Source organism: Bos mutus, chromosome 15, assembly GCF_027580195.1.
Source record: "Bos mutus isolate GX-2022 chromosome 15, NWIPB_WYAK_1.1, whole genome shotgun sequence".
NCBI classification, from domain to species: Eukaryota; Metazoa; Chordata; class Mammalia; order Artiodactyla; family Bovidae; genus Bos; species Bos mutus.
In genome coordinates, this window is record NC_091631.1 from 73,233,391 (window position 1) to 73,521,748 (window position 288,358).

A 288,358-nucleotide genomic window follows, 5' to 3' on the forward strand; every position below is an offset into this window, starting at 1 on the left:
CTCATGGACAGTAGCATGCCAGGCTCCTCTGTCCTCTCTCTGTCCTCTGCTGTCTCCCTGAGTTTGCCAAATTTATGTCGAGTTGGTGATGCACTCTAACCGTCTCATCCTCTGTCAGCATTTTGCACGATATACTCTGCACAGAAGTTAAATAAGCAGGGTGACAGTATACAGCCTTGATGTGCTCTTTTCCCAGTTTTGAACCAGCCAGTTGTTCCATGTCTGGTTCTAACTGTTGCTTCTTGACCCACATACAGGAAAGGAACTGATGACTGGCAAATATCCTAGAAGTACTAATTTCAGTTAGCTGGTTTTTTTTTTTCTCTTTTTTTTTTTTTTTTTACTGGTTTTAAAAAATCAATTTATAAACTAAAAACAAAAAAACCAGTTCACCCACTTCTTCTACCCCCTTTACCCTCACGTCTTACCAACAGTTCTCTGCATCTCTGAGCTTGGGGGTGGGGGGGTTAGTATGCACATATATAGGAGATCATACTGTATTTGTCTTTCTCTAGTTTATTTCATTTAGCATATTGACTTCACTGAGATATATATGTGTGTATGTGTGTTTGTGTGTATTTATCTCACAACTGCTTTATCCATTCATCCACCAATGGACATTTAAGTTGTTTCTATATCTCAGCTACTGTAAATAATGCTGCAATGAACACAGGGGTGCATACATCTTTTCAAGTTAGTGTTTTTGTTTTCTTCAGGTAAATACTCAGGAGTGGAATTGCTAGATCATGTGATAGTTCTATTTTCTTATTTTTTGAGAAATTTCTATTCCTTTCTCCGTAGTGACTGCATCAGATTAGACCCCATCAACAATGCACAGTGTTTCCATTTCTCCACATACTTTCCTTTCTTGTCTTTCTGATAATCTCCATTTTAACAGATGTGAGGTGATACCTCATTGTGGTTTTGATTTGCATTTTCCTAATGATTAGTGATTATTGACTATGCCAAAACTTTGGCCACCTCATGCAAAGAGCTGACTCATTGCAAAAGACTGTGATGCTAGGAGGGATTGGGGGCAGGAGGAGAAGGGGACAACAGAGGATGAGATGGCTGGATGGCATCACGGACTCGATGGACGTGAGTTTGAGTGAACTCCGGGAGTTGGTGATGGACAGGGAGGCCTGGCGTGCTGCGATTCATGGGGTCGCAAAGAGTCAGACACAACTGACGGATTGAACTGAACTGAATGATTAGTGATGCTGAGCATCTTTTTGTGTACCTGTTAGATATCTGTATGTCTTCTTTGGAAAAATCTCTATTGAGCTCTTTTGCCCATTTTTAATAGGATTGTCCGGTTTTTTTATATTGAGTTCTGTAAGATATTTATGTATTTTGTTGAAACTTGAGGTGGTTGTGACAATTTCTTAAAATAAGACAATAAAGTTTGCCACATAGACTGATTGTTCCTTTCATAAATAATTTCTTTGTGAAATGCAGTGTTGTTAGATAACATTTCACCTACAGTGGAACTTCTTTCCACTTCAAAATTGGATTTGATGGTCTCAAAGCCTGCCAGTGCTTTAGCAACTGGGTTCATGTAATCTCTCAGTGCTTTGTTGTCACTTCAACACATGTCACAGCAGCTTCACTGGGAGCAAATTTCAGCTCAAGAAACCACTTCCCTGGGCTTCCCTGGTGGTCCTGTAGTTAAGAATCGACCTTACAACTCAAGAGACACTGGTTTGACACCTGGTCTGGAAAAACCCCCACATGCTGCAGAGCAACTAGGCCGTGTGCCACAACCTCTGAACCAGTGCTCTAGAGTGCAGACCACAGCTACTGAAGCCCGCATGATTCCTACAGCCTGTGGCCCACGATGCAACGAGCCACTGCAGTGAGAAGCCCACGCACCACCACGAAGACCCACCACAACCAAAAATAATAAACTAAATAAATAAATATAAAAAAGAGAGAGAGAAACCATTTTGTTCATCCATAAGAAACAAGTTCTCACCCACTAGTTTTATCATGCTGCTGCTGCTGCTAAGTCGCTTCAGTCGTGTCCGACTCTGTGCGACCCCATAGACAGCAGCCCACCAGGCTCCACCGTCCTTGGGATTCTCCAGGCAAGAACACTGTTTTATCATGAGATGGTAGCAATTCAGGGCTTCCCTGGTGGCTCGGCTGGTGAAGAATCTGCCTGCAATGCAGGAGACCTGGGTTCAGTCTCTGGGTTGGGAAGATCCCCTCAGGATCTGGAGAAGGGAATAGCTACCCACTCCAGTATTCTGACCTGGAGAATTCCATGGACTGTATAGTCCATCAGGTCACAAAGAGTCGGACATGACCGAGCGACTTTGACTTTCATTTCACTGTAGCAATTCAGTCACATCTTCAGACTCCACCTCTAATTTCAGCTTTTTGCACCACATCTGCAGTTACTTCCTCCCCTGAAGTTCTGAGCCCCTCAAAGTCATCCATGAGGGTTAGATTCAGCTTCTCTCCAACTCCTGTAAATGTTGATATTTTGACCTCTTCCCATTCACAATTCACAAATGTTCTTAATGGCATCTAGAATGGTTTACAATAGGTTTTCAGCTTACTTTGCCCAGACCCCTCAGAGAAATCACTGTCTGTGGTGGCTGTAGCCTTATGAAATGTATTTGTTAAATAGCAAGACTTGAAATTCAAAATCACTTCTTGATCCATGGGTTGCAAGATGCATGTTGTCTTAGCAGGCATGAAAAAAAAAACAAAAACCATTCTCATTGTACACGTCCATCAGAGCTCTTGGGTGACCAGGTGCATTGTCAATGAAGTTATATTTTGAAAGGAATCTTTTTTTTTTTTTTTTTACCTGAGCTGTAGGTCTCCAGAGCGGGCTTAAAAAAGTGAATAAAGTAGTTGTAAACATATGTGCTGACACTCAAGCTATGCTATTCCATTTCTAAAGAAAGGCAGAGTAAATTTACCGTAATTCTTAAGGGCCCTAGGATTTTGGCATGGTAAATGGAGCATTGACTTCAAACTTAAAGTCACCAACTGCATTTGACCCTAACAGGTGAGTCAGCCTGCTCTTCAGAGCTTTTGAAGTCAGCATTTCCCCCTCTCTAGTTATGAAAGTCCAAGATGCCACCTCCTCCATTATAAGGCTGCTTTGTCTACATTGAAAATCTATTGTTTAGTGGTGCTACTTTCATTAATGGCCTTAGCTAGATGTCAGTAACTTGCTGCAAGTTCTATACTGCTTCACCTTGCACTTTTAGGTCATAGAGATGGCTTCTTAAGGCTCAACAACTTCTGTTAGCTTCAAATTTTTCTTCTTGCGACTTCTCATCTTCCGCAGCCTTCACAGAATTGAAGAGAGTTAGGACCTTAGTGAGGATTAGACTTTGGCTTAAAGGAATGTTGTGTTTGGTTTGATCTTCTATCCAGACCACTAAAACTTTTCCCGTATCAGCAATAAGGTTGTTTGGCTTTCTTATCATTCCTGTGTTCACTGGAGTAGCACTTTTAATTTCCTTCAAGAACTTTTCCTTTGCATTCACAACTTGGCTAGATGCCTAGCTTTGGGCCTGTCTCTGCTTTTGACATGCCTTCCTCTCTAAAGGGCTTCCCTGATAGCTCAGTTGGTAAAGAATCCACCTACAATGCAGGAGAACCGGGTTGATTTCTGGGTCAGGAAGATCTGCTGAGAAGGGATAGGCTACCCTTTCCAGTGTTCTTGGGCTTCCCTTGTGGCTCAACTGGTAGAGAATACACCTGCAATATGGGGGAGACCTGGGTTCCATCCCTGGGTTGGGAAGATCCTTGAGAAGGGAAAGGCTACCCACTCTAGTATTCTCACCTGGAGAATTCATGGACAGAGGAGCCTGGCTGGCTACAATGCATGGGGTCACAAAGAGTCAGACACAACTGAGTAATTTTCACTTCACTTCACTTCCTCTCTAAGCTTAATCATTTCTAGCTTTTGATTTAAAGTGAGAGACATGCTCTTCCTATCACTTGACTACTTGGAGGTCATCGTTGGGTTATTAATTGGCCTAATCTCAATACTGTTGCAAAGAGTTGGACACAACTGAGCAACTGAACTGAACTGAACTTCAGAGATCACTGATCACAAATCACCATAACAAATACAGAATAAGAAAAAGGTTGAAATATTGTAAGAATTAACAAAATGTGACAAAGAGACAGGAAGAAAGCAAATGCCACTGGAAAATACCACAGGTAAACTTACTTGACAGACGGTCACCACAAACCTTCAATTTGTAAAAAATGCATTATCTTTGAAGTGTAATAAAGGGAAATAAGAGGCACAAAAATGTAAGCAGATAGATGGGCTGGAAGACTATCTACAGTACAAGTGAGAAGTGATGGAAGCTGGGCCTGGGTTTGAGCAACAGGAATGACAAGATTTCACTCTGGTTTTGGTTCTCATTTCCCTAGTGACTAACAATGCTGAGCATTTTTTCAAGAGCTTATTTGCCTTTTATCATCTTAAGTGAAGTCTCCATTTAAATCATTTGACCTACTGTTGTTGCTCTTTTGTTTTTGCTGTTTAACCTTTAGGCGCAATGCTACAGGGTTTTAAGTGAAAGAGTGATAAGATCTCATCGTAGTTTTCACTGGCATTTCCTTAATATCTAATGATGTTGAGCATTTCTTTGCCATTCATTTTAACATCTTTCGTGAAGTACCCACTCAAATCTTTTGTCTATTTTGTTTTACATTGAGTTCTATGATCCATTGGAGGATTTTAAGCAGAAGAGTGGCAAGGTCTTTTTACAAGATCATGTAGCTGCCATGAGAATGAATTACTATGAAGCAAAAGTAGAATCAGATCAATTAGGAACCTTTTATCAAAGGGAGAAAAAAATGTAAGCTTGTACTGGCAGGGGAATAGGAGACAGGAAGAGAAATGGGCATATTTGGAATGTTTTACAAGTAGAATTGATAGAAACTCCTAGTAGATATGCTGTGAAAGATAAGGGAAAGACAGGAATTCTTATATTGGGGGCTTAAACTACAAAAAAGAAGGAGAAGTTGTTGAATAGGATGAAAAAAACTAGAAGGTGGTGGAGAAAGCATCTTTGTTGTTCTGTCGCTAAGTCGTGTCCGACTCTTTGCAACTCCATGCTACAGCATGCCAGGCTTCCCTGTCCTTCACCATTTCCTGGAGTTTGCTCAAACTCATGCCCACTGAGTCAGTGATGCCATCCAACCGTCTCATCCTCTGTCACCCCTTCTCCTCCTGCCTTCACTCTTTCCCAGCATCAGGGTCTTTCCCAATGTGTCAGTTCTTCGCATCAGGTGGCCAAAGTATTGGACCTTCATCCTCAGCATCAGTCCTTCCCGTGAATATTCAGGGTTGATTTCCTTTAGGATTGACTGGTTTGATCTCCTTGTAGTCCAAGGGACTCTCAAGAGTCTTCAATACCACAATTTGAAAGCATCAATTCACTGGCATGAATTCTTTGGACCAGCCTTCTTTATGGTCCAACTCTCACATCTGTACATGACTACTGGAAAAACCATAGCTTTTGAGTACATGGATCTTGGTCAGCAAAGTGATGTCTCTGCTTTTAAATATACTGTCTAGGTTTTGTCGAGCTGTTCTTCCAAGGAGCAAGCATTTTTTAATTCCATGGAATGACATGGGGAAACAGACTCTTGAGGCCACAAACAAAACCTTTGTGCACAAGGACCCAGGAGAAAGGAGCAGTGACCCGACAAGAGACTGACCCAGACTTGCCCATGAGTATCCAGGAGTCTCTGGCAGAAAAACATAGGTCAGCGGTGGCCTGCTGGAGGGTTGGGGGGGCACTGAGTATGGCAGTGCATGCGTGTGACCTTTTGAAGGAAGTCGCCATTATCTTCATTACCTCCACCATAGTTTGGTCTCAGGTCAAACAACAGGGAAGGAACACAGCCCTGCCCATCAACAGAAAATTGGATTACAGATTTACAGAGCATTGTCCCGCCCATCAGAACAAGACCAGTTTCCCCCTCAGTCAGTTTGTCCCATCAGGAAGCTTCCATAAGCCTCTTTTCCTTTTCCCTCAGAGGGTAGACAGAATGAAACCACAATCACAGAAAAACTAACCAAACTGATCACATGGCCCACAGCCTTGTCTAACTCAATGAAACTATGAGCCATGCCAGGTAGGGTCTCTCAAGATGCACAGGTCATGATGTGCATGAAAAAGGTGGTCCACTGGAGAAGGCAAATGGCAAACCACTTCAGTATTCTTGTCCATGACCAGTATGAAAATATGTAATAAGAAGCCCTTAAGCCCTTTTCATATCATTAAATTATCATGTTTTATCAACTCTCTCATTCAGCAAATGTTTCTGAGCACACACTACGTGTCAGGTGCTGTAGTCTAGACACCAGGATAGAGTGGTGGCTGTGACAGATTATGTTTCCAGCCTTCTTAATGGGTTTCTCTGGTAGCTCAGTCAAGAAAGAATCTGCCTGCAATGAAGGAGACCTGGGTTCAGTCCCTGGGTACAAGATCCCCTGAGAAGGAAAGAGCAAACCACCCAGTATTCTTGCCTGAAACCCCCATGGACAGAGGAGCCTGGTGGGCTACAGTCCATGGGATCTCAAGAGGGACAGAACTAAACCACCAGAGAAGATAAATAAATGATAAGCTGGGAATGTCAGGGCTTGATAGAAGCTAGGCAAAGAATTCAATGAGGTGATGTGACTGAGTCACTGAGGCTACTATCTATTGGATGGTTAGAGGAGACCTCACTGAAGAAGACTTACACTGAGAGCAAACGACAAGAGCCAGTCATGCAAAGATGAGGGTAAGGAATCACAGTCACAGGGAAAGCTAGTGCAGAGGCCTAAGGTAGAAAGAAGCTCAGTCTGTGTAAGAAATGGTGAGAAGGCCAAGTGACTGAGTGTAGTAGGGAAGGGAGGTGAGGTCACAGAGGTTAGGAAGACCTGATCTCCCAGCAGAAGTGAAGAGTTCAGAGTTCTGTTCCAAATGTGAAGGGAAGCCATCAGAGTTCACTTTATAGAAAATGTGTGTGTGATCTTTACTGATTGTACTGTTGTTGTTTAGTTATTGTAAATAAATATAATTCATAAACAATGAAAACTCCCAGCTTTAAATTTCAATTTGACTGATTTTAATAAATACATAGAATTGTGTAATGAACACCACAATCTATGATATAAGACATTTTCATCACTCCAGAAAGCTTCTCTCTGCCTCTTTGCCATCAATACCCTCTCTTCTAACCACTGACTTGTTGTTACCAGAATTTTAGCTTCCTAAAATCTCATACTAATGGAATCACATAGAAAAAACAATTACATAGTTTGCAGGGCCCAAAAAAATTTAAATGTGGACCCTTTGTTAAAAATTAATAAGAATTTCAAGGCAGCAAACACATAACATTAAACCAAACACAAGGTCCTTCTGAGCATGGAGCCCATGTGGCTACAAACATCACACACCTCTGAAGCCAGCCCTGCATTCAGTATGCAGTTTTTTAGCCTCTGGCTTCTTTTATTTAGCGTGATGATTCATTCATGTTGTTGCCTGGATCTGTCATTTTCCCTTTCTGTTGCTGAGTAGTATTCCATTGCGTGAGCATGCCATAAGTTATTTACCCACCAGTGAAAGGACATATGTGCTATTTCCAGTTTGGAGCTATTATGAATAAAACTACTATAAGCATTGACATACAAGTCTTTGTGTAAGGTCTTTTAAAGGAAGCTTTTAATTTTAATGAAATCAAATTATCAACCTTTTTCTTTCATGATTCATACTTTTTATCTCCAATCTAACAAATATTTACCTAACCCAAGATAACAAAGATGACTTCTCAACTTTTTTTGGAAGTTTCACCATTTTAAATTTAAATCTATGCTCTATTTAAAGCACAGTTTTATGTGGTACAATGTATGGTTCAAAATTCTTTATTTATTCTCTGGCTATAGGAGAGGAACTTTATTATCGTTGTTCAGTTGCTAAGTCATAGCCAACTCTTTGTGACCTCATGGACAGTAGCATGCCAGGCTCCTCTGTCCTCTCTCTGTCCTCTGCTGTCTCCCTGAGTTTGCCAAATTTATGTCGAGTTGGTGATGCACTCTAACCGTCTCATCCTCTGTCAGCATTTTGCATGATATACTCTGCACAGAAGTTAAATAAGCAGGGTGACAGTATACAGCCTTGATGTGCTCTTTTCCCAGTTTTGAACCAGCCAGTTGTTCCATGTCTGGTTCTAACTGTTGCTTCTTGACCCACATACAGGAAAGGAACTGACGACTGGCAAATATCCTAGAAGTACTAATTTCAGTTAGCTGGTTTTTTTTTTTTTTTTTTTTTTTTTTTTTTTTACTGGTTTTTAAAAAATCAATTTATAAACTAAAAACAAAAAAACCAGTTCACCCACTTCTTCTACCCCTTTACCTCACGTCTTACCAACAGTTCTCTGCATCTCTGAGCTTGGGGGTGGGGGGGTTAGTATGCACATATATAGGAGATCATACTGTATTTGTCTTTCTCTAGTTTATTTCATTTAGCATATTGACTTCACTGAGATATATACGTGTGTATGTGTGTTTGTGTGTATTTATCTCACAACTGCTTTATCCATTCATCCACCAATGGACATTTAAGTTGTTTCTATATCTCAGCTACTGTAAATAATGCTGCAATGAACACAGGGGTGCATACATCTTTTTCAAGTTAGTGTTTTTGTTTTCTTCAGGTAAATACTCAGGAGTGGAATTGCTAGATCATGTGATAGTTCTATTTTCTTATTTTTTGAGAAATTTCTATTCCTTTCTCCGTAGTGACTGCATCAGATTAGACCCCATCAACAATGCACAGTGTTTCCATTTCTCCACATACTTTCCTTTCTTGTCTTTCTGATAATCTCCATTTTAACAGATGTGAGGTGATACCTCATTGTGGTTTTGATTTGCATTTTCCTAATGATTAGTGATTATTGACTATGCCAAAACTTTGGCCACCTCATGCAAAGAGCTGACTCATTGCAAAAGACTGTGATGCTAGGAGGGATTGGGGGCAGGAGGAGAAGGGGACAACAGAGGATGAGATGGCTGGATGGCATCACGGACTCGATGGACGTGAGTTTGAGTGAACTCCGGGAGTTGGTGATGGACAGGGAGGCCTGGCGTGCTGCGATTCATGGGGTCGCAAAGAGTCAGACACAACTGACGGATTGAACTGAACTGAATGATTAGTGATGCTGAGCATCTTTTTGTGTACCTGTTAGATATCTGTATGTCTTCTTTGGAAAAATCTCTATTGAGCTCTTTTGCCCATTTTTAATAGGATTGTCCGGTTTTTTTATATTGAGTTCTGTAAGATATTTATGTATTTTGTTGAAACTTGAGGTGGTTGTGACAATTTCTTAAAATAAGACAATAAAGTTTGCCACATAGACTGATTGTTCCTTTCATAAATAATTTCTTTGTGAAATGCAGTGTTGTTAGATAACATTTCACCTACAGTGGAACTTCTTTCCACTTCAAAATTGGATTTGATGGTCTCAAAGCCTGCCAGTGCTTTAGCAACTGGGTTCATGTAATCTCTCAGTGCTTTGTTGTCACTTCAACACATGTCACAGCAGCTTCACTGGGAGCAAATTTCAGCTCAAGAAACCACTTCCCTGGGCTTCCCTGGTGGTCCTGTAGTTAAGAATCGACCTTACAACTCAAGAGACACTGGTTTGACACCTGGTCTGGAAAAACCCCCACATGCTGCAGAGCAACTAGGCCCGTGTGCCACAACCTCTGAACCAGTGCTCTAGAGTGCAGACCACAGCTACTGAAGCCCGCATTCCTACAGCCTGTGCCCCACGATGCAACGAGCCACTGCAGTGAGAAGCCCACGCACCACCACGAAGACCCACCACAACCAAAAATAATAAACTAAATAAATAAATATAAAAAAGAGAGAGAGAAACCATTTTGTTCATCCATAAGAAACAAGTTCTCACCCACTAGTTTTATCATGCTGCTGCTGCTGCTAAGTCGCTTCAGTCGTGTCCGACTCTGTGCGACCCCATAGACAGCAGCCCACCAGGCTCCACCGTCCTTGGGATTCTCCAGGCAAGAACACTGTTTTATCATGAGATGGTAGCAATTCAGGGCTTCCCTGGTGGCTCGGCTGGTGAAGAATCTGCCTGCAATGCAGGAGACCTGGGTTCAGTCTCTGGGTTGGGAAGATCCCCTCAGGATCTGGAGAAGGGAATAGCTACCCACTCCAGTATTCTGACCTGGAGAATTCCATGGACTGTATAGTCCATCAGGTCACAAAGAGTTGGACATGACCGAGCGACTTTGACTTTCATTTCACTGTAGCAATTCAGTCACATCTTCAGACTCCACCTCTAATTTCAGCTTTTTGCACCACATCTGCAGTTACTTCCTCCCCTGAAGTTCTGAGCCCCTCAAAGTCATCCATGAGGGTTAGATTCAGCTTCTCTCCAACTCCTGTAAATGTTGATATTTTGACCTCTTCCCATTCACAATTCACAAATGTTCTTAATGGCATCTAGAATGGTTTACAATAGGTTTTCAGCTTACTTTGCCCAGACCCCTCAGAGAAATCACTGTCTGTGGTGGCTGTAGCCTTATGAAATGTATTTGTTAAATAGCAAGACTTGAAATTCAAAATCACTTCTTGATCCATGGGTTGCAAGATGCATGTTGTCTTAGCAGGCATGAAAAAAAAAAACAAAAACCATTCTCATTGTACACGTCCATCAGAGCTCTTGGGTGACCAGGTGCATTGTCAATGAAGTTATATTTTGAAAGGAATCTTTTTTTTTTTTTACCTGAGCTGTAGGTCTCCAGAGCGGGCTTAAAAAAGTGAATAAAGTAGTTGTAAACATATGTGCTGACACTCAAGCTATGCTATTCCATTTCTAAAGAAAGGCAGAGTAAATTTACCGTAATTCTTAAGGGCCCTAGGATTTTGGCATGGTAAATGGAGCATTGACTTCAAACTTAAAGTCACCAACTGCATTTGACCCTAACAGGTGAGTCAGCCTGCTCTTCAGAGCTTTTGAAGTCAGCATTTCCCCCTCTCTAGTTATGAAAGTCCAAGATGCCACCTCCTCCATTATAAGGCTGCTTTGTCTACATTGAAAATCTATTGTTTAGTGGTGCTACTTTCATTAATGGCCTTAGCTAGATGTCAGTAACTTGCTGCAAGTTCTATACTGCTTCACCTTGCACTTTTAGGTCATAGAGATGGCTTCTTAAGGCTCAACAACTTCTGTTAGCTTCAAATTTTTCTTCTGCGACTTCCTCATCTTCCGCAGCCTTCATAGAATTGAAGAGAGTTAGGACCTTAGTGAGGATTAGACTTTGGCTTAAAGGAATGTTGTGTTTGGTTTGATCTTCTATCCAGACCACTAAAACTTTTCCCGTATCAGCAATAAGGTTGTTTGGCTTTCTTATCATTCCTGTGTTCACTGGAGTAGCACTTTTAATTTCCTTCAAGAACTTTTCCTTTGCATTCACAACTTGGCTAGATGCCTAGCTTTGGGCCTGTCTCTGCTTTTGACATGCCTTCCTCTCTAAAGGGCTTCCCTGATAGCTCAGTTGGTAAAGAATCCACCTACAATGCAGGAGAACCCGGGTTGATTTCTGGGTCAGGAAGATCTGCTGGAGAAGGGATAGGCTACCCTTTCCAGTGTTCTTGGGCTTCCCTTGTGGCTCAACTGGTAGAGAATACACCTGCAATATGGGAGACCTGGGTTCCATCCCTGGGTTGGGAAGATCCCTTGGAGAAGGGAAAGGCTACCCACTCTAGTATTCTCACCTGGAGAATTCATGGACAGAGGAGCCTGGCTGGCTACAATGCATGGGGTCACAAAGAGTCAGACACAACTGAGTAATTTTCACTTCACTTCACTTCCTCTCTAAGCTTAATCATTTCTAGCTTTTGATTTAAAGTGAGAGACATGCTCTTCCTATCACTTGACTACTTGGAGGTCATCGTTGGGTTATTAATTGGCCTAATCTCAATACTGTTGCAAAGAGTTGGACACAACTGAGCAACTGAACTGAACTGAACTTCAGAGATCACTGATCACAAATCACCATAACAAATACAGAATAAGAAAAAGGTTGAAATATTGTAAGAATTAACAAAATGTGACAAAGAGACAGGAAGAAAGCAAATGCCACTGGAAAATACCACAGGTAAACTTACTTGACAGACGGTCACCACAAACCTTCAATTTGTAAAAAATGCATTATCTTTGAAGTGTAATAAAGGGAAATAAGAGGCACAAAAATGTAAGCAGATAGATGGGCTGGAAGACTATCTACAGTACAAGTGAGAAGTGATGGAAGCTGGGCCTGGGTTTGAGCAACAGGAATGACAAGATTTCACTCTGGTTTTGGTTCTCATTTCCCTAGTGACTAACAATGCTGAGCATTTTTCAAGAGCTTATTTGCCTTTTATCATCTTAAGTGAAGTCTCCATTTAAATCATTTGACCTACTGTTGTTGCTCTTTTGTTTTTGCTGTTTAACCTTTAGGCGCAATGCTACAGGGTTTTAAGTGAAAGAGTGATAAGATCTCATCGTAGTTTTCACTGGCATTTCCTTAATATCTAATGATGTTGAGCATTTCTTTGCCATTCATTTTAACATCTTTCGTGAAGTGCCCACTCAAATCTTTTGTCTATTTTGTTTTTACATTGAGTTCTATGATCCATTGGAGGATTTTAAGCAGAAGAGTGGCAAGGTCTTTTTACAAGATCATGTAGCTGCCATGAGAATGAATTACTATGAAGCAAAAGTAGAATCAGATCAATTAGGAACCTTTTATCAAAGGGAGAAAAAAATGTAAGCTTGTACTGGCAGGGGAATAGGAGACAGGAAGAGAAATGGGCATATTTGGAATGTTTTACAAGTAGAATTGATAGAAACTCCTAGTAGATATGCTGTGAAAGATAAGGGAAAGACAGGAATTCTTATATTGGGGGCTTAAACTACAAAAAAGAAGGAGAAGTTGTTGAATAGGATGAAAAACTAGAAGGTGGTGGAGAAAGCATCTTTGTTGTTCTGTCGCTAAGTCGTGTCCGACTCTTTGCAACTCCATGCTACAGCATGCCAGGCTTCCCTGTCCTTCACCATTTCCTGGAGTTTGCTCAAACTCATGCCCACTGAGTCAGTGATGCCATCCAACCGTCTCATCCTCTGTCACCCCTTCTCCTCCTGCCTTCACTCTTTCCCAGCATCAGGGTCTTTCCCAATGTGTCAGTTCTTCGCATCAGGTGGCCAAAGTATTGGACCTTCATCCTCAGCATCAGTCCTTCCCATGAATATTCAGGGTTGATTTCCTTTAGGATTGACTGGTTTGATCTCCTTGTAGTCCAAGGGACTCTCAAGAGTCTTCAATACCACAATTTGAAAGCATCAATTCACTGGCATCAATTCTTTGGACCAGCCTTCTTTATGGTCCAACTCTCACATCTGTACATGACTACTGGAAAAACCATAGCTTTTGAGTACATGGATCTTGGTCGGCAAAGTGATGTCTCTGCTTTTAAATATACTGTCTAGGTTTGTCGTAGCTGTTCTTCCAAGGAGCAAGCATTTTTTAATTCCATGGCTGCAGTTACCAACCACATTGATTCTGGAGTCCAAGAAAATAAAATCTGACACTGTTTCCACATTTTCCCACCTATTTGCCATGAAGTGATAGGACCAGATGCCATGATCTTCATTTTTTGAATGTTGAGTTTTAAGCCAGCTTTTTCACTCTCCTCCTTCACCAAGAGGCTCTTTAGTTCCTCTTCACTATCTGCCATTAAAGTGGAATCATCTGCATATCTGAGGCTTTTAGTCTTTCTCCTGGCAATCTTGATTCCAGATTGAGATTCACTCAGCCTGGCATTTCACATGTACCCTGAATATAAGTTAAATAAGCTGGGTGACAATATACAGCTTTGATGTATGTTTGCTGCTGCTGCTGCTAAGTCACTTCATGTTTAGGCCATGTTAAATTTAGGTGCTTGTTAGACATTCCTGCAAGATGTTAAGGAGGCATTTGGAGATACAAGTCTGGAATTTCAAAGAGGTCAGAGTCAGGGTTTTTTTCTAAGCTGACATGATTTTAAGACTAAATTAACTGCTTATGTACAAAACTGTTTTTGTTTTTTTTTTTTACAAAACTGTTTCTACCACTCCAAATTTCATAGGTTGAAGCCCTAACCCATGGTGTGATTGTAACTGGCCATAGAGCCTTTAAGGAAATGCATGGAGCGTGCTAAGTTGCTTCAGTCGTGTCTGACTCTTTGCGACCCTATGGGCTGTAGCCAGCCAGGCTCCTCTGTCCATGGGATTCTTCAGGCAAGAATATTGGGCAAGAATATGCCCTCTTCCAGGGGAGCTTCCTGATCAGGATTGAACCCACGTCTCCTAAATTTTCTGCATTGGCAGGTGGGTTCCTTACCACTAGTGCCACCTAGGAAGCTCTTTAAGGGAGTCGTTATGGTTAAATGAGGTCATAAACGTGGAACTGTAATCCACACCACTGGTGTCTTCATACGGAGAGAAAGAGACATCAGGAGTAAACAGATACTAAAAGGTCAAGTAAGAGAAGAAAGAAGAGGGACTTCCCTTATGGTCCAGTGGCTAAGATTCCAAATTCTCAAAGCAAGGGGCCCAGGTTCTAGTTCTAGTCAGGGAACTAGACCCCACATGCCACAACTAAGTCTGTGTGCTGCAACTAAGACCCAGTGCAGCCAAATCATATATGTATTTATTTATATAATATATTTGTGTGCATGCTAAGTCTCTTCAGTCGTGTCCAACTCCTTTCGATCTTACGGGCTGTAGCCCACCAGGCTTCTCTGTCCATGGGATTCTCCAGGCAAGAATACTTAAGTGGGTTGCTGTGCCCTCCTCCAGAGGATCTTCCCGATCCAAGTATTGAACCCATGTCTCTTACATCTCCTGCATTGGCAGGCAGATTCTTTACCACTAGTGCCACCTGAGAAACTCATATGATATATAGATATAGATATATATAAAATATGTATCATATATGATATACATTCATATTTTTAAAGAATAAGGAAGACAGTAGGATTTAGAGACATTGGATGTCACTAATGATCTGGATGATAAATCTTAATGAATTGATACAGATTCATTAACTGGAGCAGATGGTGGAAAAAATGTGAAGTTAAACACTGAGTAAGACAAGTTTTCAAGATGTGTTACTGTGAAGAGAAGCTAAGAAATGGGATGGTAACCAGATGGGGATATGGAATCCAAACAAGTTTTTATAGGTTTGTTTTCATGTTGTTTTTAGGATGGAAGATAATGGTGCATATTTGTATGGATGATTAAGTAAAGAAGCAAGTAGAAAAAAAAAGAAACAAGTAGAGCTAAAGAGCTAATGCAGGAGTTGTTGTTGTTCAGTCACTCAGTTATGTCTGACTCTTTGCAACCCCATGGACTGCAGCACACCCAACTTCCCTGCTCTTCATTATCTCCCTAGCTTGCTCAAACTCATGTCCATCAAGTCTGTGATGTCATCCAGGCATCTCATCCTCTGGCACCCCCTTCTTCTCCTTTCCCAGCATCAGGGTCTTTTCCAATGAGTAAGCTCTTCAGATCAGGTGACCAAAGTATTGGAGCTTCAGCTGCAGCATCAGTCCTTCCAATGAATATTCAGGGTTGATGATTTACTCTTCTATTTCAGCAGCCTAAATGGACCTCAGATTTACCCCTAAACCAGGGACTGGAACTGCCTTCATTGAGAAGAGTACACTGCTACCCAATTTGAAAACATAGCTATGATTCTGTTAGCAAGGAAGAGACTAGGAGGTGGCTTTGGGGTAAGCAAAGAACAGTACCTGCCATACTTGGCCAGTTTGATGAGTGAAAAAAGGGACATCATTATTTTAATTTATACGTATTTCTTTGATTACTAGAATTTTTTTTATTTTGGTCATTTTTGTGTGTGTGTGAATTATTTGTACATATTTTTCTATTGTTAAGTTGATTTTCATGAGCCTTTTATGTATTCAGGATAGTAATTCTCAATCTATTTCAAAATATATTTTCCAATTATCATTTGGGTTTTTTAGTTAGGGTATTTTACATGTGCAGATGTTTCTAATTTTTTCATCTAAATCTGTCAATCTTTTTCTTTCTGGAGTATCATGTTTAAAAAGAATGCCCCCCAGGTAAGTCTTGTGGTATCATGTTTTTAAGGAAAATCCCAAGACTCCGTACACATTTATATATTTTATACTAATTTTATGACTGCATTACATGTATGCATGTAATCTACCTGGAAATTGCTATATAATGTGAGGAAGAGATTTCATTTATTCCCCTTATGTTTACCCATTTGCCTCAATGCAGTTCTGATCACGTTAGCCCCTGAATTTACTACCGTCAGTATTCTCCTACCCTCACCTCCAGAATAATGTTCAGATTTCCTGTCCTGACATACAAAGCACTCAACAGCCTGACCTTGTTTTCTCTCCTACTCTATTCCATGGATTCTGTGATTTTCCTACTGGTTTTTGAACTGTACTCAGATGAGACCTAGTGGGTGTGTAAAGCCCTCTGAGAATTATCTTGGCACAGAATAAGGGAGCCAAAATAGGCAAAAACAGTAGGACTCCCTCCCACTTCAAGTACAGAAACTCCCCTTTCACCATATTTACATGATGATGTTTCCAGACAAGAATTTTGTTGAAGAGATTCAACTGCTTTAAATGGTGGGGGGGTGGGGTGGTGGTGGGCAGGAACTTTCCATTTTCTAGATCCTCCTGTAATGTCTGCTGCTTATTTAGATTGAGGTCCACAGGAAACAGACTTTGAGGCAGACATCTATGCACAAAAGTTTATCGAGGAGTTCTGTCCTGTAAAGGAGTGAAGGAAGCAGGATGAAAACAGAAAGAGATGTTAGAACTCTGAAACGGTTACAACAGAGATTCCAGGAAAAACTAGAACGACCTCTGAAACTCAAATGAGAAGTCCCAAATTGAAGTAAGGGGCAATGTTGTCCAGGCATTGGATTGTGGCGCCCTGAGAAGTAAACTTGAGTGGAGAAGCTCTCTTAGGTTGTGGGCCTTTCCTAGAGAAAGACTCAGATCATAATTCCATTCTTTGGGCAATGAGTGCCTCAGTTCCGCAAGGGACTCTGGGTGGTACACATAGTGTCTACAGCATTTCACACACTGGCTCAGGCTATGGTCAAGGGGGACATTCCTCACCACCTCCAAATCCTACCCATCCACTAAGCCTAGCTCTAATACTACATCTTCTTTTGAGCATTCCCTGATTCTTATTATTGTAAATAATATTTTTCTCCTCTAAATTTCAAGCACTTTATCTATATTCCTCTTATGGCACTATAGCGTTTATCTTAGTCTGCCTTCCATTAGGAACTTTCCTGATGACTCAGTAGTAAAGAATCTGCCTGCAATGCAGGAGTTATGGGTTCAATCCTTGGGTTGGGAAGATCCCCTGGAGAAGGATATGGCAACCCACTCTAGTATTCTTGCCTAGACAGAGGACCCTGGTGGTCTACAATCCGTGGGGTTGCAAAAAAGTCAGACATGACTTAACAACTAAACAACAACAACCTTCTATTAGAGCTATTTTCACTTTGAATAATTAAGAACTTTCAATGACCCGGGCAATAAACTAGGACCTGGGGATACAGAGTGAACAAAACAGATATGATTCTCTTGATACTTTAAACAATTGGAAGTTTTAAAGTTCACAGTACCACAAAATTAAATTTGAGCATGTAGCACAAAATCTAATGCAAACAAGGGTGTCAGGGAACAACTCTCCAAAGGAAAGATATTAAACACAGGCCAAAAGGATAAGTAGAGAGTAGCTCAGTGAAAGAAGGTGATGGGGATAAGTGGGTTGCATTCAAGTAAGTGCTTGTGCTTAGTCGTTCAGGCATATCTGACTCTTCTCAACCCAATGGACTGTAGCCCACCAGGCTCCTCTGTCCATGGGATTCTTCAGACAAGAATACTGGAGCAGGTTGTCATTTCCTCCTCCAGGGGATCTTCCCAACCCAGACGAACCTGAGTCTCTGCTGTCTCCTGCATTGCAGGCAGATTCTTTGCCCGCTGAGCCAAGAGAGTCGCAAATGCTAACACTAACATTTATTCAACAACAATAACAAATGATAGAAGATAGATCTCGTCCTGTGTTCCAGACTACATCATAGGTGCTGGAGTTTCATCACTAAACAAAAACAGAAGAAAATTCTTTCCCCTAATGGAGTTTGCATTCCAGGAAATGAAATAATCCAATATAACTAGAGTTTAGAGAACAAAGGAGAAACTGGTACAAGATATGACTGTGTTGGTAGGTACAAGCAGACTGACTACTAGAGGCCTGATAAGAGTTTGAAGATTTTTATACAAAAGGTATGATCACATTTTTTTTTAAAGCAGTAACTCTAGCTGCTAGGCACATGTCCTGTCTCTCCTACTATATTGTAAACTTTCAGAAGACTGGGCTCTAAGAAGCATGGAAAGCCCCTGTGTAAATAATGGGCACCCAATAAATAATAACAATGGCTAACACTTGAGAGCTTTTCTGTGCAGAAGACTGGTCTAAGCACATTCCATGTGTTAAATCATTAATCCTGGCAATCCACCACCTCAGTTGACTGGATGAATGAGAGGAGGTATGTTTATTTCTTTGCAGCACTGGGGCCTGGACACACCTGAAAATCTACAGACATCACTCTGTGTGCAAGGTAAGGGGAAGGAGAAGTTGCAGAGGAAAAAAACATCAAAAAGCCACATGCACAGCTCCATTTGCCTTTACAGCTTATTCAAACCAAATCATTTAAAAGCATTCACAGTGATCGACAAAGAAAAGAAATGCATGGATAAGAAAACAGTGTGACCCTATAGCCAAGAAAGACTGGTGTATACAATAGCACATCTCAAGGACCTCATCTTATCATCTGCTTTAATAATTATTTAAATATGTCTAAAGAACATGATGAGCTGGTTTAACAAATCACTGTGCTTTCTGAGGAGCTGTGTTTTACAAACCACAACAATCTTTAAAGTATCAACAATAGTCCATATCTCTTGTAAAAAATAATAATAGTAATAATAACCTTTTACATCTTGAGAATTTGTCTTTTGGGTCTGCAGAGAGACCTGCTCTGATTGAGAGACACCTCACCCCATTCCTGCAGCTCCCTGACCTTGCAACATACAAATGAAAGACTCCCCATAGCCTTGAAAGAGGAGCTGGGCCTGCCTGCGTGAGAAGCTAGATAAATATTTCACTCAGGAAGAAGCATGCAGGAACAGCTATGGACTGGGCCGCACAATTATGTTCCTAACTCCAAATAGGAAACAACACATTGAGCCAGAACATCTCAGGAGATGAGGAAAGGCAATCGAGGTGGGAGGACACGGTTGGGGGTGAAGGGTGGTCACGGTCAACAGGTTAACACAGAGGATCTCTCACCAGAATTCCATTTCCAATACAAAACTAGTGTGAAACAGCTCAGCGTCCCTTTCTGCAAGCAGAACAGTCAGTCCTTGGACTAAGTGGAGGGTTATCTACAGATCTACCCATAAAGAAAAACCTGTAAATAATAATCAAGTGCACCCCCTCCCCCTCAACCTTCATTTCTGAGCACCAGTTTCCTGCTTCGGTTCTTAGTGTTTTCCTCCATCGAAGGCAAGAGTGACACCCCTTGCTGGGCCTTACCCCTTTCGCAGGGCTGGAGGCGTGGTGGACTGACTGGAGTAGGAAATCAGGGTCCCTTACTATATACCATTTCATAAATTTAGTTTAAACAAGTGTCAACCAAAACCAGGATTTTGCAATAAAAAATATTTTTATAGAAGCCAAACAAGACTAACAAGAGTTGTACCCAACTATTAGAAAGGCAAAGGAACTGCTTTTCTTGACAGTCCTGAAAAGCTTTAAAGTCAAAGACAGTAAGCGGCCCTGTCACAGAGCAGAGACAAGTTCCAGCCCCAACTTGTTTATCTCTTCCTGGGGCCCTGCCCATCCCCCTCCACACTACTGGAGGCAGAAATCTTCCAGAAACCGGAGGCGTCAGGTTTAACCCTTTCCTTTACCGCAGGACCTTTTAACTGCTGCAGATACATGAGTTGATGAACTACAGGCTGCTGCTGTGCTAAACACTGTCAAAGCCAGTAAGCAAATAACGATAATGCTCCCTTAGTCAGCACACACAGGCACTGTGATAAGCATGTATATTCTTGAAACAACCCAGAAGAGGAAACTGAGGCTTAGAGATGAGTATGTGGCAGAGTAAAGAGCAGATAGCTTGACCTAAAAAAATCTATGCTTAGCCCACAGTACTAATTACCTGTAAATTAAACCTCTAAAAAACGTTATCTGTAAATAGACTTAATTCGTAAGAGCTCAAATTGTTTTAAATTAAACAGATAGAAGAAGGCAGCAAATCTGCCTGGAGCTAAACTTAATGCTTTCAGGTGTGCTCAGGCTCTGTCGTGTCAGACTCTTTGTGACCCTATGGACTCCTCTGTCCACGGGGTTCTCCAGCCAACAACACTGGAGTGGGTTGTCATTTCTTCCTCCACGGGATCTTCCCGACCCATGGACTGAACCTGCGTCTCCTGTGTCAACTGCACTGCAGGCGGATTCTTTACCACTGAGCCATCCAGGAAGCTTACAACAAAAACACAACTTAGTCAAATTATTTGTCTTATTTGTGTATGATATGGTAGTGTTCCTGTTGTTCTTTAGTTGCTAAGTTGTGAACCTACGGACCTTAGGTCTCCAGGCTTCTCTGTCCATGGGATTTCCCAGGCAAGAATACTGGAGGAGGTTGCCATTTCCTTCATCGGCAAGTGGATTCTTTACCACCAAGCCACCAAGGAAGCCCATGTAACATGAAATAGCTCAGTAAAATCAGAATCACTGACTCATTTACTCAACAGATTTTTTTGGAATTTCCTTCAGTGTGCCAGTGACCAAAAACATGTGTTGAACAGTCTCTGACCTCTTGAATTTTTATGGCTAGTGAGGAAGACAAACATTAACCATAGAAGCACACAAATATTTGAATAATTGCACATTGTTATAAAGCTTATGAGGGACAAGTATGTGTTATAAGCGAATAACCAGGAAAACCAATATTAACCAGGCTGTCAGAAAGGTCCCTCTAGGGAAGCAATTAATAATTCAAAATGTGAAGGATGCATAGGAAGTAGTTAGGCTGAAAGTAAAAGGAAGAAAAGTGTTCCAAGCAAAGGATATACTTTTTACCAGGCCCTGAGCAAGAAAAGAGCTTGGCTCTTTCCAGACCAATGATCTCTGAGTAGGGAGCCAAAGAGGGAGGTGAGTAATGAGGCTGAAAATGAAGAATATAGACCACCAGGAGTTGGATTTTACCTAAGGGCAACAGAACTGTGGTGTCAGAGAAGACTCTTGAGAGTCCCTTGGACTGCAAGGAGATCAAACCAGTCAATCCTAAAGGAAATCAATCCTGAATATTCATTGGAAGGACTGATGCTGAAGCTGAAGATCCAATATTTTGGCCACCTGATGCAAAGAGCCAACTCGTTGGAAAAGACCCTGATGCTGGGGAAGATTGAAGGCAGGAGGACAAGGGAACGACAGAGGATGAGATAGTTGGATGGCATCACCAACTCAATGGACATGAGTTTGAGCAAGCTCCGGGAGTTGGTGATGGACAGGCAAGCCTAGCGTGCTGAAGTCCATGGGGTCACAAAGAGTTGGACATAACTGAGAGACTGAACTGAATGGAAACCCATTAAAGGATTCTCAACAGTGAAGTTTTAGAATCTGATTTATTATTTTCATAAGCTCAATCTGGCTGTTGTGTACAGAATGGAGGTCAGGATGGCAGAAGTGAAAGAGGGAGAGGAGGTAGGAAGCCTTGCTGATCATCATCCAATCAAAAAGATGATGGTGGCTTAAACTGAAGTGTCAACAGTGGAAACTGGAGAGAAGTGGATATCTTCTATATTTAGAAGATTATGAAATTTAATGATGAGTTTGACATGGGAGAGGATAGGGGAGGGGTGAGACAGGTAGGGGCAAAGATAAGGCCTAGGTTTCTGAATTGAGCAAATGGGTAGATGGAAGGACAGAATAACTTGAAAACAAAAGGGGATAGGGCCGATGGGTGGGTATTTCTAAATCAGCATTTCTCATTTAATGTGTATATGAATCACTTGCAGAATCTGATTCCATAGGTCTGGGATGGGGTCAGAGATACTGCATTTCTACAAGCTCACAAATGATTTCAATTTGACCATCAACCACACTTTAAGCAGCAAGATTCTACCAACCTAATAGACATAGGGTTATAAAACTTTTATTTAATATCATATTTCCTAAGGAAGTGGAAGTCGCTCAGTTGTGTCCAACTCTTTGAAACCCCATGGAGAGTCCATGGGATTCTCCAGGCCAGGATACTGAGGTGGGTCATCGTTCCCTTCTCCAGGGGATCTTCCCAACCCAGGGATTGAACCCAGGTTTCCTGCATTGCAGGCAGATTCTTCACTGGCTGAGCCACCAGGGAAACCCAAGAATACTGGAATGGGTAGTCTATCCCTTCTCCACCAGATCTTCCAGCCCCAAGAATCGAACTGGGGTCTCCTGCATTGCAGGCGGATTCTTTACCAACTGAGCTACCAGGGAAGCCCATTCCCTAAGGAAAGGAGATTTTAATTACAAAAAAAAAAAAAAAAGACAGCATAATTTAGAAATAAAGAAGCTTCTTTAATATGAAGGGATTTAATTTTATGAAAAAGTATATCATGCTTAGTTTGTTCATTTGGCCACAGACGAAATGAATTTTTTATTATGAACTGACTTTGAATAGCCACTGATCTAAACAAAGTAACCTACTGATAAACAACATTTTTCAAATTTCAAATAGTTGTGATCACAGTTACTATTTCATTCCTCCAAAGTAAAAATTCTATTCTTATTTATTAGGAACACAAAACCACTAAATCAACTTAATATTGTTCTTGGCTACTAACTGTGTTCCGTAAACCTTTTTCACATCATTACAATCATAGAAAATTCACACCAAGTAGAATTATAGAAAAAACATAAGTGCTATTTTGGCACATTGATATAAGCCAATATTAGAATTAGCTCTCGCCTCAATTTATTGAATGTTTTTAAGTCAGACTTATTTTAGGTCAAATAGATGTGTATTGTAAGTTATCAGGTAAAAGCTGGCAGTTTGGCAACCTTAAACAGTGACAAAGGATAAATGATCAATGAGAAGATTAGATTGAATTTTAGAAGAATGAGAAGAACTAAGCAGAGTTTATGACATGAAAGACAAGATAACATGGGCTTCCCAGGTGACTCAGTGGTAAATTGGCCTGGCAATGCAGGAGGCCAGGTTTGATCCCTGGATCAGGAGATCCCCTGGAGTAGGAAGTGGCAACCCACTCCAGAGTTCTTGCCTGGAAAATCCCATGGACAGAAGAGTTTGGCAGGCTACAGTCCACATGGTTCCAGAGTCAGACATAACAGAGCAACTAAACATGCATACAAGATGAGAAGGACTGTTCAATAATTTTCAACTAATTTGTAAGAGCTTTGCAGGCAGGATCAATATTTCATATATCTTGGAACTCTCATAGTGCCTAGTAATATGCAGGGTATGTGCAAACTAGCCAAATGAAAAGAATGTAAAACCTGAAAGAATAATAACAGCTAATGACCAGTAATGCTGAAGAAGCTGAAGTTGAACAGTTCTGTGAAGACCTACAAGACCTTTTAGAACTAACACCCAAAAAAGATGTCCTTTTCATTATAGGGGACTGGAATGCAAAAGTAGGAAGTCAAAAAACACCTGGAGTAACAGGCAAATTTGGCCTTGGAATACGGAATGAAGCAGGGCAAAGACGAATAGAGTTTTGCCAAGAAAATGCACTGGTTATAGCAAACACCTTCCAACAACACAAGAGAAGATGCTACACATGGACATCACCAGATGGTCAACACCAAAATCAGATTGATTATATTCTTTGCAGCCAAACATGGAGAAGCTCTATAGAATTAACAAAACAAGACCAGGAGCTGACTGCGGCTCAGATCATGAACTCCTTATTACCAAATTCAGACTTAAATTGAAGAAAGTAGGCAAAACCACTAGACCATTCAGGTATGACCTAAATCAATCCCTTATGATTATACAGTGGAACTGAGAAATAGATTTAAGGGCCTAGATCTGATAGATAGAGTGCCTGATGAACTATGGAATGAGGTTCCTGACATTGTACAGGAGACAGGGAACAAGACCATCCCCAGGGAAAAGAAATGCAAAAAAGAAAATGGCTGTCTGGGGAGGCCTTACAAATTGCTGTGAAAAGAAGAGAAGCAAAAAGCAAAAGAAAAAAGGAAAGATATAAACATCTGAATGCAGAGTTCCAAAGAACAGCAAGAAGGGATAAGAAAGCCTTCTTCAGTGATCAATGCAAAGAAATAGAGGAAAACAACAGAATGGGAAAGACTAGAGATCTCTTCAAAAAAATTAGAGATACCAACGGAATATTTCATGCAAAGATGGGCTCGATAAAGGACAGAAATGGTATGGACCTAACAGAAGCAGAAGATATTAAGAAGAGGTGGCAAGAATACACAAAAGAACTGTACAAAAAAGATCTTCATGACCCAGATAATCATGATGGTGTGATCACTCATCTAGAGCCAGACATTCTGGAATGTGAAGTCAAGTGGGCCTAGAAAGCATCACTACAAACAAAGCTAGTGGAGGTGATGGAATTCCAGTTGAGCTATTTCAAATCCTGAAAGATGATGCTGTGAAAGTGCTACACTCAATATGCCAACAAATTTGGAAAACTCAGCAGTGGCCACAGGACTGGAAAAGGTCAGTTTTCATTCCAATCCCAAAGAAAGGCAATGCCAAAGAATGCTCAAACTACCGCACAATTGCACTCATCTCACATGCTAGTAAAGTAATGCTCAAAATTCTCCAAGCCAGGCTTCAGCAATACGTGAACCGTGAACTTCCTGATGTTCAAGCTAGTTTTAGAAAAGGCAGAGGAACCAGAGATCAAATTGCCAACATCCGCTGAATCATGGAAAAAGCAAGAGAGTTCCAGAAAAACATCTATTTCTGCTTTCTTGACTATGACTGTGTGGATCACAACAAACTGTGGAAAATTCTGAAAGAGATGGGAATACCAGACCACCTGACCTGCCTCTTGAGAAATCTGTATGCAGGTCAGGAAGCAACAGTTAGAACTGGACATGGAACAACAGACTGGTTCCAAATAGGAAAAGGAGTACGTCAAGGCTGTATATTGTCACCCTGCTTATTTAACTTATATGCAGAGTACATCCTGAGAAACACTGGACTGGAAGAAACACAAGCTGGAATCAAGATTGCTGGAGAAATATCAATAACCTCAGATATGCAGATGACACCACCCTTATGGCAGAAAGTGAAGAGGAACTCAAAAGCCTCTTGATGAAAGTGAAAGTGGAGAGTGAAAAAGTTGGCTTAAAGCTCAACATTCAGAAAACGAAGATCATGGCATCTGGTCCCATCACTTCATGGGAAATAGATGGGGAAACAGTGGAAACAGTGTCAGACTTTATTTTTCTGGGCTCCAAAATCACTACAGATGGTGACTGCAGCCATGAAATGAAAAGACGCTTACTCCTTGGAAGGAAAGTTATGACCAACCTAGATAGCATATTCAAAAGCAGAGACATTACTTTGCCAACAAAGGTCCGTCTAGTCAAGGCTAAGGTTTTCCTTGTGGTCATGTATGGATGTGAGAGTTGGACTGTGAAGAAGGCTGAACACTGAAGAATTGATGCTTTTGAGCTGTGGTGTTGGAGAAGACTCTGGAGAGTCCCTTGGACTGCAAGGAGATCCAACAAATCCATTCTGAAGGAGATCAGCCCTGGGATTTCTTTGGAAGGAATGGTGCTAAAGCTGAAACTCCAGTACTTTGGCCACCTCATGCGAAGAGTTGACTCATTGGAAAAGACTCTGATGCTGGGAGGGATTGGGGGCAGGAGGGGAAGGGGACAACAGAGGATGAGATGGCTGGATGACGTCACTGACTCGATGGACTGAGTCTCAGTGAACTCCGGAAGTTGGTGACGGACAGGGAGGCCTGGCGCGCTGCGATTCATGGGGTCACAAAGAGTCGGACACAACTGAGCGACTGAACTGAACTGAATGACCAAATAAAAACAGCTAACTTCCCTGATAGCTCAGAGGTTAAAACATCTGCCTGCAGTGCAGGAGACCAGGATTCGATCCCTGGTTTGGGGAGATCCCCTGGAAAAGGAAATGACAACCCACTCCAGTACTCTTGCCTGGATAATCCCATAGACGGAGGAGCCTGGTAGGCTACAGTCCATGGGGTCGCAAAAAGTCAGACACGACTGAGCGACTTCGCTTAATGACCAAATATCAGAACAATGGTAATGTTTTACTTAGCAGTCTTTTACAGTTACATGAATGTATGACAGCCAGCAGTAATAATTACACATTCATAAGGCTTCCCTTGTAGCTCAGTCGATAAGGAATCTGCCTGCAATGCAGGAGACCTGGGTTCGATCCTGGGTCAGGAAGATCCCCTGGAGAAGGAAATGACAACCCACTCCAGCATTCTTGCCTAGAGTATCCCAAGGATAGAGGAGCCGGCAGGCTACAATCCATGGAGTCACGAGAGTCGGACACAACTTAGCAACTAAACCACTGTAGCACAGTGTAAACCACAATTTACAATCCAGTGAAGCAAAGTTCATGTTTTAAGGATGCAAACTGAGATTCATAGCAATTGATGGAAAACTATAAACAGCTAAAGGAGAGAAAAACAATAATTTGGTTTTTCTAGTAGTTATGTACAGATATGAGAGCTGGACCATAAAGAAGGCTGAGAGCCAAAGAATTGATGGTTTTGAATTGTGTTGGAGAATACTCTTGAGAGTCCCTTGGATGGCAAGGAGATCAAACCAGTCAATCCTAAAGAAAATCAACCCTGAATATTCATTGGAAGGACTGATGCTGAAGCTCCAATACTTTGACCACCTGATGCAAAAAGCCAACTCATTGAAAAAGACCCTGATGCTGGAAAAGACTGAAAGCAAAAGGAGAAAGTGGTGGCAGAGGATGAGATGGTTAGATAGCATCACCGACTCAATGGACATGAATTTGAGCAAACTCTGGAGATAGTGAAGGACAATGGAGCCTGGCATGCTGCAGTCCATGGGATCACAAACCGTCATACACAACTTAGTGACTGAACAACAAAAACAACAAATCCAATGAATCTCTAAGGGATAGACACAAATTGAAATATATCAACTCAAACCTTATTTCCTATATATACAAACTATATACTGATATTCTGTTCTTAGAAGCCCATGTGAAAATAGCCATTAATATTAACAACTACCACACACTGGGATTTTAAGTGCCAGTCACTGTGATAAGCACTTCATGCAACTTACATGATTTAATCCTCATGATAATACTATGAAGCAAAAAAAAAAAAAATTCAATTTATAGATGAAGAAACCTAAACACGAGAGCTAGAGTTAGATTTTTTATCTAACTTCATTGTCCATGCTATTAAACACAGTTATACTGACACAGGTTGGGACCTGGGGCCTGAGACCCTTTGCTATAGTGTTTACACATACAGGCCTCTCCTAGAACAACAGAATACAAAGAAAATATAACTGCACCTACCCAGTTGGGGCAAATTATGAACAGCTCAGCTCAGTTCAGTTCAGTTGCCCAGTCGTGTCCGACTTTGCGACGCCATGAATCGCAGTACGCCAGGCCTCCCTGTCCATCAACAACTCCCGGAGTTCACTCAGACTTGTGTCCATCGAGTCAGCGATGCCATCCAGCCATCTCATCCTCTGTCGTCCCCTTCTCCTCCTGCCCCCAATCCCTCCCAGCATCAGAGTCTTTTCCAATGAGTCAACTCTTCACATGAGGTGGCCAAAGTACTGGAGTTTCAGATTCAGCATCATTCCTTCCAGAGAAATCCCAGAGCTGATCTCCTTCAGAATGGACTGGTTGGATCTCCTTGCAGTCCAAGGGACTCTCCAGAGTCTTCTCCAACACCACAGCTCAAAAGCATCAATTCTTCAGCGCTGATCCTTCTTCACAGTCCAACTCTCACATCCATACATGACCACAGGAAAAACCATAGCCTTGACTAGACAAACCTTTGTTGGCAAAGTAATGTCTCTGCTTTTGAATATGCTATCTAGGTTGGTCATAACTTTCCTTCCAAGGAGTAAGCGTCTTTTCATTTCATGGCTGCAGTCACCATCTGTAGTGATTTTGGAGCCCAGAAAAATAAAGTCTGACACTGTTTCCACGGTTTCCCCATCTATTTCCCATGAAGTGATGGGACCAGATGCCATGATCTTCGTTTTCTGAATGTTGAGCTTTAAGCCAACTTTTCCACTCTCCACTTTCACTTTCATCAAGAGGCTTTTGAGTTCCTCTTCACTTTCTGCCATAAGGGTGGTGTCATCTGCATATCTGAGGTTATTGATATTTCTCCAGCAATCTTGATTCCAGCTTGTGTTTCTTCTGATGTACTCTGCATATAAGTTAAATAAACAGGGTGACAATATACAGCCTTGACGTACTCCTTTTCCTATTTGGAACCAGTCTGTTGTTCCATGTCCAGTTCTAACTGTTGCTTCCTGACCTGCATACAGATTTCTCAAGAGGCAGGTCAGGTGGTCTGGTATTCCCATCTCTTTCAGAATTTTCCACAGTTTGTTGTGATCCACACAGTCAAAGTATTTGGCATAGTCAAGAAAGCAGAAATAGATGTTTTTCTGGAACTCTCTTGCTTTTTCCATGATTCAGCGGATGTTGGCAATTTGATCTCTGGTTCCTCTGCCTTTTCTAAAACTAGCTTGAACATCAGGAAGTTCACGGTTCACGTATTGCTGAAGCCTGGCTTGGAGAATTTTGAGCATTACTTTACTAGCATGTGAGATGAGTGCAATTGTGCGGTAGTTTGAGCATTCTTTGGCATTGCCTTTCTTTGGGATTGGAATGAAAACTGACCTTTTCCTGTCCTGTGGCCACTGCTGAGTTTTCCAAATTTGTTGGCATATTGAGTGTAGCACTTTCACAGCATCATCTTTCAGGATTTGGAATAGCTCAACTGGAATTCCATCACCTCCACTAACTTTGTTCATAGTGATGCTTTCTAGGCCCACTTGACTTCACATTCCAGAATGTCTGGCTCTAGGTCAGTGATCACACCATCATGATTATCTGGGTCATGAAGATTTTTTTGTACAGTTCTGTGTATTCTTGCCACCTCTTCTTAATATCTTCTGCTTCTGTTAGGTCCATACCATTTCTGTCCTTTATCGAGCTCATCTTTGCATGAAATATTCCTTTGGTATCTCTGATTTTCTTGAAGAGATCGCTAGTCTTTCCCATTCTGTTGTTTTCCTCTATTTCTTTGCACTGATCTCTGAGGAAGGCTTTCTTACCTCTTCTTGCTGTTCTTTGGAACTCCGCATTCAGATGCTTATATCTTTCCTTTTTTCCTTTGCTTTTTGCTTCTCTTCTTTTCACAGCTATTTGTAAGGCCTCCCCAGACAGCCATTTTTCTTTTTTACATATCTTTTCCCTGGGGATGGTCTTGATCCCTGTCTCCTGTACAATGTCATGAACCTCATTCCATAGTTCATCAGGCACTGTATCTATCAGATTTAGGCCCTTAAATCTATTTCTCACTTCCACTGTATGATCATAAGGGATTTGATTTAGGTCTTACCTGAATGGTCTAGTGGTTTTGCCTACTTTCTTCAATTTAAGTCTGAATTTGGTAATAAGGAGTTCATGATCTGAGCCACAGTCAGCTCCTGGTCTTGTTTTTGTTGACTGTATAGAGCTTCTCCATGTTTGGCTGCAAAGAATATAATCAATCTGATTTCGGTGTTGACCATCTGGTGATGTCCATGTGTAGCATCTTCTCCTGTGTTGTTGGAAGAAGGTGTTGGCTATGACAAGCACATTTTCTTGGCAAAACTCTATTAGTCTTTGCCCTGCTTCATTCTGTATTCCAAGGCCAAATTTGCAAAATTATGAATAACAAGATACAAAAAGGCCAAAATCCAGCTTCCACTTTTAAGGTGCAGAGAGCAAAAGCAGGGCACTGTAAATGATCCCTGCACACAGCACCACCAAGGGGGTGGGCAGACCACCTAAGCAGCTCCTCTGGCTTGAACTACCCCTCAGCTCCACCCTCACCCCTTTTCAGGGACCAGCTAGCAGCCCCTCAGGGAGTGAGCAAGAGAATCTGTTACTTGTTTTTACTTCCTTGTGCTGCAGCAGGAGTCCTAGTAAAGCCTTGTCTGAATTCCTTGTCTGGTCTCTTATCAATTTCTTTTGATTAAAGAGTCCAGGGACCCTGATCAGTAACAATACTTTGAAAATATCAAAACTGATAATAAAAATAAAGAAGAAACAAACCATAAACATATATAAAGTTAAATACGAGAACTGTTTTGTAAATATGGGAGGGTTTTTTTCCTCCATAGACTTGTGTGGCCAAGGCGCCTTAGCGTGTGTCAATGAAATTCAGACTGAAAACATCTTTTTCTTTTCTGGAAAATCTCCCTATGGAAAATGTTATTCACTGTTCCAAGAACTTGAAAAATTATAGTTCTGCGATCACAGATATTTCTGTTCTGTTTTGCTTACTTATTTTTATCCTGTGTTAAACATATTATGTAATTTTTTAATAAAGGAAAAACTTAAAGATGATTGTGCTTGTGCTTAGCCTGTCAGAGTTCCTCCAGGCAAGAATACTGGAGTGGGTTGCCATTTCTTCCTCCAAAGGATCTTCCTGACCTTCCTGATCTTCATCAAAAATCAAACCCAAGTCTCCAGTGTCTCCTGCCTTGCAGATAGATTTTTTTTTTTTACCTGCTGAGCCATCACAGAAGGCCAGGTGATGGGGAAATAAAAATAAAAAACTACTGTCAAGACTGAATTAATAAAGGTTGTATAGAACATATACCAATCATGCACATTTAAGTAACAAATAACAACTAGAAAACTATCAATTTCCAAGTAAATACTGAACTTAAGACTATACAGGCAAAGTATAATCACTGATTACAGGGTTGAAAAAAAGAGGATGAATTTCATCAACAACACAAGTAAAAATGATTTACTTTTGAGTAACGCAAAACTAAGCAAAGAAGTTTTTAAATTAGTATCCGAAATTCAAAATAAGTATATCTTTACTTTTATTTGAGGGCTTTTTAAAAAAACACCAAGATCACATATATAAAATCTCATCACATTTTACACTTTAAATATGTGCAGTTCATTGTAAGTTGGTTATACCTCAATGAAGCTAGAAAAACCTAGAAAAAATTAACTAAACAAATACACAGGCTTAGATCCTATGGAAAATGTTTCTATAAAATGTTAAATTCCATACTGAATAGTATGTAATCTCTAGGGAAAGAAGTTTCCAAACAATCAGAAACATAAAAATTCAAAATAGTATATGATCAAATACTTGATTGTCTCAGTTCAGTCTCTCAGTCATGTCCGACTCTTTGGGACCCTATGATTTGCAGCACGCCAGGCCTCCCTGTCCATCACCAACTCCTGGAGTTCACTCAAACTCATGTCCATCGAGTCGATGATGCCATCCAACCATCTCATCCTCTGTCGTCCCCTTCTCCTCCTGTCCCCAATTCCTCCCAGCATCAGAGTCTTTTCTACTGAGTCAACACTTCCCATGAGGTGGCCAAAGTATTGGAGTTTCAGCTTCAGCATCAGTCCTTCCAATGAACACCCAGGACTGATCTCCTTTAGAATGGACTGGTTGGATCTCCTTGCAGTCCAAGGGACTCTCAAGAATCTTCTCCAGCACCACAGTTCAAAAGCATCAATTCTTTGGCGCTCAGCCTTCTTCACAGTCCACTCTCACATCCATACATGACCACAGGAAAAACCATAGCCTTGACTAGATGGAACTTGATGGCAAACTAATGTCGCTACTTTTGAATATGCTATCTAGGATGGTATTAACTTTCCTTCCAAGGAGTAAGCATCTTTTAATTTCATGGCTGCAATCACCATCTGCAGTGATTTTGGAGCCCCCCAAAATAAAGTCTGACACTGTTTCCACTGTTTTCCCATCTATTTGCCATGAAGTGATGGGACCAGATGCCATGATCTTAGTTTTCTGAATGTTAAGCTTTAAGCCAACTTTTTCACTCACCTCTTTCACTTTCATCAAAAGGCTTTTGAGTTCCTCTTCACTTTCTGCCATAAGGGTGGTGTCATCTGCATGTCTGAGGTTATTGATATTTCTCCCGGCAATCTTGATTCCAGCTTGTGCTTCTTCCAGACCAGCGTTTCTCATGATGTATTCTGCATACAAGTTAAATAAGCATGGTGACAATATACAGCCTTGACGTACTCCTTTTCCTATTTGGAACCAGTCTGTTTTGTTCCATGTCCAGTTCTAAATGTTGCTTCCTGACCTGCATATAGGTTTCTCAAGAGGCAGGTCAGGTGGTCTGGTATGCCCATCTCTTTCAGAATTTCCACAGTTTATTGTGATTCACACAGTCAAAGGCTTTGGCATAGTCAATAAAACAGAAATAGACGTTTTTCTGGAACTCTCGTCCTTTTTCAATGATCCAGCAGATGTTGGCAATTTGATCTCTGGTTCCTCTGCCTTTTCTAAAACCAGCTTGAACATCTGGAAGTTCATGATTCATGTATTGATGAAGCCTGGCTTGGAGAATTTTGAGCATTTCTCTACTAGCGTGTGAGATGAGTGCAATTGTGCGGTAGTTTGGGCATTCTTTGGCATTGCCTTTCTTTGGGATTGGAATGAGAACTGACCTTTTCCAGTCCTGTGGCCACTGCTGAGGGCAGACACACAAACCATAATCATAGAAAACTAGTCAATCTAATCACGCGGACCACAGCCTTGTCTAACTCAGTGAAACTAAGTTATGCCTGTGGGGCAACCCAAGATGGGCGGGTCATGGTGGAGAGGTCTGACAGAATGTGGTCCACTGGAGAAGGGAATGGCAAACCACTTCAGTATTCTTGCCTTGAGAACCCCATGAACAGTATGAAAAGGCAAAATGATAGGATACTGAAAGAGGAACTCCCCAGGTCAGTAGGTGCCCAATATGCTACTGGAGATCAGTGGAGAAATAATTCCAGAAAGAATGAAGGGATGGAGCCAAAGCAAAAACAATACCCAGTTGTGGATGTGACTGGTGATAGAAGCAAGGTCTGATTCTGTAAAGAGCAATATTGCATAGGAACCTGGAATGTTAGGTCCACGAATCAAGGCAAATTGGAAGTAGTCAAACAGGAGATGGCAAGAGTGAACATTGACATTCTAGGAATCAGCGAACTAAAATGGACTGGAATAGGTGAATTTAACTCAGATGACCATTATATCTACTACTGTGGGCAGAAATCCCTTAGAAGAAATGGAGTAGCCATCATGGTCAACAAAAGAGTCTGAAATGCAGTACTTGGATGCAATCTCAAAAACGACAGAATGATCTCTGTTCATTTCCAAGGCAAACCATTCAATATCACAGTAATCCAAGTCTATGCCCCAACCAGTAATGCTAAAGAAGCTGAATGGTTCTATGAAGACCTACAAGACCTTTTAGAACTAACACCCCCAAAAGATTTCCTTTTCATTATAGGGGGACTGGAATGCAAAAGCAGGAAGTCAAAAAACACCTGGAGTAACAGGCAAATTTGGCCTTGGAATACAGAATGACAGGGCAAAGGGTAATAGAGTTTTGCCAAGAGAACACACTGGTTATAGCAAACACCCTCTTCCAACAACACAAGAGAAGACTCTACACATGGACATCACCAGATGGTCAACACCAAAATCAGATTGATTATATTCTTTACAGCCAAACATGGAGAAGCTCTATACAGTCAGCAAAAACAATACTGGGAGCTGACTGTGGCTCAGATCGTGAACTCCTCATTGCCAAATTCAGACTTAAATTGAAGAAAGTAGGGAAAACCACTAGACCATTCAGATATGACCTAAATCAAATCCCTTATGATTATACAGTGGAAGTGAGAAATAGATTTAAGGGACTAGATCCGATAGATACAGTGCCTGATGAACTATGGACGGAGATTTGTGACATTGTACAGGAGACAGGGATCAAGACCATCCCCATGGAAAAGAAATGCAAAAAAGAAAAATGGCTGTCTGGGGAGGCCTTACAAATAGCTGTGAAAAGAAGAGAAAAGCAAGGAGAAAAGGAAAGATATAAGCATCTGAATGCGGAGTCCCAAAGAATAGCAAAAAGAGATAAGAAAGCCTTCCTTAGTGATCAATGCAAAGCAACAGAGGAAAACAACAGAATGGGAAAGACTAGCGATCTCTTCAAGAAAATTTGAGATACCAAGGGAACATTTCATGCAAAGACTGGCTCGATAAAGAACAGAAACGGTATGGACCTAACAGAAGCAGAAGATATTAAGAAGAGGTGGCAAGAATACACAGAAGAACTGTACAAAAAAGATCTTCATGACCAAGATAATCACGATGGTGTGATCACTAACCTAGAGCCAGACATCCTGGAATGTGAAGTCAAGTGGGCCTTAGAAAGCATCACTATGAACAAAGCTAGTAGAGGTGATGGAATTCCAGTTGAACTTGATTGTCTAACAAGAACCAAATCTATACAAAGTCAGACAGAAGTATTAAATTTCTTCATGAGATGATATTTATTATAGATTTTAAAGAAAGTGTGGGAAAGTTTTTCTCATTGAATAGTATGGAAAATCTGCATCAAATGTATCCAAAGTGCATATTAAAAATAAAATTCCTACACACCATCCAAGAGTTGAGGAATCTCAATCTCTGGTGGTGAAATCAAGGAATCTATATTCTGATACCTCCCCTAGAAACCCTTCCAAGATGAGTTGAGGTCTTCAAAAGTCTCATTTACTGACTGATATGCAAAGATTAAGGGCAGGAGGAAAAGGGGATGACAGAGGATGAGATGGTTGGATGGCCTCACCAACTCAATGGAAATGGGTTTGGGTGGACTCCAGGAGTTGGTGATGGACAGGGAAGCCTGGCATGCCGCAGCTGCGGTTCATGGGGTTGCAAAGAGTCAGACACGACTGAGTGACTGAACTGACTGACTGACTGAATGATGCAAAGTTAAGACTGAATGACTTTTGGTAGTCATGCAAGTAAATTTTAAGGGTTGAACATGGCTACACTCCTAAAGTAAATTTGCTGAGTTTGGGCACTATTGTGTAGGATGTGGAATTGCTCTGCAGAAACTTCTAAAGCACAGTGAGATTTTCCATAATTTCCTGGTGCTTAGAAAACAAAGTCCTAGTGAAGAGCTGGGGCCTGTCTCAAACACACATTCAGTCTCCCCGTCAAGACATTGGCTAGATTTCAGTGCTCAAGAATGTAGGAAGCTGAAGTGCAAGTTCAATACCTCTGAAAAGAAGACCTGAATGTTCTCATTTTGGGGGGCCCAGAAGATAAGGATCTATTAGATTTTCAATCAAGCCTGCTCAAGGTATAGAAACAAAATAGACAAGACTGCAGTTCAGTCCTACTGAAACTAAAACTCAGCCTTGACCCACTGAACCCCTGATAATATTAAAGTTACTGGCTAAAGCAAATAGTGAACACTTTCTGGTGGAAGATACGTCTTCTGAATCTCTTATGCTTTTCAAATACACAGTGTTGTATCTAAAACAAAAAGTTGTTAAATGTGTGAGAAGGCAAAGAAACATGATTTATAATCAAGAAATAAAGCAGGCAGAAAAAGTAGATCCAAAAATAATTCTTCTATTGAAGCACTCAAAGGTTTAAAAATAACTTCAATTAATCTGTTAAGAAAAATGTGTATTAAATGAATGAAAAATGGAGACTTAAATAGAATAGATTAAACAAGACTAAGATGGACATTTGAGAAATAAAAAATAAAATATCTAAAATTGAGAATTAAGCAGGAAAGATTAGTGAATTCAAAGGCAGATCAATAAAGAGTAAAAAAGATGAAGCACAAGAAGAGACAAAGAATTGAAAAAGATGCAACAGAGAAATACAGGAAATAGTTAAAAGTTCTAATATTCATGTAATTGGAGTCCAGAAGAAAAGGACAAAGAAGAATATTTGAAGAGAGAACGGCTGGGTTGGTGAAAACTGACTAAAAGAGATCACTGAAAGAATTCAAGAAGCTAGCTCATCCCAAACAGGATGAATACACAACACACACACAAAAACACATAGGTACAAGATACACACACACACACACAAAACGGAGAGAGAGGGAATAGCCAAGCTGCTGAAATCAAAGGCAAAAAAAAAAAAAAAGACATATGGCTTTTAAAGGAGCAACGCTAAAAATAATGGTTGACTTTACAACAAAAATTTGGAATCCAGAAGGCAATAGAATACATATTTAAAGTACTGAGGAAAATAATCGTCAACTTAGAATTCTGCACAGCCTGATGTAAGATACCACTCAAACACGAAGATAAGGACACTTTCAGACAACAAACTGAGAAATTTACTTATCAGAAGACAGACTTGAATTATAAGAAATACTACAGGAAGATGTTCAATTTCAGTGAAAATCCCATATTATAAATTCAGAACTGCTAGAAGGAATAAGAAAAACGCAAAGGGTAAATATACTAGTAACTATGAAATAATATCCACTGCTTAAAATAACAGTAACAAAATAATGTATTTTGGACATTTTGTAGAAGTAAAATCTTGATCCCCCACAACAAACAAAGGTAAAAAGTGAATAGATTTTTACCTGTTGTAAGGTTCTTGTTTGAAACGTGGTTAAAGTGATGACTTAAGGTGGTATGAAATAAATCAAGTAGTCATATTTTATCTCTAATCATTAAAAGCTACATTAAAACATATAATTAAAAAGCTAAGAAGGAGAAAAATGAAATAATAAAATATTTCTTCTTTGTTGGATTAAAGGGAAAAAAGAACAGAAATACAAAACAACAAGATGGTAGTCTTAAACTCAACCATGTTCATGAAATAAAAGGACTAATATATTTAGAAGACGACGGTTAATGAAAACAATAAAATCCACAATGAAGACGAATACTGTGTGTGCGCGCGCGTTTCTCTCCCTCTCTCTCCTACTGCTGTTGGCTGAAAATGGAATAATCAAGATTTTGGAGGACTAAGGGAAAAGGAAAGGGAGTTAGAAAAGAGGTGGCAAAGAACGACATCCTGCCATTTCTCAGCTCCTTCTGGTACACAACTATCAGATAAAACGACTACAACAAAACTACACATACGAAACGCAATTTTCAATACAAAATCAGAAATATATGTTTCTATTAAACAGCATGTTGTACTGTAGTGTATTTGGAAAATTTTTTTTAGCCTTAAGATGTAACGTTCAAAGGAAAAAAAAAAAGCCAGAGGGTGAAAGTTTCCCAAGTAATTATACAGACATCTCTCTTGAAAATAATTAGTTCAGAATAACATTTTCTTCACAAATGGTTGAGTCACTAAACTTAGATGGCTATAAATCTAAGATTAGAGGTTTGAAACTAAGATATTAACCCACGCGGAGTAATTATTATTAACGGTTAAAGCCAACAAGCGTGTACTGGCGCTTTTTCTGTGTCGGAGACCCCTCATTTCCTCCTCCGCCGGCTCCGCGGACTCCTTGATCGCAGTTGAGCCGTGGCCCCGCCCCGCTGTGGCCCCGCCCTGCCCCCGCAGCGTCGCCCACCCGAGGCCGCCGCGTCGCCTTGGAAACGGCCCCAACTCCTCGCAGAGAGGACCAAGATGGCGGCCGGGGAGCCGGGTGATTTGGGCGTCTACAGCTTCAGATTCCTGCCCCAGAAAACCTTCCAGTCTCTGAGCACCCCACAGACTACCAGCCGGCTCCGTCAGTGGTGAGAGGCCGAGGGGCTCTTCTTTATGCCCCTTGGCCTTCTCGGCTGTGGAGGCGCGGATCGGGCGTCGAGGCGGCCCCGTCCTGAGTGAAACCCGGAGGCAGCGTTACCCTCAAGAAGGGCGGGCTCCGTGGGTGGGACGGATGAATGTGCTGCCCAGAGGGTACCACCCCTAGCTGACCGTCCTTCTCTTTGCCCCAGGTCTATGCTGGGTAGAATCGAGGCGCAGGCGTTCGGGTTTGACCAGACGTTTCAGGCTTATCGCAAGGATGATTTCGTTATGGTTGGTATGGAAGTTGGAGCGTTCCTTGAACCACTGCTGATGTTACTTTTTTTTTTCTACTTTGGCATAGATTCTGGTGAACACGGCATTATTCTGTGACGACGTTTTCTTGAAGTTTGAGAATAATAAAACGGTTCAATCGATTGTTTCACAGGAACTTTTATGTTTTCCATCACCATAAATTAGCTCTTCAGTATGCCGCCATAAAGAACTTTTCAATTTTGGAAAGTTAGTCTCTCCCTGGAAAATCGGTCTCTTTTTTAGTAGGCATATCTCATTTTTAAATCTTATCCAGCTTTATCACCGGCTTTATCCACTAGGCTTAGCTTCAAATTACTTTTGGTAGTTTCTCAAAATTAAATCTACCCTGTGAGAAGAGGCTCTATTAGCAGTTCCACATGAAGAATTCCAGAAAAAGTTTTAAGCAGTGACTAAGTTATTGAAATAAATCTTTAGCTGGTAGAGGTGGCTGCCTTGAAAGGGGGGAAAAGTATTTCAAAGTACAGATTCTGGTGTGTTCACTGTATTTCATTCACGTTATTTAAAATCCTAGGGGTTTTTTAGTCCTCAGTTAAATGGAAAACTACTTTTATTGTTTGTGATATTATCTTTGCCGTTCATGTTCTCAGGCATTGACTGTAGTGTATAGTTGGCATAGTTTATTCACTCATTCATAAACACTTCCTCAGGGCCTACCGTGTGCTAGAAATTCTGTCAAGCAGTGGGGATGCCAGAAGGAAGAAGACAGGAGCCTGGCTTTCAAGGATCTTACGGACTCCTGGCAGGACTGCCAATAAATTTAAAAAATCAGATCATCTCATACAGAGTGATAGTGCAGTGAACAAAATATTAATCTAATTAACAAACCAAAATATTTACTCTGAGGGTGTATTAGTTTTCAAGGGATGCTGTAGGGAAGTACCACAAACTGGGTGGCTTAAAACAAGAGAAACGTATTGTCTTACCGTTTTGGAGGGTGGAGATCCAAAAGCAAGTGCTTAACAGGTTTTTGCTCTCCCTGAAATCTGTAGAGAGGAATCCTTCCTCATCTTTTTCCTAGCTTCTCATGGTTTGCGAGCAATCCTTGGCATTCTTTGGCTTGCAGCTCCAAAACGTGAATCTCTACTCCTGTCAAAGTCCCTTAGCTGTCCTTCCTTCTCTCCCTCCTAGCTGTGTCGCTTCTTTTATAAGAATACCAGCCATATTGAATTAAGGGCCCACATTATTCCAGTATAATCTCATTTTAACTAATTGTATCCACAACAACCCTGTTTCCAATTAAGGTCACTTTCCAAGGCCCCAAGGATGTGAATTTTGGGCAGGGGGCTGAGGGAATACTATTCAGCTCTAAAATGAGGGTAGATTATTTAAAGTCTATTTCTCTTTACCTCAGATTGTTATAGTGTTAATATAATATGCTACTGATTATAATATTAATGACATTTCTCATTCAGCTAGATTTTTATAGTTTTTGATGTGTTTCATTTATGCCAGGACTGGCTCTCAAATGAATTTTTTTTTAAGATCATCAGGATTTTAATTAACTGAATTTTAGAGTGCTGTAAAAATTTTAATATATGTCATTTATTCAACAAATATTTTTCGAATACTTACTGTATCCTTGGTGGGAGGTGTTAAAAAGACAAAAAGAGATCTGATCCCAGCTTGTAAGTCATGTGTATAGGTTTGGAAGCTAGAAGTGTAGAAAATTCTCTACAAGACAAAATAATTGCTATATTGGAGGCTGTATAAGGTGCCCTAGGCACAAGGAAAAAGATCACTCAATGGAGGGGCATTGGTATCAAAAAAATTTCATAGAGTGTAGAATTAATTTGGTTTGTTCAGTAGATACAGAGATCTTCAACAGAATCAATATTAATCCATAAAGCACAATAAATTTCTGTAATAGGCAGTTTTTTCAAACTAATTTTCAATATCTTCATGTTTATCCTAATTTTTTTTCTGGTGAGTAGGCAGTATTCTCATATTTTAATATAAAGAAGTATATTCATACAATCATTAATTTTACTCATGCAACTAATTTGGAGGAGATAAAGCATTGTGGCTGAGAGCATGGCCTCCAGAAGGGGATTTACCCTGAAGCTACTGAATCTTGAGGCCCCTCACCAGCTCAAGCTCATCACACAGAATCCCCTTCCAAGGAACTCCAGCAGCATACTCACATGGTCATATGTTTTTGGAATTTTTAAAAATTAAATGTTTTGTGTTCTTAGTGAAGGTCGCTCAGTCGTCTGACTCTTTGCAACCCCATGGACCCATGGAATTCTCCAGTCCACAACAGTGAGTAGCCTTTCCCTTGTCCAGGGGATCTTCCCCACCCAGGGATCAAACCTAGGTCTCCCGCATTGCAGGCAGAGTCTTTGCTAACTGAGCCCCAAGGGAAGACCTTGTATATTCTTAGAACCCCTAAAACTGTACATGCTTAAGACACTACAAAAGCCGGATCCTCCCTTCATTTGACCTCTGGATAGCTGTCTGTCCAACTCTGCTGCTTACTGGCTGTATGACATTGGGCAAGTTATTTAAGGTTCTTCAACCTTTGCTTTCCTACAAAATTGTCACAGTGCTTAACACTTAAGTACTTTCTGAAAATGAAAATAATGCTGAATATATATTGAGATTATTATGAAGATTGATGAAATATAAAAATATTTAGCAAAATGCCTGGCTCATAATAAGTGCTGTTATTGTTACTAACATTTATATACTATTTTGCAAAATGTTTTGCCAAAGCAGTAATGACTCCTATGTGCCAGATTTAGCTTTCAGCACTTTTTATCCATTTATCACTAATCTTTACAACAATCTGGTAGATTTGGTGTTTTGGCCCCCACTTTAGGCAATGGCACCCCACTCCAGTACTCTTACCTGGAAAATCCCATGGACAGAGGAGCCTGGTGGGCTGCAGTCCATGGGGTCGCTAAGAGTCAGACATGACTGAGCCACTTCAGTCTCACTTTTCACTTGCATGCATTGGAGAAGGAAAAGGCAACCCACTCCAGTGTTCTTGCCTGGAGAATCCCAGGGAAGGGGGAGGCTAGTGGGCTGCCGTCTACGGGGTCGCACAGAGTCAGACACAACTGAAGCGACTTAGCAGCAGCAGCTTACAGATGAGGAAACTGAAACTCAGAATGGCTAAATAATTTGTGCAAGCTTGCCCAGCAAATAGCAAAGCCTAGACCTTTTGGCTCCAACTTCCATGTCATTTTGACTACAAAACGCATAACTGAGCAAAGAGTGCTGCTTAAAGTAGGATTCCAGATTTTGAATTTTCCCTTAAAATTTAGAGACAAATTAGGTTTCAAAAATTTGTCAGGTAGTAAGTGGATGGAAAGAAGGAAATATTCATCCAGCAAATATTTCTTTAGTTCCTTAGTCTGTACAGATGAGCAGGACACAGTTAAAGAGGGAAACAGACCAAAAAGTGCATTGTAGAATGAGAAGCTGTATAATATAAAATGCACAAGGTACTGCGGTGGCACAAAAGAGAAAGTGGTCATTTTTGACTGAGGTGGTTAAAGGATGGTTTAAAAAGGTTTTTAATCCAAGGATTAAAAAGGTTAAAAAAGTTAACCTTAAAAAAGGTTAAAAGAGTGCCCTTCCAAAAGACAGGGCACTTGAACTCTGGCCTGAAAGATGAATAGGAATTTGTCAGGTAGGCAGAGTGGGGTATTGTTAAACACGTGGGTAGGACAATACTTTTTAAAACTTCCTGTGCCATGCAAAGGAGTTTGGTCTTTATGTAGCTGAAGATCTGCTGAAATGTTTTCAGCAAAACAGTAAAATTTAAAGTAATGAGATCACCTGGCAGAAGTATAGGGGGTGGATTGTTAGAACTGAGTCTGGAAACAGACTAAATTGGAAACTTATCTTCCAGACCATATATGGTGGTGCCCTGAATTAAGACAGAAGCACTGAGATTGCCTGAAGAGATGTTTATGAGACAGGTAGTACTCAAGGACTGATAGATAACTGACAGGCAAAGGATGAAATGGAGGATGACCGAGTTTTTTATTTGGTTGACTAGAGTGGAAGATTTAAATGTATAGAAAATGGAAAAGAATAAATAAAGAAAATGATTTCAGTTTCAGGCACCCTAAATTTGAGGTGTATCCAAGTGGCAGTATCCTAGATAGTTGAATATAAGATCTCACTGAGTCTCAAGAGAGCTCTGTGCTTAGAATATAATGCTGGCATTCTCACCATGGATTAGAGATGACAGGAACCCTCCAAATTTACTGCAAGGGAGCTCCTCAGTTGACAGAGCTTCCTGAAGGTCTGCACATAGCTTCTGCTTATATCTCATGACCAGACTCTGCATATATCTCAGGATCACTTGCCACAGAGATTGCTAGGAATCGTAGACGTTTAGCTGAGCACATTGCTGTTTCAAATAAAATTGAGATTCCTTAAGGAAGGAGAGATACGATATTGGATCAGAAATCAGCAGTCTGCCAGATACATGACTGAGTCAGACATCTACTTATATTTCAAATGTGTGTCATCTAACAAACATACATTTAAACTGTTGTTATACCAAATGTTAATTTAGAAATATGTTTCTACTCTCACATTTTTAGTCCAGCTCTTACATCCATACGTGACTACTGGAAAAACCTTAGCTTTGACTAAATGGACCTTTGTTGGCAAAGTAATGTCTTTGCTTTTTAATATGCTGTGTAGGTTGGTCATAACTTTTCTTCCAAGAACCAAGCGTCTTTTAATTGCATGGCAGTAGTCACCATCTGCAGTGATTTTGGAGCCCCCCAAAATAAAGTCTGTCACTGTTTCCACTGTTTCCCCATCTATTTGCCATGAAGTGATGGGACCAGATGCCATGATCTTAGTTTTCTCATGATGTACTCTGCATATAAGTTAAATAAGCAGGGTGACAATATACAGCCTTGATGTACTCCTTTCCTGATTTGAAACCAGTCTGTTGTTCCATGTCCAGTTCTAACTGTTGCTTCCTGACCTGCATACAGATTTCTCAAGAGGCAGGTCAGGTGGTCTGGTATTCTCATCTCTTTCAGAATTTTCCAGTTTGTTGTGATCCACACAGTCAAAGGCATTGGTGTAGTGAATGAAGCATATGTTTTTCTGGAACTCTCTTGCTTTTTCCATAATCCAGCGGATGTTGGCAATTTGATCTCTGGTTCCTCTGACTTTTCTAAATCCAGCTTGAACATCTGGAAGTTCACGGTTCACGTACTGTTAAAGCCTGGCTTGGAGAATTTTGAGCATTACTTTCCTACTGTGTGAGATGAGTGGAATTGTGCAGTAGTTTGAGCATTCTTTGGCATTGCCTTGTTTGGGATTGGAATGAAAACTGACTTTTTCAGGTCCTGTGGCCACTGCTGAGTTTTCCAAATTTGCTGGCATATTGAGTGCAGCACTTGCACAGCATCATCTTTTAGGATTTGAAATAGCTCAACTGGAATTCTATCACCTCCACTAGCTTTGTTTGTAGCAATGCTTCCTAAAGCCCACTTGACTTTGCATTCCAAAATGTCTGGCTCTAGGTGAGTGATCATACCTTCATGATTATCTGGGTCATGAAGACCTTTTTTGTATAGATCTTCTGTGTATTCTTGCCACTTCTTCTTAATATCGTCTGCTTCTGGTAGGTCCATATCATTTCTGTCCTTTATTGAGCCCACCTTTGCATGAAATGTTCCCTTGATGTCTAATTTTCTTGAGGAGAACTCTAGTCTTTCCCATTTTATTGTTTTCCTCTATTTCTTTACATTGATCACTGAGGAAGCCTTTCTTATCTCTCCTTGCTATTCTTTGGAACTCTACATTCAAATGGGTATATCTTTCCTTTTTTCCTTTGCCTTTCACTTCTCTTCTTTTCACAGAAGAGTAAGGCTTCCTCCGACAACCATTTTGCCTTTTTGTATTTCTTTTTCTTGGGGATGGTCTTGATCCCTTCCTCCTGTACAGTGTCACAAACCTCCGTCATAGTTCTTCAGGCACTCTGTCTATCAGATCTAATCCCTTGAATCTATTTTTCACTTCCACTGTATAATCATAAGGGATTTGATTTAGGTCATACCTGAATGGTCTAGTGGTTTTCCCTACTTTTTTCATTTTAAGTCTGAATTTGGCAATAAGGAGTTCATGATCTGAGCCACAGTCAACTCTCGGTCTTGTTTTTGCTGACTGTATAGAGCTTCTGCATGTTTGGCTGCAAAGAATATAATCAATCTGATTTTGGTGTTGACCATCTGGTGATGTCCATGTGTAGAGTCTTCTCTTGTGTTGATGGAAGAAGGTGTTTGCTATGACCAGTACGTTCTTTTGGCAAAACTCTATTAGCCTTTGCCCTGCTTCATTCTTCACTCCAAGGCCAAATTTGCCTGTTACTCCACGTTTCTCTTGACATCCTACTTTTGCAGTCCAGTCCCCTAAATGAAAAGGACATCTTTGGGTGTTAGTTAGGTCTTGTAGGTCTTGTAGGTGTTAGAGGGTCTTGTAGGTCTTCGTAGAACCGTTCAACTTCAGCTTCAGCATTACTGGTTGAGGCATAGACTTGGATTACTGTGATATTGAATGGTTTGCCTGGGAAATGAACAGAGGTCATTCTGTCGTTTTTGAGATTGCATCCAAGTACTGCATTTCAGACTCTTGTTGACTATGATGGCTACTACATTTCTTCTAAGGGATTCTTGCCCACAGTAGTAGATATAATGGTCATCTGAGTTAAATTTCCCCATTCCAGTTCATTTTAGTTCACTAATTCCTAAAATGTCGATGTTCTCTCTTGCCATCTCCTGTTTAACCACTTCCCATTTGCCTTGGTTCATGGATCTAACCTTGCAGGTTCCTATGCAATATTGCTCTTTACAGCATCAAACTTTACTTCTATCACCAGTCATATCCACAACTGGGTGTTATTTTTGCTTTGGCTCCATCCTTTCCTTCTTTCTAGAGGTATTTCTTCACTCTTCTCCAGTAGCATATTGGATACCTACCAACCTGGGGAGTTTATCTTTCAGTATCCTATCTTTTGCCTTTCATACTGTTCATGGTTCATTGCCTTTTCATACATGTTCATACTGTTTATATCAGTATCTTTGTTATCACTCCTAGTTGGGAATAAAAAATTCCAAAACATGTCAGCTTTCTTAAAGCTATCCGAGATTCAGAGAATCCCTAATGCCTCACTGGAAATTCTATAACAAACCCAAAATAACATTTGTACATATTAAGGCAGGCTGTTCTTGTGTTTTTTTAAGAAAATTCATTCTTCAGGTGTATAATTATGATTTCCATAACAACTGTTGCTTTATTTGAGGGGCCTTTTGTTATTGTTGTTGTTCAGCTGCTCAGTCGTGTCCAACTCTGTGACCCCATGGACTGCAGCATGCCAGGCTTCCCTGTCCATCACCAACTCCTGGAGCTTGCTCAAACTCATGTTCATCGAGTTGGTGATACCATCCAACCATCTTGTCCTCTGTTGTTCCCCTTCTCCTCCTGCATTTATATCAGTATCTTTGTTATCACTGGGCCTTTTATGAAGACTTATTTCCATTGGCTCCAGGCCAATTCACCGCAGGCCACTTAACCTACTTCCATTCATAGTGACATTTAAAATGTAAATGGATTCCCCCCAGGTATAATTACTAAATCTGAATTAAATTTCCCCTTCTGCTGATTCTTTCAGAAGACTTCTAAAAAGCATTCAAAACCAGTATTAATTGGGATTGATTCCAGCTTACATGTCTTTTTAAAATGTGTGTTATATGAATTAAAATAGTTGCACAAACACTCCTTATTTGGCTTTTTAAAGTTATAAGGTAACTTCCTTTTTTCTGAGTAAGATTTTTTTTGTAGTTAGACATATATGATACCTGTAAGGTGTTTGTCTTTAATTTCCACCATTTGAATGTAAACACCATGGGACCAGGGACTTTGTCTTGCTTGGCATAATGTAGACATCATTCATGAGTACTTGCTGAATGTTGTACTAATCTTCACCCACATACCTGGTCCTCTCCACTGTTGTCTCTCATTAAATGACATTCATTCTGCGTGATTTTTCATGCAAAAATTTGGGGAGTCATCTTTGAGTCCTCCTTCTCCTATTGTCCCTTTCTTCTAAATATTCATGGACTCCATCCACTTCTCTCCCTCCCCACTTGCTATCATTTTGACATGTGAACATCAGACCTTCCTGGATGACAGCAGTACCGTCCCGTCTCTCTTAACCAGTCTCTTTACAGCCCCTCACTTCATTCTCCATACCACAGAAGGAATGAGCTTTTAAAAATATGACTCTAATCACATCTTTCCTTTGTTTAAATCTCTTCATTGTCTTCCAACTGTCCTTAGCTCAAAATACTGATCAATCTAGAGTAGTGTGAGATTAAGATAAAAAATTTTTGACTTTTGACCTCCAAAGTTCAGTTTAACTCCCCAACTTCATCAGACCCATTGGCCCCTCGACTCTGGTCACACTGAACCTTGTTACTTTTTTGGGGGCAGCACTGCTCGGCTAATGACTGGACTGCCAGAGAAGTCCCATGAACCTCATTATTTTTCTTCAATGGGATGTCCCCTCCATTCTCACCTTAAAGATTTTAAACTCGCCATTTTCTCCACCTTAAAAAGATAGTCTTTCCAGTGTCATGCTGGAACCAGCTCAGGATAGCTCAACTGCTAAATGTTCAGGAATCTTTGCTGGCTGTTAAACTGTTGGCAATTTGAAATCCACCCTGGAAATCATCAAATGCTACAAATCAGGGCTTTGTGGGGAGGAAGGGGTTTCAGTTATTAAGCATTTACCAGTATACCTTTTTTCCAGCTGACTCCTACTCAGCTTTTAGATCTGAACCTAAATGTTCTTTCTGCATTAACCTTTCATCCCACAGCTGTTAGAGTCTGTCTGCTTACTATATACTTCAATATTAGCACCCTGTATTTTTTCATAACATTCATGCTGCATTAATATCTTAACATCTCTCCTTTCAGTCTGTTGATTCTATGAGGGCGGGACTATGTCCATTTGATTTTGGGAATTAGGATACTTTCAGTTGAGTGTTAGGAGCAGGAGCCAGATATAGAAGAATAACTGGAAGACATAGAAGTGAAACAAGATAGACTCCTCTTTCAAGAAACTACTTAAGAAAATAGAGCAATAGCTTAAAGAAAGTGTCACAATAAGAGAAATGTTTATTGAAACAATCTGAACAGCAAAGAATAATTCACAGAGTCAACAATCTAATACCCCAATCTAATCCAACCCTCTCAACCCGTCTCTTCCCACAAGCCTCCAACTATCACTTCTTAGGTGACTATTGGCAACGGTTTGGTATATATTGTTCCATACTTTTCTTTATGTTTGTGTAAAGATTTTTGGTTTTTCCGTATATATTACTCTTAAACTACTCTTTTTACTCAAAATACTTAACAGCTTTCTTCCAAAGTCAAAACAGTAAATTGAGTAACTGCTAGATGCCAGGTCCTGGCAATATAACAGTGAATAAGAAAAACAAGCTTCTGGAGCTTACGTTCTATTCTGTTACTTTCTTTTCAATAACTGCATGCCATCTGGTGTAGATGTATTCAGCCGTTTTATTTTATTATTGTTCAGCCATTTTATTCAATCAATCTACTGATGGGCATTGAAATTTTCAGGTATTAACACTACAGATAATACTATTAAAAAATTCCGTGTACATAAATTTTACCTACTGATGGTTTAATTTTTGTATAACATACCCAAAAGTTGAATTTGTTGGGTCATAAGTTACATGTTTTTAATGTTAAAGATAATATCCAATTCTCCCTGGATATAAAGTTATAAAGATTCACACTTCTACCAGCAGTATGTAAGAGTGCATATTTTCTGGTACTCCTACCAAAAGTTACTAGTCTTTTTAAATCTTGCCAATATAGTGGGTAAAAATGATATCTTCTGGCTTTTGTTTTTATTTTTCTCACTGCTCTTAAAGTTGAGCATCTTTTCATAAGTTTGTTGGCTATTTGTATGTTTTTACATGGCTTTTTGTTATCTTTTGGCTGTGTTTAAATCGGGTTGTCAGTTTTTCTTATCATAAATGTTGGGCTTTTTTAAGCCAGTAGGGATATCAGTCTCCCTCTCTTTAAAATCATATTTGTTGCAAATATTTCTTACCAATCTGTTGTTTTTCTTTTATTGCTCATCCTGGGCATCATTATGTTTTCTGACTGCCCAATATTTTTTGAACATACATGTGATTTGGAGTAATTTTCACCCTTCATTTTTTAGGAAGTCCAAAGCAGAATCCAAAACTTTTTTTTTTTTTTTTTTTTTTAGGTATAATTATCATGGGCTTCCCAGGTGGCTCAGTGGTAAAGAATCTGCCTCCCAAGGCAGGAGATTCAAGAGACATGCATTCGATCTGTGGGTCAGGAAGATCCCCTGGAGAAGGAAATAGCAACATGCTCCAGTATTCTTTGCTGGAAAAGTCCATGAACAGAGGAGCCTGGAGGGCTACAGTCCATGGGGTCACAAAAAGTCAGACACAACTGAGTGACTGATCGTGCATAACTGACATATGATACTAGTTTCAGGTGTATAATATACTGCAATTCACATACTGCAAAATGGTCACCGTAGTAAGGCTAATTATCTTTTGTCACCATGCAGAGTTACATTTCTTTTTTCTTGTGATGAGAACTTTTAAGATTTATTCACTTAGCAACTTTCAAATATGCAATACATTAATTATAGTCACTGTGCTATTCATTACATACCCTATAACTAACTTATCTTATAATGGGAAATTTGTACCTGTTGACCTTCACCCATTTCATCTACCTCGCAACCCTTCTCTGTGGCAACAACCAATGTGTTCTCTGTATCTGTTGGTTTGGTTTGTATTCACTCACTCAGTCGTGTCAGACTCTTTGTGCCCCTTTGGTCTGTAACCCACCAGGCTCCTCTGTCCATGGATATTCTAGGCAAGAACACTGGAGTGGGTTGCCATTTCCTCCTCTAGGGTATTTTCCTGACCTAGGGATTGAACCCCTGTCTCCTATGTCTCCTGCATTGCAGGCTGATTCTTTACCAATGAGCCATCTGGGAAGCTCACTTGCTTGGTTTGGTTTGTTCATTTATTCTGTTTTTTAGATTCCACATATAAGTGAAACCATAGAGTATTTGTCTTTCTCTGTCTGACTTATTACACTAATTTAGTGTAATAGCTTCAAGGTCCTTCTGCGTAGTCACAAATGGCAAGATTTCAATCTTTTTATGACTGATATTCCATCATATATATATATATATATATATATATATAAAAACACAGCTGCTTTATCCATCCATCCATATATGGACATGTAAGTTATTTAGGTTGTTTCCGTATCTTGATTCTCGGTAAATAATGCTCCAGTCAACATAGAGTGCATATAGTTTTTTGAATTAGAGCATTCATATTCTTTGAATAAATACTCAGAAGTAGAGTTGCTGGGTAATATGTTAATTCTACTTCTTGTGTTTTGAGGAACCTCCATACTGTTCTCCGTAATGGCTGCATCAATTCACATCCCCACCAGCAGTGCATGAGGATTCCCTTTTCTTCACATCTTTGCTAATGCTAGTTATTTCTTGTCTTACTGTTGATAGCATTTCCAATAGATGTGAAGTGATACCTCATTGTGGGTTGATTTGCATTTCCCTGATGATTAGTGTTGGGCATCTTTTCATGTCTTGTTTGGAAAAATGTCTATTCAGACTCTCTGCCCATTTTTTAAATCATATTTTTAGTTTTTTTGTTATTGAGTTATGAGTTTTAGTTATTTGAACTGAGTTCCTTATATAGTTTGGATTAACCCCTTATCAGGTGTATGACTTGCAAATATCTTCTCCCTTTCAGTGGGTTGCCTTTTCATTTTGTTGACGGTTTACTTCATTTTGTAATACTTGCCTATTTTTGCACTCAGTGCAAACCTAGGATCTAGTGTTACTAATGACTCATCAGTACAAAACCAGTTTTTCGAAAGTGAGCAACTGAGGGAGGTGGGAGGGGGGTTCAGGATGGGGAACACATGAACACCCGTGGTGGATTCATGTCAGTGTATGGCAAAACCGCTACAATATTGTAAAGTAATTAGCCTCCAATTAAAATAAATAAATTTACTACAAAAAAGAAAGTGAGCAACTTAAGGAAAGATTCTGTACACAGAACCCTAAGGGTTGGTGGCTGAGGCATCCAGCTTTCAGGCAGGGCAGTCCTGGCACAGCAGTGGCCTTGGTGAGGAAGGGATCATGATAGCATTTTTAGTGCTTGGCGAGGCTGTAGCAAGGGAGACTGTTTCCTCATCAGGGCTGCTCTACATATGATTCTGTATTATTCCCAGTGCCTTAGCCTGATTCTCTATATCTCCTGAAAATTATGTGGACTGCCTGAGATACTTGTAATAAGTGTCTCTTCAGATCTTTTTGCCCAGAGTCAGCTGCTAGTGCCTAAAAATAAAACTCATGGCTACTTTTCCTTCTTTTGCTATACAGAAAGTTTTCATTTTTAAAAAGCAAAATCTGTCACTTCTCTGTGTAATGTGTGACAATTACATTTAGATTTAGATTTAGATTTAGTCTCTCAGTCAAGTCCAACTCTTTGTGACCACATGAACTGTGTAGCTTGCCAGGCTCCTCTGTCCATGGAATTCTCCAAGCAAGAATACTGGAGTAGGTAGCCATTCCTTTCTCCTGACACCAGGATCAAATCCTAGTGTCCTGCATTGCAGGCAGATTTTTTATTGTCTGAGCCACCAGGGAAGCCAATGGCTACCCACTCCAGTATTCTTGTTGGGAATATTCCATGGACAGACTATGGGTCACAAAGAGTTGGACATGACTAAGCAACTTTCACTTTCACTTTACTTTTTAGATTTGGGAGGTAGGGAGAGTGGGAGTAATGATTACTAAGTCAGTTAATTGAGAGAATGAGGTTAAAAGAAAACAAAATTTCCAAACATTATTTAACTTCCTACTTTTCACTATAAATCATAACTTTCTATTTATTAAGTTGCAAAGGTAGCTACTTGGACATTATTGTTAATACTGTTCTAAAGTGAAGGTAACAAAACTTCATTTCTTTATGACACATTAATTACTTAGATATTTTACCAATTAAAGATTACCCTTCCTCAACTTAAATAAGATTCTACTATAGTTATTTTAGAAGTTAATTCTTATTCTTGTGGATAATAATGTAACTAACTTTGTTCCCCTCAAATTTGTATTTTAGGCCTTTTTCAAAGATCCAAATGTTATTCCCAATTTGAAATTACTTTCAGAATCTTCTGGAGAGTGGCTTACATTAGGTAAACAAAATTTATTTTCATCTCTTCATATTACTATTTTACTATTATAACAAAATTTCATTTCAGGAATTTTCAATATTAAAATACAAATTATGAATAGTGACTCACATTTGTTAACATCAAGGTCAAGATAATTGTCTGTGCCAGGCCTGCCATACGTCTTCCCTGCAAGGGTCCACTATACATATCCTGGCCTAGCACATAAGAGCAGTTTTTCTCTCTTTACATTCATTTGGAAAGTATTTATTGTGCACCATCCATGGACTCTGACAGATGCAGGGAATGAGAAATAAGAGAAATTAGAATAAGAGAAAACCTGTACTCAAAGAACTCATTGATATGTTTGAAAATACATGCAGTAATATATCGCTGGTATATCCCATAGCAATGGGAGCAAAAGGAGGGGAGTGGTCAATTCCACCCAAGGGAAGAGGGTCAGGTAAGAGTCCACTAACACGAGGGTGCTTGGGTGAAATCTTATTTGAGGCGGCCCATGGCTGCAAGCAAAGAGAAGAAGGACTGAGAAGGCAATTCAGAGATCATCAGGGCCACCCCTCAGTTTCAGTGACACACTCCCTCAGAGGGAGAAACACAGGGCCACCCCCCATCCAGTAGGTCTGGCAGGCAGAGCATTGGACCAGAGAGGATTACTCTTGAGGCTTCAAGTCTAATGAAATTTGCCTTGTCAAGTTTTAGACTGGCTTGGGACCATCACCTCTTTCTTCTTCGCTATTTCTCCCTTTTGGACTACAAATGTCTGTCCTATGCCTGTCTCACCATTGTATTCTGGAAGCCTGTAACGTCTCATCTCACAGGTTCATAGCTGGAGCGGAATTTTACCTCAGGACAAATTATACCTCGAGTCTCATCCATATCTGATTTAGATGATATTTAGATGGCACTTTGGACTTTAAACTTTTTGGTTGATGCCGGAATGAATTGAGACTTTTGAGGTTGTCGGGATAAAATAAATTTGGGAGGGGGACAAGGGCAGAAGTCTATGGACTGAATTGTGTCCCTTCAAACTTCATATGTTGAGGTCCTCCTAACCCACCATGACCTCATTACTTTCTCCAAAGGCTCCATCTCAAAGTACCATCACTTTTGGGGACAGGGTTTTAACATTATGAGTTTTGGAGGGACACAATTCAGTCCATAGCAAATGCTATTTCTGTGTCTCAGACTAAGTGGTTTGAATTTAATTACATTCTCTCACCATCCATACCCTCCTGCCACTCCCCACATCAGATCCAGGGTAGGTTTATTAAAGTGGCAAGTTGCCCAGTATCAGTCCTTCATCCTCTGGCCACCAACTCATGCTCAAAGATTGTTTGGTTTTATACTGCTCTTGTTCTTTGGTTTTCCAATATTGCTCAGACCTACTTTATCACTTTCCAGGATCTTCTTTTCACTTTAATCCCCCAGAGAATTTTGCCTCTGAAACAAAAGGAGCTTTTCTTAGCAGCATAGCTTTTGAAATAACTGAGGTAAACCCAGTTTTTTACCATCTGAGCCACCGGGGAAGCCTTGTGTCCATGGGGTCACAAAGAGTCAGACACAGCTGAATGACTCACACACAAGTTCTTGGCTCCAGACAGTCTTCTTTCCTCCACACTAGCCCAGCTCAGGATCAGAACGAGAGCAATAGTGCCTAGCCAGGACTCTGGGTGGACAAGAGGGAGGAATTGCAAATAATCACCAATATTACTCTTCTCAAGCTCAAACTGCTTCTCAGATCAGAGATCCAGCAAAAGTATTGGGGAGAGGACATACTACGTCTCTCTGCAGTCTTCCTAGAACTTTGCACAAGGAGAGCCCCATCCCTTTATATCTGAGTGAGTGCGTGTTTATATGTAGGTGCGCAAAAGAGAGAAACTGACTGAGTGATTCACTGAGGCAATAATAAAAATATTCACCTTAATCTTTATATCTTTCTATCACTTAATAGAACCTCTACTAACAGAAAATACATTCCTGAAAGACACATTCTGGAAATGTCAGGGAGGGAGTGCAGGTTTGGAAGGGGGAAGAACTAGAGCTGAAAGAGAAAAATAGAATACCAGATTAGAACAAAAGATTTCAAATTTCTCTAATTCCATACTTGTAATAACTTGAGTAGGACCTGGTTCAAAATTTACCTTGGCTTGGAGAAAACTTTTTTTGTAATAAACAATGTCAGTGACATCAGAGGAGGAAATTTTTTAACGGAGAGAAATATTTTCAAAACACCCTCAATGACTTTAGAAACACACTTGTTACATTAATTAAAATTTTTGTATTATGAATTATAAAGCATTAAACATAATACAAATCCAAAATCATATGAAGCAATTTCTATGTTTTTACAGGTAGTTCTGATATCATTCATTAAAAGTGTTCTAAGAACCTCCTACTACTCAATAAATGTATTTCATTTTCAAGTACTGATATTTTCTAATTTACATATTCTTCATCTAGGCCTGAAATGGTGAAATTTTGTTATAAATTTTAATAATTAATAAAAATAACCTGCAAAATAAGAATTTAATAAAACCCCTAAACTAATATGTCTTTTAAATATATCAAAACATATGTCATTTTTTGTTAATTCTTAGAATCTCTGCATAGTGATATTTATTTTGGAAGTAATTGAGAATACTACATTAATTTTATATCTCTTTATTCAGGAACTGAAGTGAAAAAAATTGAAGCTATAAACGTTCCTTGCACACAGCTTTCAATGTCATTTTTTAATCGGTTATATGATGAAGCTATTGTACGAGACAATGGATATATTGTTAAATGTCTAGATTCTTTTTGTGATCCCTTCCTTATTTCTGATGAGTTACGAAAAGTAAGTACAGAATTTAAAATTTTCACGATAGAATTTCATCTCAGGAAATGCTTAATGTCAAAAACTTGTGCCTGCCTAAAACCCATAAAATACCTCTTATCAATGAATAATGATCAGTAATAATCATTGCACGTAGGTGTCTTATTGAATGGCACTTTTCTTATCAACTTGTTCATTTGTATATTTCATTAGTTCTCAGTGGGGTTTTACTGATATCTAACGGGTAGAGACCAGGGATGATGTTAAACATCAAACAATGCACAGGACAGTCCCCAAAACAAAGTTATCTGGCCCATAATGTCAGTAAACCCTGAGCTCAAGAAACACTGACCTATTAAATTGATGACTATTTTTCTTTCAAATTTTCCATTAACATATGAAATGAGTATTTAAAAACATCCCTGGAGTGAAATAATCTGTCAATCTCATTGCTGAGATCAAAAAGCTATTTGATTAACCAAGCTAATTTTTGTTTTAATGAGAGGTGTACTAAACTTGACATCAGAAGACATGGATTATTCACCTAATTCCTGATTTATTTATAAGAGAATAATAACCTTAGGCAAGTCATTCTGTATCTTGAGCCTCAAGGTCTTATCTATACACTATGGAAATTAAAATGCCCATTCTACTCTCTTCCTAAAATTGTTGAGAAAGTGAGTTGAGAAAGCATTTTATGAAATCCTGTTGAAATGAATTATTATTATTTAAAGGTGGTAAAAATTTAGGGCTATCAAATAGATGTAGGTTCCAATTCAGGCTGTGCCACTTAATCCTGGTCATATTTAACCTCTCTAAGCTTCAGTTTCTTATATGAAATCAGAATAATGTAAGAATTTTGTTAGATAATGCATTTAAAATGCTTTGTACAATGCCCAGCACTTAGTAATCTTTCAATAATATTAACTACTACTACTAATTACTATTATTATTACTCTACATTAAGAGAGATGTACAAATCTAATATATTACAAATCCAGATAAAAATGAACTAGGGAAACCACTCGTATACCATTCTGGACACAGAAAGCTTATCTGAAGGAGACCAGAGGGCATCCCACCAGTCTGTATATTGATCTTCACTAGAACAGTACCTAAAAGAACTCTCACTCCTATGCCCTCACCTCTATAGAGAGAGCCTCAGCAATGGACTTTTTAAAAGGGTTTAGTTTTCAACAGAATACTCTGCAAAACCACCTTTTGCTGCCTGTTTTATTTATTGCGGTGAATAGCGCCTCTATTCAGGAAGTATTGGGGCTCCATGTTTTTTGCTGCTTGCCTCTATGTTTTGCTCTTGTGTTCTTTGCCATTCTGTGGCAACAGAGAAGGCTTTATTTAACTTTGTTGCTTTCTGGCTAAAAAAATATATATAAATGCTGCTGCTGCTAAGTTGCTTCAGTCGTGTCTGACTCTGCGCGACCCCATAGATGGCAGCCCACCAGGCTCCCCTGTCCCTGGGATTCTCCAGGCAATAACACTGGAGTGGGTTGCCATTTCCTTCTCCAATGCATGAAAGTGAAGTCACTCAGTCATGTCCGACTCTTAGTGACCCCATGGACTGCAGCCTACCAGGTTCCTCCGTCCATGAGATTTTCCAGGCAAGAGTACTGGAGTCGGGTGCCAAAATAGCTTCTAGCTTTAGCCTGAACTGGAAAGGTCCCTCCCACTGTGTAGCAATACAGATTCTGTAGGCCAGCTCTCAGGTAAGAACTGATCATAGTATCCTTCCTGACTGGGGCTCAGAAGTTGGACTCATTAACTATCGCATATCTACTCTTGGAGGGCTACACAGCTGAACAGATCTGTATGTGAACAGGGAGATCAGACATAAAGCATTATTGTTTTAACATTCACTACAAAATTTTTCTATTGCAATCTTTTAATTGCACAGCCTAATCAGTTCAGTATATGAGAGTCCTTGTGTTAGAAATGTATGAACTGTTCTTTAAGGGCCAGAACTTTAAGCAGCTGCAAACCTGGGTTTCAGTATCACAACATTTCCTTATCGAGAGGGAGGAAGAGACGGAGGGGAGAAGTGCAAGTGTTACATGTGGCACACAGAATAATAAACTGTGGCCCACTTCCTCTCAACTATCTTTTTTTATTATTATTAATATTATTTTTTTATAGCTGTGCTGCATCTTCGTTGCGGGGTGGGCTTTTCTCTACTTGCAGCAAGCAGGGGCTACTCTCTGGGTGCAGTATGTAGGCTTTCTCTTGTGGTGGAACGCGGGTTCTAGGCTGTGTGGGCCTCAGTATTTGCAGCAGCTAGTTGTGGTTGTGGCTCCTGGGCTCTAGAACGCAGACTCAGTAGATGTGGCGCATGGGCTTAGTTGCTCTGCAGCATGTGAGACCATCCCAGACCAGGGATCAAATTCGTGTCTCCTGCATTGGCAGGTGGATTCTTCACCACTGAGCCATCGGGGAAGCCCTCACCTATCTTTTACTCTATATACTTTGGCTTTCATCAAGTCATTATAAGTAAATTATATACAGACAGTACCATAAAGTTTATTACTTTTAAATGCCTCTTTATGTAATGACCTTGAAGTGATTTTCATTTGAGATTAAGGTAAATAAAATGATTAAGTTTAATCAATTTTCCTAATAAAAATGTGCTTCTTACTGCTAGACTGTGATTGTTATATGACTCATGTGTCCCTCCTTTACCTGTATGGCAGTATTAAGTGTTACACACAATTTTTATAGCTTTTCTCCATCTAGAGTTCCTTCTGTGTATTTTTTTTCTCTTCCCAATTTATGTCTTGGTTACATTCTTTTGTTTCTTATTATTTTTATCTTAGTGTATCTATATTTTATTGTTAGCTTAGTTCACATTCTTTTTTTCAAGTAAGTGGTGTATAAGCAATTCAATAAAAAGGAATATATTTTGTAGTATACATTCATCACCTGTTTGTGTCCACTGCAGTCAACAAATTAAGCAACTGTCTGTAATTCACAATGGTGTAAGAAAATCCTCCACATCAGAGCTAGCCAAACTGTTTTCCGAAAGAGGTAGCAAGGGCTCAAGGAGCAAGAGTCCATGTAAGTTGGTGATGTGTAAGGTGATATTATTAGAGGAGAGCAGGAAAAAAAGAGAGAGGTGATTATGAGGCTCCAGCTACCAGAATAGTTCAAAATGGAGTAACTGCAGGCATAAGGAAAGTAGTAATCCAAACACCATGAGAGGGCTTAGAAAATGAACAATTTTGTTTAGTTTCTTGGTAGAAGCAAAGATTATGATGGAGAAGTTTCTCCATTTATTTATACTCCCATTGTTTCCAAATGAGATTCACAGTGACTCAAGACTAAAATTGCAGTAGCACGAAAGTACTAAAGATTAAACTAGAACAAAGCAACAGAAGAGAAGGCTTGTATTTAGATTTATTCCTTTCACTGAGTGTTATTACCTAATGGAGGGAAAATAAGCACAGGTCTTACAGATCTTCTTCTCCATGGCCTCGGGATTGGTTCTTAAAATAGTTCTAAAATCACTTTTAAACATATAAATTGAAACTTTTGAAAGCATAAAAATTAGAACCTCGAATTATGTTACATTAAGATGAATTTTATCATCTTATATAGGTTTTGCTAGTGGAAGACTCAGAAAAATATGAAGTATTCAGCCAACCAGAGAGAGAAGAGTTCCTGTTTTGTCTTTTCAAACATCTTTGCCTTGGTGGAGCCCTTTGTCAATATGAAGATGTAATTAATCCATATCTGGAAACAACAAAGCTTATCTATAAGGATCTAGTGAGGTAATGTTGCTGTGTTACAACATGTAAATCTCTGAAGAGCAGAGGAAATTGTTTACCTCTGGTGAGATTACCCAGCCTCCATTTGTGGATCTATTAATAACCAAAGTGAACAAAAATAGCACTTCTCTGGCTCTCTCCTCAGAGCCTCCTTCTTCACTTCCAAACTAGAACATTTCATCTCCCTGACCCTGTTTTGGTCCTCAGTTCTGTCTTCTGCCTCTTGACCTTTCCTCAGCCAGGCCTGTCACTCACTCTATCCCTTACTGGCAACTGCTGTCTTCCAGGTCTCCCTTTTCCCCCCAGGCCTCCTTTTAAATCTCAAGGAGACGTGAGATCCCTCAGGATGTTTGAATTTGCTTGACTATTACTAATAAATAATAGTAAAAAAATTACCTTTGTTCTAAGGAAGGGGGAAGAATTTCACCAAGGTGTTTATCTTTTCAAAATTAATCCTAATTTTGTTTTTGGTATTGGACTAGGGCTTTTTTTCTTTTTGAAGATCACGTGAGGATAAGAACTTTGATTTATTTTAATTTGAGTGAACATTCTATGGTTGGGTTTTTCAATGATGAAGATATTGGATCATGTTAATAGGCAAACAGGATAGGAAAAAGTAAAAGCAAAGGTTCCCAGAGTTTGTTTACAGATTTTTACTTTAATAGGCAAACAGTAGAACTAGCTTCCTATTAGACTCTTACTACTTGACTATCCTCAACACCTTGATTCTCATACCATTACACGTGTCATACAGCTGAACAACAAACTGCATGCTTCAGTTACTCTCCTGAGTTTATTTCTGATACAGTTTTAAAAACAAAAATATTTCTATAATCTGTTTCTGATTTTTATGAAACAGTTATTGTGTCAATTCATAAAGATTATTAGAAGAGAAATTACAGAAACAATTTCAGAAGCAAGATGCACATACCTACATCAAACATATTCTTATCGTTTGCAGTCCATGAAAATTTAGACGACTTCTAGCACTCCCACTAGATACTCCTCAGCATACCCCAGACACACACACGCCACAGTGTGCTGTCCCTCACCAGCCACAGGAACCTGTGGAATTCCTCACTGCCATGTGCCGTGGAGGAAGAGGTTCTGTTAGAGATACTTGAAACAACTTCAGAACCTAAACATCACAGAAACTACAGTTTTTTCCCACATTCTCTTGCCTGAATTCTTGTGATTCTCTTCTGTGTTTGAGGGTGCTAAGAAATGTATGACTCAGAGTTATGGTCACTCATAAAATGAGTAGCCAAAATTCATGACATCGTATACAAAGAATAGGAACTGTATCCATGGACTCACTTGATTAGGCCACCAGCAAGTGTTAATATTGGGCACGGAACCCTGGCAGGCACTGAGGAGTCATCAGGAGGCACTCAGGAGTGCAAGAGGCATCATCAGGTGGTCTCTGACCTCAAGGAAATTACAAGTTAACATAGGAAATAATAATAAAGTAATTGCTTAAAATATTTTATAAGTATTTTTTATATAATCCAATGTTCAGTTATGTATAGGCAAATGTTTATAGCTCTTTATACTGTAATAAAAACCTCAGAATTTCAAAAGAAGACATTGTCAGTGTGGGTACAAGTGGTCAAGAATTTCTTGATGGAATGGAGTCCACAAGGGCCAGCAAAGAGGAGGGCAGTCTGTTCCCAATTCAGGGGCGATGCACCCCAAGTCTGTTGTTCTAGGGTGACTGAGAAGACTAGCCAGTTAGAGCATTACTTTTCTTTGAGAACTATTAAATATTTCTCTCAATGATCCAAGTTTAAGCATGCTTATGAGTTTCTTTGGTGAATGAGGAAAAGACGTCTTCTCAACGCAACTTCAGTAGAAAATTATGATGAGAATAAACATCTTGGTTAAGATAAAGATATAGTGTGGTTCAACATAGCCGTTATCAAGGGATATAGAAGAGAGAAAGCACAGGTGGAACTTGAAGTATCGTCAGTAATTTCTCAGAATTCTGAGCCACATATCTAGTCGTGTCATTTGTACAAGTTTAACCAAGAATATTTTTTTCTGTTCCTTTACTTGAAATTTGGGTGTTTTTACCTGCTTTAGAAAAATATCTGCTCTCTTTCTAATTATACATGCAGTGGCTACCTTACAGTATCTAACCTGCCCTTGCAGGTAAACATTGTTACTATGTAATTTTAGCAAAGAAGTTGATCCCATATGTTTGTATCAGTAGATATTGGGGGCACATTACAGAGCCTGATTTTAGAGGTCTCTAGCTCATGGCAACCCACTCCAGTACTCTTGCCTGGAAAATCCCATGGATGGAGGAGTCTGGTAGGCTGCAGTCCATGGGGTCGCACAGAGTCGGACACGACTGAAGCGACTTTGCAGCAGCAGCAGCAGCTCAAACAAAAGGATAAAAACATTCTTAAGGTATTTTATCCCTCATCCATAATTATTAATATAAATCCTATAATAGACATCTTAAATGTTTTAGGAAATGCCTTATTTTCAAGGATTATGGCTTCTTTAAATCACATAGGCAATACTTTAGAATCATTTTATCAGACTAAATGATCAATTGTTTCATTACATTTCGAAAATGTCTTAGAAATAATTCTATACGCACTAACAGTGCCTCTGTCTTTACTATTTTAGACATTAAACACACTCTTGTCAGATTTTTTGGAGAGGTTCCCCAAACTATATATCTCCCGCAGATTTATGATTTGAACTGGTTTAAGAGAAGGCAATGGCACTCCACGCAATACTCTTTCCTGGAAAATCCCATGGACAGAGGAGCCTGGGGGGCTGCACTCCATGGGGTCGCTAAGAGTCAGACACGACTGACCGACTTCACTTTCACTTTTCACTTTCATGCATTGGAGAAGGAAATGGCAACCCACTCCAGTGTTCTTGCCTGGAGAATCCCAGGGACGGGGGAGCCTGGTGGACTGCCATCTATGGGGTCTCATAGAGTCGGACACGACTGAAGCGACTTAGCAGCAGCAGCAGCAGCTTAGATTATGGCCTTCTGATGCTTATTAAGCAATAGGATTATTGTTTCTTAAAATGAGCAGAGTTAGCTAGAATGGTCTGTACACCATGACGTTTAGAATCAATATGGGACAAATCCTTAGAAATTAGCACAAATGATATTGATAAGAAATCAGTCATATTATTTTATTTCTAAACCATTAATATAATCATACTGTTAACATCCAATTTTTTTTTTTTTTGGCTGTGCTATGAGGGTTGCAGGAGCTTAGTTCCCTAGCCAAGGATCCAACAAGGAGCCCTAGCAGTGAAAGCACCAATTTTTAACCACTGGATCATGAGGGAATTCCCTAATCATATTTTTTAAAAGAACTATGTGGAAATTATGTTCCAATATCCTTAAAAACCATGGTACCTGGAGAGTGACTTCAGTTCAGTCCAGTTGCTCAGTCAGATCTGACTGTTTGCAACCCCGTGGACTGCAGCACACCAGGCTTCCCTGTCACTCACCAACTCCTGGAGTGTACCCAAACCCATGTCCATCCAGTTGGTGATGCCATCCAACCATCTCATCCTCTGTTGTCCCCTTCTCCTCCCACCTTCAATCTTTCCCAGCATCAGGGTCTGTACAAATGAGTCAGTTCTTCACATCAGGTCACCAGAGTTTTAAGAGTTTCAGCTTCAACATCAGTCCTTCCAATGAACACCCAGGGCTGATCTCCTTTAGGATGGACTGGTTGGATCTCCTTGCAGTCCAAGGGACTCTCAAGAGTCTTCTCCAGCACCACACTTCAAAAGCATCAATTCTGTGCTCAGCTTTCTTTATAGTCCAACTCTCACATCCATACATGACCACTGGAAAAACCATAGCCTTGACTAGACAGACCTTTGTTGGCAAAGTAATGTCTCTGCTTTTTAATATGCTATCTAGGTTGGTCATAACTTTCCTTCCAAGGAGTAAGCATCTTTTAATTTCATGGCTGCAGTCACCATCTGCAGTGATTTTGGAGCTCCAAAAAAATAAAGTCTGACACTTTCCACTGTTTCCCCATCTATTTGCCATTAAGTGATGGGACCAGATGCCATGATTTTAGTTTTCTGAATGTTGAGCTTTAAGCCAACTTTTTCACTCTCTTTCACTTTCATCAAGAGGCTTTTGAGTTCCTCTTCACTTTCTGCCATAAGGGTGGTGTCATCTGCATATCTGAGGTTATTGATATTTCTCCCGGCAATCTTGATTCCAGCTTGTGTTTCTTCCAGTCCAGCGTTTCTCATGATGTACTCTGCATATAAGTTAAATAAATAGGGTGACAATATACAGCCTTGATGTACTCCTTTTCCTATTTGGAACCAGTCTGTTGTTCCATGTCCAGTTCTAACTGTTGCTTCCTGACCTGCATACAAATTTCTCAAGAGGCAGGTCAGGTGGTCTGGTATTCCCATCTCTTTCAGAATTTTCCACAGTTTATTGTGATCCACACAGTCAAAGGCTTTGGCATAGTCAAGAAAGCAGAAATAGATATTTTTCTGGAACTCTCTTGCTTTTTCTATGATCCAGCGGATGTTGGCAATTTGATCTCTGGTTCCTCTGCCTTTTCTAAAACCAGCTTGAACATCTGGCAGTTCACGGTTCACGTATTGCTGAAGGCTGGCTTGGAGAATTTTGAGCATTACTTTACTAGCGTGTGCGGTAGTTTGAGCATTCTTTGGCATTGGAATGAAAACTGACCTTTTCCAGTCCTGTGGCCACTGCTGAGTTTTCCAAATTTGCTGGCATATTGAGTGCAGTGCTTTCACAACATCATCTTTCAGGATTTGAAATAGGTCAACTGGAATTCCATCACCTCCACTAGCTTTGTTTGTAGTGATGCTTTCTAACGCCCACTTGACTTCACATTCCAGGATGTCTGGCTCTAGATGAGTGATCACACCATTGAGCTTTAAGCCAACTTTTTCACTCTCCTCTTTCACTTTTATCAAGAGGCTCTTTAGTTCTTCTTCACTTTCTGCCATAAGGGTGGTGTCATCTACATATCTGAGGTTATTGATATTTCCCCCAGCAATCTTGATCCCAGCTTGTGATTCATCCAGCCCAGCGTTTCTCATGATATACTCTGTATATAAGTTAAATAAGCAGAGTGACAATATACAACCTTGATGTACTCCTTTCCCGATTTGGAACCAGTTTTTGGAGAGTGACTTAGTGAGTGCTAAAAATCTGATACAATGCAATTGTTAGTAGAACACCCCAGGGCACAAATGAATATCACTTTACATTTCCTTTTCTTTTTTTCTTATGAGATATAAGACAGATAATACTGTAGTTTGCTTGATTTATAAAAAATCAGACAAATTGTCTTAGAGATATTTTAAAGTAACAGTAATACAGGATCAGAGGTAGTAAAGTGGAATAATATTTATATCTATTAAGAACCAACTTCTAATAATGTACCAATGCAGTTTCTTTATAAAAGTAAGACATCTATGGTACGTGTTTGTAGGTGTTAAGTGATTATATAGGTAGTATCAAATACTAAATTTTCCTCCGAGTTCATCTGATAAGCACAAACATTTACAAGGGTTCTTTTTTTTTTAGACTTTTCTAAACTAAGGAGTAATTTGCATACAGTAATCTCAACAAATCGTAGTACACATAAGCTCAGTGAATTTTTATATATGTTTATACCCAAATAACCACCTCCAGATCAAGATTTAAAATTAGATATAACTATAGATAGGTTCTGTATTTTAATCTGGGTGGTCATATAGGTATATATAAATGTTTTATATGTAGTGGTTATAGTCTTCCCTATGATAAGCAAGAAGTTTTAAATGTAGTCTCCAACTGTCAAGCAGTGTATCTTAGGCATTAGAAATGAAAGGAAAAAAAAAAAGAAGAAAAAAAAAAAAAGAAATGAAAGAAGATGACCTCAACTCATGTTACAGAAATAGATAGAAATCAATATAATTGCATGATTCCTGGGTTTAAATCTTAGTGAAATGTTTTTGAGATGAAAACTCCCTAAGAATCTTGAACCCTAAACCCTGAAATGGTCCGTGTGGGCCACCTCCAACAGGTACCCAAGCTCAAACACACATGTACGTGCATACCCTCCCCCAGAGTCCCCCTTCTTCCTGCTCGTCTCTCTTTGCCCCCATTTTTTTTACATACATAGTGAAGGGAAAGCAGTAATCTCACCTGACAAAGTGAAGAGGGTTCCCTTCCTTTAAATTTAAACTACACACATAACACATGAACAATACCTTTGATGCATATGAATTTATAGCGTAAGTATAGATAAACAGGTGAAATGTAGAGAAAGAAAACTGGACTCCTTATCACCTACATTCTATTTCCAGAAATGCCACTTTTAGTTGGAATGTCTTAAATATATCATTTAACTTCTCTAGTTCTATTGTCTATTAAATGGGCAGAATGATGCCTACCTCACTGAGTTGTGTGATCTTTATGTGAAGTAAAGTATAAAAAGGTTTTTTGCAGATTGTAAAGCATTATAAATTTAATGTGTATTTATTTATATATATTTTAAGTCATTTATTTCCCCAATCCTCAGTTTGCTTCCGCACTATGTGTTACTAAAGATTATCTTTTGTGGGGAGAATAAGTGAAAGAGCTAGGAGAGAAAGTGGTTTTAATTTAGCAATACATGATTTAACAAATAGTTTTCATAGATATTATTCCACCTAATTCTCATATAATCCTAAAAGGAACCGTATCATGAGTTCACATATGAGGAAACTAATGTTCAGAAAGGTTAATCTTGCTTAAAGTAGAATAACAAATTGGTGACAGAACTGGAATTTATGTTCAGGCTATTTAAGTCTTTAGTATGCTTTTATCTACCCCTTTAAGCTGTTTACCATTAAGTCTAACTTTAACCTATTCTTGTTTGTCAGTAATTCTCTCTGGCCTGAGACTGCTTTTATCATCTGAGTCTCAAACTGACCTCAAACCCTCTAACTGAAAAATTCCATTTTCTGCAATTTCAATTCAGTCAACCTTGCTGAAACCACAGATGCCGTCCTTTTCAAACTACTTAATTAGATATTTTATATTTCCATGTTATATGTGAACGAGGACACCCAAGTACTAAAAGAGATCAGTATCTTAAATGTATTATGCTAGTGTTTGCTGAATTTTAAAATGTTCCCTTTTCCCCCCTATTTTAGTGTTCGGAAGAATCCTCAAACCAAGAAAATACAAATTACCTCTTCTATTTTTAAAGTTACAGCATATGTAAGTGTTGAGGGGGAAATTTGCAGCCAATCAATTTAATTACTTGTTATTAAAAGGATTGTTGTAACTGGAGTTAGCAACTAGGAGAGACATGGTTAATAGAACATATCCGTGTATACACTTCCTTGGTGGCTAAGGCAGTAAAGAATAAGCCTGCAATGCAGGAGACCCAGGTTCAGTCCCTGGAGTGGGAAGATCTCTTAGAGAAGGGAATGGCTACCTACTCCAGTATTCTTGCCAGGAGAATTCCATGGGCAGAGGAGCTTGGTGGGCTACAGTCCACGGGGTCTTCCAAAGAGCTGGACGTGACTGAACAACTTAACACTTTTATTTTTTTACTTCATACATGTATGCACAGAACATAGTTAACATAAACTTAATAGTTTTCTCTTAAAAGTTGATGAGCTATGCTGTATTTGGAGAACGGGATGAACTTTTCCCCCCAGCTTTTCTGTTATCCATGCCTAATAATAGTTACTTCTTTTAGAGCTAAATCTGTAGCTCAGATGAGGTAGAACACAGTTCCTTAAACTTGTCAAACCATAATTTATAGGACAAATAAGTAAGAATGGCATAAATGTTTTTGTATCACAGAATCTGATACTTGAATTTTAGCATTGCACAAAATATTATTATACATATGAAGCAGTTTGTAACTATTCAATCACTGAATAATTATTTTTAAAATTCCTACTGTGTATCAGCTACTGTGCTGGGCTAGGGTCCAGGGTTAAACAAAAGAAACATAGTCCCAGCCCAAATAGTATGTACAGACTATGTTCTAACAAAAGCAAAGATAGAAGAAAAATACAAAACTATTTTTTCTATATTAGCACTTTTTTAAAAGATAGAGTTTCCTCTGGATTATAAATTCCTTAAGGTCAAGTATGCATGTGTGCATAGTATATATGTGTTGTTGGCATAGTAGACTGTGCTGTCCAACTTATTGTTAAAGATTTGATATGTGCTTCATGATATTTTAATAGAAAATACATAATACCTAAATGTATTGATTATTATTTAAATGTAGCTGTATATTTAAAAAGTTTATCTTTTTCAGGATTCTGTTGGTGTGTGCTACCCTTCAACAAAGAGTCATGAACAGACATTTTCTTACTTTATTGTGGATCCTATCAAGCGTCATGTTCATGTTTTATACCACTGTTACGGCATGGGGGAAGTGTCTTAATATTTTTTCAGGTTATCTATACTTACTGTTTTTGCTTTACCAATTTTTTATTTTAACACTGATTTACAGATAAACATTTACCCTGCAAGTTAATTCAAGTAAAATGTAAAAACCTGTGCAGAGCAGAAGAAAACAAATACCAAGATGCCTTTCTTTAAATTTTTGTAGAATACCAACACAGGAACGAGATTTTATCTCTATTGTAATCTACACCAATACAGTTATGGAATTTTTACAGAAAGTCACAAAGAACTAAAAATCTTGTTCATATTTGTTGCATTAAGTTTCAAGTGAGTCTTCAGTATTCCATGTATTTTATTTTAGAAGCCAATTAATTCTGGATTGAAATTGTGGGAGAAAACTAAACATGTCTAACCATGAATCATTAAAGTGAATCGTTAGCTTTTAAAATTTAAGTTTCATTTAATTATGTTTCTTCATCGCATGAAGATTTGTTTCTGGAACTGTGAAAAGCATAACAATTCCTGTGTTTCATTTGTCCCACTTAAATTCTCAATAAATAAAAATGTTCTGAGCATAATTGAAAACTCTTTTATTATGTAATAAAATTGGAGCTGCCCCACCACTAATCCAAGAGCTATATAAACAAAGAGAGTTGCCCTCATGGTATTATTAAGTTGGCAGATGATTAAAGTACAGGGTGTCTAGTACTGTCCCCTCATTGAAAGTAAAAGTCTCTCAGTCATGCCCAACTCTTTGTGACCCCATAGACTATATAAAGTCCATGGAATTCTCCAGGCCAGACTACAGGAGTGGATACCCTTTCCCTTCTCCAGGGGATCTTCCCAACTCAGGGATTGAACCTAGGTATCCCACATTGCAGGCAGATTCTTTACCAGCTGAGACACCAGGGAAACCCAAGATTAATGGAGTGGGTAGCCTATCTTTTCTCCAGCAGATCTTCCTGACCCAGGAATTGAACCAGAGTGTCCTGCGTTGCAGGCTGATTCTTTACCAACTAGAGCTATTAGGGAAGCCCCTCATTACCATCATACAATGAATATATAACTTTGATATTTTTAACGATTGACATGTACCCCAAAGATGATGATGGAGAGCCTGCAAGAAGTGCTGAAACCTTGAGGAAGAGCCATTTGGAATATGTGTTTCTGAGTTGCAGGGATCAGGATAATAGTCTTGGATTTGAACCTGTGGTTGTACCTGGAAGGCAGCTGGCAATTTAGGTATATAGTTCAGGAAAGAGAGTCAGTTTTACTTCTAATACTTGGCACAATGCTTTGGTATGTTAAATGTTTATTGAATATTTTCCAGATATGGTCTTAATATCCATAGACTTTTGTAAAAAAAAATCATAAAAAAACATAAAATCAAGAACTAAAATGTCCATTTGCCACTGACTTTGCTGCCTATCATACAGACCCCTACAACCCAGGGACCCTCTCTTAATATTTCTGAGTACCAGTTCTGTACAAGGCATGTGCTCTTTACTTTGGGGAAACACACTTGCTGTAAACCTAGTAGAGAACATAACCTGTAAGAGTGTGTCTGTGCACAGTGATTGTACACGAATTCAGAGATGAGTGATCCCTGTGAACTAGACCTAGGAAGGGTCTCCTCTGGTTTCTACAGAGGAACTTGTGGGCTGTCAGCAACTACGAGAAACAGTGCAGTTGGTGGAGAAGTGTGATGTGGCGGGGCACTCTCAGCCTGGCCCTGGGGGCACATTCAGAGGCAGAAGACAGGAATGCACTGTTGAGAAAAGATGATGCAAATTCTCTGTATTGAGAGGTGTAATAGCCCAGTAATAAAGAATTTGGGCTGGCAGTCAGATTGCCTGGATTCTTAATTCTGCCATTACCTGCTATGTGACTTTGAGCTAGTTACAATCTTTCTGTGCCTTAGTTGTCTTATCTGTGAAACAGGGAAAATAGTAGGACTCCTTCATTGGTTATTGTGGAAATTATATAAATTAATATATATTGGGCTTAGAATGGTACCAAGAACATAGTTTAAGTGTTCATGCATTTTGGCTCTTTTCATTCTCCATGGAGGAAATTAAAAAAACTAGGAGCTAAATTGTCTGCATAATGTAAAATACTATCTTCCTTAAGGTCAGAATTGCTTTTCTACAGATTATACCGTTACTAATTTGGCCCCCCTACCCCGGGGCCACTAGAGAATGTAGAGGACTTAAAATCGTACTCCAGGTATTTCTTTGGCAGCATTTTGCATACTTAGAATTATTTTCCCAATTATTTGTAGTAATTTATTTACTATCTGTCTTGAAAACAGGAACTGTGTCTATCTGGTTCATCCCCAATGTGTAGCACACTGCCTGGTACTTAATTGACACTCAATATCTGTTTCCTGATTGAGTCCACTTGCTGGAGAGAAGCTGGCTTTTGAAGTGTGACTGCAGGTGTGGGGTGAGGGGGGTGAAGGGTGGGCGAGTAAGGACCAGGAGTATCAATAATGCAGTATTTCCTCTCGCTTTTCCTAAGCCTTTTGTAAGATTTTGCAAACTACTATAATTTGGATTTAGCTGTACTGTGTGGGATTAGATATGCAGCCTGGGAACATGCTGGGGACAAAATTGTCCCTGGAGAACAGTAACAGTCTGTGAAAGCCAGCTTTGAAAGAGTCAACTGTGATCAGCTGAGGGTGGAGGATTTTTCTGGGGTGAAAAAAAACAACCATAGTGGCAAGCAACAACAGAATGATTTTCCAGAATTTGAGAGCATTCTTCAGAAATTCTGAAAGTAACTTAAAGAGAGAAGGCTCACAGAATTATAATTTGGATGTTCAAAAAAGGGCCCTAGCCTGAATAACAGAGAACTTGCGACTCTTAAGACCCATGAGCAAGCAAATAAATAAAGAGACATAGAAAAACAAGGTGATTTGAAGAGGACGTAAGTACACCTGGACTAATGGACTGAGGAGTTCTGTCCGGGAGTTCTGGGTAATAACACAGGGAAGACAAGGGAATGGGGTCCTGGTCACTGAAGGCTATGGGTACAAAGCTAAGAAATTTAAATCTTTTAAGTAGGTGATGTAGAGAAGTCATGAAGACCTTTGAGCAGGGTAGTAGGATTATGAAAGTGGTACTCTGGAAAGATTAGTCCGTCGGTTATAAATTGGCATGAAGAAAGTTCAAGGTCCAAAGGTTAAACAGAAGATTATAATAATTGTTGAAACACAAAATTGAGTGATCGGAGTTAATAACAATTGAGACCTTTCTGGGTATCATAAAGTACATGACAATAGAGTGCTCATTAGGAAAAATTAACCATGGGCCCTAAAACTTAGCCCCTGAGTGAATTATGAAGGGTTGGGTACTTGAAGCACTAAGAACTGGGAAGTGGGAACTGTGTCAGGAAGCTATGGTCAGAGAGGGGAAATCGCTCATTCTGCCTGCCCTGGCCCATGCTCAACCAACTTTGCTCCTTACAACTTTAAAAACCTAGGTCTGAAGTTTCTGAAAACTGACTGAAGGCTTTACAGTCATCCAGTTAATCAGCAAATGTTTGTTAAGAACTAATATTCTTCATTCTTTCACAAATATTTATTGATTACTTACTATGCGCTGGGTGGGCCCTTCTAGGTACTACAGATACAGCGATAAGTAAAAAAGACAAAAATGTCTATACTGGGGAGTTTACATTCTAGAACCCATAACATTTGTGAGGAGCAATGAGAGAAATACCCAGTTACTCTCAAAAGGCTTAAAGTTTTGTTGGAGAAATGACACACTCATAATTTTTATTATTTTCAATCTGTATGAAATGGTAATTATTATTTTAATTGTTCTGACTTTTTTATGAGGTGGAACATTGAGTTTTGTATATTTCCTTGATAATATATATTCATTCTGGTGGGCAACTCCATGGTTGGACAACTGCTCTCTACTTCGCTAGTTAAAAAAAAAAAAAAGACAGAATACATGAAAGGAAAGAATTAAAGACAGAGAAGTATGTGTCTTTTAGAGTAAAAGCTGCATTCAGTTCAGTTCAGTCGCTCAGTCATGTCCGACTCTTTGCGACCCCATGAATCGCAGCACGCCAGGCCTCCCTGTCCATCACCAACTCCCGGAGTTCGCTGAGACTCATGTGCATCGAGTCAGTGATGCCATCCAGCCATCTCATCCTCTGTCATCCCCTTCTCCTCCTGCCCCCAATCCCTCCCAGCATCAGAGTCTTTTCCAATGAGTCAACTCTTCGCATGAGGTGGCCAAAGTACTGGAGTTTCAGCTTTAGCATCATTCCTTCCAAAGAAATCCCAGGGCTGATCTCCTTCAGAAGGGACTGGTTGGATCTCCTTGCAGTCCAAGGGACTATCAAGAGTCTTCTCCAACACCACAGTTCAAAAGCATCAATTCTTCGGCGCTCAGCCTTCTTCACAGTCCAACTCTCACATCCATACATGACTACTGGAAAAACCATAGCCTTGACTAGACAGACTGTTGTTGCCAAAGTATTGCCAAAGTAATGTCTCTGCTTTTGAATATGCTGTCTAGGTTGGTCATAACTTTCCTTCCAAGGAGTAAGCATCTTTTAATTTCATGGCTGCAGTCACCATCTGCAGTGATTTTGGAGCCCCCCCAAAAATAAAGTCTGACACTGTTTCCACTGTTTCCCCATCTATTTCCCATGAAGGGATGGGACCAGAAGCCATGATCTTCGTTTTCTAAATGTTGAGCTTTAAGCCAACTTTTTCACTCTCCAGTTTCACTTTCATCAAGAGGCTTTTGAGTTCCTCTTCACTTTCTGCCATAAGGGTGGTGTCATCTGCATATCTGAGGTTATTGATATTTCTCCCAGCAATCTTGATGCCAGCTTGTGTTTCTTCCAGTCCAGTGTTTCTCATGATGTACTCTGCATACAAGTTAAATAAGCAGGGTGACAATATACAGCCTTGACGTACTCTTTTTCCTATTTGGAACGAGTTTGTTGTTCCATGTCCAGTTCTAACTGTTGCTTCCTGACCTGCATACAGATTTCTCAAGAGGCAGGTCAGGTGGTCTGGTATTCCCATCTCTTTCAGAATTTTCCACTGTTTATTGTGATCCACACAGTCAAAGGCTTTGGCATAGTCAAGAAAGCAGAAATAGATGTTTTTCTGGAACTCTCTTGCTTTTTCTATGATCCAGCAGATGTTGGCAATTTGATCTCTGGTTCCTTTGCCTTTTCTAAAATCAGCTTGAACATCAGGAAGTTCATGGTTCACATATTGCTGAAGCCTGGCTTAGAGAATTTTGAGCATTACTTTACTAGCATGTGAGATGAGTGCAATTGTGCGGTAGTTTGAGCATTCTTTGGCATTGCCTTTCTTTGGGATTGGAATGAAAACTGACCCTTTCCAGTCCTGTGGCCACTGCTGAGTTTTCCAAATTTGTTGGCATATTGAGTGTAGCACTTTCACAGCATCATCTTTCAGGATTTGAAATAGCTCAACTGGAATTCCATCACCTCCACTAGTTTTGTTCGTAGTGATGCTTTCTAAGGCCCAATTGACTTCACATTCCAGGATGTCTCTATGTCAGTGATCACACCTTTGTGATTATCTAGGTCATGAAGATATTTTTTGTACAGTTCTTCTGTGTATTCTTGCCATCTCTTTTTAATATCTTCTGCTTCTGTTAGGTCCATACCATTTCTGTCCTTTATCGAGCCCATCTTTGCATGAAATGTTCCCTTGGTATCTCTAATTTTCTTGAAGAGCTCTCTAGTCTTTCCCATTCTGTTATTTTCCTCTATTTCTTTGCATTGATCACTGAGGAAGGCTTTCTTACCTCTTCTTGCTGTTCTTTGGAACTCTGCATTCAGATGCTTATATCTTTCCTCTTCTCCTTTGCTTTTCGCTTCTCTTCTTTTCACAGCTATTTGTAAGGCCTCCCCAGACAGCCATTTTGCTTTTTTGCATTTCTTTTCCATGGGGATGGTCTTGATCCCTGTCTAGTACGTGGATGCAATCTCAAAAACGACAGAATGATCTCTGTTCATTTGCAAGGCAAACCATTCAATCCAAGTCTATGCCCCAACCAGTAATGCTGAAGAAGCTGAAGTTGAACAGGTCTATGAAGACCTATAAGACCTTTTAGAACTAACACCCAAAAAAGATGTCCTTTTCATTATAGGGGACTGGAATGCAAAAGTAGGAAGTCAAGAAACACCTAGAGTAACAGGCAAACTTGGCCTTGGAATATGGAATGAAGCAGGGCAAAGACTAATAGAGTTTTGCCAAGAAAATGCACTGGTCATAGCAAACACCCTCTTCCAACAACACAAGAGAAGACTCTACACATGGACATCACAAGATGGTCAACACTGAAATCAGATTGATTATATTCTTTGCAGCAGAAGATGGAGAAGCCCTATACAGTCAACAAAAACAAGACCAGGAGCTGACTGTGGCTCAGATCATGAACTCCTTATTACCAAATTCAGACTTATATTGAAGAAAGTAGGGAAAACCACTAGACCATTCAGGTATGACCTAAATCAAATCCCTTATGATTATACAGTGGAAGTGACAAATAGATTTAAGGGCCTAGATCTGATAGATAGAGTGCCTGATGAACTATGGAATGAGGTTTGTGACATTGTACAGGAGGCAGGGATCAAGAAGCTGGTATACCCGATATCCTCTAATGTAAGTCTTTAAGTCAGGAGACTTGGCACACATGTTAAAGTGGATTGGGATAGGCAGGCTGAACTGGATTTCAGTAAGGTTGAAACTTGTGTGCTTAGTTGCTCAGTCATGTCTGACTCTTTGTGGCCCCCTGTATTGTAACCCGCCAGGCTCCTCTGTCCATGGGATTTTCTAGGCAAGAATACTGGAGTGGGTTGCTATGCCCTCCTCCAGGGCATCTTTCCAACCCAGGTCTCCTGCACTGCAGGCAGATTCCTTGCCATCTGAGCCACCAGGGAAGACCAAGGTGGTCTTGGTCTTATCAATGACAAGGAAACTTATCATTCCTGTTTATTTATTAATTTTTTTTAGAAAGAAAAAACTAAGTTACTGAGCTATAACAAATAGAATGTGTAAGTTATTTTTCTTATCTTTTTTGTTCCTAGAAATATGTGTGAAAGTAGTAGTAAAATAGAAACCACCTATGACAATATAAATTAACTTTCATTCAACCAAATTTTTTATCAGGTATTACCTTTTATCCTCAACACATTGTAAAATACAATGCTTATTTTGCTTAAAACTACTTACTTCCTCCATATAAAGCAACTGCTTACTTCCTACATATAAAATATAAAACTTATCACTGAAGTTCTAAGGGAGTCTAGAGAGATCAGAGTCAAGGATGATTCATAATGAAAGGACTCCTTGAGAAGGGAATTGAGGGACATTTTAAAAGAAAGGACAGTTATGGATTAGCTTGGGGGGAAAGATTTCTAGGCAGAGAAAATGTTTCAGGCTATGGTATAGAGGTAGAAAGAACATGTAGGATTATGAACTTCCTTGAATAGAGCAGTTGGGCTATAAAGAAAACTGAGCACCAAAGAATTGATGCTTTTGAACTGTAGTGTTGGAGTAGATTCTTGAGAGTCCTTTGGACTGCAAAGAGATCCAACCAGTCAGTCCTAAAGGAGATCAGTCCTGAATATTCATTGGAAGGACTGATGCTGAAGATGAAGCTCCAATATTTTGGCCACTTGATGAGAAATGGCTGGATGGCATCACTGACTCGATGGACATGAGTTTGAGTAAACTCCTGGAGTTGGTGATAGACAGGAGAGCATAGCATGCTGCAGTCCATGGGGTCGCAAAGAGTTGGATATGACTGAGCACCTGAACTGAACTGAATAGAGCAGTAGATATGCTTAGAAAACTAGATCATTCATCTAATGTCCACTGAGTGCCAGGCACAATGCTAACCCTGGGAACACAGTGGTAAACGAAACCCAAAAATCATAGCTTCCAAAACACTACAATCTAGTGACAAAAAATACTATAAAATACATAAAGTAATTATAAAGTATGAGTTTTCTAGGAAATAAGTCAATGATACTCTCAGAATGTTCTCAGGAAAAATACAGCATATGTGAAGGCCCTGGGAGGGACATGAGTTTAGTGTGTTCTAGGAATTGACAGAAGTCATTGTGAACAGATCATAACAGACAAGAGTGACATGAGTTGAAACTGGGAAAGAGAAAGATCACTCATGTTTCACCAATAAAATGAGTTTGAAATTTAATGGTAGTGCAGTGGGAAACTGCTATAAGTTTTGAAGCAAGGGAATGATGTACATTTTCAAAAGATCAAAGGGTCACCATGGCTGTTAAGTTGTAAATGGCTTTGAGAAGACATGGAGAAACTATTACCATAGTCCAATGTGAAATGAAGACAGTTTGGGCTAGGATGGTTTTGTTAGAATAAGAATGATAGAAAGTTACTGGCTGAATTGTGTGCCCTCCCCAAAGCCCCTACGTTGATGTCCTCATACTCAGTACCTCAGAATATGACTGTATTTGGAGATAAGGGCTTTAAAGAGATAGTTAAGATAAAATGGGGGAAAAGTATGAAAAGGCTCTCTACTGTCACTCTGCTTATTTAACTTATATGCAAGGTACATCATGTGAAATACCGAGCTAGATGAATCACAAGCTGGAATCAAGGTTACCAGGAGAAGTATTAACAACCTCAGATATGCAGATGATACCACTTTTAATGGCAGAAAGTGAAGAGGAACTAAAGATCCTCTTGATGAGGGTGAAAGCAGAGAGTGAAAAAGCTGACTTGAAACTCAACATTCAAAGAACTAAGATCATGGCATCTGGTCCCATCACTTCATGGCAAATAGAAGAGAAAAAAGTGGAAGCAGTGACAGATTTTATTTTCTAAGGCTCCAAAATCACTGTAGATGGTGACTGCAGCCATATAATTAAAAGATGCTTGCTCCTTGGAAGAAAAGCTATGACAAACCTAGACAGCATATTAAAAAGCAGAGACATCACCTTGCCACCAAAGTGATGGTTTGTCATAGTCAAAGCTATGGTTTTTCCAGTCATCATGTACAGATGTGAGAGTCAGAGCATAAATAAGGCTGAGTGCTGAAAAATTGATGCTTTCAAATTGTGGTACTGGAGAAGACTCTTTGCGAGTCCCTAAAACTATGTGGAGATCCAACCAGTCCATCCTAAAGGAAATCATCCCGAATATTCATTGGAAGGACTGATGCTGAAGCTGAAACTCCAATACTTTGGCCACATGATGCAAAGAGCTGACTCAATGGAAAAGACCTGATGCTGGGAAAGACTGAAGGCAGGAGGAGAAGGGGATGACAGGATGAGATGGTTAGATAGCAACACTGACTCAATGGACCTGAATTTGAGACAACTCCAAGAGACAGTGGAGGACAGGGTAGCTTGGCATGGTGCCAAGCATGGGGTTGCAAAGAATGGGACACGACTTAGTGACTGAACAACAAAAAGTAAAATGGGGTCACATTAATGGGCCCATTGACTCATTGGAAAAGACCCTGATGCTGGGAGGGATTGGGGGCAGGAGGAGAAGAGGACGACAGAGGATGAGATGGCTGGATGGCATCACCAACTCGATGGACGTGAGTTTGAGTGAACTCTGGGAGTTGGTGATGGACAGGGAGGCCTGCTGTGCTGCAATTCATGGGGTCGCAAAGAGTCGGACACGACTGAGCAACTGAACTGAACTGAATCCTATATGAGTAGCATCCTTATAAGAAGAGGAGATTAGGACACAGACACCAAGCGAAGACTCTGTGAAGACTCTGGAAGAGGACAGCCATCTATAAGCCAAGGAGAGAAACCTGAGAAGAAACCAACCCTGATCACACCTTGATGTTGGACTTCTAGTCTCCAGAACTGTGGGAAAGTAAATTGCTGTTGTTTAAACCATACAGTCTGGGATACTTGTTATGGAAGCCCTAGCAAACTAATACATGGAGGGAAGTGGATATATTCCAGATGTTTTTCTGGACACAGAACCAAACCAACATTACTTTCTGATGGACTGAACTGGGAGTTGGGAAGTGGGAAGTGGACAAGTCGAGGTGACTCTCAAGTTCCTGGTTTTTGAAGTCTATTTAAAATATTTAACAAGAAGCAATCTTGTGAAATAAAAGGGCAACAGTTAATTGAAGCCCTTGAAATCGGGGGAGAAAAATGGAAATAAATGGGGTAATGTGTGGAGAAGTTTTTATATTGCAAATGCAAGTCGTTGACTGTATCATATTTGTTAGTTTATGTACACACTGAATCTACTACAGTTTTGAATAGAAGATCAAGGGTGAAAATGGTACTTGAGGGAAATGGATTTTGAACTATAGAAAATTGATTGAAGGGGGAAAGGCCAGATGGAGCCTAGGAGACCAGCCAGGAGTGGGCTGCAAGAACTGAGGTGTGAACTGAGAAGTGTCTGATAGGTCAGGGAAAATCAAAGGACTGAATACACTTCAGTAAACATTTGGTGCTTTCAGTGAATACACATTTGCATACATATGCAATGGACCCTTGAACAACACAGGTTTCAACAGCTCACACCCAGCTATCATTCACTGAATACACACCATGGTACCATACGATCTGATTGGGTTGAATCCTCAAATGTAAAATCAAGGGAGAAGTGTAATTTTATCTGCGGAGTTTTGGACTGTGGAGAGGGTTGGAGCCCCAGCCCACACACTGTACAAGAGTCAGCTATAGACATTAAATAGCTGGAGGCCACTAGGGAGATGTAACTAAACCTCCTACTATTGTTTTAAATAGGCAGCAAGCCCACCTAACGTAATTTTCATCAAAGCTTTTTGGGGTCAGGATCCGTGCCTTCCACACTGCTTTCTATAAAACTTAATAAATGTTGTAGATAAGTAATCTATTTTGCCTTTTTTTAAAGGTGGTATTATTATTTTAAAATAAATATGGTGAGATACCTCTGGACCAGGAACTGGATGCTCTGGTTCTGTCACACAAAAGCTGTATGGGCAAGTCATTTACCCAGTGCTATCCAATAGAACTTTCTGGTGTAAGGGGAGTGTTCTATATCTCTTCTTAATACTGGAGCTGCTAACCACATGCATAGCTACTGAGCACTTAAAACGTGGCTAGTGTGATTAAGGGAACTGAATTTTCTATTTAATATGCGATTAGTGGCTACCATATTGGACAGTGCAGAATAACTTCTCAAGACCTTAAGTTCTTCTTGTGTAAAAAGTGGGAGCTGAGCTAAGTGATCTCCTTTGCCTTTTAGTTCTAAAATGCTGTCATTCTAATTCAGCATAAAAATGCATGTTCATATAAGAGTTCAATTTTTGACTTCCTAAAACTGTATTTCCAAATAATAAATTATACACTTTTACATATAGAAAGTATGTAAATAATGACCTTCACCAACTTAAATGTGTATAAATGATGTTTTGGACACTATATAGCATATATTGTGACTTAATAGCTGGAGAAAATAAGGGGTACTTGGAGAAGAGTCAGAGGACTGCAAGAGGAGAATTAAAGAGTTGAGAAACAAGACATTGAATAAAGGTTAAGAAACTGGGATCATTTAGGAAAAAAAAGACTGATGGGAGACAATATATTCAAGTATTTATGAAGGGTTATGAGAGATGGTATCCAGATATTCTCCATTATTGTTGTTGTTGTTCAGTTGGTAAGTCATGTCCAACTCTCCACAACCCCATGAAGTGCAGCACACCAGGCTTCCCTATCCTTTACTATCTCCTAGAGTTTGCTCAAACTCAAATTAAATTAAAGAGGAAATAAGTTATATTGACCTACTTTCAGAGTTTGGTATATTAAATCCTGAAAAAAAAACTCAGATTTTAATTTAACGGTTTTAAGCCATTTTTGTGCCACGTGTCATGTTGAAGATATGCACATTTCAAAATAATAATCACAGGACATTAGCACTACAAACAAACTGGAATCACTGCTTAATAGATCTTTTTTAAATTTACTTTTTAATTGGAGGAAAATTGCTTTACAATGTTGTGTTGGTTTCTAGATCTTTTAAAATAGAATTAGTTGTCAACTTTTAGGTAATATTCAAGACATCACTCTTTGAGATCCTTTATAACATGAATATGTTACCAAACATACATTTTTCAATTATCAAATACATATATATACTAGATGTAGATATTTCTCGAATAAATGATGACATGAAAGGGATACTTATCTATAGAACAGTGAAGCATAATGTTTACAAAGCATGATGTGTAATAAGGTCCAGATTGCTATCTCCAGGGTTTCTGATTCAGTAGGTCTGGGTTATGGTCTGAACATTTACATTTCTAACAAGTTTTTAGCAGTGCTAATGCTGCTGGCTTGGGGACCACACCTTGAGAACAATTGATAGAGAATATAATAAATGTAATATTTTTAGAAGACACTTTTCCATTTTTAGTATAATTTAGAAAAGTATAGTAAAGGCTGAGACTAGTAACCTTTCCTTTCAAGCCTGGGTATGGAAAGCACAAGCCTGAATTTGACAACCTATATTGTGTATAGCACTAAAGAGGCTCTTTGGGGACTCGATTACATGTTCCACTTAAGTTCTACCCTAAGTCTTCATACTCCAAATTTCTTCACATCCCACTCTCAGAATAAACTTTAATTTCTCCCATATGGATAACCAGCTAGATTTTAGGAGAGAAAGACATTTGATTTTTAATGATTTTTTTACTGTGTTATATATAATATTACATTGAAAAAAGAAGCTTATTAACCAAAATGCATTAGAGTGCTAAAACTATATATTTTATACACATGTATTTGAAAGTGATCCTTCTGTAATAGGCCTGACATGTCCTCCAACACAGAAGAACAAGATTGAACAGTTTACTCATGCCCCCAACCTTTTCTGGAAAGCTATTATACCTTGGTGTATTGTTTATTAGTTTAGGCAACTAGATCATCCAGGTAGCAACCTGAGTAGTGGTGGTTTCTGGTGATTTAGTCACTAAGTTGTGCGACCCCATGGACTGTAGCCTGCCAGGCAATCTGTCCATGGGATTCTCCAGGCAAGAATACTGGAGTGGGTTGCCATTTCCTTCACCAGGGGATCTTCCTGACCTAGGGATCAAACCCAGGTCTCCTGCATTGCAGACAGTTTCTTTACCTGAGGAGAGTTACTTATAAATATTTTTTCTGCTCTCAGGGAAAGTGTCCACATAACTGTCAGAAAAGCCTGTTGAAGTCAGTGAAAAGCTGACATTATAACTTTTTACAAAGAAGTACTGTTTACATACTCTAGCTTATGTCTTTTCTAATCCAGCTCCCTACCCCAATTCATACTGTGTAACTTAACAGGGGTGAACGTGGTTTGGATTTTTAAAATAATTATTTACATATGGATGTCCCTTTTTAAAGCACTTTAAACAATTCACAGTTGTTTTTTGCTATTATAGAAGAATCTCCTTCAAACCATAGACTTTTATAATTATTGATTAGTGTCTAATATGGAACATGCATAACAATCAGTAAAGGCTGTGGTGATAAACATTTATATTTCAGTATTTAAACATGAATTAGAATAAAAGAATAATTTCAGGACTATTTTAAGTCACAAATACACACAAAATATCTTCTAAATTATTAAAATGGAGAACTCTGAAACTAATGTCTTTGAGTTAAATAAGGAGGTACTCCTGACAAACCTGTATGCACGTCCGGAAGCAAAAATTAGAACCGGCACTGCAACCACGTGTAAAAGAATAGAACTAGAACACCTTCTAACACCATACAGAAAAATAAACTCAAAATGGATTAAAGATCTAAACATAAAACCAGAAACTATAAAACTCTTAGAGGAAAACACAGGCAGAACACTCTCTGACATAAATCACTGCAATATCCTCTATGACCCACCTCCCAGAGTAATGGAAATAAAAACAAAAATAAACAAGTGGGACCTAATTAAACTTAAAAGCTTTTGCACAATGAAGGAAATTATAAGCAAGGTGAAAAGACGGCCTTCAGAATGGGACAAAATAATAGCAAATGAAACAACTGACAAAGAATTAATCTCCAAAATATGCACACAGTTCATGCAGCTTAATACCAGAAAAACGAACAACCCAATCAAAAAGTGGGCAAAAGAACTAAACAAACTTTTCTCCAAAGAAGACATACAGATGGCTGATAAACACATGAAAAGATGTTCAACATCACTCATTATTAGAGAAATGCAAATCAAAACCACAATGAGGTACCATCTCATGACGGTCAGAATAGCCATCACCAAAAATTCTACAAATAAATGCTGGAGAGGGTGTGGAGAAAAGAGAACCCTCTTACACTGTTGGTGGGGAATGCAAACTAGTACAGCCACTACGTAGAACAGTGTGGAGATTCCTTAAAAAACTGGGAACAGAACTGCCATACAACCCAGCAATCCCATTGCTGGGCACACACACTGAGGAAACCAGAATTGAAAGAGACACGTGTACCCCAATGTTCATTGCAGCACTGTTTACAATAGCTAGGACATGGAAGCAACCTATATGTCAACTGGCAGATGAATGGATAAGAAAGTTGTGGAACATATATACACAATGGAATATTACTCAGCTATAAAAAGGAGTGCATTTGAGTCAGTTCTAATGAAGTGGAAGAAATGAGTCTATTATACAGAGTGAAGTAAGTAAAAAAAAAAAAAAAACAAATACTGTGTATTAACCCATATATACGGAATTTAGATAAACAGTAAAGATGATCCTACATGCAGGAGAGCAGAGGAGACACAGATGTAAAGAACAGACTTTTGGACTCTGTGGGAGAAGGCGAGGGTGGGATGATTTGAGAGAATAGCACTGAAACATGTATATCACCATATGTGAAATAGATTGCCAGTGCAATGCACGAAACAACGCAGAATAACCCAGAGGGATGGGGTTGGGAGGGAGGTAGGAGGGGGGTTCAGGATGGAGGGAAACATAAGTACCCATGGCTGATTCATGTCAATGTATGGGAAGAGCCATCAAAATATTCTCAAGTAATCATCCTTCAATTAAAATAAATAAAATTTTTAAAAAAGAACATGACATGGATAAATGGACTGGTTCAAAATTGGGAAAGGAGGACAACAAGGCTGTGTATTGTCTCCCTGCTTATTTAACTTCAATGCAGAGTCAGTTCAGTTCAGTCCTTTAGTCGTGTCTGACTCTTTGTCACCCCATGGTCTGCAGCATGCCAGGCTTCCCTGTCTATCACAAACTCCTGGAGCTTGCTGAAACGCATGTCCATTGGGTTAGTGATGCCATCCAAACATCTCCTCCTCTGTTTTCTCCTTCTCCTCCTGCCTTCAAAAGTTCCCAGCATCAGGGTCTTTTCAAATGAGTCAGCTCTTTGCATCAGGTGGCCAGAGTATTGGAGTTTCAGCTTCAGTATCAGTCCTTCCAATGACTCTTCAGGGTTGATTTCCTTTAGTATGGACTGGTTGGATCTCCTTGCAGTCCAAGGGACTCGCAAGAGTCTTCTCCAACACCACAGTTCAAAAGCATCAATTCTTCAGTGCTCAGCTTTCTTTATGGTCCAACTCTTATATCCATACCTGACTACTGGAAAAACCGTACTTTTGACTAGACGGACATCTGTTAGCAAAGTAATGTCTCTGCTTTTTAATATGCTGTCTAGGTTGGTCATGGCTTTTCTTCCAAAGAGCAAGCGTCTTTTAATTTCATGGCTGCAGTTACCATCTGCAGTGATTTTGGAGCCCTGTTTCCCCATCTATTTGCCATGAAGTGATGGGACCAGATGCCATGATCTTAGTTTTTTGAATGTTGAGCTTTAAGCCACGTTTTTCACTCTCCTCTTTCACTTTCGTCAAGAGACTCTTTAGTTCCTCTTCACTTTCTGCCATAAGGATGGTGTCATCTGAGTATCTGAGATTATTGATATTTTTCCTGGCAATCTGGATTCCAGCTTGTGCTTAATCCAGCCAGGCATTTCACATGATGCACTCTGCACAGAAGTTAAATAAGCAGGGTGACAATATACTGCCTTGATGCACGTCTTTCCCAAATTGGAACCAGTCTGTTGTTCCATGTCCAGTTCTAACTGTTGCTTCCACCTGCATACAGATTTCTCAAGAGGCAGGTCAGTGGTCTGGTATTTCCATCTCTTGAAGAATTTTCCACAGTTTGTTGTGATCCACACAGTCAAAGGCTTTAGCATAGTCAGTGAAGTAGAGGCAGATTTTTTTTTTTTTTAACTCCCTTACTTTTTCTATGATCCAGTCGATGTTGGCAATCTGATCTCCAGTTCCTCTGTGTTTTCTAAATCCAGCTTCAACATCTGGAAGTTTACAGTTCATGTAGTGGTGAAGCCTGGCTTGGAAAATTTTGAACATTACTTTGCTACTGTGTGAGACAAGTGCAATTGTGCGGTAGTTTGAGCATTTTTGACATTACCTTTCTTTGGGATTGGAATGAAAATGACCTTTTCCAGTCCTGTGGCCACTGCTGAGTTTTCCAAATTTGCTGGCATATTGAATGCAGCACTTGCATAGCATCAGCTTTTAGGATTTTCAGTAGCTCAGCTGGAATTCCATCACCTCCACTAGCTTTGTTCATAGTGATGCTTCCCAAGGCCCACTTACTTCGCATTCCAGAATGTCGGGCTCTAGGTGAGTGATCACACCATCATGGTTATCTGGGTCATGAAGATCTTTTTTGTATAGTTCTTCTGTGTATTCTTGTCACCTTTTCTTAATATCTTCTGCTTCTGTTAGGTCCATACCATTTCTGTCCCTTATTGTGCCCATCTTTGCATGAAATATTCCCTTGGTATCTCTAATTTTCTTGAAGAGATATTTAGTCTTTCCCATTCTATTGTTTTCCTCTATTTCTTTGCATTGATCACTGAGGAAGGCTTTCTTATCTCTCCTTGCTATTCTTTGAAACTCTGCACTCAAATGGATGTATCTTTCCTTTTCTCCTTTGCCTTTCGCTTCTCTTCTTTTCTCAGCTATTTCTAAGTCCTCCTCTGACAACCATTTTGCCTTTTTGCATTTCTTTTTCTTGGGGATGGTCTTCATCACTGCCTCCTGTACAATGTCATGAACTTCCACCCTTCGTTCTTAAGGCACTTTGTTTATCAGATGTAATCCTTTGAATCTATTTGTCACTTCCACTGTATAATTGTATGGGATTTGATTTAGGTCATACCTGAATGGTCTAGTGGTTTTCCCTACTTTCTTCAATTTGAGCCTGAATTTGGCAATACAGAGTTCATGATCTGAGCCACAGTCAGCTCTTGTTCTTGTTTTTGCTGACTGTATAGAGTCTCTCTATCTTCGCTTGCAAAGAGTATAATCAATCTGATTTTGGTATTGACCATCTGGTGATGTCCATGTGTAGAGGCTTCTCTTGTGTTGTTGGAAGAGGGTGTTTGCTATGACCAGTGCATCCTTTTGGCAAAATTCTGTTAGCCTTTGCCGTGCTTCATTCTGTACTCCAAGGCCAAATTTGCCTGTTACTCCAGATATCTCTCGGAGAAGGCAATGGCACCCCACTCCAGAACTCTCGCCTGGAAAATCCCATGGATGGAGGAGCCTGGTAGGCTGCAGTCCATGGGGTGGCTGAGGGTCGGACACGACTGAGCAACTTCACTTTCACTTTTCACTTTCATGCATTGGAGAAGGAAATGGCAACCCACTCCAGTGTTCTTGCCTGGAGAATCCCAGGGACGGGGAAGCCTGGTGGGCTGCCATGGGGTCGCACAGAGTTGGACACGACTAAAGCGACTTAAAAGCAGCAGCAGCAGCAGCCAGATATCTCTTGACTTCCTACTTTTGCATTTCAGTCCCCTATGATGAAAAGAACATCTTTTTTGGGTGTTAGTTCTAGAAGGTCTTGTAGGTCTTTATAGAACCATTCAATGTCAGCTTCTGCAGCATTACTGATTGGGACATAGTCTTGGATTGCTTTGATATTAAATGGCTTGCCTCGGGCTTACCTGATAGCTTAGTTGGTAAAGAATCCGCCTGCAATGTGGGAGACCTGGGTTCAATCCCTGTGTTGGGAAGATCCCCTGGAGAAGGGAAATGCTACTCACTCCAGTATTCTGGCCTGGAGAATTCCATGGAGTAGTGAAGAGTCAGACACAACTGAGCGACTTTCTATGCAGAGTACATCATGAGAAATCCTGGACTGGATGAATCACAAGGTGGAGTAAAGATTGCCAGGAGAAATATCAACAGCTTCAGATATGCAGATGATACCACTCTAACTGCAGAAAGTGAAGGAGAACTAAAGAGCCTCCTGATGAAGGTGAAAGAAGAGAGTGAAAAATCTGACTTGAAACTCAACATTCAAAAAACTAAGATCATGGCATCCGTTCCCATCACTTCATGGCAAAGAGAAGGGGAAAAAGTAGAAGCAGTGACAGATTCTGTTTTGTTGGGCTCCTGCAGACAGTGACTGCAGCCATGAAATTAGAAGACGCTTGCTCCTTGGAAGTAAAACTGTGACAAATCTAGACAGCAGATTAAAAAGGAGAAACATCACTTTTCTGACAAAGGTCTCTCTCATCAGAGCTATGGGTTTTCCAGTAGTCATGTACAGATGTGAGAGTTGAAGCATAAAGAAGGCTGAGCACCAAAGAATCGATGCTTTCAAACTGTGGTGTTGGAGGAGACTCTGGAGAGTCCCTTGGACGGCAAGGAGATCAAACCAGTCAATCCTAAAGAATATCAACCCTTAATATTCACTGGAAGGACTGATGCTGAAGCTGAAGTTCCAATACTTTGGCCACCTGATGCGAAGAGACAATTCATTGGAAAAGACCCTGATGTTGGGAAAGATTGAAGGCAGGAAGAGAAGAGGGTGGCAGAGGATGAGATGATTAGTCAGCACATCTGACTCAATGGATACAAATTTGAGCAAACTCAGGAGATAGTGGAGGACAGAGGAGACTGGCATTGTACAGTCCATGGGTTGTAAAGAGTCAGACACAACTTAGCAACTGAATAACAATCCCAACAACATCAGGTCAAGTAGAAATTTCTCCTGAAAGCTGTTCCTTAATTTCTTCTCATGCAATTATATCAATTTTCTGTTGGTGGGTGAAGCTGTGTTCCCTCCCTGTTGTTTGGCCTGAGGCCAAACTATGTTAGGGGTAATGGCGGTAATGGCGACCTCCTTCAGAAGGGCTTGTGCCAGGACTGTTGTATTCAGTGCCCCCGACCCCAAGGCAGGCCACTGTCGACCTCTGCCTCTGCCAGAGACTCCTGGACACTCACAGGCAAGTCTGGCTCAGTCTCTTGTGGGGTCACTGCTCCTTTCTCCTGGGTCCTGGTGCACACAAGGTTTTGTTTGTGCCCTCCAAGAGTCTGTTTTTCCCCAGTCCTGCAGAAGTTCTATAATCAAATCCCACTGGCCTCCAAAGTCAAATTCCCAGGGGGTTCTCAGTCCCTTTCCCAGATCCCCAGGTTGGGAAATCTGCTGTGGGTGCTAGAACTTTTGTAACAGTGAAAGAACTTCTTTAGTGTAATTGTTCTCCAGTTTGTGGGTTATTTGCCCAGTGGCTCAATGGTGGGGCTCTCACACCTTACCTCCCAAGTCTGCTTCAGCCGGAGCCCCTGTCCCTGGGGCAGGCCACTGCTGACCCCTGCCTCCGCAGACACTCAAACACTCAACAGCAGATCTGGCTCAGTCTCTGTGGGGTCATTGGGTCCTGGTGCAAACAAGGTTTTCTTTGAGCTCTCCAAGTGTTTCTGGCTGGTATGGGGTTTGATTGTAAATGCAGTTTCTCCCCTCCTACTGTCTTGTTGGGGCTTCTCCTTTGGCCTTGGACGTGGGCTATCTTTTTTTTTGGTGGAATCCAACATTCTCCTATTGATGGTGTTCAGCAGTGAGTTGCAGTTTTGGAGTTCTCGCAGGAAAAGATGAGCACACGTCCCTCTACTCTGCCATCTGGATTACAGATTTACTGACCATGGCCCTGCCCAGCAGAACAAGACCCAGATTCCCCCACAGCCAATCCCTCCCATCAGAAACCTTTCACAAGCCTCTTATCCTCATCCATCAGAGGGCAGACAGACTGAAAACCACAGAAAACTAACCAAACTGATCACATGGTTCACAGCCTGGTCTAACTCAGTGAAACTATGAGTCATGCAGCGTAGGGCCACCTAAAACGGACGGGTCATGGTGGAGAGTTCTGACAAAACGTGGTCCACTTGAGAAGGGAATGGCAAACCACTTCAGTATTCTTGCCTTGAGAACCCCATGAACAGTATGAAAAGGCAAAAAGATATGACACTGAAAGATGAACTCCCCAGGTTGGTAGGTGCCCAATATGCTACTGGAGAAGAGTGGAGAAATAACTCCAGAAAGAAGAGACAGAGCCAAAGCGAAAACACACCCAGTTATGAAGGTGACTGGTGATGGAAGTAAAGTCTGATGCTATAAAGAACAATACTACATAAGAACATGGAATGTTAGGTCCATGAATCAAGGTAAATTGGAAGTGGTCAAACAGGAGATGTGAAGAGTGAACATCGACATTTTAGGAATCAAGGAACTAAAATGGACTGGAATGGGCAAATTTAATTTAGATGACCATTATATCTACTACTTTGGGCAAGAATCCCTTAGAAAAAAGGAATAGCCCTCACAGTCAACAAAAGAGTCTGAAATGCAGTACTTGGATGCAATCTCAAAAACAACAGAATGAACTCTGTTTATTTCCAAGGCAAACCATTCAATATCACCATAATCCAAATCTATGCCCCAACAAGTAACACTGAATAAGCTGAAGTTGAACAGTTCTATGAAGACTTATAAGACCTTCTAGAACTAACACCCAAAAGAGATGTTCTTTTCATCAAAGGGGACTGGAATGCAAAAGTAGGAAGTCAAAAAACACCTGGAGTAACAGGCAAGTTCAGCCTTGGAGTACGGAATGAAGCAGGGCAAAGGCTAGCAGAGTTCTGCCAAGAAAATGCACTGGTCATAGCAAACACCCTCTTCCAACAACACAAGAAAAGACTACACATAGACATCACCAAATGGTCAATACTAAAATCAGATTGATTATATTCTTTGCAGCCAGAGATGGAGAAGCTCTATACAGTCAGCAAAAACAAGACTGGGAGCTGACTGTGGCTCAGATCATGAACTCCTTATTGCCAAATTCAGATTTAAAATTGAAGAAAGCAGGGGAAACCACTAGATCATTCATGTATGACCTAAATCAAATCCCATACAATTATACAGTCGAAGTGACAAATACATTCAAGGGATTAGATCTGATAGAGTGCCTTAATAACTATGGACAGAGGTTCATGACATTGTACAGGAGGCAGGGATCAAGACCATCCCCAAGAAAAAGAAATGCAAAAATGAAAAATGGTTTTCAGAGGAGGACTTAGAAATAGCTGAGAAAAGAAGAGAAGCGAAAGGCAAAGGAGAAAAGGAAAGACATACCCATTGAGTACAGAGTTCCAAAGAACAGCAAGGAGAGATAAGAAAGCCTTCATAAGTGATCAATGTAAAGAAATAGAGGAAAACAACAGAATGGGAAAGACTAGAGATCTCTTGAAGAAAACTAAGAGATACCAAGGGAGCATTTCATGCAAAGATGGGCACAATAAAGGACAGAAACAGTATGGACCTAACAGGAGCAGAAGATGGTAAGAAGTGACAAGCATACACCAAAGAACTATACAAAAAAGATCATCATGACCCAGATAACCACGATGGTGTGATCATTCACCTAGAGCCAGACATCATGAAATGTGAAGTCAGGTGGGCCGAAGAAAGCTAGTGGAGGTGATGGAATTCCAGCTGAGCTACTGAAAATCCTAAAAGATGATGCTATGCAAGTGCTGCATTCAATATCCTAGCAAATTTGGAAAACTCAGCAGTGGCCACAGGACTGGAAAAGGTCATTTTTATTCCAATCCCAAAGAAAGGCAATGCCAAAGAATGTTCAAACTACTGCACAATTGCTCTCATCTCACACAGAAGCAAAGTAATGCTCAAAATTCTCCAAGCTAGGCTTCAACAATACATGAACTGAACTTACAGATGTTGAAGCTGGATTTAGAAAAGGAAGAGAAAGTAGAGATCAAATTGTCAACATTCACTGGATCACAGAAAAAGAAAAAAGTTCCAAAAAAATGTCTACTTCTGGTTTATTGACTACCCAAACTGATCACAACAAACTGTGGAAAATTCTTCAAGAGATGGGAATACCAGACCACCTTACCTGCCTCCTGAGAAATCTGTATGCAGGTCAAGAAGCAACACTTAGAACTGGACATGGAACAATGGACTGGTTCCAAACTGGGAAAGGAGTATGTCAAGGCTGTATATGCAGAGTACATCATGCAAAATGCCTGGCTAGATGAAGCACAAGCTGGAATCAAGATTGCTGGGAGAAATATCCATGACCTCAAATATGCAGATGACACCATCCTATATGGCAGAAAGTGAAGAGGAACTAAAGAGCCTCTTGATGAAAGTGAAAGAGGAGAGTGAAAAAGGTGGCTTAAAACTCAACATTCAAAAAACTAAGATCATGGCATCTGGTGCCATGGCAAATAGATGGGGAAACAAAGGAAACAGTGACAGACTTTATTTTGGGGGGCTCCAAAATCACTCCAGATGGTGACTGCAGCCATGAAGTTAAAAGACGCTTGCTCCTTGGAAGAAAACCTATGACCAACCTAGACAGCATATTGAAAAGCAGAGACATTACTTTGCTGACAAAGGTCCATCTAGTCAAGGCTATAGTTTTTCCAGTAGTCATATATGCATATGAGATTTGGATCATAAAGAAAGCTGAGTGCAGAAGAACTGGTGCTTTTGAACTGTGGTGTTGGAGAAGACTCTTGAGAGTCCCTTGGACTGCAAGGAGATCCAACCAGTCCATCCTAAAGGAAATCAGTCCTGAATATTAATTGAAAGGACTGATGTTGAAGCTCCAGTACTTTGGCCACCTGATGGGAAGATCTGACTCATAAGAAAAGACCCTGATGCTGGGAAACTTTGAAGGCAAGAGGTGAAGGGATTGATAGAGGATGAGATGGTTGGATGGCATCACTGACTCAATGGACGTGAGTCTGAGCAAGCTCCAGGAGTTGGTGATGGATAAGGAAGCCTGGTGTGCTGCAGTCCCTGGGATCACAAAGAGTTGGACATGACTGAGTGACTGAACTGTACTGAATTATTCCAAGTCAACTAAATCTTGGCGCTTCTTTTATTATTGCATCATCCTCATGATGCAATAATAAAAACTCATTCATACTTCCTATTTAATTTTTTTATTACCCTATGAAATAGGCATCATTATACCAATTGCTACCAATGCCTGGCACAAAGTTAGCACTCTACAAGTACTTATACAAATGTTTCATCTTAATTTCATCCACTCCTATAGTTAGCACACCATTAGGAAGATCCAAAAATAGAAGGGAATAAGCAGAAGCTTTGAAGCTATTGAAACTATGAGTGAAGAGAAATCAGAGGAAAAGATGGAAGAAAAGAATTCTCCAGCTTTAGACCAAAGAGAAGCTGAGTACGGGTCACTGTGATAGAGAATTTACAAATAGACAGTGATGGATTCTGCAAGATTTAGAGTCCCCATCCCCTCTCCCCACACACACCTTAAGGTTAGGGCTACAAAGAATCCTGAGCAAGGTGTAATGCTCCATGATGTCTGACTCCAGGCACTAGAACTTTCTCCTTTCTGTGAACTCTTAAATTAGAGTCTCATGAACTGAGGTAATCTATGTCCCTCACAGTATGAAAAGCCCTAAAATTATATTGTAGAGTAAAATGTTTCCAAGCATCTCCTTTGGGACAAAAGATTGTGTCTCTTTACACTTTCAGTTGGACTTCTCCAATATCAATCCAGATTGTCCTTGACATTTAACACTAAGACTTTATAAGCCTAAACTAGCACTTATTGGTCAATAGAAATAAATAAAATATTTCTTAGATAACAGGGTTCCTATACCCTCTTATCTTTCTATATGTATAAATTTGTCAATAACCCTTTTGAATTATCTGAAATTAAATGTAATGTGCCTTATGGGAAGTTTGAATTCTGGACTTAAAACTGCAGATTCAAACTCAGCTCTACCACTACTAGCAGTACAACTTTGGCAAGCTTGTCTCTGCCTCTATTTCCTCATCTATAATAGGTTTCTTTTAATTTGAATTTTTAATTTTAAGGAGTTGTTATAAGGATTAAATGACTTAGCACAGTGTCTGGCATAATGTTAACTGTTCCTTTTATTCCATCAAGAACATTTGAAAAGTCAGGCAAATTCACTAGCATTTATTAAATGTAAGTCCTGGAGGTATATGATATAGAAACATCTGTCTGTTCTGTGGAGACTGAATTTTCACAATCAGAGTCATGGCAGCAAACCCAAATCTTTACTCTGGAGCTCTGGGATCCCTCCCTACCTCTCTCCCTTCCTTCTTTTCTTTTTATTGAGTGTCTATTGTTAAGCATTTACTGGCATAAGAATAAAAGATGGGAGATATTGTTGTAGAAGCTCCCAGAGTAGTGTTGGGGACACAGAAACATACAAACATTATGACTATGAAAAAAGCCATGATGGAAGTGCTGGGTGGCTTCTGTGAGAGCCCAGAGGAGCGGCCTCTCAGCTGCTGTGGGGTGGAGGCCAGTAAGAAGGGCAGAGCCCAGGAGGACTTCCCACTGAGAAGCTTTGCAATTCAAGTACCAAGGGAAACCAGGTGAAAAGGGAGTAAAGGTTCCAAAGGGCAAGAGTAGCACCTGCAGAGGCCAAAGCTGAGAGCGCAAATGGCTTATTCAAGGAACCATAAGTGGTTCAGTAAGCCTGGAAAACAGAACTTATATAAGTGAGTCTTAAGAGTTCAGTGGAGGAGAGAAGCAAAGGACCTTGCATACTATGCCAAGGGAGCTGAATTTGTCTCGAATGATATCACACCATGATCAGACCTGCACATTGGAAAAGTCACTCTGATGGAGTGAGTGGAGTCAGAATAGATGTCTGATGCAACCATGCAAAACTAGAAGCAGGGACACGATCTGAGAAGCTCTGCAGAAAGTGATGGGAAGTGGTCGAAGTGGAAATAGACCTGGAGTTGGGCAGTAGACTTTCAAAGATGTGAAAGAAAATCACCACATGTATTAACTGGTTGGATGGTGACAGGGAGGTGATTAAGAGGACACTCAATTTTCTGGTTTGAACAAGTGGGTGGATCCTGATGTCATTAACTGAGACAGTGAATCAGAAGGATGTGGCTTGGGAGGGTGTGTGTGTGGTATAAGGTGGACGACGGTAGGGGTAAAGAGTTCAGTTTCAGATGGGTTGAGTCAAAGGGTAAATGATCAAAAGGTGAGGAAGTGAAGAACAGGCATGTAGACTGCTTGTCCCAAAAATGTACCTGTGGAGAGAAGGGCTTGTACAGTTGTATACATGTTTCTGAAGGTTCAGTTCAGTTCAGTTGCTCTGTCATGCCCAACTCTTTGTGACACCATGGACTGCAGCACACTAGGCTTCCCTGTCCATCATCAACTCCCAGAGCTTACTCAAATTCATGTCCATCAAGTCCGTAATGCCATCCAACCATCTCATCCTCTGTCATCCCCTTCTCCTTCTTGCCTTCAGTCTTCCCCAGCATCAGGGTCTTTTCCAGTGAGTCAGTTCTTTGCATCAGGTGGCCAAAGTATTGGAGTTTCAGCTTCAGCATCAGTCCTTCCAATGAATATTCAGGACTGATCTCCTTCAGGATGGACTGGTTGGATCTCCTTGCTGTCCAAGGGACTCTCAAGAGCCTTCTCCACAGTTGAAAAGCATCAATTCTTCGGCGCTCAGCTTTCTTTATGGCCCTACTTTCACATGCATACGTGACTACAGGAAAAACCACAGCTTAGACTAGACGGACTTTGTTGGCAAAGTAATGTCTCTGCTTTTTAATATACTGTCTAGGTTGGTCATAGCTTTTCTTCCAAGGAGCAAGAGTCTTTTAATTTCATGGCTGCAATCACCAACTGCAGTGATTTTGGAGCCCAAGAAAACAGTTTGTCACTGTTTCCATTGTTTTCCCATCTATTTCTCATGAAGCGATGAGACTGGATGCCATGATCTTAGTTTTCTGAATGTTGAGTTTTAAGCCAGCTTTTTCATTCCCCTCTTTCACTTTCATCAAGAGGCTCTTTAGTTCCTCTTTGCTTTCTGCCATAAGGGTGTTGTCATCTGCATATCTGAGTTTCAGGGGAAGACTTCTAGGTCTTTTGTGTATGGTGGTCTCCTGTTCCCTGAGCAGCTGGAGGTGATGTGATTTTCTGAAAGGCAGGGGGGGATGATAAATAAACATGAGGAGGAGAGTGGCAAAGTTTAGAATATCATATGAGTGAGAAGCTGACTGTGGACACCAGGAAACATGGTTGGTGCTGCTGCTGCTGCTAAGTCGCTCTGTCATGTCCGACTCTGGGCAACCCCATAGATGGCAGCCCACCAGGCTCCACTGTCCCTGGGATTCTCCAGGCAAGAACACTGAAGTGGATTGCCATTTCCTTCTCCAATGCAGGAAAGTGAAAAGTGAAAGTGAAGTCACTCTGTCATGCCCGACTCTTAGCGACCCCACGGACTGCAGCCTACCAGGCTCCTCCGTCCATGGGATTTTCCAGGCAAGAGTACTGGAGTGGGGTGCCATTGCCTTCTCTGGAAACATGGTTAGGGACTATAAATGTGGAGGAGAACCAATCCACCTGCCTGTGAGATTACCTCCAGCTGTTCCCAAGAACCAGGGTGTCAGCCAGGCTTTCTGGAGGAGGCTGAGTGGGAGAGGGCTGGATGCTTCCTCTTTTCAAGCCCCTCTGTGTATTTGAGCATGCTGAAATGCCAAGAGTTACAAAATCAGAGAATGTTTCAAATCCTTATACTTCACAAATTAATAACTGACAATCATTACTACACAATAAAATTGTGCTATTCATTCCATAATTACAGACTTTACTTAAAATATTAATTCATAATGCATTACAGATGGTGTCATTTAATAAAAGGACAAAGTTTAAGTTTCCAGTGAATGCTTTCTTGTACTTGCATAGGGATATCTGTGGGATGACAGGATAACTTCATTTGGAAAACTGTCACGTTTACATTTCCTCAGGGTTTATGCCCAGTAGTGGGATTGCTGGGTGAAATGGTGGTATTAGTCCTAGTTTTTTTTAAGGAATCTCCATACTGTCTTCCAGAGTGGCTGTATCAATTTACATCTCACCAAACTGTGCAAGAGGGTTCTCTTTTCTCCACACCCTCTCCAGCATTTACTGTTCGTAGAATTTTTGATGATGGCCATTCTGACTGCTGTAACTGTCACAAGTTTCATTTGAGGCTGTTAATGAATGTGGGGCCCAGGCCCCCTATCAACCTCAGGTATTAGAATAGAAAAGACAGATGACTGGATTAATCCAGTTTAATAGATCCAGCTTATTGAAATACAATAAACTTGAGGACACAGATGATAACAGAGGCTGAAGCAATGAGTTACAATTTCTAAACTGAATTGGGAAAGAAGTGAAAACAGGAGTGATCGGTTGGTAGAAAAGACAGAGGTTAATAGTTTAAATGAGGTATGAATCATTAAGGGAATAGTATAATATAGCTTGATTTCACAGTTAGAGTATTTCTGGATGATGGTGGGGTGTGGACATAGGTGCAGATCGCTAAAGTGAAGTGGAGAAGACGGTCCCCTGTAGCTGAGAGGGCAAGTCATTGCAAGACTAGTGTTCTCAGAGAGTGATCTACATGGATGTGGAAAGTGATCCGGGATACCGTGGGTCTGTGTATGAAGAAGGCAACTCCCTGTCTCAAAGAGCCTTGGGTTAATTATTGCTCTAAAAGTGGAGCTGGAGAGGAACAGAGGGGACAAAGGATTGAATTCATGTTATCTTTATCCCTTGCTGACCTGTGACTGAAATTTATAGATGAGGAATAGTCAATTACAAAATCTTGGTTGATGTTACTGAGGTGCTTACAGAACATAACATCACTCCAGAGAGCCTTTAAATCCACTTATCAAAGTAATTTTGTTCTCAACTGAACGGCAGGTGAAACAATACTGAACAAAGCAACCTCGGCTGTACCCTAAGCCCTTTAATTACAGTGTTCATAGTAATAAATACTCTAGTGAAGGGACAACTTGCATTACAATCCCAGGTTTTCAATCACTTTCGTTCTTAAAAAGGATTTTTTCTTTTGTTTTTTTAGTTGAAAAACTTAATGCATAGTTTGTGTGCAAAGGCTTCGTTGGTGTGGATTGATTATCAGATGTGAGAGGAAGGGGCTGCCGGCAGTGTCCCCGAGGAGCACTGTGGCAAAGGAGAGGCCAGGAGAAGTAGTCTGTGAACACAGGACGGTGAGAGCTGACATTTATGCAGATCTCACCCCATGCCAAAAGCTGGGCTAAGTATTAATACTTACTGTATGTCCATTGACTCCTTGTCTCAACATATGCAGTAGGTGTCGTTACCTGACCCCAACATTAAAGAAATTAAAGACTAGGAAATAAGTCACTTGTCCAATGTCACAGAGAGAGTAAATGGTGGATCTGGGATCTGAATTCAAATATCTGTAACTCCAGAACTTATAAATTTGTGGTTAAACGCACTTGACATTTGGGGATGTGCATTACAAGTCACTCAGTTGTGTCTGACTCTTTTTGACTCTATGGATTGTAGCCTCCAAGCTCCTCTGTTCGTGGATTCTCCAGGCAAGAATGGTGGAGTGGTTTATCACGCCTTCCTCCAGGAGATCTTCCCGACCCAGAAATTGAACCCATGTCTATTATGCCTCCTGCATTGCAGGTGGGTTCTTTACCATTAACATCCCCTGGGAGGCTTCATTTGGGGATGGAGTGGAGATAAATAGAAAAGCAGGCATGGGCATCATGAAGGCAGATCTCATTCTTCACATGAAAGTGGAATCCAGAGCAGTTGATTAGAAACTTGCCTTAAAATCTTGAGGGGCTGAGGCCTCTTTCCCTGGCCCACCCTTTCACACCAAGTGATACAGCTCCCTCTGAACTGTGGTGTTGGAGAAGACTCTTGAGAGTCCCTTGGACAGCAAGGAGATCCAACCAGTCAATCCTAAAGGAAATCCGGCCTGAATATTCATTGGAAGGACTGATATTGAAGCTGAAACTCCAATACTTTGGCCATCTGATGCGAAGAACTGACTCATTGGAAAAAACCCTGATGCTGGGGAAGACTGAAGGCAGGAAGAGGACAACAGAGAATGAGATGATTGGATGGTATCACCGACTCAACGGACTTGAGTTTGAGTAAACTTCGGGAGTTGGTGAAGGACAGGGAAGCCTGGCATGCTGCAGTCCACGGGGTCTAAGAGTTGGACACGACTGAGCGACTGAACTGAACCAACTGGTCTGGCTGGAGGAAGAGGTGTTTGTTTTTGTTTTTTGCTCAGGGGACCTTTTCTTGTTTAATCCTATTTACACATCTGTTTCACTAGCATTGCAGACACAAACATTAAAACAGGAAGCTAGTTTTTCTTTATGATTAACTAGTGGATTTAAAATCAGAGTGATGTTGCATAACCCCGTGAATACACGAAAAATACTGGATTGCTTGAATGGACACATTTTATGGAATGGGGTATCTCAGTAAAGCAGCTTTTTAAAAAATCAGACTGTATGAAACAAGAAACAAATTTTGGAGAATTCCCTGGCACTCCAGTGGACTCCCTGCTTCCACTGCTGGAGGCACACGTTCGCAAGCAGCACGGTCAAACAAAAAACCCCAACACATTTTCATGGCTTTTGAGTGATTTCAAGGGGACTCCTTGCATGTATGACACCGCCACAAAGAGAGCCAGGTGCGTGGTGTGAGTTCCTCACCCATTTACTTCTTATTCGGTCAACTATCACAAAGTGAAAGTTAAGGTCCCAGGCACAGGGGTAACAAAGAAAGTAGGCTCCCATCCCGTCAAGGATAAGACAGGTACACAGAGCAATACTTGAAGTTAAGCGTGGACTTCTTCCCCGTTCAAGTTTTCACGACTATGTTGCAAATCTGAGTACTAAAAAAATGTTTTCACTTTAAACAAAGGCAATTTTTTGGTTACTTAGTAAATGAAACTGAGTCCCAGATTTAGTCTTTAAGCTTCAAATCCCAAAACTGGTTTATGTCTTTCAAGTGGGTTTTGCATGTTTAAGAAGTGAAAAGTATCAAGTTCATGTTTTTTAAAAAAATGGATCCTTATTAAGTCAATGTGTGTTACGGGTACCATTTTAGGTCCACCCTCGCCGTGAGCCCACATGAGCACTCCCGTCGGTGCGGTCGGGCTGACGCGGGGCGGGCGTCGGTGGACTCCGCCGTCCCCGCCCGACTCCTTTCTGCCTTAGCTGTCCGGCAGCGAGGGGCGAGGGGCGCCTCGCAGCCGCTCCCGAGGGCGAGGGGGAGGCGGCCAGGCCGGGCGGGCGGGCGGACCCCCTGCGACCAGGGCGGCCGCGCTCCCAGCGGAGCCAGGGCTCCGACCTGGACCCGCCCCGCGCGCGTCGTCGGGCCGGCGGCTCCCCGGGCGCGGGGCGCCAAGCACGCTCCCGGCCGCGGCCGCGGCTCCGCGAGGCCCCGCGGAGGCCGGGCGGGCGGGCACGCGGGCGGGCGGGGCGGCGGCGGCCGGAGTCCGCAGGAATGCGGCGCCCTCGCCGGGGAAAGTTTCCCTGAGCATCTGGCGCGGGCGGGCGCGCAGAGGAAGGAAGCGCCGCGAGGAGGCGGGGCCGCGGCCGCTCGGGCGGGCGCGTCTCCCAACTTTAGTTTTGGCGTCCGAGGCGAGTTTGCGTCTCAGTCGGGAGCGGCCGCCGCCGGGGGAGAGAAAGGGAGGAAGGAAGGAACAAGGAGAGGAAACCGGGCGAGGGGGAGGGGAGCGGCGCGGGCCGTGCGGCCGCAGCTCGGGCCGAGGGAGCGAGCGCGGGCGCCGCGGGCCCCGGTCTCCGGCGGCCCCTCCCGACGCGCCGCAGGCCCGCGGAGCCGGGCGCGGGGCGGGGGCTGCGGGGCCGCGGCGCAGCCCCCGGCCCTGAGCGCGAGGCCAGCGCCGCGCCCGCCGCTTCCCCCGCCGCGGCCCGTCGAGCCGGGCCGTCCGGGCGGAGCCCGCGCCTGCCGGGCGAGGCAGGAGCCATGGATCCCGGGCCGCCCCCGCCGCAGCCAGCCCCCCAGGGCCAGGGGCCGCCGCCCGCGCAGGCCCCCCAGGGCCAGGGCCCGCCGTCCGCGCCCGGGCAGCCCGCGCCCCCGGGGCCCCCGGCGGCGCCGCAGGCTCCCCCCGCCGGCCACCAGATCGTGCACGTCCGGGGGGACTCGGAGACCGACCTGGAGGCGCTCTTCAACGCCGTCATGAACCCCAAGACGGCCAACGTGCCGCAGACCGTGCCCATGAGGCTCCGGAAGCTGCCCGACTCCTTCTTCAAGCCGCCCGAGCCCAAATCCCACTCCCGACAGGTAACCGCGCCGCCCGTCTTCCCGTTTCCCCGCCGGGCGGGCCCCGGGCTCGGGGGCTCTGGGGGCTCCGGCGGGGGCGCTCGGGGGGTGTGGGCTCCGGGGGCGCCGGCGGGGCGGGGATGGGCGCGCGCAGGGGCGGGCCGGTCGGGGCGCCGCGCTCCTCTGGAGTCCGAGGCCGAGATTTGTACCCCCCCGCCCCCGGGAGTCCGTCTCGGCGGCTGCAGCCCCCGGGGGCCCGCTTCGCCTGCTCCCTTCGTTGCTCCCCGCGGGCTCCCGGCGGAGTTGGGGGAAGGCAGGGGCGGGCGAGGCGGCCGGGCCGCGGGGGGCTCGCACAATGCGCGCGCTCCCCGCACCTCCGCTCCCGCCGCCGGGCCGCGAGCGGGGGCGGCCCTGGCTTCCGCGGGCGGAGTCGCGCCCCGGGCCCCATCTCCTCCGGGGTTCCCCGGGCCCCCTAGTCTCCCCGGGAGGCACGGAGTCGTGCCCTCGTTGGCCAGCGTGGAGCAGGGCCGGGGCTCGAACCGGCCCGGGCGGTCCCCCGCTCTTTGTCCCCCTCCCCCTCCCGGGAGCACTTCTCCTCCTCGCGGCCCCGGCTCTCGCAGAGCACAGGATCCAGACTTTCCTGGAAGTTGTTTATGGAGTTGGGCGCTCTCACCCCGGCCCTTCCCCCTTGCGCTCTGCAACTCGCGCAGGCTCACTCTCCCCGAAACGCAGTGGGCTCACGTGCTGGCTTCCCCACGGCGGACGATTATTTACAGTCCGCTGAAATGCTTTTAAATGGGCCACATCTGCACGGCGCGCGGGCCCTGGGCTGGGTTGCACCGCGCCTGGGGTTTAACACAACCCTTTGATAACGCTCCGCAGGTTGACTCACAGGCCGAGTCCTGCCTAGTTCAGCTGTGATTAGAAGTTAATGTTTGGGAAGCGATGACTAATTCGAGGCTCGCCATTGCTCTTTAATTCTTACTGAGGATATGAACATGGCTGTCCCACATACACAGCGTTCGATTATTTTGTCAACGTGATCCAGCGTTGAAGTGCAACTTATATCATGAAAGTGTTAACATTCCGATCGGTCCCAGAAGATTTGTTTAGGGGAGATTTTTCTTTCTCTCTTTACTTTTTAAAAAAGAACTTGCTTCAGGCTAAACTTCAGCATAGGAAATTTGCCCAAAAGTTAATTGGTTTTCCAAATAACTGCGATGAAGTTAGTCCACTCGACTGTAACTTGAGCGGAAAGAACACTTATCGCCCCCACTCCCATCGCCCCTCCTATTTGCAGGCCTGTGATAAGTTCTCCTCCCTCAGACCAAGGGGTTTTGGGAACTCAGAAAAACTCACTTAACCTGCTGACAAAAACCTGGGTTAAGGGAGAGGAAGGAAAAACAATTTAGCTGCTTGCCCTAAATATTTCAGTTTGTAAGAAGTAGACTTAGGTGTGCTGCTTTCTCTTACCCCTGGAAATGAGTTTCCGGACTCGTGGGTAAAAATCTGTGTTGGCATTGCACCCCACCGTCTGCACAGCTATGCTGCTGGTTAATATGTTTCGAAAGCAAATACCCATAGGATATTGAATTCCCCATTTTGTGGCATCTATAAGCCGAAAAGAATTGCCATTGAAAATTGTACCTATTTTTCTAGTAAATGATTGCATGAAAGTTTGTATCAGCAGTTTATGGATTCATAATATTCACAATTTACTACAGTTTTATTTGTTTTAATGCGTTTGTTGACCAAGTGTGCATCTGTAAGTTTGACTTTTATTTCTGCTAATGAGTCCTAAATTCCAGTTTATTCTGATTGGAAACTCAGAATATATATGATTTAACATCAAGGCATAGGTGCCCTTGCTGATTGCTTCCAGTCTCTCTCCCTTGGTTTTATGAATCTGGGGAATTTTAACTTTTTGATAATCAAACCCTAACTCTAATTAAGGAATTTAAATAACTATATTTGCTTATGAATAGTATGAATGTGGGTTGTAAATACTGTTTTTCACAAATTATTGAATATTTGAATATAAGTTCATTTATTGCCTCATTTTTCCATCGTGGGGGGGAAAAAAAGCTATTACAAATGAGAAAACTTGAGGCTCAGAGAGTAAGATATTGTCCAATGTGTCACACTAGCCAGGTTGGACTGAAACCCATATCTTTAGGGTCTGAGTTCAGGAGTTTTTGTGCTGCTACACAGTTGTAAATATGTAAGTATGTAAATTCTTAAGTTACCGTTGTAGTTACATTGTTGACATCTTTATCATCTAGGTACAAACATATGGCTGGGTTTATATTTCATTCATTAGGTGGCTTTTAAAGAATCTTTGGATGTTTCTGGATCTTTTGCAGTTCTTAAAAGTTGTATAAATTTTGATGGTTGCTGTATTGATGACATTTGTCCATGGTGAGAAAAAAATGACACCTGTCTTGTGTTTAGGGCTTGAAAACAATTACGTAAAACTTAGTTTTGAAAAAAGGTGGGGAGTCCATAGTCATTTGATTCTTTGGGTTTTGTTTATACCTAAAACAGTTTAGAAGTTGGGAAAAACACCTACACTGCCTTGGCGTTTACCTCGGCTTTTAAAAGTATCCATCTGCAACCTGTGTTCCTCTGTGTTAAATGTTGAAATTTACCTTTGGTATTTAGAATTTCATGGCGACCAAATATCAGTTGGAGAAGTTTGCAAGGACTCTCTTTGAGAACGTATTTTAAGAAGTCTTTGTTTTCACCTTCCCGATAGGCCAGTACCGATGCAGGCACCGCCGGGGCGCTGACTCCGCAGCACGTGCGGGCTCACTCGTCCCCCGCGTCCCTGCAGCTGGGAGCCGTGTCTCCGGGGACGCTGACCCCCACGGGAGTGGTCTCCGGCCCGGCAGCCGCGCCGGCTGCTCAGCACCTTCGACAGTCTTCCTTTGAGATCCCTGACGATGTGCCTCTGCCAGCCGGCTGGGAGATGGCGAAGACATCTTCTGGTCAGAGGTACTTCTTAAAGTAAGTGGAAAAAGGGTGGGGGAATATTTTCTGGCACCAAGATACGATTTATTTTTATATTTTCCTTAATATTTATGTCAAGCTCAGTGATCTCTTCCATAATTATTTTTTTTTCCAGGATGGTACGACCTAAATACCTTCTTTGGGTAATATTTTGAAAGCTTTATGGATTCCTGGCTCATAGCCTCTTACTAAACTTTTTTTTGTGGCAGTTAGGATGTTCTCATTTTGAGTTTGTGCCAAACCTGTTAATTAGCCTAGCTCTAAACTGAAAGGATCCCATGAAGAATTTGAAATTGAGAGAATTAGGAGGCTGGCATAGTTTTATGAAGTATGTAGGGCACAACTTACCTTTTTAAACATTTTACTGGTAGAAAAGAACTATAAAAATAAGTACGACTTCCCTGGAAGTCTGATTTTACAGTATTTTAGGTGTGAGATGACGGACCCTTTAGCTGCAGTTTGATGTGTATTATCATTTTCTCCCTCAAAAAGCAAAGAGAAATATGCATTTTCATATTTGACATGCAGCAGTTCAGTAGCAAACTTCTTTTGAGCCAGCAGGTCTTCAAAATAGAATCCCTCTTCTCAGGGTAAACAAAAACAAGGCTATTGGGTTATTTGTTTTTCTCAGCCTTATTTTTTGTGTGTTTAACAAATGTGGCAAATTTTCATTGAAGGTGAAAAGATCAAAGTAGAATTTTGTTTCCTCTCACTTTGAAATTATAGATAAGACTTTAATATTTTTATTTGGCTTCTTTGGCATAAGTACAGAATGTTTCCTATAAGTAATTATAGACTGAAATTGATATTTTCAAAAAGTTGCTAAGTTCTGTTCAATCATGTTGAGATAATAAAATTAAAACAATCCAAGTTTTGATTGACATCTGTCTTTGACAGTTTACTCCCAAGGCAAATGTAACATTTATTCATTAGATCAGATAATACAATAATAATAATACTGTTTTGTTGTATATCTTAATATTTTATATTGCCTTTCAGGGCAGGTTGTTAACTTTCAGTGTAAGATACAGTTTTGTGACAAGCTTATTTAGGAGAAAAGCAGAGGGAAAAGTTTGATCTTGAAAAGTTTCTGCAGTTTTTTGCCCCCCTTTCCTGCAACTTTTTTCTTTTTTAAATCGTTTTCTGGTGTCCCGGTATCCATTTCAGAGGGTCAGGTTTCAACCAGAACAATAAAGAGCCTGAGACTGGAAGGTACACACAAGTCTGGCAAACTCATCTGCATGAGCAAGATCATTTGTTCTGAAGCAGACATCCACAGTAAATGATTGAAAGAGTTGCTCGCTGTGAGGGATGTGTCTTGAAGGGAAAAGGAGTGGAAACAAACCAGGTTGTTAGGAAAAAGAAAGGCTGTACTTTTCTGAAGCTCTCCCTGCTGGGTCGCATGCTGACCTGGGGAGATTTTTAAACAGTTTAATAGCCGGCTTGCCTCTCTTCTTTGGTTGATGTTATAGCTGCAAGTCTGTGATTAAAGAGCAACATTTATGCTCCCCTTTTCGTCTTTTGTATCTTGTAATAATTGCTTCGAGGTGACATCTGCCTACATTTTTATGTATGTACATTTAATAATCTTTTTGTTTTGACCTGAAATGTTCTGTATTTTATTTTTTAAAGTTTCCAGTGCTGCTTTCTTTGAGAAAGTGTCTCTCTCAGAGGTGGATTAACAAAGGAAACACGTACACCCCCCACCCCAAACACCCCACTCAAGTGAGCCTCTGACGAAGGTAAACCAGGACAGAATGATCTGAAAATTATGCCATATGGGTAGTGGTTTCCATGGAAAAGAAAAACTGGAAAGAAGATAGATTAGCATGATTGTTTTTCAAGATTTTTGAGAGATTCTCACTGGAAGTAAAATTAGGTTTATTATGTGATAAGAATCTTGAAAATTTTTGACTCTGTGGAATATTTGGCTCACATCAAACCTTCAGAAATAAAAAGGTGTCCCCTTATGATTGATCTCGGTCAGTAAAAGTCAGCAAAATCATGGGTTAGTTGGTACACATTAGGAATTACGGAGAGGGCCCCTAAGCACTGGCTGTGGAAGTTGGATGTGGACTTAGAAATTTAGTATCTTCTAAAGGATCTGCTTTATGAGCAGTGTGGAAGTTGGAGAAGAGTTATAGAAAGATTAGTTCACATCCAGTTGGTAGCTATTTCCATGATGTCGTGGGGCATGTGAGTTGTCCTAAACAACTTATTTTTGTGTGTTGCACAGGAAATGAGATTAGTATCTGCCTTGACTTAGAGTTGAAGGTAATAAATGAAGTTTTTGGAGCAGGGTTGTTATTTGTCGAAGTTCATTTTTATTCTGGGTTTGATATTTTAAAGTCAAGCTCTCTTTGCAATGAGCAGCACTTTCCTCTTGTGTCTAAAGAAGATTCTTATTGCTGGCTAGATGTAGAATGAAGATTTAAATTAGAGACTTCCCACTCATTTCAACAGTGAAAGCTGCACCTTACTATACATTTTTTAAGATACTTGTTGGCCCTAATTTTAAGTTACAAAGTATATAATATGTTGAAATACACACTTGGCATGGAGAAATCTGACCATAAATGGTCTAAATTTGCAAGATGATATAATTTAAAACTTAGAAACATTTACTTTGGAAGCAACTGATTATTGTCTTGTGACATTAGATAAATGACTTTGAAGTTAGTTGGCCCATCCTGTTGTTTCAAGGCAGCATAACAAGGGAAGGATTACAGGCAGGCAGCTGTTGGGACTTTTAAAGCCCTGCCTCCATCAGTGAGATTTTCTGGAGAAGACTGATGCCTTAGGTTGGCAAGTGATAAGGTGGAAGTATGGTCCTAGCTGTTTATCAGTGACACATACTCAGGTTCTGGTATGATAATGAAGTATTTTAAGTTTAGTCTGCGTACTAGGTATAATATTTGTTCTACTGAGTTTACTGTTTAAAACTAATTCCTTCAAAATTGTGTATTGAGCTTTAAGAGAATTCTTTTATTGCTTTGAGAATTACTGCTTTCTTCATCTGTCTTACAGTTTTCCTACAGGAAATAGTTCTTCAAGTAGTTGGTCAACAACTTCCTATTTCTTTATAAGCTGCTGAATAACTTCCTGAATTAGAATTCTATATCTCTGGTTACAAGAGTGTTCTTACTTCTCCAGTTTGTTTTATTGACTCTAATGCTCTGTAACTGTTACGACATATAAAGAACTTCTTATGTAAAATGTAGCATATAAGAACTTATAATTTGATATAAGAAGTCTCATCCAGTGATTTTAAAAATGTGTAGATTTTCATTGTTTTAATAATCTTCTAATTTTTAAGAGGTCATTTTGTTTCATTTCTGTTTTCTTATCATTTTCTAAATAATGGGACTCTGTTTTTAAACCTTGAAGATTCAAGGTTTCTTGTGGCTGTGATTTTATTAACAAGTATATTGAGTATCTTGATTCACAGTTTTAAAAGGTATCTTTTCAGAGATTTTTGACATTCCACAGCATAGAAATTAGCCCGTATTCCAACATTAAATGAAGTTGCCTTCTAGGTGTTATTAATTGTTGTAAGTGATTGGAGTCTTTTTTTTTTGACCCTTACCTTGTTTTCGAAATGAATGTTCCCCTAACCCTAAGTAAAGCTACTTCAAACATGCATCAATTAAGGAGACATATTACCAATTAAATTGTTTCTTGTTATAATAATTTGATCTTGCATCTTGTCCCAAACACTTAGAAGAGTATGAACACATATATTGTGTATTGCTACTGTAATAAATATTAGGTGTTTTTAAAAGGAACAGTTTTATTGACAGGCTAATCTGCTCCTTTGGTTTCTTGCTATATCAAATGTAACCCAAATGATTTCCCTTTAAAAATGAAAAGCCTGTGATATTGCCCTTAACTGTTGATTAAGCTGCAAAAAAACAAAACCCAGAAAAGCCGGGGGTGGGTGGGGGTGGGGGGGAGCCCACAAACAGTTGAAATTGCAGTCACAAAATATTCCCTAATATAATATTGTAAGTCAATTGTACTTTAGTTTTAAAAATCCCCACAGAGTTACTTCCCTGTCTGCGGGGATGGCCAACCTACCCGCCTGTATCGCTGATTGAGACTGAGTGGAGAGAGATGAAAGCACACCCTCAGCTCTCAGGAAAAATGCTTCCTTCTGCTCAGTGGGTGGGCACCCCGGGAAGAATGGCCTGCCGTGCCACAGATTTAGGCAGGAAAACGCCGGCGAAAGTGTTGAACATGGTGGTAGGGAAAAACAGTTGGAAGATGGTGAGTGTGACAATAAATAGAACATAGAACTTACTTTCCTAAAAATAATGAGTATTGTCAGTGTGAACTAAGACAGGTACTTGATCTTTATTAAACTAGAAGTTTAATTGCAGCAAACTCAGTTAGCTGCAAGATGGTAGGCAAATTTTCTTTAAAAAGTAACGTTAAGAGTATTTCTCCCCCGAAGCTTCATGTTAACTGTAGAAAAAAGCCTGGGTGATAGTCAAATAGTTGAAACTTTAAAAACTTTTTGAAACCCTGAGATCAGTCCTCGTTAGTAATATAGAAAAGTATGTTTTACATTGTAGTTGGAAAAATAGCATCTTAAGATAGTAATGCTAGTATGACTCTGACTTTCATTTTACCTTTAGATTTTTGGGAAGATGTAAGCTTTAAATGTAATCTATTTGTCAAAATATTTGTGAAGTTTGGACTTAGGGCAAATCAAAGTGAAGTTGTTTTAAAAATCCGTTGTTAAGGGTTAAGATTATTCAAACTTAATTTGCTACCTTAAGTGATAGTATAATTTAGCCATTAATTATGACTTGAAAGTTTAATAATAGTTGAGTAGCACATATAAAAGAAAGTCTTAAAGAGCTGTGTGATTCTATAACTATGGTTACTAAGTGATGCAGGTTTTACAAAAAGGGCTTCTGATTCGCGGATTAATCAGAACTTCAAGCCATGAAAAGGACATTTCTGTTTTTATGAAGAAGAATTACTTCATGGTTCTGGATGCTCAAGTACTGTAGCACAAAGTTTCCTGGGAACAGTACTGCCCCCGTGGAAGCACTTCTATTTGCGCAGGGCTTGACCCCTTCTGAAAGCAAACAAAAGAAGTTTGGTATAAATCACAATGGTCTTTTTCTTCCCCCTTCCCTTTAATATTTTTGACAAGAAAAAGTGGTCGGTAGTTTAATCTTTATTTGGCGCTTAGCATGAAAAGAATCACAGTCTTTAACACATCAAGTGATAAGATGATGTTTCTCTGAATAGTGTTGGAAATTAGCAAAATGAATAGAGCTGTCTATTTAAAATATTACTATTTCCTTCTACCAAATATTTTCAGTGTTTTGTTTGTGGTTAGTACTGTTACCTACTTATTTTCACTTTAGTGGGCTTTTTCTCTGCACAGGATAGTGTTACTCAATAGACTTAGCAAATTTTTCAACCAAATTTTGCTTTGAGGGTGGTGAGGGTACAGTTTGTTAGAAGCTCCTTCTCTGCTCTGGCAATTTCTTACTTAACCTAAAGTGAGGAGACTTAAAGTAAGATCTTTGTTTAACCAATAAATATGTTTAGAGAATGAGCTTTTTGATACATGCATGAAGACTTGCTGTAGACTAGTTGATCTGGGCTTTAGAGTGAAAGTGTCTTTCTTCAGAGTGCTACTTTGAGCCTTCACACAGTTGATTGTGTATTTAGAAAGTTGCCTGAAATTTTAACTTCTCACATATCCTGAGGTGACTATAGTATGAAGTAAGGTTTGAGGAAAGAACTTAGTAAATCCTGTCATCTAGGAGGTAGGGGTAAGAGGTGGATTTTTTTTTTTTTTTTTTTTTCTGTAGAATCATGAATGTGGGGTTCCTTTGTTTTATATTTATAAAACTGTCCTTCCTTCCTTTGCTTCTTCTCCCGTGTATCTGATTTTGTGGACTTTTAATGAAAGTATTTTTTAAATTATGAAAGTAACACATGTTCATTAGAGAGAATTGAAAAATTCAGGAAAGAATAATGTTAGGAAGCACTAGATTTCTGCCAGAGAAAGAAGATTGAAGATTCGTTCATGTTTATATAGCATCATCTGTAAATATATATTTTGAAATTTAATTTTAGGGGAGTAACATATACATAGATTGAGAAAATCCCTTGCTGCTGTAAGGGTCATAAAGAAAAGAGCAGTTTTAACAGAACTTTTCTTTATCTCTGACTTACATTCTCCAGAGGCAAACACTTCCAGTTCTTCTGAGATTTTCCCCCTTTTAAAAAATTATGTATTTATAAAATATGCTATACTACCATTTACAATTTTTTCTGCGCCGTCTAAAATTCCGCTTCCCTTTACCTTGCCACTATAATTGCTAAAACTATTTTGCTAGTATTCTTACTAGTATTGTTAAGACTCTAGGGTTTGCCTACAGCCGAGTTGTATAATGTAATGTGATTTTCTGAACAACTTGGATATTCTCTTGGAATTGTTAAGTGTCTCATTTTTCTCATTTGTATTCCTGTTGCTCTTTTGGCCCCTTGGGGACATCCCTGAACCTTTTGTCTTCCTGCCCTGCGCTAGATGGGTTGCTTTCCGCTTGCTTCAGAGTCATCTTACTAGGACTTTGCTTCACTCTCAGCCTGGCAAGTCCCTGTATCACTCTTCCTGGTTTGATACCCTGTTTACTATTTTTCTCTTTCTTGATTTACTCACTCTTAGAGATGAACTTTCTCAGGCATTTGCTGAGAAAAAGGTTGTAGGTAGCTAACTTGAGATCTTTTATGTCTAAAAGTGATCACACCATCGTGATTATCTGGGTCATGAAGATCTTTTTTTTGTACAGTTCTTCTGTGTATTCTTGCCGTCTCTTCTTAATATCTTCTGCTTCTGTTAGGTCTATAGCATTTCTGTCCTTTATCGAGCTCATCTGTGCATGAAATGTTCCTTTGGTATCTCTGATGTCTTTCCCATTCTGTTGTTTTCCTCTATTTCTTTGCATTGATCACTGAAGAAGGCTTTCTTATCTCTTCTTGCTATTCTTTGGAACTCTGCATTCAGATGTTTATATCTTTCCTTTTCTCCTTTGCTTTTCGCTTCTCTTCTTTTCACAGCTATTTGTAAGGCCTCCCCAGACAGCCATTTTGCTTTTTTGCATTTCTTTTCTATGGGAATGGTCTTGATCCCTGTCTCCTGTACAATGTCACGAACCTCATTCCATAGTTCATCAGGCACTCTATCTATCAGATCTAGGCCTTAAATCTATTTCTCACTTCCACTGTATAATCATAGAAAGCATCACTATGAACAAAGCTAGTGGAGGTGATGGAATTCCAGTTGAGCTATTCCAAATCCTGAAAGATGATGCTGTGAAAGTGCTGCACTCAATATGCCAGCAAATTTGGAAAACTCAGCAGTGGCCACAGGACTGGAAAAGGTCAGTTTTCATTCCAATCCCAAAGAAAGGCAATGCCAAAGAATGATCAGACTACCCCACAATTGCACTCATCTCACATGCTAGTAAAGTAATGCTCAAAATTCTCCAAGCCAGGCTTCAGCAATATGTGAACCGTGAACTTCCTGATGTTCAAGCTAGTTTTAGAAAAGGCAGAGGAACCAGAGATCAAATTGCCAACATCTGCTGAATCATGGAAAAAGCAAGAGAGTTCCAGAAAAACATCTATTTCTGCTTTCTTGACTATGCCAAACCTTTGACTGTGTGGATCACAATAAACTGTGGAAAATTCTGAAAGAGATGGGAATACCAGACCACCTGACCTGCCTCTTGAGAAATCTGTATGCAGGTCAGGAAGCAGCAGTTAGAACTGGACATGGAACAACAGACTGGTTCCAAATAGGAAAAGGAGTACTTCAAGGCTATATATTGTCATCCTGTTTATTTAACTTATATGCAGAGTACATCATGAGAAACACTGGACGGGAAGAAACACAAGCTGGAATCAAGATTGCTGGGAGAAATATCAATAACCTCAGATATGCAGATGACACCACCCTTATGGCAGAAAGTGAAGAGGAACTCAAAAGCCTCTTGATGAAAGTGAAAGTGGAGAGTGAAAAAGTTGGCTTAAAGCTCAACATTCAGAAAACGAAGATCATGGCATCCGGTCCCACCACTTCTTGGGAAATAGATGGGAAAACAGTGGAAACGGTGTCAGACTTTATTTTTCTGGGCTCCAAAATCACTACAGATGGTGACTGCAGCCATGAAATTAAAAGACGCTTACTTCTTGGAAGGAAAGTTATGACCAACCTAGATAGCATATTCAAAAGCAGAGACATTACTTTACCAACAAAGGTTTGTCTAGTCAAGGCTATGGTTTTTCCTGTGGTCATGTATGGATGTGAGAGTTGGACTGTGAAGAAGGCTGAGCACTGAAGAATTGATGCTTTTGAACAGTGGTGTTGGAGAAGACTCTTGAGAGTCCCTTGGACTGCAAGGAGATCCAACCAGTCCATTCTGAAGGAGATCAGCCCTGGGATTTCTTTGGAAGGACTGATGCTAAAGCTGAAACTCCAGTACTTTGGCCACCTCATGTGAAGAGTTGACTCATTGGAAAAGACTCTGATGCTGGGAGGGATTGGGGGCAGGAGGAGAAGGGGACGACAGAGGATGAGATGGCTGGATGGCATTGCTGACTCGATGGACACGAGTCTGAGTGAACTCCGGGAGTTGGTGATGGACAGGGAGGCCTGGCATGCTGCGATTCATGGTGTTGCAAAGAGTCGGACACGACTGAGTGACTGATCTGATCTGATCTGATGTCTAAAAGTATCTTTATCTGTTGGCATCTGAGGGCAGTTTGGTTGTAGAACTCAAGCTATTTTCCATTAGAGTTTAGAAGGTAATACTCCATTTTATGCTATCTTCTTATTGAACAGTTAAACCCTATTTGCTTTCTGCAGTGATTTTAGGTTTTTTCCCCCCCTTTACTTTTGGTTGGTGGGGGACATCTTAAAGTTCATAGTATGCTTTGGTATGCACTTTTAAAAATTCATTGTAAAAATCATGTTGTTTGGAAACTCAATCCTCAGTGTGAATGGTGCCCTTCAAAATTTTGCAGTGTAGTTTCCCTGTACTTTACTCCTGGGGTCTTTTATTATTTCCTGGATAATTTCTTCCAGTCGTTTTCATGTCTTCTCTGTTTTTGGAATTCCTGCCAGTCAGAATAGCTCTTGAATTTTCTTATCTTTCCTTCCTATTTTTCCTTTTCTTAGCCTTTTGTTACGCTTTCTGGGAGATTCTTTCAACTCTTAACTTTCAATTGTTTTTTTGTTTTTCCAGAAAGATATTTATCATGGTTAATTTCCAGGGACTCTTTTCTGAGCTCATTGTTCCTTTGTTATTTTTTAATAGCATACTGTTCTTATTTCATGGATGTAGTAATGTCATAGCTCTTTAAGGGTACTACAGTGGATGTTTCTTCTTAAATTTTCTTCTGCTTTCGGTGTCTTAAGTGGGCTTCACTGGAGAGTGATGTAATAGGAACCAACCAGGCCCTGAAGTTGTGGGAAGCCTTAAATGTCAGTAGCTCTCTTGTAGTGGCCAGTTTCTCCAGATAAAATCTGCCAGCCCCCTTGCTAGAGCTCTGGCCGTGGAATGCGTGTTAAGACTGGCAGCTAGTGTTTGGGGCTGAAAGTGTGGGGCTTCATCCTTGCTCTTGGCTGTGCCAGGTACGTGAATCCAGACCCTCCAAGTCCGCTTCTCTGTAACATAAATTTCGCATTTTCTGCCTAGGCCAGGGAAGGGAGTGTGTGCAGTAGGTTTTAAAAAGTTGAATATAGGCTTAATTTTTGTGATTTCAATTTTGCAGTTATTAACTTGACTATATAAAGTTGACAGTTTTCTAAGCTCCAAACAGTAACCACTGACAAATTCATATGATTTGACTTAAATATTACAGGATAACTCTTAAATCAGTACTTAAATAAGTGCTTTTACCAGGCAAGTGATTAATTCAGTGTCCTTGGTCTCTTTCAGCGTCGATTTTGCTGCTTTCAGTCATCGTATTAGATTTCGCTAAAGGAGGGAACCGTTTGCTCTGATAGCAGGGAGGTTGGCTTTCGGCAGTGTATCATCAGTTTGTTCAGAGGATTTGGATCCTGAAAAGTGTGAAGGGGCATGGAGCCCGGAGACTTAATTCCTATCTGTACATATAATAATGGAGCTGATCCTGTTTTTCATGTCATTTTCAAGTTTTCTGTCTAGTATCCACTGCTTTAAAAAGTAGGGCTTAAAAGTAAAATAGCCTTATGAAATCAGCACATATATTTTCTTTCATTCTTTTCCTTTCACCTAGTTTTTATCAACATAGATGTTAAAGAAAACGCGTATGCATGTCTAAAGTCATTAAACAGTTACTAGTGTCCTTGCGTGGGCTAGTCCCCAGAAGCACGCAGCGTGACCCTGCCTCAGTTTAGCTGGCTGCTGTCTAACAAGTGCTCTCTTGATGGCTCAGAAAAGTGACCTGTGCTGCCTTCGATAGGCCATTGTAGATGTCATACAGTGATATTAAGAGAGTATTGTTTGCATATAAAAAAGCCATGGATGTGTAAAAAGTTAGAATTTTATGAAAACTGGGTTTAGGTTAAAATGGATTCACCTTAGGTAGTAACAGAGATGTGTTAGGACCCTTTGTTGGTAGCAAGTTGAATTTCTTCAGATCCACTTTTTCAGCAGTCTCTTCCTTGAGTAGTTTAAAAAGTTGGAAATTCTTAATAAAAAGAAGAAGCAAACTTTTTAAAAACTGCATAAAATCTTACGTGAGCAACGCAAAACCAGACCAGAACACTCTCGCATTAGAGAAGAGTGCTAAATGATACCGAAAAGGTGCATACTTTGGGGTGGTAAAAGGTATTAAAATATTGAATGGCGTAGAGGAATGGAACAGAATCAATACATCTTAGTTAAATATGTAAGGTGGTGTGTTAAAATGACTAAGTACTAATTTAGAAATGAGCTAAATCAGCTTTCTGAGAATGCCTGGAACTAATCGTTACCAGTGATAGAGTCGCAGTTAAAACTTACCAAGCTTTCCTGGATAACTTTTTTTTTTCATTTTAAAAACAAAAAAAATAACTCTGGGGAAGAGTTGGCCAGGATACAGATGTTTCTGTTTTTCCTCTACACATGTTCAGACTGATACAGGTTATATTTCCGAAATTGTGTAGTCTGGATGGTCGCCAGCTGATGTAATAGATCACTGTTGACCCCTCCCAGTTGTAGGGGTATGCAGACTTTCCTGTTAGGACTGGTACAGATCTCTTCTTACGGGTCACGCAGTAATCGCTGTTTCTGCACAGTGATAGATAAAGTTAGTATCATTGTCCTCTGTGCTTGAAGATAACCGTCCCCCATATCCCTGACTGTTCTTCGGTTTTCAGTTAGTGCCTGTCACTCCAGATAGGGATTTGCACAGCTCCCACTTCTCCCTCAAATACAGGGTGATTTTTCATAAAAAAGACCCACTTGGTTTTGAATGGTGTGTGTTGGATCACTTGCATGGATATGTCTGTGATTTCTTTCACTCTCCTATTCTTAATTGCCTTATTTGGATTCACTGTATGTGCTTAGTGGTCTCTTCATTTCATAGGCCCTTACCTCTTGGTTTTATGTAGAAGGCATTGTTTTAAGGGTTCGCTGGGATCCCCTCTGTGGAGTTGGGGCAAAATTAATGATATATCAGTCTTGATAGACCAGACAGGCCTCAGGACACATTTATTGCAGGTTTGCCTTTTCGTTGCTAATTATCTCAGTGGAGAAGCTGTGGAGGCTAGGTCATCATGGACTCAATGAAGATAGACCTTTGTTCGGCACTGTGTGTGCAGCTCTTGATGTGTTTATCGGTGGATGACGTCCCTTTGTTGTTATTTAGTCGCTGTCATGTCTAGCTCTTTTGCTACCCCATGGACTGTAGTCCACCAGGCTCCTCTGTCCATGGGATTCTCCCAGCAAGAATTCTGGAGTGGGTTACCATTTCCTTCTCCAGTGGGTCTTCCCCACCAGGGATCGAACCCTCATCTCCTGCATTGGCAGGTAGATTCTTTACCACTGAACCACCAGAGAATCCCCTGGTGTCCCTTAGACTGCTGATTTATTTCAGTCCATTGGTTGATAGTCACCCTGATTAATGCCTGTAGCCCCTACTTAGTTATTGTTATTTGTTCCATGCTAAAAAGATGCTAAGAGTACTTACTTGTGTATTCTAAAGTTTATAAATTTGAGATTATTCTTAAACTCTTAATAGCTAGAACTATTAAAGACACTTATTTGGGACTATAAATGAATAATCTAGGGTTCCATGGACAGGGAATATATGACTGCTTTAGAGTTAAATGAATAAGAAATGAAATTATGTTGTTAAAGCATTACATACGGTGAGTAGAGTACTAGGAGAATTCAGGGGAAAATGAATGAGGTGATGGCAGTGCGACTTTGAAGAGACAGTGTTCAAGTTATACAGTCGGGCTCTGCTCTGCTCTGCTCAGTCCCATGCAACTCTTTGAAACCCCGTGGTCTGCAGCCCACCAGGCTCCTCTGTCTGTGGGATTCCCCAGGCAAGAATACTGGAATGGGTTGCCATTTCCTCCTCCAGGGAATCTTCCCAACCCAGGGATCGAACCCAGGGCTTCCACATTGCAGGCGGATTCTTTACCATCTGAGCCACCAGGGAAGCTTGTACAATTAGTGTTTTCAATTCATTGAATGTGGAGGCATAGGAAGTGGGGAGACGAAGACAACTGCAGAGAGATTTTCTGATAACAGCCAAAGAGCTTGCCCTGCCCATCCTGAATTGTATTTGCATCTTAAGAGATTCCTCCCTTCATCAAAAGGAAGCTATTAATTGTGGTTACATCTGCACTCTGACCTTGGGCATTAAAAAAAAAACAATTCTTATAGCAAAACACTTGAAAAACCACTAAGTAACATGGTTTTATTCACTGCTTGGGGGAAAAAAAACAGTTTTACAAGTGAAGACTATCTATTACAGACCATCCATTACATGAATATTGTCAAATGCATTTGTATCCTATATGTGTTTTTTTTAAGTCTTAGTGTTACAGCCTATTTACGTTTTTTTGTTTTTTTGGCTACTTTTTAACACTATTATTTGTAGGAAATGCTAGTTAAAAGGGATTGTTTTCAACTTTCTGGTACTGTTTTAAGGTTAGCTTGATGTTTATTTACCAAGTAAACTTTATTAGAATTTTACAAAATGAATGTAAGCCCTTTCATTCATTGATATTATTGTTGGACAAATTGAATTACTAATAAAATATGCTGTAAAAAGTTACAATCTTTACGTTTTAAAGTTGGTAGGAAAGCTGCTAATAACAGAACTGTTTTCTTTCAGAGATTTAAAGAATTCTTTAAACTTTAGAGTGATAGACAAGCAAAATCAGGTAGTTTAGAGACCATTTTACATTACCAACACCAAATAAACATTTGAGTGCATATTTATTAATCAACTCTATTAAAATAAATTGTAAAACAAATCTAATATTCTGCCTATCACCATTATAAGTTACTGTTAAAACACCCAGTAACAATTAAAACAATCAGATTTAAATTTATTAACAAAACTTTTGTGGGACACAGAGCAGTCAAAATTCTTTTTACACAAAACTCATTAACATGGTTTTGGAAGGAAGTTAGGAGTTTCAGGAATGCTGGTAATTAAGACATGCGTATGGCCGATAGCAGCACATTAGGTCATGAAGACTTCCAGCTGTTTTGTAGTAAGCCACATGGAGGTTATTTGCTCTTACTGGTTGATTTACCAAACTGGGCTACCATAACAGCAGCGACAAAAGCAACGTGGATTGGGAGGCCTGAACTACCACCTAGCGTTTCTCACAGCTCTGGAGTCTTAGCATCCTGAGGCTTGTTCTCCTGGCTTGTAGGTGGCTGCCAGGTGGGGCACAGAGGTCTCCTTCCGTGTTGGTGGGAGCCTTCTGGGGGATAAAGACAGACGCTGCAAAGCCTTCTGAGGCTGTTCCATAATGTCACTTGTTACTGCATTCTGTCAGCTCAGATTGAAAGGTTTGAAAAGTAGACTCTTTGTTCCTGGGAGGAACTGCAAAATATTATGGCCATGTTTTTCAGCCTACCGTACTTGGATGGAATTTTTTTTAAAGTAATGTTCAGGATAGTTGAATTTCACCTGAGGCCTAAAAAACTCAGGGTAAAGCATAATGTCACAGGAAAACAGTTTATACTGTTAAAATGTAAAGGCTAATTGTTGGTGAATAATGTAATCTGAATTGAGGTGCTATCCGATTAGGTTGTTTCTGAACCATTTAGTAAGTTAGAATACGGGCTTTTTGATTACAAGTCATCATTTATGTTTAAAACCATGAATTCTAATTGACAACTAATTGTACCTGTCCTGTAAAATTTGACTCTCATGTTTTGTTTTTAAAAACTGCCTTATTTGTTGTAGATTAACTTAGGCATGAACTCACGTGGAAAACTGGAGCGACATGGAACCTGAATTTCTTGGTCCCTATCTGTGTTTGATTTAAATGCATTGCTGCTTTCTTTCCCTGCCTGAATTCAGCTAAGAAAAATCTTCATTGTTACTGCAAATATATTCGACTTAAAGTGGCTGTTCATTGAGTTTTTGTTAATTTACAGTAAGTTATCTGAATGATGAAGTTACATGCATATATATAAATATACATGAACATAAGGAGTGCAGGAGGTGTGAGTGCTAACGGTGACCTTAGAGCCTTGGTATATATGTGGTTCCTGCTTCCCCAGAGTGTATTCTGTGACCACACCACATGTCTTGGCTTGCAGGTGGCTTATGAATGGACACCGAAGGAGCCCTGCTCCATAAGAAGACATTGTCAAACATTTAATTTCAAACTTGGTATACATCCCTTTTTCTAAAGGCCTATAAAAACAACAGTTCTTTTTCCTTTTCATGAAATTGCATGATTACAAAAACTGACTTAATCCCTTGTAATTTCTGTTACCTAAAAGTTGAATGCAAACAGTGGGTCAGATTTCAGTACTGTGATTCATTCCCCTAAAATGAGTAACCTGGTTAGCAGGATATTCCTCCTTGTTCTCTTGACCTTTTTTTTTTTTTTAAAAGGTCTATGGTGACTCCTCCATTTTTGGTAGTGCAGTTCTGTTGGGTCTACGAAGAGGCTTTACAAGAAAAAAGAGCTGCTATTTATGGAGCATTTCCTCAGGCCTGCAATTTGAAGCCATTACAGCAAAGTTGCTGAGCAAGTCAGTGATTACATGCCCGCAGTCACTGAGGCCCCCACCCTGCAGCCTGTGTGGGGTAGGAGCTCAGTAACCCTGCTCTGCAGAATTTGCCCTCTTCAGTTCCTGTCAGTCATTACTTTTTAAAGAGCAGGAAGGTTTCAGGCATTCCGAACAGTTAGATTATTAAGTGGGTATAGGATAGAAGCTAGCTTTTAAGTTTTCAGGGAATAGTTCAGCATCCAGGAACAGTGATTCCCTCCACTGCCAACCCCCCCAGCTCCCTTTTAGTTAGTTAAAATCAGGTCACCTTATCAAATGCAGAACTTGTCCAGCAGTTTTGCTTAAGCTCACAAAAACAGATGACGGGAGTTGTCTGTCACAGGAATTGCAGCTTAACATGTATGTCCTTTAGATCTGAGTCCGTGATTGGGAGGAGTTTGATTTTCAAAGTTTAAATTACTTTGTTGTCTACCTATGGAAACATCATTTCTCTATAGAGTTTTTCTTTTTTAAATAGTGTTAGAAAAGAAAATGGTCTCATTTGTGGGTTGTTTTTTTTTTTTTGTCATCAAGGGATGAAATTGGGTTATGTGATTGTGGTTGCTGCTGCTAAGTCGCTTCAGTCGTGTCCGACTCTGTGCGACCCCATAAACGGCAGCCCACCAGGCTCCCCCGTCCCTGGGATTCTCCAGGCAGGAACACTGGAACGGGTTGCCATTTCCTTCTCCAATGCATGAAAGTGAAAGTGAAGTCACTCAGTCGTGTCCGACTCCTAGCGACCCCATGGACTACAGCCTACCAGGCTCCTCCATCCATGGGATTTTCCAGAGGCTCCTCCATCCATGGGATTTTCCAGGCAAGAGTACTGGAGTGGGGTGCCATCGCCTTCTCCGGTGAATGTGGTTAGGAATTGTTAATTACAGCAACTGATTAATTGAAAACCAGGGAGCTTCAGTCCACTCAGGGTAAAATTAGTAGCCATTTTATTTTAAATAGAACACTTCTAATATGTGAATTTGACAAACTTTTGACTCTTTGGTGTCAAACTTTTAAAACTTGGTAGCTTCTATGTTATAGTCTGTTGTCCTAAAAAACTGAGGCATTATTCAATGATTTTCTCCATCCTAAAAAAAAAATCTGTTTTCTCCACTGTTCTGGATTCAATTTCAGGGAAATTTTAAATGACTTGAGAAAAGTGGTTTTTAGCCATACCTACAATTTTAATTTTAGGAAAGCATCAATTGATACAATTGGGAATTATGTTACAAGAATTGAAATGTGCTTTTAATTCAAATTCTTTAAGTGCATTTGGAACTGCAATAATCTAGGATATTTGAAGTGATTTTCTAGTCATGAACATTATCTGTAAAAGGTGAGTTATTTCCTAACTTACTGTGTCTCTATAATTCCCCTCACTGCCCCCCTGCCCCCGCAAAAAAAACCTCATGATAGTCAACAGCATAGACTAAAAGGAAAAAGAGAAGAGTATCCTTATAGGATGACCCCAAAGTTACTAGGCCTTTCCAAAGAGGCACTCTTGGACTTCCATGGGGGTACAGTGGATAAGAATCTGCCAACCAGTGTGGGAGTCACAGGTTCCATCCCTGGTCCAGGAAGGTTCCATATGCTAAGGAGCAACCAAGCCCATGCCCTGCCACTACTGAAGCCTGTGTGCTCTAGGGCCAGCAAGCCACAGCTGCAGAGCCTAACACCTGTGCCCGCAGCGGAGGAAGCCAGCTCAGCCAGAAGCTTGTGCACCGCCCGGAAGAGGAGCTCCTGGTCGCCGCAGCTAGAGAAAGCCTGTGTGCGGCAGCTAAGACCCAACACAGCCAAAAATAAATAGAGTTTTTTGAAAGAGTGGCACCCAAACAACAAATCCCTGAATAATCCTCTTAAATTTCACAGTTTGATTGAGTGAAATAGTGAGTTTCTTAATTGTGGCAGTTATAATTGAAGGAAACTTCCTAGTTCTGTGACCTAAGTTGAGATTTAGGACATTTCTGTATTTTACTAAATGGTAGCTTTCTTCACCCTCAGATCCCTACCCTTCATCAGGGAACTGTTTAAATTAAATACAGATTCCTTCAAGATGCAGCTCAAATGTTAATTCCCCTGGATTGTCTTCCTGGATTTTTTCTAGCCTCAAGTCTGCCTTGAAGTTCCCCCTTCGAGCCTGTCATGAACATTTCTACATCAGGAGTACATTTTCACTTCAAAGCTGTTGATATCATATCTCCCTGCACCTAGTATAGTGCCACCACATAATAATTTCTCACCAAAAAAGTGTTGAGAGTTGTTTCTAAGTGGTGTTCTCAGTCATTTTGGAGGCACTGAGTTATGTTCGTCTGTTTTGATGTCTTCAGAAAGCGTTAGCGCCGTGCTTGCCTGAGGTGTAAAACATTAAGAACCTCATGATCCCTTTCTCAGTTAGTAGTCAAGGTATGTGAAATAGAAATGGTCCGAGCATATGTCCAGTTGACTGCTAAGCAACGCGGTCAGTCCCAGGTAGTAACCTGGAAAAGGACGAGATCATTGTGCCAAGTCATTAGAGATTTAGGCAAGAGTTTGGTCTTTGGTTGTACTTAAAGGACGAACAGGATTCGACGGAAGAGGATTTTATTCTTTACTGAATGTTGAGTCCTTTTGTTGATTCTGCTTAATTTGTGAGTGGTTTTGTAACTTGACGTTATGTGATTTTAGTAAAATTCTGTATCTAGTAAGAAAAAATTTCCTTCTTACTTGAACTTGAGTTACCTTTTGCTTGTCTTCTCCATTGGCTATTACAAAGCCCACATTGAGTTCACCATTACGTCTTTGGCACTTACCGTAGCGTCTGGCATTTAATAAATGTTTAGTAATATGTCTGACTGGCTGATTGCTTACTTGGGAACCTTGACTTCCCCATCTGTGAAATTAGTGGATTAGAATATATGATTTCTAAGAACTTTGCTAGCTCTAAAATGCTGTGAAAATCAATGAAAAAAATTCACGTGAATTCCAAGTCTATATTTAAGTATCAAAATAAGTTTTTGATGTGATGTTGTATTTGCAGTGCTTTACATTTTACACAAAGAATACTAAGTTTAATGTGTAAATACCACCATTAAGCAAAATCTCTTAGCAATGTTGGCAATAGAAGGGGGATTAGTAATGTCTAAAGGAGGGATTTTTCTTATTGTGACTTAAGTGTAAAGGAAAATGAAAAGTAAGAGAGCTCTAACAGTGACACTAGGAATATAGGTAGAAATTTAAGATGAAATCGATAGTTAGAGATGAAAGAGTTAGAAAAGAGAGGCTGGCTATACATATAGATAAAGAATCAGTGATTAGTTCTGGGGTGTGGTTTTACCAAGAATTTAGTTGAGTTGCTCGCTTGGTTGTGTCTGACTCTTAGCGACCCGATGGACTGCAGCACGCCAGGCTGATTTTAAGAAATATTTTGTTTGAGAAAATACTAACATATCACTAATTGTTTATTATCTATTAAGCTGGAAATAAATATTGGAAAGAAGAAACTTGAGATTCAGACTTGGAGCTCTCTCGCATCTGTAGCTCCTCTGTTGGCACAGAAAGTAAAGGCAGTCACTGTCCCCGAGAGCCCCACAAAAGGCTTCTTCAGCCTTCTCAAGAAGAGCACTTTATCTGTCAGAGCCGCAGCATCGCAGTCCCAGACACCTTCCGTATGTGCAGCGTCTGGTCTTTATAGTAGCTGTAACTTTGGACTGTTTTGATTGTCAGATACAACTTAGAATTTTTTTTTTTTAGCCCATTTTCAGTGGTAGTGCAAATTGCTGATGATTATTTACGTTGCTTTATTCATTCCAGTGTATGGAAGAATGTTAGTATTTTGTGAGTCAGATAGTGATTTATATTTAATTTCAAAGAAAAACATTTAAAGAAACTTCCTTTTGAATATGCAGAATTATTTTATATACTACTGCTTTAAAGTTAGAGTAACCATGCCTTGAATACTGCTGTGTGGATACTTAACCATGAATACTTACCATACTGTCTCATTTAGTCCTCTCCATAGTCCTGTAGGTATTTCCTGTTATATAGATTGGGCCTCTCTGCCTTGAAGAGGTGAAGTAACTTCTACAGATTCACCTATCCTGGCCTGTGTCATTCATAGTGTGAGCTCTTCCTATTAAATCTCTTTACAATTATAAACTTTGTTTTTGTCCTGTACGTTTTTTTTTTTTTTTGGTAGACTGAGTATTCTTGCCTGGAGAATTCCGTGGATTGAGGAGCCTGGTAGGCTACAATCCACGGGGTCGCAAAGAGTCGGACATGACTGACTTCACTTCACTTCACTTCGAGCTGAATCTAAACTGTATTTAGATAAATAAATAAACTGTATTTATTGCAGAGTTTCATTTAGTAATTGTATACTCGTTTGGTGATCAGTAAACACTTGTTGGATTAAACTAGGATGTTTTAATTTCTTTACCAGGTTCCTTAAATGATACCAGTAAGGCTGAATTATCTACTCTTTCAAAAGCTTCCAGAGTAATTCTGATATGATTTTACTTATAAGTTGTTGAATTAATTGAAAGGACTTAAGACTGAACATATGCTTCTGTACGTACAGTTGACCCTTCATATCCATGGGTTCCACCATTCGAGGAATGAAAATTTTCAGGACAAGTTTTCCAGAAAGTTACAAAAATCAAAACTTGAATTTTCCATGCATCAGCAACTATTCACATAGCATTTACATTGTGTTTGTTATTAATAAGTAATCTAGAAAGGATTTATAGATACAGGAGGATGTGTGGAGGTTATACGCGAATACGACGCCATTTTAAATGAGGGACTTGAGCACCCTCAGATTTTGGTGTCTGAGGGGGTTCTGGAATCAGCCCTCAGGATTCTGCGGGAGGCTGTACTCTGGTGTCATTAAATGGATCAAGCTGTGGAATGAAGGGATCTTCGTCTGACACATGTGGAGGTCAGCTGGCATGCCTCCGGCCCAGCTACTGCTGATTTAAGGTCCCTTTACTGTTTTATACATTTGTGGTAATGTATGCAAGAGTATTTCATAAACTGTAAAGGACTATATCAATGTTGTCTTTTATTACCTGGCTTTGTGTATTGCTAAGAGCAGGCTACATAGTGTAGACGCTAAGGAAGAAGAGGTTACCCAGAGCACCTTGCTTTCTGTGTTTTAGTTCAGCGAATTACTTGTTAGTACTTACCCACTGGATTAGAATTTAATGAGGATTTGATTTAGCGTCATGCTGCTCTGCCTTCACCTAACTGAAAACAGCAAATTCAAATTACCACTCATTCATTACAACTTTCTTTTTTCCAATTGATTTTTGTCATTGGTCGCCCTGGGTCTTAGTGCTGCTTGCAGGCTCCCTCTGATGGCTAGCGGAGGCCCCTCTTTTGAGAGCAGTGCTTCTGGTTGGGAGCGGAGGCTCGAGGCGCTCCGGCTTCAGCAGCTGCATGAGCGGCGCTCGGGCCTGTGGGCTTCCCCAGTTGCTGCACTAGGCTCCGGACTTGTGGCGCATGACGTGAGTTGCCTGACGTCATGTGCAATCTTCCTGGACCAGGGATTGAACCCGTGTCCACTGCAGATTCCTGCCCATGGAGCCACCAGGGAAGTCCTAGTATAACTTTCTTAATGGAATTGTCCTAGTTGGAATTTCCCAATTCTAGGAATATTAAGCAATAGGAATGATTTTTCTTATAGTACCTGATTAAGATAAAGTGGCCTTCATTATAAAGACGTTTAAAGAGCAAGCAGGTGTGTGATAGAGGGCACTGGAGCATTGGCAGTCCAACGTGAGAGGAGGCCGGATGCCCTCGTGGATGCCTTCTGGCTCTAGACCTGTGATAAGAGTTCATAACTAGGGACTTTCCCAGTGGTGCATTGGCTAACACTCCATGCTTCCACTGCAGGGGGCAAGGGTTCGATCCCTGGTTAGAGGATTAAGATGTGGCCAAAAAAATTTTTTTTTTTTTTTTAAATTTTTAAAGAAAAAAATTCATAACTAAAAGCTGTTTGAATGCTGAAAATAATAACACCATACAAACCTGTTTAAAATGAAAACTGAAAATTCATGACATTATAAAAAGACTATTTACAACTCACACACATAACTTTTTCCCAACTATGTACAAAGTCAGTTCATGTTGCATAGTTTTTATTGTAGGGGTGAATTATTTCCCTGGGAGTAAGTAATTTTAAGTAGGGAAAAAGGTTTTATTTAGGAAATTTACCTTGTAGCGTATTAGGACCTCTAATCTTTAGGACACCTGGTGTGTGAATTTTAAGTAAGTCTTATTGATTTTCGTGGGATGCCTATTTTTAAAGTACAGAATAAGTTTCTGCTTTCAGGAATACATTCTAGTGTTTCAAATGAGAGCTCCTGTATTGCAACATTATTTATCTATTTTTGTAAAGAGCTGTTAATCACTTGGTGCCACCCTGTCTGAGTTGTGTGCTTGTGGATTGTCTACATGAAATCACTTGATGCAGCCTTTCATTTTTGCAGAACTTTTTTTTTATATTTTTAGCCCATCACTGTAGTATAAATATAAATTATTTATAGGGAATATTTAAAGACCAGAAGCTTACTTTTAGTAAAATCTTTATTGCAGATGTTGCCCTACCTGTTTTGGAACAGGGCAATGTTAAAGGCAAGTGTCGATGTAGTTGTGAAATATAATTCATTTAGTCTGCCTTTAGCCAAAATACACACACACTCACACTCCCTCTTCTTCTCCCTCTGCCTTTCTATCATTTTTAAGTCACAGTCTTTTGCTTAAAAGGATTAGTTTGTGCAATTTATTTCCATATTATATTTCTAGATTTGAAATTTTACCAGATACTTGGCTTTTGATGGAACTGTCATTTAATGCCTCTTGAATTATTCTGCAGGAGTGTTTGTAAGAATTGTAAACTGGAGTTCTTACTTGAAACGTGAGACTGACCTCTTGATCCAGAGGCCAGGAGTGTTGCCAACCGAACCAAACCCTGCTGTTCCCTAAGAATAGAAGTTCTCTGCTTAATGATTGGAGTTCGATTCAGTGCTTATGGTGTTTTCCTATAGTTGGTCAGAATCACAGATACACATGTTAGTTTTGAATGTCTTTTCAGTGGACAGGCAGGTATTTCTTTGTAGGGAGGAGGAGAGGGAAAATGGGAATAATTTCTTCAGGGTTTGGGAAGGAGTTCTAGTATACCGGAAATACCACTGCTGCCTAAGGCCTTTCTCTGCTGGGACCACAGAGGTTGTCTTCAGATGTGGGGAGAAGTGGCCATTTTTATGTTACATATAACCAACTTGAAAAGAAATGTAGTAAGTGTATCATCGAAGTCTTCATCCTTGGAAAGTTAAGCCCTAGAAACTATAAACGTTGAACTGAGGAAAAAAAAAAGAAAATTGAAGGTAGAGAAAGATTATTAGGAAGCATAAGTAAATAGGTTCATCTTGAAATATCTGTAAAATGTTGACCATATTAGTTTGAACTGTTCAAAATCAAAACACAGCAAGCCTTACAGGTCTTCACTTGGTTCAGTTCAGTTCAGTCGCTCAGTCGTGTCCGACTCTTTGCAACACCATGAATCGCAGCACGCCAGGCCTCCCTGTCCATCACCAACTCCCAGAGTTCACTCAAACTTATGTCCATCGAGTTGGTGATGCCATCCAGCCATCTCATCCTCTGTCGTCCCCTTCTCCTCCTGCCCCCAATCCCTCCCAGCATCAGAGTCTTTTCCAATGAGTCAACTCTTCGCATGAGGTGGCCAAAGTACTGGAGTTCCAGCTCACTTTAGCATCATTCCTTCCAAAGAAATCCCAGGGCTAATCTCCTTTAGAATGGACTGGTTGGATCTCCTTGCCGTCCAGGGGACTCTCAAGAGTCTTCTCCAACACCACAGTTCAAAAGCATCAGTTCTTTGGTGCTCAGCTTTCTTCACAGTCCAACTCTCACATCCATACATGACCACAGGAAAAACCATAGCCTTGACTAGCCGGACCTTTGTTGGCAAAGTAATGTCTCTGCTTTTGAATGTTCTGTCTAGGTTGGTCATAACTTTCCTTCCAAGGAGTAGACAGGATTAATAATAACTTCCACATTCAGGATTCTTGTTCTCACATCCATGTTGCCTTATATGTATTTCTACTTTTCCTGTCCTTTGCGTACTCCTCTTGTTCTTTATGCTTTTCAGAATTTGTGGTGTTTTGATGCCTGATTATTTGTGAGTCTTTCAGGACCAAAGGGGTTGTCCAAAGCCATGGGCCACCAGAGACACAGAAGAGAAGCCCTTTGTCCTGACCCTGGGCAGTTAAGACAGGGCACTTAATCCAGATTCACTTAGGATGAGTTAGTTGAGTGAGGTATGTCAATAAATTAGTTTGGTAGTTAAATTAGTTAAGTCACATATAAGGATGGCACATGTACAAGCCAGTGGAGCAGCTTGCCTAGAGGTTACAGTTCACCACTGGCCCAAGTCTCCTTTCCAGCCTCCTCTCTCTCTCTCTGCCCCGCCTGCTCGTCCTGTGCACTGCACACTGCAGAGACTACGCTGCAGAGACCGTGCTTATTCATGCATGTGTTACTCTGCATGGCAGGTTCCCTCTGTTTGGGCTGCTTACCCTTCTGGTCCCCTCAACTTCTCCTAATTTTTATTTTATCATTTAAGAAGCAGCTCCAGCTCAGATGCCAGCACAGATCTTGTTTATGTAGCTTGCATTGACAGTATTTGAACCTTCCTATCTCAACTTTGGTAGCATGAAGTTCACTCATTTTTATTCCAGTAGCATTTCTTCAGTTCTAACATTGAAGAAAATCTAACATAATTTGAATAACATTCAATTCTAACATAATTTCACTCTGAAATTAGAGTGCTTCTTAACATTTCCTTGGATCTTAGATTTGATAAGTAAAGTACCTCTCTTCTGCTACGTATTACAGAGAATTGAGTTTCTGTGGTCACATACCTTTTGAAACTTGTACTGTTGGTTGGGGCTGTAACTTTAATTTCTCTTCAACACCCAGTAGTTTATGCGCAGGCATTGTTGTATAAGATTGAATTTATTATTCATTTGGCTATTAATATATTTAGGTGGGTTACAAGGACATGGTTTGTTCTAAACTGTATCAGCAATAGTAACAATAACAACTAGTATTTCTTGAGTGCTTATTATAGGCCAAGCTATAATGGCTCAGACAGTGAAGAATCTGCCTGCAGTGCAGGAGACATGGGTTCAATCCTTGGGTTGGAAGATCCCCTGGAGAAGGCAATGGCAACCCACTCCAGTACTTTTGCCTGGAGAGTTCCATGGCAGAGGAACTGGCAGGCTACAATCCATGGATTCGCAAAGAGTTGGACACAACTGAGCAACTAACACTATTAGAGGCCAAGCACTGATTTAAGTCTTTTATAAGAAGTAATTCAATGAATTCTCACAAAAACTCGTATTATTCCCATTTTATTGATGAGGAAGCTAAGGCACACTTCAAGCAAGAGTATGTCGGTAGTGGCTATATCACCTTCCTGGCTTTGTCAGTCTGACACCTAAGTCCATACTCTTAACCACTGCACTAGACTGAAACATAATTGAATATTTCAGTTCATTTGAGTCACTCAGTCGTGTCCAACTCTTTGCGACCCCGTGAACCACAGCACGCCAGGCCTCCCTATCCATTACCAACTCCCAGAGTCCACCCAAACCCATGTCCATTGAGTCGGTGATGCCATCCAGCCATCTCATCCTCTGTCGTCCCCTTCTCCTCCTGTTCTCAATCTTGCCCAGCATCAGGGTCTTTTCAAATGAGTCAGCTCTTTGCGTCAGGTGGCCAAAGTATTGGGGTTTCAGCTTCAACATCAGTCCTTCTAATGAACACCCAGGACAGATCTGCTTTAGGACGGACTGGTTGGATCTCCTTGCAAGAGTCTCTTGACTCTCAAGAGTCTTCTCCAACACTACAGTTCAAAAGCATCAATTCTTTGGCACTCAACTTTCTTTATAGTCCAACTCTCACATCCATACATGACCACTGGAAAAACCATAGCCTTGACTAGACGCACCTTTGTTGGCAAAGTAATGTCTCTGCTTTTCAATATGCTGTCTAGTTTGGTCATAACTTTTCCTTCCAAGGAGTAAGCGTCTTTTATTTATTATTATTTTTTTTTTTTTTTGAGTAAGCATCTTTTAATTTCATGGCTGCATTCACCATCCAAAGTGATTTTGGAGCCCAGAAAAATAAAGTCAGCCACTGTTTCCCCATCTGTTTCCCATGAAGTGATGGGACTGGATGCCATGATCTTAGTTTTCTGAATGTTGAGCTCCTTTTTCACTTTCATCAAGAGAGGCCCTATAGTTCTTCACTTTCTGCCATAAGCGTGGTGTCATCTGCATATCTGAGGTTATTGGTATTTCTCCCGGCAGTCTTGATTCCAGCTTGTGCTTCCTCCAGCCCAGCGTTTCTCATGATATACTCTGTATATAAGTTAAATAAGCAGGGGACAATATACAGCCTTGACGTACTCCTTTTCCTATTTGGAATTAATTGAATATTTAGTGATCCACTATATGCTCTAACTGCATTTCTCATATATCTCTCGACACAGGACTGTGAAAATTTATAATGTCATATAACAGAATACTCCATCTAGTCATCTCTATAAATTCTAGTCCCTATTTTAGCCCTATAAAGAGATAAGAATAAGGGATTTCTTACTGTTATATGTACATACTGGAGTATTGAGGTTAATAAAATGATTTCTCTAGGCTTCTTCTATCTTTTGAAATTATTAAATTGCTGAAATAAATCCAGACTTAAAGGAAATGAGCTACAATTGACCACTTTCTACACATAAGATGGACATCATTCCTGTTTTACAATTGAAGAAACTAGGTTCACAGAGATTAACTATTGGATAAGAAACACAGAGTTCAGTTTTAGCATTGGACCTCTGCCTCGAGAATGACTTCTAAACAGGCAGAACAACCCTGGTGTTATTTTATTTTTCTGGTTTTTAAGAAGTCTTTTTTTCTCCACAATCCTAAAACTCAACAGCTATTATCAAAATTTTTTAACCTGTATTTACTATTTTAGTCACATGGTGCCTCTACCAGCCATATGACGAACTTTAAAAACTGATAATTAAAAAAAAAAAAAACAATTTAGAGTGATAGTCATGAAAAGCAGAAGGAAATGTTTACTGTTTATGTTTTAAAAATTGTTTGAGTATATTGCTGAAATTCCTTTTGGCAAAATAAAGCTTTAGAAAAGTCTTTTAAAACCTTAAAAAGTGTTCTTGTGAATTTTCTAAGTCTATGCCAACTTTGGCTACCCTTGATTATTTAAAATAATTAAAGTTTAGTCTGTATTAGGAAAAAAAGAATTTTAAAAATAGTGTGTTTTAAAATCTAACCATTTCATAACATCTGAAATGACTAGAGCATACTTTACCTTGGGAAACTTGGGATTTCTTGCTGTTCAGTTGTGAAGTCCTGTCCTGTTCTTCATGACCCCAGGGACTGCAGCACGCCAGGCTCCTCTGTCCTCCAGTGTCTCCCAGAGTTTGCTCAGACTCATGTCCTTTGAGTGGTGATGCTGTCTCACCACCTCATCCTCTGCTGCCGCATTCTCCTTTTCCCGTCAGCCTTTTCCAATGAGTCAGGTCTTCGCATCAGGTGGCCAAAATGTTGGAGTTTCATCATCCGTCCTTCCAATGACTATTCAGGGTTGATTTCCTTTAGGATGGACTGGTTGGATCTCCTTGCAGTCCAAGGGACTCTCAAGAGTCTTCTCCAACACCACAGTTCAAAAGCCTCAATTCTTTGGCGCTCAGCCTTCTTTGTGGTCCAACTCTTACAACCGTACATGACTACTGGGAAAACTATAGCTTTGACTATGTGGACCTTTGTCAGCAAAGTGATGTCACTGTTTTCTAATATGCTGTCTAGGCTTGTCATAGTTTGCCTTCCAAGGAACAGGCTTCTTTGAATTTCATGACTGCAGTCACCGTCTGCAGTGATTTTGGAGCCCAGAAAATAAAATCTGTCACTGCTTCCACTTTTCCCCTTCTGTTTGCCATGAAGTAATGGGACCGGATGCCATGGTATTTCTTAGTTGCCTCGTAAGAATGCAACGTTGGTCTCTAAACTGAAAGTAAATGTCTGGCTTATCTCTAAATACCTGGTTTCAGGGCTTTCCAGGAGCCTAAAAAACCATTGGTTTCAAATCTGAGTGTACATATAGGACAGCCTGTGTTTCTGCAAAAGGAAAGCAGGCTTGGATTAATTTCTGTGTCTGGAAGATCTTGTGTAATAGAAAAAAACTGAGAGGGAAAAAAAAAGAGACTTGCAACTAAGACATAGTTCAGCAGTGGTTTATTCAGTTCAGTGAATCTGTCTGCAATGCAGGAGACCCAGCTTCAGTCCCTGGGTTGGGAAGATCCCATGGACAGAGGAGCCTGGTGGGCTACAGTCTGTGGGGTCGCACAGAGTCGGACACGACTGAGTGACTAACACCTTTTTTCATTCAGTTCAGTAAGTCCTGTGTGCACACACAGGTGATTCTGGAAGGCATTAATGTGCCAGGTTTAAGGATCCCACAAGAGTTAATGATGCCTGCTCATCGTTGGTGTCAGTTTTGGGGTAGCTGTCAACACTGGAACTCTTAGAGTAGTTAGTATTTGATGTGCTTTATAAATGGGCTTCCCAATGGCTCAGTGGTAAAGAATCCACCTGTAATATAAGAGGCCCTGGAGACACGGGATTGATTCCTGGGTCGAGAAGATCCTCTAGAGGAGGAAAGGCAGCCCACTCCTATTCTTGCCTGGAAGAAACTCCTGTGGACAGAGGAGCCTGGTGGGTTATAGTCCACGGGGTTGCAAAGAGTCAGACACGACTGAGCGACTAAGCACTAAGCATGAATGCCTTATAAATACTAGTTTACTGTTCTCTGTAAAGCAGGACAATATCTGAAATGTCCACTCATTTGCCAGCTGATAATTGTATCAATCCACTTTTAAAAACAAGTTACATTTTTTATTGCACAGGTAATGGAGCTGTTTTGGAGTAAGAATTTGAAGGCCCTATAGGATAATAGAAGAGGCATGGTTTGTCCAAGAGATGGAATAAGATGAGCATGACCTCTGTGCTGGATAAAAAATTAACAGTATATCTGAAGGAGGGAAAGGCTGATGAGATATGGGGGTGGGGGTGGAGGTCAGATGAAGTGTTAAGCCGGGGATGATGATAGGGGAAGCCAGATTTACTGTTGTGAAGGAAGGGGAGAGAACAGATAGGAGTTGTGTTTAAGGGAAGCTGGCCTAGCAGCTGGTGTGGAAGGTGGCCTGTGAGGCAGGGAGTCAATTCTCAGTCCTTAATCAGGATGGATATGAAATGATTGGCCAAACTCGTTATTGCTGAGTATAGGTAGTTAAAAATGGGGGCAGGGGCATGTGAATATTTAATACTGCTTTCGTGATTGTGCAAAGGTGGAAAGAATTTGGGAAAGTTAAAATGATAGCTTTTGATTGCATTTATATAAAATATTAAACTTACTTCCTTTCTAATCCTTGCTCTGAGGAATCTTGGGGCTCTGGTTGGGGACTGGATCTCCCTTCTATTCCCCGCATCACCCCTCCATGGGGGCTTTGCCCACAGTTGGCGCTTAGGCACCTTCCTCGTCTGGTTGCACAGATGAAGGGACGTGCCTTACTGAGGGATGCTGCAGCACCAGGGCCGTCCTGTATGGGGACAGGGGCCTGTCTGCGTCCGTCTTCTCCAGGCTGGACAAACAGGAAGAGCTGTCAGCGATGAAGTGAGAGGACAGCCATGGGGCCCGCGGATCCTTGCCAGAGAGAACTCTGGAGTCTCGACACGGTGCTTAGACTTGGAGGAGAGAAAAGAAAACTCACTCTCTTTACATTTCCGTTTTTTAACTCTGCTTCTGTTAATTTGCTCAGAAAGAGATTGCAAACAGTTTGCACACTTCTTTCCAGAGAAAGTGTCATTTTAGCATCTCTTGTTTGTCAGACATAAGTCTCAGGATGCTTTGATTGTTGGCCAAGTGAAGTATTGTCAAGCAGTATTTTGGGAGCTTTAAAAATGATGGGTTAGTGCTCAATTATCTTGTGTGGCAAATTGTTGAGATATAAAGTCTCATGAGAAATAGCTTTAGTTAACAAGTTAAGCCATAGTTAAACAATATATTTGGTTATGTAATAGTTTCATCCAACTCTCTTTCTTCCTTGAAAGAGAGGAAGGCTTCTATCTTGTATTTATTTTGTAGTTTCCACAATGTCTATAGTTATGCATGGCCTACAGTAATTAAAAAATACCTGTATACTAGTCTGATGTATGTGTTAATTCTTGAAAAATTCTCGTTATTATTCAGTTGCTAAGTCGTGTCTAACTCTTTGCAGCCCCATGGACTCAGAGTACACCAGACTCCTCTGTCCTCCACTGTCTCTTGGAGTTTGCTCGGACTCATGTCCATTGAGTCGGTGATGCTATCCAACCATCTCATCCTCTGTCGTCCCCTTCTCCTCCTGCCCTCAATCTTTCCCAGCATCAGGGTCTTTTCCAATGAGTCAACTCTTCGCATCAGATGGCCAAAGTATTGGAGTTTCAGCTTCAGCATCAGTCCTTCCAAAGAATATAGAGGACTGATCTCCTTTAGGATGGACTGGTTGGATCTCCTTGCAGTCCAAGGGACTCTCAAGAGTCGTCTCCAACACCACAGTTTGAAAGCATCAATTCTTCAGCACTCAGCTTTCTTTTATGATCCAGCTCTCACATCTATACATGACTACTGGAAAATCCATAGCTTTTTGTGTCCTTTGTCGGCAAAGTGATATCTCTGCTTTTAATATTGTGTTTAGGTTTGTCATAGCTTTCCTTCCAAGGAGCAAGCGTCTTTGAATGTCATGGCTGCAGTCATCGACTTCAGTGATTTTGGAGCCCAAGAAAAAAAATCTGTCATTGCTTCCACTTTTTCCTCTTCTGTTTGCCATGAAGTGATGTGACCACGATCTTAGTCTTTTTAATGCTGAGATTCAAGCCAACTTTTTCATTCTCCTCCTTCAACCTCATGAAGAGGTTCTTTAGTTCTTCACTTTCTGCCGTTAGGCTGGTATCATTTGCATATGCGGATGAAAAATTCTTACATACACATATTTTTGTCTACACTTCTTTATGAAAATACATATCTAAGCAATAGTTATAGCTTGAAATTTCATTTTCTTTGTTTTGATGAAATTATCAGACCATTTTTCAAACTACATAGTGTCTTTATGTTGGTCACTTTAGGATTTAGGCTGTGGATTTCATTGAGAGATGCTTACTTGTTTTTGATGATTGTGTGGGAGTGTCACAGAACTATGTACCCAGTCTTTCACCATACACAGCTTAATATTCTACTTAATATTTTGCCAAAATCCAGTATTCTCACAGTCAGTTAAAGTACTGCCTCTCGAGTATGAAACGAGCCTGAAACCTTTACCTGACGTGAGTGTATCTCATTGTTGATTGCACACAAGACTGGTCTTTCTAGTTCTGTATCTATCTACCTTTCTAGTTTGTAGCTGGAGCTTATTGTTTATAGTTCTGCTTTAGTTCTTCAGGAATTTCTGGTACCTTGCTTGCTTACCATACTGTAGCTATCAAAGGCTGCCACTGCCAGTGGTATTAGGTGGATTTGTGAAGTCAACAGATACTGCACAGAGATCTTGATTTTCACTAAATTTTTTCCTGTACAGGTTCACTGAACTTCCTTTGAGGCAGTTCTTAGACTATCTTGGGAATGTGGTTCAGTACTGCGTTTAGAAGAATTTAACCAGGCATTAGGTTGTGAAGGAAAAAGCAAACAGCAAACAAACTGCATGATTAACTTTTTTACTTAAAAAATTTTTTTAATTGTGGTATATAACATATACCATAAAATTTACCACTTTAACAATTTTTAAATACACAATTCGGTGGCATCTAAGTGCATTCATAATGTTACATAACCGTCATCAATATCCATTTCCAGAATTTGTTCATCATCTGAAATAGATACCCTGTACCCATAATGTTCAATAGTAGCTCTCCATTCTTCCCTTTCCCCTAGTCCCTGGCGTGGGGTGGAAGTTGGGCTTTAGTCTACATTCTTGTGTCTATGAATTTGCCTATTTTAGGTCCTTCTTAAAAGTGTGTGTTAGTCACTCAGTCCTGTCAACTCTTTGTGACCCCATGCCAGGCTCCTCTGTCCATGGGATTCTCCAGGCAAGAATACTGGAGTGGGTTGCCACGCCCTCCTCCAGGAGATCTTCACAACCCAGGGATGGAACCCAGGTCTCATACATTGCAGGCAGATTTGTTTTTTTTTTTTTCTAAACATCTGAGCCACGAAAGAAGCCCTTTATCATGCAGTATTTGTCGTTTTTTAGTAAATGTCACAGCTAAATGACATTCTGTATGTGTGTGTCACATTTTGTTTATCCATCCGTGTGTTGACAGACACTTCGTTGTTTCCACCTTTTAGCTATTGTGAATAATGCTACTTTTGAACACTGATGTACACATCTGCTTGAGCACTTGGTTTGAGTATATATCTAGAAGTGAAAGTATTGGATCATATGGTAATTTAATATTTAATTTTTTTTTAAGAACTGCGAAATGTTTTCACAATGGCTGCAGCAGTTTTCATTCATATCATCAATGCACAAGAGTTCCTAAGTGTTCTACTTTCCTGCCAATACTCCTTTTTTGTTTTTCTTGATAAATTGTTGTTGTTTAGTTGCTAAGTCATGTCTGATTCTTTTGTGACCCTGTGGAGTGTAGCCTGCCAGGGTCCTCTGAGATTTCCCAGACAAGATTACTGGAGTGGGTTGCTCTTTCCTTCTCCAGGGCATCTTCCCGACCCAAGGATCCAACCCGCATCCCTTGCATTGGTAGGCAAATTCTTGACCACCGAGCACCAGGGAAGCCCTTTTCTTGATGATAGGCATCAAATGGGTTGTACTTCATTTGGTCTTGGTTTCTCTTTCCCTAATGACTCTGATAATGGTGTTGTTGAGCATCTTTTTGTGCTTTTTGAGCATCTTGTTGACCATTTGTATGTTTTCCTTGGAGAAATGTCTATTCGTGTGCTTATCTTTTAAAATAAAGATAGTGTTTATAGTGAAAATTCTACATTTTTGTGTGTGATAGGTGAATTTAGCAGCAAAAGACTCTTCAGGAAGTAGGTGCTCGCATGTCCCAAGCATCTGAGTGGACACGCGTCAGACACTAGCAGCGCTTTTTGGTGTTTTGTCTTGGGATGGGGAGGCGATGCTGGGTAGCACGTGATCCACACGCTCTCGGTGTCAGCGCTTTGTTGCTCACTCACAAGATGCTTTGGGCTGCACTGGGCCTTCGCTGCTACTGGGAGCTTTCTTAGTTGCGGTGAGCAGGGGCTCCTTGGTCGCAGGGTGCGGGCCGCAGTAGCAGTGACCTAAGGGCTCAGCGGGTTAGCTGTCCTGTGGCATGTGCAATCTTCCCAGACCACGGATCAAACCTGCGTCCTCTGCGTTGGCAGGCAGGTTCCTATCCACTGTACTACCAGAGCAGTCCTAAAGGGTAACATTTTAATATAGCATGTTAGGTTCACAAGAAAGATAGCTTAGTTGACTCAACATTAGAGAACATGTAAGGGACTTTTAGGAACTAGAGGTACATAGTTGAATAACATGATTTTTATTCTCAAGTCTAGAGTAGTATTTCTCTAACAGGATTGGTTTTGCCCCCTCCCAGGGGGCATTTAGTAATGTCTGGAGACATACTTGTTTGTTAGAATGATGTTAAATCTTTTTCAGTCACAGTGGTTTAATTGAAATCTACTCCAGCCCTTTCATTTAAGTGAACAAAAGCCACACTTCTGTGACTTAGCCTGTGTTTCTCCCTTTGTGGAATGCTTTTCCAGCCTCGTCAGCGAGCTAATTTTATAGATTTTTGAGCACCCAGGTCAGAGGTTATCTTCTCTGTATGTCCTCTGTATACTTAGGTGGGACCAAGAACCTTTCCATAAATAACACGAGCCTCACTGTATCATTTCAATTAAAACTTTATCTTAGTGGATGTTTCCCACTAAAAGGAAACATTTCCAGGTCAGGAACCGTGTCTGACTCATTTTGATGTCAGTAGTACCTTGCACTTAGCAGTGTTCAGTAAGTGTTTCAAATGAACTGTAGTCCAGATAATACTGTTTTGTAATATTGTTTGGCTTGGGTGTAGATTTATTTTTGTTTCTGTTTTCTTCCTTTTGTGTGTGTGGCATGGGAGAGGGCTAGGGGAAGGGAAAAGTTGACTGACGGGAGACTGGGATTTTAGTTCTGCCTTAACCACCCACTTAGTGTCATGATCTCAGGTAGGTGCTTGAGTGACCATCGTGGTCTCAGTTTTGCCATTTACAAGGTGAGAGAAGATTGGACTTGGAAGATGAGGAATGCTCCACCTGTAAGCAGTGTGGCACAGCCCAATGGACCAGAGGCCAGACCGCTGTGTGTCCAGGAGGAAAGAGAAAAGGTCTTAGTGTAACTCCAGGCGTTTTCCCTATAATTTAAGATAGAAGACTCTGCTGCTAAGTTACTTCAGTCACGTCCGACTCTGTGAGACCCCGTAGACGGCAGCCCACCAGGCTCCCCCGTCCCTGGGATTTTCCAGGCAAGAACACTGGAGTGGGTTGCCATTTCCTTCTCCAATGCAGGAAAGTGAAAAGTGAAAGTGAAGTCTCTCAGTGGTGTCTGACTCTTTGTGACCCCATGGACTGAAGCATACCAGGCTCCTCCATCCATGGGATTTTCCAGGCAAGAGTACTGGAGTGGGGTGCCATTGCCTTCTCCAAATAAAGAGTATTTAATAGTAAATTAATACCAAAAACTGAGAGTCCAATGAAGAGGTCCTTGCACTTCTCTGTAAAAGAACTTCTGGGGTACACTCTTCTCCTTTGTTAGTGACCTGGTTCACATGCAGTCTTCAGTAAGCGCCTGGCTAATGAAGTAAGACGCTGATGACATGGCTTTGTTGTGAGTTGTTGTTCATCCTCTGAGTCATAGGCATCAAAGCAGTTGCAGATGCTTCTGCCAGTGACCTTGATATTAGCAGGTGTTGGACAGGTGAGGTGGTGTCCATGCACCTTTCACTCTGGCCTCTCTTGGCCAAGCTACTTGATTTAGGAGATCAGGCCGGGTGTTGCCTGTGGAAACTGTGCTACTCTGTGAGTCAGAAATCGGTTACAGTGCCACTGCAAGCATGGAGTTACAATACTCTCTTATCTGTCCATTTCCCCGTCTGTAAAATTAAACGATTGGGCTGTTGGTCCTCAGGTTTCCTTTCAGTTCTAACATTATACTATTCTATGTAAGTTTGCCATTTAATTTCAGCAGTTGTTTAATTTTATTGACTTACACCAGTTTAGTGATTCAAAAGATTCAGGTTATGCCTAGAAATAACCGAATGATCTAAATATAATTCAGGACTTGCTTCAGTTAGTAGAAGTAAGTTGTACTGTCTTTGGGTGATTAAAATGAAATTTTTGACAGTTCATCTTGGAACATATATATATATATGTAATGTATATTCTGAGTTTTTTTCCTACCAGTCATTAACTTGAGTTTGTTATTCTGTGCCTTGACATGGTATACAGGAAAGGAATATAAATGTTTGTGTATGAACAATAAGCAAATAATTATAGACATTTTGTTTATAATCTAGTTGGTGAGCTAAACCATTCCAGACAGACGTCCTGCAGTAGATGTAGAATCCCTCAGAACCAGGAAACAATTTCATTTTTGTTTCCCCTGCACCTACTGCCATGGTTAGAGTTAAGAAAATGAATGTTTAAATGATTGGATGATAAGTAATACACTATGCCATGATAATTTTGGAAAAGAAAATATCACTAGGGGCTGAAGTAATTAAGGTTTTATGAGACAAAGCAGACCTAAACAGTTTATTGAAAGAACAAAAAGATTTGGGATTTTCCTCCCCAGATTTACTGAGCTAGAGTTGACATGCAGCACTGTGTAAGTTTCACTTGTAAACATAATGATTTGACTTGTATATATTGTGAGATAATTACCATAATAAGTTTACTTGACGTCCATCATCTTATATAGATACAAAAGTAATGGATAAAGGAAAAAACGGATGGTTTTTCCTAATGATGAGAACCCTTTGAATTTACTCTTGTAGCATTCATGTGTCATACAGCAGTGTTAACTGTCGTCACCATATTCTACATCATGTCCCTAGTATTTATCTTACAACTGCATGTTTGTACCTTTTGACCAACTTCATCCAGTTCCCGCTACCCCTGCCCTCCCCTGCCCACCTCTAATAACCACGAGTCTGATGGCATTTTCTATGAGCTTTTTTACCCCCTTAAATGTCCACATATAAGTGAGATCATACAATATTGGTCTTTTCCCCTCTAACTTACTTCACTTAACATTATGCTCTTAAGGTTCGTCCATATATTCTCAAATGGCAGGATTTCCTTGTTTTTTTGGCTGAATGGTACCCCCCCCACCCCCCGCCCCCCCCACACACCTTCTTTATCTGTTCGCTCATCAATGGACACTTAAGACTATTTCCATGTTTTGTTTATTGTAAGTAATGCTGCTATGAATATGGGAGTCCATATATCCTTTTGAGTTAGTGTCTTTGCTTTCTTTGGATACGGACCCCCAAGCTGGATCGTATGGTAGTTGTGTGTTTAGTCTCTGAGGGCCCTGCGTACTGTTCTCCACAGCGGCTGTTGTGTGTTTAGTCTCTGAGGACCCTGCGTACTGTTCTCCACAGCGGCTGTTGTGTGTTTAGTCTCTGAGGGCCCTGAGTACTGTTCTCCACAGCGGCTGTACCGGTTTGCAGCGCCACCAGTAGTGCACTAGGGTTCCCTTTTCTCCTCACTCTCTGCAGCGTTTGCTGTCTCTTCTTTTTCATGCTTGCCATTCTCACAGTCTGGCAGTGATATTTCATCATGGTTTTCATTTGCATTTCTCTGATGTTTAGTGATCCTGAGCATCTTTTCATGTGCCTTTGTGTATCTTCTTTAAACAAATGTCTTTTCAGGTTCTTCACCCATTTTTATTGGGATTATGTAGGGGCTTTTTGAGATTGAATTTAATATTTTGGATAGTAACCCCTTACCAAATATATATGGTTTGCACTTTTTTCCCCCAATTGCATGGGTATCTTTTCATTTTGTTGCTTGTTTCTTTTGCTTTGCAGATTTTAAGCTGCCTAAAGTTGATGGTTTTTGTAAGGCTTTTACATGGTTTTTGAAGATTGCATAAGCTGCTGCTGCTGCTAAGTCGCTTCAGTCGTGTCCGACTCTGTGCGACCCCATGGACTGCAGCCCACTAGGCTCCCCCATCCCTGGGATTCTCCAGGCAAGAACACTTGAGTGGGTTGCCATTTCCTTCTCCAAATTGCATAAGCTAGCAGCATATTTTTGTTTATTTTTTATCTTTTGTTTGCCATTTTCCTCATCTGTAACATGAGTATGTTGGATTAAGTAATTCTGGGATCTCAAGGAGCTCCTCTAAACAAATACTAGGTCTTCTCCCTGATGCCACTTGGCTGATCACATCAAAACTCTTGATACAGGTGTGTTTTCACTTTATGCATCTGAGATGATTCATATAATAGAATGAGAGTTTGGCCCAGTACTATTGAAACTAAGAACTTTAGATGTTTTCTTTGCCTTAATATTTGTTATGGTGGAATGCTGCTGCTGCTAAGTCGCTTCAGTTGTGTCTGACTCTGCGACCCCATAGACGGCAGCCCACCAGGCTCCCCCCGTCCCTGGGATTCTCCAGGCATGAACACTGGAGTGGGTTGCCATGTCCTTCTCCAATGCAGGAAAGTGAAAAGTGAAAGTGAAGTCACTCAGTCCTGTCCAACTCTTCGTGACCCCATGGACTGTAGCTCCTCCGTCCATAGGATTTTCCAGGCAAGAGTACTGGAGTGGGTTGCCATTGCCTTCTCCCTATGGTGGAATAGTACTTTATTAAAAAATAATGCCTCACACTTCCATAGAACTTCATAAATCTACAAGATTCCATGTTATGTCCCTTTTGTTCTGTAAAACATTAATAAATGTATATTACAGTGGGAAATGAGGAACATGTATGCATAATAGCCCTCTGACCTGTATAGTGTTAAAAGTAACTCTAAAGAAACCTCCATGAAGGCAGAAGAGGACAGTTAGACCTGTTACAGGGTCGAGTGAGGTGGGGAGAGCTCAGGAAGCCCAGCAGTGGGCATTGGAGCCAGCTCAGAGCTGCTGACGTGAGGGGAAAGACACCGAGGCGGGGGCCCTGTGTGAGCAGAGGCGTGGAGGCAGGAGACGATGGCTGATGGCAGAAATTTTCCTTCAGACGTGACGTGTTTTTCATATTTTAAGAACTTCAGAATTTTCCTTTCCATTTGTGATTTTAATCACATCTCCACTTGGACTTCATCTTTATAGACTGAAGCGTTCCAAATAGGCCTCGTCTGTTTCATCCCTCAAGCGATTTTAATAGTTTGTCTCTGTCCAAAGCTCCATTTTGTCGGTCTTGAGCAACAGTGACAAAAACTTTCCACAATTTCACAGATACAACTGATTCATGATCAGCGGGCATTATAGCCCATTCTACCACTCAGCTACCGCTCCTTCCCAGAGTTGCAGCCAACAAAAATACTTCATGCAAACTCTTGTCCAGAGATGGGCTTTTTTTTCTTCAAGATACAAAGAAATACTTATTTTATAATTCAGGTATTTTAGTTTTACCTTAGTAGTTAACCTCCAATTAAAATAAATTTATGTTAAAAAAATCCAATGGTACGTTCTGATATTATTCTAAAGAATCAGTTATTTAGATTCCTAGAATTTGGATTTGTTTTCATAAGCTTGTGGGTATTTGCCATTTTAATCAGAGTAGAGAGAGTACGTCAGAGTTCTCAAAGAAAAAAATGACAATCTAAAAGCTAGATACCTCTTTGGGCAGTGTCTCGTGTAAAATTGAGGATTGAACCAACAAGCGTGGTTCAAAAACTGAGACAGTCCCTAAGTGATCATGTTACTTAGTATTTACAGTATACCCTTTTTGTTAATTTCCTTTTAATAAGGATAACGGTAACATTTTCTATCAATATCCGTAAACATCCCCTTCAGAAGGGTGTTAATATATTTTATAGTGTGATTGAATTTCATAGTCAATTAACTTGAAAGTTTCAAAGAAGAGAACTGTTTTCACTGACATCTCAGTTGCAGTGTCACATTTCAGCTGTGACTTAGGAAAACCGAGTTGAATCCTCGTTTTCAACCTGAGCAGAACCTCAAAAATCATAAAGTGATTTTTGTTCTCCTTTTTAATTAACATAGTAAGCCTAGAGGAGGCAGAAAGAAGACATTTAATTTGTATTTATAATTAGTGTTGATAGACTACTAAGTATTCATGTAAGTCAACACTACCTAAAAAGGTAAACCTGGATTGGATGACTGCCTGGCATTTATTTTCTTTTATTAAAAAAAAAAAAAATGGCATGACCATATAAAGAAAACTTACTGGATAGAAGAAACGTGAATGACTACTTGGCCGTGAATGAAAGAATCCTACTCCCCTTTGGCACATTTTACACAGGCCTAGCAAACCACCGTATTAGTTCCTGCAAAAGCCCTACACATAAAATCTATTCATTTATTTATTATTAGTTGTTACCAGTATAAATTGTTAACCTTAATTTAGCTAAGTGGTTCTATCAGTCCATTCAAAATAATTTTTCCAAATGTTGCCATCAGATTCTTATTTACTTTGAAAATAGCTCTATGGATAAAATGCTTGGTTTTTTTGTACAGTAGGTGTTCAAGAAATGAAGTATTGGTTCTTATCAATAAATGGAGGCCTCTCACAGCTACTGAAGATGAGGTCCAGAAAAGTTGAATGACTTGACTAAGATTGTGTACCGTGAGTCTCAACTTAAGTAAATAAACGTAGCACATTTCCACTAGTTTCCTGCTTTGTCTTCTGAGAAACCCCTTGTGAAACCCCTGAAGACATTACTAATTTTCAGTTATCTGAGCAAGAAGCACCCCTAAAATGACATCTAACTATTAAGTAATGAGATATCAAATAAAGGTTTTTTATATGAGATTTAATGAAATGCAGTTAAGGCTGAATAAGACTCTGAATACTCTTGTACAGAAATCACCTCTCATTGTTCAACATGCATTATATATATTTATTCTGAAAATGTGATGTCTTTGTCACTAAGTGGTGTACAACTCTGCGACACCATGGACTGCAGCACGCCAGGCTTCCCTGTCCTTCACTGTCTCCTGAAGTTTTCACAAACTCAGGTGCGTTGAGTTGGTGATTCCATCCAACCATCTCGGCCTCTGTTGACTTTTCGCCTTTTGCCTTTAGTCTTTCCCAGCATCAGGGTCTTTTCCAGTGGGTCAGCTCTTTGCATCAGGTAACCAAAATATTGGAGCTTCAGCATCAGTCCTTCCAATGAATATTCAGGACTGATTTCCTTTAGGATGGACTGGTTTGATCTCTTTGCAGTCCAAGGGACTCTCAAGAGTCTCCTCCAGCACCACAGTTCGAAAGCGTCAAGTTTTTGGCGCTGAGCTTTCTTTATGGTCCAACTCGCACATCTGTACATGACTACTGGAAAAACCTTAGCTTTGACTATATGTTCCTTTGTCGGCAAAGTAATATCTCTGCTTTATAATAGGTTCGTCATAGCTTTTCTTCTAAGGAGCAGGTGTCTTTAAAGTTCATGGCTGCAGTCACTGTCCACAGTGATTTTAGAGCCCCCAAAAATAAAATCTATCACTGTTTCCATTTTTTCCTCATCTATGTACCATGAAGTGATGGGACCAGATGCCATGTTTTTTGAGTGTTGCATTTTAAGCCAGCTTGAAAACTCTCTTCTTTCACCCTCATCAAGAGGCTGTTTAGTCCCTCTTTGCTTTCTGCCATTCTAGTGGTATCCTCTGCTTATCTGAGGTTGTTGCTGTTTCTCCCAGCAGTCTTGATTCCAGCTTGTGATTCATCCAACCCGGCATTTCTTACGATGTACTCTGCATAGAAGTTAAATAAGCCAGTTGACAGTATTCAGCCTTGATGTGCTCCTTTCCCGATTTGGAACCAGTCTGTTGTTCCATGTCCTCTTCTAACTGTTGCTGCTTGGCCTGTGTACAGATTTCTCAGGAGGCAGGTGGTCTGGCATTCCCATCTCTTGAAGAATTTTCCACAGTTTGTTGTGATCCACACAGTCAAAGGCTTTAGCTAGTCAGTGAAGCAGAAGTAGATGTTTTTCTGGAATTCCCTTGCTTGCTTTGTGATCCAACAGATGTTGGCAATTTGATCTCTGGTTCCTCTGCCTTTTCTGAATCTAGCTTGTATATCTAGAAGTTCTCGGTTCATGTACTGTTGAAGCCTACCTTGAAGAATTTTGAGCATTAGCTTGCTAGCATGTGAACTGAATGCAATTTTTTGGTAGCTCAACATTCTTTGGCATTGTCCTTCCTTTGGATGGGAATGAAAACTGACCTCTTCCTATCCTGTGGCCACTGCTGAGTTTTCCAAATTTGCTGACATACTGAGTGCAGCCATATACACTCAGTATGCAATATACACTCAATTGAGATTTTGGGGTCCTTCCCCAAGTTATTTTGCTAATTTCAGTAAGACTCATTTTAGATGATTGAAGATGTTCTACACTGTTATCCAGTTATTGTCTAAAGCAAGTTGTGAATAAAATAAAAATACATATAAGAATGAAAATATATATATATATATATATAAGATTTTTTTATTGTATCACTTTCATCAAAATGGCGGTGGTATTAAAAGTAGGGCCATTTGCCTACCTTGCTTAAAGGGTATTCATTGTGCCTTCCTGGTGATTTACCATTTGGGAAATGTTTTCTAGGCTGTTTGACTCGTCAGGTGTTAATATTTTGGGTGACTTAAGGCATGTTCTGTTGATAAGTTGAAAACTTGAATGTCGCCATAAATATGCAATGAATATGGCTCCAGGTTTGTAATTTAATGTGATTTCTTCACAGTAGACACAAGAGCCAAGAGCCTGAACACATCCTTATTTGGAAGCCAGCTGGTGTTTGATGAGACGCAGAAGGCTGGTTGTAGCTTTGCTTGACTGCCTAAACCTGCCTTCCTTGGTGCCTGGCTAGAGCCTCAGGCCTAAGTCCTGTCATGGCAAATGAGGTCAGAGTTGGTACTCAACACATTTGTTTCCTTACCTTCACAGGGCTTGTTGTTGTTTAAACCTAGACTGGCAATTTTAAAATGAAAGGAAGATACTGCCAAGATCTAACATATATAAGAAAGTTCACTTCATTTTGACAATCTGACATCTAGTAGTTTCATTTAAAATAGTATTTGCTAAGGAATATCACTCTAGGGATTGCCAGGGAATTTGAGAAAATCATCAGCCGCCTTTAGAGTGGTTGTATTGTATTCCTCACTTAGTTCCTCTGGTAAATGAATGTCTTATTATTGTATGTAGTGATCTCAGATTATGAAAAAATATGTAAAAATAATTGATAAATTATTCTTCAGTCTTATCCTGTTTTAAAATACTGAGGAGCTAATCAGCCTTCCAGGTAATTGTGATGCAGGTGGTTTAAGGACCATATTTTGAATAATGTTTATATATTTTCTGTGTCTTAATATTTCTCAGAGCTCTAAAAAATTTTTTTTCATCATAATTCTGTCATTCAGCCATTTCTTTTTTCTTTAAGATGACTCTTATGAAAGAATCTAGGTAGACCTTATAATTGAAAATCAAGAGACTTGAACTCTGGTCCTCTGTTAACAAAATTATGAGCCTCAATTCAGGCTGTGATGACATCTGACTTTTTCTATAACATGGAATAAGGACAAACACTTTGTTTTTGAACTTTTGCTGAGAATGTTCTGTCATTATTGAAAGAATGTTGCTGAACCTAACTACAGATAAAAGCCATCTGGAATCAAGTTTGAGTGAACTGCATGTTTTAAGAAGCCTCCACTAGAGCTTTGGCATTATTCTCATAACTGCTCCATCCCACGCCTGCTTTAGGAATAACCATTTCCAAGGGAGATGTATATGGGCGTGTCACTTTTATACGACAACATGGTTAAGTTTGTTTCAGTTGGTTTCATATTTGTATGTGCATGCATGCTCAGTCGTGTTCGACTCTGTGATCCCGCAGACTGTAGCTCGCTAGGCCCCTCTGTCCATGGAGTTTTCCAGGCAAGAATCCTGGAGTGGGTTGCCATTTCCTCCTCCATCCTACTTGTGATCAAATACTCAGTTTATTCAACCTGAGGCTATAGGGTCAGATTGCACTGTGGTTATACAATTTGTAGAGTGGAATATAATCAGTTGTCACATTTGCTTTTATGTGTTTCTGCCCACAATTAATTGTTATGATTTTAACTCAGTTTTGAGCCTTTAGTGATAGTCCAGTTAAAGTTAAATATAAGATATTAATTTCCGTTAATTATAAATACTATGTAGTATAAGTGAAGTCTGTAAGTTTTCTCATCCTTATCAAGAAATGATAGTATATGCCTATCTCTGAATTTTTGAAGATTCTAAAAATCGTTTGTGGTAGATATGTACAAATATAAAAAGCATATGGTTGTGGCTTAGAAACTGTAGCTCATAGAAGGATTAGGTTGAACAATGTATCATTGTTCCTAGGGTCAATTAGGCGTGTAGGTTTAGCTAGCTTGGGAACAGCCTCTAGCATGTGACTCTATAAATAACACTTGCACAACAAACATGGGCTTGATAAGTGAGCAATAAATCTGGGCTGACTGCCCACTCTTCTGAATTTTAGAACCAGTCCTGCCATTATAGTATTTCGAGGGCCTGACAGCAGTAACAATTTTTAAATGAAAACATTTTTCACATCTACTTTGTGTTATTCCTGGTTATCCAGTTTTATTCTTATTTTTTGTTGTTTCTCAAAAGTCAGCTTTGCTGGACAAAAAGAATCCTTTGGTTTGGTCACTTGTCTTCTCATTAGATACTTAGGTTTTGTGGTCTTGCATATACTTTTAAACACAAATTTTCTTACTTTCTTAAAGAATGATGTTGGTTTGGTGGCCCAGATGTCTATAAGCATGAAAGCAAGCACACTTGTCTCATTTCATCTTTGTTTACCTTTGGAAACAAAGGTTGGAAATAAGTAGGAACTTCCAACAATTCCCACAATGTCCTTGATTTATAAGCCCGAGCAACAAAAGATAAATTCACAAAGACACATTTTATCAAAGGATCTATTGGAACAAGTCACTATTGCCCAAAAAGCCCCCTTTTTTTGTTTTGTTTTCCCCTGTTGCAATATAAGGTCTGAAAGGTGTGTTAGGAGATTAAGCATCTGTCAGATGTAATTTTTTAAAGTTTCTATTGGTTTAGTTTGTAAATTATATTGTTAAATTCTTATGACCAATTTGTGCCATCTAATGGCAATGGCACCCCACTCCAGTACTCTTGCCTGGAAAATCCCATGGATGGAGGAGCCTGGTAGGCTGCAGTCCATGGGGTTGCTGAGGGTCGGACACGACTGAGCGACTTCACTTTCACTTTTCACTTTCGTGCATTGGAGAAGGAAATGGCAACCCACTCCAGTGTTCTTGCCTGGAGAATCCCAGGGACGAGGGAGCCTGGTGGGCTGCCGTCTGTGGGGTCACACAGAGTCGGACACGACTGAAGTGACTTAGCAGCAATGTCACAGAATCTTGGCAAAGTTGAAAAGAACCAATTTGTTAGGTAGCTATAAGGTACAGACAATTTAGGACTACACTGCTGGGATTTTGTGAAAAAGAGGTTTTATAGTTTAGAAGAAAACTTTTTCAAAAGTAGATTATGAAAAGGGAGTAAACCGTACAAATTATATAGTTAGTCTCAAGTTTATAAGTTTATGGCAGCTTCATTTTACTGGTATTAGTTCTAGATTTTAACCGAGATTGCAAGTATTTTACTGGGGGCTTGCGAGGACGCTGAACTCCTCTGCCATCTTTTCTGCACCTAACATCCAGGATGTTGTAAACCACCATTTTGTTCTTACTGTGTATAACTACATTGTTGCACTTAACGCCTTATCTTGAAATATTGGTGTTTATTTCTCATTACTTAGAGTCTTCGGGGCAGGATTTTGTCTTTATTCTCAACATCTAACTTATTTATTTCTCACAAATGTGCCACACCCTCATTGCAATTGAACCCATTTAGGATTTAGGTCACGGTATTACTTGGTGGTTAAAAAATAACCCAGTAGAATAAGCTTTAAATTCATCAGAGGAGTTATTTATGCAGAGCATTTATGCAGAGCGCTGTGTTCATTGAAATGTAGAATTGGAAGGAGAGTGAGATCATTTACCCTCCAGAAATTCATGATCTGATGGAAAAGACATCTTAGGCTTAAGCTAAAAATGCTGTTTATAGTTTATGGTCTCTAAATGCAATGGTTCTTATCTCTATCAATCCCATCAGCCTCTTTTAGTAAGAAATATTTCGGAAAGTGTTTATTACCATCCTAAAGTAAAATTTTTATGTAACTACATACATAATTTTTTAAAGTCAACATTATATCAAATGTATGCAATATGGAGGAGAAACAAAGTAATTTATGATCAAACAATGCAGATATTAACTTAGAGATTTTTGTCTGTGTCAGTCGCTCAATCACGTCCAACTCTTTGTGACCCCATGGACTGTATGTAGCCCACGAGGCTCTTCTGTCCATGGAATTCTCCAGACAAGAATACTAGAGTGGGTAACCATTCCCTTCTCCAGGGGATCTTCCCAACCTAGGGATCAAACTCAGGTCTCCTGCATTGCAAGCAGATTCTGTACCATCTGAGCCATCAGGGAAGTCCTATAAATGCTTGGGCCTTCTAATATATTCAAAGCTCTAATAAAGTCGTCAGGTGCCTGCATCTGTACCTAAAATTGCCGTGAACATGGCAGTTTTGAATAAAGACCAATCGTGCTGAGTTGGTAACTGAAATACCAAGGGGGCGTTGCTGTGATGATGTGATTATCCAAAAAGAATACACTATTAACAGATTTCCAAACAAAACTAAGTATAATTGATTGCCTCCCAGAAAAATTTGGTATATAACTAAAATTGTGCAAAACGTACTTTGTGTATAAAATGAAGGTTTGTGTAAAATTTGGATTTTTATATACATGAATGTCTGGCATGGCATTCAGAAGTGGTGGGAGACCATCTGCTGCATTACAGGAAACATAGCATCCAGTACTCTCTCCCCATTGGATGCTTACGACTGTGATAACCAAAAATCCCCTTTCCCCAGTTTCTAAATTGAGAACTGTTGCTTTAAATAAAAATGTGTCATACAGTACCAAATCAGTTTTTGAAAAGCTGCAGCACTTTGTTTTGTTTTGAATTAAGAGTAGGCATGAAGGGGTAGAAAAAACTCACCAGCGCGGCCAGAGCTGTAGCACAGTGGGGATGCTCTTTCTTTGTGGCGTAAGTGGTGTCCTCACTGTGTCACAATCAGTAACTGGTGGGTTTCAGTGTACCCTTCTGCAGTAATGGTGTAGATTGAAGTTTGAATTTTTACCACAGGTTATTGGTTTTGCTTTAACTGTAACATCTAAACTATATAGCTCTTCATTTATACAAAATATTTACCCTCCAGGCATTAGTCATCCTTAAAACAGTGTAGGTGATCCAGTCTCAAAGTAGTGTCTAAGACAGTGTTTCTCAAACTATAATGAGCACACAGATCTCCTCTGGATCTTGTTAGCCCACAGATTCTTAATCAGCGGGTTGGACAGAGCCTGAGGCTTCCTGCCAAAGTTTAGTCAATTCTGCTGGCTCGAGGCCTGCACTCTGTTTTCTTCATTTTCTTGGCCACGCCGCGTGGCGTGCGGTATCTTAGTTCCCTGAGCAGGGATGGACCTGTGCCCCCTGCAGTGGAAGCCCAGAATCTCAACCACTGGCCACCAGGGCAGCCCTCAAGGCCCACGCTCTTCCCGAGCAGGGCCATGAGAAGTTCTTAGGTATCCATGCCTTGAGGTGTCCGAACTTAATCAGTATTACTATTAATCACTAAAATTATTTTACTAAACTACATTAGCTTAGTTCTCTAATACTTTTCATTAATGCATAACATAAGGTTTTTAGGATAGAGATAAGAAAAGTCATCAGTATTTTTCTATCACTATAAAACTCATCTCCCATAATGTTGCTAAGTATTCCTTAAGTAAAGGTTATGTATTTAGTATTTGATAGATAAAATGTACAAGAACGGATTTGAAGAGCACCTTAGAATTTGTTGGGATGGGCTTTGCCTCATTCATAAGAAGTGTAGCATTTTCTTTGCCTTTGGTTCAGGTGGATAGAATTGACCACCTTATGACTTAAGGTAAAAAGAATTGGAGTCCTTTTTAACAATATTTCAAGATACTTGCTTATATGGATGGCATTTTTCTTTTGCTTTCAAATTCCTTAGCTTCTCTTCCCTCAGAGCCAGTATGATGGTACTTGCATGGCTCCTTTTCTAGTTCATTCTTATTCTAAGCAGATAAATCGGTGCAGACTGAACTTATGGTCCAGAGGCATTTTGTTTTCTGCCCCAGAACCTGTGTCTATCTACTACATCTCTTTATCACCCATCAGAGGAAAACTAAACTCTTTTTCAGAGTTCTGAAAGCCCTGAATCTGTCATTCTCATTTAACCAAACTCATCTCATTCTTAAATATTCTCTTGACTTTACCCGTCTACTGTGAAGTTTTTCCTGTTTTGAACTAGCACAGACATGAAGTCAGAAATACTTTTGATGCTTTTGAACTGCGGTGTTGGAGAAGACTCTTGAGAGTCCCTTGGACAGCAAGGAGATCAAACCAGTCAATCCTAAAGGAAAACAGTCCTGAATATTCATTGGAAAGACTAATGCTGAAGCTGAAGCTCCAATATTTTGGCCACCTGATGGCAAAGATCTGACTCATTTGAAAAGACCCTGATGATGGGATAGATTGAATGGAGGAGGAGAACCGAACGACAGAAGATGAGTTGGTTGGATGGCATCACCGACTTGATGGAGATGAGTTTGAGCCCTCTCTGAGAGATGGTGAAGGACAGGGAAGCCTGGCGTGCTGCAGTCCATGGGGTTGTAAAGAGTCAGACATGACTGAGCGACTGAACTGACTGAAATCAGAAAAAATATTTGAGGGCTTTTTGTATACCAGGAACCACAATACTAGCTGCTTTTTTTTATATGCGACTAAATTTAATCCTCAAAACCATGACAAGTAAGTAAAAATATCAGTCTTATTTTAATGAAGATGAATCCATTTGATAAAACGACCTGCCTGTACAACCCAGTTTGTCATTGGCAAATTTGAGACTGGGATTTGAATCCATGTCTTCTTTTTCTTACTATTCCATAGAGGAGAATTCTGAAATGAAGGATCTGGGTCTTGAGAAGGTTAGGTAGAAATGAAGTATTTTGTGGGCCAGTTGGGGAAAAAATTACCAGAGGAAGAACAGTAGTCTCAAGAAATAACAGCAGATGTCTCGAAAGAAACAGGTGTTTATATTAAGTTTATATTGTTGTTGTTCAGTCACTAACTTGTGTCTGACTCTGCGACCTTATGGACTGCAAGTGAGGAGGCCTGACTGATTGCCTGTTGTTGTTGTTCAGTCGCTCAGTCGTGTCCGACTCTTTGCGACCCCATGGACTGCAGCACGCCAGGCCTCCCTGTCCTTCAGTATCTTCCAAAGTTTGCTCAGACTCATGTCTATTGAGTCAATGATGCCATCCAACCATCTCATCCTGTTGTCCCCATCTCCTCTTGCCTTCAATCTTTGCCAGCATCAGGGTCTTTTCCAGTGAGTCAGTTCTTTGCATCAAGCGGCCAAAGTATTAGAGTTTCAGCATCAATCCTTCCAGTGAATATTCAGAGTTGATTTCCTTTAGGATTAACTGGTTTGATTTCCTTGCTGTTCCAGGAATTCTCAAGAGTCTTCTCTAGCACCATAGTTTGAAAGCATCAAGTTCTTCGGTGCTCTGACTTCTTTATAGTCCAGTTCTCACATCTCTACATGACTATTGGAAAAACCATAGCTTTGACTATGTGATATAGTGATATAGCACTTTGCTGGCAAAATGATGTTTATGCTTTTTGATATGCTATTTAGGTTTGTCTTAGCTTTTCTTCTAAGGAGTAAGCATCTTTTAATTTCAAGGCTGCAGTCACTGTCTGCAGTGATTTGGAGCCCAAGGAAATAAAATCTGTCACTGTTTCCACTGTTTCCTCATCTATTTGCCGTGAAGTGATGGGACTGGATACCGTGATCTTCATTTTTTGGATGTTGAGTTTTAAGCCAGCTTTTTCATTCTCCTCTTTTACCTTCATGAATATCTGAGGCTGTTGATATCACAATCTTGGTTCCATCTTGTGATTCATCCAGCCCAGCATTTCACATGATGTACTCTGCATATAAGTTAAATAAACAGAGTGAGAATATACAGTGTTGACCTACTCCTTTCCCAATTTTGAACCAGTCCTTTGTTCCATGTCTGGTTCTAACTATTGCTTCTTGACCTGCACGCAGGTTTCTTAGGAGATAGGTAAGGTTGTCTGGTATTCCCATCTCTGTATGAACTTTCCACAAATTTGGGATCCACACAGTCAAAGGCTTTAGCATAGTCAGTAAAGCAGAAGTAGATGTATTCCCCACAGCCAGCTCCTCCCATCAGGAAGCTTGCGCAGAGCTAACCACAGTGACCACATGGACCGCAGCCTTGTGTGGCTCAGTGAAACTATGAGCCCTGCCAGTCTGGGCCACCCAGGACAGCCGGGTCATGGTCAAGAGTTCTGACAAAACGTGGTCCACTGGAGAAGGGATGGCAAACTGCTTCAGTATTCTTGCTTCAAGAACCCCAAGAACAGTATGAAAAGCAACAAGATGTGATAGCAGAAGATGAGCCCTCCAGGTTGGTAGCTGTTCAATATGCTACTGGGGAAGTGGGGAGAAATAGCTCCAGAGAAAATGACGAGGCCGGGCCAAAGCAGAAACGACATTCAATTGTGATGTGTCTGGTGAGGGTGGTTTATGTGCCATTGTGACAGTATCTGTTGAGGTAAATAATAGGGACAGTTACATTTAGTAGATTCTGAGGAAGTCTGACCCTGCAAGGAACAATATTGCATAGGAACCTGGAATGTTAGATCCATGAATCAAGGTAAATTTTACGTGGTCAAGGACATGGCAAGAGTGAACTTCGACATCTTAGGAATCAGTGAACTACAATGGACGGGGATGGGTGAGTTTAATTCAGGTGAGCATTACGTCTACTACCGTGGGCAGGAATCCCTTAGAAGGAATGGAGTAGCCCTCAGAGCCAACGAAGAGTCCTAAATGCAGTACTTGGGTGTAATCTCAATAATGATAGAATGATCTCAGCTCATTTCCAAGGCAAACGCTCAACATCACGGTAATCCAAGTCTCTGCCCCAACCACTAATGCCAAAGAAGATCTAAAAGACCTCCTAGAACGAATACCAAAAAAAGATGTCCTTTTCATCATAAGGGACTGATGCAAAAGTAGGAAGTCAAGACAGTCCTGGTGTAATAGGCAAGTTTGACCTTGGAGTACAAAATGAAGCAGGGCAAAGGCTAATTAATAGTTTTGTGCTATTAGCTATCAGGAGAATATGTTGATCCTAGCAAACTCTCACAGGATACAACTATATTCATTCGTGGACATCACCAGATGGTCACTTCTTAAATTAGACTGATTATATTCTGTGCAGTCGAAGATGAAGAAGCTTATATGGCTGTTGATTATATAATGTTGATAACACTTGATTTGCAAAGGGGATTTTTATAAAGTAACACAGCTATCTAAGCCATCTCTCCATGAACCACTTCCAAAATTGGTTCACTGTTTTCTTAAAACAGTTGTTTATGTGCCATTGTGACAGTATCTGTTGAAGTAAATAATAGGGACAATTACTTTCAGTAGATTGTGCGGAATGATTTAGCAGAAGTCTTTAAAACCTGAGAAGGAAGTACTTTCTCAGGAGATTAGACCCTATGTTATAACAAGAGGACAATGTCTAGATAGGGAAGCGACTTGCAGGTTATTTTACCTGTATCTTAATTTATACCAGTGCCAAGAATCTTGTTTCCAAAGTAGGAAACAAAATAAGAAAGAGAAAAACCAGTGTCACTTCAGAGCTACAAACCACCAGATTAAAGGATTAGAAATGGAGGCATAATACTCCATAACCAATTTATCTCTTTACCAGTGCTATCAGTTAACCGATCACTAACCTCTCTAATGACTGTGCATTTTATAAAAGACAACTTTGGCTCCGATTGCAGAGCTCATCTGCTCGTCCTGGATTAGGCTTTTCTGGGGCTGCCCTGGGTCTTCGGTGGAGCCTGTGGACTTCTCTAGTTGTGGCGCGTGGGCTCAGTAGTTGTGGCTTAATTGCCCCGTGGACTGTGGGATCTTAGGTCCCAGGCCAGGGATCAAACCCACACTCCCTGCATTGGAAGGCAGATTCTTAACCACCAGATCACCAGGGAAGTCCTCTGGGATAGTCTTACATGCTTCCTGATTTTCAATTCATCAACTATTAAAAGAATTCTGATTCTCTTCAATTACATTCCCTGAAAAGATTTTATTCTGTAGAGTGTCAGATTATCATTTTAGAAAATCTTTTCCTATTTAGTGATCAGTACGCTAAAGTGAAAAGAACACTGAGCTAGAAGCTAAAAAACGTTTATTTTAATCCTGGCTTTGTGTGATTGGGTGTTTGGTCTACTGGGCGTTGTTGTGGAGATTTTTGTCTCCTTGTACTTAATTATTACAGGGGTTGGAGGAGGGAAGGTTGGTGATGTAGAGGTTAGTTTTAAGAAGTCTAAACAACACTGACAATACTCACACAGCAGAAGAGAATTCTAATAATAGTTCAAAGAGTACAGATTTTTGTATCAATTCATTCCTGAATTTAAATCCCACTTCTACTGCGTACTAGTCGGCTGTCCTTGGGCATATCACTTAATCTTAATACACTAGGAAATGATTATCTTGTTCAGCCTTTGTGAGAGAGACTCATAGAACAGTGCCCCAGTATCATCTTTGCTGTTGAACACCATCCTGGGGAGATGGGATCTTTGAATCTCCCCACTGTAGCTTCCGGCAGCATTTCAGGTTATTATTACAGTTTTCCTGCTTCGAATTTGAAGATGTGATGGTAATGTTCTTCTTTGTAAGGTCAGAATTCCTTACGTTCCTTGCCCACGCTTCAGTTTCATAAGGTTTACATCTCACAGGAGGATATAAAGCTCTTCAAATATTTCTGCATACTGTAGCCTCAATAAACCTTTGTGGGATTATGCAAAAAGTCAGTAGTACTAATAATTCACTTTGGATTTCTTCCCGTTTTGTGGTCTACATGCATTCTACTAAGTCATCCAATACATAAGGCCAAATTCTGCAGTATAAAGTAAAAGACAGAAGCCAATAGGAGAGTGGCTCTGTATACAGCGGAGAGATCGGACCTCGGTCAAAAAGTACAGCTGCTTATGTTTCAGCAGTCTAAACTTTTGAGAGGGTCACTGTTTCCCAGCTATAACTGCTCTAGAGTAAGGTCATATCTTGGTCATAAATTCAGTCACCTTTCCTTTTCCAGAATAATAGCAGAAGCTAGTTTATTTACATACCTTGAAGGGGCTAGAGAATTTCACACATAATTTTCCTATAGTAGGGATTCCCTGGTAGCTCAAATGGTGAAGAATCCGCCTGCAATGCAGGCCACCCTGGTTCGATTCCTGGGTTGGGAAGATCCTCTACAGAAGGAATAGGCTACACAAGCTTCCTCTGTGGCTCAGCTGGTAAAGAATCTGCCTGCAGTGTAGGAGACCTGGGTTTGATTCCTGGGTCATGAAGATCCTCTGGAGAAGGGATAGGCTACCCACTCCAGTATTCTTGGGCATCCCTTGTGGCTCAGCTGGTAAAGAATCCGCCTGCAATGTGGGAGACCTGGGTTCGAGCCCTGGGTTGGGAAGATCCCCTGGAGAAGGGAAAGGCTACTCACTCCAGTATTCTGTCCTGGAGAATTCCATGGACTATACAGTCCATGGAGTCACAAAGAGTCAGACACGACTGAGTGACTTTTACTTTCACAGTAGGTGTTGCAGCTAGACTATTCTTAGGAACAAGATGAACTAAATTTAAAATTATTTTCTATGTTATATATAACTACTCATACATTTAACTCTGAAGATACTGTTTTATGAGTTTTTCTTAATTTTGTCTCCTTGGTTTGTATATTTTGGTTCTGTTATTTATAATTTGACAATTTTTAGAATCTTCACTTTAAGCGAAAATTCTTTTCAACCCTTTTCTCAGATGAGTATTTATGTGAACTCTCACTTATCTGCATTCTTAAATAGCACACACTGCTTTAATATTTATGCCGTTTGCATGTTCACTGAGCCCTACTGTATACCAGGCATTCTCCCAGGTGCAGTTTATCAGTAAGTTTATATTCCAGTAGGAATAGAGATTGTGTTTCTTAATATTTTGTCATCTTTTATTAAGTCTTCAATACCATGCCATTATATTCCCTCTTCAGCATTTATGTAGTATATTTGTTTTTCAGTATATATTGCAAAGATTTATATTTTCAAGTATTGTACTTTTCGTGTGTATTTCCGGTACAGAAATTGCTTTCAGAATTCCTGGACACCACGCGGTCCTGCTGTGGACTGGCTGTGTGACCTTGTGCACGTGCCTCGGGTCTTGTTTCAGCGTTTGTTCACTTACTTGGCTGGGTCAGGTCTTGCTTGCTGCCCGCCGGACCTCCGTGAGCCGGGCTCGGTCCTTCAGTGGCGGCACTGGCTCCTGTTGTTGTGTACAGGCTCCAGTTTGCACGGGTTGCAGTTGTGGGGCATGCGGGATCCTAGTTCCCCAGTCAGGGATTGAACCTGTGTCCCCTGCATTGCCAGGCAGATTCTTAACCACTAGAGCTCCAAGGAAGTCTTCAGTCCCTCAGTTTTCTATTTGCATAGTGGAGGGTACACCCTCGTTAATCCTCGTAATGATAGATCTTTCAATAAGAGAGTAGAAGCCATCACACTGGAATGCGATGAGCTGACCAACCGTGAAATCATTTGCCCCTGCCTCGCCCCTTCTCCCCCACCCCCTGGTACAGTGGACGCGTGTCTACACCTGCCCTTCTCATGCTCTGATGGGTGGCTGGAACTCTTCAAATGCTCCCTGAGCACATCTTCAGCTGCTCTGTTTTCAATCACATTTAAACGCTTGAGTTTCTTCCTCCTGAAAAAACAAAAATCCATACCATTCATTGGTGGTTTTTCTTACCTCCTATTAACTCGACCCTCATCACGCCCCTGAAGCTGCTCTTGCCAGTGTTACCAGTAATCTCCTTATTGCTGTTTCTAGTGGGTCTGTAGTGTTTGCCTGTGATTACATTTTTGGAAAAGAAGATGGGTGTTGATAAGGTTAGTCCTTAAGGCTGCAAGGACTTTGGGAGACGGTTTGATGTCCTTAGGTCAGAAAGGAAAAAGTTTTCATTAATTCATTGACAAATATTTATCAAGCACTCTACTAATCATTGAAGATATGGTAGTTAACAAAATAAGTAAAAGTGCCTTTTCCTCTGGAGCTTATTGGAGAAAATAGATGAATACAATAAGTATATTATGTGTCAGATAAAGATAAAAGATAATAAGAAATAAAGCGAAGAAGGAGTAGAGTTTAAATATGTTGGATTTTAAATGCCATGACTACAGAAATCCTCACTGGGGATAAGCCATTTGAGCAAAGACCAGAGGAGATGAAGGAAAGTCCCGTGCAGATATCTGGTGGAGGAGTAGGCCTGGCAAAATTTCTTAACAAAAAATACTTCTTTGTTGTATGAAATGTTTTTATAAAGATTCTTATTCTTGTGGTAAAAAGGAAACTAGATATTTTTAGATGTACTGCTACAAATTGACTTTAGGATAAAACAATATTCATTATTCTTATAGAATAAGTGAAGACAAAAATTCTAAAGTTAATCTTGTTTCATATTCCTTTTGACATCTAAATGGTTACATGCTTTTATAGTTGGGACAGTTTGTTATCATTGTTGTTCAGTTTCTCAGTCCTGTCTCTTTGCAACCTGTGGACTGCAGCCCAGGCCTCCCTGTCCTTCACCATCTCCTGGAGTTCACTCAAACTCATGTCCATCAAGTCAGCGATGACATCCAACCATCTCACCCTCTGTCGTCTCTTTCTCCTCCTGCCTTCAATCTTTCCCATCATCAGGGTCTTTTCTAATGAGTCGGCTCTTCGCATCAGATGGCCAAAATATTGGAGCTTCAGCTTTAGCATCAGTCCTTCCAATGAATATTCAGGATTGATTTCTTTTAGGGTTGACTGGTTGGATCTCCTTGCAGTCCAAGGGACTCAAGAGTCTTCTCCAACACCACAGTTCAGAAGCATCAATTCTTCAGCATTCAGTCTTCTTTATGGTCCAACTCTCACATCCATACATGACTATTGGAAAAACCATAACTTTGACTAGATGGACCTTTGTTGGCAAGGTAACGTGTCTGCTTTTTAATACACTGTCTAGGTTTGTTGTAACTTTTCTTCCAAGAAACAAGTGTCTTTTATTTTTGTGGCTGCAGTCACCATCTGCAGTGATTTTGGAACCCAAGAAAATAAAGTCTGTCACTGTTTCCATTTTTACCCCATCTGTTTGCCATGAAGTGATAGGACTGGATGCCCTGATCTTAGTTTTTTGAATATTGAGTTTAAAGCAGTTTTAAGCCAGCTTTTCACTCTCCTCTTTCACTTTCATCAAGAGATTCTCTAGTTCCTCTTCGCTTTCTGCCGTAAGGGTGGTGTCATTTGCAAATCAGAAGTTATTGATATTTTTCCTGGAAGTCTTGATTCGAGCGTGTGCTTCATCCAGTCCGGCATTTCACATGATGTACTCTGCATATAAGTTAAATAAACAGAATGACAGTATACAGCCTTGACATACCCCTTTCCCAATTTTGAACCAGTCCATTGTTCCATGTCTGGTTCTAACTGTTGGTTCTTTACCTGCATACAGATTTCTCAGGAAGCAGGTAAAGTGGTCTGGTATTGCCATCTCTTAAAGAAATTTTCCACAGTTTATTATGATCCACACAGTCAAAGGCTTTAGCGTAGTCAATGAAGCAGATGTTTTTCTGGAATTCTCTTGCTTTTTCTATGATCCAGTGGATGTTGACAATTTGATCTCTGGTTCCTCTGCCTTTTCTAAATCCAACTTGAGCATCTGGAAGTTCTTGGTTCGTGTACTGTTGAAGCCTGACTTGGAGAATTTTGACCATTACTTTGCTCTCATGAAATGAGTGCAGTTTTGCAGGAGTTTGAACATTCTTTGGCATTGCCCTTCTTTGGGATTGGAATGAAAACTGACATTTTCCAGTTCTGTGGCCACTACTGAGTTTTCCAAATTTGCTGAAATATTGAATGTAGCACCTTAACAGCATCGTCTTTTAGGATTTGAAATGGCTCAGCTGGAATTCCATCACCTCCACTAGCTTTGTTCATAGTGATGCTTCCTAAGGCCCACTTGACTTCACGCTCCAAGATGTCTGGCTCTAGGTGAGTGATCACACCATTGTGATTATCTGGATTGAGAATATCTTTTTTGTATAGTTCTTCTGTGTATTCTTGCCACCTCTTCTTAATATCTTCTGCTTCTGTTAGGTCCATACCATTTCTATCCTTTATTGAGCCCATCTTTGCATGAAATGTTCCCTTGATACCTCTAATTTTCTTGAAGAGATCTCTAGTCTTTCCCATTCTATTGTTTTCCTTTATTTCTTTGCATTGATCTCTGAGGAAGGCTTTCTTATCTCTCCTTGCTATTTGGAACTCTGCATTCAAATCGGTATATCTTTCCTTTTCTCCTTTGCCTGTCACTTCTCTTCTTTTCTTAGCTATTTGTAAGGCCTCCTCAGACAGCTGTTTTGCCTTTTTGCATTTCTTTTTCTTGGGCATGGTATTAATCACTGCCTTCTGTACAGTGTCACAAACCTCTGTCCGTAGTTCTTCAGGCACTTAATACTTTTATGTTTGGGATAATTTAGATGATGGCATATTTATTCCTTAAAGAAAAGTAGATCTTTTTTTGAGTAAGTGAAACCTTTGCTGAAGTAACATAGGATAGCTCTGTACCTCTCTAAACTAGCTTACTGAGGTTCAACAGAAACCTTTTTAGGAGAAGAAATTTTAGCATTTGTACACTTAGTAGCATTTCAGCAAAATAGTCACTCTTAAGAGCAGTGAAGCTATACATTCTCTGCATTATATTTAAAAGCCTAATTTGTTTAAAGGAGATGAAAACCGTAAGAACAGATTTATGGATTGCCTCCTCTATCTGGGAAGATTTGTTGTTCCATTAGTCATCAGAATAGGGTCTTCCTAAACCCTCAGGTGGACTTCAATCTAGTTATGAAGGATTAATGTGATTTATGTCATTGGTTAGTTTTCAGAGAAACCAGCTGTTAGATATTAGAAAACCTTCAGCAGTTAAAATCCTGAACCTGCCATCCTCTTCTCTTTCACCCCTCACAAATGTAACAGATTTTCAGAAGTACTGCAGACAAGGAGTAGGCAGGTGGCACACGATTTCATTAAAATTTAAGAGGTGGTAATAATGAATCACTGGCCACTTTTCCTGGTTTCTTAACATTATAACAGGCAGTGAGAAACAGCATTTCCCTACATTTTGGTTGTTTTCCAGGTTTCAAGTTTCTCTCCTTCAGTATGACTGTATTAATTATCATGTGTACTGCTTTATAAGCACGAGACTATCTAGAAAACATTTTATGGTTGTTTGTGAAGGATGGAAAAAGAGCCGTTACTGGGCTTGACAGGAAGGTGATCTCTTGGAACGGGGTGTTCACATATCCAGACTTGAACAAGGTTTTACGTGTATTGTCTAGACCTGAGCAATGGTAGTGCAACTGCTGAAAACCACCTGCGACTGGTGAAGAAGTGCTGGTCAGGCAATATTTGAGAGACTGTGTACTCAGTTAAATGTTTTCTCTCGGCATTGTTAGTTGCTCTGTGAGAGCATTCAGTTGTCAGGTTTCATTGTTATTCCCAAATGTACAAATTTTTCGCATTTTTACCCCCTCTGTTTTCCTCTTCTTTCTCCTTCCTTAGGAAGAAGGATTGTCCCATCTCCAGGAGATAATATTTAAGGTCTGTTCTAGCCTGAGCACATGGCAAGCCACCCCAGCGTTCTTGCCCGGAGAATCCTGTGGACAGAGGAGCCTGGCGGGCTTCAGTCTGTGGGATCACAAAGATTTGGACAGGACTGAGAACTGATCACAGCACAGCACTAGTCAGAGCCTAGATCCCTGTGTTACTGATCAAATAACATTATTGACGAGAGCATTCGGGTTTCAAGAAAATTAATCACAGGGTCTCATTTCCTTACCATTTACATGAGTATCATGGGGATGATTCAAGAAGAGAGAAATCAGATTTGAAATTTAAACAGCCATAGAAAAAATGACTTGAGTTTTTAAAAAAATAACGTTTATTTCTAATGCCCTTCCACACCGTTTTCAAAGATGGTGAATTCATGACTGTCTTTAGGTTTTCCTGTTATTAAGCAAAGTTCTGTAATTTTGCCATCTAGAGAGAAACACTGTTAAAACATTCTAATGTTAGAATGTATAGCTGATTCACTTTGCTCTATGGAAGAAACGAATACAATATTATAAAGCAGATATACGCCAGTGAAAATTCATTAAAAAGAAACCTTTTGATGTGTATCCTTCCCATGTGCTTTCACCACACAGTTTTAAACAATTAGCTCCATGCTGTACATACTGTTTTACAGTCTACTTTAAAAGGCTATGAGTGATTGAAAGTCACTCAGTTGTATCTGACTGTTTGCAACCCCATGGACTATATATACTCTGCCTTGGAATTCTCCAGGGCAGAGTACTAGAACGGTAGCTTATCCCTTCTCTAGCAGATCTTCCTCACCCAGGAATTGAACCGAGGTCTCCTGAACTGCAGGCGGATTCTTCACCAGCTGAGCTATCAGATCAGATCAGATCAGATCAGTCACTCAGTCGTGTCTGACTCTTTGCGACCCCATGAATCGCAGCATGCCAGGCCTCCCTGTCCATCGCCAACTCACGGAGTTCACTCAGACTCACGTCCGTCGAGACAGTGATGCCATCCAGCCATCTCATCCTCTGTCGTCCCCTTCTCCTCTTGCCCCCAGTCCCTCCCAGCATCAGAGTCTTTTCCAATGAGTCAACACTTCACATGAGGTGGCCAAAGTACTGGACTTTCAGCTTTAGCATCATTCCTTCCAAAGAAATCCCAGGGCTGATCTCCTTCAGAATGGACTGGTTGGATCTCCTTGCAGTCCAAGGGACTCTCAAGAGTCTTCTCCAACACCACAGTTCAAAAGCATCAATTCTTCGGTGCTCAGCCTTCTTCACAGTCCAACTCTCATATCCATACATGACCACAGGAAAAACCATAGCCTTGACTAGATGAACCTTTGTTGGCAAAGTAATGTCTCTGCTTTTGAATATGCTATCTAGGTTGGTCATAACTTTCCTTCCAAGGAGTAAGTGTCTTTTAATTTCATGGCTGCAGTCACCATCTGTAGTGATTTTGGAGCCCAGAAAAATAAAGTCTGACACTGTTTCCACTGTTTCCCCATCTATTTCCCATGAAGTGGTGGGACCAGATGCCATGATCTTCGTTTTCTGAATGTTGAGCTTTAAGCCAACTTTTTCACTCTCCACTTTCACTTTCATCAAGAGGCTTTTGAGTTCCTCTTCACTTTCTGCCATAAGGGTGGTATCATCTGCATATCTGAGGTTATTGATATTTCTCCTGGCAATCTTGATTCCAGCTTGTGTTTCTTCCATTCCAGCGTTTCTCATGATGTACTCTGCATAGAAGTTAAATAAGCAGGGTGACAATATACAGCCTTGATGAACTCCTTTTCCTATTTGGAACCAGTCTGTTGTTCCATGTCCAGTTCTAACTGTTGCTTCCTGACCTGCATACAAATTTCTCAAGAAGCAGATCAGGTGGTCTGGTATTCCCATCTCTTTCAGAATTTTCCACAGTTTATTGTGATCCACACAGTCAAAGGCTTTGGCATAGTCAATAAGGCAGAAATAGATGTTTTTCTGGAACTCTCTTGCTTTTTCCATGATCCAGAGGATGTTGGCAATTTGATCTCTGGTTCCTCTGCCTTTTCTAAAATCAGCTTGAACATCTGGAATTTCACAGTTCACATATTGCTGAAGCCTGGCTTGGAGAATTTTGAGCATTACTTTACTAGCATGTGAGATGAGTGCAATTGAGCATTCTTTGGCATTGCCTTTCTTTGGAATGAAAACTGACCTTTTCCAGTCCTGTGGCCACTGCTGAGTTTTCCAAATTTGCTGGCATATTGAGTGCAGCACTTTCACAGCATCATCTTTCAGGATTTGGAATAGCTCAACTGGAATTCCATCACCTCCACTAGCTTTGTTCATAGTGATGCTTTCTAAGGCCCACTTGACATTCCAGGATGTCTGGCTCTAGGTCAGTGATCACACCATCGTGATTATCTGGGTCGTGAAGATCTTTTTTGTACAGTTCTTCTGTGTATTCTTGCCGTCTCTTCTTAATATCTTCTGCTTCTGTTAGGTCCATACCATTTCTGTCCTTTATCGAGCTCATCTTTGCATGAAATGTTCCTTTGGTATCTCTGATTTTCTTGAAGAAATCGCTAGTCTTTCCCATTCTGTTGTTTTCCTCTATTTCTTTGCATTGATTGCTGAAGAAGGCTGTCTTATCTCTCTTTGCTATTCTTTGGAACTCTGCATTCAGATGCTTATATCTTTCCTTTTCTCCTTTGCTTTTCACTTCTCTTCTTTTCACAGCTATTTGTAAGGCCTCCCCAGACAGCCATTTTGCTTTTTTGCATTTCTTTTCCATGGGGATGGTCTTGATCCCTGTCTCCTGTACAATGTCACAAACCTCATTCCATAGTTCGTCAGGCACTCTATCTATCAGATCTATCTGAGCTATCAGGGAAGCCCAAAAATTGAAAGCCAGATAACATCTAATGAAAGGGACTAGTTAAATATTGTTACATATGATGTACTATATGTTGAAGATATTTTAGAATAATATTTAATAGCATAGAAACTAATAATCTGTATGCTGTGCTATAATCTGTATTATTAATATTTTCTATGCTATTAAATATTATTCTAAAGTATTTTCAATAGCTGCAGTACAGTACATCATATGTAGCAATATTTAATTAGTGCCTTTCATTAGATATTATCTGGCTTTTATAAATTAAACAGAAGAGAACGATAAAGTTCAGGTAGTTTCATGGGTTTAAATTTCATTTTTCTTTCACAGAAATAATTACACTTCTCTGGAAGATGAAAACTAATATTTTTTTGCATGCTTGTAAACCAAATACTGTGTAAGATGCCTTGTAGTTTCATATTCATGTAATTTTTAGCTATTTTTAATCCCCAATATTTTAGATAAAGATGTCCATATGCATATGTATTAGACATTTTGTAGTAAGTTAATAGTACATAGAAAATGTTTACCTGAAAAAGTCCTTCAATAATCAATAGAAGACAGTCAAAACTTAGCTTGTATTTCTGTTTTGGCTTTTAAGTATATAATATAATAAGAATGTTTAATGTTTTTGTGCTTTGTTCAGTGTAAAGGGTTTTAGGTCTTCAAATTATATGGTTAATTGGCATTTATAGCTTTGGGAGGAAAAAAAGTGGGTGATTCCCTAATGAATTTTGGGTTTAACGTATATGACTACTGTTATAGATGATTTATAAATCACATTTCAACTTTAAATTATGGCAGATAATTGTCTACTAGGTGAAAATGATTTCCCTTCGCTTAAAATTTCCAACATAACTTTGAGATTTTGCACTTCTAAAGTCTCAGAACAGAACGTCCAGTGATAGAAGGACGAGGAAAGTTTGCAGAGGAAGGGTGAGGGCGGTGCGGCGGTAAGACTGCTTTCACGGAGCTCACTTAGAGTCCTGCCTGCTAGCTCATACAGCCAGCCTGTTTTGAGAAGCGAGGCTGCTGCTTGTAGGGCCTCGTCTGTGTTATCTAACGCAGGGGATGTTTTTGTCTCAGTCACATAGATCAGACAACAACCTGGCAGGACCCCAGGAAGGCCATGCTCTCCCAGATGAACGTCACCGCCCCGACCAGCCCACCGGTGCAGCAGAACATGATGAATTCGGCCTCGGGTGAGTGCAGTGCTGTCGTGAGGGCACGCCACGTGGTGCTTTGGCGAAACTTTCTGTGGAAGACAGTCGTTATTCTTTCAAGGAAACTGGAACATGGGTGATGGTTACTTTCTATCCTCTTGCATGAGAGAAACTTCTTTATTTCAAATAGCCGACTATACCAAACCCTTGTTTAATCATGAATACATAAGGGCCTTGGTGATTGAAAGCCAGCAGTTTTCCAAGTTTCATTTCTGAAGTGAGTGTCTCAGATCCCTAGTTTGGTTAACGTTGACACGCTCATGCTTTATTCTACCGCTTTCTTGTGTCCGAGACCGTAGAGTTGAAGTTTCCCTCTTCCTTTTGTGGGGTGGACGGGAAGCCCCCTCTTAGCGTGAATGTTTGTTCTCCTTTGAGAATAACGGGAAGGGAGCAACTTATAAAACCCCAAAGCACCTTTCTTAGGGCTGGTACGTGCTATTTAACGCATTGCCACCTTTTTCATAGAAGATAAACCTGAGTGTACGTTTTTTTCTGTCTCCTATTTGGCAGTTTACTTAAATTTGCTGTTTTTCTTATCTGTGTAATTGGGAGTAACAATGCCCCTTATTATAGAGAGGAAGACAGTAAAGGAAATAATATACATATAAAGCTTTTATATTACACTTCTAATATGGAGTGGGTACTAAGTAAAGGTTTAGTTCCTTCTTCCCTATGTCAGTTAGATTTTGGATGGCTTCTTTCTTCTTTGTTACATAGGCCCAAGGCCGTAGCTACCCATTATGCATCTTTGTGCATGGTAGGAAAAGGGCTTCCCAGGTTGCGTTAGTGGGTAAAGAACCTCCTGCCAACGCAGGAGACTGAGAGACACAGGTTCAATCCTTGGGCCGGGAAGATCCCCTGGAGGAGGGCACAGAAACCCACTCCAGTATTCTTGCCTGGAGAATGCCCATGGACAGAGGAGCCTGGTGGGCTACAGTCCATGCGGTCACAAAGAGTCGGTCGGACACAGCTGAAGCGACTTAGCACTCATCCCGCCCCCTGCTCGGGGAAGATGCCCCCCAAGCCTGGGGTCGGGGCTTGGAGCCTGTGGGCTGGGCCTCTGACCACGCCCCTGCCCCATGCTTTACCCCCTCGCTGAAGTCCTGGGTCAGGGCACAGATGGCAGCAGCAGTGCCCGTGATGGCCTTCCCCCTCACAGCCCTACCCAGCAGACCGATTGGTGCGATGCTGTTGGAAGCTGCACTGTAGATTTTCTTAAACAGCAGCCTTTGGAAAGGGACTGGTAGAGGTGGAGAGAGGGGTGCAGTTCCTTGTAGGAAAGCTCATGAAACTCAAAGTGTCCTACCCTAGAGGTGATGACAGTGTGTTAGGACGTTCTGCTGTCCCATAACTCCATTCTTGCCTTCGATGGGTTGAACACTTGAAAGAATTCAAGAAAATGAAAATCAAGGCAAGATTCGTGACTGAGCTTTTCTTGTCATAAAGCTTCCATTTTATCTGCGCTTATTTTAATGTCAGCACCTATACTTATCCTCAGAATATGTTTTATATGTGACATTGAAGTTAAACTTTTTTCAAAGGCCAAATATTATGCAAGTATTTATTGACTAGAATTTTTACTTGACAGCTATTTTTTTAATTATCAAATATCCAAATAAAAGTTGTGTAAGCTGCTTTCTATTTATAGTTCAAAGAAGATGATGCTCGTTTTTCATTTTGTCATAATCCAACTAAAACTATACCTGGGAAATTAGTAAGAAATAATTCATTAATTTAACTTTTATCTTGGAAGATCAAGCATTTTGCTTCTATAAGATTGACTATTATACTTTTAGAACATTGGTTTGTTTATGTTTTTCCTATTAAACTTTCTAACAGTAATGGTCTAAGGAAATGAAAATAATTGGAATCAAGTTTATGTTTAAAACCAAAAGGATGTATCAAATTGGTATTAATGGATTTTAGAATATTTGTGTATATTTTTATTTCAGCTCTGTGTTTTGTAAAATATGAAATGTGTTTTTCTGTACTACATAAAAATTACTAGACATGCTTGCTGCTGTGTTAATTAAAGAGGTGACTTAGGGAGGAATGGTTTGAGTCAAGTGGCAGGAGGCACAATTGTAGTGGGTTGGTGTGTTTTTGTGGGGAGGGGCTGGGAGTTGTATGAAGAGAGGCTTAGATGTGGAGAGTTGAAGGCAGGACCTGAAATGGGAAAAGCCACCCCTCAGAGACCTGGGCATGCTGAAGTGGTGGTGTAGTGTGTGCTCTTCTCTGCTTAGTCGCTCGGTCGTGTTCAACTCTTTGCAAGTAGTCCCCAGGCTCCTCTGTCCATGGGATTCTCCAGGCAAGAATACTGGAGTGGGTTCCCTTGCCCTCCTCCAGGGGATCTTCCCAACCCAGGGATCGAACCCAGGTCTCCTGCATGCAGGCGGATTCTTACCATCTGAGCCACCAAGGTGTTAAATAATAACAGGAAGCCCTATTTACATGCCAGGCTTCCTGCTAAGGTCATTTTGTACAATCCCCATAATGGTCATTAAATTAGGCGCTGTTATTAGTCTCACTTCACATTTGAGAAACCTTGAGTGGCTATTTAAAAATGGAAGACTTTGTGTTGTTGCCATGCTTTGGAATGAATGCCATGGGAACTGTAATCTTGCTAACCTCATGTTCATGTATAGTTACAGCCATAATGTCATGTTAATAAGGGTTCAACTCAGGGGCTTCCCCTTCTCCGTCTGAACCGAACTTACGGTGTTTGGTGACTGCATTCTCCACTGAGGTACAGAGCATGATTTCTCGAATAGCTTTAAGAGAAAATGATCTTATCTCTCAGTCAAGGATTTCTCCTAGAGTACAGCAGCAGAAGTGATACTCCTCTGTGCTTGGAAAATAGTCTTTTGAGTTTTCAAAGCCTAGAGCCTGTGAGCAAGAATTGTGAGGATATTTAAATAAATTTTCAGGGTGTTGACAAAGTCGCTAGCCTATTTCCAGTTAAGCAAGGTATCTGCAGACAGTTTTCACCTTGAAGACAATTCCTTCTGAACCTGCTAATCTGAAGCCTTTGTATAAAAGAGAAGGATACACAGCTGTTTTGAAACCCTTTACTGAGTTAATCAAGATAAATGGAGCTTGATTTACATTTTTGTCATTAATTATTTTAACTGGAACTTCCTATTGTTAATCTTTTATAAAAAAGAACTCGCCTCATTCACATATTTGAGTCCAGCTTTGTGTTCTGTTCTAATTATTTCTAATCAGATCACTTTCCTCTATTTTCTCTAGACTCTCTAGGTTTCTGCATAGGTTTTAATGGAACTATATTTTTAGATTTTCTCCAGTTCTAAGATGTTATGAAATCCAGTTTCTTTCACTGGAATTTGGTTTAGCAGGAATGATTAGTTTACTTTTGCATTTTGTGTCTTTTTCACAATATGAGATTGAAATGATGAGTTTTATTGCTAGACTGGAGGTATGTGATTTATAATTGGCTAAATTTCTGTTAGTATTAGTCGCTCAGTCATGTCTGACTCTTTGCGACCGTAGCCCACCAGGCTCCTCTGTCCATGAGATTTTTCCAGGCAAGGATACTGGAGTGGGTTGCCATTTCCCTTCTCCAGGAGATCTTCACAACCCAGGGATCAAACCCAGGTCTCCTGCATTGCAGGCAGATTCTTCACCTCTGAGCCACTGAGAAATCACTTAAAGATGCACCTGGAAAAGGTTCTAGAGGCAAGACTTATTTGATCCTATGAAGAAATTTATATTCTTTTAACTGGCCATTTAATTAGCAAGACAGTGTCAGACTTTATTTTCAGGGGCTCCAAAAATCACCGCAGATGGTGATTGCAGCCATGAAATTAAAAGACGCTTACTCCTTGGAAGGAAAAGTTATGACCAACCTAGATAGCTTATTCAAAAGCAGAGACATTATTTTGCCAACAAAGGTCCGTCTAGTCAAGCCTATGGTTTTTCCAGCGGTCATGTATGGATGTGAGAGTTGGACTGTGAAGAAAGCTGAGCGCCGAAGAATTGATGCTTTTGAACTGTGGTGTTGGAGAAGACTCTTGAGAGTCCCTTGGACTGCAAGGAGAGTCAACCAGTCCATTCTAAAGGAGATCAGCCTTGGGTGTTCATTGGAAGGACTGATGCTAAAGCTGAAACTCCAATTTTTGGGGCACCTCATGCGAAGAGTTGACTCATTGGAAAAGACTCTGATGCTGGGAGGGATTGGGGGCAGAAGGAGAAGGGGACGACAGAGGATGAGATGGCTTGATGGCATCACTGACTCAATGGGCATGAGTTTGAGTGAACTCTGGGAGTTGGTGATGGACGGGGAAGCCTGGCGTGCTGCGATTCACGGGGTTGCAAAGAATCAGACACGACTGAGCAACTGAACTGAACTGACTGAATTAGCCAAGACAGTGAACTTAGTAAAAAGGAATTTGAAATGTGAGGAAAAGAAAATTACAAAATAAGAGGAAATTTGAATAATGAGTAAAATAATTCTACTTTTCTTTACATTAAATATATAATATATACATATATAAAAGTATACACAAACTGTATTCTATTAAATCAATGATTGCCCCTGACAAGTTACATTAAATGTATTATGTTTAAGGCACATTGTTGTCGCTCAGTCGTGTCCGACTCTTTGCAACACCATGGACTGCAGCACGCCAGGCCTCCGTGTCCATCACCAGCTCCCAGAGTTAGCTCAAACTCAGGTCCATTGAGTCGGTGATGCCATTCAAACATCTCATCCTGTCGTCCCCTTCTCTTCCTGCTCTCAGTCTTTCTCAGCATCAGGGTCTTTTCCAGTGAGTCAGCTCTTTGCATCAGGTGGCCAAAGTATTGGAGTTTCAGCTTCAGCATCAGTCCTTCCAATGAATATTCAGGACTGATTTCCTTTAGGATGGACTGGTTTGATCTCCTTGTTGTCCAAGGGACTCTCAAGAGTCTACTCCAACATCACAGTTCAAAAGCATCAAGTCTTTGGTGCTCAGGCTTCTTTATGATCCAACTCTGCTTTTATGCTCCTTGGAAGAAAAGCTATGACAAATGTAAACAGCGTATTAAAAAGAGGTGACAAAGGTCTGCATAGTCAAAGCTGTGGTTTTTCCAGTAGTCATGTATGTATGTGAGACAGAGTGTGTGAGAGCTCCATTTATATGAAGCTTTTTATTAGTAGCTTGTCACCAATGATTCACAAGATTGCTGAATCTTAAAGCTGCAGTATAAAGAAAATATATCCTGTGATAATCCAGAAATAACTTGGTGCCAAAGGACAGGTGACTATTTAGGATTATTAAAAATGGCATAAGCCTTGATTTAAATGATGCAGTGTCAGTGAACCCTCTGTTGTCTGCTTTTTTAAAAACCTACCTTTGATAACAATTTGATAAAATCAAATGTCTTGTTACAGGTACATTTTAAGGAATTCATTATTTTCATGGTTTAAGTCTGGCATTTATTTGACTAATGCCTGAATCTGCCAATACAGCACTTTCTGATTTCCTTGTTACGAAAACCTGCATGGAATTCCTAGGAAATCTGTCAAGATAGGTGGAGAAAATGCCGTCTTGATCGTGGAAGATGATGCATGTTGAAGGAATTTGCTCAGCACCTCCATTGCTGTGGGGGAAACATTGAGAAGCAGGCATAGTGTGTCGTTTGGAGGTGCCTTCATATTTGCCTGTTGTATTACTTCTGCTTTGTGTAATCTCTCAGAGGACCAAATTCCAGATGGGAAAAAGATTGTTACCAAGGAAAATACAAGATAGAGCAGATGTGAAAGGTAACAATAACAGGTAAAAGGTTGATAGTGAGATTTTTAACTTTAAAAAACACAGAAGAGCTAAGGATGTATGGAAAGTACAAAGCTGACCTCAGAGTTTAGGAGTTGCTGATTCCTGCTTCATGTGCTGTAGTTCGCAAGCGTTTAAGCTCTGCTTTTCACCTTTGGAATGAGCTTAGGAGGAGTTTAGAAGGAGGGTTAAAGATCAAGGGCTCTGGGTCAGGCAGACACAGGTTTGAATCCCAGCTCTGTCTCTTAATTGACTATAAGATCTTGGATAAAGGAGGATATTTACTTGTGCCTCATTTCTTCACTTGGAAAATGGAGTGACAATAAAAACAATAACACTGAATTTGTAGGGCTGTGGTGAAGATTAAATGATACAATCTTTATACAAAGTGGGTACATAGAAATTATTATTAACAAAATACAGCGCTTGATATAATATACTGAATAATAAAGTAAATGTGGTTTCATATGATATTTTACAATTTAATCAGTTTACATTACCTGGTAATTACTGTTCAGTTCAGTTCAGTCACTCAGTCATGTCTGACTCTTTGCAACCCCATGGACTGCAGCACGCCAGGCCTCCCTGTCCATCACCAACCCGGGGCTCACTCAAACTCACGTCCACCATCAGTGACGCCATCCAGCCGTCTCATCCTCTGTCGTCCCCTTCTCCTGTCGCCTTCAATCTTCCCCGCATCAGGGGTTTTTCCAGTAAGTCGACTCTTCTCATCAGGTGGCCAAAGTATTGGAGTTTCAGCCTCAGCATCAGACCTTCCAATGAACACCCAGGACTGATCTCCTTTAGGATAGACTGGTTGCATCTCCTTGCAGTCCAATTACTGTTAACTTCATTTTAAATCAGTTTGTTATAATCTTTTACCACACTATCTTTAGGGCTATGTTTACAAGCTTTTTAACACCAAATATACATCATTAGTTCTTATTCAACTCATGTGTTATCTGCTGACTTTTAGAGTCACATAGATTGCCCATTTGGTAAAGAAGTTGTAAGAGTGTTAAATGGAAATACCATTTTTTTCTCATGGGTCAGACTTTTTCCTGATTCTTAAAGCTTTTGATTATTGTAAGGTGGAAATAATCTGCCAACCTGAAGTTGTAATATAGGGAACAAGACTATACTAAAGTATACCAAATGGGAATAAAACTATAATAAAGCCCAACATCGAAGCAGTGAAGTACAGGACAGAGGCAGTGTATCCCAAATAATCTTTTTTAAACCAAAAATAGTGTTTTTTTCTCATCTGCTAATTTTGGTAAATTAAGAAAGATGACCACAGGAAAAGAGAAAAGAGTAAAAAGCAAAAAACATAATAATTCCAAATGAATGTAATCCTTAAGAGACTCAGTTTGTTTTATTCAGTGTCTTGATTTATTTGTTAATTAAGTTCCTGAAAAAATGGTTAATACTATGGAAGCAAGAACCACTTTTTTAATTTAAAAATATGGACCAGTCCATTTCATGTTAATTAAAGTTATCAGTAAACAATATATAGGGATTATGATGGTAAAAATATTTATTTGTGAAATAGAAAAAATAATCCAATTAGAATCTCCAAACGAGTTGCAGATGACAATAGCTTGCAATTATATCTTCAGTATTTAGTTCTTCCGAGTTAGTGTTAGTCGCTCAATCACGTCTGACTCTGCGACCCCGTGGACTGTAGCCCGCCAGGCTCCTCTGTCCATGGGATTCTCCAGGCAAGAATACTGCACTGGGTTGGCACTTTTTAATCTTGATGGTTTCATGACATTGCTGCTGATGAAACATGCCACTCATGTCAGGGCAGCTAATGGCCTGTATGTTACTCTGGTGGTGAGAGCTTCTCACTCCTTCTGCAGTGGGAATCACTCTTGATATTGACTAATTCCATTCATGATTTTTAACTGAAAAGTATTTTCTAAATAATACTAAAGCTCAGAATACCTGAGCAAGGCAGCAACATTTGGCAAATGAAGCAAGGTGTTAGCTTTATTCTGAATTTACTTAGTTACATTTCTGAAATGACTTTCAGACTCCCTCCACACCAAATGTATCAGTGGAACTTTAAATTCAGTTATTCTGGAATCAGGGCATGTGTTTATATATTACTTAACATATTGGCATGTACAATATATGTTGTTCGATTCTTTGCAACCCCACGGACTGTAGCCTGCTATGCTGCTCTGGGTGCCATTTCCTACTCCAGGGGATCTTCTTGACCCAGGGATTGAACTGTATTCATGTATTTAGTTATATGCCCTATTATTTCATACCAGGTAATTCTTTTCTGTCTTCTTTACTTTAGAGGTTATCTTCGAAAGCAAGGGGAGACATACAGAAGCTCAAGATTGCTGAGGTCCCTTGGTGTGATCTTAGGGCATGAATAACAAATATTTTTTAAAATGTATTAAAAGCCTCTTAAGTAATCATTTGGGAAAGTAAAGTTCACTTGAATTCTGAAAGTTACTAAGAATTTGTTGTAAATACTGAGCCTAATGAAAAAAAGGATATAAGCTTATTTTGGTTACTTTAACAGACTAACTTAGAAGAGTGTGAAGATATTGTTAAAGAATATACAGGAAAAAATTGATGCATACCTCTGCTACCAGCTCTTAGTAAAATGAGTTACTAGGAAGTAGTGTTTTAAAATACACGTGTCCATGTTCAGCTTTTCTACAGTGATTATTTGTACAATTTAGGAGACTTTGCTCAGCTTTGGAGTAGAAAGGATAAAAAAGATTAAATTATTTACATTTAAGAACTAAATAAATGCCTGTTTTCGTGTCTTCTTTTGATAAGCATTGCAGTATTACTTCTGCCTTTCCTACTGATTTCTAAATCCTGGCTATTCTCTGCTGTAATAATTTTATGACTCACAAGAGGAATATTTGTGTGAAAGATTAAGATGCTAATTCTTTTAAAATGATATCCATAGACTACCATATATAGCCAGCATCAGTGAAATGAAAACAATCTTGCAACAGTAGAGTTTTTCAAAATAATAATTTTCTTTGGAGTTAAAAAGGTAAAGAGGTGATAAAACTTGAGGTTAAAATTTTACCAACGGTCATTACTTTATTGGAACATTTCTGAGGTCTAAGTAAGCTTGTAGAAAGCTAATCTTTTATAAATTTACATACTAAAGCTATAAAGTTAAAATCTTAAGACTCAAGTTACAGTTAAGAAAGTCTGAAGAGTTTCATGTTGGAAAGTTCTCTGAGCTTGCACTCGGCCTTTTCCTGTGGGAAGTTCACCTGGCTGTAACAGACTAATGGATTTAAAAGTCTTCTTATTCAACCTTGAAACAATTGAATTGTTCACTTTCTAAATTACTCATTCAACAAGTATCAGTTACTCTATACTAGACATTATAATGGCCACTTGGATTATGAAGTCAAGGTAAAATAATTTCTCCCCATGCAACAGTAAATGCATGTTTACTGTTGGGAGACAAACATTGAGCCGAGAAAGCGGGGAGAACGGGTAGATAGAGCTGCAGAGAGCAGAGCAGACATCTGTAAGGTTTGCTCATTCCCGCCACAAATGCTGAATATTGAACGTGTGCAGAGCACGACTCTAAATGTTCTATAAGAATATAGAACAGAAACAAATACACAGTGTAATCAGTTAAAAATGGAAAGGGAAAAATAGTTAAGAATCAGAGAGGGGTTGACTCGGGGATGGAGGGAGATAATCATTTTTAAATAGCTTCTCCAGGATAGTCCTCTGTAATCAGTGATTTTTGAGCAAAGATGCAAATGAACTGAAGAGCCATGCAGATAGCTGGGGAAGGGAATGTTCCATGCCTATCGCAACAGCCATGTCAGAGGTGCTGAGGCACATTTGAAGAACAGCAGGAAGGCCATTGCAGCTGGAACAGCGGTGAAAAGGAGCATGGAAGCCATATTATATAGGGGTTTGTAGGTTTTAAACAGAGCAGGGACATGATCTTGAGTAAGTTTTTAAAAAGAAGGAAGATTAGTTACTGGGCAGTTGCAATAATTCAGGGGAAACAATGGACCAGGGTGTTTGAAGGGAAGTGGTTAGAAGTGACTGGACTCAAAACCTAAATTTTAGTAGTTGGTGCTGCTGCTGCTGCTGCTGCTAAGTCACTTCAGTCATGCAACCCCATAGACGGCAGCCCACCAGGCTCCCCCATCCCTAGGATTCTCCAGGCAAGAACACTGGAGTGGGTTGCCATTTCCTTCTCCAGTGCATGAAAGTGAAAAGTGAAAGTGAAGTCACTCTGTTGTGCCCGACTCTTAGCAACCCCATGGACTGCAGCCCACCAGGCTCCTCCATCCATGGGATTTTCCAGGCAAGAGTACTGGAGTGGGGTGCCATTGCCTTTAGTAGTTGAGTGGGACTTAAGTTTGCGGGAGAAGGGGGAAGGTAAAGGAAGCATTTTGTGAGAGATCACTGAGCCTCAAACCCCCAGCCCCATATGACTTGTGATAGAACGGTGAGGAAGCGAGGCTAAAGACAGTTAAGAAGGCTAGGTCCTGAAAGATTTGGGAGACTTAAAAATTACTCCTTTCTAGGGTTCTTCTCCTATAGAAGGGAAAACCTATGGGTTTCCTGTTTTTATTATCCAGTCATTTCATCTTTGAGACCAGGTTTATTTTATCATAAGCTTATCTTGATCTTATATACAATTTTTTTTGAAGTATGTATATTATTAGCACAAAATGGCAGAACTTCCAAAAAAGGGTTGGAATGACTTTTTCTAAAAGTATCTTTTATAAGCCTGGCCCTCAGTCAAGCACTTTCTCCTTTAAATCCTTTTAGCAATTAGTTGAAGAAGTACTTATATCCATTTTTATAAAAAAAGTGAGCATCAAGCAGATCAGGAATTTGCTCAAGGTTAGAAGGCTAATAATTATAAATATTATTTATATTAATATAATTACTAGTATAAATAATTATTGGATTCAGAATTTGAACCCAGATCTGTCTTGAGTTTAAACCTTTCATAGTTTTTAAAGTGTGCTGTCTCTAAGTTTAATTTCATTTATAATGCATGAAAAAAACCACGCAAGCCATATTAGTTTTCTGAATTATAAATCAGTTCAATTCAGTCCCTCAGTTGTTTCCAATTCTTTGCAACCCCCTTTGGACTGCAGCATTCCAGGCTTCCCTGTCCATCACCAACTCCCGGAGCTTGCTCAAACTCATGTCCATCGAGTCGGAGATGACAGCCAACCCTCTTGTTCTCTGTCGTCCCCGTCTCCTCCTGCCTTCAGTCTTTCCCAGCATCAGAGTCTTTTCCAGTGAGTCAGTTCTTTGCATCAGGTGGCCAAAGTGTTGGAGTTTCAGCTTCAGCATCAGTCCTTCCAATGAATATTCAGGACTGATTTCCTTTAGGATGGACTGGTTTGATGTCCTTGAAGTCCAAGGGACTCTCAAGAGCACAACACCACAGTTCATAGTATTGTAAATCAGTGGTTCTCAATTTGTAATGTGTAAAGGAATCTACTGGGAATATATATATATATATTTTAATGCAGATTCTGATTCTATAGGTCACGTGTAGGATCTGAAATTCTGTATTTCTAACAAGTTTCCAGGAGATGCCAGACAGCTGATTCATGAACTACGCAGATAGACAACTCTAGAATGGTGAACGTAAAACCATAGAAATGTTATTAAAGATCCACTTTGTTATTCCTATTCTTACTTTATTTCTATTTTCAGTGAGAAAACAACAAAAAAAAAACCTTTCCTAAGTACCTATTACATATGAATTACTCCACCATTTCACATGAGAGCTCATTTAGTATAAGAGCACTGCAAAATGTTACCAACTTATTAAAAAAAAAGTCTATGATCTATAAAAGCACAAACTGAGGATCAGAGAGACTGACTTGACCAAGATTAATCCATCATTCTTTTCACAGGTAAGTTCTTAATCATTTCAGCTCAACAAATTTCAGTTGTATTTGGTGGTAGTGCTAAGCCCTAAGAGATATAAACAGCAAAAAGTCAAAGTACTTCTTTAAGACTTAGAGCTTCCTGGAAGACATGCCAGGATGTAGGCAGATAAGTGGAGTTCACTGAGGCATCTGCTAAAATGGGACATGAGCACAGTGGTCGGGGACACAGTTTATGGTAGTGAGTAGAATACAATAACAGTGTTGAAATTCCAATCTAAGCCTTAAAATACATCAGTTCAGTTCAGTTGCTCAGTCATGTCTGACTCTTTGGACTGTAGCACACCAGACCTCCCTGTCCATCACCAACTCCCGGAGCTTACTCAAACTCGTGTCCATTGAGTCAGTGATGCCATCCAACCATCTCATCCTCTGTTGTCCCCTTCTCCTCCCACCTTCAGTCTTCCCCAACATCAGGGTCTTTCCCAGTGAGTCAGTTCTTTGCATCAGGTGACCAAAGTATTGGAGCTTCAGCTTTAGCATCAGTCCTTCCAATGAATATTCAGGACTGATTTCCTTTAGGATGGACTGGTTGGATCTCCTTGCAGTCCAAGGGACTTCCAAGAGTCTTCTCCAACACCACAGTTCAAAAGCATCAATTCTTCAGCGCTCAGCTTTTTTTATGGTCCAACTCTCACATCCATACATGACTACTGGAAAAACCATAACTTTGACTAGACAGACCTTTGTTGGCAAAGTAATGTGTCTGCTTTTTAATATGCTGTCTAGGTTGGTTACAACTTTCCTTCCAAGGAGTAAGCGTCTTTTAATTTCATGGCTACAGTCCTCATCACAGTGATTTTGGAGCCCAAAAAAATGAAGTCTGTCACTGTTTCCACTGTTTCCCATCTATTTGCCATGAAGTGATGGGACCAGATGCCATGATCTTAGTTTTCTGAATGTTGAGCTTTAAGCCAACTTTTTCACTCTCCTCTTTCACTTTAATCAAGAGGCTCTTTAGTTCTTCTTCGCTTATGGGCTAGAGTTTAATCTTACCTTAGCGACCCCATGAACTGCAGCATGCTAGGCTTTCCTGTCCTTCACTGTCTGCCCAAGTTTTCTCAAACTCATGTCCATTGAGTTAAGTCTGCTCTTAACATCAGGGAGCCAAAGTATTGGAGCTTCAGCTTCAGCATCAGTCCTTCCATTGAATGTTCAGGGTTGACTTCTCTTAGGATTGACTGGTTTGATCTCTCTGCTGTCTAAGGGACTTTCAAGGATCTTCTCTAGCACCACAATTCGAAAGCATCAATTCTTTGGCTCTCAGCCTTCTTTATGATCCAACTCTCACATCTGTACCTAACTACTGGAAAAACCATAGCTTTGACTGTATGTTATACAGACTTTTGTCAGCAGAGTGATGTCTCATCTTTTTAATACTGTTTAGGTTTGTCATAGCTTTTCTTCCAAGGAGCAAACGTCTTTTAATTTCATGGCTGCAGTCACCATCCACAGTGATTTTGGATCCCCAAAAATAAAATCCGTTACTTTTTCCATTGTTTCCCCACCTATTTGCAATCAAGTGATGGGACTGGATGCTCTGATCTTAGTTTCTTCATGTTGAACTTTAAGCCAGTTTTTTTGTTAACTTTTCTCTTTCACCTTCATCAAGAGGCTCTTTAGTTTCTCTTTGCTTTCTGCCATGAGGGTGGTGTCATCTGCGTATCTGAGGTTATTGATATTTCACCTGCAGTCTTGATTCCAGCTTGTGCTTCATGCAGCCCAGCATTTCTCATGATGTATTCTGCATACAAGTTAAATAAGCAAAGTGATAATATACAGCCTCGACATACTTATGTCCCAATTTTGAACCAGTCCGTTATTCCATGTCCAGTTCTAATTGTTGCTTGTTGACATACAGGTTTCTCAGGAGGCAGGTACTGTGATCTGGTATCCCCATCTCTTTTAAGAATTTTCCACAGTTTGTTGTGATCCACACGGTCAAAAGGTTTTAGCCTTGTTAATGAAGCAGAAATTGAACGTACCACTCAAAAAACATGGAGAACTCTTTTTTTTTGATTCTAGTGCAAAATGATAAATTCTGAGTTAAACTCACTGTTAAAGAACAAATACAAGATAAGCATCCAAAAAATGAAAAACGTGCAATTTCTATTCACAGGTGGGGAAGAATGTTAGTAGTGGGATGGAAATTAAGAAAAGCTTCACAAAGATAAAACATGAAAATAGGGTAGGATTTCGATGGCTAAAAATCGTGAAGGCTCGGAGGAGACAGGCTGGGGTTTGTGCATTGGGGGTATGTGTGGAGGTGAAAAGTGCATGACTGTGCTGAGTACTGGAAAGACAGGCCATGCCAGGAGGACTCACTTTGAGTGGATTACTAAGTTACTGATGCGCTAGAATCATCTCACCAAAGAAGCGCATGATGCATAGGAGAGGAATGAACCTTTGTGTTTGTAGGCAAAGCCCTCTTGAGGAAGGCGTGTCCACACTGGGGAGGGAAGAGGAAGAGTTGGCTGAGCAACTGAGCAAGGCTGGGCGGGAGAGGAGCCCCTGCGGGAGGTCCTCGGAGAAGGGAGAGGAGTTGGCAGGTCTGAACCACGACGGAGTGAGGAGGGCGTGAGCTGTGGTGGCGACACTAACCCCTCTGCAGTGTCCTCTGTAATGGCTGGCGACAGAGGACCTGGAATAGCCAGTGAAGCCAGGCTCCCAGGGCCTCAGGGAGCTCTGAGTCATAGAGCTGCTTCCTCAGAGGAGGTGTGAGGCAGGATGCTCTTAAGGTACATAAGATGTGTCTGATTAAGGCCAGTTGGGAGGTTACTGCTAAAATTTAGTCATGGAAATACGGAAGTCTACATTTGTTTTATCTGAGGAACAAGGGCAATTGTATTGTAAAGTAAAATCAACTCAAATATGAGGACATGTTTTATGGAGTGTTGGTGTGCACTTGGTGGAGGAGAAAGACTGGTGGTGTCCCTGGGAGAAGTATTAAAGATATAAGAGCCATCTATGTGAATATGACTGAAGCAATGAGATTTCATGAAAGTTCTAGGAGAAGAAATTTTTAAAAACACTCCTTTTGATTAATGTTTGTCATAATTGCAGCGTAGTACTTAAGAGCATGAGTTCTGGAAAGCTAGAACTATCTGGGTTTGGATCCACCCTCTGCCAGTTGCTAGTCTGGGCTAAGTAATCTGGGGCAACTTGTCTGTGGTTTAGTTTGCTCGTCTGTAAAGTGAGGATAATAATAGGACCTATACCATGGGACTGTTAGTTGGCTTAGTATGTGCTTGTAAGGAGCTTAGAACAATGTAGTAATGCAGTTTGTGATTCATCATAAATGTCAGAGACCAGAATTTCAAAACTGAAATTGGTCCAAATTAGATTCTTTTGCAAGATGTATTGCATCTACTTTTTCCAGCTGCTCTTACTTCTTGATAGCCCTGTACTTTGAACCACTAAGTTTTGTTTAATAAACTTTCAGTATCCTGGGTGACATCTGTATTCCTGAGTTGTGGGGCAGGTGAGAGGGAGAGACTGATCATCTGACTTGTGGCAAAATCAGGACTTTCTGGTTTGATTAGACGTTGCAGGTGGTTTGAGTCATTCCTGATGCAAGAGGGTCCTCAGGCAAGAACAGGAAGTTGACTTTGAGTCACCTTCAGTATTATGACATACAATATTTTGTTTGTTTTCAAAATATTACAGGAAGTTAGTGTTTGTTATAGTAGTTTTTCAGCTAGTAGTAGTAAATACTACATAAAAATTTATTTTTCCCAAGGATAAGTAATTCTAATTTATTAATTAATTATAGGCTACTACTCTTTCTTGTTTTTCCTAATTCAAATTTCTCACCCTGTTTACATCTTGTTAAAGTGATGACCTCTTTTTGTTTACCTTCATGATCCAGGGCCTACTTTCTATCTCCTCCTTATCCCCAAAAGACTTGGCTGCGATGGTTAAGCCTAATAGCCTAGCCTTGGAAAACTCCCACACGTTTCCCATGTCTAAGGGTCTGTGTCTCATGTATGCACACATTATCTGCGATGAAAATGTTTGTTGCCCACTTGTACATATTTAGAGGTGATCCATGAGTTTGGAGAAGTTGTTACTATCCTTTAGGGTTGGTGATCCCCTGTAGTGTTCCCCACTCCACCATTTGCCGGTTAAAATGCTTGGTGATCTGCTGATCGAGCCTAGGTCCTGACAGCACGGTGACCGTGTGCGTCAGCCCTCCCTTCCTCTGCCCTCGTCCCAGCCCCTGCCTGCGCCACTCGTATCCGGGTCATCCCATCTTGGCTTGCTTTGTGGTTGAGTCTCCGCCCTAAGGTCACCATCTCAGTGAGCCCCTTCTTAGTCCACATTTCTGAAAGACCATCTCCAGGTTTGGTTTGGCTTTTTGGGGTTTTTTCACTGCGCTTGTCATGAGCCAGCATTGTACTGTACATACCTATCTGTCTTCCTGGCTAGACCATAATCCATGAAGCAGAAACTGTTTTGCTTATTGCTGTATATCCAGTGCCTGGATTAGTACTTGAATATAGTAGGGGCTCAATACATACTTATTGAATAAAAGAGTTTGTTACATCCTTGTACCTTTAATTTCAGTGATACTTAATAATGGAGAAATTGAACTTAACGTAGAAAGGATAAAACAGGATATGTTTCTCTCACAGTCATAAATGAAGAATTTTAATTCGACTTTGTTTTGATTGCATTACTGTCAGCAAACATGGTTTTGTGCCCTTTCTGTGTAGTAGGCGCTGAGCTCGTCAGTAAAATAGAAAACTGCATAATATACGCTTCTCTGTTCAGGTATTTCAGTCTCGCCTGGAAGAAAACACGTATGGACAGTACCGTGTGGTGAGTGTTATGGCATTAGGTATAAAGAAAATATTTTGTTAGCACAGAGAGAGGACTCCTCATTTGAATTGAGAAAATGAAGAGTTCTCAACTAAAAATGGTCTGAAGCTCAGTTAAGAGTAATAATTCCCGTGGATCACACCAGTTTACTTGCCTCCAGAGTCCCTACACTTCGTTACCACCTGGTCATTAGGGGCCAAAAAGAAATGTATCTGGTCTGCTTCTCCAGGATAGTTGTTGGGCCATTTCAGTTTTTTAAAGAAGCATTGCCTTCTGCTTTACCTTGATGGAGGGTGAGCCACTTGCCTCGTCTTACTCTAGCAGAGGTGACTGTGTGCTGCCCCCAGACACGCAGCGCTTGATAGTGTGCTCTGAACTGCCCCGATGCCTAACAGTGGACGACTGTAGTCTCATAAAAGTTAGATGAATTCAGGTAACAGTTACATACCAGCTAAAGAATTGTAAGTAGTTATTTTTTATATCATTGTTTCTCAAAAATGTGTTCCTTGGACCAGCAGCATCAGTGTCATCTGGGCATTTTCAGGCCCAACTGCAAACCTACTGAATTAGAAATTCTAGGGATGGGGCTCAGCTTGCGTTTTATCCTAAGTCATTAAAATATTGCTACTTACATTTGCTTTATTTTATGTACTCCCTATTGGAGAATTTTTAATATTTATGATGCTAAAATCAGGATGTAAATTAACTGAAAAATTTTCTGAATATATTTTGATCCATCCCTGTAGTCTCCTCTTGTAAATCTAGTTTTGTGAGAAGCCCAGATTTCCCCACAGACTTACTGACTTTACTACATTCCAACTCTAGCCCAGATGCTTGAATCAAACTTTGAGTAGCCTGTGCCACTTGATGATTCAGAAGATATGTCACTCTTGCTGTCTCAGCTTCTTACGGTTATTCAGCAGTTAGCTTAGTTTAACACAGTGTTTTAGAAACCTGCATAATCAAGTCACTGAATTTCATCCCAAGAGCATTTAAATCAAAATTCTCTTGTGTGTGAATAAAGCTCAGATCTGTTATTGTTTATTTAGTTCACATTTGAGGTTGAAGATTTTTTTTCTTTTCAGTCTTGTTTTTTCTATTAGAATTCGATTGCAATGCAAAGCTATTTAAAGGTAATGTTTCCTTATCTACTCCTTTGAATTGATCAGTAGCTCTTTCTGTAAAGAGGACATCCTGTTTTAGACAGTCTCTTTACACACATTAAATTTTTGTCTCGTGTTAAATGAACCTAAACATAAAAGCATTCTTTTGTGTTTAGTATATATATTTGATATCAGTTTTCATTCCAATCCCAAGGAAAGGCAATGCCAAAGAATGCTCAAACTACCACACAGTTGCACTCATCTCACATGCTAGTAAAGCAATGCTCAAAAATTCTCCAAGCCAGGCTTCAGCAATACGTGAACCATGAACTTCCAGATGTTCAAGCTGGTTTTAGAAAAGGCAGAGGAACCAGAGATCAAATTGCCAACATCCTCTGAATCATGGAAAAAGCAAGAAGTTCCAGAAAAACATCTATTTCTGCTTTATTGACTATGCCAAAGCCTTTGACTGTGTGGATCACAATAAACTGGAAAATTCTGAAAGAGATGGGAATACCAACCACCTGACCTGCCTCTTGAGAAACCTGTATGCAGGTCAGGAAGCAACAGTTAGAACTGGACATGGAACAACAGACTGGTTCCAAATAGGAAAAGGAGTAAGTCAAGGCTGTTTATTGTCACCCTGCTTATTTAACTTATATACAGAGTATATCATGAGAAACGCTGGGCTGGAAGAAGCACAAGCTGGAATCAAGATTGCCAGGAGAAATATCAATAACCTCAGATATGCAGATGATACCACCCTTATGGCAGAAAGTGAAGAAGAAACTAAAAAGTTTCTTGATGAAAGTGAAAGTGGAGAGTGAAAAAGTTGGCTTAAAGCTCAACATTCAGAAAACGAAGATCATGGCATCTGGTCCCATCACTTCATGGCAAATAGATGGGGAAATAGTGTCAGACTTTATTTTTGAGGGCTCCAAAAATAACCGCAGATGGTGATTGCAGCCATGAAATTAAAAGACGCTTATTCCTTGGAAGGAAAGTTAGGACCAACCTAGATCCTTATTCAAAAGCAGAGACGTTATTTTGCCAACAAAGGTCCGTCTAGTCAAGGCTATAGTTTTTCCAGTGGTCATGTATGGATGTGAGAGTTGGACTGTGAAGAAAGCTGAGCACCAAAGAATTGATGCTTCTGAACTGTGGTGTTGGAGAAGACTCTTGAGAGTCCCTTGGACTGCAAGGAGATCCAGCCAGTCCATTGTGAAGGAGATCAGCCCTGGGATTTCTTTGGAAGGATGATGCTAAAGCTGAAACTCCAATACTTTGGTCACCTCATGCGAAGAGTTGACTCATTGGAAAAGACTCTGATGCTGGGAGGGATTGGGGGCAGGAGGAGAAGGGGACGACAGAGGATGAGATGGCTGGATGGCATCACTGACTCGATGGATGTGAGTCTCAGTGAACTCCGGGAGTTGGTGATGGACAGGGAGGCCTGGCGTCTTGCGATTCATGGGGTCGCAAAGAGTCAGACACAACTGAGCAACTGATCTGATCTGATGTACATGTTTACTTCTTAATTAGAAATATAGGTGAGAAAATAAGCAACATCACTACTTTCTTTTTTTGTACCAGTCTTGTCTTTCCTTTATATCTTCATGTCTGAAATTTAGTCACTCAGTCGTGTTTGCTCTGCATCGCCATGGACTGCAGCACACCAGGCTTCTCTGTTCTTCACTATCTCTGGGAGTTTGCTCAAACTCATGTCCATTGAGTTAGTGATGCCATCCAACCATCTCATCTTCTGTCGTCCACTTCTTTTGCCTTCAGTCTTTCCCAGTATCTGGGTCTTTTCCCATGAGTTGGCTCTTCGCATCAGGTGACCAAAGTATTGGAGCTTCAGCTTCAGCATCAGTCCTTCCAATGAATATTCAGGGTTGATTTCCTTTAGGATTGACTGTTTTGATCTCTTTGCAGTCCAAGAGACGCTCAAGAGTCTTCTCCAGCACCACAGTTCGAAAGTATCAGTTCCTTGGCTCTCAGACCTCTTTATGATCTAGTTCTTACATTTATACATGACTACTGGAAAAACCATAGTTTTCACTAGACAGACTTTTGTGGGCAAAGTGATGTCTCTGCTTTTTAATATGCTGTCTAGGTTGGTCATAGCTTTTCTACCAAGGAGCAAGTGTTTTTTAATTTAATTTCATGGCTGCAGTCACCATCTGCAGTGATTTTGGAGCCCAAGAAAAGAAAGTTAAGATTAGTTAGAGGTTTATTTTTTGTTTTTAAATTGAAGTATAGTTGATTTACAATGTTGTGCCAAGCTTTGCTGTGTAGAGGTTTGTTTTTGATTGTTTATAGTATACAAGAACAGAACTGGTGGCAAGTTTGCTAAATTTAATTTTTGAAGTCTACTGTTTTTAGTGAAATACTAAATATTATACTTAATGACATATGAAAAATACTTGAGAAATATGATTTATATAAGATAAATAGCTAATGATTTAAACAGGATCTCTGATGTCAGATTGCCTGGGTTCAAATCTTTATCTTGGGAGAGTTTACTCTGCTGTCTACCTGGGGCAAGTGACCTGTCTGAGCGTCACTGTCTCATCAGTACGGTGGGGTTAAGTACAGGGTGTGCAGTGTAGTAATGGAGCTGGTGCCGTCGCTACAGGGGGTGCTGTGCATTGTACACGTTATAACAAATTTAGGACAAAATGTGGAAACAACTCTGATACGTAACACTGGGATAAATGAATTCTAGTATATCTGTGTAGTAAGATCTGTGAAGCCATTAAAAAGAATGAGAGAGGCTTACATGTTGTGTTAAGAAAAGATGCCCATAATGTATATTAAGTGAATAAAAACAAGTGTGGCTCAGGTACAACATGACGTCAATAGTTATACATGTGTATTACAAAACATGCACAGGAAAAAAATCCAGAATATATCACAAAACAAAAGTTTGGTTTTTCTCCTGGAGAATAGAGTACAATAAACTTTAGCTTTTCCATTTTACTGTTCTACAAATTTTAAACACATTTTAAGATATCAAATGAGCTATAAAAATGAAAACATTTAAGGAGCAAAAAGCACTGGATTAATATCAGATCATTCACATACTCTGTTTATAATAGAATATGTGACTCTACTCACACTCTCTGATCTGCTTCAATCCATCTGTGAGAATTTAGCAATCAATAATTTCCAGCTCTTCTTCTTAACCAGGTAAGAGCCATTTTCCACAATTAAAGTTAGTAACAAATCCTTGGGCTTCCCTGGTGGCTCATTAGTAGAGAATCCACCTGCAGGCTCAATTCCTGGACTGGGAAGATCCCCTAGAGAAGACAATGGCAACCCACTCCAGTATTCTCACCTGGGAAATGCCATGGACCGAGGAGCCTGGTGGGCTACAATCTGTGGGGTCACAGAAGAGTTGGACAACTGAGCAACTAAAGAGCAACAGTTCTGAAGTTTCTGACTTCCTGGTGGGGAAGCAGAGACCAAAGTGACACTGAAGGCTGCTGAGAGAAGTGGTTTTATTTATACATGTTTACCAAGTCTGCTTCCCATTCACGTCTTAGTAAACACAGGATACCTGCAGCAGAGTCCCAGCTCTGGACACGGCATCATATGCAGAACTTCACACTCAGGGTTGGAGGAGGGTCTTCCCTTGTGGCATCCAGTAGGAGTCTAGAACACTCCAGTTGCACATGCCTGCATTCCCTAACGTGATTTTGACCCCATCAAAGAAGATCTTTGGTAATAGTATAATAGCAAATCGGTCTGTTCTTGATACAAATGAAAACGGCCTAGAATTAGGGCCTTGGGTCCCATGGGCCCGTGTGAGTGGTCTGTTACCACAGTTCTTCCAGCACTACTCACAAGGCTGTCTTGGACTGCCAATATAGTCAGTCCCCTGCACACGAATGAGTTCTGTTCCAAGAGCTTGGTCAACAGAGTTAGCCTGGGTACCCAACTAATACAATTAAGCTATATAGTACTGTACTGTAATAAGTTAATAATATTTTTTCAAAAATAATACATTAAAAAGTACACAAAAAAAGCTTTAATCTTACAGTATAGTGCCTTGAAAAGTACAGTAGTAGAGTATGATGGCTGGCGTAAACTGGCATAAAGTGAACAGGCAGGTTCCTGACTGGAGCAGGGAGCAGAGGTGGAGGATGGGCTAGTGAAGGATCTCAGCGATGGGAGGCAGAGGGCAAGCTGGTCTCCCTCATGCCGGCCCTGGGAGCACAGGCTCCTTTCTGCATTCAGTTCTGTCCACCTTCTTGAAAGAATGATCCGGTGACGCTGGGTAGTAAGTACATGCTGTATTGCCGCACTCTGTGCAGTGAAATGCACGAAAGCACAACCACTTGTAGGGGATGCACGCGTGTGACAGTGTGCACCAGACACATGAGCGAACGGAAACAGGGTTGGGCGTGCACGTTTCATCTTTGCAAGTTCACAACGTGGAGGTTCGTGTGTAGGGGACTTACTGCCTAGAGAAAAGGGACTTGTTCCATTTTTGCACAGGAGACACACTTAGTCTCTAATCTTGGATGTGGAAGATGAATAAAAAGTTGTGGGAGTGAGAGGGAGGTTCAAGAAGGAGGGGACATGTGTGTACTTACGGTTGACTCACGTTCTTGTGTGACACGTTCTTGTGTGACAGAAACCAACACAACATTGTGAAGCAGTTATCCTCCCCTGAAGAATAAGTTTTCGTAAAGTTTAAAAATGATAAAATTTGAAAGAAAAGAAGTGTTATCAGGAAGTTGGCTCAGGAATCAGGCTGCTGGGTTTGAGCAGCATCTGTGATGTGCGGCTGAGCCACGTGGCCTCAGTTTCCCATTAGAATGGAGATTGTCCTGCCGCGTGCATCCTCAGTCATCGTCTGCGCCAGATGAGTCCGTGAACGTGTGTACTTGGCAGAGTGCCTGGCACACAGCGAGCAGTCAGTTCCTGCTGGTCCGTTTCCCTTTGCCTCTCCTGATCTTCGTGGGGGTGGGAAATGGAGGAGACAAGGAGAAAATGTGCCTGGGTTGGGTCACTTACACTGGGTCTCTCATTTTATTACCGTTCCCTCTCAAAAGCAACTCGCTTCCCTCATAAGGATAGCATCATCTCGGTGGTGGTTTAGTTACTAAGTCGTATCTCTCTGTGACTGCATGGACTGCAGCCTGCCAGGCTCCTCTGTCCATGGAATTCTCCAGGCAAGAGTACTAGAATGGGTAGCCTTTCCCTTCTCTAGGGGATCTTCCCCACCCAGGGATCAAACCTGGGTCTCCCGCATTGCAGGTGGATTCTTTACCAGCTGAGCCACAAGGGAAGCCCAAGAATACTGGAGTGAGTAGCCTATCCCTTCTCCAGCAGATCTTCCTGACCCAGGAATTGAACCAGGGTCTCCTGCATTGCAGGTGGATTCTTAACCAACTGAGCTGCCAGGGAAGCCCAAAAGTGAGAGTGAAAGTCGCTCAGTCACTTCTGACTCTTTGCAACCCCATGGACTATACAGTCCATGGAATTCTCCAGGCCAGAATACTGGAATAGGTAGCTGTTCCGTCTCCAGGGGATCTTCCCGACCCAGGAATCAAACCCGGGTCTCCTGCATGGCAGGCAGATTCTTTCCTGAATGAGCTAGGTGGGAAGCCTAGAATGATCCCTAAACTTTCTGTGTTCTTAGCCCTATCTCCCAGGTGTTGCTTCCTCACGCTGTAGTTTTGGAATTTGTACCTCTTTTCTTTTTCTTCCTGAGAAACATGCCTCCCAGCAGTCCTGGTCCTTACTCTCTCCCTGCCACCCCTCCCGCCCCGCCACCCCCACCCCCACCCCCCACATACACACATCTCTGACAGACTGAAACTTCCAGCCCCGTCCCCACCTTGTAGCAACTTCTGGGCTGCTTAAGAATCAGCTCTTTTCAACCACGTTTTCTCTATTATAGTGTTCTTGGTGTGTGTCAGTCACATAAATAATGGAAATCAATGGCAGTTGGCAGGCTTAGCTAAACTGTGCTCTATATTAAGCAGAATGTTTATGATACCGTAGTGCTGTGAGAACTCTTGCACAGATTCCTTATTAAGAGCTCTGGGGTCTCTAGGAAGATACTGTCATGAAACAGGCTGGATGCGGGGACAGTCCCTGAGCTGCAGCACTCCATGTCTTGTATTAACACTAGTAGTAATGGCTTGGGTCATGACTTCCAGAGAGTTTTTCCAAAATCTGAAGTTTGTTTACATCTGTGTCTCTGGGGATGTAGATTTTATTATTGGATAATTTCTTCTTGGTGGAGAAGAATCAAGTATTGGGGTTTACCTTTCTTCTCTGAACACATGCTTAATTCTACTTTAATGAGTTGTTTTATGTGTTTTCTTTTTAAATTAGCACCTCTCCCACTTTTTTTTAGGTGCACCAAATAAAACCAACCGTGATTTTTTTTTTTTTTTTCCCATTGTTTATAGGTCCTCTTCCTGACGGATGGGAACAAGCCATGACTCAGGATGGAGAAATATACTATATAAACCACAAGAACAAGACCACCTCTTGGCTAGACCCCAGGCTTGACCCTCGTTTTGGTAAAGGTTCATCTCAAAATCTTTTTAAATATTTTTGATAACTGTTTTTTGGTATATGAATTTTGGAAGGTACATTTAAATTAAGTTGGGTTGTTTTATAGTTTTAAAAAATGACTGCCTAGCCAACTTATCTATTACTATTTTTATGCCTTTCACTTTAAACTTGAATTTGGATCTAAATCAACTTTCTAGCTTTGATTCTTCGGATGGGATTGGAGGAATGTTGTGGTGGTTTACTAACCAGACTGACTGTTTCTTTCTCATTTTTGAGAAGCACAGAGATCTTGTTTAAAATGATCTTTTTAGCTATAGAAATAATCAGGCTGTTGCTTCATCTAAAACCTGAAATAGCAGCTTTTGTCGGTGAGTGACTGGTGTCTGCTTATGCTTAACTTGAGAGAGCAGTGACTCCCATCCTGTGTCTTGGTGTTAAAATGTTCTCTGTCCCCAGCTGGGGCGGGGACCCCTGTCACCTAGAGATAGGCCAGTGGCAGCGCCTTTTCCCTTCTCTTCCTTTCTGCCCTCACTCCCCCACCCCACACCCATATTTTAAGGTGTTTTTTTCTTTTTCTTTGCTTTTCATTTAGGAAACAAAAAGTAAAGCCATATTTCTCCCTCAAATCAAATGACAAAAATCACCATTTGCACAAAGAAATACTCCCCTCCCAAATGTGCATATCTTGATAATAGTATACAAGCTCTTTGGGGCCTTTTTATCCATATTTTTTCACTGTTTTCCTTTTCTTCAGTTGGGTTTCTGAGATATTTTTCCAAAGCCATGGAAAAATGAATCTAAAAAGGAGCAGATCATTGTGGTTTTAAAACTTTCGTCTTGGACTGGATGTAGCTAAATGAAAACAATGTGCAGATCACTGAGTAGGTCAGACTGCGGGAGCTCGGAACCTTTGAAGCTTTGCAGGGGTTGACCTAACAACAACTGCGGGGCCCTTCCGGGAAGGAGGAATTAACTCCTTGAGTGCCATCAGAACACAGTCTGGGGTAAAAGGGAAGAAAGAAAACTCTACCCAGGGCTGGGCAAAATAACTGCCCTGTTAGGAACGTTCCGAACAGTTCTGTGTCTGTATGTATACCTTTTAAAAACCCCGACATTTGGGTTTGCCGCCCCAAGCTCACCAATTGGTCAGCGTTATGAACTGACCCCTATTCAGGTAAAGTCAGAGTGGGATCAGGGCAGAGACTGTTGCTTTGACAAATACCCGGTTTGGCTTAAATGCAAGCCTTTTGAGCTTCAAGACCTATTTGGGTGTTAAAAAAGTAATGTGGCATGTTAATAATTTGCAACTTCAGATTCTGTTTAATACTTGAATAAGGCCTTGTGGTTGAAACAGGAACCCAAGTAAGGTAGAAAATTTAATAAATGTTGCCGTTTGTATGGACTAGAACGATAACAGCCATGTTTCCTCAGATCATCTTTAATGAAATGAATTCAGCTTGTCCGCATTTGGTAATTTTAAAAAATGGTACTGTGGGATTTTTCTTTCCCTCTACATGAGGTTCTGAAAAATGATGATTAACTCTTAGCTAGCTATAGAAATCAGCAGTTGGAACAAAGGTTTTTGTTTTAAGTATTTTCAGTTAATAAAAAGTGAAGTAAAGCAAGTTGGCTGTGAGCTTAAGTAGATCCATTAATTACACACACAGCTTGGTCTTTTGTTTTAAATGGGAGAAAGTACCAAAAAAATAATAATCTCCCTCCCACCTCAACACATATGTACACACAGCGTACAATTAAGTATGCCAAGAAAAGGTTTCGTAAAATACTCTTCCTGCTTTTAGTTTCCCCTTCTGGGCCCACTGTTGTATGTGTATTCCAGACAGGCTTGACAGCTTGCCAAAGCTTTTTATTTTGTGGCCCGACTTCTAATCTGTTCCAGACCTTTTCAGTCAGAGAGCTCAAGTGTAACTGAAGGGGAGCAGGAAAGGGGAAGAAAAAAAGTGTGGGTTTCTCTGATCCAGAGTGACAGCAAATAGAGACAAGCTGTTAGCAGCTGAATTTGAAGGAGTTTTCCTTGAAATCTAAAGTTCTATGCTAGATTGCATTTTATCTGCCCCCAAAATATAAACTATCCCCTTTCTGACCCTTTGAACCACGCAAACACCAACAGATGATAGGTTGTTTCCTTCATGGTTGTGAAATGTGCTTTCCTATATTCCCCAAATCTATATTAAAGTATTTACCATTTTTTACCTTAAGTTGACCTATGTCTTTTGACATTTTAGAGTGGAAAATACACTTGACCTCTGTATAAGCTTGACTTTATCACTTAATCACCTTCAAACACCAGCCTCTTTTATATTTCTGTTCTTTATCAGATGCTTTGGAATAATTATATTTAGAATAATTTTTTTAATCAGTTCTTCACATCCCCCATGAAGTTAATAAGTTATCCATATAATATAAGTTTAGGAAATTCGTAATTTGTTATGTATTGGTTCCTTTTTATCCTATTTTCTTGTTCTTTAAGATTTAAAAACTATATCTTAAAAAAAAAATTATTGAAGTTTTTATTTTATGTTGATTTACAGTATTAGTTTTAGGTGTATCACTTAGTGATTCAACATTTTTATAGATTATACTCCATTTAAAGTTATTACAAAATAATGACTGTTTCCCTGTACTGTATTTTTCCCTGTTGGTTATTTTTTATACATAGTAGTTTGTATCTCTTAATCTCATACCCTTTTCTTGCCCTTCTATGAAAACTGTATATTTTTGACATTTATATTATTTTTCAGCATTGATTGATAATTTGTAACAAATCATGAGGTGACATCCAGTGGCAGTAAGAACTAGCTGATATTTACTGGCTGTGAAAAAAGGAGGGCTTTTATCTATTTTTAAGGAATCGTACTAGGACTGTTTTTACACTTATTAAAGTAAGTTAATGCTTGAATATTACACAGGTCATTAAATTATTTCATATTTATACTTTTCCCCTTACAGATTTTATACTTGCAAACATAAAAAGGCTCATTTTCTTGTGCATCGTAAGATTATTTATTTTATATAATATAGCCATATGAATATTTTCCAGAGAAAGCCCTAATGAAAGCAAACCCAAAAAATTCCCATTCTTCAGAATGAAAAATCTACCCCAGAATACGAATGGTCAGTGAACTGATGTCCCTGTTTATGTGAAAGAACATATTAAATAGTGTTAGAATCTGTGTTTCTGGAAATAAGTGCTGATGGGACCACAGAGATTAAAAACACATTTGGTGTAAATAAAGTACTGGAACTAGAGATGTGGATTAAAAGGTGTATCTTTTGAGTCTTAAAGGAGGTAATAAATAACCTAGGTTGGCAAAAACACAATATCCTTTGAAAACACAATATCCTTTGTAATCGCTAACAGCAAATCTGTGTGTAGACATTCTATGCATGGAAATGTAACAGGTAATTAAAACCTAGATGTTAATTTTCGTCCATGGTTTCAAGGTATTCCAAAACTTGCTTTTCAGTCACAAACCAAAAGTTGTTCAGCACACCTTTCTGATCAAAGTTAAATATTTTGCATCAGTAGTTAAAGGTGTGTTAAATTTTTTAAGTGTTCAGACATGCATTAACCTTTTCCCTTTAAGAGCAAATATTTCCGATAGCTGTTAAAAGTAATATTTTCCTTTTAATGAAGATGCACCTAATGACCAACTAAATATCATACCCTCTGTTGTAGAGGAAGGGAAAGCGCTGAAGGCTGTAGGAACTAACTCTGTAACCCCATTAATGGAGTCTTGGATAGCTAGAATACCATCATCAGCTCATTTGAACTTTTACTGAAGCAAGTCTCTTGATATCCATGCATTAAAAACAAGTTTTTCCTTTGTTTTTTGTTTTGTTTTCCTTACCCTCTTTTAAATATTGCCTCCCGGTCCTAAAATGTCAGTTTGGGCTGTGAACTATATTATTAACTACTTAGGGTGGGGAGGAAAAGCTGTTTCATTGTGTTTCAGGTAAATAGAGCTGTTGCTAACTGCAGCGTCTTGAAAGAGATAAATCTCACCAAGTTTGGCACATAAAAGCAACCTGTGACTCTTCTCTTCACTTTTCCTCAGGGGAGGAGGGAGGGGGTACCCTGGGCACTGAGGAGTGTTTAGCGCCCTGACTCCTGCCCGCTGAGCCACCCAGTCCTGTGACTGCAAACCCACCAACATCCATTTTAAAAAAATACTGGGAGAGGGAGGGAATACTGCCCTAAGTCTGAGTTTCTCTGAGATCTAGGAAAATCATGACTTACTGAGTTACATAGTTAAGTGACAGAACTGGAATCTGGACTTGATCTTTTGACACCTAGAATTTTAAAGAAATCTAGATTACAAGCAGTTAATCTTTCAGAAACACACCTAAGTCACCAATGCTAATACATGGGAATTTCAGAGGGAGGAAGATGACAATGGTTAATGCATTTACTTATGTACTGTGACTTACATATTGTGACTCATCTTGAGGAAATTACCAAGGTAGTGAGTTTCCAGCTACAGAAGTAAAACCATCCAGTTGAATTATCAGGCCTCGCCTCTGCCACATCCTTAAGAGATTACCTTCCAACCTCACCTTTGACCTTTCCCTTGACTAGGAGCTTACCATATTACAAGTCAGTCCATTTTATTTAAGGAAAGTTCTAATGACCAGAAAGTATGTGTTCCTTTATTACTAAGAAATTTACTTCCCTTCAAATTTGTGAATACAGTCCTAATATGAGAACATTCTCCTTTAACTGTGGTTTCTCTAGTTTTTTCTGAGTTCTTTACTAGTTTAATTCCCTTCTTCTGGATGCCTTTCATTTAACTAGTGCCTCTTTAAAGGTAACACTCAGTGTAGTTTTTAAATGCACATTATCTAGTGAGAAAAATAATTACAACACATCTCTGACCTGGCATTTTATATGACCTTGAAAAATCCTTTAAAAGAAATTAGCTAGCATCCTCTTTTCTCCATAGTAGTTGCATAATACATTCAATATGAATTTGAATAAAACTGTGATGCAGAAAAATTCAATATGAGTTAAATTGTGATGTAGAAAAATGTACCTCCTCAGTTAGAAATCAGGAGACCCAAGTTATTCTGGTATCACAATATAACCAGTTCATTCAGAAAGATACCTGACTTCTCAGCTTATTTGGACTCATATACTGGATGCTTTTAAGAATATTTCCAGTCCTTAATTATTGTCATCTCCGACTCTTTGCAACCCCATGAATTGGGGCCCTCCAAGCTCCTCTGTCCTCAGGATTCTCTAGGCAGGAATACTGGAGTGGGTTGCAGTTCCCTTCTCCAGGGGCTCTTCCGGACCCAGGGACTGAACCCGGGTCTCCTGCCTTACAGGCAGATTCCTTACCGTCTGCGCCCCCGAGGGAAGCCCCTTCTTAATTATTGTGATTTAATAGAATATGCTAGAGTATGAAGTCTTCAGTGGCTGCTCTGGATCCCTGCTTAAGGTTACTTCTTCGTAGCTTTCTGGATTTGAGTGCCCTGAGGTTTCAAAGATACTTTTGAACTATTTATTGCACCATTTAAGTTTAGCTTTTGGCCCTCCGGTCACAGCTGGAAATTACTTGTGAAGAGGAGACTAGGAAATCTTTCAACTTAATCTAAAGATAAGCCTTATCACATGGTGAGTATGCCCAGGCAAGCATCTGACAGGGAATGGCCAGTGCTGGATGGAAAAGTTGAGTTTTGTCTACACTGTCAAACTCTGACACATCTGGGAATTTGAACATGTGTGTGTTAGTAGGGTTCAGCTTTACTGCCTTAAAGATGGATACAGTTTTGGTGTGCTTGGTTTCTAAACTTTAGAACCTCCCTAAAGTTGCTGTAATAGAAAGCCTGACGTAAGCTGATTGGAAGTATAACTCCAGGCCATGTGCTCAGTGAAGCCCAATTTAAAACACACTGTTAGCGATTGTTACAAATTGTTGCCCTCACTATTTTTTTTTTTTTTAAGTAAAAAAAAATTAACACTGAAATGAACGTTTGGATGTGTAAGGTTGTGGAATATCAAAGTTAGTTCAAAGTTGAGGTTTGCCGTTTTAGTCTTTTTTTTTCTTTATGTTATATTCAGGAGGATAGTGTCAAAATAGCCTATTTTTCATATATGCACTCTCTTCTATTCGCTGAGGATGAGTAGACATACACTGTTGTTCGGTCGCCCAGTCGTATCCAACTCTCTGCAGCCCCATGGACTGCAGCACGCCAGGCCTCCCTGTCCGCACCATCTCCCGAAGCGCCCGAGTGCCCAAGTTCTTGTCCATTGCATCGGTGTTGCCATTCAGCCATCTCATCCTCTGACGCCCTCTCCTCCTCACATACATTAATGAGGTGAAATTAATGCATATTTTCTATTTGATCATGGTTCAGTGACACAAATAATTACATAGTGAAGAAGTATTTTCTTTGTATAACAAGTGATAATTTAAATTAATGGCTTGTGTTACTAAAACTCCTCCCATCAGACCTAAGAAAATTTATTTTTAAAAGAAACCTGTGTTTCAAGTTACATTTGCGTCAGTTCAGTTCTGATGTACAACTTCAGTTCTGAGTGACACAACCAGTCACTCAGTCGTGTCCGACTCTTTGCAACCCCATGAATTGCGACATGCCAGGCCTCCCTGTCCATCAGCAACTCCCGGAGTTCACCCAGACTCTTGTCTGTCGAGTCGGTGATGCCACCCAGCCATCTCATCCTCTTTCGTCCCCTTCTTCTCCTGTCCCCAATCCCTCCCAGCATCAGGGTCTTTTCCAATGAGGTGGCCAAAGTACTGGAGTTTCAGCTTTAGCATCATCCTTCCAAAGATCAGCCAGGACTGATCTCCTTTAGGATGGACTGGTTGGATCTCCTTGCAGTCCAAGGGACTCTCAAGAGTCTTCTCCAACACCACAGTTCAGAAGCATCAATTCTTTGGCTCTCAGCTTTCTTCACAGTCCAACTCTCAAATCCATACATGACCACAGGAAAAACCATAGCCTTGACTAGACAGACCTTTGTTGGCAAAGTAATGTCTCTACTTTTCAATATGCCATCTAGGTTGGTTTAGCTTTCCTTCCAAGGAGTAAGCATCTTTTAATTTCACGGCTGCAGTCACCATCTGCAGTGATTTCGGAGCTCAAAAAAATAAAGTCTGACACTGTTTCCACTGTTTCCCCATCTATTTCCCATGAAGTGATGGGACCAGATGCCATGATCTTCGTTTTCTGAATGTTGAGCCTTAAGCCAACTTTTTCACTCTCCTCTTTCACTTTCATCAAGAGGCTTTTGAGTTCCTCTTCACTTTCTGCCATAAGGGTGGCGTCCTCTGCACATCTGAGGTTACTGATATTTCTCCCGGCAGTCTTGATTCCAGCATCACCTCTGCATTAGTAGCAAGTGTCTTATAAAACGCACTGAAGAGGAGATCCATTACTGGTGTCACTTTTTGTGCCCACCCAGAGACTCAGATAAACAGAAAAAGAGATTATAGACTTCCGGAGGGAAAAGCCAGATGGATTTCTGCTGAAACCAGTTGGAGTGACTTAGAAGGGGAGTGGTTCGTATTCTTTGTTTTATGCTCATGTTGTTCTGCTACCCTGGTTGCTGAGGTCACTTCAGAATTCATTCTGGACTCGCTTCAATTTGGAGATTCTCTTGTGCATTACTAATAGCATCCTACTAACCAGGGATAAAAACTTTTCGTACTTACTTACTCATTCAGCAGATGAGTGCCAGTTACGTACCAGGCACTGTGCTAACAGCTGGGGGGTGGAGGTTGCAGGCTACTGAGTAAATAAACCGTCACAAAACCTGTTAAATACAATGAAGGGCTTTCTCCTAAGGTGCTCCAAGAGGGAATGCGGTGAGGTAGTCAGGAACACTTTTCAAAGAGGAACATTAAAGGATGAGAAGCCAGTCAAGCGCTACCCTATATAAAAGGACCAGTTTTTGCGCTTGGCAGTCAAAACTCAGATTCATCTCTTTTAAATTATAAATTCCCCTAGTGAAAGAGTAATAAATTACATGTAATTAGAAATAAAGCTATTGTTAATGGGACTATTTACTCGTTAATCTAACATGAATTCTTGATGCCAGGTAGATTTTAAAACATTATTCCCTGTCTCTATATAGACCAGTCATTTCATTATTTGTACTTTAAACACTGTTTTCATAGTAGAGGGAAAAGATATAGTTATGTCCTGGAGACAGAGCTGAAGGCTAGTTAAGATTACTTTCTCCCTTCTCCTCCTCACCTCATTTAGCAACTCCTGTGTCCTGTCCCAAACTGCTTAATGAGGTGATGAGGAGAAAATGTTCTGTTGAATGTTTTTTAAGCTCTATTCACAATTGTATTGTTTGAAAAATACCATTATAATGAATTTTCACGCCAGACTTTTGATAGATGGTTGACGATATCAAATTGACCTAAGTTAGGTAGTTCAGTCACTCAGTCGTGTCTGACTCTTTTTGACCCCATGAATCGTAGCACCTCCCTGTCCATCACCAACTCCCGGAGTTCATCCAAACTCATGTGCATCGAGTCGGTGATGCCATCCAGCCATCTCATCCTCTGTCGTCCCCTTCTCCTCCTGTCCCAGTCCCTCCCAGCATCAGGGTCTTTTCCAATGAGTCAACTCTTCGCAAGGTGGCCAAAGTATTGGAGTTTCAGCCTCAGCATCAGTCCTTCCAGTGAACACCCAGGACTGATCACCTTTAGGATGGACGGTTGGATCTCCTTGCAGTCCAAGGGACTCTCAAGAGTCTTCTCCAGCACCACAGTTCAAAAGCATCAATTCTTCAGCGCTCAGCCTTCTTCACAGTCCAACTTTCACATCCATACATGACCACAGGAAAAACCATAGCCTTGACTAGACGGACCTTTGTTGGCAAAGTAATGTCTTTGCTTTTTAATATGCTATCTAGGTTGGTCACAACTTTCCTTCCAAGGAGTAAGAGTCTTTTAAATTTCATGGCTGCAGTCACCATCTGTAGTGATTTTGGAGCCCCGAAAAAATAAAGTCTGACACTGTTTCCCATCTATTTGCCATAGTTTTCTGAATGTTGAGCTTTAAGCCAACTTTTTCACTCTCCTCTTTCTTTCACTTTCATCAAGAGGCTTTTTAGTTCCTCTTCACTTTCCGCCATAAGGGTAGTGTCATCTGCATATCTGAGGTTATTGATATTTCTCCCGGCAATCTTGATTACAGCTTGTGCTTCTTCCAGCCCAGCGTTTTTCATGATGTATGCTGCATATAAGTTAAATAAGCCAGGTGACAGTATACACTCTTGACATACTCCTTTTCCTATTTGGAACCAGTCTGTTGTTCCATGTCCAGTTTTAACTGTTGCTTCCTGACCTGCATACAGGTTTCTCAAGAGGCAGGTCAGGTGGTCTGGCATTCCCATCTCTCAGAATTTTCCACAGTTTATTGTGATCCAAATAAAGATGTTACTGATATTTTTGAACAGTTTATAAAGATTTAAATACTTTAACCCAGTTTGGGGGCCCTGGAGGTTGATAATTGGGAAGGGAGAAAAGTACAGAGTGTTCCTATGATAAGAGCTAGCGTGGACTATTAGAGGAGGTTAGCTGTTACCACATCATACAGACCAAAGCCCCAGTGAGATACCATTTTATTCTCAGTAAGATGGCTGAAGTGAAAGACAGGCATCAGTAAGTGCTGACGAGCACATGGAGCAGTTGGCACCCTCCTCCATTGTCCGTGTGATTGAAAACGGAGGCAGCCACTCGAGAAAACCGTTTTGTTGCACTTTCTCAGAAAGCTGCACCCACCGTGCGACCCAGCAATTCCATGCCCTAGATATGTATGCCCGAAAGTGCAAACCGTATGTCCGTACAAAAACCTGCAGACTTGAATGTCTGTAGCCACATGATTCTTGAAAACCAAAAGGTGGAAATAACAGATATTCCATCAACTGATGAACAAACTAACAAAATGTAGATCTGTACAATGGAAAGTTATTCGGTGATAAAAAGGAGTAAAATGCTGATACATGCTATAACATGGATGACTCTAGAAAACATACAAAGTGAACCAAGCCAGTCACAAAATTGATTCCACATATATGACCTGTTCAGAATAGGCAGTTCCAAAGAGACAGAAAGTAGTTTAATGATTACCAGCAACTGGGGAAGGGGCAACAGAAAGTGTACTCAACAAAGGAATAAATGGCTTCTTTGGGGGATGATGAAAATGTTCTGAAAGTAGACAATGGTGATGGTTACACACAGCCCTGTGACTTTATTAAAACTACTGATAAAGGGTGAATATCTCAGAATAACTTTTCATTTAGGTATAGCTTAACAGTGTTGGGACACATCTTTTGCATATTGATAATGAAAAGGTATTCAGTCATTAAATTAGGACCCTAGCCTTATTTAAAATACATAATTATTGTGCCAGTTAGTAACAACTTTTTGTAGACAGTGCAGTTCCCTCAGTCATATTGAAATACTGAGCTAGCAGTGGGTGTTTTGTGTTTTGTTTTTACCCTTTTAAGCCTGACAGGTGGCCTGTTAGATTGTTTTCCGAAAACTTTCATTTCTTTTAATAAGCCTACTATTTTACAGAAGTCTTAAGTATCTTATCGATATAGGAAAAACCTAAAATTTCTTTCTAAATGTTATGAACAAACTAATACAGCCCTTCTAACATGTAATTGTGTAATGTCTGAAACTTGATAAAATATTAAACAAAGTAAAGAAGTCCTTTCTTGTGTTGTGGGAGGTTTGATGTGAGTTAATGTTTTAAAAGTTCAAAAAAATGTTTCTGAGTTTAAATTTACACTTAATGGCATTACTGGGATGCCATTTTGTGGCATTTCTAAATGCTTAGAAATAGACTTGATTATCAAAGTCTACAGTTGATTACCAGATCTGAAATACTTTGTAATATTACAAGATTGAAGATGCCAGTTACACAAACCTAAAATTTGTCTGCAGTTTGAAAACTCGTATGTTCAGAAGGACATTTGGAAAGAACCCATGGTGACGACCTCCTTTGTTTTTGAGAAGGTGGTCTTTTTTTTCCTTCTTCTTCTTCAGTAATTGCTGATTGTATAATTTACTACCATAAAGCTGTCAGGACTGATTTGCTTCTGACTGATTTGTTCAAGTTATGAAATAGTAACTTGAAAGTTACTATTAAGCGGCAGACTCTGAATTTTTAAATATAGCATATTTTTTAAAAACTTCTATCCTGTTTTAGAGATTTATTTTCTCTTTACCTTTAAAACTGGAAACATTTGGATTTTGGGGGTTGATCACTTAGGGGAAGACGTCGGTAATGCAGTTCTTTCTTTTTTTGGACTGCCCTGCTCCCTTCCCCCATGAAACAAAGCCTGTTTTGTTTCCTGCCTGCTTGTGAGGTCTCTGGTGCACCCCATGTGGGTGCGCTGCTCTGTGCTTTGTTGAAATGCTTGAGATGGTCAGAAGGTAAAGAACGGGATGCTTCTGAAGAGAAGAAATCCCAGCTTCAGTGGATAAACAAGGTTGTTTGAATTGGTCATTTAAGTGAACTCTTAGTACAGAAACTTGCAGACTGCTTATATCCACAGGTAACAAACAGCATTTAAGTAAACAACCAAAAAAAGACTGACCATTATTAGCCAGAGAAACTATCTATTGCATATTTTGTGCAGATTTCTTTTTAATTTTGTGGAGTTTTTACTCCGTCTTTTGATACCCTATTTTTCCCTTTCTGTGGTTTTTAGCAGTCAGCTTAGGTTTGAAAACGACCTTACCAACCAGTTCAGCGTGCCATCAGCGGTGGTCGCTGCCATTACTGGTTACTGCTAATGGCATCTAATTCTGAGAAACTGGTGAGGAGCAGAGGATAGTTATGTTTATTTTCATACAATATTGTTATTGTCCAGCCAGTTTTCACAAGAATATATATTTACATTAACCTGTTATATGCAATATTAAAAAAATGCAATGTGGAAAATTCAAAGCTTTTTTTTTTTAATGTTTCTTAATAACCCTAGAATCTGTTTTGAAATCAGTCATATTTTATCATTTCAACGCTTTTCAGCTTACTTATGGGTTATTTTCTAGCATTTTTTTTTAAAATTTATTTAACTGCTTGGAATGGAAAATGTTTTTCCCAGTAGTTTTTTGCTCTAGACCTCAGAATTAGAGGTTCACCATATGTGACAGATACTCAGATCAGTCCCCAGTTCATATTTAACTCATATTTTCAAAACTGGTATAGCACAATGTGTGAAAACATCTCTTTGAGAAAATATGTTGAGTGCCCTTTGGGAATGCCAGAAATATTTTCACCAAAAGAGAAGGATCCCTAAGGAGGCTGAGCTAAGGCTCAAACTCCACCACCTATTTTTTTCCTGTTTAGATCTTGTAGGAAAAGATAAATATACATATCTTTGTGAATCATAAAATGCTTAGAAACAGTGACAAGCATGATGGAGTGGAGGGATGGGAGAGAGAAGGTATGGGAATTCAAGCCAAGGTGGTTATATGTCAGTTCAGTTGCTCAGTCGTGTCTGACTCTTTGTGACCCCCTGGACTGCAGCACACCAGGATTCCCTGTCTATCACCATCTCCTGGAATTTGCTCAGACTCATGTCCATCAAGTCGGTGATGCCATCTAATCATCTGTCATCTCTGTCATCCCCTTTTCCTCCTACCTTCAGTCTTTCCCAGCATCTGAGTCTTATTGGAAAAGTCAGTTCTTCGCATCAGGTGGCCAGAGTATTGGAGCATCAGCATCAGTCCTTCCAATGAATATTCAGGACTGATTTCATTTAGGGTGGACTGGTTGGATCTCTCTGGTGTCCAAGGGACTCTCAAGAGTCTCCTCCAACACCACAGTTCAAAAGCATCAGTTCTTAAGCACTCAGCTTTCTTTATGGTCCAACTCTCACATCCATACATGACTACTAGAAAAACCATAGCTTTGACCGGACGGACGTTTGTCAGCAAAGTAATGTCTCTGCTTTTTCTTCTAAGGACCAAGCGTCTTTTAATTTCATGGCTGCAGTCACCATCTGCAGTGATTTTGGAGCCCAAAAAAATAAGTCTGTCACTGTTTCCGTTGTTTCTCCATCTATTTGACATGAAGTCATGGGACTGGATGCCATGATCTTAGTCTTTTGAATGTTGAGTTTTAAGCCAGCTGTTTCATTCTCCTCTTTCACTTTCATCAAGAGGTTCTTTAGTTCCTCTTCACTTTCTGCCAGAAGGGTGGTGTCGTCTGCATATCTGAGGTTATTGATATTTCTCCTGGCAATCTTGATTCCAGCTTGTGCTTCATCCAGCCCAGCGTTTCTCATGATGCACTCTGCATATAAGTTAAATAAGCAGGGTGACAGTATATAGCCTTGACGTACTCCTTTCCCTATTTGGAACCAGTCTGTTGTTCCCTGTCCGGTTCTAACTTGCTTCTTGACCTGCTTACAGATTTCTCAGGAGGCAGGTCAGGTGGTCTGGTATTCCCATCTCTTGAAGAATTTTCCGCTTTGTTGTGATCCACACAGTCAAAGGCTTTGGCATAGTCAAGAAATAGATGTTTCTCTGGAACTCTCTTGCCTTTTGTATGATCCAGTGGATGTCTGCAATTTGATTTCTGGTTCCTCTGTATTTTCTAAATCTAGCTTGAACTTCTGGAAGTTCACAGTTCATGTACTGTTGAAGCCTTGCTTGGAGAATTTTGAGCATTACTTTGCTATGTGTGAGATGAGTGCAATTGTGTGGTAGTTTGAACATTCTTTGGCATTGCCTTTCTTAGGGATTGGAATGAAAACTGACCTTTTCCAGTCCTGTGGCCCCTTCTGATTATCTAAAAAGCTAGTAATCTTCAAGTTTTAGAAAGAACTGTTTGGAGAGGGGAGGAGGCTAACATTTTTGGAGCACATATTGTCTTCCAGGAATATAACGGAAGCTTTCCATTTTACTTATAAGCCCCACAATGGCATCCACCTGGCTCAGTGGTAGAGAATCCTCCTGCCAATGTAGGAGACACACTCAGTTCCTGTCAGGAAGATCCCTAGAGGAGGAAATGGCAAGCTATTCCAGTGTTCTTGCTTGGCAAATTTCATTGATGGAGGATCCTGGTGGGCTACAGTGCATGGGGTTGCAAAGCGTTGGACACAACTGAGTGACTGAGCACACACACCCACAATGATCCATCCCCAAGGTATAGTTGAGAAAACTGAGAATTAGATGAAGTACTGAACTGATGTGCCTAACTCTAATCATGGTTTGTTTGACTCTAAAGGCCATGTTTTTTATATCATACTATGAAACAACAGAATAGGAAAGACTATAGATCTCTTCAAGAAAATTAGAGATACTAAGGGAACATTTCATCCAATGATGGGCTCGATAAAGGACAGAAATGGTATGGACCTAACGGAAGCAGAAGATATTAAGAAGAGGTGGCAAAAATACACAGAAGAACTGTACAAAAAAGATCTTCACGACCCAGAAAGTCACAGTGGTGTGATCACTCACCTAGAGCCAGACATCCTGGAATGTAAAGTCAAGTGGGCCTTAGAAAGCATCACTACGAACAAAGCTAGTGGAGGTGATGGAATTCCAGTGGAGCTATTTCAAATCCTGAAAGATGATGCTGTGAAAGTGCTGCACTCAGTATGCCAGCAAATTTGGAAAACTCAGCAGTGGCCACAGGACTGGAAAAGGTCAGTTTTCATTCCAGTCCCAAAGAAAGGCAATGCCAAAGAATGCTCAAACTACCGCACAATTGCACTCATCTCACACGCTAGTAAAGTAATGCTCAAAATTCTCCAAGCCAGCCTTCAGCAATAAGTGATCGTGAATTTCCAGATGTTCAAGCTGGTTTTAGAAAAGGCAGAGGAACCAAAGATCAAATTGCCAACATCCGCTGAATCATGGAAAAAGCAAGAGAGTTCCAGAAAAACATCTGTTTCTGCTTTCTTGACTATGCCAAAGCCTTTGACTATGTGGATCACAATAAACTGTGGAAAATTCTGAAATAGATGGGAATACCAGACCACCTGACCTGCCTCTTGAGAAAACTATATGCAGGTCAGGAAGCAACAGTTAGAAGTGGACATGGAACAACAGACTGGTTCCAAATAGGAAAAGGAGTACGTCAAGGCTGTGTATGGTCACCCTGCTTATTTAACTTATATGCAGAGTACATCATGAGAAATGCTGGGCTGGAAGAAGCATAAGCTGGTATCAAGATTGCTGGGAGAAATACCAATAACCTCAGATATGCAGATGACACCACCCTTATGGCAGAAAGTGAAGAGGAACTAAAAAGCCTCTTGATAAAAATGAAAGAGGAGAGTGAAAAAGTTGGCTTAAAGCTCAGCATTGAGAAAACGAAGATCATGGCATCCGGTCCCATCACTTCATGGGAAATAGATGGGGAAACAGTAGAAACAGTGTCAGACTTTATTTTTGGGGCTCCAAAATCACTGCAGATGGTGACTGCAGCCATGAAATTAAAAGATGCTTATTCCTTGGAAGGAAAGTTATGACAAACCTAGATAGCATATTCAAAAGCAGAGACATTACTTTGCCAACAAAGGTCCGTCTAGTCAAGGTTATGGTTTTTCCTGTGGTCATGTATGGATGTGAGAGTTGGACTGTGAAGAAAGTGTAGTGCCGAAGAATTGATGCTTTTGAACTGTGGTGTTGGAGAAGACTCTTGAGAGTCCCTTGGACTACAAGGAGATCTAAGCAGTCCATTCTAAAGGAGATCAGTCCTAGGTATTCATTGGAAGGACTGATGCTAAAGCTGAAACTCCAATACTTTGGCCACCTTATGCGAAGAGTTGACTCATTGGAAAAGACTCTGATGCTGGGAGGGATTAGGGGCTATAGGAGAAGGGGACGACAGAGGATGAGATGGCTGGATATCATCACCAACTCCATGGTAAATGAGTTTGAGTGAAGTCCGGAAGTTGGTGATGGACAGGGAGGCCTGCTGGGCTGTGATTCATGGGGTCGCAAAGAGTCAGACACGACTGTGTGACTGAACTGAACTGAACTGATGATACCTGTCAGTTGTGAATCTAATGATGTTGGTGACAGGTAGATATAAGCAATTGTATTAATGAGGTTGCTGTGCTGTGCTTCGTTACCCAGTTGTGTCTGTTTGTGACCCCATAGACTGTAGCCCAACGGGTTCCTCTTTCCTGGGGATTCTCCAGGCAAGAATACCGGGGTGGGTTGCCATGCCCTCCTCCAGGGACTCTTCCCTACCCAGGGATCGAACCCAGGTCTCCTGCATTGCAAGCGGGTTCTTTACCATCTGAGCCACCAATGGAGCAAATGTTAGCTCTTAAGTGTTTGGCTTTTTTCTGTCCGTTCCCCTGTAAAATACTGTCAGCCATAATTATTAAGGTACCAGCCATTTATTCTTTGTAAAGACGTTTCTTAAATGTGGCTTTTTTGCCATGAGAAAGATTAATAAGACTTTGAAGAATATGAAACAGCGAGTCATGTTTTTTGGACATCTCTTCTCTGCTCTTTCAGAACATTAAAAAGAAATAACCAAAAAGACTTAATTCATAAATTTACAAGAAAAAAGTCTCTGTCGGTCAGAAAATAAAACCACAGACGAAACAGGGAGCACAGACAGGGCTGGGGCCAGTCGTCTTGTCGGGATGTCAGGAACTCAGAGTGTTGAGAGCATAGAGAGATGCGTGAAGCAGGCCCGATGGGGAAAGGCACGCTGCCGCTGACCGGCCCTGGCCCAAGGCAGAAGCAGGGCTGCCCCCGTACCTGCCACAGATCTCACAAAGCAGTGTACAGACCAGGTTATTTTAACCACAAAGCAATAAAATTAGATCCCAATAATCAAAAGTTGGCTTCAAAAAAAAATATGGCTTGCCCCACCAGCTATTAAAATATACAGATTATAATTAAAACTGTGGTCCCTAATAGGAAATTAGTTGAATGAAATACTGGTCAGTTATTTTTAAAAGAAAATGGTAGAAAAACTCTAATACTACTTTGGCGTAGTCTCAAGGATATTATTATCAAAAAGGCAGAGTGAAGTGAAGTATTAAGAGTGTGCTAGCAGCACCCTGCTCTGTCTGTGTCTGCTCAGGGCGGTGGTGCGTGGTCAGTAAAGCAAATGTGTAAAATTCAAAAGCGCAGTGTCACAAGTGAACCAGTATTTGAGTTGGTGGCTGAGTCACATAAAGAAGAATTATTTCAGGTAACACTTCAGCTGATTTGGCTGGATATACTTAATGAAATATCTTAAGGACAAAAAAAATGACAAAGAATTCAAACCTTTAATTATCATTTTGTTCATCATAACTTTAATATTCAGTCATAATGTTATTTTGAAATAATTGTGTATGTATAAAAGGATAATACGTATTAATGTTACTAGAACCAAGTTTTTCAGCATTAGGCAGAAAATAGTTATAAAATCTAAGAATCTTAGCAAAACTCCCAAATGATACCTATTGAGGTTATTTACAGATGAAAGGCTATATTATTTGCTTGAAAGTAACTGAGGGAAAAGTCAGAACAGATGTAAAACAAAATTGGTTGTGTGTTGATCATTGGGAAGTTGGGTGATGGCTACATGAGGATTCATAATATGTTTTTTTCTTCTCTGTGGCAGTTATTTTTCAAAATTTTAAATATATGCTTAAGAGTATAAAACTGTACTCCTAAATAACTCATGAGTTAAATGGAAATCAAAATAGAAATTGCAGATATTTGCAATCGAACAATCATGAATTACATGTACAACTTCAAATGTGTGACATGCCAGAAAAGGAGTCCATAAAGGTAAATTTATTGACTTAAATGTTCTAAGAAAAGATTTAAGCTAAGTGAGTTCAACTGAAGAAGTTAGAAAAAGAGTTCCCTGGCAGTCCAGTGGTTACGACCCTGTGCTTCCAAAGCAGGAGGCATGGGTTCAGTCTCTGGTCAGGGCATTGAACTAAGATCCCACATGCCATCTGGCATGGCTGAATTTTTTAAAACGTTAGAAGAAATATAGGAAAAATAGAGGGGGAAAGTAAGAACAAAAAAGTTATCACCTTATATTAATATCTCAGTAGTTTGAATTGAACTAAGGCATGCTCAGAGAGGATTAGTCTGCAGTTTTCCTTTTTTCTAATATCCTTGGTTTCAAATCAATGTTACACTGCTACCTAGAAGAGTTGGTAGTCTATGGGGAAATTGGCAGGATTTCTATATTGCCATATCTTTTATAAAGTTAAATTTCTGCCTCAGTGCATAATGAAAGGACTTAGAATCATTTCAGTGTTTTTTTCCAGCACAGATTTTATGCCAAGCTGCTGGACTAGGCACTGAGAATATATGCGTGGTTGGGATTCTGTCCGCACTCCCGAGGCACTTGTCTGAGAGAAGAGGTGTGTGTGCTCAGTCGCTTCAGTCGTGTCCAGCTGCTTGCGACCCTGTGGACTGTAGTCCGCCAGGCTTCCGTCCATGGGATTCTGCAGACGAGAATACTGGAGTGGGTTGCCGTTCCCTCCTCCAGGGGATCTTCCTGACCCAGGGACTGAACCCACGTCTCTTATGTCTCCTGCATTGGCAGGAGGGTTCTTTACCACTAGTTCCACCTGGGAAGAGAAGATATAATTTGTAAATAAACAATTACAGTCAGGTGAGAAATGTCAGACAAAGTCCCAGGGCAGTGCCCTCAAAGAAGATGGCCTCCAAGAGCTGTGCCTATGATCCAACAGAGGACATGTGAAGATCATCACAAGGAGTTTTCTTTGTGGCCAGAGTCTAGTAAGTCATGAGCACCATCAGTGAATCATTTCGAATTTTGGTAGCAAGGTTGATGAGAGAGAGCCATCTATGATTTTTCTTCGTTTTAATGTCTTCGTAAGGTATTAGGGATATGCTGGTCACAAAAGCGTTGTGAAGTTTCCTTCTTTGCTGTTCTCTGCAAAAGGTTGTAGAAGATTAGTGTCATTTCTTCAAGTGTCAGTATGTATTAAACAGTGACCTGAAATTTCACCTTAAAAAGTTGAATAGATGTCTGAAAAGGTAATGTATCGTTCTTATTGCCATTTTCCGTAATAAAACTTCCATCTGCTTACTGAGGCTAACACAGTCCATAGTTTGGTCAATGTTGTATCAGTGACAGAAATTCACTAGTGTAAGAATCCAATCTAATTGTCAAATGGTGTATTACAGGTTCAACTCAAAACATAACTGACTGCCTTGGCTGTGTGGGGGATACAGTGGTGTTGAATGAGACCAATCTGTGCCATCCAGATGTAGGCTTTATTTGGAGCACGCGTCAAATCTACTTGATTTGTTAGTTAGCATTATATTTAAAGATTAATAATCTTGAACTTTACTGCTTAGATTGCTTTCTCTTAGTTACTTTAAGGGATTTATTTTTAATTGACTATATATTTTATAATAAGCAGTGAATTCACATTATTCAGACTTGAAAAGTTACAAAAAATGTCTCTCTTGAACATCAGTTCTTTAGTCACCCAGTTCCCCAGCTACAGAGCCAACAGGTGTTAATTGCTCCTTAGCTGTCCTTCGATTCAGATTCTCTGGATATGCATGTAATATATCAATACAGTCCTCCTCTCCCTTTTCCTGTTCTCTACTGTGCCTTTAACTTGGTGTGCCTTAGACTGCTCCGTGGCATTGCCTGTTAGAGCTGCTGCTTGTTTCTTTCATCTTACGGCCGCTTTACCGCTTTACATACTACACTAATAACAAGGATGTCTGTAATAATAATAAACTGATGTACCCTTTGTACTGTTGGTGGGTTTTTAGGTTATTTCTGGTCTTACTACAGAAGAGGCTATGTTGAATATCCCCATCGTGCTTGTGAATAACAAAATATCCTTTTTCTTTGCTAGTTTTTTAGAACAGATCTTCTGTTTCCTTTCAGCCATGAACCAGAGAATCAGTCAAAGTGCTCCAGTGAAACAGCCCCCGCTGGCCCCCCAGAGCCCACAGGGAGGAGTCCTGGGCGGTGGCAGTTCCAACCAGCAGCAACAGATGCGGCTGCAGCAGTTGCAGATGGAGAAAGAAAGACTGCGACTGAAGCAGCAAGAACTGCTTCGGCAGGTGAGGCCCCAGGTTAGAGACCAGCCTTCCACTCTTGGGGCTTTGTTTTCCTACGTGAAGCTGGGTGTGTTTCATTTTGGCATCTGTTGGTTACAGAGGAATGTTGTTTCTGTACTAGAGTGACACAGAAACCTTCTGTCCAGCTCTGTCCTCGTCTTAGTTTCTTTGCTGGCCTCTGAGCGCGTGGGCTGTCACTTGTAAACCCGTGTCACACAGAGGCCTTTGGGCCATGTTCACTGCAGTCAAGCAGAAGGCAAAGGAAGCAAGGGTGCTTTTCCTCAAATATACAGGCATACCTCGGAGAAATTGCCCGTCAGTTCCAGACCACCACAGTAAAGCGAGTGTTACAGTAAAGTGAATCACATGAGTTTTTTGGTTTGCTGGTGCATACAGAAGTTAATCTTTATACCAGTCTATAGTCTATTAAGTGTATAATAGCATTATGTCTTTTAACAGTGTATATTTTTTAAAAGTACTTAATTTTTAAATACTTAACTGCTGAAAAAAATGCTAGCCATCATCTGAGCTTTCAGTGAGTCATCTTTTTGTAATAGTAACATCACAGATCACTATTATAAATAAAACAATAATGAAAAAGGCCAAAATATTGTGAGAATTACCAAAATGTGACACCGAGGCAGAAGTGAGCAATTGCTTTTAGAAAAATGGCTCTGATAGGTTTGCTAGTCACAGGGTTGCCACAAACCTTCGATGTGTTTTTAAAAAAATGCAGTGTCTGTGAAGTGCAATAAAACGAGGTATGTCTGTACAGGGAATTGCAGACTATTTAATATCTGAAGATTTCACTAAGGGAGAAACTCTGGAACATCACTTGGGGAGAAATATTTTTTACTTAAAACAAATTATTTGTCTAGGAGAATATACCAGTATGATACCTCTCAAATGACAGCTATGTTTCACTATTGCTGAATCTAAGATGTGTTTTATTTAAAATGTAACACAGGCTATCCCAAGTTTAGAAGATCCCCAAGTACCTTAAAATTACCTGCTTGTGGTTGTTTTTTCACGTTGGGAAGGGCAGGTTCTAACATTAGAGAGCTGGAAACCTTTAGGGCCATTTCTGTCGGTTTTCGTTCAGAAATACTGGTTTTTCTGTGCCTTAAGAATACAATCCCTCATCTCCAATTTCAGAGTGATTAATCTAAAGTTTAGATGTTGGGGGTATGATCTTAGTATATTTTAAAATTTGTATATAAATATTTTGGGTAATAAAAACACAATGTGATTTTGAAAGTGTACAAAAGGTGTAAGTGAAAATAAAATCTCCTTTTCCATTTCTCTAGTTCTCTTTTCTGGATGTAAATAGCTAACAATTTCTTATACTTCGCCTCACCCCCGCCCCAGACATTCTCTTTATTTACAAACATGAAATACACGTGTCTATACTATGGCCCCTGCCCTAAATCATAGCATACTAAGGATAGGCATTAAAAATATCATTATACACTACATTTTTGCTGCCAGGATGTAGACGTTTGAACAAGGTACTGTTTTCTTCACGAGGGTTATATTTTAATAGTGTCACTTGAGTGTTAATGGAAATAGATGAACTTGGTATAGCGATTGAACTCTGATTTGGGGTTTGAAGAACTGGTACCCAAGGATTAAACTGAGCCATGAGGATTCCAGGCCGCCACACTTGTAAACTGAGCTGTCAGTAACCTGCCAGTATAATCTGGTGTGGTTGGCCCCAAAAGTGAGTAAGAGAGATAATGCCAGTATATGGTGTCATGAAGTGGTCTTGAAAGAAGTATTTCCTCATCTGCCTTTCAGAAAGTAGAAAAAGGAAGCACGTTAACAAGTTTACTATACCACTGACAGACTTTTAACATATTAGTATAAAGGAAAGATATTTTTCATTTAAATAAAACTGTATCACCGGAACAAGGTAGCACCTTGGAGAATATAATTATATAGTTATTGGAAGAAATAAAGTAATTTCAGGGTACGTTTTACACAGCCTGTTTTCATTGCTTGCTTTTCATTTTGTTGTTACTGAGTACTAGATGGTGTAAGTAAATATAATTTCACATGTGATTTGAAGACTATCAAAACCAAGAAACCTTATTAATAAGAAAGATTAAAATCCGTCATTTTGTTGCTGTAGATCAGCTGTCTCCCATCCCCCATCCCCTTCCCACCCGGTGGGCAGAATGCTGCTGCTTATAAAATTCTTTAGAATAAAGAATTTAGAATTTTCCTAAGCCTTATTCCCACTCTTACTCTGGGTGACGGTCCCGGACAGAATACCTTCCTTTACAGGTGAATTCTTTGTCTCTTTACTGCCTACTGTGTTGTCTTTTCTTCTGTTGAAGTGACCGACCTGCTCTAATCTTACACTAATGGGGTATTGTTTAAGGTGTTTGTTTTTAGCAGTCAGTATAAATTCAGTTTAAGTCTTTTGGCTTCCTGTGAACTTCTTCCATTGACAGTTTCTTCTTATCACTGAAACATCAAATTATATTTTTCTTGCTTCATCTAATACTCAGAAGTAAAGAACCTGCCTGACCAATATCAGGCTGTGTTTGAGTCCTGACACCTTAAGTCTTCCTGTCCTGCCCTCAACGCTGTGAACACTGCTGAGGCTTCTGTTTGTTCCATGGTGACTCCACTGGCTCCTGTCTCCCCCAGTCTGCTTCTTCTTGAGCTAGCTTGGGAATTCTGTGCTATGGTGATATGTCTGGATGGAATTTGTAAGTCAGCCTACACAGCCAAACCATGTGGCTTAAAGTAATTTTTATCCATCTTATTTTTCACTCTTAGGCAATGCGGAATATCAATCCCAGCACAGCCAATTCTCCAAAATGTCAGGTAGGCTCTTGTCTGATGTTTTAGCATTGAAACAGATATGCTGTTAGGAAAGAGAAAAACTTGTGCTCCGGGGGCCTGTCCTCACTGAAGAATAACTTTGAGGCCTCTTCCTACCCAGCTACTTAAGTTAACATTGCTGTTCCCAGAGAGTCGACACTGTCTGCTCCTCCCACAGTAGTAGTCCTTTTGACTCGTGGAGGTCTCTCCCCTCAGCCCCCACTGATACGTAGTGTGCGCATCCTGTAGCCTTGAAGTGTGCCTGGTTTTTATTTGTGTAGCCTAAAGGAGTGCTTACGGTGACTTATAGGAATTAAAAATTTGAACAGTAACAAAGCTGGCACAGATTATTTACTTAGGTAGGCTACTTTAGGAAATCTTATTAGAGTATAATGGTACTACTAGGAAAGGGGAAGTTTTTTCTAGTGGACATTCCAAAGAAAGAATATCAAGATCACTAGAAGAGAGAAGTGAACAGTGCTCTACCTGAGTACTCTTTTGGGTTTCTTTGTTGGCTTTTATCAGCATTTCTCCCTGGTGAACCCAAAGAAACAGTGCTTGTGAAGGTATCTTACTTAGATGCAAAGGTTGTGGCCACTTTTTCCTTCTATAACATAGGCACTTGTCTGACTCATGAAGAGAATCTCATTCTTAAAACCAAAGAGATCTCTGTGTTTAGGGTCACCGATTATGGAGGAATTAGGAGCTGAGGGATTATTGCACTTTTTTCAGGGGGCAGAAGTGACCATGAGATACTTCATTTTATTCTCTGTAGCTCTTCTGCACTAGGCTGACAGGTGCATTGTGTTGGAGTGAAAGGTGGAAGTAGGAATTGTCAGAACTCCACTCACATTAGATTCTGTTAACTTGTCTGTCTAGACACTGTACTAGATAGAATCCTCACAGAGACCAGCTGACTTTGTGAGAGGAAAATCTCTATTCTGTATCTCACTCATAAATGCTTTCTTTAATCAAGAAATCAAGTAAGGGAATAATCCATGAACATCATCTTTGCTAAAGCAGTGCAGACATTCTTACAGTGAGGGCTGCTAATTTCACATTTGACTGGGAAGAGCACTGTAGCATTGGATCTTTAAATAAAGTGGAAACATAGGAGCAGACATTAATTCAAATGAGATTTGGGATCAAGCAGAAAGTCCTCCGTGTTAAAGTGTTTTGAAGTTGTCTCCTGTTTATTTTTTCCTATTAAGATCTTAAACTTTAAATCTGATAAATAAATGAACTACCTTCAGGTCTTTATTTCATATATCAGTATAAGTTTAAATAGTTGCTCTCATTAAAATTATCAGGAGTTTTTAGATACTTCTTTTACTAGTAAAGCTTTATAAAAGTTAAGGCTTATAAATTAAAATTCTATTATCAATAAATTTGTATGGTATTAAGATTACAGTGTTGATCCCTTAGATTTGTCTAAGCCAGAGCTGGAAACCTAAAAGAGATAGGTTTTATTAAAAGTTTTATTTCTTAAATTAGCTTCCCATGTGTGGAGAATAAAATATTATTTGCTTGTTTATATAAGTTTCAGTTGTCAGTGTATTTACCTGGCACAATTGGGAAAATGTATGAAATTCCAATGTAGGGCTAAATTTGGAATTGCTCAAATACGTAGAAACTGGTGGTATTTGTATCAAGCAAGTATTTGTGTTTTTCTCATCCTACTTATTTTCTAGATTACCTTAATGTAGATGTCAGGAAAATTTTCACAAAGAACAGTCTTAAGTGAAGATGCCTTTAAATAAGGTTACCAAGATAATCAAGAAAGCAAGAAGAAACTTTCCAGTATCAAAGAAGAGACTGTACAAAGGAATAATGAACAAAAAGCAGTGGATCCATTCAATACTTGAGTGCCAGGCAGTTTTGTTCAAAGTTGTCAGATATCTTTGTTTTTATTTTTTTTTTTTTTCTAATATAAATTAGTACAGATGAGTTAACAAGCACAATGAAATCAGTGACATTATTTTATAATTATATAGCTCATTTGCTCTGGACTGTGGGAAGGTATCAGACTTCAAAATGTTTACAGATTACTAAGTACTTCTGCATAGGATTAACAAAACATGTCTGTACTGTAGCATTCTCTATACTCTAGGATTCTCTGGTCATGTAAGCTAGTGGCAGTATGGGTGAGGGTAATGGAAAATTCTGAAAAATTAAGACAACTTTAAAGGCGTTAGTATATCTTCTTAGTTAAAAATGGAAATTATCCCCTTTGTTAGGGATTGTTGGCAGAATTTTGGAAAAACTTGTCCTCATAGAGCTTTAAATTGTTTAATTTAATTCTGATTAGCTATTTTTATGTTTCTAAAGCAGTTTCTAGTCTCAGGAAAAAACAACAAAACTTTGAAACTGTAAGAATTGTCTTTGCTCTGTGAGATTGAGCATGCATGTAATGTTCAACTTGGAGAAAAAATAGTTCCCCCACCTGAGTGTGAATGTTTTTACCTGTTTTAGGCTTAAGAATGAGGTTCTTACCGCCTGTGGTTCCCTTAGTACCTGTGAGATCAGGCCTAAACTCTGCAGCCTGGCTAGTGTATGGTCTGTGGTCAGTAGTCTTCTTTCTTTCTCTCAATTCTGGTTAAACCAGTTACCTTCCTTCAGCCAAGTGCACGCCTCTGTCTTGTTGCCATGATCCCACTCATGAGGAATCCTTTTGCCCTTCCCTTTTACTAATTAAGATTCTCCATTTCTTTCATCAAGCCTAGGTCAAAACACATCCCCAAGAGCCCTCATCAGAATTCTTGAAAAACCCAGAAAATAGAAATAAGACTGCTATGTATAGGTATCTTAACTTTATTTTTGAGCAAGTAATTGCTTTACTTGTCATAGAAATTATAGCTTCATAGAAATTATTTATATTGCAAAAAATATTTTGCAGCTAATGAATATTGTGTAGTTGCCATTCCATGTATATAGTAATAAATACACACCAGGGTCAGTTACTGGTTTTGAGGGATTAAAAAAATTAATAAAAAATAATTTAAATAAATAAAAATTAATATTGTAGTATTAATATCAAACATATTGTACTACACTCTTAGCCCAAAATGGTGAAGAAATTCAGATGTCCATAGTTTTAGTCAAATAGAGCAAAATAATACCTCTTTTCAGAGCCATGTGAAAATAATCACTGCAATTTTTTTTTTCTGAATTTAATAATAGCAAGTTTTTGGCTTTCTTTCCCTCCAGACTCTCTTTTATGTTAGCAGATACTAGAAAAGCTAAGATTATCTCTCCTTTTTGAAGTCTTAGTATTGAGTAAATCATAGATTCATTTTGGTATTTTCCCATGAATATTTTATTTTTAATGGGCATATTAAAAACTGTATAAGAAGGGAGGAGATTCAGCCTCATGCTCTGTGTACTCTAATAGATTATCTCATTGTTTTATTCATTAAGGTCATGGTAATTTGAACAATGTTATAGTAACTTTATTACTTTGAGACCAGTGAAGTAGCATAAATTACAAAAGAGATCAGATCTGTTGAATCAATCAGAGTGTTGAATCTCAGGATCATGCTGTGGGAACATAAAACTGCAAATCTATTTTGATTATCCCTTTTTAAGAATTTAAGATTATCATACAGTTCTCATAACTATCCCCAAATCCATACACATTTTTTAGTCAAAAAGGTTGTTCTGAAGTTGAAGATAACTTTGGTAAGTGCCACAAATATTTAAAAAAACAAAAAGCATTCTCAACATTGGTTAAATGTTTTAATAATTTTTTACATGATTAAATATTCTATGGTGGTTTAAAACTGTGTTAGAAAATGGGGTATGACGAGAACCTATCTTGAATGGTTGAAGGAAATGGCTTTTTTCCTTATGTTTTAAAAATTGTTGACGTAAACTGCTATTACCAAGACAAACTGTTTAAAAGATGTGTATTTTTAGAGTTTTTCTCCATTTCTAAATTTTTGTTTCTAGTTCACTAAACTAACCTACTATAAATAGATTGGGTTCAAGAAGGGGAAACTTATTTGTGTGCCATGTATTATCCAGAAATGAGACATAAATAGTATTGGCTGAAGAAAAAAGTTGCTTTAAGAAAGTAAAGTTGACATTAAATTTATAGGATTTTCTATGAATGGGATCATAACTTTTTCACTTTAACATGATTATTTTGAGATTCATTCATATTATATCTATAGTTCATTCCCTCTTATTGCTAGTATTCCATTGTAGGAATATGCTACAGTTGTTTATCTGTTCACCTATTGATAGATATTTGACTGGTTTCTAAATTTTGGTTTTGTATAGACATATGCCTCCATTTGGGTACTCTTAAGAATTTAATAATCTGATGCTGCTGCTGCTAAGTTGCTTCAGTCGTGTCCGACTCTGTGCGACCCCATAGACGGCAGCCCACCAGGCTCCCCCGTCCCTGGGATTCTCCAGGCAAGGACACTGGAGTGGGCTAGTAATCTAGCAGTGTTCAAAGTGTTTCCGGACTACTGACTTCTTCTACTGCCTTTCTCCTTATTTTTCTAAATAATGTGAACCAAAGCATCAATTTTTTATGCAGCCAAAATACTTAATATCTTAAAGTATCTTTTTTACCCTATGAGAAATGGTACTGCCATTTAAATAAGAGAAGGGAAATTTTAAAAGGACCAATGGCTTATGTCTAGATTTTGAGTCCATAAAAGTCCACTATATAAACCAGGCGCATCCTGTTTTCCTTTATAAACCATCCTGGAAAGTTCCCTCCAGACCAAACTGGGTCCATGAGTTTGACTTACAGTGCAGATAGCTCTGGCTCCACACGCATCCCAGATTAGCTAAGATTTACAGGCTCAGTGGGAAAAGTCACCACATTTTTGTATTATTACAGAAGAAAATGAGCTAAAAATACTTGCTTCCGTTAGAAAAAGTCAAATACTCTAAAAGAACTGTTTGACCTTTGAAATACAGAAGCATGATAAATTTTGGCTGAATTTCATATAACTTGCTTAGTTCTCCATTTTTGAAAGTCTGTCATACTATTTATTCTGACTACCTTTGGGAAAAGACAAGCTTGACGAACTTGTATTTTTAGCTCAGTATTCTAATTTTAGACATTTGTTCGGATAAAAAGCTTCTTTAGAGATAGACGTAACTTTCAACATGAAATGTTTCAACTGAAATCAGTTTTTGTAGACAATCCAAATATGTCCCAAGGCTGATTTTTAAAACAGCTATGCCAGATTTACTCAATTACAAAATAATGTTCATATTCATCCAAAATGCTTTAATAATTGCAATAGAATGGATGTATTCTACATAGGTATATGTAGATATATACAGGCATTATTTTAAGATGGATAGTATGAAGAAAGTTTATATAAAATATTTTTGATTAAAAAATTCAGATTATGTAACTTCATTTCATATTTATCCATATTAAAGTAATTATTTTTCTATAAAGGCACTGGGCTTTCCTGGTGGCTCAGACGTTTAAGAATCTGCCTACAATACAGGAGACTCTGGTTCAATCCTGAATCGGGAAGATCCCCTGGAGAAGGGAATGGCAGCCCACTCCAGTATTCTTGCCTGGAGAATCCTATGGACAGAGAAGCCTGGGGGGATACAGTCCATGGGGTCGCAAAACATCGGACACAACTGAGCAACTAAGCTCGCAAAGTCACTAGCAAAAATTCTGTACACTCTGAAACATTTTCAATATTTTACTACAAAATTGTTAATTTTATGCAGTGTGTTCACTTTCACATTTGCAGTCCTTGGCTAAGAATACAAAGAATTATAAAGCTTACTCACAGTGAAAACCCATGATCTAATTGTTCCTCACTGGCAGCAGGACAGCTTTAGGGAGGAACTCTCTCAGTTAACCTCACTCCACATTCACTTTCCTTTAAAACCTGACGAGGCAAAGCACAGAGTCAGACACTTCTGAGATTTCCCATCTCTATATGGATGTGTGTGTGTGTGTTTATGTGGAAGTGGGCCTTATTGTTTTCATATTCATGTGAACTCCAAACTTATATTTAAGAAGTGGGGAGAAGTTGGCCTGTTTTCCTGCATAAGTACATATGGTTTTCCTCCCCAACTCTTGACAGTTTCTTTAAAATATCAACAAAAATGTTGATCTTCCTTATTGAAGTCCATGAAATAAATTATGTTCACAGCAGATGAAAATGTTAACAAAAGAATTAATGCTTTGGGGAGGGAGCTACCAAGTCAACTTCAGTTACTTGAAGTCGTTTTGTTTTTAGCAAATACTGAGCTATGTGAAAATATACCCATCTTTGGATAATATATGTATAAACTATTATATATCAATTATACCTCAATAAAACTTCAAAAAGTACTTCTAATCAACCCTGGTTGGTTTTGGGATTTTGTTTATTTTTCCTGTAACTAGAAGTTTTGAACCTCAGCTGAATATTCATACCTGGTGTGTATGGGTTCCGTAATCTGTGTATATGTTATTTGTATTATTGGCCTTACCACATTACATGTGTTTTCACGCTGTATTCCCTACTGTTAATGCTAACATCATCCTGCCACCACTCCCAGTAAATAAAGTGGCATTTTTCCCCCCTTGTTCCTTTCAAGTTCAGTTTAGGTGAATCCCTAGGTTAGTTGCTCTTAGTCTTGACTCAAAAATAGATTTGATGAGAAGTATATATTTCCGTATCCTGTCGGGGGGGTTGGATATCTTCTTGAGCAACTTATAAGAAAGATCGGCCGTCTTATTCACATCTCTAAATTACCTTTCTTTGTAAATGTGGATAGTTGGTTCTTCAGTGTCTGCTGACAGTAGAAATTCAGTTGTTAAAGACAGCAAGAAGTAAATATCTGTCAGCTTCAAACAAGCAATGTGGCAGAATGAGAACATGGAGATTTTGCACATGGCAATTAGCTTTGGCTTCATAAAACCTTAAAAAAATAGAAATGATCAAAAAGGGTAAGAAAGTTGTGAAGGACAATATGAAAGTATAGGCAGTTTATTAAGTTGTTTCAGTAATGATCTATTTGCTTCATGTTGCAAGAAGTCAAAACTAGGTACACAGAAAACAAAAGAATGCCTCTTCCCGAGTCATCAACCTCATCTGGAGCCTGTAATTTTACTCATTTTAAACTTTATTGCTTTTAACATCCTCATATTTTAATAGCAATATAAATTCTTCAAAGTGTTTAGAAGCTCTTTTATGCTCCAAAGCATCCATTAATTTATGCACTTTGTACCTTTAGGGACAGAGAAGAAATAGTGAAGGAATGATTATAATATCTTGTGATAAATGCTGAGATAAGCGTGTACTAAGTGCTAAGTACATATATATGTCAGGCTGAGAAGAGAAGCAGAAGGAAAAAGGAGCAAAGCAAAGGTATAGCTATCTGACTGCAGAGTTCCAAAGAATTCTAGGAGAGAGAAAGTCTTAATGGAAACAGTGAGAGACTTTATTTTTAGGGCTCCAAAATCACTACAGATGGTGACTGCAGCCATGAAATTAAAAGACACTTGCTCCTTGGAAGAAAAGCTGTGACAAACCTAGACAGAATATTAAAAAGCAGAAACATCACTTTGCCAACAAAGATCTTTTTGTCAAAGCTGTGGTTTTTCCAGTAATCATGTATGGATGTGAAAGTTGGACTGTAAAGAAAGCTGACCACCGAAGAATTGATGCTTTTGAACTGTGGTGTTGGAGAAGACTCTTGAGAGTCCCTTGGACTGCAAGGAGATCCAACCAGTCCATTCTAAAGGAAATCAGTCCTGAATATTCATTGGAAAGAGTGATGTTGAAGCTTAAACTCCAATATTTTGGTCACCTGCTGCTGGGAATGATTGAAGGTGGGAGGAGAAAGGAACGACAGAGGATGAGATGGTTGGATGGCACTACCGACTCAATGGACATGAGTTTGAGCAACCTCTGGGAGCTGGTGATGGACAGGGAAGCCTGACGTGCTGCCGTCCATGGGGTTGCAAAGAGTCGGACACGAATGAGTGACTGAAGTGAACTGAACTTTGCATTGATCAATGCAAAGAAATAGAGGAAAACAATAGAATGAGAAAGACCAAAGATCTCTTCAAGAAAATTAGAGATACCAACGGAACATTTCATTCCAAGATGGGCACAATAAAGGACAGAAACAGTATGAACCTAACAGAAGCAGAAGATTGTAAGAAGAGGTGGCAAGAATGCACAGAGGAACTATACAAAAAAGATCTTAATAATCCAAATAACCATGATGGTGTGATCACTCACCTAGAGCCAAACATCCTGGCATGTGAAGTCAAGTGGGCCTTAGGAAGCATCACTACAAACAGACCTAGTGGAGGTGATGGAATTCCAGCTGAGCTATTTCAAATTCTAAAAGATGATGCTGTGAAAATGCTGCACTCAGTATGGCAACAAATTTGGAAAACTCCGCAGTGTCCACAGGACTGGAAAAGGTCACTTTTCATTCCAATCCCAAAGAAAGGCAATGCTAAAGCATGTTCAAACTACCGCACAGTTGCACTGATCTCAAACACCAGAGGAGTAACGCTCAAAATTCTCCAAGCTAGGCTTCAACAGTATGTGAACCAAGAACTTCCAGATGTTCAAATTGGATTTAGAAAAGGCAGAGGAACCAGAGATCAAATTGCCAACATCCATTGGATCATAGAAAAAGCAAGAGAATTTCAGAAAAACATCTACTTCTGTTTCATTGACTATACTAAAGCCTTTATGTGGATCACAACAAACTGTGGAAAATTCTTAGAGATGGGTATAGCAGACACTTTACCTGCCTCCTGAGAAACCTGTATGCAAATCGAGAAAAAACATTTACAGTTGGACACGGAACAGCAGACTGGTTCCAAATTGGGAAAGGAGAACATCAAGGCTGAATATTGTCACCCTGCTAATTTAACTTATATACAGAGTAGTCATGAGAAACGCTGGGCTGGATGAAGCACAAGCTGGAATCAAGATTGCCAGGAGAAATATCAATAACCTCAGATATACAGATGACACCACCCTTATGGCAGAAAGCAAAGAGGAGCTAAAGAGCTTCTTGATGAGGGTGAAAGGAGAGTGGAAACGTTGGCTTAAAACTCAGCATTCAAAAAACTTAATCTCAGGGCATCCGGTCTCATCACTTCATGCAAAATAGATAGGGAAGCAGTGACGGATTTTATTTTCTTGGGCTGCAAAATCACTGCAGATGGATACTGTAGCCATGAAATTAAAAGACGCTTGCTCCTTGGAAGAAAAGCTATGACAAACCTAGACAGCACACTAAAAAGCAGAGACATTACTTTATCAACAAAAGCCCATCTAGTTAAAGTATGGTTTTTCTAGTAGTTACGTGTGAATGTGAGAGTCGGGCCATAAAGAAAGCTGAGCGCTGAAGAATTGATGGTTTTGAACTGTGGTGTTAGAGAAGACTCTTGAGAGTCCCTTGGACAGTTGAATTTCATCAGCAGCTCTATGGATACGTGTTTGAGCAAGCTCCAGGAGTTGGTGATGGACAGGGAAGCCTGGTGTGCTGCAGTCCATGGAGTTACAGATGAGCAAACCAGTTAATAATCCTAAAGGAAATCAGTCCTGAATATTCACTGGAAGGACTGATGCTGAAGCTGAAGCTGCAATACTTTGGCCACCTGATGCAGAGAACTGACTTACTGGAAAAAACTGATGCTGAGAAAGATTGAAGGCGGGAAGAGAAGGGGATGACAAGATGAGATGGTTGGATGTCATCACTGACTCGATGGACATGTGTTTGAGCAAGCTCTGGGAGTTGGTGATGGACAGGGAAGCCTGGTGTGCTGCAGTCCATGGAGTCGCAAAGAGTTGGACACAATTGAGCAACTGAACTGAAGTGAACAGGGTGTTAAAGACATAATGTCCATCTGTGTAATTCAATCTAAAGATGGAGATGGGGTCGTTCTGGAGAATTACCTAGAGAAGGTAACTGGATCTTAAATAGAAGTATTGTTTTTTTTTTTAGTCAAGAGAAGAATGTATGAAAGACATAGTATCAGAGGAAAACATGCCATATCACAGACCTGCAGTCTGTGGGGAGTGCAAACTGTCTTTGTTTTAAAGTCACTTTGTTACTTTGTAAGATGAAAGTGGGGCGTGGGTGATGTTAGATAGAAGATACAGAGAAAACCAGTAAATGGGATCCCCAGAAGCTGCTAAGAGCCTAGGTTGGCCTAGAATAGGAGTTGGCGGTGGGGAATCCATTTTTTAAGCCTGGAAGAGAAGATGTAAGTATGAATGAAGATGGCTTTGTGGGAGCAGCCCAGGGTGACAGGGGGAACCAGAAAACCATGATTGTGGCTGATGACCTGTAGTGTCCTGATTTAAATGGGAGGGAGCTGGAGAAAGGGAGAGCACGTGAGTGACTGGGGGCTTGGGAGAGTGTGCCAGATTTGGAGTAGTAATCATGAGAATGTGAGAAAAAGTAACCAAGAACCACCCCCACCCCCAACCACGACCACCACCAAAAAAAAAAAAGTAAGTGATACTAGAGGCCCAGCCAAGACCAGAGAATTAATTTATGATAATCTGGATAGCTGTATGGTTTTTCTCTTAGCATTTCTTAGCAATCTCAGCATAGAAATGAAGCAAGCATATTTTTAGCATTGATTCATTGTTGGAATTTGCTGTGTTGAAACAAAATTTGTGTGTGTATCAAGAATCTTAAAGGTACTTGTGTGTATTTACAATGATCCGCTCAGGGCTTCCCTGGTGGTTCAGTGATTGGGGGTCCACCTGCCAGTTCAGGGAGCACAGACTCAACCCCCCACTCGGAAGGAGGTCTCGGGGTGGCTGGGCCCCATGGCGCGCGCACCTGCGCACTCAAGCAGAGCTCTGCAGCAGGAGGGGCTGCAGCCTCGGGAAACAGGCGCCCTCACGCAGCGCAGCTAGAGAAAGCTCACACGTGACAGGGAAGACCCAGCCAGCACAGCCAGGAATAAATACATTTTAAAAGAAATTTTAAAGGAATAAATAAAATGATCAGGCCTGAGTTCAAGCTTGTAGGGGAAAACAGCCAGTAACCTGGAATAGTAAGAGTTCTACCTCTTATTGGGTGGAACTGGGTGGAAAGAAAAAATACGGTCCCAGAAAGCAGGATGAGCATGTGTAAGATTTCTGGGAAAGAACTTTGTATACCAGTTCAGGATATGACAAGGGAACTGCTGATGGAAATACAGTAGTGAACGGTGCTGTTGCAATGTAGAAATCCAGGAACTTCAACATTAGATTACTATATAGATTTTGTGCATGGCTGTTGATAGTTCCCGAGTGGTAAAGTGCAGTTTGAATAAAGTGAAACACTGATCATTGTCCCAAACGTGCGTAAAGATTGTATAGGCAGGTTTGGTTTTGAATAGCAAGGTCTTGGCTGTACAAATGGGTGGTTTTGAGGTATGTGGGGGTAAAGATCATTGGAATCCAGAAATTTACAGAGCTCCCATGTTGAATAAATCAGCTGCATGATGTATAAGTAATGAGAGATCATGGCATGTCTTATGACTAATATTGGAATAGTAGTGAACATTTTTAAGAAACTTAACAACTGGAGTATGATATGAAAATGTTTTCTACTGATGAAAAATCGGAGGTATAGTAAATACTACTGTTTGTTGCCTAACATACTTGAAGAAAATGCTAAATTTCAGTTACGGTTTAATGAAATAAAGATGTAACTTTTTTTCTCCATCGAAGTTCACAGACCCTCTGCATTCTGTCATGACTTTCTGGCTAAGAAACCATTTAAAGGATGGTGTATCTAGAAGGGAGAAACCTGAGTTAAAAAGTGGTTGTTGCAAAGTCTAGAAATGTTGGTGCAGAGCTCAGAGAATACCTCCACGGCCTCTGGACCCAGTGGTGCCCTGGGAGGGAGGGTCTTGGAGGTGGTGTGTGCCTCGGTGAGCAGGCTTGCCCACTTGCAAGAGCTGGGAAGTGTCCTTTGTGATAGAAAGCCACGTTTCAAGTCAGACCAAAACTGTCAAGGAGGAGAAAGCTGATCTCTAGCAGAAGATGCTGATGAGAGCTTGAGAGGCACAGTGGAAATCCTCAGAGAAGGGTGCGGTGAATGGATGAAAAGGTGAGGAAAGGACAAGCTGGTAAAGAAGGTGTAGGACTTGGCCAGAGAGAAGTGAACTAGCCTTGGAGCCCTGGGCAGGTGAAAAGCTGGGACCTAGAATGTTTGAAAGCATGTTGGGGCAGGCCTTCTGAAACAGTCAGTAGTGATGGCTCACAGCTTTTGCTCAGTTTCCAGGTGGTATCCTGCTGAGAAACTGTTGGATACCCCTGAAGATATCCGTAGCTCAAGACTGAAAAACCTGAAGTCAGATTGAGTCGCTTGATACCAAAGTGTAAAACAGTGCAGAAGGGCAGTGAGGAGTGTTGGTGTCTTGGTAAATCACCAAATTTTGTTCTTTTGACCTTATTTTTATTACTGGTGCCAAATATATGAAACTGTATGAGAGTTGGTCAGACTTGCCACCCTATTCTAAAGGAGGGATTTAGGCATGTCTGCCAGAATAAAATAACAAGAGAAAACTAAGTAGTTAAGTTAGTTAAGTATATGTTGGGGGGTTAGTAAGCCTGGATAAACTTTCAGTTTATGTAATTTAATGTTCAGTGACTTGAAATGGAGAGAAGAACTTGGCCCTTCTGACTGGTCAACTCAATAACTTTTAGATGTTAATACTTAAGCTTTATATGTACAGGGTTATTACTTTAAATCTAATGATAAATTTGTTAATTAGTGGATTGATTCTGTTTGTGTTGATTTTTTTTTTTTTTTTTTTTAGGAATTAGCTCTCCGTAGCCAGTTACCAACACTGGAGCAGGATGGTGGGACTCAAAATCCAGTATCTTCTCCTGGGATGTCTCAGGAATTGAGAACCATGACGACCAATAGCTCAGATCCCTTTCTTAACAGGTTGGTAAGAGTTGCTACTGGCCAACATTTGAAAAAAATCACAGCTTACAGTGTTCTCCTTAGTTCTTATATATAATAAGCTGTTTGAACATCCGTATGGGCCAAGAACCACGGCTGTAAATGAATCTCTCCATAAAGGGCTCGTACAATAAAGCTTGAGGATTAGACGCTGGCTGCTGTGAGAGGAAATGAGCTGTTGAGACTTGTAGAGGGGATACTTACTCAGAGTCACGTGTTTGCTTGTGCCTGTGCTGTTGACTAACAGTTACTTGCAGAATCATGAAGGAACATGTGAATGCCTTTCTATGAAAGCAGGAAAAAAAAAGGCATCTTAAACCTGCTTAGGGCAGCATTATAAGAATCTTTGGAAGGAATTTTCCACCTAAGTGTTCAACCTGAGAAGTTTCACTACAGGAGCACTGTAAGGCCTCATATTCTTAAGGGCTATAGGTCAAGGAGATAAAAAGTAAGGTTGTGTCTCTTTCAAATAATGTGTTAATATTAAAGAGTATTCCAAAATAGCACAGTTAAGGATGATTTTTAGTGAATTACCAGAAATCTTGGATTTCGGGCATATTGCAAAGATGTTATTATATGTAGTGCTGTGTTGAACAGGCTGAGACAGATCATCATCTTTGCCTAGAAAGGCATTTAAAACTAAGACTTGACTACAATTATTTCTTGTAGATTGTCAAATATTTATGGAGTTTCGATTTTTAAAATAAGGAACAAATGCTTTCTGGTCTTTGCTTTTGTTTGTAATCAGTTTTAGACAGTGCACTTTTAAGAATGTTGAAAGGTATATTGATTTAGGAAGGTTATTATGCTACCCTTTCAGTTCTCACAAGTTGAATTGAAAACAGCCAGACCCTAAGAAAAATAAGATATCTTGTCATACCAAAATGTTTAGTACAATAAACTTGCTTTACCTTAAGATTAGTGCTGGTGGCCTGATTGACTGGTTTGATTTCAAAGGCCATCTAAGAAAAAATCAAAAGGGAAATGAAAAACTCCTGAAAACAAATGACATTGAAAACAGGACAACTCAAAGGCCATCTAAAATGTATTTAAGTTTTGTATTTACTCTCTGATACATGCAGTTTAAAGTCCTGCCAATAATTGAGTGTATTTATAGAAAATTATAATTCTGAGGTTAATAGCCAGAAAAGTCATAGCCACAGACCTTTTTTCCCCCACAGAGGAAATTTCAGATCAATGTAATTCCAGTACCCATGTCACTGAAGGCTTGTGTTTATTGGTCCAGGGATAAAATGAGACCATCTAGAAAAGAGGGATGGAGACCACACAGCCTCCTGGTAGTGGTTTGTGCAGATTCTTAGAACTTTTGATAAAAGCTGAGCTACAGTTTAAGATTCTCTTTTCTGGTAAAGAACAGAGTGAATCATCCCCAGAGTTGCTAGTCTCAGGGCAGAATCCCATGTCTCCTGTCTGTAGTACCCCATTTTCTAAAACACACATGTAACTCTAGTATTTTTCTTTTCAGAAACGTTGGATGGTTTCCCCCACTGCCTGTATTTAATTTATGATATTCCTTAAACTCTAAGCACTTGTTCCCCTAACTTGCCATGGAGTTGACTCTGGTGGTGGTGGTACATTCACTCGTCTCCTTTTTACTCAGGTGTTTCAAGGCCAGCTCCGGCATTCTGCTCCATTAAACCTTTCCCCTGTACTTTGAAAGTTTGCTCTTCTGAAAGCACTGTAGCCCTTGTATATGTATTTGTTCCCCTCCCTCCCTGAAGTTGTGAGCCTCTCAGAAAGCATCAGTTGCAGGCTGTTGTCATTAACCTCCGATTGCTCAGCCTTGTCTCATCCCTGTCACATAGTAGCAGATGCTCAGTGCGTGTCACTGGAGGGAGATGGGGGCTGCAGGGAGCAGTTCCTAATCAGGGAAATGGCCTTGTGAACTCTGTCCTCAGGAATGCCCATGTGCTTCCCCTGAGGCCTGGAAAGAACTCTGAACAACTGTGTAAATTCAGCCATTCTGTAACAGAGTCTTGAGTGTCTTGATATGTGCCCCGTGGTGAGCAGTGGGAATAGAGTGATGACTAGGACCAGGCCCTTGTCCCAGATGGAGTCAGGCAAAATAAAAACAAACCACATCCTGAGGGCTTCTCCGAAGTGGCTGCATTGTGTACAAATGGTCTCAGAGGCAAATTCGTGTTTTCTTGGATCTGTGTGAGGCTTTCGAATCTTGCCAAAATCTGACAGAAGCATTGAACTAGTGGTTGCAATATACAGTGTGAAAGAGGGAACAAGGCAAGTGCATTGAGTAATGTAGGGAAGAGGTTTAAGGGCTTGGGCTCTCAACCTTGAGCAACTGTGAAAGCTTGGTTTTAAAGCTTAGTTATTTTTTATTTCATTTTTGTGTAAACTGAACAGCTCTTCAAACGTCCAAGCTGTGAGGAAAGTTAAGTTCCCTCTGTAGTCAGTGACTGTTAAGAATTACAGTTGCCTTTATTTCACACTGTGCTGTAAGGTTTTCTAGAATTAGGAGAACCCCTGACTTTACTGTCGATGCCACCTGGTGTCTCCGTGCTACTAGGTTAGGGAAGTCTTCTGTTTATGAAAGTAGTGTTCTGAGGATATTTACCATCAGATCAGATCAGTCCTCAGTCGTGTCTGACTCTTTGCGACCCCATGAATCGCAGCACGCCAGGCCTCCCTGTCCATCACAAGCTCCCGGAGTTCACTCAAACTCACGTCCATCGAGTCAGTGATGCCATCCAGCCATCTCATCCTCTGTCGTCCCCTTCTCCTCCTGCCCCCAATCCCTCCCAGCATCAGAGTCTTTTCCAATGAGTCAACTCTTCGTGTGAGGTGGCCAAAGTACTGGAGTTTCAGCTTTAGCATCATTCCTTCCAAAGAAATCCCAGGGCTGATCTCCTTCAGAATGGACTGGTTGGATCTCCCTGAAGTCCAAGGTACTCTCAAGAGTCTTCTCCAACACCACAGTTCAAAAGCATCAGTTCTTTGGTGCTCAGCTTTCTTCACAGTCCAGCTCTCACATCCATACATGACCACAGGAAAAACCATAGCCTTGACTAGACAGACCTTTGTTGGCAAAGTAATGTCTCTGCTTTTGAATAGGCTATCTAGGTTTGTCATAACTTTCCTTCCAAGGAGTAAGCGTCTTTTAATTTCATGGCTGCAGTTACCATCTGCAGTGATTTTGGAGCCCAGAAAAATAAAGTCTGACACTGTTTCCACTGTTTCCCCATCTATTTCCCATGAAGTGATGGGACCGAATGCCATGATCTTCGTTTTCTGAATGTTGAGCTTTAAGCCAACTTTTTCACTCTCCACTTTCACTTTCATCAAGAGGCTTTTGAGTTCCTCTTCACTTTCTGCCATAAGGGTGGTGTCATCTGCATATCTGAGGTTATTGATATTTCTCCCGGCAATCTTGATTCCAGCTTGTGTTTCTTCCAGTCCAGCGTTTCTCATGATGTACTCTGCATATAAGTTAAATAAACAGGGTGACAACATACATCCTTGATGTACTCCTTTTCCTATTTGCAACCAGTCTGTTGTTCCATGTCCAGTTCTAACTGTTGCTTCCTGACCTCCATACAGATTTCTCAAGAGGCAGGTCAGGTGGTCTGGTATTCCCATCTCTTTCAGAATTTTCCACAGTTTATTGTGATCCACACAGTCAAGGGCTTTGGCATAGTCAATAAAGCAGAAGTAGATGTTTTTCTGGAACTCTCGCTTTTTCCATGATCCAGCGGATGTTGGCAATTTGATCTCTGGTTCCTCTGCCTTTTCTAAATCCAGCTTGAACATCAGGAAGTTCATGGTTCACATATTGCTGAAGCCTGGCTTGGAGAATTTTGAGCATTACTTTCCTAGCGTGTGAGATGAGTGCAATTGTGCGGTAGTTTGAGCATTCTTTGGCATTGCCTTTCTTTGGGATTGGAATGAAAACTGACCTTTTCCAGATTTTTTTTACAATATTTACCATACTTGTATGTAAATCTGTGATACTTTTCATTCAGCCTAAAGTAAAAATCTATCTTGGTTCTGTTTTTCTCAAGCTATGTGCCTTGCAGGGCTGTTTTGGTTTTTGTTTTTAATCAGTTCCTTCCATTGGAACTCTCAGGACTCCTATTTCATGCTGAGGTATTTGTTCAGGGTTCCCCCCACTTTCCCAAACAGAAGCAAGGAAATCAAGCTAGTGAGTTCTGTTCTTATCAGCAGTGACTCATCTGTTTTGGCCCAGTTCAAAAAGAAATTCTGGTTCTTTATTTAGGGTTCATTTTTCTGGCTTAAACTCTGCATGAGCCGAGGAATTCAGCAGGAAGCTAGCGCAGGCCTGTCTTATTACCACCTAAAAGCTGTGTTTTGACCCATGCCTGTGACCACTGCCACTCAGGGCACAGAGACCTTGAGACAGATGAGCTGTGTGGAGCCCCCCGATTCAAACGGCGTTACACCGAGTTTCCTGTCACTTAGGAAAGCTGGGTGTATCTTGCTTTTCCCTATGACCACAGAACCTTAGGAGAAATTTTGACCCCCTGAGGTTGCCAGTCTGAATTAGGATCAACTTGTCCATTTCGCTTCGTAGCACAGGAGCTTGGTACCAGCCCTGAAGGAGGGCACTTGTTTCAGATGCTGCAGGGCAGGAGTCTTCGCTCACCCTCCAGGAATCACATTGGTACTGAGCAAGTGTTTGTGTTCACCTTGGAATCTTTTCTTACGTGTGTTGCGTCGGTCTGTGACCCTCATTCTTCACAGTGGCACCTATCACTCTCGCGATGAGAGCACAGACAGCGGACTCAGCATGAGCAGCTACAGCGTCCCTCGGACCCCTGACGACTTCCTGAACAGTGTTGATGAGATGGATACAGGTTGGTACTTTTTGTTCCTCTCGGTCATCTAGCTTTCAGTCAGATACAGTCATTTTATTGCTGGGTCTGATAAACTATAGTGAGCCAAGAGTATTCAGAAGAAAACCAGGTAAGATCCTATAAACTTAATTGAGCCCTGCTTTGTTGTTGGTTTTTTTTTTTCTTTTTTTTAATAACGTCTTGTAATTGAAGTCTTTTCCGAGCTTTTAAATGTCATGGATGTCTTATCTCTATTTGACATGACTTAGCATTTAAAATATTGAGTTAATGGGCAGGGCAGTTGAGGACCATATTAGAAGTCTCTGTTATATGGATATTTATTCTTAACTTCAGAGCAAGAGCTCTGTATTTGATTTATATGTCTCTGTGTATGTGATTCTTTGTCTGCTTCCCTCTTTTTGTGAGGGTCTTTTGTCCAACTTAGGTGATGCGCGCCTCAGGTTGGCAGGTTGGAAAGGTTGGGCGGTGGCCTTACCTCCTTTCTTAGAAGAGTTTCAGGAGCTTGAAACCTGCCCCACAGAAGTGGTGATAGAACCCTTGCTCCTGTGGCTTACCCTTTGACCTGGACTTGGCAGCTGTCAGAGGGCACGAGCTGACTGGGCAGTGAAACGGCTCTCCGGCTAGCTGGCCCCTCAGCTGGCCGCTTCTGGGAGCATTTGGCGGGGATGGTGTGCATCCAGCCCATGGCGTCCGTGTCCCTGGGAATCCACACCACCATCTCGTCATCTGGATCTGAAATCATCCGTACGAGTCCCCTCAAACCCATTTCACTCGTAACACTTTTCCTGTCTCCCCCGTTTCTCCCTTCTTTCTAAACTTTTATAACAATTAATCGTTTTTGTTAGTTTTTCTGAAAGCATATTCCATTGAAGTGTTCATGAATGTTAACATCATCATGAGCAAAAAAGGTTTCTTGGCCAGGTAAGTTTGGGAGATCTGTAAGCAAAGCTAGGAAGACTTACTTTTCTAAGGACTTCTGGGAGGCGTGGTTTTATGGGAGGCGTGGTTTTGCTGTTGTGAATGTGGACCTCCTGAGAGTGGGACAGAGTTTCATGCAGCCTTTTTCTTTTATTCTGTTCCCAGTGTGTACTTAGAGAAAGACAGATACACCCGTTCATCTTCATGTTTTACCTTACTGTGGTGGTGCACGCCCGGAGCAGTCAGGTGCTGACACTGTTGGTCATACCTGCTCTCTCTCTCGCTGTATATAATGTTTCAACGAAAAGTACTGACGCAGCTGTGTCATACCTGTCCTCTCTCTCTTGAGTATATAATGTTTCAGCGAATTTCTTTCCAGAACCCTCTTCAGTGCTGACCATGCAGTAGTCAGCAGTCACACTTGTTCAGTATCTGAACACATGAAGCAGAAGGACACTTGGCGTTGTGACTTTGCTGTCTGTGGGTTGTTTGGCCTAAAGTAAACTGTGGGCATCAGTGGAGGAAGTCTGTCAGGAATGTGTTTCTCTCCCTGTGCGTGTCATGATGCCAGCTTTTCGAAAAGGACCTGTTTTCTTTCTCTGGTCCATCTAGGTGACACTATCAACCAAAGCACCCTGCCCTCCCAGCAGAACCGTTTCCCAGACTATCTTGAAGCCATTCCTGGGACAAACGTGGACCTCGGAACCCTGGAGGGAGATGGGATGAACATAGAAGGGGAGGAACTGATGCCGAGCCTGCAAGAAGCCTTGAGCTCCGACATCCTCAACGACATGGAGTCTGTTTTGGCCGCCACCAAGCTAGATAAAGAAAGCTTTCTTACATGGTTATAGAGCCCTCAGGTAGACTGAATTCTAAATCTGTGAAGGATCTAAGGAGATAAGACCTATACCTGAAATTTCCAGTTAAGCCAGGGGCAGTCTTCTGGCTAATACAGAAAAAGATGAACAAACGTCCAGCAGGATTCTTTCATCCACTGTTTTGCTCTTCCTTGTCCATTGCTGCTGTTAATATATTGCTGACCTCTTCCATAGTTGGCTCTAAGGAATCAAAAAAAAAACTTTTTTGTTTCTTTTGCTATTATAACTACTGTTTGTTTTGGGGGCTGGGGGAAGTGAGCCTGTTTGGATGATGGATGCCATTCCTTTTGCCCAGTTAGATGTTCACCAATCATTTTAACTAAATACTCAGACTTGGAAGTCAAATGCTTCATGTCACGGCATTTAGTTTGTTCAAGCAATTGTTCTTCAGCTGCCTTTGGCCAGTGGAAAAACATGACTTACTGGTCTAACAAGCCAAAAATGTTGTATCTGATGTTTAGTACTTAGACTGATTTGAAGAGCTAGCTGAAACCAAGGCTGAAGACTGTTTTACTTTCAGTGGGTTTTTTTCCTCCTAGTGCTATCATTAGTCACATAGTGACCTTGATTTTATTTTAGGAGCTTATAAGGCTTGAGATAATTTCCATAGAAATATATTAATTATTGCCACATACTCTAGTATAGATTTTGGTGGGTTTTATTGTGGGTTTTTTTTGTTTGTTTGTTTTTTTTTTTTTTTTTTCTTCATTGGGATTTTTATTGTCTTAGGGGTTTTTTTTTTTTTTTTCTTTTTTCCTCAGAATCTAAGGCAAATTACCATTGTAGTGCATCTGTTTATACTTGTAGCTTGGGACAGTTATTATAGTTCCTTTGGTAAATCTACATGTCCTGGTTTTTTTTACCATCTTATTTAAATCTTGGTAATCAGCTCTCTTTATATATACCCACACACACACTTATAATGTTTATAATAGTGTGATAGCAGAATGTATCTTTTTTTTTTTGAGTTTTCCCTACTTTCCAATTTATTTTAAAATGGTAGCTATGAATGTATGCATTTAGAATACAAGACTAGTAGTTTATATTTCACAAGTAGTCTAAATCCGGTTGGGGTAGTGTGCAGGTGGTGGTGGTTTAGTGTTCTAGAAAGGGCTGTTCTTATGGATAGTGCCTCGAGGAGTCTTGTATGACCTCTGGGCACACAGTGGATATTATCTGCTGAAATTTGAAAGAAGTAAACAAGAAATGGCTTTATTATCCCCTTTAGCTTTGGAAGATTACCTTCGCCTTAGTTTTGGAAGTAAAATCTAGTAGTTTAGTTCTCTTTTATAATGAACACATTAAAGACTACATTGAAATATTGCCTACAAAATTGTTTTTACTTATAAGACTTGCTCCTACTTTTATATGCTGAGAATTTACCCTGGATAGTATACGGGATACTGTAAGGTCATAAGTTAGCTGGTAAAGTGATCAGATTAATGTATATTACTAGTTGATTTTAGCAAAGAAATAGAGGTAATCATGATTATACTTTTATTTTTACTGGAAGAGATATAACTAGAGTATGTGTCTACAGGAATAATAATGTTTTCCAAAGAGTATTTTTAAAGGAACAAAATGAGCATGAATCAACCCTTCAATATAAGCTATGAAGTTATACTTGCTTGTGAATTATAGTGGCATCAGCTAGCAGCACCTCTACGATTAAGGGTCTTTCAGTGTTTATAGAGTAAGCCCTTATTTTCAAGGGTTTATAAGACATGAAATCTCTCCTTTTCCTGGCTAAAACTGCTATGAAAAGCCTCAACTTCGGAAAATAGGTGGGGTTTTTTTTTCTGATTACAAAATATAAGTATTTTGACCCTTCAGTTTAGAGGATTGCAAAAGTTGGAAGTAAAGTTTTATATTAGGTAATTTCAGTGCTCAAAATGCAGTCGTTGTGTTATATATATTGATTCATAGGTCGATCATTCGTAATAATTGACTCTAAGGCTATTATTAAAACAGCAGAAAGATTAAATCTTGAATTACGTCTGGGGGGAAATGGCCACTGTGCAGATAGATGTATTGATTTTTTTTTTTTTTTAGAGGAATAATGAAATTCTGCCTAGAATGCATAATTGAGTTTATGGATGGATGATACAGCATGTTGGCTTCTTTATATGCAGAAGATCAAAGCTACTTAGAAGGAGTGCCTACAATTTGCCATTAGCCACAAATTAAGATCTCATCTTATATATCAGCAGAGTAGCTTTAGATTAGGGAAGAGGGTGGGAAAATGGGAGGGGGGCTGTGAAGATTTAGTGGGACCTTGATAGAGAACTTTATAAGCTTCTTTTTCTTCAATAAAAACTTGTCTTGCATATTGCTGTCATTAAAGGCAGTTGTTCCTAAAATTTCAATCACTTAAGTACACCCACAAAACAAAAATATGGAGTTCTTCATTCCCCGACAACTTGGATTTACCCAGTTATACCTCAGTGTTGTGGCAGCACCATGGTGTCTGAAGGACACGGTGCTTTGACCTAATCTTACCCGTTGTACTGACCTGAAGGAGACCTAATCCTTTCTCTTTATGAATTTGAATCACAGACTTGATGTGGTCTTTCTTGTTTTTTGTCCTTGTTCCTAATGTAAAAGTGTTTAACTGCTTCCTGGTTGTATTGGGTGGCATTGGAATAAGATTTTAACTGGGTATTCTTGAATTGCTTTTACAATAAACCAATTTTATAATCTTTAAATTTATCAGCTTTTTACATTTGTGTTCTTTTTAGTTAGGGCTTATTAGATCTACTTATGGTTGATGGAGCATATTGATTTGTAGTTTCAGATTTTCCAGAGCACTATTTGTTATAATAACTATTTTCTAAACAACAGTGCTTTAAAAAAAATTAGAAAGTAACTTTTATACAAATGATGTTGCTGTTTTAAGTATTCATACTAAATAGATGCATTTTATATGGAACCTTGGCAGAAACACTAAAATTTTAAAAATAAAACTAATTGTGTAATTCATAATTTATACTAATCAGTGTTGAAACTCAAACAGTGCGAAAGTGGGAGGCAATATCCAGTGATTTACAGTTTCAGAACTTCTTCACACCTGAGAAGTGAATGCTCGGATCAGTTTTATCTTCCACAAGCACGTTTTTATAAGAATTGTGGGTGTGCCTATCTTAACAGTTGTTTTCTGTGTCTTGGCAAAATATTCTCCACATTTTAAATGTTTTATATTAGAGAATTCTTTAATGCACACTTGTCAAATATATATATATAGTACCAATGTTACTGTTTTATTTTTTGTTTTAGATGTAAGAGCATGCTCATATGTTAGGTACTTACATAAATTGTTACATTATTTTTCTTATGTAATACCTTTTTGTTTGTTTATATGGTTCAAATATATTCTTTCTTTAAACGCTTCTTTGTTGTTTTTAACAGTTAATATATTTAAAACTTTTTTGGCTTCTTAATGGGTCTTCCAGTAGAACAAGTGCAAGTAATAAAAGGTGATTATAGTGGTAACTGGCAGACAGGTTAAACTTAGGGTCGGTTTGGCACTGGGAACTTTTGTAGTGTGGATATAATTCCTTGAACTTTATGTTCTGTACTCTTCCTGTAAACCATCCTCATTGATAAAAGTGTATAAGCAGAACTGTATCCCCTTCAGTCTTAAAAGATTTTACTACATGTGTTAATAGCAGCACAGAAGAAAATAGTGTTTCTTTCAAAATAGCCTTTGGTTTTATATCTACAAAATAGAATACTTAATGTGCTATGCTAAGTCACTTCAGTCTTATGGAACTCTTTGCAACCCTGTGGACCATAGCCCACCAGGCTCCTCTGTCTGTGGGAATCTCCAGGCAAGAATACTAGAGTGGATTGCTGTGCCCTCCTTCAGGGGATCTTTGCAACCCAGGGATCAAACCCACAATTCTTGTTTCCTGCATTGGTAGGTGGGTTCTTCATCACTAGCACTACCTGGGAAGCCCTATAATACTTAGGAAAATTATTAGATATTATTTTATAAATTAAAACACTCACAGATTTAAGTGGTAGGCTCTGAACTTTGAAGAAGTAGATTTGATTGTCTTTGAAAATCGTTTATTTCTGTGTGTATATAATATCTTTAATTATTGACATGTTTTTGGTGAGGCAAGTCTGAAAACAGTGTTTTATTATGAATAATTTCTTTATGATAGTAAAACGTTTTGTGGAACTTGAAATTGATTGTTCCCCTTCCGTAAAATGCACAACCACTACTGGTTGTGCATTTTAACACAAATGTTAAATGTGCAAATGTGTGTCTATAGACATTGCCTCTCTTACTAGGGAGCTGCTCTTAGAGACGGTACGCTTTACACTGGATGGCTTGCAGTCCTTCTGGAGTCTGTGAACCAGAATTGTAAAGGACTAGTAATGGGAAGTGGTGAGCAGCCCAGCGAGTCAGCCCTTGATTTCCATCCTGTTGGCAGAGGTTGTAAAGGAAGAGCAGCGTCAAGGACCCCATCACATTCTTTCCTTCTGTAATGACAGCTCGACCGTCCCTAGTCCTGGCGGCCATCACTTAGACTGAAAATCTGGCTTTACTTGGTATTCAGTGTAAATCCATGTACTGCTCTCTTGGGCTCCAGGGTTGCACGCACACTGCTGCTTCTGGAATCAGCCTTATCTCTGGCAGGGCGACTTGTCCCTGTCCTGCTTTAAACTGTTGCCATTTAATTTCTTTATTTAAATAGTCCTGAAAACTTTCATAAACAATCCTCTCCAATTAAAAATTTGCTGAGTTAATACCAGATGAGAATTCTGTGACATATAGTGCTGCAATTTTTCTAAATCAAACATGGAATGTTTTTTGCCATATCATCTGGATACAAAAAGCTCTGATACAAGTGAAATTAATAATTTTCGAACCATAAACGTAGCTTTAAACTGGCAAACGTAATAGTACCACAAATGAAAACAGTTGTAGAATCACGGCACTAGCAAAATAAGATAATGTTTAAAAGATACTCTGAATTTTTTAATCTGTCATATTTTAACCACAAACAAAACTCCTGAATCAGGTGACTTGACATCTAAACTGAGAGGATTCTGTTAGCAGTTGAAAACTAAATGAGACAAAACTGGGTCTGTGTGTTGCTAATTGGAGATATCTGAGTGAAGAACCTATTTCTGTAAAATTCCTAAATAGCTAATCTGGCACTTGGATTTCTTTTTTTTTTAAGTGAAAATATTAAATACTAGAATTACTATAACTTTGTGAAGTTGATACTGGTTTGTATTGCAAAGTCAGTGAATGGAGAATTTCTTGTTCAGTCACTCAGTCGTGTCCGACTCTTTGCCACCCCATGGACTACAGCATGCAGGACAGTGCTTGATTCTTACTAAAAGAAACTTCTCCAAAAAACAAACAAAAAAAAGCATCTAAATCAGGAGGGTATCCTATTAGAATGACTTAAATTATTTCTTAGGCTTAGGACACAATTTTACCCATGTTGCCTTATGTCTCAAGTCTCTTCTGAGACTATAGTCCCTATGACCTTCACATAGGACTTCACATGTGGATGTCACAGAGTCCATACAAAGTAGTCTATGAGTTAAACATCACCTTTTGGGTATAATTTTCATTGTAACATTCTAGAAGTCACATCTCAGTTCCATTTAAGGATATATTTGTGAGTTACCAATCAAGTTCTTATGTATAGTGGATTTACCCAGTGTTAAAATGATGGTATATTAGAAATGATGGCCAATTAGAAGAGAAATTCATTTTCTTTAAGTTGCAGATTAAGTGGCAGAACTTGAGGCAAAAGCACTGTTGAATGAGTGCTGTCTCCCTGAACTACTGAAGCCAACAGTGATAAATGGACTAGGAAATTGAAGATCATTTCTCCTTAATTGAGCTTTATAGCAACTTGTATTTATCTATAGCTGTGGTTCAACAGAGGCATCTCATTGGCTCAGTGATGAGGATCTGAATAATGGTCAGAATATCACAGCTGTATGAGATTCCAATCACTGGGGTGACCATGAATTAGGACTTAGATTTTATGAAAGATACGAAGAGTCTCATTCATGAAGCGTCAGGCTGCTGAGTAACTTGAAGTCACACTGCAAAGCTAGTTGTGCAGTACCTACTGAAGAAGGCCATTTGCTGAAGTATTTTCTCCAGACATTAAGAAGTCTCTTGAGCCCTATAAAATAACCTCAGTAAGACTGGCCAGAGTAGAATGTGGGCTTGAGATTTAGTTGTCTCTTACAATCTAAATCTTAAATAGCATATGCCCATGTATTTTCCAGTCAAAAAATGGCTGATGCCTTACAGGAAATAACGTTATTTTCTAAACACCTCAGAACTACACACATCCCCCCTGTATTTTTTTAGCCGCGCCACAGGACACCTGGGATTTTAGTTCCCTGGCCAGGGATTGCACCCATGCCCCCAGCATTGGAAGCACAGTCTTAACCACTGGACTGCCAGAGAAGTCCCAAGACTCCCTCTGAGGGTGCATCATTGATCTAAAATGGACAGGAAGCCCTGGCTGAATCTGGAATGTTGTTCAGGGAATTTAACATTGATGAACTAACTATTGACCAAATCCCAATCAGTTTTCTAAAATCATTAAAGCAAATTTTTCAAGGCCTGAACATTTCCAACAGTTTTCAGTGTTGTACCGTGCTAAATACTGCAAAGTTCAAAAGCAGATTCTTCCCCATCAAGATTACATCCCACTGCCATCACTATGGGAGTGGAAGACTGGAACTTCTATCAAGGGTCAAGTGAAAATATTATAATTTATCCAATCTCTGACACTGGTTATAAGGACCAAAATGAAATATAGGAATAACTGGTAAGTTACTGACATTCTTTAAAAGCAATGTTTTTCAACATGAATATGATCTTTCTCATCTTTACATTGTTATTGAATAGTTCAGAATGATCCTTCAAACTTGAGTTGGTCTACTCAAGGTACTTGCATAGTTACATGAGTCGGCTTGCTCTAATTAGTATGCACTCCAAGTGACCTACCCCTCCCATTTTTATCTAAATATGCTTTGAAACTTTTTTCCAACAGCAATGAGTAATATTCTATAATAATTATCAAAATGTTTATACATGTTACCTTATTTGGAAAACTCAGCAGTGGCCACAGGACTGGAGGTCAGTTTTCATACCAGTCCCAAAGAAGGGCGGTGTCAAAGAATGTTCCAACTACCAGACAATTGTGCTCATTTAACATGCAAATAAGATTATGCTCAAAATCCTTCCCAGTTAGGCTTCAGCAGTATGTGAACCAAGAACTTCCAGATATACATGCTGGGTTTAGAAAAAGCAGAGGAACTAGGGATCCAAGTTGCCAACATTCATTGGATCATAGAGAAAGCAAGGGAATTCCAGAAAAACATCTACATCTGCTTCATTGATTATGCTAAAGCCTTTGACTATGTGGATCACAGCAAATTGGAAAATTCTTCAAGAGGTGGGAATACCAGACCACCTCACCTGCCTCCTGAGAAACATGATGCAAGTCAAGAAGGAACAATTAGAACCAAGCAACATGGAACAACTGACTGGTTCCAAATGGGGAAAGGAGTATGACAAGGCTGTATACTGTCACCCTGTTATTCAACTTACATGCAGAGAGTACCTCACTTGAAATGACAGGCTGGATGAAGCACAAGCTGGAATCAAGATTGCCAGAAGTATCAAAAACCTCAGATATGCAGATGATACCACTCGAATGGCAGAAAGTGAAGAACTAAAGAGCCTGTTGATGAGGGTGAAAGAGGAGAGTGAAAAGCTGGCTTAAAACTCAGCGTTCAAAACACTAAGATTATGGCATCCAGTCCCATCACTTCATGGCAAACAGAAGGGAAAAAGTAGAAGCAGTGACAGACTTGATTTCTTGGGCTCCAAAATCACTGTGGACAGTAACCGTAGCCATGAAATTCAAAGACGCTTGCTCTTTGGAAGGAAAGCTATGACAAACCTAGACAGCACATTAAAAAGCAAAGATGTCACTTTGCTAACAAAAGTGTGTATAGTCACAGCTATGATTTTTCCAGTAGGCTTGTAGAGATGTGAGATAAAGAATGCTGAGCGCAAAAGAATTGATGCTTTTGATTTGTAGCGCTGGAAGAGACTCAGGAGAGTCCCTTGGACTGCAGGGAGATCAAACCAGTCAGTCCTATAGGAAATCAACCCTGAATATGCATTGGAAGGACTGATGATGAAGCTGAAGCTCCAGTACTCTGGCCACCTGATGCAAAGAGCCAACTCATTGGAAAAGACCCTGATGCTGGGAAAGATTGAAGGCAAAAGGAGAAGAGGGCAGCAGAGGATAGATGGTTAGATAGCATGACCGACTTGATGAGCATGAATTTGATCTAACTCTGGGAGATAGTGAAGGACAGGGAAGCCTAGGGTGCTGCGGAACATGAGGTCACCAAGATTTGGACATGACTTAGCAACTGAAAAACAACAGCAGAACCTTACTTGATCAAGTAAGGCCAAGTCCTTTAAGGTATTATTACTGCTTCTCCTAAGTGCCTTAAACCGAGGTCCAAATCCCACCCTATGTGACGTGACTGGTAAAAGTTGAGGGCATGGCCTGTAACTGGGGGAACTTGTGCACACAGGCAAACTCTACTCACGGGGCCTCTTCCATGTCTATCCCTGGCCCCACTGCAGGTGGGACTGTATACAGAGCTAATCCTAGCAAAGACTGCCACAGCATTGCAGTGCTCTTGGTTATCAAGGCTAACGTTCCGTTTTTGAGAATCATGTATACATAGATTCAAGAAACAATGCTGTCAGGTAATAGTCTAGTCTTGAGTAGTGAGTGGTATGGTAACTTCCTCAAGTTGTTCACAAAATAGAAGAGAGAAAACTGATAAGTGCTAAAGAGTTGTTCACACAGTGTACCATGAGAGTAGTCTAGGGAAAGACTTCCTCCTGGGATGATTAAGAATGGCCTCATACTGGTGGTATTTAAATTGAGCATTGAGGGGTTATGATTTAACCAGCAGAAATGGTGTTATAAGCAGAGGAGAGAGCACAAAGCAGGAGGACTGTGGGAATGGGAGTATTTCCTTTGGTCTGTAAACTGTAATATGATGGATTGGCTCAGTACATTTGGTATGTGCCAGGCCTTATTCCTGACTCTGCTAAGTCGCTTCAGTCGTGTCCGACTCTGTGCAACCCCCTAGACAGCAGCCCACCAGGCTCCCCCATCCCTGGGATTCTCCAGGCAAGAACACTGGAGTGGGTTGCCATTTCCTTCTCCAGTGCAGAAAAGTGAAAGTGAAGTCACTCAGTCGTGTCCGACTCCTAGCGACCCCATGGACTGCAGCCTACAAGGCTCCTCCGTCCATGGGATTCTCCAGGCAAGAGTACTGGAGTGGGTTGCCATTGCCTTCTCCGACTCTGGAATTCAGCAAACATCAAAGCAAATACAAATCTCTGCCCTCACAGAGGTTACTACACTCCACGGCCAGGACCAGATAATAGTATGTATTGAGTGTGCACTGTAGGCCAAGCACTTTTCATGTATTATTTCACTCAATCCTGTCAACAGCTCACTGAGATATGTCCTATCCTAGTTTTGCAGGTAAGAAAACTAGCAGAGTTCACACAACATTTGTATTTCAAGTACAGGCTCGCCGTTCATTTTAAGGAAAATGATTGAACTTGCACAAAGGTTAACAAAATCGGCTGGATACACAGGGAAAAAAATGTAGATAGCTGCATACACATCCCCAGATACTACCGGTGAACTCAGGTACTTTTTCTACATAGCAAATGGAAGACAAGAGGGAACATCGTTTCAAAGGCAACTGATGTTTCCCCAATGGTATAATCAGATTTGTCTGCTCAGACAATGAAGACAGTAGATTGTATTTCTCACACAGAGATCGAAATTAGGAAAACTGGTGTCTGAGCAGATTCCTAACTTGTGAAACTTACCTCAAGCAAAGAAAAACTGGAAAATCTAATCTTGTGAGTCCATGAAGAGCAGTTACAGGCTAAAAGGCCATGAACCACTGGAGTCGGGGAGGGGAGTGTCATCGAACAGAAATGGGCCGAGTAAACCACCAGCAGAAAACTGAAGTCACAGACTTAGCATCAGCAAGAGGCAGCAGTACTTCATATGTGCTAAACCACACATCCAGTCTGAACCCTTTGGACTGGACTACCATGAGCTGAGACGTGATGCTGGGAATGCATGCTGACAGCGCCCACATTCCAGCTGAGGGGCAGTAATCACAAGCTGGTATGAGCAGAGGGGGCACTCGAAAAGGATCTCAGTTTAACCTGGCTTCTTTGTGGTTCCTTGGAGACCAGAGGCAACAGACCTGTGCAGCTGTGCCCCCAGAGATGGGTATGTGGAAGTAAGACAAATAGCTCCAGAAGCTCTTGAAGGTGGCTAGAAGGGCCGGGGTGCGGGAGGGGGGGGTGCGTCACAAGACCTCGGTGACTCAGATGAGTTCTTAGTACCCCTCACAGTTCACTCCTCCAGAGAGGAGTGAGTTCTGGGGGAATTGTCTCTGGCCTCTCCATTCAAGAGGAGACTGAATCATGTCCAGGAAAAAGATTAATGAATTTGTAGAGTGAAACAAGTGCCAAAGAGGAAACCACCCACACAGGAGAAACTACTCATTCTGTCAATATCAGAGAGCACCTCCTGGGTGGAAGGTATTCTTCTGGGTGGGTGTAGAGCCACCGTGATGAACAGGACAGCATCCCTGCCCACGTGGAGCTGGCAATCTCAAGGGGGAGGCCGACCTGAAATACTTCACAGCCATCTATGATTGTGATCACTGTTAACCATAAGGAGTCTGGGAGCCAAGAGAGATGTGTTGGCAAGTGGATAAAAAATAGAGGTTGCTAACTCTGTTAATCCTGTTTTGTCATGAAGAACAAATGTATTTAGATGATGAATTTAATGGGCAACTCTAGAATGTATTTGATCTCATTAAACCAACTTGACACTCAGGAAACCATAAAAACAAGATCAGTCCACAACCCCTTTAAAATCAAGAGCAAAACCAAAAGAAACCCAAACTAACATATGGCAGTTCCAAACGTACAACATGGATTTAAAAGCTTTGTCACTTCCCAATTTTTAAATGCAGGTCAAATTTCATTAGAACATGCCTGTTTATGGTTAAAGCAAGAATTCCATGGTCCTACCCAAAGAGTCTCACTTAATACAAGAGAATGTTGGCAATTCTGTTATTTTATCCCTAACTAGAATTGACCTTATTTCTCCAATTGATTTTGTGAATTTTAAAATTGACCAGAATGGGTGGGTTGGGGGGCTGTTTTTGGCATCTGTCCAGCTGTTCTGAAGCGCACCAGGCTGAGAAACCTCCCTTGATTAGGACAAGCAGGGCAAAGGCCAAGCTGGCTGAAACATCAGATGGTCCTGTTTTTGTTTTGTTTTTGTAAAGAAATGCCCCAAAGCCTGAGCTGGATCCTAGAGTTCTCTTTATTCCCCAGAACCAGCGTCTAGCAAAGAAGAGATTTATTTGTTTATGGCACTACCCTTTCCCCTTGGCCACAGCAGAGTATTTTTCCTTTGGGCTAAACGTGTAAGTGGCAACTGGTTTCCAAGACTATTCAACACACATGGCTGTTGAACAATTTCGGTCTGATACTAACAGCCTCCCTTGACAACCCCAGGCGTGGGGAGGCCTCCTGGGGCGTTGGTGGGGAGAGAGCCTCGCTGAGCAGGTGGGCCGGGTGGCCAGGAACGAGGTCAGCACAGTCATGACTGCAAGCCTCATCCATCAGACTCACAGGAGCAGACAAGATGGTGCAAGACAGGGTTCACCCAGGTTTCCAAATCAGAGAAGAGAGGGATTCAAAGATGAACATGGCCCTGAAGGCGGGAGGAAACTGCTCAAAGCCATCCAGCTAGTAAGAGACAGAGCCAGAGATAGAACCTTAGACTTCAGACTTGCAGTGAATTTATCCTGTTAACTAAATTGGTAAAAATCGCGTAGACTCAAAAACTTCAAATTGTCTGTATACAGGACAGCAAGATGCTCACACTGTGAAAAGCAGGCCCGTAGGACTAAGGCTTACAGAAGGAAAGGCAGATCCAGGTTGCCAGTTGCAAGACTTCTCTGGTACCTAGGCTTATAGAGTGGAGGGGTCCATGTAATCACCTTCTAAAGGGTTATTTTTCTTGTGCTCTCTTTTCTGTGTCTTCAGAATATATAGTTTTATGTGAGTTCAGTTGGTGGGAAGGTGGCTACTGTATGTCAGAAACCCCGCTTGGCCAGTGGGGAGTTCCTACTACTGCTGCTACTACACTACTGCTACTGACCACCCAGCTGTCCAGAGCTGAGTGTAGGCCAGCACTCTTCTAAGAGATTTATTAGCTCATCTAACACAAACGATGAACCAGCATGTGCCTGCTTTCAAAGAACTCCTTTAGGGAAGTGGCTCTGAATCCTGGTTGAATATTAGAATCCCTTGGGGAGATTGGAGAACACCTGATGTGTGGGCTCCCCCCCTTCAGAGGTGGTGCTTTCATTGGATGGGGTGGAGCCTGGGTACCAAGAGTGTTTGAGGCTCTCTGGATGATTGGAAAGTGCAGCCGGGATTGGGCCCCACTGAACCGAAGTGAAGCACACAGACGTGTAAACGGCAGTGACAGGTGAGTGCACCACGGTCTGCGTCATCCTATGTGCTCGGGGAGCCCACAGATAGCAAGAGTCAGGAGGAGGCTCGCAGAGAAAGTGAAATGTGAGAGAGCGTCACTTCACCTGTCACACCAAGGTGTGTCCAAGGGGAGTCTGTTCCCATCACGCTGTTTTGACTCACGGCTACCCAGGTGGTCCTGTCCCAGATGGAAACTTTGGAAAAGCCTGAGCCAGTTAAGGTCCAACCAGCACTTGTGAAGGTAAGAGTTTCCCTTACCTTCACGAAGTCACACCCAACACGAGGTGCCTATTTTCTGCCTGGATCTGCAGTTCAGCAGCAGAGCGTCTGTCCCCAGAAGGGACTGCATGGGACTGGGCATCAGGGAGCAGGGGCCTGGCTTGCTTGAGGAACTTCCCTTCTTGGCATGTGGTGGTTTAGTTGCTAAGTCGTGTCCGACTCTTGCAACCCCATGGACTGTAGCCCACCACGCTCCTCTGTCCATGGGATTCTCCAGGCAAGAATACTGGAGTGGGTTGCCATTTCCTTCCCCAAGGGATCTTCCTGACCCAGGGATGAACCCAGGTCTCCTGCATTGCAGGAAGATTCTTTACCCAGTGTGCTGTGAGGGAAGCCTTCTTGGCATAACTCTCCATAATCCAGCATAATCTTTAGGGTAGGAGTTGTAGCTTGACCACGGAACTCCTGATTAATTTTGCAGCTACACTAGAAGTCAGATGGATTTTATGTGAGAATTGAGGTATTGACAACTAATTCATAACATCGCTTTCAATAGGTAAATTCATTCTAGTTCTAAGCAGCTGGTAAAGAATTCTTGGAATATGTTCCCACTATGAAAATTGAGTCTGTATGGTATACATTACAATCTGAGACATTAATCAGATATTAATTAAAATGTAAAATAGTATATTTTAAGATCAATATTTGGCCTAACTGCATCAATGTCTGTCAGTTTAGTCGCTCAAATGTGCCATACATTAAATTGTTTAACATATGGAACAAAATGGGAGCAGGATGCTGGTTAAAATTTTACATGAAAACATTTTTCAAATTAAAACTTGACAATTTTCAGGCTTTCTTTCTGTCGGTACATTTTGAATATTTTGAAAGCAAACTATCCGCGATGACAATGGATGAAACACCCCAGCCTTACTATAAGTGACCTTCAGTCCTGCCTGGAGGTGAGTCGTGGGCCGCGCAGACCTTCTTCTTCTCCGAGGCAGTGGTCAGAGTGAACTGGCCCTTGATCTGCATCACCACAGGGAATTCAGTAGCCCAGGGGCCCAAGAAGCAGAGATGGGAGATCTGATTTGAAGTCGTCTGACAAGACTGCCCTGTAGTTTCCACTTCTAGGACCTTATCCCAAGAAAAGAATTGAGGATGTATACAAGAATTTAGCAAACTAAGAGCAAAAAGCCTGGGAATAACTTAGTTTTCCAAAACAGAGTTTTGTTACATGAATTGTTATATCCATAAAATAAAATACTATGCAACCAACTATCAGGAATGATGCTAAAGAATTATATTGATTGATATGAAAAAATGTTGACAATATTGAATACTCTGATAAAAAGACAGGTAATAAAATTATATTCTTAGAACCAACCTCATGACTAACATAAAACAGTATTGAGAAGCAAAACAATAATGTTAAACATTTATCTCTATTTTTGTTGAAAAACTAGATAAATGCATTTTTTAAAACAATTGTAGACATTAAAGTGATTACAGAGATTATCTCTGAGTGGCAGGATGATACGTGATTTTTATTCCTTTTTGTTTATCTCTGGTCATTTTTCTTTTTTAAAAAATTTTTACCTATTTTGGGGGGCTGCACCGCATAGCAGGTTGCATCTAAGTTCCCTGACTAGAGATCAAACTCATGCCTCCTGCAGTGATCATTTTTCTACAATGAGTGTGTATTTCTTTTGTTGAGTTAAAAAATAAAAAACCTTTAGATTTGTGACTTATCTCTATATCTGTCTTTGAGTAGATAATATTCCTTCAGGGGATTTATATTTCTGAAGGCCCTGTAAAGTGATGCATCTCCAATCTGAAACTGCTCATCACTTGCTTTAAGTAAGTACAGTTACTACATGTAAGGTTTATATCTCATAAAACTGTTTTTAAAAATGTTCAGATTTTTTAAGGTATGAATTCTTCATGATACTGAAATGGTGCGTACATGACACTGTGTTAGTCAAAACCCTTATAACTTTACAAGACAAAGAGTTACCCTTAATGTATGCAAGTATTTACAAGATCATTTAGGAGGTAAGGGTATCCCAGGATGGAATACAGAAAATGACAAAAGAATCTAAATGTGTTACAAGTCTATGAAACAGCCTCACCAAAAGGAGTGGGGAAAAGTTGCTGACCTAAGTAACCTTGGAAATGAATGCAGTCTGTAAGACGAAAGGAAAACGGAACCTTGCTCATAAACCCTGTAGTCTGATTGATAAAGTTGTTTCCCACAGGAATATGTGTTAACAATTCTGATACCTCCATGAATGTGTGTTGAAACTGAATAGTTAACTAAATGCATGAGGGCCCCTGAGAGTTAGGTTTTTCATTGTTAGAGGAGGGGTTACTGAGAAGCAAGGGGAGGAGGTTAAAATGATCCATGTGGTAACGGATGAGAATTAGAGATCTTGGTATCAACTCATATTTAGTTTAATTTAGATACAATTGATTATGTATTAAAATATTTATAGGTATGTGTAAATATGTAGATACAGATATACTCTCACTCTGTCAGGTAAGAGGGCTTATAAGCAACAGCAACAAATACTCTTACTCCCCCTCACCTTTCTCACACCAGCAGCAGCATATTATCCACACTGTTCTGTACCTTGCTTTTCACTTAATATATCCTACATATCTTCTGTGTAAATGCATGAAGCTCACAATTTTTTCACAGTCACACAGAATTGGGTTGTGTGGATATAACGTAAAGTGATAGCTTCCTATTAGCAAAGAGTGAACATATATTATTTCCAATCTTTTCCATTTCAAAGAATGCTGCAATAAATCGCCTGGAACATGTATCATTTTGTATACACACATATATCTCTAGGCTAGAGGCCTAGAAATAAGAATGCTGAATTAAAGGGTACATGCATTTGTAATCAGATGAATGAATACAGACATTATTTTAGAGTGTAGAGGCCGTTCCATTTTGTACTCCAGCCAGTAGTTTGAGACTGCTGGTTTTCCCACAACCTTACCAATAGATTGGGATGTCCTGCTTTTGGCATTTTGCCAATTTAATTGGTAGGAAATGATTTCTCTCTAGTTTTAATTTACATGTCACTTATTGTAAGTCAAACTGAGCATCTTTTGTTCGTAGTGATTCTTCCTAAGGCCCACTTGACTTCACAGTCCAGGATGTCTGGCTCTAGGCGAGTGATCACACCATTGTGATTATCTTGGTCATGGAGATCTTTTGTGTATAATTCTTGTGTGTATTCTTGCCACCTCTTCTTAATATCTTCTGCTTCTGTTAGGTCCATAGCATTTCTGTCCTTTTGTGTGCCCACCTTTGCATGAAATGTTGGCTTGTTATCTCTAATTTTCTTGAAGAGATCTCTAGTCATTCCCATTCTATTGTCTTCCTCTATTTCTTTGCATTGATCACTGAGGAAAGCTTTCTTATCTCTCTGTGCTATTCTTGGAACTCTGCATTCAAATGGGTATATCTTTCCTTTTCTCCTTTGCCTTTAGCTTCTTTTCTCGGCTATTTGTAAGGCCTCCTTAGACAACCATTTTGCCTTTTTGCAATTCTTTTTCTTGGGCATTGTCTTGATCACTGCCTCTTGTACAATGTCATGAACCTCCATCCATAGTTCTTCAGACACTCTATCAGATCTAATCCCTTAACTCTATTTGTCTCTTCCACTGTATAATCATACAGGATTTGATTCAGGTCATATCTGAATGGCCTAATGGTTTTTCCCTACTTTCTTCAATTTAAGTCTGAATTTGGCAATAAGGAGTTCATGATCTGAGCCACAGTCAGCTCCGGTCTTGTTTTTGCTGACTGTAGACAGTTTCTTCATCTTCAGCTACAAAGAATATAATCAATCTGATTTCGGTATTGACAATCTGGTGATGTCCATGTGTAGAATCATGTCTTGTGTTGTTGGAAGAGGGTTCAGTGTATTGGAAGAGACCAGTGTGTTCTCTTGGCAAAACTCTGTTAGCCTTTGCCCTGCTTCGTTTTGTGCTCCAAGGCCAAACTTGCCTGTAACTCCAGTTATCGCTTGACTTCCTACTTTTGCATTCCAGTCCCCTATAATGAAAAGGACATCTTTTTTGGATGTTAGTTCTAGAAGGTCTTGTAGGTCATCAGAGAACTGTTTAACTTCAGCTTCTTCAGTATTAGTGGTTGGGGCATAGACTTAGATTAATGTAACTTTGAATGGTTTGCCTTGAAAACGAACGGAGATCATTCTGTCATTTTTGAGATTGCACTCAAGTACTGCATTTCAGACTCTTTTGTTGACTTATGATGGCTACTCCATTTCTTCTAAGGGATTCTTGCCCACAATAGTAGATACAATGGCCATATGAATTAAATTAAATTAAGCCCATTACAGTCCATTTTAGTTCACTGATTCCTAAAATGTTCACTCTTGCCTTCTCCTGTTTGACCACTTCCAATTTGCTTTGGTTCATGGACCTGACATTCCAGGTTCCGATGTAATGTTCTTTACAGCATCGGACTTTACTTCCATCACCAATCACATCCACAACTGAGCATTGTTTTCGCTTTGGCTCCGTCTCTTCATTCTTTCTGTAGTTATTTTTCCACTCTTCTCCAGTAGCATATTCGGCACTTACCAGCCTGGGGAGTTCATCTTTCAGTGTTCTATCTTTTTGCCTTTTCATACTGTTCATGGGGTTCTCAAGGCAAGAATACTGAAGGGGTTTGCCATTCCCTTCTCCAGTGGACCACATTTTGTCAGCCCTCTCCACCATAACCCGTCTGTCTTGGGTGGCCCTACATGGCATGGCTCATAGTTTCTCTTAGTTAGACAAGGCTGTGATCTGTGTGATCACTTTGGTTAGTTTTCTGTGACTATGGTTTTCATTCTGTCTGCCCTCTGATGGCTAAGGATAAGAGGCTTGTGGAAACTTTATGATGGGAGAGACTGCCTGTGGGGGAATCTGAGACTTGCTCTGATGGGTGGGACCATGCTCAGTAAATCTTTAATCCAATTTCCTGTTGATAGGAGAGGCTGTGTTCCCTAGGCAGTCCACAAAAGTGAGTCCATATTTGTACATTGATGAGAACGACTACTCTGACTTGGCTAAGACTTCTCTCACTTCATTTTACAATCGCTGCAAAATATACAGAAATGATTAATGATACATGCTTGGTGTGTGCAGTCAAACACCTAAGGATCCCCACTGTTAACCACAGAGGTATACCTTAAGTTTGGTGGTCTCAGCAGACCTCACAGAATCATGAATTCTTCAGGTCAATAGAGTTTAGAAACATGGCTGACTATCTTTCATATCAATTCAGGAAAGCCCATGCCATCATTCAGGGGCCCACTTACTTCCATTCAGGGGCCCACATTTCCATGAAGGAAATTTCTTAGTCAACTGCAGGTATGTAATCTGGTTCCTTCTGCTTTTGTGGCTTTCTGCATCATCAGGCCTACTTGAAGATTTATTGTAGCAGGTCTGAACACCAGATTGCCTCTGCTGGCTTCAGTGGACCAGCTTTTTTTTTTTTTAATTAATTTTATTCTATTCTCAAACTTTACATAATTGTATTAGTTCTGCCAAACATCAAAATGAATCCACCACGGGTATACATGTGTTCCCCATCCTGAACCTCCCTCCTCCCCCCCACACCATCCCTCTGGGTCGTCCCAGTGCACCAGCCCCAAGCATCCAGTATCGTGCATTGAACCTGGACTGGCATCTCGTTTCATACATGATATTTTACATGTTTCAATATAAAATACATGTTTAATATAAAAATGGAGCATATAGGTAAAATTTCCCCTAGCCAAGTAATTTCAGAATCTCTGGTAATTTCACCCACATCGATAATTTAGGCCTAATCTAGAATTTAATCTTTCCTATTTGATCCAGCACCATCAGAATATCACTTGGGTATTCCATCTTATTTTTTCCATAATAGAAATTAGCAAAAATCTGAGTTTATAAGTGGTTCTGATTATAGTTGTATTTTTACAAACAACAGAGGGCAGAGGGCAAGTGAAGAACTGACTTACTCTTGCAAGTAAATTGTTGTAGGAGCTTCAAGTAAGGCAAGATAGATTCACAAGAAGAGAAGCAGGGAAACTTTCTTTAGTAAGGGAGGCTCAGAATATGCTAGAGATTCGATACACGATCTGTTTCAATCCGGGGGTAATGTTCTTTTCCAGACAGGTGCAATTTTCACTTTTAGAACTGGGGAATCTGTGAATTCAACTAATATAGTTTGGCAATCAATAAGATCCAACTTTCGGTTTGGCTTTATCTACCTTAGTCCAGTAGCTGCAAAAGACAAGTTTTTTTTAAGTACCATCATAGAAAGTTTTTTGTTTTCAGCTGATCCTTGGCCAGCAATTTAGGACTCTGAGCTGGACATTCTCTTTCTTTAAACTATCCAGCAGTAACCACCCACTTGTAGATTTCTTCAATTCCTTGTGGCTTTCATATCATTTTATGTCCGTTGCCACTTGTTTCTCTGAAGTCTTACCTTTAGTGAGCGCTTTCAGATACCATTCTGGTTAGAAGTTTGCCACTGTACGGCATGGGTTCCCAGAGTTCTGTCCTTTAATACTTGAAGGATTTTTCTTGCTGTCACACAGAGCATCCAAATGATGATAGCTTCCTGAGAGGCTTTGGCCTGCAGTTGCTCCTGTCATTGGTTTCTATATGAATTAAGGTTCTTGTTATAAGCAACAGAAACAAATTCAAACTATTTTAAGCAGAAACTAGTATTTTTTATTTAAAAAAAAAATGCACTGAGTAGATCATAGACTCTGCAGAAGCCAGAGAATCATATTTAGGGGAGGTCAGTTGAGACGTTGAGGTGGCCAGCAGCTAGCTCGTGGGTGCCATGCCTCGTCTCTCCCTGGAAGGGGAGCAGGGCTTTGAAGCCAAGCAGAAGCCGCCACCGCCGTAGCCCTGGGCTTGAAATCACTAAGACTTCTGTCAAACTTGTGTGCTGAGGAGACTCAGATGTTGGCCTCAGCTCCTAGGCTGAACTCAGCAGATCAGCCCATGAAAACTGTATTGAGACAAAGGAAAGGATCTGTCAGAAAGCAACATCTATTATCCTGGGCACGGCAGCAAAGAAGAGGACAGGTAGTGGAAATCCTGCAATCGGAAAAGCAACTTAAAGGTGACAAAGAAGCTGAAGATGGGTGGTGGAGAGAGGTATAACATTCCAGCCCCTCAAACTAGAAATGTTAGTAAGAACCAACAACAGCTTCATAGACAGAAGACCAAGGATCAGAATTCCCAGATGAAGATTGTTCACAAGAAAAAGCAAAGAGGACATACTTATAATTCATCATCAGCTGCATGGCAGGCCATGCAAATGGGGGGAAGAACAAAAATTTTCCAAACAATCAAAACTGGAACTCTAGCTTATCAAGTCCCACCGTACTTTTTAAGTCTTAAACTAATCAGAACTATGCCGGGGCCAAATTTAGTGAGCCACCACCACCAAGTGTTCTTCCTAAACCAGCAAGCCACTGGGTTCCTGTTTCCTTTAATCCTTCTGATAAAGAAATAATGACATTTCAACCTAAAACCTTACATAAAGTACAGGTATAAAATGAGATAAAGTACTAACATTTAAACTTAGTCATATTTAAGGATAACTGGCAATTGTTTCAGACCAAATTCACTAGGGAATTAATCTGTAAAACTGATTAACGTAGAAAATATAATTAGACTTCATCTTAATTGTTTTATGGGCACTGTGATGATAGAATCAGTACAGTTTAAAATAACTGAATTATGGATAATTATATTTGATCTCTTTACTAGTGTTCTCGAGTAACCATACAAGTGAAACCATTCAAGTTTAGATTTGGGGAATTTAAAGGAATCGACTTTTTATATTGCTTGTTGGGGGAAAATACTAAAGATTATCATTTCATGGGTCAGCAGATTGACTTGTTAAGATATGGTAAATCTGATTATAAGCATCCAGTTAAAGACATACAAGGGTTGAAAACTATTTGAATCTTTGAGACATTATTGTCCTAGAGACACCTAAATCAGTATGCCTAAACCAGTAGTATGACAACAACCTGATGCACTGCCTAAAGAAAATGTGAATTTTTTTTTTTTAGAGAATAGTTGTATTTTAATGAACTGTATGGTGGTGAATGTGGAAAGGGCACTAGGGGCTATTTAGAATGAAACAAGTATACCCCATTGGCCCTGTTATGTGCAGTGGATGGGTGTCTGCCAACAAATGCACCAAAACCATTTTTTATAGAAACAGTATTTGGTGTTCAGAGTAGCTTTCAAAATACATTTTTGTATGATGGCACTGCACAAGCTATTCTGACAGTGATATGGCTTCAAATCATCCCTGCAAAGGTTTTTTAAAGTTGGGAGCTTTATAATGTGAAAGTTCTACATACCTAGGAAAGAGCCATGTAGATATATGTAATAAAATTGTAGCATATGTAAAGTTTTGTTGGCATTTATCCTACAAAAATATAATATTTTAGTATGAATTTGCTGAATGTAAGACATGGACTCTTTTATACTATGGCCTAATTTTAAAAGTCAAAAAAACAAACCAACCAACCTGTTTTTAAATTTTGCCCTTGTGCTGAAGTGCCAGTGTATGTATGTTATAATTGATCTTGCTGTAAACTATATTTCAAAGTAAATCCTAGTGTAAGAAGTTTTATATAACTGAAAGGTTTTAAGCTGCTAAAACACTTGCTATTTTTGAGAGTATGGGGTTATTTTTTTTCCTTAAACCCAAAGATGGGGTTATTTTTTTTCCTTAAACTCAAAGATTAACTATTAAGCAGTCCCTCCAACCTTTAAGATTCCTTTTGGCTTTCAACAACTTGTGTGGGGTTATTTTTTTTCCTTAAACCCAAAGATTAACTATTAAGCAGTCCCTCCAACCTTAAAGATTCCTTTTGGCTTTCAGCAACTTGTGTAACCTATGAGTATAGTGTACAACATCAGTGTACTTTTTTTTCTTGTCAACAGGTGCAACCCAAGAGACCAACTTATTGCAAAAGATGTAATTTCTTGCATAATACCTTGATAATATGTTTTGCTTACTTTAAACATGCTAATTAAAACAGCCATCCCAGTAGTAAAAGTAAAGTGTGTGTATGGGGTGGAGGGATCTATTTTCTAATTTGGCAGATTTTTTTTATACTTTTAAGCAGAATGGCTAAATTGTTTCTCCAAATAAATTGAGGTGAGATAGTACTGTCCAAGTCAAATGATGTTATCCTAAAAACAAATTTTATATAGTACTTAATGTACATACATGAATTTGAAGCATGAAATTAAAAAATAAAATTGTTTCTTCCCCCCCAAAAAAAGAATCATAATATTTAAGGGTTGCAGATGAGCTGGGAACCATGCCCATAATAATGCTACAGAGGGAATCTGCTGGGCACACAAATTGCAACTTGTACCACTAACATCAAGTCTTGCATGCGTGCCAAGTTGCTTCATTCATATCCAGTTCTTCGTGACCCCATGAACTGTAGCCCACTAGGCTCCTCTGTGAGTCTCCAGGCAAGAAACCTGTAGTGAGTTGCCATTTCCTCCTCCAGGAGATCCTTCCGATCCAGGAACCAAACCCATGTCTCCTGTGGCTCCTGCATTACAGGTGAATTCTTTACCATCAAGCCACAGTCCTGAATATTCATTGGAAGGACTGATGTTGAAGCTGAAACTCCAATACTTTGGCCACCTGATACTAAGAGCTAACTCATTTGAAAAGATCCTGATGCTGGGAAAGATTGAAGGTGGGAGGAGAAGGGGATGACAGAGGATGAGATAGTTGGATGCCATTGCCGACTCAATGGACATGAGTTTGAGTAAGCTCCAGGAGTTGGTGATGGACATGGAGGCCTGGTGTGCTGCAGTTCATGGGGTCGCAGAGACATGACTGACTGAACTGAACTGAACTGAGCCACTGGGGAAGCCCCAACATCAAATCTTGAACAAGGACAAAAAATGTGTCTTTGCTGCCTCTGGAAGTGGTTACCAAAACCACCATTGTGTCTACCTGTGCCAGAACAGAGGCAGTGTGATCTCTACAGCTTTGTATCACTAGTTTCCAACACAAAGTCCTAGAGAGAGGTATCTAATAGGGAGGATCTTGAGTCCTCCACTCTAAATGGAAGACTGTCCTACTAGAAAAGGAAATATCCAACATTTTCAGCTTCTGTACTGGTGATGGGGGTTTGCAAATATAAGAAATAGTGCTTGGATGCTGGGACGTGAAAAGGAATGACAAATGATGAATTAAGCTCATGATATCAATTGACATTTACAAAAAGAAGAAATATCTCTCTCAAATTCCTCAGCAGTAGAAAGGGCATTCAAGGTCTCCATTTTATTTACTGACCTACACTGTATTTTTTATTCATCTTTCCTTATTTGCACTGAGTAGGACAGTATTCTTGCCTGGAGAATCCCAGAGACGGTGGAGCCTGGTGGGCTGCCGTCTATGGGGTTGCACAGAGTCGGACATGACTGAAGCAACTTAGCAGCAGCAGCAGCAGGACAGTAGGAGTAAGAGGATTATTTTGAAATCAAATGATTATATTTCCTTCGGTTTTTGTGCTTTACTGATATACTGAACCTATGCCATTTTCGGGATATTCCCTGGTGGCTCAGACACTTAAGTATCTGCCTACAATGTGGGTAGGCCTAGGTTTAATCCGTGGGTCAGGAAGATCCCCTGGAGAAGGAAATGGCAACCCACTCCAGTACTCTTGCCTGGAAAATCCCATGGGTGGAGGAGACTGGCAGGCTATAGTCCATGGGGTCGCAAAGAGTCTGACCCGACTGAGCAACTTCACTTCACTTCACTTCATGCCATTTTCAAGTATTATATTTTATACAGGTTAATTTCAATTCTTTTTTATTTCTTCTATGTTAAAATAGTTGAAAAACAGCAGAGTCATAAAATAAAATAATAGAAACACACTCTTTATTTTTGTTATTTTTTAGTACAATATCCTAAGCCTTCCCGAGTGTGCTTTGCTTTGTTTCAAGCAGAACTGATGATGGTCCTGTCTTTATGCAGGAAATTGAATTTAGTAAGTGGCAGCTGAGCCACACAACGAGTCCTTAAGTGGCAACCCATTTCTAACACTGAGCCTCTAGACATCATACTAATCCTGGCAATATGAGAGAGAGCCAGATCAAAGCCCATTTGGAGAAAGAAAGAAAATAATCCCAAACTGCTCTTTTGATGTCACATTAGGCCATTAATATACATCATGTCTGTTTAATTTAAAACTTCTGACTAGTGCTGGTATGACTTAATTGCACACCTCTTGAGATCCAGCATTAAGTTACTGTGTGCTTGGATGGGAAACATGATTTGTGCCATAGTTAATGATGAGGTTTAGAGTCAAGTCCAGAGTCATGCATTCTCTGTACTCTTCACTGACCTGACTGCATGTCTCTCGTAAATAACATCTTCAGCGGATGAAGGGACCATAAATCTGTCCCACGATGGGTCTCTCCACCCTGTTCCACTCTCTTCCTGGACATTACCTTTTGATTCCCTGGAGTATAATGAGAAGTCTGTTGAGTAAGTGTCTTTCTTCTCTCAGTGGGCTGTTCATTTCCTTCCTGCTCTTACTCAGGCTTATGTTAGGGAGAGTAGGGTCGTTTGTTAGGGTATTTTGACAGTATTTTTAAAATAAATCCATAATTCAGACTCTGATCTCTATTTATATTCTAAGTACTTTTATATCATGTTCCTTTATTTTTTCGATTATAGAAAGTTTCTCTAACAGATTTTATCAGGCTTTGTGCAAAACCTGGAGGAGTTGAAATAATTGAAAAAATTAAAGAAAATATCAGGCTTAAAAATTATATAAAATGGCATCATAAACTTGTTTACCTTTAGCCAACTTGGGAAATGCAGAAATGGCATATCAGATTTTAGCAGAAGCTATCTCATGTTTTAACCTCTTATCTCTATAGGCTAGCCGAAGAAGCAGTCATAAATTTCTAGAAAGAAGCTGGAAGGAGAAACTAAGGGTACTACAGAGCGAGTAGACTTAATGTGAACAGTTCTAAGTCAGAGGTAAGGATCATGCAAAGCTGGTGTGTATGTGTGGGAACTGGCACTCTTGGGAAAGGGACAACCAGTGTGAGATAACCAGCATGGTCTGAAACCATGAGCCTCATATACAATACATAGTTTATACACAATTAGGAGGGGAAAAAAAGAAAGAAAAAAGAGAAAGTTCATGATAACTTGGCACTCTTCTCTCAGTCCATAAAGGTAGTATAAACTTTAGATGAGCTCCTTTTATTGTTGGAGAAAGACTGATAAGGACCAGACACAATGTCAAGGTTGGTTAGATTTTCTAAAGGTCATTTAGTGAGCTCTGACTGAGATTAACATATTAGGTTAGAGCATCTTAAATTTCTCCCAAACAATCTCAAGGAAAACAAAAATGAACACATATCTTTGGCAACTGGAGAGACAATGCCAGCACTGCAAGCAAAATTTTCTTTGAAATGCTCTGTTATATCCTAAAAATTTGTACAAATGTTGCATTCTATACATACTGTGTATTTTAATATAAAATATTTAAGTTAAAGACCGTTTAGCAAAATCAATTCTCCCAGAAATTGTGTCCCATTAGTCTATGATTTTGCAAAGCCCATAGCCCATTGCCAAGGGAATCTCTGAGAGGGCCACATTATCCATTTGAGAAGCAGATGAAGAGCAATTAGCTCAATTTCAAATGTTGTATCTGAAAATATTGTGATATTCAGTTAAGTGTATTCAACCATTTAGCCAAATATTTTAATAACCTGTAGAAACCCAGGGAATATAATTGTAAACTTTGGCCTGCTCTGTTCTCAGTTGAACAAACCAAGCTTTGCATGACTCCTTTCCAGCAGGAGATGCTTAGTTCAATCACAGACATTGCTCTCTCAAAATTTGATCCAAATCTGGAGTTAGTGTTAAATGACACCATGTGTTTCCTCTGGTTAAATAAGGTCAGTAAATTATTATGTTCCTTTGTTTCAGAAAACGAAGATATTTTAGTCTTCTCATGTTGAAAGAACACTAATTGTGAATTTAGAAATTTGGAGGAAGAGTGGGGACTCTAACTGCATTTGCCATGCCTGCTCATTTTGCCTTTAGAGTTCTGGGGTATTTGAGGAGTTACTATAAAGAAGCAAGTCTACTTTTCTTATGGCTTAAAACATGTCCAAAAATGTTTTGAGAAATGACAGACAGTATTGTTAAATAGGCATACAACGTTCGGCAACATTATTTGAATATTTAAGTTAAAATTTAAAAATCATCTACAGCTGAATGTTAGAGATGAGGGCAAACATGATTCCTTTCTTTGAGAAACGAAAACTCAACACTTAGCCCTCCATGATCATTAAAAGTCTACCACCTAAAATTAATATCCCTATAGTACCCAATATGTATGGAGTACTGCATGGAAATATGTGGAGAAGGAAGGAATGTTAAAGATGAAAATCTGTTAACTGAATACAAATAATTTAACAGTTCCAGAATTCCTAGAATAACTGCTCTCAATGTAAGTGTGGGTTAAAGGTGGAGAGGAAAGAATGGTAGATGTAAAATGCAAGAACTGGCAGTTATTTGGCTCAAACATCTATCCTGAGAGACTTCAAAATATAAAAGATAAAATTAAGGAAGTGTTGTCCCCTTGTTTCCAATGCCTCATACTTTATCTGAATGCATCTTCTTGTCTGACCTGTTCTCCACAGTCAAGGAAACAATCCACACGATGAAGACGCTTTCCTTCCTGACTACTGAAGGAACTTCTTTCCACAACCATACTTCTAAGTGCCAGGGACTATGCCGACAAAGTAACAACAATGTTTCTGGCCTAAGGTTTCCCAGCCTCATGGGGGAGATAGATCAAAAAACATCTACTAGGTAAATTGAAAATGTGAGTCCTCTCCCTGAGGTGGTGTACAGGGTGTTGTGGCACAGATCCAATAGTAGGTGCTTAAGAAGGAAATGCAGAGCAGACACAGAACGGAGGCCTCAGGTTCCAAAACGCCCGGCGAACTTCCTGATGAGACGTCGAGTTGGCATCAGAAGGGGCAGAGTGTATGTGGCCTTGACTACTGCGCCACGGTGGGCTTGCTTCACACACGGTGGGCTCTCAGGGACTGGGACAAGGTCAGTTTCAACGGATGAGAACAAGAAATGCAGAATATGGAGAGCAGCTTCCAGTTCAGGCCGAGGAAAACATTCTCCAAGGAAGCACCAGATTCCTGAAACATGTCCAGCCCTTGTGGAAAAGATACAGTTTGGGCCGCAGTTCAAGTAAACTTCTGAGGAGCTTCAAACGCTCGGACTTGGCAGTTCAACTCAAACGGCTTTTCCAAGTTCTTCCTAGGCAACTGCCACTTCTAAGGCAAAGTCATTGTTTACAGCCTGGCGGAGTCGGAATCTTGTCGGAAAAACAAACTTGTCGTGACAGTTGGGGTTTATAACCACCCTCGGACTTCACAAGAGGCGAATCTGAGGAGCTTCCAAACTCGTCAGCCGGCTACCTGACGGCTTTCCGGCGGCCCTACGTGCATCCCTCTGTGAGGCTGACAGGGGAACCGGGGTCTCAAATTGGCTAGCGACTCATTTTCGGGGAACACCGGCCACGCCCCCAAGCCACCTGGAACTGCAGCGTTGCCTTTTTCCACCGCATTTTCGCAGAGTAAAGCCAGTGGGGTCCGGCCCGCCCCTCCGCCCCGTCACCCCAGGGTTCGACCCGTGGTCCCGTCCCCTGCCAGGCACGGGGTAGGCGGGGCATCCGGGCAGGGGTGGGGCCCCGGGGAGGAGGAGCGGGCCGGGCCTGCGCACTAATACCAGTTGGCACTGGGGGTGGGATGTGGGTTCAGTCCCGGAAGCGGGGTTAGGGCCACCAGCGCTTTAGGCAGGCAGAGAGCAGAGCCACACCGCTTGGGAAGCGAGCGTCCTAGCCCTAGACTACAGACTCTGTGCTCCTTCCTACCTGACTTGCCCCTCGCTCAGGAGACACGGGTTCGATTCCTGGGTCAGGAAGAGCCCCCCCTCCCCGCCCCACCACCGGAGGAGGAAATGGCCGCCCACTCCAGTATTCTTGCCCGAAAAATCCCATGGACAGAGGACCCTGGCAGGGTACAGCCCTGGTCGCAAAGAAAGTGAAGTCGCTCAGTCGTGTCCAATTCTTTGCGACCCCATGGACTGTAGCCTGCTAGGTTCCCCTGTCCACGGGATTCTCCAGGCAAGAGTACTGGAGTGGGTTGCCATTTCCTTCTCCAGATGATAAGAAAAAAATTGTCTAAATCACTTCCGTGCCTAGCATTGGTAGGTACTTTTCACTCTTAAGTTTTCTTTACACATTCAAAAACTACCGAAGGTCTACTAGTTTTCAGGCACTGGGGGTGTAATGAGAATAACCCTCCAGAAACTTGGTCAGTGACGAAGACAAGTGAAAGGGCCGTGGGGAATGCAGTGATGGCAGGATGGCAGGGCGGTCCGGGAGTACCCGAAAAAGGCACCTAAGCCAGTTTCAAGATGTCAGGGGAGGCTTCTGACTGGGGACAAAAAAATCAGAAGGCGCTGGCCAAGCAAAAAGGGCTGAGGAGGGTAAAGAGGCTACAGTTAGAGAGAGATGGGATTGATGACTAAAAAAAGAGATGTACAACTTGAGAGTTGCGAGTTAAGTTTTATTTGGGACAAAATGAGGACTGCAGACCCGGAGGCAGCATCTCCGATAGCTCTGAGAGACTGCTCCAAAGCAGCAGTGGGGGAAAATCAGTATATAACGTTTTGGTGAAAGGAGAATTCAATAACATGAAGCACTCATTTTACAAAAGGTTTTTTGTTAGTCATGAGGGTCTGATGTCACCATGAAGGGATTTAGTGCTTCTCTAGATATGAGGAGATGCAAGGATTGAGATCATAGAATCTGTTCTTAAAATCAGTTCAGTTTAGTCTCTCAGTCGTGTCTCACTCTTTGCGACCTGATGGACTGCAGCATGCCAGCCCTCCCTGTCCATCATCAACTCCCAGAGCTTAATCAAACTCATGTCCGTTGAGTCAGTGATGTCATCCAACCACTCATCCTGTCGTTCCCTTCTCCTCCCGCCTTCAATCTTTCCCAGCATCAGGGTCTTTTCCAATGAATCAGCTCTTCACATGAGGTGGCCAAAGTATTGGAGTTTCAGCTTTAGCATCATTCCTTCAATGAACACCCAGGACTGATCTCCTTTAGAAAGAACTGCTTGGATCTCCTTTCAGTCCAAGGGACTCTCAAGAGTCTTCTCCAACACCACAGTTCAAAAGCATCAATTCTTCGGCGCTCAGCTTTCTTTATGATCCAACTCTCACATCCATACATGACCACTGCAAAAACCATAGGTTTGACTAGATGGACCTTTGTTGGCAAAGTAATGTCTCTGCTGTTTAATATGCTGTCTAGGTTGGTCATAACTTTTCTTCCAAGGAGCAAGCGTCTTTTAATTTCATGGCTGTAGTCACCATCTGCAGTGATTTTGGAGCCCAAGAAAACAAAATCTCTATTTCCACTGTTTCCCCATCTATTTGCCATGAAGTGATGGGACCAGATGCCATGATCTTAGTTTTCTGAATGCTGAGTTTTAAGCCAAAATTTTCACTCTCTTCTTTCACTTCATCAAGAAGCTCCTTAGCTCTTTGCTTTCTGCCAAAAGGGTGGTGTCATCTGCATATCTGAGGTTATTCATATTTCTCCTGGCAATCTTGATTCCAGCTTGTGTTTCTTCCAGTCCAGCATTTCTCATGATGTACTCCGCATATAAGTTAAATAAGCAGGGTGACAATATACAGCCTTGATGTACTCTTTTCCCTATTTGGAACCAGTCTGTTGTTCCATGTCCAGTTCTAACTGTTGCTTCCTGACCTGCATACAGGTTTCTCAAGAGGCAGGTCAGGTGGTCTGGTATTCCCATCTCTTTCAGAATGTTCCACCGTTTATTGTGATCCACACAGTCAAAGGCTTTGGCATAGTCAAGAAAGCAGAAATAGATGTTTTTCTGGAACTCTCTTGCTTTTTCCATGATCCAGCAGATGTTGGCAATTTGATCTCTGCTTCCTCTGCCTTTTCTAAATCCAGCTTGAACATCTGGAAGTTCACGTTTCACATACTGTGGAAGTCTGGCTTGGAGAATTTTGAGCATTACTTAGCTAGCATGTGAGATGAGTGCAAATGTACAGTAGTTTGAGCATTCTTTGGCATTGCCTTTCTTTGACACTGGAATGAAAACAGACATTTTCCAGTCCTGTGACCACTGCTAAGTTTTCCAAATTTGCTGGCATATTGAGTGCAGCACTTTCACAGTATCATCTTTTAGGATTTGAAATGGCTCAACTGTAATTCCATCCCCTACACTAGCTTTGTTTGTAGTGATGCTTTCTAAGGCCCACTTGACTTTGTATTCCAGGAGTCTGGCTCTAGATGAGTGATCACACCATCATGATTAATCCTTTCAAAAAATTAATTTATTTATTTTAATTGGAGGCTAATTACAATATTGTAGTGGTTTTTGCCATACATTGACATGAATAAGCCATGGGTGGACATGGGTTCCCCATCCTGAACCCTCCTCCCACCTCCCTCCCTATCCCACCCTTCTGGGTCATCCCAGTGTACCAGCCCTGAGCACCCTGTTTCATGCATTGAACCTGAACTGGTGATCTATTACACATATGGTAATATACATGTGTCTCTCAAATCACCCCACCCTCGCCTTCTCCCACAGAGTCCAAAAGTCTGTTCTTTATATCTGTGTCTCTTTTGCTGTCTCGCATATAGGGTCATCGTTACCATCTTTCTAAATTCCATGTATATATGTATTAATATACTGTATTGGTGTTTTTCTTTCTGACTTACTTCACTCTGTATAATAGGCTCCAGTTTCATCTACCTCATTAGAACTGATTCAAATGCATTCTTTTTAATAGCTGAGTAGTATTCCATTGTGTATATGTATCACAGCTTTCTTATCCATTCATCTGCTGATGGACATCTAGGTTGCTTCCATGTCCTAGCTATTGTAAACAGTGCTGTGATGAACACTGGGGTACATGTGTCTCTTTCAATTCTGGTTTCCTCAGTGTGTATGCCCAGCAGTGGGATTGCAGGGTCATATGGGAGTTCTATTCCCAGTTTTTTAAGGAATCTCCACACTGTTCTCCATAGTGGCTGTACTAGTTTGCATTCCCACCAACAGTGTAAGAGTTGACTTTTCTCGACACCCTTTCCAGCATTTATTGTTTGTAGACTTTTTGATAGCAGCCATTCTGACTGGTGTGAGATGGTACCTCATTGTGGTTTTGATTTGCATTTCTTTGATAATGAGTGATGTTGAGCATCTTTTCATGTGTTTGTTAGCCATCTGTATGTCTTCTTTGGAGAAATGTCTGTTTAGTTCTTTAGCCAGTTTTTTGATTGGGTCGTTTATTTTTCTGGAATTGAGCTGCAGGAGTTGCTTGTACGTTTTTTGAGATTAATTCTTTGTCAGTTGCTTCATGAAGATCTTTTTGGTATAATTCTTCTGGGTATTCTTGCCACCTCCTCTTAAAATTCCTAAAATCATCCAACTATCTGAAGCACAGAATGCCTCACTCCACCCTGAATGCCCTCAGGGGTTATTGAACAGCTATAGCAGAATGGGGTTCAATCTCCATACAGACAGATGGCAAATGCCTTTGTTGTTCAGTCGTTGGCAATACTCTTGGTAAGTGCCAATTTGTAATTGATATGGCCCCCTTGTAGTCATAAATCCGACCATACTTTGGGGGGCACTTCATGACCATTTTGTCCAACATTGCTGGGAAGGCTTGTTCCCAGTTATGAAAAGGTTTTTGTTGTTAGGGCACTCAGTGTGCTATTACTGGACTAGGTCTTAACAGTCAAAGATCTCTGGACACCTGTCTTCTAGTTATGGTCCAGGGAAGTATTTCCTTTTGTTGTATCTTCCCATATCTAGAGTTACATTATTACAATCATTGATCATATATCGAACTATGCATTTGATCAACTGCTTCAAGTCTAATCATCATTTTCATTGGAGGCTCAGTCATACACTTGGTAATACAAGAAATAATAATCTTGTGAAATAAGCAAAATATAAATGGTATAGTTAATAACATTACTGGAATTAAAAGTAAATATTTTAGCCATGAGCCTCCCACACGAAACCAGTTTGTGTTTTTTTTTAAGATCATCAAGACTAGGCAATGAGTCACTTAAAGCAGAAATCTGATTTTTCATGTAGTTCATCAAATGTGTTAAAGGATTTATCAGGTATGAAAATATAGCATTCACTTTGAATTATGGCACAAAAATCTCCTGAGGTGCTGTAAGGTGTCAAGGGCCTTGCAGTTATGTAGCACTGCCTTTCTCATCATAGAGATCTCAGAATTCAATAGGCTAACGGCCCAGTTACTATCACTTGAAGCTTATGAAAGTTGTTAAGCCTTCGATATGGCCTATTGTATTCTCTGAACCCACTGAAGGTGTGTGTGTGCAAACACACACACACACACATGCGTGATCATACCAGTAGAACACAGATCCTTGACCCACTGGGATCATACCAACTGTAGATTGGTTGTGGTTACCTCTAATTTGTTAACATGTATGACCTTAAATTCATGGGAATCCCAGGCTACACCTTCGTATCCATCCCTGTAGATGTGAAGGCCATAAATTAGTGCCACAAATCCACTGAGTTACATACCAATCACTCTTTCTAAGGGTACTAATAGACATAGTTCATAAAGTACCCAGTCTTGTCTCATAATTTCCAGGTTGATCATTTTTAGTGTGATTTTACCCTTCCCAACATAGAGGAGGGGCGGCAATACCCAGTTGTGAATGTGACTCATGATAGAAGCAAGGTCTGATGCTCTAAAGAGCAATATTGCATGGGAACCTGGAATGTCAGGTGCATGAATCAAGGCAAAGTGGAAGTAGTCAAACAAGAGATGGCAAGAGTGAATGTCAACATTCTAGGAGTCAGTGAACTAAAATGGACTGTAATGGGTGAATTTAACTCAGATGACCATTATATCTACTACTGTGGGCAGGATTCCCTTAGAAGAAATGGACTAGCCATCATGGTCAGCAAAAGAGTCCGAAATGCAGTACTTGGATGCAATCTCAATAACAACAGAATGATCTCTGTTCGTTTCCAAGACAAATCATTCAATATCACAGTAATCCAAGTCTATGCCCCAACCAGTAACGCTGAAGAAGCTGAAGTTGAACAGTTCTATGAAGACCTCCAAGACCTTTTAGAACTAACCCCCCCCCAAAAAAAAATGTCCTTTTCATTATAGGGGACTGGAATGCAAAAGTAGGAAGTCAAGAAATACCTGGAATAACAGGCAAATTGGCCTTGGAATACGGAATGAAGTAGGGCAAAGGCTAATAGAGTTTTGCCAAGAGAACGCACTGGTCATAGCAAACATACTCTTCCAACAACACAAGAGAAGACTCTATACATGGACATCACCAGATGGTCAACACCGAAATCAGATTGATTATATTCTTTGCAGCTAAAGATGGAGAAGCTCTACACAGTCAGCAAAAACAAGACTGAGAGCTGACTGTGGCTCAGATCATGAACCCCTTGTTGCCAAATTCAGACTTAAATAAAAGAAAGTAGGGAAAACCACTAGACCATTCAGGTATGACCTAAATCAAATTCCTTATGATTATACAGTGGAAGTGAGAAATAGATTTAAGGGACTAGATCTGATAGAGTGCCTGATGAACTATGGATGGAGGTTCATGACATTGTACAGGAGACAGGAATCAAGACCATCTCATGGGAAAGAAATGCAAAAAAGGAAAATGGCTGTCTGGGGAGCCCTTACAAATCGCTGTGAAAAGAAGAGAAGCGAAAAGCAAAGGAGAAAAGAAAAGATATAAGCATCTGAATGCAGAGTTCCAAAGAATAGCAAGGAGAGATAAGAAAGCCTTCCTCAGCGATCAATGCAAAGAAATAGAGGAAAACAACAGAATGGAAAAACTAGAGATCCCTTCAAGAAAATTAGAGATACCAAGGGAACATTTCATGCAAAGATGGGCTCGATAAAGGACAGAAATGGTATGGACCTAACAGAAGCAGAAGATATTAAGAAGAGGTGGCAAGAATACACAGAAGAACTGTACAAAAATATCTTCATGACCCAAATAATCACGATGGTGTGATCACTCATCTAGAGCCCGACATCCTGGAATACAAACTCAAGTGGACCTTAGAAAGCATCACTACAAACAAAGCTAGTGGAGGTGATGGAATTCTAGTTAAGCTATTCCAAATCCTGAAAGATGATGCTGTGAAAGTGCTGCACTCAATATGCCAGCAAATTTGGAAAACTCAGCAGTGGTCACAGGACTGGAAAAGGTCAGTTTTCATTCCAATCCCAAAGAAAGGCAATGCCAAAGAATGCTCAAACTACTGTACATTTGCACTCATCTCACATGCTAGTAAAGTAATGCTCAAAATTCTCCAAGCCAGGCTTCAGCAATATGTGAACCATGAACTTTCAGATGTTCAAGCTGGTTTTAGAAAAGGCAGAGGAACCAGAGATCAAATTGCCAACATCCGCTGGATCATGGAAAAAGCAAGAGAGTTCCAGAAAAACATCTATTTCTGCTTTCTTGACTATGCCAAAGCCTTTGACTGTGTGGATCACAATAAACGGTGGAACATTCTGAAAGAGATGGGAATACCAGACCACCTGACCTGCCTCTTGAGAAACCTGTATGCAGGTCAGGAAGCAACAGTTAGAACTGGACATGGAACAACAGACTGGTTCCAAATAGGAAAAGGAGTATGTTAAGGCTGTATATTGTCACCCTGCTTATTTAACTTATATACAGAGTACATCATGAGAAACGCTGGGCTGGAAGATGCACAAGCTAGAATCAAGATTTCTGGGAGAAATATCAATAACCTCAGATACGTAGATGACACCACCCTTATGGCAGAAAGTGAAGAGGAACTAAAAAGCCTATTGATGAAAGTGAAAGAGGGGAGTGAAAAAGTTGGCTTAAAACTCAACATTCAGAAAACTAAGATCATGGTATCTGGTCCCATCACTTCATGGCAAGTAGATGGGGAAACAGTGGAAACAGTGTCAGACTTTATTTTTTTTGGTCCAAAATCACTGCAGATGGTGATTGCAGCCATGGAATTAAAAGACTCGTACTCCTTGGAAGAAAAGTTATGACCAACCTAGATAGCATATTCAAAAGCAGAGACATTACAAAGGTCCGTCTAGTCAAGGCTATGGTTTTTCCTGTGGTCATGTATGGATGTGAGAGTTGGACTGGGAAGAAAGCTGAGCACTGAAGAATTGATGCTTTTGAACTGTGGTGTTGGAGAAGACTCTTGAGAGTCCCTTGGACTGCAAAGAGATCCAACCAGTCCATTCTGAAGGAGATCAGCTTTGGGATTTCTTTGGAAGGAATGATGCTAAAGCTGAAACTCCAGTACTTTGGCCACCTCATGTGAAGAGTTGACTCATTGGAAAAGACTCTGATGCTGGGAGGGATTGGGGGAAAGAGGAGAAGGGGACGACAGAGGATGGGATGGCTGGATGGCATCATTGACTCGATGGACATGAGTCTCAATGAACTCCGGGAGTTGGTGATGGACAGGGAGGCCTGTGCTGTGATGCTGCGATTCATGGGGTGAACTGAACCCTTCCCAACAAAGAGTCGGACACGACTGAGCAACTGATCTGATCTGATCTGAGGTCAGCAGGCCTCTCTATAGACCAGTCCAGCTTAGGGGCCTTTGGAAGTGGGATTTAACCTGAGTCAGTTTCCCTTCGACTTCACTGGGAATGAGCTAGTTAAGAAGATAGAAAAGCTAGTTAAGCTGATAGAAAGGTCCTTCCATCCAGGTTGGAGAGAGTTCCTTAAATTATGTCTTCTTCCAGTCTTGGTTGCAGGTCACATGTGAGGCATCTGATCTTCATCCAAAGACAGATTACTGAGACAAGCTTCAGAAACAACCCTAGAGTGTCCTTTAATAATTAAATTAAAAGTTTATATTAATATACTCTAACAGCCAAGAATTATTCAGGAAATGAGTCTTAGTAGATACAGACCTCCATTAACAAACTGGGATTTAACATTCATTGAAACATCTTTTTCTGAAGACTTGTTTGTAATATAGGTCTGGTCTCAATAAACTTGGATTGATAATTTATTTAACCATAATTGATCATAGACTTTTTTGCTTTGCTGAGACTTTTTAGATTCTCAGACTGAACTTTTAAAATAAAACCTTTCAGGGCTAGGAAAGTCATGCCAAAGGCTTATCACAGATTTTGCCTAACAGATCTAAGTGAATTCTTCCCTTCTTAAGGTCTCCAAAATTCCTTGAGGTTTCTGTACCTGTTGTTGAGATAACCTTCCTAACTTATCTGATAAAGTTACTGGAAACTAAGAGCTTCCTATCTCTGGAGGGTTCAGATAGAGAAAAAAGATAAATATTTCAATTTGTTTATAAAATATAATTTTACCAAATTACTCTCATAGTTTGAGGGGAAGGGTTTTTTTTCTTACACCTGGAAAACAGATTCAAATCAGCAAGTTTTCACATAGAAACCATAAAAGTTAAAAGCATATTCACCAGTTCAATTCAGTCCTTTTGTTAACCTTTGTGAAGTCATCAGGTTTTCCATTAGAATCCTTACCCAGTTCAGAAATTGGTATTTATTCAAAAGTCATTTTCATAAGTCTTCTTGAAGAGGAAGCATTTTTGTGAAACTTGGTTAGAGCTATGACAATATTTTGAGATAGTAACTAGCATTATGCCTGATAACATTTTATCCAAACATATCAGAATTTTAGGAACTCCATATAGTTTCTAGGATATCTATATTAGTAACATTTACCAAACAATATAATCCAAGACTTATTACTCACTTGACAATACTTCCCATGTAATTCTATATACAAAATGAACCTAGTGTAATATCTCTCTTTGGGATGTTTCAGGGGCCCTCAGAAGCATCCCAAAATTAGCTAGAAATCTTCTTCATTAGAATGATTTAGGAAGGTTTGTCAACAAATATCAAAAAGGTTTAGAACATTCAGTCAGATGGGACTATAGGTCATTGTGAAACAATAGCTGTTCAGTTAGCCAAAGCAACAATAAAGGATTTCAGAACAGATCATTTAAGAGATAAAGAAACTTAAATCTATTGTCAAAGGCAGTTCAATATCTGAAGAAAAGACGTCCTCTTAACAGAGAGAAAAGCTAAATTCAAGTTTTGTCACCAGCTTACTTTATTTAAAAGGTAAACTTAATTAACTTTATTTTAAACTTAGTTCTAACCATGTACAAAAGTCTTTCCTCATGGTTCACTTTTCACAAACCTTCACTTTCTGTACCCATTACTGTGTTCTTCCATCCTAAAAAGTCACTTTTTAGGCTTACTTCCTTTTCCTTTCACAAAGTACAATTCCATTCCTCATACCTTCTTTACCGAAAACACACTTCCTACTTCCCTTAAACAACTGAGAACTGACTTTTATATTAGCATTTTATAGATTGGTGAGCATAAATACCAGTGATAATTGCTAAAACCTTGCTTTCTTAGGGAAAACATTTTAGGATGGCACCAAACATCATATATTTTTGTCAGGCGAGTGTATGCTCCTCTGTCTCGTCACAACAAAGATTTGGAGTGACGGACATTAAAACCCTCAGGTCTTGGACAGACCGTGTTATAGCTGTTAGATAAATCAGTGTTACAGCTCTATTTTATTTAGAAAATAGCAAGAGAATACATCCTCAAGGTGTGAGGGCATGCCGACTCAAAGATGCAAAGAGAAGACAGTGGGGGAGCGTGCCAGCGTGTGGGAGAAAGAAAGAGAGAAGTGCTTTGGCTCCTCTTTTTATATGTTCTTTTCCTTCCCCCGGGCCTGCCCTATGTAAATTGGGCTAGCCAGGAGTGCTGTTTGTTCTACCTGAGGTCCTCACTCAGGTCCTAGGACCTTCCTTTGACCTTGCTTTGTTCTATTTTGGCGGGCTTTTCCCTTCCTTGTCTTTTAGCCACCGCCATTTTGGACTCCTGTTTCCTATTCTAACTACCTAACATTTTTAATCCCAAATCTCTTGAGTTTCTCTGTAAGAGGAAATTAGTGTTTAGCAGTAAATGTTTCAAAATCTTATTTTATTTGGAAATGACTTAGCTATTCAGTAGACTTCCAACACTTAGTTTAGCACAACCCTTAGAAGTTCAAGTTACCCCATTCTGGAGAGGCTATTTTAGACACATATTCCTAAGAAGCATAATTATTTTTAATAGAGTCTATCTAAAGGCTCATATCTCATTTATATTTTTAGAAATTTCTTCACTTGAGGTAATTTCCTTGCTGACAAACTTGTAAAAAAATATAATAATATTTAACATATTAAAACTAGGTATAATGAAAATATTCTGCTTAATTACTCTTAGACATGTCTACATTAGTTAGATCAACAAAAAAAAGACTAATATCAGGTATTTAATACTGAATATTTCCCAGTTCATGTGAACCTGAAATTCATTTAGTTTCTCTTGTATTTACAATTATTTGATTTGTAAGTTTTTTTTTTAAGGCCAATTAGATTAGAGCTCATTTACAAGCTGATCTCAGCAATCAGCAATATTATCCAAAAAAAACAAAAACACACACTGAGACATACATATATCCAAATAGACCCAAGAGATCCTATAGCTTTGTTTTCCAAACTTAGTCATGAATAAAAAAAATCATTGGAATAAGATTTTAAAAGGCTTCCCCCAACCTCCTTTTTTTACTTTTGGTTTCAGGAATTAGAGGTGGTCTAGATAAGTGACCCAGAGAGCTCTGATCTAAAGGTATAGGAGGAGTTATTTCCTCAGGGTAAGAATTCTTAAAGAGATAATTTTTTTCTTCAAGCTTCCTCTGGAGTCTACGGATTTTTGTGACCACATTGTCAAAAACCGTATTTTTCTGTAACCATAGTTTTATAGCCAAAATTTAAACCAGTTAGCGCTCAACTTGGCCCTGATAGCAAGGGCAGATTGGTCCCAGCAGCGATTGTCCCTCTGGGAAAATAGGAGTCTTGGTTTGATCAGCCCCAAGCTGTTGATTACAGGAGGAATTCCTGGACATAAGGGAACTTCAGCCCATTTTCCTATCATATGTCAATAAAGATCTAATATTTTTAGGCCATTTTTCTTGTCATTGGATCATAGCTATAGATTGACCAGTCAAAAAAAAAAAAATTTTCCCGGGGTTCCCAGGTGGAGTGTGGAACCTTAGAGTGAGCAATTCCCATATTAAATTGAGCAGTTTGTACCAGATGTCTGTGCGCTCAAACCAAACCAACAAAACCAAACTGAACCAGAACTTCACCAGCCAGGAGTCACACTCCAAATGAAACAAAAGGCAAAGAGATGCCCAGAAATCAAAAGCCAAGTAACACGAGTGCCCCCAAAAGATGGGAAAGTGATGCCCAGAAAGCCAAATGGCATAAATGCCAAACGTGACTTCCCAGTTCCACTAGACCTGTGACCTGGCAAAGTCAGTGCTAGCAGCCTTTTTTAGTTCTGAAATAGTTTCGAGCAATTTCTTCCTGGTATCCAGCAAAGAAGTTACTCTCTCATTTCCTGTTTTAGAAGCTTCTAGATGCCAGTCAAAGTAAGCATGGCTGGCCTTTTCTAATTGTGTCAGCAAAAATATCAATTTTGGAATATCAAAAGTACTCCAATTTGGCCATTTCAGGTTGCAATCTCTTTTAGTATAATTTCTCCAATTAACTAGGTACTTTCAAGTATGAGCTCCATATGTATTGTACATGAATCTGGCTGGAGTGTTAGTCAGAGGCTGGCTTCTGACACACCTTTGTTTCTGTTTTTGAGAGATTCTGTTTCCCATTTTAAGCCGAATTTGTCAAGGATAAAAATCACCAGTGAACTTGTGTAGTAGGCCCATGTGCTGCTTATGAGCTTAACTCCTCCAGGAGTCACCCCAGAGTCATTTCAGTTCATCTTATGTGCCTCGGATTCTGCTTCCAGCAATCTAAGACCACCTTGGCTGCTCAGGTGGCTGAATGGTCAGTTCTTAGGTGCGACCCTCGGATGAGCAAGTCTTTTAATTAATGAGTGGTTTTCCCTATGGGACCACTGCACGGTGTGAGGACTAGGCCTCTACCACTCCCATAAATTTCTCAGTCACCTGAGAAAACCGAAATTGGCTGGGAGGAGTCTTGTCCCTTTCCTTCAGAGAAAAGCTTTCATATTTTCCTCGCTTTTATCCTGATAAATTCTATAATGGCAGTCAAATTGAGGAAAAGGGTCAGATCAGTCTCTTACTTAACCACTTAGCCAAGACCATTCAGTCCTCTACAACTGAGCGACCTCAACATCTTTCAGCCGAGCCCCAGGTATTCCTTGATTTTTTTCCCAATTGAACACCCCTACCCAGTTCCTTTCCACTGGGTGGGCGATTCTCCTGGCATCTTTCAGCCAGCCCCCCATGCAGTATCTTTTTACTGAATGGGAATTTTCTCGGTATCTTTCAACCAAGCCCTACTCAATGTCTAGACCATGAGTGGGTGATGCCCTGGATGTTTCACCCCCCAGTATCATTCCTCCTGGGAGAGGGCAGGTAACCTGCTCCGCTGCCAAATAAAACTCAGAATCTCAACCAATACGGGAGATTCAAGAACCAGGATAGACTTACCCAAATTTGTCTGCACTCCCGGAGAAGGTGGATGGGTGCAAGGAGCCATTGCTGGTACCAAAGCTCTGGCTCCTCGTAGAGTCCAGTCCAAGGAAGGAAGTCCACTCTGGGTCCCTTCGTGGTCGCCATAACTGTCAACTTAAAAAAAGATATACAACTTGAGAGTTGCTAATTAAGTTTTATCTGGGGCAAAATGAGGACTGCAGCCCCGGAGGCAGCATCTCAGATAGCTCTGAGAGACTGTTCCAAAGCGGCAGTGGAGGAAAGTCTATATATAAGGTTTTGGTGAAAGGGGAGTTCAATACCATGAAGCACTCATTTTACAAAAGGTTTTTTTGTTAGTAATGAGGATCTAATATCACCATGAAGGGATTTAGTGCTTCTCTAGATATGAGGAGATGCAAGGATTGAGATCATAAAACCTGTTCCTGAAAACATCCAACTATCTAAAGACCACCTGTCCCACCAGATTCCCTGGAACACAGAGTGCCTCACTCCACCCAGAACTCCCCAGGGGTTGTTGAAGGTCAATAGCTATGGAAGCATGGGGTTCAATCTCTGTCGAGGCAGATGGCAAATGCCTTTGTTGTTCAGTCAATGCTTTTGGTAAATGCCAATTTGTAGTTGACAGGATGAAAGCAAGGACAGAGGGAAGTCAACTTCAAAGGTGAAAAAAATTGGCAGGGCCAGACTATGAAAGAACCCCCAAATTTTAAAATTTTAGTAGCTAGAGTTTTCTCTTGAAGGAAAGGGAAACCATTGAAGTATTTTAAGCAAGAGAGTTACATGATCTGCCTTGGATTTTAGAAAAATTCCTTTGAGTAGAGATCACATAGATGACAGGTACAACTTAACTTACACGTCCCTCATCATTAACAGCAACATTTGAGGGACAAATGAAGAATTCTTCTGGAGTCATAAAAAAACTATTCAAAATTTTTCAGGTCAGGTAAACCGGAGTTCTCAGAGACAGCTAACTAGAAGGATTTGTTCTTTCTCTACAAGTGGGACTGAGTTGGGCTTTAATATTCCCTCTATGAATGAGGCTTGGTTTCAAGGCAAATTTTATTATTCGATTGGAGAAAAAATTAAATTTTTTTATCTTCATTACTCAACTGCCTCCTGGTAAACTTGCCTTCTCCCTCACCTCCACATACTTGGCTACTGGGATCAAGAAGCAAGGAAGCAGTGAAAAGTGTTATCAGGCTTGCATAAGATCAACCCCTCCCTAAAGACCTTCTGAAGACAAAGCCAAATAAGGTGGTGTTGGGCAGGGTGGAAGCTTCAGGCTCAGGCTTGCAGGCTGTCTTGGGGGATTAGAAGCCCTGAACAAGTTAGAGGGGTTATTCCACTCCCTTTGTTTCCCATTAGGTGATATGTGAGTTGGTTATGTTTTTATTTCAATGATTCGCCCCTGATCATTGCTTTTGAAACAGCAGTTTACAGGATTAGCTAATCACCATACTGCCATCCTTGTTTAAACCCACTGTACTGTGATTTAATGTCAGATTGCTCTATGCCAACTTCAGGTGCTGTTCACCCAGCCCTAACCTTGCATGGGTAGGGTGACTTAGTGGGTTTGGGGAGGAGTTGTTTGGCGTCTTCTGAGAGATCCCCCAAAAGGAGGAGTTGTGAGAGAGTGAGTCATGTCAACATCAGCTCCTTTTTTATTTTTTAATTTTTCTAGTTGATTATATGGGACACAGTGCAGATCTGTGTCCCATATAATCTGGCATTCAGCAGATCTGTCCCATATAATGCAGATCTGGCATTCAGCCTTGAGCTGTTCCCAGTTTGTTCTGTAATCCAAGATTGTTTCTTCCATTCTGTTGTTGTTCAGTCACTCAGTCATGTCTGACTCTTTGTGATCCCATGGACTGCAGCATGCCAGGCTCCTCATGTCCTTCACCATCTCCCAGAACTTGCTCAAACTCATGTCCATTGAGTCAGTGATGCCATCCAACCATCTCATCCTCTGTTGTCCCCTTCTCCTCCTGCCTTCAATCTTTCCCAGCACCAGGGTACTTTCCAATGAATAAGTTCTTCCCATTGGGTGGCCAAAGTATTGGAGTTTCAGCTTCAGCATCAGTCCTTCCAATAAACATTCAAGACTGATTTTCTTTAGGATGGACTGGTTGGATCTCCTTGCACTCCAAAGGACTCTCAAGAGTATTCTCCAAAACCACAGTTCAAAAGCATCAATTCTTCGGCACTCAGCTTTCTTTACGGTCTGACTCTAACATCCATACATGACTACTGGAAAACCATAGCTTTGACTATACAGATCTTTATTGGCAAAGTAACGTCTCTGCTTTCTAATATGCTATCTAGGTTTGTCATAGCTTTTCTTCCAAGGAGCAAAGAGTCTTTTAATTTCATGGCTGCAGTCACCATTGGCAGTGATCCTGCAGTTGTGAGAGTTTGACTAAATGCTGGATATTTCCTTCTGGCTCTAGGAGGGTCCAGGTCATTAGAGCAGTCAATATCAAATCCTTGCATTTAAAACATAGCTTGAAATTATAATCTAGTGAACTCTTCTCCTGAGACACTCTCTGGGTCTACACCTGTGCCTGTCAATTTTTAAGTAGTATTTTTTTCTCTGTTAAATAAAATGTTGTGTACTTACTTTGGATTAGCACCACAGATAGTGGCTATAATTATAGCTAAAAGTCGAGGTGTCCTTCTGACCTCTAGTCATACTCAGTGTTGGACACCATATGGCTGGGAAAGAAAGAGAGCTTCCAGGCCTTGTTCGGGACATAGGATCCAAGCTGTGGAGAAGAGGGGAGAGTAGACGAGAAACTCAGATGATAATATGGTCACTCAGCTGTGATTGGGCGACTGAGTAGTAGGTCTGACTAAGTCTTTCCAAGTCTGGGGAGTATGAGAGAGTGAGTGGAAGTGAAGTAAAATCACTCAGTTGTGTCTGACTCTTTGGAACCCCATGGACTATACAGTCCATGGAATTCTCCACGCCAGAATACTGGAGTGAGTAGCCTTTTCTTTCTTAATTTATGCCAGGCCTGCATCAGTCAGGTCTGAGTGCCATTGAGGTGAACAGGAGCAACAGTGAGACAAATATCACGTTTGAGTAGATGTGAATTTAAGTTGAGGACTAACAGGAAATGATTATTTGTTGTTGTCCAAGGTTTATTGAAAATATCACAGCACAGCAGAAAAGACTCAAATGGCTCCACGCAGTGTTTTGAAATTCATCCGGACTGCAGGCTGAGTGACCTGCAGGTTGGACAGACCGCCCAAGTCCAGGAGCTTCAGCATTTCCTTCGTGTCAGGATCTACTTCAATGATTTCCTGCTCCAGGGCTGAGATGTCAGGCACGTGTCTGTCTTTGTCTCTCCTTCTCCTGCAGCTTGATGGAGATTCCTCTCACCGGGCCTCTCTGAATCCGCTTCAGCAGATGTGTGACGTAGCCTGCTTGTTGGGGAGCTTCTTGCTGGGAATAATGGCGGTCTCCGCGCGCACACCCGCTTGTTGGTGTGGAAGTCACTGCCCAGGCGCGTGTGGTACTTCTCAAAGACCCAGGCCGCCTTTTGGTGCAAATGCGCCCCCTGTTGGCGGGTCCTTGGAAAAAAGAGCAGGAAATGATTATTATTTTTCTTCCCTAGTATACTAAGGGGAAGCTGAATTTATGCCTGGCTAAGTTTTCCTTTCATTGTTGTTTTTTTTCCGCCCCCTGTCTACATCTGCTTTCTCTGTTCCTGTATCAGAGACTTGGGGAGCTATCCTGCATGGCAGTGACAAAATCAGCTTTGTTAGAAGTATGAAGTTGTTTCCAAACTTACTGTTTTAGATTTACTGAACAACAGCAGCAACAATAAATCTAGTTATTATCCTTGAAGTCAGAGGTTAGGTGGGTACAGCTCTTTGGGAGGGAGTAAGGGAAAGAGAGAAGAGCACAAGTTGTCTTTGGGAATGGATCTCTTCGTTGTCCTCAAGAGAGAAGGGAATGTAGATCTGAATCGGATGGGTGAGTATTTTCTACAGGCTCGAATTGAGGAATCTTAGATGAATCTTACCACACATGAGGGCTGTGTCCTTTCCCAATCAGAAACCAGATCTTGGCAAAGCAGACCTGCCTCTTTTGGCGCTTAGTTCTTTTCATATTAAGTCCTGGATCTGGTCTTGGCTTTCTCAGCTTTTCCACTGCAGGCAACGAGTGCCTTGTTTTTCTGTTAACCAAGGAGGCCATATGGCTTTCACAGTGAGCTTTCAGCCACTCTTGGTCTTTTGTTTTCTTTTTCCAAAGAATCACTCCTGCCTAACAAGAACTGCCCATGAGTTACTATTTCCCTCCAAACACCTGATACCTCACACCTAGTGCTAGTGAATATCCATCTACAAAAATACATCCCACTTTATTACTGGTGCTAGTTTTAGTAATAGCACGGTTACCTGTGCTGGGGCTAACAAGTGGTGGGGGTCGTCATTTCCAAGTGGGTGGTCAGCGATCCAGCTCCAAAACCCCATCCCAGGTTTATGGGTACTTCTGGTACCGGCTGTCATGGGTTGGGTTCCCTAGGATGCAGACTCTGAGATGGAGATCGGTATGCAATAGGCTGACTGGTGAACTTGGCATCAGTTCCTGTAGGAGAGAAGGGAAGGGAAGGACAGGAAGAAAGTTGGGGCAGAAGGAGAAGTTGAATAGCAATGCAGTTTCAGTGAAGTCCTCAGCAAACCTATGGGCAGCCCTGAAGTTGGAATGACTCTTCTGTATTGTTCCGAATTGGGCTGAGAGTGCTGGACTGCACTTTGATCAGCCATGCAGTGTGGACTCCTCTGGGAGTGTGGTGCACCCCTCGTTACTCAGGCCATCCCTCTAAGGGTCTGAAAGCTGAGGGCTTTTTCCTACAGCACTTCCAGAGCCAGGGAATAGTCCTTCACTCACAAGTAGAGAACAAGGTGGCACACTATAGCATCCACATATGGATCCCTAGGGCTTCCCTGGTGGCTCAGATGGCAAAGAGGCTGCCTGCAATGCGGGAGACCTGGGTTTGATCCCTGGGTTAGGAAGATCCCCTGGAAGAGGGCATGGCAACACTCTCCAGGAATGCCTGGAGAATTCCATGCACAGAGGAGTCTGGTGGGCTACAGTCCATGGGGTTGCAAAGAGCCAGACACAACTGGACGACTAACACTTTCATGTTTTCATGGATCACTATGTGCATTTCCAAAGTTTTGTCCGGTGACTAGAGCACAGTGAATACTCTAAACTTTTTTTCTAAATTGATAAGTGTTGCCCTGTGAGCTGAGTTCTGCTATACTTTGTGTTTGGTTCTCTTTAAATATGGCTTCTCAGGCTTAACACCCAGAGACTTGAGATGATGAAGGCTCACTCCAGAGGTCAGTTACTAGTGGAAACCACTTTCCCCACCCAGCCCCCATCATAAGGCAGCTTCTCTCCCTGGGACTTTCTCCATTTGCAGCCTCCTCCTGGTCTACCATGGGGCCGTTACAGCATCTGAGTGTGCCCAGAACCCTGACCGAAAGCCCTGTCAGAATGGGTCTGGCTTGACCTCCGTTTTCTGGAATCTGCCTCTGCCACTTGTGCATGGCTTTTGCTCCAAGTTTTGATTTTAGCCTTTTGGTTAAAACTTCATTTAGACTCTTAGTCCTAAACCTTGACTTCTGGATGTTGCCTTTCTGGTGTTTCCTGGTTCTGAGCTCTGGGGCTGATGAGCAAGACCAACCAGCCCTGTACTCAGGTCTGGCCCCCTGCTTGCCTTGAAAGATAAGCTTTGAGAGCAAAGGGCCAAAACAGTCAGGAGAAGCTCTGGATTTTAGCGATCATCTTGTGGAACCCAGTTGTCTTTATTTCCACCCAGAGCACATGCCCTTCCAGCATTCCTGGAGGATGGGTGAATGTAGAAGAACCTGTTCCTTTTGCAGTCTGTAAGGCCCCCTAAGTATAAATTACCGCACAATTAAGATCTATCTTCCAGAGGACACTGATAGGTTTAACTATAAACATTGCATATAATAATAGTTTCTTCTTCTGAAACTGTTTTGTGCAGTGATGACACAGATTTTTTTTTTTAACCTAAAGAGTACATAAGGCATTTCAAGTTGTTACCTCTCTTTTTTTTAAAACCTGTTTACACCTGATTTTCATTTTCCATATCATCATCTATGTGTTTTCACAGTACAAATGCTGTGATTTCCTTCATCATATACTTTTCATCATTAACTAGAAATGAATAGCTTCTGGACTTATTGGCAGGCAAAGAAAGCATTGTGAAAGCTGATCTCTTTTCCTACTAACAAGCAGATTGGTAGTAACCACTTAATGGAAGTGGAAAAGTACAAATTTTATTTGATCCAGTGAAGTGGTAATTTCTCCAGATACGCAACAGTGCTTATTTATCCATATTATAAGTTAACTCAGACTGGCACTAAAAAAAAAAGTGGCTTCAAGCCCTGGATTCCCTACCACATCCCTCTGAACAGCCAGTCCTGAGCTGCATTTGGGCAGTGTTCCAAAAATGTGTTTGAAAGTCAGTTTAGGACTCAGATCACTTTTCCCGTGGAAGCAAGGCAGTAAGTGACTCAAGGGGCGAACCCCTCAGCCCCTCAAAGTCTACTGAACACACAAAGTAGCTGAGATTGGAGGGGCAGCAGTCCTATTCTGTTGCTTCCCCCCGGCCCTGCTGACTATGCCCTAATCTTTTTTTTTTAATATATAAATTTATTTATTTTCATTGGAGGCTAATTACTTTACAATATTGTATTGGTTTTGCAATACATCAACATGAACCTGCCATGGGTATACATGTGTTCCCCATCCTGAACCCCCCTCCCGCCTCCCTCCCCATACCATCCCTTTGGGTCATCCCAGTGCACCAGCCCCGAGCATCCTGTATCATGCATCGAACCTGGACTAGCGATTTGTTTCACATATGATATTATATGTTTTAATGCCATTGTCCCAAATCATCCCATCCTCGCCCTTTCCCACAGAGTCCAAAAGACTGTTCTATACATCTGTGTCTCTTTTGCTGTCTTGCATACAGGGTTATCATTACCATCTTTCTAAATCGTTATAATCTTTCTAAATTCCATATATATGCATTAGTATACCATGTTGGTGTTTTTCTTTCTGGCTTACTTCACTCTGTATAATAGGCTCCAGTTTCATCCACCTCATTAGAACTGATTCAAATGTATTCTTTTTAATGGCTAAGTAATACTCCACTGTGTATATGTACCACAGCTTTCTTATCCATTCATCTGCTGATGGACATCAGGTTGCTTCCATGTCCTGGCTATTATAAACAGTGCTACAATGAACATTGGGGTACACGTGTCTCTTTCAATTCTGGTTTCCTCGGTGTGTATGCCCAGCAGTGGGATTGCTGGGTGGTATGGCAGTTCTATTTCCAGTTTTTTAAGGAATCTCCACACTGTTCTCCATAGTGGCTGTACTAGTTTGCATTCCCACCAACAGTGTAAGAGGGTTCCCTTTTCTCCACACCCTCTCCAGCATTTATTGCTTGTAGACTTCTGGATAGCAGCCATTCTGACTTGTGTGAAATGGTACCTCACTGTGGTTTTGATTTGCATTTCTCTGATAATGAGTGATGTTGAGCATCTTTTCATGTGTTTGTTAGCCATCTGTATGTCTTCTTTGGAGAAATGTCTGTTTAGTTCTTTGGCTTATTTTTTTATTTTGGGTCTTTTATTTTTCTGGAATTGAGCTGCAGGAGTTGCTTATATATTTTTGAGATTAATTCTTTGTCAGTTGCTTCATTTGCTACTATTTTCTCCCATTCTGAAGGCTGTCTTTTCACCTTGTTTATAGTTTCCTTTGTTGTTCAGAAGCTTTTAATTTTAATTAGGTCCCATTTGTTTATTTTTGCTTTCATTTCCAATATTCTGGGAGGTGGGTCATAGAGGATCCTGCTGTGATTTATGTCGGAGAGTGTTTTGCCTATGTTCTCCTCTAGGAGTTCTATAGTTTCTGGTCTTATGTTTAGATCTTTAATCCATTTTGAGTTTATTTTTGTGTATGGTGTTAGAAAGTGTTCTAGTTTCATTCTTTTACGAGTGGTTGACCAGTTTTCCCAGCACCACTTGTTAAAGAGATTGTCTTTTTCTCCATTGTATATTCTTGCCTCCTTTGTCAAAGATAAGGTGTCCATAGGTGTGTGGATTTATCTCTGGGCTTTCTATTTTGTTCCATTGATCTATATTTCTGTCTTTGTGCCAGTACCATACTGTCTTGATGACTGTGGCTTTGTAGTAGAGCCTGAAGTCAGGCAGGTTGATTCCTCCAGTTCCATTCTTCTTTCTCAAGATTGCTTTGGCTATTCAAGGCTTTTTGTATTTCCATACAAATTGTGAAATTATTTGTTCTAGCTCTGTTAAAAATACCGTTGGTAGCTTGATAGGGATTACACTGAATCTGTAGATTGCTTTGGGTAGTATACTCATTTTCACTCTATTGATTCTTCTGATCCATGAACACGATATATTTCTCCATCTATTAGTGTCCTCTTTGATTTCTTTCGCCAGTGATTTATAGTTTTCTATATATAGGTCTTTTCTTTCTTTAGGTAGATATATTCCTATTTTATTCTTTTTGTTGCAATGGTGAATGGAATTGTTTCCTTAATTTCTCTTCCTATTTTCTCATTATTTGTGTATAGGAATGCAAGGGATTTCTGTGTGTTGATTTTATATCCTGCCACTTTACTATATTCATTGATTAGCTCTAGTAATTTTCTGGTGGAGTCTTTAGGGTTTTTTTATGTAGAGGATCATGTCATCTGCAAACAGTGAGAGTTTTACTTCTTCTTTTCCAATTTGGATTCATTTTATTTCTTTTTCTGCTCTGATTGCTGTGTATGCCCCTAATCTTATCTACTCTGCACACATCCACGGCCAGTGGTCTCCCTCACCCTATGACTTAGTGCTTAAAACCCTATCTCTCTCCCAGGACCCTATATGAAATCTAATTTCAATTATATCCCCTAAATATTTCTCTGTTCTTAATTTTTTCCTGTCCTAATTGCTAAAATCTTAATCTAGGCTGTGATCAGTTCTTACCCAGACCACGAGAGTGGTCTCCCAATAGTTCTGCTTCTCCCCTTTCCAGATGCCCACCACTCTGCTGCCAAATGCTGGAACAGAGCTGGTAATATCTTTCAGTCTTAGGACAACCCCCTTTAAAAGCCTCAACTGCTTTCACACCAAGTCACATGCTTCTGCACATGCTATTTTCTTTACTTGGAATTCCTGAGACATTTCTGGTCAAGTGTCAGCTCCTCTGGGAAGTCTTCCCCAGCATCCAGCAAGAGAAACTCACTCATTCCTGTGTGCTTCCAACTGAGCACTGTGCACATTACTCACGATGGATAGTCAATAGGAGTATAAAGATGGTAAATTCTCACTCCTCATTCTTCATAAGCTCACTCTAGATAGAAATAGAAATCAGTAATTACAAAACGTTCACTTTACATAGTGTGTTGAGCGTGTTATGGATTCAAGGACAAAGGGGTAACCAACTTTGCCTTAACCGGGGGCATGGAAGTAATTGAAAGGAGGTGATATTTGAGTTGATACTTGAAGCATGACTAGAACTTCATGAAGTGTTTCAAGGGTGAAAGGGCATCCATGTAGAGAAACTAGTATTTGCAAAGGCATAAAAGCTTGGGAAAGGTTAGAATATTTGGAGAATTTATAAATAGTTTCTTATTGTTCCAAGGCAGGGTATGTAAGGCAGCAGTGGAAGCCAGGCAAAGTCAGATCAGGAGAGGCCTTAGCAGCCAGAGTAGAAACTTTCCATTTTACTCGATGTGAATGTCTATCATAGAGTTAAAGCTAAGTGTTTATTCATCTTTGTATCACCTCTGGGAAATGGCACCAGGTGGGCACACCGTAGGCCTGATATTTATATTTCTGCAAGAAGATCCAACCAGTCCATCCTAAAGGAAATCATCCTGAATATTCATTGGAAGGACTATGCTGAAGCTGAAACTCCAATACTTTGGCCACCTGATGCGAAGAACTGACTCATTGGAAAAGACCCTGATGCTGGGGAAGATTGAAGGCAGGAGAAGAAGGGGACAACAGAGGATGAGATGGTTGGATGGCATCACTGACTCAATGGACATGAGTTTGAACAGATTGTTGATGATGGACAGCGAGGCCTGGTGTGCTGCAGTCCATGGGGTCGGAAAGAGTTGGACATGACTGAGTGACTGAACTGAACTGAATGATTTTTAAAATAGTTTTTTTTTTTAATCTCCTAGTGAGAAAGTCTGGAAAAATATAGGCAAAACTGAAAGTTAAATCTAATAAAATTAGCAAACAAACTTTTTGTTTCTATACATTTGCTTCTATTATTTTAATACTAAAACAAATCAAGATACACATGAAAGCGGGTATTACATTTTCCCTTTAATTGTATATGTTTCTGTATAGTTTAAACATTTAGAAAATCAGGTTCATATGCTTTTCTAATTTTAAAAAGAGTTTAAATTTTGTTAATTAAGAAAAGCAAATAAAGGCCTAAATATTGAAGGTTGAAAAATGATTCCCTCGTTAACTTGCATTCCCTTTGAGATTTATTGCACAGTAAATTAGTTAATTGCAAACCTTCCAGCAATGTTTTACTCCATTATAGATTACTTTGGAAAAACAAATTTGAGTTTTCCCTCTTGAACAATGAATGGTTTATTTTAAAGTAGGTGAAAGGTAATGTGAAGGAAAAAAAACCTGGCTTCACAGATGTATGGTTTAAAGTTTGCCAAGTACTTAGTGAAGAGTTACACCAACTTCAAACGGTTGGAAAGTATAATGTAATGTGAGAACACGAAAGTCTTGTTTCTTTTTCAGCTCCTACTCAGTTCCCTGCAAACCATCAACATAAAGAGCAGAGTTTTCAAAATCACATCCCCTAGTGGAGAGCAAATGAATGTAATGGGAAAGAGAAATGCAATGCAATGTGTGTTCATTACATTTGCAATTGGGTTACACTGTCCTTGGGTAAGAATTTTATGTTCCCCGATGAGTCTAAGAGTCTGTGCTGTAAATTATATATTGCTCAATTCAAGCAATAATCCAAAGTCAATGACAGTGTGCAGAGGTACCACTTCTTGGTAGGTTGAGTACTCATTTGTGTATTTTATGTATACATCTTATGAAAGGCAGAGTAAATATTGGTACTATAAAAGTTGATATTCCCCATGAATTGTCAGTTGCTTGCCAAGCACCTCAAAATGGCTGTCTGGGGAGACCTTACAAATCGATGTGAAAAGAAGAGAAGTGAAAGGCAAAGGAGAAAAGGAAAGATATAAGCATCTGAATACAGAGTTCCAAAGAATAGCAAGAAGAAATAAGAAAGCCTTCCTCAGCGATCAATGCAAAGAAATAGAGGAAAACAACAGAATGGGAAAGACTAGAGATCTCTACAAGAAAATTAGAGATACCAAGGGAACATTTCATGCAAAGATGGGCTCGATAAAGGACAGAAATGGTATGGACCTAACAGAAGCAGAAGATACTAAGAAGAGGTGGCAAGAATACACAGAAGAATTGTACGAAAGAGATCTTCATAACCCAGATAATCACGATGGTGTGATCACTCATCTAGAGCCAGACATTCTGGAATGTTAAGTTAAGTGGGCCTTAGAAAGCATCACTACGAACAAAGCTAGTGGAGGTGATGGAATTCCAGTTGAGCTATTTCAAATCCTGAAAGATGATGCTGTGAAAGTGCTGCACTCAATATGCCAGCAAATTTGGAAAACTCAGCAGTGGCCACAGGACTGGAAAAGGTCAGTTTTCATTCCAATCCCAAAGAAAGGCAATGCCAAAGAATGCTCAAACTACTGCACAATTGCACTCATCTCACATGCTAGTAAAGTAATGCTCAAAATTCTCCAAGCCAGGCTTCAGCAATACATAAACCGTGAACTTCCTGATGTTCAAGCTGGTTTTAGAAAAGGCAGAGGAAACCAGAGATCAAATTAAATCAAAAAGCAAGAGAGTTCCAGAAAAATATCTATTTCTGCTTTCTTGACTATGCCAAAGCCTTTGACTGTGTGGATCACAATAAACTGTGGAACATTCTGAAAGAGATGGGAATACCAGACCACCTGACCTGACTCTTGAGAAACCTATATGCAGGTCAGGAAGCAACAGTTAGAACTGGACATGGAACAACAGACTGGTTCCAAATAGGAAAAGGAGTACATCAAGGCTGTATATTGTCACTCTATTTATTTAACTTCTATGCAGAGTACATCATGAGAAACACTGGACTGGAAGAAACACAAGCTGGAATCAAGATTTCTGGGAGAAATATCAATAACCTCAGATATGCAGATGACACCACCCTTATGGCAGAAAGTGAAGAGGAACTCAAAAGCCTCTTGATGAAAGTGAAAGTGGAGAGTGAAAAAGTTGGCTTAAAGCTCAACATTCAGAAAACTAAGATCATGGCATCTGGTCCCATCACTTCATGGGAAATAGATGGAGAAACAGTGTCAGACTTTATCTTTTTGGGCTCCAAAATCACTACAGATGGTGACTGCAGCCATGAAATTAAAAGACGCTTCCTCCTTGGAAGGAAAGTGATGACCAACCTAGATAGCATATTGAAAAGCAGAGACATTACTTTGCCAACAAAGGTCCATCTAGTCAAGGCTATGGTTTTTCCTGTGGTCATGTATGGATGTGAGAGTTGGACTGTGAAGAAGTCTGAGCGCCGAAGAATTGATGCTTTTGAACTGTGGTGTTGGAGAAGACTCTTGAGAGTCCCTTGGACTGCAAAGAGATCCAACCAGTCCATTCTGAAGGAGATCAGCCCTGGGATTTCTTTGGAGGGAATGATGCTAAAGCTGAAACTCCAGTACTTTGGCCACCTCATGCGAAGAGTTGACTCATTGGAAAAGACTCTGATGCTGGGAGGGATTGGGGTCAGGAGGAGAAGGGGACGACAGAGGATGGGATGGCTGGATGGCATCACTGACTCGATGGACGTGAGTCTGATGAACTCCGGGAGTTGGTGATGGACAGGGAGGCCTGGCGTGCTGCGATTCATGGGGTCGCAAAGAGTTGGACACGACTGAGCGACTGAACTGAACTGAACTGAACTGCCAAGCACCTCAAGTCTTTCCCTTTACATGATGGGCCTTAAATTTCAGCAGGGAAAGGTCCTTGGATTTGAAGGTTCTCCCTAAGCATTTCAGTAAGACACTTTTTTCTAAGAGAGATCTCAGTGTGTTGGTATGAAGGGGAGTAGAATATGCCCACCAAGGATATAGTTCTTTGTCATAAGGATTATATTGAGCTGATTATTTGAGAAACAGCAGATATAGGAGATCTTTATCAGGAGGAGTTACCTTTGGTAAGGGATATTTACATTTGTAAAGGAAATTTCCATTTCTAAGCCACCTCCCTTTTGGCACCAGGAAGAGAAATGTGACTAAATCAAAAGAGAATCTTCTCAATGGAGAAGGCAGCAACCTAAATCTACATAACTAACTGTACCCTTTTCCCAGTAACCTCCCATAATTGAACTCTCCCCCCACACACACACACCTTTTTTTTTCCCCATATCATGTTGTCTTTTAAAAGTATTGTTACTATTGAAGTACAGCTGATGTGTTGTATAATATTATATAAGTTACAGGTGTACAGTATAGTGATTCACAATTTTTAAAGTTCATACTCCATTTATACTCATGCACTTCCCTGGTGGCTCAGACAGTAAAGAATCCCCCTGCAATGCAGGAGACCTGGGTTCAATCCCTGGGTTGGGAAGATCCCCTGGAGGAAGGCATGGCAACCCACTTCAGTATTCTTGACTGGAGAATCTACATGGACAGATGACCCTGGCGGGCTACAGTCCATGAGGTCACAAAGAGTTGGATATGACTGAGCAACTAAGCACATACTCATGGCAAAATGTTGGCTATACCTTTCTTTCTTGTGTCTTTAGCAGAACATGGTATTTAAGTTGGTGACTTAGACCACCTTGGGAAGTTGCTCACTCTCCTTGGGTATTTCCCATGTATATGTGAGGTATACATGTTGATAAACTTCTGCACTGTTTTTCTCTTGTTAGTTTGTCTTTTATTAGAGAAGATCTATGCCAAGAACTTTTTCCTCCCCTACAGCTGCTCTCAAATTACAATCCAAAAGACAGTCTCTGTCCTTATTTGTGACTCTTCTTCAGTTCCGTTCAGTTCAGTCACCCAGTCGTGTCCAACTCTTTGCGACCCCATGAACTGCAACACACCAGGCCTTCCTGTCCATCACCAGCTCCCGGAGTTTATCCAAACTCACGGACATTGAGTCGGTGATACCATTTAACCATCTCATCCTCTGTCGTCCCCTTCCTCCCACCTTCAATCTTTCCCAGCATCAGGGTCATTTCCAATGAGTCAGCTCTTCGCATCAGGTGGCCAAAATATTGGTTTTAGCTTCAACATCAGCCCTTCCAATGAACACCCAGCACTGATTCCCTTTAGGATGGACTGGTTGGATCTCCTTGCAGTCCAAGGGACTCTCAAGACTCTTCTCCAACACCACAGTTCAAAAGCATCAATTCTTCTGTGCTCAGCTTTCTTTATAGTCCAACTCTCACATCCATACATGACCACTGGAAAAACCATAGCCTTAACTAGACAGACCTTTATTAACAAAGTAATGTCTCTGCTGTTTGATATGTTGTCTAGGTTGGTCATAACTTTCCTTCCAAGGAGTAAGCGTCTTTTAATTTCATGGCTGCATTCACCATCTGAAGTAATTTTGGAGCCCAAGAAAATAAAGTCAGCCACTGTTTCCACTGTTTCCCCATCTATTTGCCATAAAATGGTGGGACCGGATGCCATGATCTTCGTTTTCTGAATGTTGAGCTTTAAGCCAACTTTTTCACTCCCCTCTTTCACTTTTATCAAGAGGCTCTTTAGTTCTTCTTCACTTTCTGCCATAAGGGTGGTGTCATCTGCATATCTGAGGTTATTGATATTTCTCCCGGCAATCTTGATTACAGCTTGTGCTTCCTCCAGCCCAGCGTTTCTCATGATGTACTCTGCATATAAGTTAAATGAGCAGGGTGACAATATACAGCCTTGATGTACTCCTTTTCCTATTTGGAACCAGTCTGTTGTTCCATGTCCAGTTCTAACTGTTGCTTCCTGACCTGCATATAGGTTTCTCAAGAGGCAGGTCAGGGGGTCTGGTATTCCCATCTCCTTTAGAATTTTCCACAATTTATTGTGATCCACACAGTCAAAGGCTTTGGCATAGTCAACAAAGCAGAAATAGATGTTTTTCTGAAACTCTCTTGCTTTTTCCATGATCCAGCAGATGTTGGCAATTTGATCTCTGGTTCCTCTGCCTTTTCTAAAACCAGCTTGAACATCTGAAAGTTCATGGTTCACATATTGCTGAAGCCTGGCTTGGAGAATTTTGAACAATACTTGATTAGCGTGTGAGATGAGTGCACACTTCTTAGAGGAGACTAAGTGACTTAGAGTGACTCTTCTTAGAGGATACTATTTGCCTCAAACAACCTAGACAGCATATTAAAAAGCAAAGACATTACTTTGCCAACAAAGTTCCATCTAGTCAAGGCTATGGTTTTTCCAGTGGTCATGTACAGATGTGAGAGTTGGACTATAGAGAAAGCTGATCACTGAAGAATTGATTCTTTTGAACTAAAACTCTTGGGAGTCCCTTGGACTGCAAGGAAATCCAACCAGTCCATCCTAAAGGAGATCAGTCCTGGATATTCATTGGAAGGACTGATGTTGAGGCTGAAACTCCAATATTTTGGCCACCTGATGTGAAGAGCTGACTCATTGGAAAAGACCCTGATGCTGGGAAAGATTGAGGGCAGGAGGAGAAGGGGACGACAGAGGATGAGATGGTTGGATGGCATCATCGACTCGATGGACATGGGTTTGGGTGGACTCCGGGAGTTGGTGATGGACAGGGAGGCCTGGAGTGCTGTGGTTCATGGGGTTGCAAAGAGTCGGACACGACTGAGCGACTGAACTGAACTGAACCCCAAATCTGGCGAGAGGCTAGCCTTGACCTCTGGCTAGGACCATGCATGATTCCACTACAGGCAAGCTGTTTCCCCCCGGTGGCAAATCTTTCCTTATGGGTGAAAGAGATGACTTCCTAGGGGATGTCATTTCAGGAGTAGAAGTTTCCCTGAGGTTCCTGATGAAATCATAAAAAAGTCTGAATGCCAAAGAATTGATGCTTTCGAATTGTTGTGTTGAAAAAGACTCTTGAGAGTCCCTTGGACTGCAAGGAGATCCAACCAGTCCATCCTAAAGGAAATCAACCATGAATACTCATTGGAAGGACCGATGTGGAAGCTGAAGCTCCAACACTTTGGCCACCTGATGCGAAGCGCCAACTCCTTGGAAAAATGCTGGGAAAGACTGAAGGCAAAAGAAGAAGCGGGTGGCAGAGGATGAGATGGTTAGATAGCATCACCCACCAAGTCAGTGGACATGAATTTAAGCAAATTCTGAGAGATGCTGGAAGACAGAAGAGCCTGGCATGGAGTCCCAAAGAGTCAGACACAACTTAGTGACTGAAAAACAACAACCTGAAAGAAATAGTAATACTTTCCCCACCTGCTGGCTCCCTTATGTAAAGCTTCATTCCTGCTGTTAAAATGCAGATACGCCCTACAGACTAGTTAAGCCCTACAGAATAGTTAAATCTGTTCGTTGTTACAAATCATTTACATCATAGTGAGAGTAGACTCTTCCTTATCCTAAGCACAAGCTTTAATTATAAGTGGAAGAGAAAGGAGCTTGAAGGAATTGAGATGTTGGTTAGAGAAGGAAAGGGAATGTTGGTTTTAAAACAATAATAACAGTAGGTAGACATACCACGTAGAGATGTTCAAGATAACTTTTATTACAATTTTGCCTAAGGCCTTTTCTTTTTTCCCCTCTGCAGTGTTTACCTTTTAACAGATGGGACAATGCATCCATTCAATAAGCTTTTTCGTGCCTTCTAGAGAAAGACTTGGAGAAGGCAATGGCAACCCACTCCAGTGTTCTTGCCTGGAGAACCCCATGGATGGAGAAGCCTGGTAGGCTGCAGTCTATGGGGTCACACAGAGTCGGACACAACTGAAGTGACTTAGCAGCAGAGAAAGACTGATAATTCCATTTTTTAGAAATTTTATAGAGGAAAATAAAAACTAATACAAAAAAGTGCCATTTTTTCCCTCAATGTTATCAAATATTCTGTTATAAAGTATAATTAAAATTGTAAGTGCAGAGTTAAACTCCATTTTTCTATCAAGAGGTATTTATAAGGGGCTACTGTGGAACAATCTTTCTTCTGCCTCAAAACCATTTTCTGAATATGATTTGCAACCACCTTTTAAATTTTTTTTGGTCAAGACACCAGCACTGTGACTTTATGCAGAGTATCGTTACCGTGCATTTTAAAAAATGTACCAGTTAAGGGGGGGAGGGGAAGGAAGGTGGGGGTGCGAGGCTTCCCTAGTGGCTCAGATGGTAAAGAATCTGCTTGCAACTCAGGAGACCCAAGAGATGTGGGTTTAATCCCTGGGTTCGGAAGATTCCCTGGAGAAGGGAATGGCAACCCACTCCAGTGTTCTTGACTGGAGAATCCCATGGACAGAGGAGCCTAGCAGGCTACAGTCCATGGGGTTCCAAAGTTGGACACACTGAGCAACTAACATTAAGGAAAAAATACACAAATAGTACATCTCACTAAAGCAACGGTTGGCAAAGTACAGCCTGTAGGTCAAATCTGGTCCCCTGCCTGTTTTTGTATGGCTCGTGAGTTAAGAATGCTTTTCACATTTTAAAATAGTTTTTTAAAAAGTCAAACGAAGAATAACATTTCATGACATGTAAAAATTGCATTAAATCCAAATTCCAGTTTCCATAAACAAAGTTTTATTAGAACACAGCACACCCATCCATTTGCATGTTGTCTATGGCTGCTTTGTAGCCAAAGGGCACAATCAAATAGTTGCAAGAGACGATTTGGCCCACTGAGCCTAAAATATTTACTATTTGGTCCTTTACAGAGAAAGTTTGCCAGCCACTAGTGAGGAGTGTTCCTTCCCAAAGTGTGTTCTCAGGAATGGTCTGGCTAGGTGCTCTGCATAAAAAAAGGCTTCCATGGTCAAATACGTTAGGCAGTTATGACAACTCACTTGAGGTAATTGAGTCTATGTTGATGTATTAAAGAATCTGAGAAGTCTTGAAGTAAATATATCCTGTTTAACTATTTTAAGCCACTTTCCAAAACTTCTTTGACCTTAAGCAATCCCTTCTCTTTACATTACAAAAACTCATGAACTTCCCATGGGACTGAGAGGGACTCTAGCCTAGAAGATTTGCATGGGACCTCCTTATAGGTAGGAAGTATTTTCAAGCAAGGTTCTGTTGCAGGAAGGGGGACCCCTTCCAGGGCCTGAAACTGGGCTCTTGTCTAACACTTGGAAATGTATTGTTCAAGGAGACACA

At 40.4% G+C, this 288,358-nt stretch overlaps 2 protein-coding genes, 1 long non-coding RNA gene and 1 pseudogene across 11 annotated transcripts; 3 read left to right on the top strand and 1 right to left on the bottom strand.

Moving 5' to 3' along the window:
• The first annotated feature begins 37,805 nt into the window (after positions 1-37,805).
• Positions 37,806-67,270, top strand: CFAP300 (cilia and flagella associated protein 300). Of its 2 annotated transcripts, XM_005891121.2 has the most exons (7): positions 37,806-37,960; positions 38,162-38,243; positions 51,503-51,578; positions 54,245-54,411; positions 57,997-58,169; positions 65,334-65,400; positions 66,461-67,269. In XM_005891121.2, the coding sequence occupies exons 1-7, from the start codon at positions 37,851-37,853 to the stop codon at positions 66,587-66,589; spliced, it is 804 nt and encodes a 267-aa protein (XP_005891183.1). In that variant the 5' UTR covers positions 37,806-37,850; the 3' UTR covers positions 66,590-67,269. The 2 variants fall into 2 exon arrangements, with proteins under 2 accessions (XP_005891183.1, XP_070240422.1); XM_070384321.1 differs by lacking the exon at positions 65,334-65,400 and having other exon boundaries at positions 66,461-67,270.
• Positions 67,271-97,415: 30,145 nt separating this feature from the next.
• YAP1 (Yes1 associated transcriptional regulator) lies at positions 97,416-232,616 on the top strand. 8 transcript variants are annotated; one of them, XM_070384322.1, is made up of 9 exons: positions 97,416-98,031; positions 100,766-101,016; positions 162,460-162,575; positions 186,659-186,778; positions 206,649-206,839; positions 209,612-209,659; positions 222,435-222,565; positions 227,321-227,433; positions 228,964-232,616. In XM_070384322.1, the coding sequence occupies exons 1-9, from the start codon at positions 97,714-97,716 to the stop codon at positions 229,200-229,202; spliced, it is 1,527 nt and encodes a 508-aa protein (XP_070240423.1). In that variant the 5' UTR covers positions 97,416-97,713; the 3' UTR covers positions 229,203-232,616. The 8 variants fall into 8 exon arrangements, with proteins under 8 accessions (XP_070240423.1, XP_070240428.1, XP_070240426.1 ...); XM_070384325.1 differs by having other exon boundaries at positions 97,418-98,031; positions 206,649-206,827; XM_070384324.1 differs by having other exon boundaries at positions 97,418-98,031; positions 186,659-186,772.
• A 16,256-nt stretch (positions 232,617-248,872) lies between these two features.
• On the bottom strand, positions 248,873-257,137 carry LOC138990965 (uncharacterized). Its single transcript, XR_011466990.1, has 3 exons — positions 255,831-257,137; positions 253,521-253,637; positions 248,873-249,124 (listed from the first exon to the last, which is right to left on the bottom strand). It is a non-coding gene; the product is annotated as an uncharacterized lncRNA (long non-coding RNA).
• LOC102270263 (proline-rich nuclear receptor coactivator 2-like) lies at positions 249,106-249,830 on the top strand (annotated as a pseudogene).
• Positions 257,138-288,358: the final 31,221 nt, after the last annotated feature.

Bases quoted from the DNA above. Each gene is read 5' to 3' on its own strand.
- CFAP300 (XM_070384321.1), top strand. From the start codon at position 37,851: ATGGCGGCCGGGGAGCCGGGTGATTTGGGCGTCTACAGCTTCAGATTC. The intron at 51,579-54,244 runs GTAAACAAAATT...CTCTTTATTCAG, and splicing joins TGGAGAGTGGCTTACATTAG to GAACTGAAGTGAAAAAAATT. The intron at 58,170-66,460 runs GTAATGTTGCTG...TATCTTTTTCAG, and splicing joins ATCTATAAGGATCTAGTGAG to GATTCTGTTGGTGTGTGCTA.
- YAP1 (XM_070384322.1), top strand. From the start codon at position 97,714: ATGGATCCCGGGCCGCCCCCGCCGCAGCCAGCCCCCCAGGGCCAGGGG. The intron at 206,840-209,611 runs GTTAGAGACCAG...TTTCACTCTTAG, and splicing joins TTCGGCAGGTGAGGCCCCAG to GCAATGCGGAATATCAATCC. The intron at 227,434-228,963 runs GTTGGTACTTTT...TGGTCCATCTAG, and splicing joins TGTTGATGAGATGGATACAG to GTGACACTATCAACCAAAGC.